Genomic DNA, 288,358 nt, shown 5'->3' with positions numbered 1-288,358 from the left:
AGGTTTACTGGTTGACAGACACAAAGGTAAGGTTAAGTTAGCTTTTTCTTTGTTTACAGAACTGTTCCTTTAAACTTCTACTTAACTCACAGTTTAAGATAACACTTAAGTACCTAAGTGTGGAATTAGACCTGTATTTGAGAGTTTTCTTCAAGAGTGGTCTTTCTGTACGTCTTCAACATCAGGAGCCAGATGCTGAGTTTTGCCCAGTGTCTCAGTATGCACAGGGTGCGCTAATCAACTATCTCAGTCTAGCACATGATGGAGCACAAACACCAAACCCAGTGGAAGATGAATTTTGTACAGTTGAGACAGTATTTCTGGGGTCTTTGTTTGTAGCCTTTGGGTTTCTCAGTAGAAGACTACTTTAACAACCCATGAAAAATACTGCTGCGGTGAGAGATGTACGTAAGCGATAGCTTTACCAAATGATTGATTTATATTCTGAAAGGGTGGGGAGGCAGGAGATTAATATAACATATATGTGTAATACGTGTGTACACACAGCAAGTTCAATTCTTAAACGTTTCTTTTAAAAAATAGAATAAAAAAGGAAGTTGTGTTTATGGGAGACAAAAAAAAGTCAAAGGTGCATGGTAGCTGTTAGCAGACACTTTCCACTAGCGAATCACCACTGATCAACTACCCTGAAAACTTAACTGTGATGACTGTTTAATGCACATCAAGTATCGCAGTTGTAGGTGTAACACACGACCAACTTAGGGGCCACTACTACTTAATGTGCATCACAGTGCATGCTGCCAGCCCTGCACCACAAAGCGACGTTTTTCAGTTTGGTGGCATTGGGAATATTTACGAGTTTTTTATCAGTACACAAAAAGGGCAGCAGCAATTTATTCTATGAAAGGAGGTGGGTTTTTTGTGTTTTTTTTTTGTTTTGTTTTGTTTTTTGTTTTTTTTTAAAAATGGTTTTGATAAGTTAAAAGGGAGAAGGTTTGAGGAGCTGAGAGACTCCAGCTGAAATACTGACTGCAGCGAAGCTGAGGACAGAATGTCCATTGGGTTCCTTGCTGCCAGAACAGCATCCTAGTTCTTCTGCAAAGTACTGGAAAAAACGCTTGCCACAGAGGGTATGAAACCTCCTTCACACAAGACTTCTAAAAACAAATTACATGAACATCTGCCTTAAAAAGTTTAAGTACAGTTGATCTTGCCCTTCATGCCTGTCCCTTGTGTATATCTGTGAATTACTTTTTCAAATATTTGACTGTTGAAAGGCCTGGCAAGAAAAAAACCCAACAAAATAGATCTTTTTAGGCTCCAAATACGGTATCCACAGTAGGACTACTTTCAGAGGAGGTATTACTAAATGTAAATAAGAATTGACATAAAAAGAATCTGACTCCCTGCAAAACAGAATGTGCCCTAGCAAGTTTTTACATAATATTAAAGACTTATAAAGGAAACACTTGAAAAACTGGTTGTGAGGGGAAAAACAAACTAAATTATTTCCCTTTATCCCTGTAAACAAATCTTTTTTGATCTTCAGAATAAATTCGGTTTCCAAAGCTTTCAATCTGGAATAAAGCAATAAACAAGAAACAGGTTTTCTTACCTGAACATTTCTGACACCTCTACAGTTGCCAGCCAGAAACTATATGAATTGGCATAGTAATTACAAGTGCCGCGACCGTGGCATTCAATAAACGGAGCTGAGCGGAATTCTTCTAAACAGGATCCAGGCGATGCCAAGGCCTGTCCAGAGCCCTCTGCTCCAGCACTGGTGTGCTGGTGTAGGGGTCGGGGAAAGAAACACACAAACGAGAGTCTTACAGTAGGTGCTAAAAATTAAATAGCACAGCATTCAGCTACTAAGAGAGCCACTATTCATTCTTGGTTGAGATAATGCGGTGTCAGACACCTCCATAAATGTCAGTTACGCTGGGCTCTCGGTACAGGAACATCACTGCTAATCTTGGCTACCTTGGTTAGTAATTGAAGGTAAAGGCTTTCAAATGACAATCATTGTGGTTTTTAACCAAGTCCTAAAGCAGCTAGTTGAGGACACAAGTGGGTACCAGCCACCTCTGGAGTAGGAGACAGTTCTTACCATCATGAAAGAGTAACCAATCCAAAGGGAGTCCCAGCCTGGAGGACATGAAGGAATCTGAATGGTCTGACTGTGGACAGCTATCACCATAGCAGGAGCTTCACACACAACACATCTGGGCACAGGGGAAGTATCAGAGAAACACATGATAATAAAATATAATAGGAGTATGTTTTATTAAGCATTCTTACACAGAGAAAGGAAGGAAGGAAAACTAGCCTGTGAGAGGCTGTCCTATTAATCTAGACTTCTACTTCTCACGTACTTTGTAGCTGCAATAAGGCAGCATTCTGGAGTGCAAAATCTGCGTGTATTTCCACTAACAACCATTGCGTAAAATACTGAAGCAGTTCCTGAAACAAAAACTAGAAGCCCAAGGTCCCCAAGAGAATGCCTTAATGCTAGAGCTAATGGCTCTCATGTTCTCCTTCCTGTCCATGGCAATCTTGCACTGCTGCCTACATCGCCTCCTCAGTCAAGGAGAGCGCTTACAGCCTTTTGGCCACTGATTATCACTGCTGCGCATAGACAGATCTTTTAAGACAATGAATACTTTGAAACAAGCTATTTTCCTAGTATTTCCCAGAGCAAAACATGACAGATTCATCTCCTAACATCCAACCTGCACGTTGGAAATACATGGATAAGATGTGCTATTTATCCAGATACTAAAAAGGAGACCTGCTAGCCCGCTTTGTCTCACCGGCTAATGAAGGGCTGGATGCTTTGCCCAGTCAGTGGCTCCATGCTCATCGGCATTGGCTCTGGAGTTGACAGCCAGTATGAATAGTCATTCCGTGATGCAAAATTACAAACATTGTTGATGTTGCAGAACATGAAGGGCATGGTGCTGAAACGTCTCAGACAGCTCCCAGCAGTACCTACAGAGTAAGACACGTAAAACATAACAGCAAAGTTTTCACTTCATTGCTTTTTATAGCAGTTTTTTGAGAACAGTAATTGTGTATTTTTCCTCTGCACCTGTGAGCGCACAGTGCTATCAAGTTGTCACGTGGGGGAAAAACTTAACTTCTCAGTTTTGGTTTAAATTCTTTCATCCTGAATTATAATATGCAACCTCTGGAGGCAATAGAGTTTAGTATGCAATCCCCATCCTCATCTAAGGAATCTCTAAGACTGTCCTATCTTCAGAGAACCAGAACATTTGAAGAAGCCACTACAACCTCTTTCCCCTTAAAGACAGAGCATACAGAATATCTCACCCAAATCCTGGCCATGTGCTCTCTCATTTCCTTGCACATAAAGAAGAGAGAATCCATCATATATTCTTGACGTTCCCGGTGGACATAGTGGTGTATCCCTGGTCTGGCTGTGCCGAGTTATAAGGAATCCATGAGCAACAGAAGCTGTTCCAGGAGGACCGGGTGGGCCTTGTAAGCCATCAGGACCAGGAGGTCCCTGTATTCCTCGTGAACCTGTTCACATGAGGGATACACAACACACAGTATTTATTAACACCATTTCTTGCTCTTTTAGGACTAACGTAGCTCCAAAAGGTAGCATGGTTTTATGATTAAGGTGCTTGTGAGTTGAGGGACCTGGTATCTGCTAAAACAATCTTCCTCAAATTATTTTTTCATGTAAGCGTGGTTAAGTCACTGAGGCTGTCATAGCTAGTTGTAAAATAACAGCGCAACTTCCCTGTGTTGTAGGGGTGTTGTGAAGTTAAAATATGTTCAGAGCTGCGAGGCACTAAGATAAGAACTGCAGTGGACATAACAGCCGCTGGAATGAGTCCAAATCAGCTTCCCAGTTCCAAAATGTATTAATCTGTGTATGCAGCATAGTAAAATAACATTGAAACATCTTGCTCGAGATCACAAAATAAATGACAGAACAAGAAACAGAAGCAAGTCTCACTCTGGGGCATGCTCTAATAACACCTGAGCCAAAGCCCATCAAAATGAATAGAAAAGCTGCAGTCAGTTTTGGAGAAGGTCACAAAAAGTGGAAATAGGCTAGAACAACCTTGAATGACAGCAAGAATCAGTCACATGACTGAGAAAGGTACCAGAAAATGCATTTGTTCTTGAACAGCAAAAATATCAGGAAATACAACTGAAATATTTGGACTATCTTGTTCCACAGTCATTACTATTTACATTTTTTCACTAAAATAATGCTAACAAATTTTGTAGAGCTACTCAGAGAAAAAGCAAAAAAAGCCATTATGGATTACTGTCCTGTTTTAACTGTTTAAATTCTGATACTTTTTCTCACAAGTTGCGATATATAGATACTTAATATGCATCATCTTCTTTAGAAAATTGTCCTAGTGCCTAGTCTGATTTCTTTTCTCAAATCATAGTTCAGTAATCATAAGCAATAGCTCCATGGTAGCATGACCTCTGCCTTTTTATGAAGTCTGTTTTTCCCCATTCATGATTTCCATGCAAAACTAAATTTATTTTAACTAATCTCTCTCTTCTGTTTCTTACTATCTTCATTATCTCCTGGGCATCATCTGTGCTGCAAAGGGGATACCATTAAGCTTGACATAAAGCACTCCACAATATTATTCAGCAATTACCAGCAATGTGTTGGTTCCAAGAATATTCCAAACCAAATGATGTTCAGCTGCTTGTAATATTTTTGCATTAAGAAAACCCTAAATTTATTATTTTATTATTATTCCCACGAGGCGCATAGATTTCTCTTCCCAATATTAACGTGCACTCACAAAAGGGAGCATTTCTTCTTCCACTAGGTTCTCCTAGGATAAACACCATACCTGGTTGGCCTGGAAGACCTCTCTCTCCTTTACGTCCTGCTGGGCCATCAAAACCAGGTAGTCCATCTCGCCCTGGGTCACCAGGAAGACCAATTGGACCTAGAACAGACAAATACGTAAGTGAAATAAAAGCTCTTGAAATCTCACTACAGAAATCTTTAAATTGTCTGGGACTTATCTATTGTTTCTTCATGATACATTAGACAAGAACAGACCATTAAACCAGATTTCTATGGTAGACCCCTACATTTATCTACCGCCTCTTGCTGAATTCAGTAACTTGTCTCTGCAGCCTATGCCAAGTGACTCGCAGCCTGCAGTCAGCTGTACTTCTTAGTCATTTTCTCTGCAGGATCTCTAGGATCATACCTGGCAATCCCTGTGGCCCTGGCAATCCAGGTGGCCCTTTCGACCCAGGCTGTCCTGGAGGACCCGGGGGACCAGGGTCACCTTTGACAACAATGCTTCGTCCAATGGTACCTGGTATACCTGGTGGACCTGAGAGAGAGCAGCTTAGTATTAGATAAGACAAGGTGGAAGAGAGCATTAGAAACAGTTTCTGTTACTTTTTTATTGCAAAGTCAGAAGCCAAGATCTCTATCAATGCAAAGAATAAGTGTATATATAAGGCATAAAAGTGCTTTTGGAGAAACCCCCTTTGCCCTGAAAAGGACAGCTCTTGTAGGGGTTAATCCACGTAAACTGGATAAAGAGTATAAAATATGGTAGGATTACTTGTGGGGCTAAAAAGTATAGCCTGGAATTGCGTTTCAGCTGTTGCTCACTTAACTACTTTCATTGCTGCCTGGGACCGACTCAGTCCAACACCCATGTAACAAATTCTACTGACAGGGAGCAAAAGCCACACTAACGCTATCCAGGAGTCCTACCTGGTGGGCCTGGCAGTCCTGGACTGCCTGTGAGGCCAGCGGGTCCTGCAGGTCCGGTGGGACCCTTCATACCTGAAACATCAAATGCACACAGTTACACAGTGAAAGAATGCGCTGTCTTACAAAATCTGCTGCAGGAATGGCCAAAATCAGGCCTCTCTTCTCCCCGAGGGGCTGTTAACTGTGTCTGGAGGTTTTCACTTGAAACACTAATTAAATACCTGGGAATACCCAGTTAAATACCTGGGAATCCTGGAACGCCTGGAACCCCGGGATCGCCCTTCATTCCATTCAGACCCGGACGACCAGGATCCCCCTGGACAGAAGAGCTCCACGTTATTCTCTCAGACAGTTTCAGAAGGACAGACAGAAAAGGCGTCTGGGAGACAAATACCCACACTTTGGGTCTGTGAACTAGTGCTTTGAAGGGTGGAGGCCACACGTTCTGCTCACTGCACTGGGTGCTGTCAGGGAATGCTGTAACATGAAGTGTGCACTGACAGCTCCAGCTCCCACGGGAATGCAATGGGGACATCCTGCCCAGATACTGCGGTATAATTAAGGAAAAGACCCTCTTACTTGCTACAAGATAGGGTGTTAGCTACCATGTTTTGGCTCCTGTTTTACTATGATAAACTGCAAACTCCACCCAAATATATTGAATTTTTATTGCATTTAAAAATAAACTAGGGGGAAAACTCAATTTCTTGTAGTACCTGGCGTCCAGGGGGTCCTTGATCTCCCTTTTGACCAGTCAGGCCAGGTGGGCCAGGTTGACCCGGGTTCCCTTTTTCCCCTTTAAGTGCTCCACTGCCTGGTGGCCCTCGAGGACCTTCTGGGCCTGGTGGACCTTAACATTGCAGAACAAATATGCATATATTAGTACATGTCAACCATTCTCCCCAAGTTTGTGCCTTCAGTGTAAAAAAAAAAAAAAAAAATTTTGGCTTGACTTCCCAGCTCTATTTCAATGCTGAATTCAGGATAAACTAAAGGAAAAACAAATAGAGGGATTATTTGCACTACCCAAATCAGGAAGCAAGGCTCCTTATCTAGCTGATGGAGAGAAGAAGGTCTTTCCAGAAGGCAGTGGAACTCACCTGCGTTAGAAGCTTACCAGTGACGAGACCGGAGCCTTTATAGGAGCCAAGAAACCCAAAATTAGATGGTACAAATATCCCCTCTGTGGCTGGTCTTTAAATATTTTCCCTTTGCTACAGCCATATTAATCCAAAGCAAAGCAGTAGATTTAAATGAAACTTAGGTATTTGGAGAACTGAAAGACGAGACCCCCACCATCTAAATTGAAGGTTACTGATATTAACTTGTGGCAAAACAAACTGTATGCAAGTGCAGCAGCAGCTAATAGCATTTTATAAGTTAGATCTCATAATTGGATTAACAAAAGGATCTCTTTGCAGGACAGTGCTATAACATTCTCTCCTGTCGTACAACAAATCCAATAACATTTATCAGTGTGCTGGATTTTCAGTTCTTCTGCAACCTCAAATAATTTAACATCTGCTTTGACATCCTCATAGTCTATATTGAGTGGATAAATTTGATAAGCTGTATTTCTGCATGCAAATCCGAGTATAGCATTCCTTCCAAATTTTTTCTTTTGAAATCAACAGCAATTTTGTACCAGATTTCACACATACTCTGTAGCAGTTTCAGCTACACAAAACATCCCATCATGCAAGGATTTTTTGTGATCATTTTGCTCTTTTATACTGGTCTAGTATTGTACATATGCAAAATAATAACAGGTTACCATCTGAGACATGCTAATCAAACACATACTGCAGGGTAACCATAGTCCTTAACAAGACAGTCACAGAATTACAGGAAAACATCCGTTTCTCTTACATCAAGTGCAACGCAGTAAAATAAATTGACCGAGTTAAGAGTCTAACCTGGAGGACCTGGAAGGATCAGAGTTCACCAAAGCCCAATGATCGATGTTAGAAGGGTCAGACATCACACAGTACAAAACAAGATTACTAGTTAGAAATAGCACAGATGACAGCATATACACTACACAACAACCCATTTCACCAGCATATTTTGTATTTACAATATAATCCACATGCATGCATAAAACCATACATGAATACACAATGATATGTATTTTCCGATACAAGTTATTCTGGTGACTAGGCTCTACTAAGATTAATTTGACAGTTCACTTAACAGCAAACTTAAAGCTTTACTAAAGAATGTGTTACTGCTTTAATGTTACAGCTGAGGCCTGTGACTGGTTAGTCCTACACACAATGGGGTCTGAACTATCTAACCATTTCACTGACAATATTCAACATCACGGGGCCTGGAGCTTGGCAAATCTGCAGGTAAATTGTGAATGACAACTTACACTTGAGCAAAATTCTGCTTTGGGCAGGGAGAAGTGTGATTAACAGAAGGACTTATCACCACTAATCAGGTATGAGCCTCAACTATCTGTGAATACAATTCTAGGACTGAAAAGTAGGCTTATACCTTCTTCAAAACGGTAAGCAGGATTGACATGGATCAGAAGGGCTGCAAATGCTATAAGCAAAAATACAGCAGAACTTACAAATTTAGAATTTGTTGTCTTTACTATTGGCATTATTTTTTTCTTGATAAAAATACCCCGAGATGCTAATTTGCCTGTCTAAGGTTATTACGGAGAATGGCATGTGATAACATCCTTAGAAAAGTAATTTAGATGTTCTCTTTCAAAAGGTAAGCTGGTTGTCCCTACCATGCTCCTGAATTAATACATATTTTAGCTCCCATGCCACTTGCATCTTTCCTGTCAGTGAAATGATTTAAGTATATCAACATACCACCATGCAATTTGCAGCTAAAAACTACGTTAAATACGTCAGGTTTACCTCAATGTACTATTTCTTACGTATTGGTAAATTATTTTAGATACTATCTGTAATAGAGTTGTTAAAAATAATAACATGGACATTTCATTGTTACTGTTAAGTATTTATAAACTATATTTCACTGTTAGGTAAGTTTTGCTATGATTTATAAATCTGTCCTATACTTGTTGATTATTGAATTCTGGCTGGGCAGAGTCACAGGGAGAGTCACAGGGTGGAAGAAAGCGTGAAGCAATTCTGAGTTCTCTCAGCACACCCTCTTTGACAGTGTAGCCCTTTTGACAGTGCAGTTACTGCTTGCGTGACCACAGTTTAATTAAAAGGTAAAGTCACATTCATTTTTTTATATTACTGCATAAAGCTAGGATTGAAACATGAGGGGCTACCACATTTGCTACCTCACTGGGCTTAGGACAGGACACTAAAACCTAAAGTGTATTCCTTTATTGAATTGTGATGACAGTTCTTTGCTTCCTGAAAGTCGTCATAGCAAAACCTAAAGACATCATTATTATTACATAGATATACCAAGTCATTTGCAATCTAGACACAGATGTTAAAAATCTTCCCAAGAGCTGCCTTGTGCTACACGCTGATATGCTAAAATTACGATAAAGTTGTGAAAATGACCCTGTTCTTACCAATCCTGTTCCACTGCCCTGGCATTAGGGAGGGCTCTATGCTTCATTTTCATTAAATACATGTTAAAGGAAGAGCTTTCCTCATTTCCTCTAAATGTGCTGGTGAGGCAAAACAATGGAAATAAGGATTTCTCTGCACTGGGAAGTTACAGTGCTCTAAGCTGGGAATGTAAAGCACCACTGCTGCTCTGTACAAATTTTCCTGCTGACACTGTTGGAATAAAAGCAGCATCTAATTTAAGTCCCTTGAGAGTGTCCCAAATCAACAGTAGCAGGTGTTACAAAAATGAATACTGTCACTTGCCCAAGCTGCAAATACAGCAAAGACATGGGAGGACAGCCAATGTGCTTTTTTAAAGAAGATGAAAACCAGTATATATTGTTTTCAGCTGCTCTGAGAATAAATATCGCTGGAGGTGTTCAAGGCCAGGCTGGATGGGGCTTTGAGCAACCTGGTCCAGTGGGAGGTGTCCCTGCCCATGGCAGGGGTTTGGAACTAGATGATCTTTAAGGTCCCTTCCAACCCAAACCATTCTACGATTCTATGAAACACGCTAAAACAAGTTTCATGCTTGGGGACACTTTATAAAAGCCTTGCAAATCTGGACCCACATGATCTTCCACCACGGGGAGAGGAACACTATGCCCTTCCAACGTCAGTCCAACAACAACATGGAGGAAGACTTCAAAAGCCAACTCTGAGCTTTTCTTTTCTACCACAAATTAAAAGTTATGTCTGAAAAATGACTCGGCATATCTACGTTTAGACACTACAATAGTATATACATTCATTTTCATGCAAAGTTATTATTTTGGAGTTAAGGGGCTAACCTGAGGGACCTGGGAGTAGGGGATCAGAGTTCACCAAGGTCATCATTAGAACAAGGGGAAAAACATCAAAATTGTTAGAAATATCAACAAGCTAACATATTCAACTAAACCTTTCTTTTTAGATTTAGCTCAATATTCCTTTACATATAGTATGCAAACCACCAAACTATTATTAGTCATAGCAATGAAAATAGACATGTGGAGTAACAGCAATGTTGTGTTGCCCTAGAAATTGGCTTAATTTTATAATCAATTAATAAATCTGTCCCAGAACCATCTATAAATGCATTTTTTAGGGGCAACTCAACTGGAGTCAGAAAGCTGTTTGACTTCATCACTTTTACTAATCTTAGAATATGCCCAGAAATCAACAACAAACAGTATACACATACAGCTTCTGGTTTTATTTATGTCCCTATAAGGGGGGTAATTTGACAGCCACACAGCTGCTTTTATGACTAACTGCCTTATGTTGAAATGTTACAAAATCAGCATTCCAACAATAGACTGTGTTATCATTTGAAACAAAAGGCTGGAGTGCTGATTGTACGAGAACTGCAATAATAGTTTGGTTTATCCACATTAGTTCACGCATAACTGAGCAAAACAAATGTTTCACTTTATACATTGCATGCAACAAAAATGGAAATAAGAGAAAGAGAAAGAAAGAGTGAGAACGAGAACATGGCTGAGCAGAACCTCACTGGTTGTTTCACCCCTGCCAATGCTCACAAAACTGCACAAAATGAGTCCCACCGTTCCTCTGCCCCCCCACCTGATTGGAGTCAGTAACCACCTGATTTATACAGAGAAGTGTGAACAGGATGAGAAGCTTCATTAAAAACACCAGTGCTACAGCGGAACATAGAATCTTACTTGGTGGTTTTATTGCTGGTTAGCTGGTTTACTTGTTTTTTAGAGTTTGGAGATATCCTCTGTATAAGAGTCTTTTAAAAATGAAAGCCTATACTCTTGTGGACCAATCAGCTTCCTGTGCCAAAATTTTAATTGCTGTATCACTCTACATACAGAAAAATTATCCTTGGGACATCTTTACATCTAGGATATCTTGGGCCTTTATTTGGGCACACTTAAATTACAAAGCCCAAGTTCAGCATCCCAGCTGCACTCTAACCACAGTGAGCAGGGCTGGGATTACTTGTCCCACACTCCTACCTGCCAGCGAGCGAATAGGCAGAAGAGGACAAGGCCACACAGAAAGCAAATTAGGACTACCAACTGGCTGCAGGGATGCTCCACTGACGGGTTAGAGCTCCTGGGGCACAGCAGTGAGTAAGTTCCTCCAGGAGAAAGGGGGAAGGCGTGCACTACTGCTTCCACTAACCAAACAGAAAACCAGGAAGAAATTGCGACTGGCTGTGAACTATTAACCCACTGGGTTGTTCCACACCAGTCACACAAAAAGCAGGTTTAGGATACAAGACAATTCAACTATTTTTACTAGGACTAAAGGAAAACCTCATTATACTAGCAAAGAGCACACCTCAGTTTTAGGGTGTTATAAATTAAAACCAAATTTTGTTTATAATGACTTATTTTTTAAATGCACAGTTAGGACACATGAGTTCATTGCCTACTCTTCATGAGAGAAAAGCTCATAGTGCCATTGAGAATTGTCAAATATTACTCAACTCCAGTTTTAGTGAAAATATTTTGATAAATTTCCATTCTAAAAACGTTTTTTTTTCAGTGGGATTGTCTCCTCCTGTGTCAGAAGCAGCATTAGGAAAAAGCAAATCTTGAAATCTTTCCAAGTGTGTACTGCAAAACTAAACTCTCCCTTGACACCCAAAAATGAAAAATATATGTGTAGCAGCTATTTTACAAATGTACTAACTCAAAACTAACTTTCCCCAAACAAGTTGTTGAATAACAGAGAAATCTGAGGTCAGAGTTTACGGGCAATAAATAAAAATATTACTTCTCCATTAATATGCAAAGAAAAAAACCTGTAATCAGCCAATAGCTTGGTTTGACAGTAGTCTCATTTAAGGAGACTCTATCTATACTTGGACTCAAGATACAGCAATAAGCTTGAGTCAGAGCTATGAGATGTTCATTAAAGCTATATTTTTCAAGAGCAGTATCTAAACGCAAATAAACATCCTACAACACAAAACATAAATCAAATTCTAATACATGCCAGGGAGTTGCTCAGCAATGTTAACTCGGTATAGTGGTTTTTTTCATTCCCAGAGTTAGTTGGTGCAGGAACAAAATGCGAACATGGAATGGAAAGATGAACAAGGCATGATGGTGCACTGAGTCCGTGGGAGCCACATGACGCAATGGAGGAATGACTTATGTTACATGGCACGCAGATGAAGAGGCAGCTATCCAATTTGATCATGCTGTGATGCTAGTGTGAATTTCATTTTCATGACTCTTAAAGTGATGGGGTTTGTTATGTTTGGTTTTTTGTGCGCGATGACATTTGCTGATCACGTGACAATACTGCAAAGGTATCAGGCGTTGAAAAGTCGGTATCGTGCTCGCTAGATGATTACTGTGACAGCATGCGGAGAATCTCCCGTTTATTAATGCATTAGATTTTTGCTGCTAGGTATCAGAAATTTATAGAAACTGAGATTGTTTTATTTTTAGATACTGTTCCTTTTGGCAACAAAATCCTCTGGTTGCCCACAAAGATTAAGACCTATGCCATGAGGCTTGAACTTATCCATCCAAATAAACTGAAAACGTTTAAAGGCTGATAACCTATCAGCAAAATACGAAATTACTGGCAGATATTGATAGGTACAGATCACGCTTTTACCTGGCCTTCCTGGAACACCTGGTGGGCCAGGGCTACCTTTAGGACCTTCCAGAGGTGGCCCTGGTAATCCTGGTGGACCTGGTGAACCCTGTAGACCAGGGAATCCCTGGAAACCTGGTTCTCCCTTCAGACCTGGAAGCCCAGGGGGCCCTGGTGGGCCAGGTAACCCCAGTTCGCCTTTTTGCCCTGTAAAACCAAACAGCCGTGTTTATGAATATTGTTACAATTTGATATGCAAAAAAGTCCAAATCTCAATTTGCAGAGCCATTTCTCTCTCCAGCAGGAGGTGCGAGTCTGGCCACAACTCACTTCATTTGCACAGCAAAACAGTATAGAATTGTTCTAACATGCAGAAGAGAGTTGCAGCTAGTAATTCTTGCGGGAGAAAGTGCTATAGCTTCTGACATGTTGAAAGGTCTAAATCACACTTTACTACTCAACGATGCTGTAATTCATAAACATCCTCTGAGTTCATAAGCCTACAAGCAATGCTTTCTGTGAAGAAATCTGTCAGTATTAAGACTTCATCATTTTTTTGAGACACTGCTGAAAGTTAAGACATACATGCAAAATTTTCAAATAAGCTTGAAGTATTTAGGAGCTTTAATGCTACTGGAAAGTAATATAACTGAGGTTGTGAAGTTGCTTTTGAAAATATAGCAAGCAGCTATATTTTCAAAGCAGCTTCATTTATCATCAGTTGTATGAATGTTTTATTTACTGAGACAAATCAGCAAAGTTCCAGACAATGCAGTAGACTATTATCCTGTGTGGATTTATTCTGTCTGCATAATTGCTAATTTACAAAATTCAGTAGTCAGTAATGAGTGTCTTTAGTACCGTGGTTAATTGAAATGGTCTGCTGAGAAAAAAAAATATGTTATTTTAGTTGTTGCTATGGCATTCGTTTGTTGCAGAACATAAAACATGACCTTCTTTTTCTAGCGTAAAGATATATTTTACATTCAACCTTTTTAACAAAGAACAACAGAGAAACTATACCTGACAATCCTGGGAGTCCTGGAGGTCCTGGGCGCCCAAAACCTGGTAGACCTGAAAAGAAACAGATTCACTTAATAACCTTTTAGCTTTCACTTCTCCAGGAATAGGAATATAAGGCTGAGAATGATGAAACTGCAGTTCATCTAAATCTCTGATTCCTTGAGACTACTGTGATTCTCATTCACTCAACAGTCTACACCAAAGCTAGAGGTTTTGCCACAAAATGCACCTGTAACTTTCATAAATATTTCCATCCATTCACAAGATGCTCTTTCAGATTTTGGGAGTTAAAACATTTGCATTTTTGGTTGAGATTCTATCTTTAAGGCAGTCATTACACTGTTTATCCATTCTGTAACTGAGTTGAAGCAATACAGCTACCATGGAATACAGGAACAGGGGCTGGTCTTGAAGTCAGGTAACAAAAGAAATCTAAGAGCTGATCGAATTCTTGTCCTGTGCTTCATTGGCAGCTTGACAGCAACCTTTGTGAACCACTCAGCAGCTGGGAACCACAGGAGCAGCTTTGAAGGTGTATGGGCAGTTACAGGAAAAATAGAATAGAGAAAGCAGGACATCAGAATGCAGAGTGGAGTGGAGAAAACAAACAAGAAGGATACCTAACCTGGTTCACCCTTCTGACCAGCTGGTCCAGGGATACCGTCTCGACCAGGCTGTCCCTTCTCCCCTGAAGGACCAGGAGGGCCAGGACGGCCAATATCACCTAAAAGGGGATAGAACACATTAGCACGGTAATATCTAACATGGAATAAAAAAACCAACCTCCCCACCACCTGAATCTGAAGGTGTGGCAGGGTAATAACAAATTCACAAGGTTGTAATCTTAAAATTAAAACTTTTCTCTCTCTCCCTCTCTCTCCCCCCTGACAATTTAGAAAAGGCTTTTAGGCCTGTGACCTTTTAAACAGTTAGTGTTTGCTAAAAATAACGTAATGCTTCCCCTTTAGGATAAATTAGAATTTTGCTCTTAGAAAAACAGGTTTAGACCAGTGGAATCATAGAATCATAGAATGGTTAGAGTTGGAAGGGACCTTAAAGATCATCGAGTTCCAAGCCCCCTGCCATGGGTAGGGACACCTCCACTAGAGCAGGTTGCTCAAAGCCCCATCCAGCCTGGCCTTAAACACTTCCAGGGCATCCACAACCTCCCTGGGAAACCTGTTCCAGTGTCTCACTACCCTCACAGTAAAGAATTTCTTCCTGCTATCTAATCTAAATCTCCCCTCTTCCAATTTAAAACCATTACCCCTTGTCCTGTCACTACACTTCCTGACAAAGAGTCCCTCTCCGGCTCTCCTGTAGGCCCCCTTCGGATATTGGTAGGCTGCTATGAGGTCTCCCCAGAGCCTTCGTAAGTGGAATACTTAGCCTAAAAAAAGCTGGTAAATACTGTAACCATTAACTTCTTGTTTCTATAGCTAACGATATGACTATGACAGCAGACACAAGTCATCAAGAGAAAGTTAAAACCTTTTTTCTTATCTGTTTAATTTCAGTGAACTAAGCGTGTGCAACGGTGTTTGAGCATCCATACAGATAGATACATTTTCATGATGTTAAAAAGATGAGAAAAAAGGAAGAGGCTTCATATGTTATGTTTTTCACAGAAGCAGCTGACCTTTGCTGCAATGTTGATGCTCACCTACTGGCCCCGGTGGTCCAGGCAGGCCAGGATTACCTGGAGGCCCCTCGATACCTTTTGGTCCTGCAATTCCTGGCGTTCCTGTAAAGTACGGGCATTTAAATCAAATTAAGCACAAAACTGGCTTTTCAGCAGATCTTGAAATGCCATAATCTGAGATGCCCTGAGTAACAAATGAGCTAATTGTATCAAAATACTGTATTTATGCTCATTTTTCAGATTTACAGCTGATCAAGGAGATGAATTATAAAGCAAAGAACGTACAGAAATAAAACATACTAGCACAACTGTCCTTACTGCTACTTTCAAGACTGTGTCTTCTTAATTGCTGAGTGCCCATGGCCAAGGACACAGTGAGTCTGGCAGCCTGCTAGGAAATCACCATTTTAGAGACAGGTGTTTCTGCTTGACAACAAATTGAAAGCATTATGAACTGTGGCTGGATAGTCCTTCCCAATCCTCTTTTCCTTTCCTGAAAAAGCATCTTAATAAAAATGGTCTTAGTTAGAATTTACACAGGATTCTCACCCCCTACAGCATGAACTGAGTGGGAGGTAGGAAAAACAATCAATACATTGCAGTATGTTCTGAACAGCATCTGAGCCTGATGAAGGCAGTGTCTCAATACACTGTTCTGACTGTTCAGTCTTTCAGGCATGACATGAAGCAGAGGTCAACAACTGTCAGGTTCATGGCCAGGTTTCGTTATCTTCTAAGCTTCCTGCTGCCATGACTACGCTGTTATAAATTCCCTAACTTCCTACTTTAAAGCAGCTCGAGCACACTTGTAGAACAGCCTTTATTGCTGCAAATGCAGTATGAGTAAACACCTTGTTTTTTTAAATTGAGAATGAAAGAACTGACATATACCCATAAACAATCTCTATTAGTATTTTTTAAAGAAGAGTGCAAAACCTGTTTCCATTGTTTCAGAAAGAGATTTCTCTTTAGAACATATTTTTAGACCATAAATGCTATTTAAAAAGCCCAGTTTTCCTGATGACACTTTTTTATTGATTCAGAAGGAGAAATATGGAGCCAAACATAGGCATTTCCAAACATAGGCATTTTGTGGGTCAGAGGAGGCGAGAGTGACTGCTGCAGGGAGAGGAGAGCATTAGCTAACGTAACTCTGCATCTCCCCAGAGCAGATGAATAATTTCAGAAGGCTCTCTTAATGATGCGTTCACACACTTACTCTTGCAGTGACAATTCCAACAGCACAAAGCTTAGAAGCAGCAGATTGCTAGAAACTTTGAGAGAAGCTGCAGCCCTTCACCAATTACCCACTATGTTTAGGTGTAGGTACCAATATAAGCAAGAGGGAAAATAAAAAAATCCTGCTCGGAATTACCTGGGAATCCAGGAAGGCCTGGTTCTCCTTTTGCACCTGGACTGCCTGGAAATCCAGGCAAGCCAGGATTTCCAGCTACACCTTTACTGCCAGGACTACCTGGGTATCCAGGCAAACCAGGATCACCCTAGAAAACGTTAAGCAGAAATAAGTACCCCGGCTTTGTAAGATGGACAAGTCCTTCTTGTACGCTCCGAGTCTTATCATCACAAAAACGTCACCATTATATTGTGTACACTTATCCTTATATCCAGTTAATGTTAACCATTTCACACAGAAAATTAATTGGAAATAGTAATTGTAAAGATTTTAAAAGTTTTCCCCTAAAATTTTGTAGAGTATCATCGCTTTTCCTCAGAATGGCCTACATTAAAGAAAAAAGTGTTTGCTTTCCTTTTGGAAGAGACAGATTTTTATCCCATGATAATGCTGAAGAAAAAAATAAATCTGTGGACCGTTAATAATGTGATTTTTTTGCTGAATTAATTGCCGCACAACATCAATTGTAAGGCATCAGTGAAGGCTGCTAGATATTCTGTAGGTCTTGTCACTTCTTTGTGGGTGATGGATAGGATGATATAGTTAAATATTAGTGCAAATGTTTTATGTAGACCTTAAAATTTTAAGCAGCAGTAATCATGATATGTCAGCTCCTTTGTAATTTATTCGTAAATGCATATCGTCCTAATTTTTTTAGAACTAACTACATAATTAGGCATGGGAACAATGATATTAAATTATAGATAAATATTTTCACCTTTAAAATTAGAAATCTTTGCTCCCACCTGAAGAGAACAAATGACAGTCAACCCTGCTTGTTATTAATATATTTCTATACATATTTAGAATTATACATAATATATATTAAACTATAGTTAAAAAAAAACACATTACAAAATCCAATTTCCTCATGGAATTTCCTATTGAAGAATTTTGTAAATGTACCTTTGGTCCAGGGAGACCAGGAATACCGATGCTTGAAAGACCCGGGTCACCTTTCTCCCCTTTCGGTCCAGGAAATCCTGCAGGCCCAGGCTGCCCTGGACGTCCTGCTATTCCTTGGCTGCCTTTAATCCCTGGGGGACCTGTCGAAAAGATAAAACACAAGTTTTATAAATATAAATAAAACTTCTCAGTGGTTTAAAGAAATCACTCAAATTACAGCAACTGAACTAGAAAGGACTAACAAATTGACTGGCTGGCTTTGAATACTGAAGGGGTTTTGTTTTTAAAAACAAACTAAAACAATTATCTAAAAATCTCTCATGGCTTTTTGCATGACATTCTTAATATACACAAATCAAAATATCTCATTGTAGTATCTAGGCATAATTTAATATTATAATCTCAGAAACTGGAATTTTTGTTTCAGCACTCTTTCTAAGTAATGGAATTAACTTTCTCCTTCCCCTTTTGCTTGTGTCCGATGTCTGCCTTCTGACAGGTGGGTTTACAGAATCTTTTTTCTGAACTTTCACAGAGTGGAATCTGATAAACCAGAACAGTATGAAAGCTACAATATGTAAAAAATGTGCAAAAAAATCTACAAAATGTAGATAATTCTGCTTCTATATCCATAAGCACTTTAAAATAATACATATTTACAATATATTTTCTCTTTGCATTTTCTGTTTTAATGGGTATTTCCAATTTCTTATACACTATTGCAACAAATATGTATGTAGGGCTCTATGTATTCCTCATCTGCACCATCATTTAAATATATCATTAGATACAGCACACAAGCAGATCCACCTTTGTACTACATAAAAGGAAAACACTGGACAAAATGAAGTAAAATACAAGCACAGAAACTAACCTGGAAGGCCCATCTCTCCCATGGCACCTTTTACCCCTGGGGGTCCTGTTGGTCCTGGCTGTCCAGGAAGCCCTGTGTCTCCCTTGATGCCTAGGAAAATTGTGCTTTTAGTTAATTAATGCCAATAATTAAAAGTTTCTGATATTCATATGTTCTCATGAATATGCTTGTCACCTAATTACAAAGGCAATGGATTTGGAGTTGTTTTAGGCCTCACACTGCTCCTACATGCTTTTTCACACCCATTTGTAGTGAAATATTAAACATCTTCAGTTTGTTCTGAGACAAGATTTGATCAGGCCAACTTCTTTGTTTTGAAGATTAGTGTAATGAAATGGGTCAAATCTCAGTCCAGGACTTAGTAACCACCTGAAACAATTTAGTGCTGGTGTGACTTGGTCTCTCATGAGTTGTTCTGCAGAATGAGCACATTATCTCTTTCTCATCTGCAATAGGTATTCAGTAGCTTCTATTACGGAATTAAACGCGACCTACAATGCTCAAACTAGTTTGAGTCCTGGATGATTAAAAAAATTCCCCAAGCTTAACAAGATATTTAGAGCAAGACCTACATTAGACATAGTGAGCAAAGATTCTAGATTTCAGATAAATTGTTATAGCTGTACTGCAGGAAGAAGCAGTGAAAAACAGAATTCATTTTCTCGATCCTTGTAATTCTTTAAAGCAAAGATCTGAAATCCAGGCAGCCTTTGCAATGCACTCCTTTGGCCATTTCTAAAGTATGAGTATAATGATTAACAATATAAGAAATAAACATGTGAAGCAGACAAGCCCCGCTGGCAGATCTGCAGTCATGTTGCTTGCTGAAGCAGCAAGCGCTTTTCCAGTCGTCCTAAAAGCTATCCTAATCTTCAACAGGGTCAGCTTCAAACTGCTTTTGGGTCCGTTGGATGGAAAGAGCTCAAAACATGCTGTTTGGATAATGATTTTAAATGTCCCAAAACTCTGCTACAGCTTTAAGTGTAAATCCCTAGGCTTTGCGTAGATATACCTGGATTAACACCCCAATCCCACATGATGAAAACGCAATGAAAATTTTTACACATCAGAACTGTCCCTCTGAAGCCTTGTTTACTTGCCTGGCAATCCTGGCACACCTGGTGGGCCACTAAGTCCTGGTGGGCCTGGGTCACCTGGGAGACCTTGATAACCTTTCTGTCCTGATAAACCAGGAATACCTCAAGGGAAAAAGATACATTTGATTATTATTACTACTATTGCTACTACTGTATGTTTTCTTTCACCTTAAGAGATCAAATACAGATGAATAAAAATCCAAATGGGGATTTTTCTTCAGTAAATATAATTCCCCCTAGCTTAGTGAGGAGAATTATCACAGAACACAATATATTGCTTCTGTAAGGTTTAAAATTACTACAGAACAGGAACAATATAAGTAAATAGAGGAAAAAGTAACTTTATGACTAATGCCAACATACTTCATTCAGAAGGGACTGCCTTTTCGGATAAGTAGACTCCATGCTAACCTCTCTATATTCATCCAGATTATTTATATACATGTTTAATTACATTGCTACACCAGAAGCACTTTAGGACTGATGTATTATGATAAGTAATGCATGTATTTTAGCAGATTTTTACAAATTCTATGTAGTTATTACCCATACAATAACTTTGTGCTGCCCTGCAGGCATAGTTAAATCTGCCCTCTACAGCTCTTACTTAACAGAGGGGAGAAAAAAAAAAAAAAAGTAATAAGTGTCTTAGGGTCCTACCTAGGCTTCACAGAAATTAATACAATAGATAAATTAGCACAATAAAGGCTGGGCCAATATTAGAGAAAGGCATTCTGGTTCTCTCTAGGGTAGGATATTTTTACTCTTCTCAAGATTAAATTAGAGTTCAAAGGAGACATCAGAACCTTGAGGGGAGCCAGCAAGTGAGAGAGAAAACAGACTTGAGTGAACTGAGAAAACCTCCCAGGCTGCCAGCTTCCCAAGTAGAAACACACACAGAGAGGACATTTAGCTCAGGGGCAGGTAAGCTTACAGAGATACCCAAAGGGAGAATCTGGAGGTGATGCATGAGCAGATGACCATCCTAAAAGGAAAAGGCCCAAGGGCCTTCGAGACAGCAGGAATGCAGCCAGCACAGCAGCCGTGACAACTATCTCTCATCATGCTTAGCAATAACACCTAGAAGACTGGATCGTAATCCTGCTGAAAGCACCTTAGTGCTATTATAATATCACCACATGCAAATAATAGTAACAGTTAATGAGCAAGGACATCACAAACTAACCATACAGAGTAACTTGGTCACAGAACCGCTTAAAAAAAAGCCTAAAATAAGAGAACCTTAAGCCACTTCTGTATTCTGAGTTTATTTTTTTCTCTAAGAAGGACCTGTAATGGGTCCAGTTACAGGTCACTGTTATCTATAGAGGACAAACAACCTCCCCAGACCCACAAGCAAAGTTCTGTACCTGGAACACCTGGCTCGCCTTTTTCTCCTTTGGCTCCTAGCTGTTTCGGATCAACTTTTCCAGGTGGACCTGGCAGGCCTGCTTCACCTTTGATGCCTTTCTGTCCTACCAGTCCAGGAGGTCCTGGCGGACCAGGTAATCCATTGTTACCTACAGTAGGTACAGACGATAAAAGGGAAAAAATATAATCCTTAAGGCAGGCTAATATATTTGTAATGCTTTTTCTTACACAGGGAGTCCATGATTTATTCATGAAGTTGGAATTCACTAAATGATCAGTCAGTTTATGCAAGGTTCTCCACAGCATCTTAAGCCCTGGAACAAAGCCGAGTGAGTGGACGGCATGGGGATATCCGAGTGCTGGAGTCTGTCAGCTCCAGCCAGCCCAGCTCAGAGATTCCAGCTGTGTCTGTATGACCCATGTCCAGAGGGCTCTTGGAGTTCCACCACACTGTGCCACTAGCACAGAGGTGTGGCAACAGCTACAGCAGCTCCAGATTCACAGCCTCCTTGTTCTAGGGAGATAGTGGATTTGTCTTCTACCAAACTTTTTCAAAATTCATCTCCAACAAGGGCGTTGAGAAAATGTAGATAGAACAGTTTCTCTGTAATACCTATAGAGCTGATTCTGGATGAATCCATAACCCAAAGCTATAATTTTCTTCTTTCTACTGGTTAAAGCAGACTTTACAACATACTTCAGAAATATTGCCCTACTTCAATGCCATCAATCCAAAGGTAATGTTTTAAAAATAACTAACATTTCATGACATAAATTAAAAAAAGAGGGACTGAGTGCTATGGCTTAAAACTGCAGAGCAACTCTGAACACCAGCACTGTCAAGAGAAGACAACCTAAGCAGATCTCAGTAATAAAGATCTAGGTGTTAGTATTACAGTCTCTTTCCACAAAAGGACATGGAAAACAGCATTCTCTTCAGGGGCAGAGAAAACAAACATTACCTTTCAAGCCAGGCAGGCCATTTCTTCCAGGAGTTCCTGGAGGCCCTGGAGGCCCAGGAGCTCCCATGACGCCCATCTCACCTTTGGCACCTAAATGCAATGAATCACCTTTGTCATTCTGAACAAAAACTCAAAACTGATCAGTACTTTACTTTTATTTCCCTGCATCTGTATGGTATTTATTAACCAGAATGAGCATGTAAAGTCTGTTTTAAGGGAATTGCAAATGCTCAGTTCTTATGTAGATCTAAATCAGGTAAAATGACACTTGAAAATTGTGGCAAATATTCATCCGCTGTGGGTGGGCAGAGGGAGGTGCCTGGGTGTTCCTCACTACAAGAAGGACATTGAAGTGCTGGAGCATGTCCAGAGGAGAGCCACCAAGCTGGTGAGGGGTCTAGAGAACAAGTCATATGAGGAGAGGCTGAGGGAACTGGGCATGTTTAGTTTGGAGAAGAGGAGGCTCAGGGGAGACCTCATTGCCCTCTACAACTACCTGAAAGGAGGGTGTAGAGAGGTGGGTGTTGGCCTCTTCTCCCAAGTGAGTAAAGACAGGACCAGAGGAAATGGTATGAAGTTGCAGCAGGGGAGGTTTAGATTAGATATTAGGAAGCATTACTTTACTGAGAGAGTGGTCAGGCACTGGAACGGCCTGCCCAGCAAGGTGGTGGAGTCACCATCCCTGGAGGTATTTAAGAAACTGTCATGGTAGATGTGGCACTTCAGGGCATGCTCTAGTGCCCGAGACTGTTGGGTTTTTTTGTGTGTATATGGTTGGACTCAATCTCAAAGGTCCCTTCCAACCATGAAGATTCTGTGATTCCACAGTTAAGTCCTGGGAAGAAAATTTGCAGTGCACTGCTCTTTATGGTAGAAAGCACATGTATACCTGAAGTAAGTTTAGGTCCCTGATTTGAAACATAAATACTTGTTTGAAAGCAAACTTGAATTTATTGAAAGCCGAAAACACAATTAGGTATACTACTTTTAGAATCTTTTGTATTGCCCCCGCTATCCGAAGACGGATTCTCAAAATTCACTTTTAAGATTTCTATTCCAGAGCACGAACCAGACTATCTTAACTGAAGAGTCTAACACATAGAATAAGGAAATTAATATGTAAGACTATGTGTTGGATCCAGTTGACAGCATTTATAATTATTTCCTTCTAAATTGTAGCAGTGACTAGAAAAAAATAATCACAAAATAAATCAGAAAAGTGTCATAATGATGATGACCAAAGTCACATTTGAAAGTTATGAAACAGAATAACATGGAAAATATTTGAATCAAGTTACAGGGAAGAGTGGAGAGGTGACAAGGATTTTAATGCAACAAATTTCATTGTATTTTTTTTAAAAAAAGTTTGAGATGTAAAGGTTACATGTACCCAACTTTAAATGGATAGGGTAAACATCAAAGCTCATTGTGCTGGCATGCCCAAGCATAAAGAGCATCCACCTGTAACTACAGTTTGGTCTTTGTCCACAGGTAAAAAAATGTGAACTTACCTGGAAATCCAGGTATTCCATCCCGGCCAGGTGGTCCAGGTGAACCCTGAGGCCCTGGGAGACCAGGGGGTCCTGGATATCCTGGGGTTCCTTGGTCACCTGGAGGACCAGGAACGTCGAAGCCTGGAGGACCTGGATCCCCTTTCTCCCCTGGAACACCCTGCAACCCTAGACAATGTTGTTAAGACACAATTGTTTAGCAAAAAGTAAGGTAAGGCTGAAATCTGTGTGTCTGGGCATAGTACTGTAGGAATAGCTAAGTTTTATCCCCAGTCCATTCCTAGCACTGATGAAAACCCTGAAATTCTTCTAAAGCCATGTATTTTTTAATGGCTTCTGGGTGTTAGAAGGCCATATTGTCCCAAAGAGAAGCATTGCTAAAATTTTACCAAGTTGTATCAAATGCAATTCAAAAAAATCTCAGAAGGAAAATAACAACTCTCTTCAACAACCCTTTAAGTCTGATTAATAAGACAAAAAGCCAAGATTGATTAGACTGGTTTGTATTTTATCATTAAGTATTGAGATTCTTACAATATATTTCCACTAATGATTCCATTTTACTACATTCTAAGATAACATCAGCTAAATATTTTTGAAGGATACCAAGATTCTGCATGGCATTATGTTTCCCTGAATGAAAACTATGAATTGTCAAAATATGCTTAAGATTTTTTAATGCTAATGCTACTGAGCTCAAGGCACTCTTCAGCGCACTGTTTCAGTGAAGATAACCCACTCTGGAAGTGTAGCTGACAAAAAAAATTCTTAAATCTGAAGTTAAGAAAAGGCTTTAGTAAAGAAACTACAGTACCTGGGGAACCTGAGGTTCAAAAGCCAACGAGTTAGAGCTCATCAGGAAGTTGAGACAGGTAGCAGTAAGGAGTTGTAATAGTCGTTAAGTTAGGAAACAAAATAAAGCACATACAGATTAGAACAAAGGAAAAATCTACCCTAAAGTTACCGAAAGCAGATCTAAGTACAAAGAATACAACACTAATGCAGTTAAGAGAAACCAGACTGCAGGGAAACTTTGAGGTCTTTTTCAAAGTGCAGCCACCAATGTATGCAGAAACAAGAAACTCAGCGAGAGGTTTTCAAATAATGATAGTACATTTAAAAAAAATATTTTTCCCTCTCTCATTGTCTAGTATTCTCTTCACAACTGAGGAATAAGCTTTTTCTGAACTGTTTCTTACACAGAAGTGTCATTACTAGATACTGGCTTGGACACCTTCTGAGCACCAGAGTACACCCTACTGATCATTCTGCATGCATACATCCCTTCAAATAGGGATTTTCAAAAAATGCTTCTTCTTTATAACACAAAAAAACCTGTAAATAATTTTCCCCCCTTTCTTTTAGTTCTATTATGCAAATTTATATTGTTACACCTACAGAGGTAGTATATTGCATGTTACATGCCCTAGCATAGCCTACAGAGATTATGACAACACCATGCCAAAACCTCATAAGGTAGTACTACAAAGTACTATTACTCAAACTCTGTAATGGTGACCCCCACTCTCAACTGCAGGAACAAGTTTAGGAGTGACGTCACGATGTGGTCTTTACACACTAAAAAAGAAGATCAAGTTTTCTTGACAGCATAGACTGTAGACTTCCATTTATTTAATGATAAGCATGCTCCCCTTTGGCAGCAGCTTATCACTGCAGTAAACTATGCTGTCATGTGCCTGGAACTGCTTACTTTGCAGAGAAAAAACAGTACCGGGGATGGGTAGGGGCTGCACATGCTCTGTGTTTAAGGGGTCTCTATCAGCAAGTGCAAAGTATTGAGAAAACAATATATAACCCAGTAATAGGACAAACTCCGTATCTAGACTGGTAAAGATACTTTTTCAAACAGAAATTCATTCTCATTGAATTTCTGGTTCTCAAAAATGTAATCATATCATAATTAGAACAATATAGACAGCACAATAAATTCTAAACTAATTTGTTACATATTCAAAAAAAGAAGAATGTTGAGTTGCTGGAAACTCTTTGAAGCAATGGTGGTGCAGAGAAAGGAAATCGTGAACAGGGAAATCCTTTCAAGAATTTCCCAAATTACCTGAAAAACAGAGCCCCACAAACTTTACCCTAATGTTGCACAAAGTAACAGAATCAGAACAGCCTAGAAAAACAAACAAGGGGTGGGAGATGGGAATGTAAGGCATTCTGCACAAGACAGAGAAATAGCAGTGCCAAGGGAAATAACAGTGACTTATCACATGGGACCTTCAACCATGCACTAGAATTCAAAGCCACAGTGTTGTTAGTAGCCACAATGATTAGTCAGATGTGAAGAGTGAAAATGTAAGCATTTCAAATCTACCAACTCTAGCAATAACTATGCATTTGCCAAAATTGGTATTTTGCAGAATAAATGAAATAAAATTCTGGCTAACACCAGAAGAGATGCTACAGGAAAGCAGAAGAACATGCATTGAATGAAATATTCATACCTATACTAATACATCCCACCCCCCAACTCCAAACACACACCTGTGTTGCCTTCTGTTTCAGTTCAGCCCCAAGCGCAGCCATAGGTTCAGGATGGTATAGTAAGCACAGTAAGCCAGGCAGAGGACCCATCTGCTGGCTCAGGGAACTTCTGTGCACATTGTCCAGGCCACTTCTGTCCCTAGCTCTTAACATTGGACACATTCAAGGCTTGCTGCTGCAGGGACCACACATGCCTTTCCCCACTGGGAAACTTGTGAAAAAGTATACTTAAATATGACCCCCATTGTGTGTATGTGAGTAGAACTCAAACTCCATGGGCCTACTTACTCAAGAACTTGCCTACCTTCAAGTTTAGCCCTTTGCTGAATCTCAGCTCACAGTTCCTAAAGATCGGAATACGATCAACCAATCTTTGACCCATGGTCTCACAGTTGGCCATGAATTTTTCAGCATGCATTGTGAATTGCCAATCCCAGTGCTGGCACACAAATTCAAGATGTGTAGCTCACAAACATGCAATGTAAACAGTCATACAGGCATGGCAAGAACCAAGTGAGTTTTGAAATGTTTCAGCAGCAGGCATGCTCTAGTCCACAGAGAATGTTCTCACTGTGGTGACTACCACATGTTTGCAACATTGGGAGCTGGTGCACAGCAAGCCCATTCACTGAATGAAGGGGAAAAGGAGCTTCCCCGAGCAAACTTTGTGAATAGAATGATATGCATGCATGCACATGTACCCTTTATGCGCGAAGATGGAACAAGTTCATGTCTTCATCAGTCACCAGTCATTTTAGACAAAAGACAATCAAACTCCCTTCACAGACTTATTCCTAATTATCACTATCCTTAGATTATGCTTTGTCAATCTACTTTAAACCTCTTAGGACTCATAAAACGTGTTGGCTTTGCAGAAAAAAGTGCATGAGGAAATCAGAAACCCCAGAACTCAGAGGTTTCTGTACAAGGAATTCTAAAGCTCTTTTCCAGGTCTGCTTATAACAAGATTAATGTGTATGACCTCTTTTACTGACAGGCTTTTGTTAAAACAGTATCACATCCCTTCTTAGAGAACATTTTCTCCTCTATAAAATAATGAACAAACTAGTTTGGAATACTCATGCTATCTTCCTTTCCTCATTAATCGAGTTAAATTGTGCTTCAGCTTCCATTCAAAAAAAAAAAAAAAAGTGCCTAGCCACATCAGGAAGAACCTGAATCACTCCGTTGATTTTGCACCCACCATGTAAGTAGGAGGAGGGCAAATAGCATTGTATAGGGGATTGAGTTTGTCTGCTTTTTTTCCACACCAGAAATTCATTCTCTAGGTAATAATGTAAAAAAGTTACTTAAAAATGCCTCTCACTCAGTGAATTTGGAATGCAGTTTGGTAAGACAGAAAACTGCTTTGGAATTTAAGAACCATCTTGCAATTTGAAAGCAATGTAATGACAGCAGAGTAGAGGCAGCTAAAGGCAGCTTTCCTCCTCTTCTGTACCCCCAAAACCTCTGCACTGACGTTGTGCTCCCTTCTGCCTTGTCCTGAAGAGTGTTGTGGATAAACCCCTTCACAGAGATTGTGTCACAGATAGCGCACAACACTTCCAAGAATTTCTGCTGAGGCTCCAAGTCTTCTCCAAAGTGGGCTGTTACACCCTTGAGACCCTTCTAAGTTGTGCAAATGGCAGGGCTGAGTGTAACACTGCATCTGGTTTCAGTAAAAAACATGATGTACCAAGGTTTGCCTGCTGCTTGACTGGCAAGACAGCCAAGCTAATAACCATCTATCTTTCCTTGCCTATCTGTTCAGTGAGACTCTTGGTATCCTGTGTACCCAGCTTGGCGTATGCCAGAAAGCACCTAAGGGTACAATTCATGCGAGTTTTACCTGGGGGGCCAACAGGACCCGGGGGTCCTGGAGATCCAGGTGGACCTTGACCACCAATGCCAGGGATGCCTGGTGGGCCTGGGAGTCCTGGAGGTCCACTTGGTCCAGGGTCACCTAAAAGAACACTCTTTTTTAGTTAAACAGTGAACTCAGTTCAGAGACACTTGCTTTCAGAAGCAGAGGTCTTGCACATTGTACTTAAATCTCATCCTTGCATGCAAACAAACATGGATGTGGCAGGGAAAAACACACTTCAGAGGCCATTTCTGAAAGCCAGAGATTTGTCCTCACTCTGTGTGGGATGCATGCAGTTTACATTTCTAGGCTACACAGAGACACGTTATTGCATTGTAATCCACATCAAACTCAACAGATGCTCTCCAGCAAACCAGGCAGGCTCTGCAGTTCAATACAGACAATAATTAACAGCAGGAATTTGTGAATTGCTAACCCTCTGCCTGTTGAAGCACAGGACATCTATATGACAATTATTCTATTGAAAAAGTTTTACTCCCACTTTAACATGATTTGCCTTTAGAACACAGTCTTTCAGATACTGACCCATAGATTGGTATTTACTCCCTTGCTTGCTTATCTTCTAAGAACACAAGCTCCCATTTACACAGTTGTCTCTGATTTGGAAAAATGGACCCTGAAGTAACTGCTCTACAGTCAGCACTGCTTGTATTTAATTGCCATATGACTCCCCACACATCTGTATTTTTTAAAGTTCAATAGGGAACAGAAAAGGGGAGAGTTCTTCATACCTTTGGGCCCTGGAGTTCCATCAAAACCTGCCCGTCCGGGGAGACCAGGGTTTCCTGGGAAGCCAGGATCACCTTTGGGTCCTTGAGCTCCTTTTGTGCCTGGTAGTCCTGGGGGTCCAGGTGGTCCTGGAACTCCAAATCCACGATCCCCCTGTAACAAATTAACAAATTTTTAAAAAGGGGTTTTTCTAAGTTTAGCCTCTCTTAAAAATGCTAAAGTAGTACAGAAAAAACACCCACCATCTTACAGTTCAATTTCTTTTTTCCTATCCTCACTCAAACCTCAAGTAGACAATGTGATTTCCCCGCCACCAAAAGCTGACAAGAGGTGAAATCCTCCCCATAAACTTCCCAGTGACACAGAAGAACCTCTAAGAAAGTGAAGTTTTATATTAAACAAGCAAACACAGACCTTCTGTCCTGGGAAACCAGGTGGTCCAGGAGGTCCATCTAGACCGGGGCGACCTGGAGTTCCTGGAGCTCCGGGGGGGCCTGGAGTCCCTGGGAAACCTACACATGGCATGGAGGTTAGGGCAGCAGAGGAAAGGACACCAGAGAACATTAGAACAGCTCTTCCAGAAATGCTTAGGGCCCATAAAACGTAATCTCTGAAAACAGGTTCTGTGCTAGCTCAAGCACACTTGAGGGGCACTCATTCGGCTGAGAGAAGTTTTGAGTATACAGTCTTTGCCACAGAGGAACTCTGGGACTTCTCTTGGAGGATGGCACTCCCCATACTGTGTGCTCTAACAAAGACTACAAACAGTTCACATCAGAAACATTAACATCTTGAGGCAGCATTTGGAGATCAGATATTGATTTAAACTCAAATATTTATAATTTCCCAAAGTTTTACCAATTTGCTTTAGTGTCCTTGGTTTACTGAAAAATGTAAGCTACCGTGAATGAGCAGTACAGTGAACAGAGGAATAAGAGCTCAGCAGATTTTATCCTGATACTTCTGAAACTATTAAAAAGATGTACAAATTCAAGACAAACATTTTTAAAAGGATTCTAGAGACATAAATCAACTCACGAGGCAAAAGTGAAAAGACACAACCCTCTACGTCCACTCTTCCAGCCAGTACAATAGAGTAATATGGCTGTAAACATACCTTTTGGGCCTGGTGGACCTGGAAGTCCAATGCCAGGAATACCTGGCTCTCCCTTTGCTCCTGGGATGCCTGGTAAGCCACGTTGACCTGGCTGACCAGGATCTCCTGTAAAAAGAAGAAAATCAACATAGTTATCAAGAATCAGTCAGAATAAAAAGCTCTTGGAATTCCCTGGATATCTAGTTGCTGCTTTACCTGGAAGACCTGGGTCACCATTTCTTCCTGGAGGACCAGGAGGGCCAGGAACTCCTGGTTCTGTAATAGTCTGGCCAGGGTCACCTTTTGGACCTAAAACCGAAAAGAAGAAATTTGTATCACTCAGTAGGAGTTTCTTTTCTGCTTTTCTTTGAGCAGAAAGATACTAGCCACACCCCAAGCTTACAAAGAGCTTAAACACCAGCAACACTTTAGCCAGTAGGCTACCTGCCCTTGAGCCCCATACAGCACTTATAGGCTTAGAAGCATTTTTTAATGTTAAGGCAGTTTTCTTGAAATCTTTTTTCAGCGTCCTCCTAGGCACCATCACATGAATAGTATTTTCTATAGCTGACGGCAGCACAATCTGATCAGGATCTGTGTAGTTGACAAGAAAGTAACAAAAGCAAACTTGTTTAAAGCTAACCCTTGTTTTCAAAACCTGCTGCAGTTGCAGTATGATTAAGCACAAGCCAGATGGTCGTTACAATGCATTTCCACTATAGTCCGTTGAGAAGGAGAAGCTTCTTTAGAGGTGAGAGCAGAAGGCTGAGTAATGTGCCTATGGTAATGCAGCACAAATTCCGCTCACTTTGCAATTCTGTGATGACCTTCAGTAAGGGAGCTCAGAAATACTACGTCTTACAACACCTTTGGGAAAAGCTTAAAAGCAACATTATGTTCTGAGAACTATCTGGAGTGGAAGGACAAAACTTGATTTTACAGCTTTTGTTCAATAGCACGCAAAGACCAACTCACCAGGAACGCCAGGAGGCCCTGGACGGCCTGATACACCTTGGATGCCCTTTTCACCAGGTGAACCTTGTGGACCAAACCCAGGAGGTCCAGGAAGTCCTTTGTCTCCAGGAGGACCTGGTATTCCTGGATCACCTGGAATGCCCATTTCTCCTTTGAATGCAACACTGCCCTGAAAAAAGGAACAGTAGGATTGGGAAAGAGGAATATGCATTTACTAGCAAAGAAGTAAAGTCTTTCATTGCTACTGTTTTGAAACTCTTTGGCAGTTTCCATCCTTCTTGCTCTCAAGACCATTAGCTGCCTACATCTTACTAACATGGTAGAGATAAGGTCTAAACCTGGCTACTTAATCCTTCACGATATAAAGGTGAAATGTAGACAATGGCAGAAGGGACCTTCTGACACTAGCCAGGAGAAGTCAGAGCTTATGTTTAGAGACATTGGCAGATTCAGGGAGTACCTCTCTACATCATCGCTAGATTGGCATCTACTGAAAAGAATTACTGCATTAGTCACATTCAGAATAAAGTGCATTTGCCAGTCCTCTTATCTGCACCATGTCAAATGCATCTAGGACTTCCTAAAACATCTGTCCAAAGACAGACAGCATAAAATGGAACTCACAGGTTCCCCCTTCGGGCCAGGTAGACCTGGCAGTCCATCTCGTCCGGGAGTGCCATCTATGCCAGGAAGACCTGGAGGTCCTGGGAAGCCAGGGTCTCCTTTGTCACCTTTCATTCTTGGAGAAGTCAGAACATCCCCTGGGTCTCCTTTAGGACCAGGTCTCCCAGGAGGACCTGGGGACCCTGGGAATCCCTAAGGGGAAAGGGAAGAAAAAAACAAAAAAAAGTGGTTTAGTTTGTCTTTCACTCCCTCTCTGAGTTTGGCACAATATAAGAATTATACATTCAAGCTAGCTACGGACAAAAAAAGAAATATTAAGACAAGACCTCATATCTACTGTGCACAGATCTACCAAACACGCAAGACAAATGAGACACTATTTTCCCACCAGAACATAACACCACCACTTACTGGTGGCCCTACAAGGCCAGTTAATCCAGGAAGGCCCTTTTCACCTTTTGGTCCAGGAAAACCAGGAGAACCTGAGTAGTGCAGAAAAAGATATAAGAAAATCATAAAACTGTAGAAGCTGTAAATATCAAGCATGCTGTTTGCATAACAGAATAGCTAAGTTGTTTTAAAATCAGGCAAGGTTTAGTCTGGGTTTTTTGGAGAGTTTGATTTTATTTGAACATAATGAAATTCGCAACTCTAAGTTAAACCAGTAGTGTCAAAAATAATCACACTTGTCATGCTTTTAAAAAGTTCCAGCTCCTCTATCACTTCAGGAATAGCAAGTAGAAGTAGTTAATTTCTCTCTTTCAGTTAAATCTATAGCAGATCATAAAGCTCTGATACGCAGAATGCTTGCAAGTCTTTTTTTGATGAGAGAATTTTTTTTGAAAGATTAGATTTTCGAAAAAAATGAGTGATTGTTTAACATGTATCCAGCCTGTTTCTTCCTAACACTCCCCAGCTGTGCAAAATAGGACATGCACCAACTATATACTAGAGCTAGCAACTGTGCTTCTGAATTGGTACAGATATATCATTAGCATTATACGCAGATACATAAGTGACTTTATAGAATATATTAAGCAAAATAGTGAAGACTACAGCCTTACCTGGACTACCTGGAGGTCCTGGTGGTCCTCTCTCCCCAGGAGGCCCAGTTATTCCAGTTCCTATGCAATTGAAGCATGTGTCTCCTTGATCACCTAAAAAGATTTGCATTGAAAAAAAACATACTTCAGTATCAGATCTTAGAAAACCTTAAAAGAATTCAGTACAACAGCAATTGTTTTCTTGCTACTGATTTATAACACCACATCCAAAATGACTATTTTATGTAATTATATGATTGCTTGAATATTGGAAGGCTTCCCCCATGAAGGCCAGCCTGAAGCTTTTTGGTTGCTAAGAGTCAGACAACCAATATCAGATATAATTAGAATTTATTTAGGATAGTGCAAAAAAGTGCTTTCAATGATAAAAAATAAAACTGTGGACTTTTTTTCTCAGCAAAAGAGTCCTATTCTAAAGTAGGTACTTGACACTTCAAACTACAACTCTAATACACATATATCAAAATCCCAAACTTGAATTAAACTCCAAGAGTGCAAAATAAATACTGGGAATGTTTAATTGATTTGACAATGGGCTAAACTTATTTCAGTAAAAAAAAAAAATAATAAAATGGTTTCTAGAAGTTTAGGAATTTCCTTAACATACAGACTTTTCTGACATTCATCGATGTAGTATTTAAGCACTTCATGTAGGTTAATTAACTAATCCTTACAATCTCCATGAGAAAAAAGACTTCTGTTTGAAAGGAGTACAAAATTAAGTGAGATGACCAAAGTCATTTGGGATGTCCATGGTTGAGCTAGGAAGAGATTCTCACTTACCCATATCAGCATCCTCATTGCAAGGTTGTCTTTTTGGAAACAAGGATACACATTAAAGATTTCTTTCTTTTGCTTAGCAAACAAACAAACTCATTGTAGATTGACCAACTCAAATTAGGAACCTTGCATACATAATTTCAATGTTGCTTTCCATAAAAAATGTCAAATTTATTCATGAAATAAGTATAACTCTTTTTCATGTAAAGTTGGCAACTGCTGTTACAAAACATTTAGTTTCTATCTGCCTGGGAGGTAACTCATAAAGCTGAAGTTTCGTTTTACTTTAATTGTGATCCATGCTAGGCTCTAGCATTGGTTGCACCCTCAGTCACTTTGAGACTCCTGTGCTTTAACACTGGCTGAGGGATTATCCTACACCCAAGCGAAACAGCTTTCTTACTCAGAAACAGAAAATATCTACACTCAGTCCTACTGGGAAGAGACACTGTTTATTCTTATTTAATGCAGGCTTTACATTGTTTAACCAGCTTTGACAAAAAGAAAAAACAAGATACCCATGATACTGCACCTTTTTGGCCTCGCTCCCCCGTAAAGCCTTGTTGTCCTGGAATTCCTGGAGGACCTGGTGGCCCCTGCTCACATAACCCTTCACCTAAGGAGAATCAGGAGAAGTTTAATTATCAAATTGTGTTAGATTGACATGATTAATTAATACATATATTCAGTAAAAAAATATACTTCCTAGTATTTGTATGGATATTCTAATACACCCACACAATCACAGACCAAACATCTTGACAATTCTGACGGAGGACTGCTAATGAAAACCCACCAGTGTAATCCAAACTCAAAAGGAATCAATCAGTGATATTACACAAAAATCATCAGTTCTCCTTCCCAACCTCAACTATCTCCCAGTACTTCTCACAGCCTGCATACTTCCATCTCTACACTACATTTCGCTATTCAACCTCATATCATAAAAGTATGTGTATGAAACATCAGAGTGAGGGGACTTAAAATGCCAATGCCACCTAGACACTAGATTCCCCCCTGAACTGTGTTAGCCCCTCTCCACTACAGCTTTCCAGTTCTCATATTCCATCTCCCATTCCTTACTTCCCTTATACCAAAAAAGAGCCTTCATCCAAACTGTCCATTCCCAAGCTAATTTTGTGTGGTCTACACACTAGAATGTTTATCAAATGAAACTGGAGTTCTGTGAAAAATTACTCCTTTGACTCTCCTGGTATCACAACTCTTACTAGGGAATAGTCCCTCTAAGCATTTATTAGATCACATCATGAAAGATAAATTTACTCAAAACAGTGACTAAGTGGTTACTGCCTGCTTTATACACAAATTTTAATGTAACTTTCATTAGTTGGATTAAATAGGATGTAACATAAATAGGAAAAATACCTAATTTTGTACATCTGGGCCAAATCTGCTTGGCCCTGAAGGACTGCTGTTATTGTGTGTTAGCACAAAGGTCCCTCAAGTCTGATGAGATTTCTTCTCGTCCAGTCTAGCTGAATCACACAGGTAAGCCTCAGCAGGGCTCACTTGAGGTAAAAGGAGGCGTGATAAAGCCAGCAACTCACACCACTGAATACCCAAATTCTGTAATTGTTCTTAAGGCTACAGTTCTCCTCCAGATGTCCTGGATTTGCAATGGGAGTGACTTGGAGAATGTATCTGAATACACGGGCTCAGCTCATAGGCTTCAGCTGCTGATAAAGTACATCTCTGAAGGTAGGATTAAACAAACCCCAAACACCACCACCATAAGCTGTGACTGAACACCAAAGCTGTTCAGTCTCTTCTACTCGCTGTTTCTGTGGTCCTCACTTACCAGGAGGAACAGATGGTGCAGGTGGCCCTGGGGGACCTGGTGGTCCAGGAGGTCCTCGTGGCCCATCATGTCCTGGTTGCCCAGGAATAGAAACACCAGGTAAACCTGGATCTCCCTTCTGTCCTCTTTCACCAGGTAAGCCAGGTGGGCCAGGTGGTCCAACAGTAGTGAGCCCTAAGATGGGAAGAATTTAGTTCCTTGATAGCTCAAAGGTTTAAATCACCTTTTTGCAAGGAAAACAATGATATACAATGAATAACATGCTACAGATAAGACTGCGTCTTTCCATGTAAGTACTCCATAACATTTCTTTTATAGAATCAAACTACATGTTGATATGCAGTGTTTGATGTATGCACATTTTGCATTTTCAGAGATTCTGGTTTGAAAAATTGCCCTGATATTCTGAAACTAAGTTTTTGAAGTAAAAAAAGTAAAACAGCACTAATGAAAGGAAGCACTGAAGGAAAAAAAGCACATTTACAAGCTGTACCATTAGAATCATAATGTTTTTCTCTGTGCGTGTATAAGGCAAATAGAGGTGTCACTGCTTACTCCCATTGTCGACTCAGATCATCTCCTCCTTTAAATACTGGCAGTACAGCAGAGACTAGGTTTGCTGGCCTGGTACCAGACATCTGGTACACAATACTTTCTCTGTGAAATGCAATGGATAGTGTATGTTATAGGTAAGTGTTATGAGATAAATGACCCCTAAGACCGTGAAGCTAGTGTCTGTTTGAGAGCCTTGATGATTTGCATCCTCTGTTCACCACAGCAGGGGCAACGAATGTTCAGAATTCCTCCTATTATCCCCATAAGCTAAGGACCAGCCTTCAAGCTCAAAGGTAGCTCTAAATAGTTCTGCCTTCACTTTCTGCTCAGTCCATCTGTCAAAAGGAGCGTGAAAAGACTGTGAAGCTAAACATCAATTCAGACATTTGAGCGTACAGCTTATTTTAACGCTTGCACTCCTACCTGGAGAACCTGGCAAGCCAGGTGGGCCTGGCCTGCCAGAGAATCCACGCTCCCCTTTGGCTCCTGGAAGTCCTGGCAATCCTTTGCTACCTTTTGGTCCCACTGTTGCATCAATGCCTGGTCTTGAAATGACCTGTAAATGTTTCATGCTCATGTGAAACAACTTGCCAAGAAAAGAGTCACTGGAATGGTAAAGAGATGCGAGGGAGAAAAGTTCAACATACTTTGAACCTTATACCAATGACAGGATGATTTTCCCACTCCACTGAATTACCAGGTAAAATTCCAGTAAAGAGCAATCCCAAACAGGAGGCACTTTTACTGCCAAGCCAACATGGTTAGAACAGGCTTCAGTGAAGCTCACTCAGTTTCTGCTGGTCTGAGGTTACAGCCTAGCCTTGCATCCATAACCTAGCAAATCCTAGAGCACAGAATCTATCTTGAAAGATGGAAACAAGATTCTATTGATGAATATACGAAATCTTTACTGGTTCTGTTATTGTTATACCCAGAGATGGGACTCACAGTCACTCAAGAAGTATGATGAGACAACACTGTCAACCAAATGCAGAAAGAAAAGAAATGATCAGTAACTTACAATTCCAGGAGGACCGGGGGGACCAATGTCACCTTTTTCACCCTACCAATGAAATTAAGAGCATTTTTTATACTGTGTATTAGTAGACAAGAAAGTTATTGCAAATATTCTTCAACACTTGAACAGCATAGGCAATGCAATTACTACTCAACCAGAACCGAACTCAGCGATGGCAGATTTTCAAGCTACTATAGTAATATGTGACAAAAACCCCCGGCATACCTTCTCGCCCTCTCTTCCTGGAGCACCATTTATTCCAGGCCCACCGGGTAAACCCTTCAAGAAAAGAGAAAGATAATCACACTCAGATCTTCTCCATATCAGAAGAAAAGCTTAAAAGGAGTCTGCTTAGATTAGAACTGTACAAGTTACTCACATCCCTACCAGGCTGACCAGGTTCTCCATCTTTGCCGGGTTTTCCCTTCAAAGACATAAACATTCATTAAATAAAATGCTTCAGTGGTGAAGAATTCTTATGGAAATAGTGTTACTTATTTCCCATTTTTCAATAAACCAAACTTTCCCTAGAGTGCAGTCCTTGTGATAAATACGTCAAAGACATCAACCAAGTATAATCAATGGAGTTACCTCAACTGAGGTTTTCATTTTGAAAACCAGAGCACAAAAACCTGACAAGTCTCAAAGAAATGTTGTGCGAATACAGCACAAACTGATCTCCAGTTAACTATTGCTGATTTTAACTATGCTGTGTTTAATAACTCCCTTTATTTTTAACATTAAAGAAATCCTTTATTTGGAAAACAGATCCTAACTCCCTAAAGACTAGAACATTATATTTGATTAGGAAATTAGTATAATGTGACCAGTGAAATTAAATACAAACATTTTTGTGTTTGAATTTTAACTCTCCTTTAAGCCAAATGCACTTTCCTGAAGAATAGTATCAACAACATAAAGTACAATTCTGCTCAAAGAAGTGACTTCTAAAAACCATATATTCTTGCTGAACAGATTTGTCTTTGCTGCAATAAAAGTAATGCAAGCTCCACGTTATTCCAGAGCATTCACTGGGAAAGACAAACAGAATGCTATTGTTAACATTACAGAGGCAGTACGCACAGGGGACACCTGCAAGAACATAACTAGAATAGATGACTAAGTTTCATCAGAGTGCCAAGATCAACTCTCAGTCACCGAGAAGTAGATAATAAGACCTGACAGATAAAGTGTATTAGAGTATAATGTGATTTGTGAATTCTTTATTATTACTGATGGGTTTTGATTCTCAAAAATGAGGTTTTAAGATTTCCTGTGAATTCGCAGAACTACCTGTTTGATTACATATAATGAATTTTTTATGAGTATATCTGAAATGGGTTCGAGCCACACAGAATCATATGGAGTCATAAAAGGCAGCTTTAGAGTAACTCAGTAGCAAAACTGCACTTTAAGTATGCAACATGCCCAAATTCAGAGTAATAAACAAAAATGTTGGTAAAGCTTTTGGCAAAAGGCATCTGCCATATCCCCTCAGGACTTTTATTCTTTAGGAACTTTGCAAATTTGTGTGGTTCCCCATTTACTTTTGCAGAGAGAAGTGACTTGGAAAATACAATTCAAAACTCACTCAAAATACGATGAGAACTTTGGCTTTGTAAATCTGCTTCATTTCTTGTTCCTTAAAGAAGGCAAATCCTTCTATAAATCTCAGCAACTAAGAAGGATTATATCTACTATACCAAACATTTGTTTCCATTGTATTTATTTCCTGTGAAAATTGGAAAATCTATTACCAGTATGTTTCTAAACAGTGTTTATATATTGTCCTATTATCCCGAGTAAGACTTGTGCCTTGGTTTTCAAAGGGGCCTTATTACGCTGATGAAACTATGGGTTCGGTAGCTGTGAAAATGAAATTACAGAATGCTTTGAGCTGGTAGCAGCTTATCTTTTCTTTGCTGGTCCAGCCCATGTTATTTTCATCCTATTTCTTAGCACTTCAATGCTCTTCCTCAGCTATTCTGTGCTGTGATATCCAGGATGGATTTGAGTCTCAACAGAAACAAAATGACTCATACTATCCTCAGATGCAGCTATCCTGACTCGTCCCCTCCCCAAAATAGCACATAAACTGAAGTAGTCTCTTGGGAAGTGACGAATGGATTTTTGGTCTTAATGCAGTGTTCAGAGACTTGGTTTTGTGACTCACCTCACAAGTAAACCAATTGAGAATGAGTTTACATAGATCAGCTTAAATATATACCAATTTCATGCTGCTTGCCAACCCAGTACCTAGCAAACTGAATGAAGACACTCTCTAAAAGGAAACAGGAAATTGCTGCTTCAGTCAAGCAGTCCAACAACTTTGAAGAAGGTTTCCACATGTAACCAGATAACATACTTCAAATTAGTTTCTCATGCCCCCAAAACTACGATCTACATGTAGATAATTCTATCAGAAAGCACTGAGAAATCCACAGCTAGAAGCACTTTCATGAAGCAGAACTGGATGCATCATCTACTAGTTTGCCAAGTTACGGAAAACAAAAAGAAGTCTCTTACCCAGAGGCTGGTGGCCCCACCTGAATTCAACATATGTTTAATTCTCAAAGGTAACACTGATTGGAAAGATAGATGTTTGGTTTAACAGACTACTTACTCTTTTGCCTGGTTCTCCTTGCTCACCTTTTTCACCTTTTACGCCACCGGGAAGACCCTGGACACACAAACGTCATCTTAAACTGAGCCCACAAACCAGAGTAGAATGAATTTAGAGTTCTGATACAGATGCAACAAAAAAAGAACTAAAAGAGGACTACTCACAGGAGGGCCTTGTGGCCCAGGAAGTCCTGGTGGGCCTGGATCACCTGGAATACCCTGTCAAGCATGGGCAAAGAAAAAGAGAATTAAATCCTCCATCACTCCCTAGTAGCTCAGTTGATTTTTTTATTTTAATAGAATCTTTTTTTGCTGTTGTTTCGATTTCCAAGTACTATGAACAGTAAAGGATCATATTTATTCTTTCTTTGTGTGGAACTTCAAGTGCATCTATAAATTTTATTAATTGCTCATCCTGTTTATTTAGATGATTCACTCCACTAAGACACAGCTGCCTCCTGCGTGCGCTGGAGCAGCTGGTTTGGTGGCCTACAGTTACTATACGACAATAAAAAGAAGGAATTAAAAAAGGAAAGAAAGAGAGAGAGAAAGAGAGAGAGAAAGAGAGAGAGAGAGAGAGAGAGAGAGAGAGAAAGAGAGAGAGAAAGAGAGAGAGAAAGAGAGAGAGAAAGAGAGAGAGAAAGAGAGAGAGAAAGAGAGAGAGAAAGAGAGAGAGAAAGAGAGAGAGAAAGAGAGAGAGAAAGAGAGAGAGAAAGAGAGAGAGAAAGAGAGAGAGAAAGAGAGAGAGAAAGAGAGAGAGAAAGAGAGAGAGAAAGAGAAAATAAATGCCAGATCCCACTGAAATTACAGGAGCATCAGTCATTAGATTGCTGGTAATTGTTGAAGTTGTGAGGACATCATAATCAATAATGTGTTCAACAGAAGTTTCACAGGATCACAGTGTTAAAAAGTTCTTAAATCTCTTCACCATTAACCTAAAGAAAAGTTAGAGGGTATAGAATCCAGAAAAGGTTTCTGTGTAAGTTTCTCTTGTTTTCTTAGAGGCTTTCCAGACTTTTACAAGCCTGTCTATACACTTGATTTTTGAGCAGAGATCATAGTTGGAGGTAGACATCAGAACTTTGTGTGTACTTCGCAAAAAAAAAAAAAGTAATTTTGAAATTTTTTACTGATTGTGTACTATCAAGCATAACCTTTACTGCAATAAAAGCAAATTTTAAAATCATTGTTAATATTGGTCAAAGACAATGCACTTGGAATGTGTTCGGAAGTCTTAGTGCTTTAAAAGGAATGTAGTTAGAATAACTTTTATTTTGTACATTATGTAACTCAATGCCAGTATAATTAGCCCTTCAGAGATCCCTGACGACAGAGGCAAATTACTCTGACACTAATAAAGTCAGATGAATTTTTGCTTCTACTACAGTGTGGTCAAAACATCACTGGGTTTTCTTAGAACTATAAAGACGCACAATGCCGCTCTTTACCTTCTGTCCTACTGCTTTGGTACGCAGCAGTATTTTATTTTGGCAGGGGGTAGGATAATTCTGCCCTTCATCTTGATCATAACCATTTGCTACCCTTCCTTCCAGAAGATCATTAGGCACCACTAAGGCATTCCCTAGAGCTATCCACCGATGTACATTTGCAATGCGCAGTCATCCTAGAAAGGTCCCAGCCTCTGGTTTTATCTCTGTCTTGGCATTTATGGGTGGGGAAGGATCCATACAAATCAAACCAACAGTTTGAGCTTACTGTCATAATATGGCTTGATATTTACTTTTGAGAGGCCAGAAACAGGGAAAGCACTTCATTCAGACCACAAAGAAGAAAGATCTTGGGGCATCACTAATGACAAAAAAAAGGAGAAAAAAAAAAAAAGGAAAAAGGAAAAAAAAAAAAAAGAAATTGAGTTAAAATTTTTTAAAGACTTCTTCACAATGGATGACAGCTGGTTAGTTAACAGGAATCTGAATCCCCAGACAGCTTTCAAAATCCCATTCTGGATGTTCCAAGGAATGAGAATATTTTAACTGCTTTTACCATTCCTAATAAACTGTCTTAAAGAAAGTTCATAAAGATAATTATTTTACTAAGGGAAGTAACTGACCTAATATGACTGGCATGCCTTCTATTAAAGGAAAAGCACTGAGGCCTGAAACAGTCAATACTTTGAGAAAAATAATAGAAGTAAGCAAGCAGGATGTGAATATACATAAGCCAAATCAATGGAGACTGTATCATTGCAGATGGATGTAATTTCCCACTCACCTGATCTCCTTTCTGAAACTCAATGTCATTTGGTCTCTTCTGTTCTCCAATTTGTCCTGGTGGCCCTGGAGGTCCCTGAAGACCTTGTTCACCCTAGAACAAGATTGCAGGCTATTACAGGCAATACAAGCCAAAATGGTATGCACAGTATTTTGAAAGTAATAAGCAAAAACATCATCATGATCACCTACTCACTTTTTCACCTTTGGGTCCTTGGAAATTCAAACCCATATTACCCTGCAAAAAGTATAACTCATCAGCCCTTAGAAGTACAAACAAACAGAAAGAAAAACAAAACAGTCTACCACCATAATCAACGAGAGAAAGAAAATACCTTAGGTCCTGGCAGCCCTGGTGGACCAGGTGGTCCCTATTAAAAAATGGAAACAAACAAAAAAGTAATTTCCAAACACTTTACATGTCCCCTTGCGGAAAAAACCCCCAACAAAACCGAAACTGAACAATGTTGCTATTTTGACTGCTGTGCATTATACCCATGTTGACAAGGCACCTTGCCTTCCACTGAGAGCTCTTCCTCACGCTACTCAACTTCACAAATACATAAGAAACTAGGTCTTCCTTTAAGTGAGAAAGTAAAATAAAATTAATCAGTCAGGTATTAAACGTTAAGGAAAGACCAGGACGTCCTGGTCTAAATAAGCTAAATCTTGTCCCTTAGGTGTCAGACAAATAGGGAGCCTGCACAAAGGGTCAGCCTGATGTAAAGCAGAAAGAGGTCTGGGAAGAGACTGTTTCAATTATGTCACACTTAAACCTGCACAGTGGCAGCTCTAGGGTGAACTAAAGGCATGGTTGCTGTTGACTTCATACCAAGTCTCAACTTCTGAGATCTCTGCACTCTATTGACCTGCCCCTGAGGACATGACAAAGTAACTGCCCCATTTAACACTTTATGGGTAACAGGTTAAAGAAACTTACTGTCAAACCTGGTGGCCCTGGAGGGCCAACTAGACCTGGTACTCCCATGGAGCCGGGTGGGCCCTGTTGAGAAAGTGGAGGAGACTATGAGAGGCACCTTTTTATGGAAAAAAACTGACGACACATTCAAGGTCAAAAACACCCACCAGCTGGCACCCCATACTTGTCAAATCAAAGTAGCTGACCACTAACCTACCAATTTGTCCTTGTGCAAAGGCCTGAAGGAGTGTATGTCGTGTTGAGAGTGTTCTGCTCTCAACATCAATACATCTTTTTGGCTTGGATACAGGAATTCTTTTTTTTGGGTTGGGTTTTTTTTTTTGTTTTGAACTACTTTTGCTCTTTCTTTCTCTTCATGCACTGAGAGAGAACAACAAAACACTTTGTATTTGTGATTCCTCTCAGCCAGAAACAGACAATAGGAAAGCACAGATCAGAGGAACAGAAATGCTAACAGGCTCAGTCTGGTCAGCATAGCCTGGGGCTTGCCTCTCTGTACCAGGAAATGGGAATCTCTGGCTTCTGTCCAGTCCAGGCTGATAGACTCATTTTCTGCTCCCCTTGTTCTTCCACTAAAGCAATGAATGGCTCAGTGGGGAAGCACAGGGCCTGGAGTCACTAGCTGTTTTCACAGAAGACTGCTGGGAGAACAGAAACACTGTTCAGGAGGTGCAACATGAGAACAGCTGAGACATTATCCTCTCTTCCCACCATCCAAAATAGTGGCTACAGCCCAGAAAGGCAGATGTTATTTGCTTTACCTCAGGGTAAAGGGGGGGAGGGAACTCCAGAACTCATAAAAAAACTCTCTAGGAAGGGGGAACAGGCAGGGGAAACAGAGAAGCAAGTCAGAAACTGTGAGTACTGCTGTTTTCTGGATACCACTTTCCTGACCAGGGAAACTTTATGGCCTCTGTGGGTCAACCTATTAAGAGCAATATGGAGGCACTTACTTTCCCTCAAGCCATAAAGTAGAGGTACATTAAATGTGAGCCCTGCTGCTCCATGTAAACACGTGGATCCCCTAGCACCAAATGTTCCAGTTGTGCTGTAATGCAAATACTTTTCTTGTTATCTTTTTGGCAGAACGCAGCCTAATAGTACTTTACACAACTTACAGGTATCCCTGGAAGACCTGGAAATCCTGGGTCGCCCTTCTGTCCTGGCAGCAAGGATGTAATTATTTCACCTGGTTCACCCTAGAAGAAAAAGAGCTGACTTTAATTAATAGCACATTCTACAATTCTTTATCACTATTCTGACTCCAAAGGACACATAGTGGCTTCTCAAGACTACACCCTAGCAGTACTCTTTAATAGAAGTACTAGATTCTCCAGAACAGCTCTTTTTAGGAGAGATCTTTGCATATTTGGAGGATTATTGAAGTGGCTAAACTACCAACTATTAAAAGTTCTCTTTTTAAATGTACAAATATATCAGCATTGATTTACATTCCAAAAGATTAGTGGACTGAAATACAAATGCTTCACAAAAGAAAGAGATTCTAGCTCCATGTGAAAGCAATGGATAGGACACGACAGAAAAAAAGCTCACGCAGCTTTTTCCAATGTCCCACTGCACAAGATTAATGCTGAGCATGCTGTTATACTAGTCATGCTCATGGTCTACATTGAAGCACAGTTTCTTACTGATTTTGGGGAAGATCTTTGTTTTAAAAGTATGCGTTCTGATCAGCTTGCCTTTAAATATATCTAAAAGAATTGGAAAGAAAAGGAGCTGAGAAAAACAATTCAGCTTAATAGTCACTGTTTCCCAGCACCAGTATTACGCTGTTGTCTCAGGAGTTTATTGGAATAATTCTGTGGGTCACATTTCCTTTCAAATAGATTTGAACCAAAACTGATATTCTGGCCCATACTCAAATAGGTCAAGAATACAACAAAAAAACCCTTAAAAAATAAAAGAGGGTCCTTAAGGTCCCTTGAGATTATTTACATTAGGAAAAAAAAGCCATCTATGTAGTAATCTACACAGTAGAAAGCATGTTTCTAAAAGGAACATAAGATGTTTCACTGTTCTCTTCACTGGGTATTTTAAGTTATTATTGCTTAGTCTCTGGTAGTGCTCTTGACCATGCACAGGAACACTACTGGTGCATTTGGGCGCTGGCAGGCATTTTGCGAACTTGCTGGCTCACAACACAATCAGAGACTGTCCCTCACACTCCCAAGGAAACCAGCTTCAGAAAAAAGTCTGCTACTTCTGAAACTACTGACCCAAACTGAGTAAAGCTACTGCAGAATTTCCAGTTAGTTGCGCTGGAGTGGCCCACAAACACTAAGCTTTCTGCAGAGTGTCACTCCAGATTCCAGTGGGTGCACATGGTCCTGCATAAAAGCAAGCAGGGTACTTACGCCAGATCACACTGCACACTTGTGCCTTGTTAGTACTTCCATGTGTGAGTACAGAACACTTACCTTCATACCTGGCAGACCAGGGGGTCCCTTTGTTTAAAAGAAACAAACAAACAAAAAAAAACAAACGAAAGATCAATAGAAGTAGATCATTGGTATGTCATTTACAAACCACTACTCAGCTCTACACCATAAGGCAACAATTAAAGATAGAAAACTAAAAAAAAAGATACAAAATAGGAGAAAATAAAACTTTTACGATCTTCAGAATCAAACGGAAAAATTAGAGAATTACTTTCACAGTGATTGCTGAGCATTAAAGGGACTATATTTCCATTTCCTAGCAATTTCTTTCTTTATTGCCTCCTATTATCCATCCTGCCTACTACATTTCTTTCTGTTTGTGCTTGGGTTCTGACAGTCACTTTGCTGTAATTCCTCCTTATGTTTTATAATGAAACACCCTACACTGTCTCTTTTTCTGCCCCATTAATCACCAGTAAGACTCCTTAGATGTACTGGATGACTATATTGAGATCTTACTTCTCTGATACATATGCACGTATTTGTATTTTTCGTGGCAAAGCATCTCAGTGTGTGGGAATTCAAAGGGCTTTTTATTAGCTTTACCACAGCATCCAGCAGAAACGTTCACTCTTATTGGACATCTAAAATATTCTGATTAACCATAAATTAATAAATATTAAATTTATCTTATTTATTAAAAGACCAACTGCAAAAAGAGTCTGATATTTATCTGATCTTTCACAGATCTAAGTGAAGTCTTTCAGTGGATTACAGGTAGCTGTAATCTGAAGCTGAAATCTTTTACTTACAGGAGGCCCTTGTAAACCAGGAAAACCTGGACTGCCTGGGAATCCACGTTCTCCCTTAGGGATGAAGAAAATGATTAGCCAGAACCAAACCAAAACATAACAAAACCAGATAAACAAATTTTGACTGAAAAGTCCAGTCTCATCTTTAGCTTATGAGTCCAGAGTAGCAAATTGTATTGCAACAAGCTACAGGATGCAGTCTGGTAAATCACACAACTGATGAAACAGAACTTTCCATTCAGATAATTCCACATACTTTCGGGCAAAGCACTATACTACAGAGATGGAAAACACACATAGTACTATAGAAGATCAACTTCTCTTATGCAAAGATCATAACCTGCAACTGAGTAACATGTTAGAATGAAAGTGACTCCTTCCAACAAGGATACTGAATCAGTATTTTCAATGAAATTTAATTATTAAAAATTAATAATTAAGAAGTCCCACTGTTAGGTAATGAGTTTTCCTTGGTAGCAAGAGTCTACTACAAAGATGAGATGTAGTATATGATCCAGTTATCACACACAGTTATTTGCTATAAAATCAAAAATAAAACAAAGAATTTAACTACATTGGCTGCAGAGTATAAATGTGTTTTGGTGCTGGCAATTTCTGGTAAAACTTGTACTTTAAGTACCAGACCATGCCCCCTTCTCTCAGATGTGTGTCTGAATTATCTTGGAATTACCTGCAAAACTCAGTAACAGCAAGTACTGCTGCACATAATAAACTAAACCTATTGGCTACAGCCAGGAGAACAAGAGCTCTTTATCATACTATTATTGCATTGTTAAGAATTTTAAAGGGATTCTACCTTTGTTCCGTTGCATCCTGGGATACCCTGAGGTCCTGGTGGTCCATCTTGTCCTGGTAATCCCTTTAAAGTGGAAAAGAGGAAAGAGGAGTTAGCTTGTAAGATGCTCTTCTGGGCCTGAAAGACAAAAGGGAATAGATTCCTATCTGTATATCCCATTCCTACTCACAGGAAGTCCTGGTGTTCCTGGAAATCCTGGAAGCCCTGGCGGTCCCTAGAAGAAAAGTAACCATATGGTTTAAACAGTATGGTATGAATGGATGTGCAAAAGGATTTACCAAGATTTTACTGAATATAACCTATTTGTGCATACGTAAGTAAAGAAAAAGAGAAACATCTGAATCACTTGTAAAAAAAGAACGCCATGCTGGACATCCATAAACGTTTTTACCCTTCTTTCAGGGAAATATCCACAAAAACATAGAGAAGACAAGGCAGAACAACTAAAGTATTAGTATGTAGATGTAGAGAGAAAATAAATGAACAGTCATGGTGTGGAAGATGGATGTGTCCCAATGAAGTCAGAGATGCATCAATTGTCACCAGCTGAGAAGTCTGACAAAAAGAAAAAGCAAAGGCAAAACCTAAAGGATTTCCAGACAAATCAACCTCTCCCATATTGACCCAGCATATACCGTGTCTACTTCAGAATAAATTGAAGCAAAGTTATTGAGAGTATCTAGGTCCTGTATAGCAAAACAAATCAAATCAGTATTGGGGTTACTCTCCTTAGTGAGGTTATGAAAGTAATACAAGCAATACATAAGACTGTATTACTTATGCAATCCTGTATTACTCATAAAAAGTAATACAATCTCTCCTAGCTGGTAGATAAATTACTCTTCAAATTTAAGTTAATTTTTCCCCCCATAAATCAATACTTGTGTGAAGACTCACTCAGTGCTTGGCAGTCTTTATCCATAATTCCAATATATCATCCTAAAACTGCACCATTACTTACTCTGATTCCTTTGGGTCCAATAGGCCCTGGAAGTCCATCATCACCCTAAAAAAGCCAACAAACAAACAAACACACACACTGAAGTTTGCAGTCTCCTTTCTATCAAAATAAACTGTAAGCATGATAAAATTTCTTCTACGTTTATAGTAAGTGGACTAAAACTTATATTAGTTGTCATTTCCTGAGTAAAAGGGTTGAAAATTATTGTTTTTCGGGTGTTGGACTTTGAACTGAAAAGTATTTGCTACAGCTGATAAACCATGACTGAGAGAAAACGTTTTTTAAAAAAATCAAAGCTATTTAAGATTGGTTATAAGCAGATACCTGTCGTGTGCTTTCATCAAATATCTACAGTGACCTCTTGTGGGCAAAACAAGATGTACAAGATTAAATGTGAATGGTACTGTACCATTATTATTTCATATTATGATAATGCAGATTCATATCCAAATCTTGAGAAGAAAAGGCATTTATGGAATAAAAATATAATCAAAGTTTTTAGTCCAAGACTCCTCTGTTCTTTCACTCTTGTTATATCCAATTGATCTTTTCTTTTAGTGCAGACTTTCATTTTTTTCTTATCACTTACCTATTTTTTTCTTTGCTTCTTTTTGATGTGCTTCTGTTAGTTTATACTGTGAGCATTTGCAAAAGAAATGGCAGATGCTGGATAATCTTGTGTATATTAAATATAAATGCATTCAGAGGAAGGCTTTTCAACATTTTAATACTATATTACACCATCTGAGCATAATAATGCAATTCAGTAGCAAATAAAAATAAACTGAAACCCTCCAGGGAAAGCAAGGAGCATTCCTCAGTTGTTTCTGCATAGGTTCAATGAGGCCTTCATTTGCATTGCCCCACCCCAAACCAGCCCAGGAATGCCACCAGGTGCACACATCAGTTTACACATGTGGTGGGACCCCTCCAGGCAGCTGAACGCCCAACACCACTCTTATCAGTAAACTAAGTGATAGAGTGCCTTATTGCAAGGACTAACAAACTACATGACAGCATCTTGCCAAACCTGTTCTTTGACCCTAATCTGCAGTACCTGGTGAAAGGATACAAGCGTGCATGTAGTGTTTGCAAGCACGTGTGTAGGTGAAGAACAGGAAACTTAGAGCAATCTTCTTCCTCTGGTTGACTATTGAAAACCAACCAAACAAAAAACCTATGTCATATCCCAGCATCTGAAGATTTTGACTATTAAACCAATGATAATCAAGAGTTCTGGATTGATTTAGGATCAGCACTACAAGCAAGGTAACATTACCTAGTGTTTTTGTACTATTCAAATGAATTGGGATTTACCTTTGAGCCTCTTGGACCAGGTGGTCCTTCCGGTCCTGGAAATCCAGGCAAACCTGGCTGTCCTTCCAAGCCTGGGAATCCCCTTTCACCCTACAAAAAGAATAGGTGGTGGTGGAAGTGTAACATGACAAAAGCACAAGTTATGATAGAAAAATTCAGAAAACACATTATCTTTCTAGTTTTCTGTAGGAAATCATCATACAGACAAACTAACACTGTCATTAAACATCTCACGTGCTTAGCTACAGAAATTGCTGAACATGCATTGCCTTTAATTGCATCACTTAGGTTTCATAGGATGTTTATCCAGTATTTAAATCACTTATTTACCAAGATAATTCAACCATCCATTTCACCTGTGCTGATTAAATACATAGAACTCTCTCCTCTTCCAATAAAAATTTGTTTTATTAATTACTAAGTCTCTCCCAAAAACTCACCTCTGCTGAAATACCTATAAAAACCCTCAGAAGGGTGTAGATTGCTGCTATACCATAACTGCCATTTATTATTTCACAGTTGCAAGATTGTTACTTGTAATACAAAACCAACTAAGATCCTGGCCATCCATAGGCTTAATACTGTACAAATAGAGAACATAAACAGGGTTCCAACCCAAAGCGCTTACAAAATAAACTGAGACAGACACAAGACAGTAAAGAAATAAGGTTTCTTATTCTTTTTATCTGTCACCTCCTGCTAAAACTGTAAGATCTCAAGCAGCAACCGTATTTTGCTAAATACGTATGCAATGATTAGCCATGAGAGCCCACCAGTAGTGTAACGAATACCATATACCATCATACATCGCTCTCTAACTTGTTAGTGTAAGTTAACAGTATCACTTACCTGCAGTTTCAGAATATGCATAGCTGCAAATTCATAAAATATTTACTTTTATTCCTTGCATGTCACAGATTTACAAAAATCAGTAAATATTAAGGTTTCAATCAGTACAGAAAAGTTAGGAAATAGCAGAATTAATACTCTTTTGTGCATATATATATATTATGGTACACTTTTTAACCGCATAAACAGATATTTCCTACAGCTTTGTTTCATCAACCAGTATATACAATCAGTTATGAAACAGGCAGTTGTTCAGCATTATTTGTTATTGCTCTACAGATAGGTTTGCTTGGTAGGTTTGGTTCCTACCTGCAAAAAACCCTCTGTTTGTTTACCCTAATTATTTTTCATGCCAACGACAGGAGCTGCCAAATAAACGTTCCATCCTAACAAGCAGCTTAATCACTAGTTTATAGTTCTGCAGGCTTTTGCATATTCTCTTTAAAGCAATTATGCCTGAATTTTTATTTTCTTGCACCACTTCAGCAAGAACAGGGAGTAGCAGCTCCTGCATCTATTATCTGGCAGTCTACCAGCTATGGCACTCTCTAGGAACTCGGGAGGTCCTGCCTGGCTCTCCTCAGTCAGGTGAAAGAACCAAACCAGCTATCTTCCATCTTCAAGAAGACAGCAGCAGAGACCTGAAGACTGGGATTGCAAGCAAACAGAAGCATCTAACTGCAGCCTTGAGCGCAATATGCAAAAGGCAATATTAAGGCATTGCTTGTCTCCCCTGTATTTGCCGTAAGCAGCTGTATGCTGAGCCGGACAGCAGTGTTAAGTCTCATTCTTAAATCCTAATTTTCTCACTGTGGTGCTTAGATAGGTACTCTGTAGTCCACTGAGGGGTGCAGGAGTTTAGAAGTTGCATTCAAAACATTTACAAGCTGCTGAAATCTCAGAAAAAATTTCAGAGAAAGTAACAGGGCTTCTCTTCCTGCCATCTTTTCCAGTACTTGCTATACTGCTTCCTTGGAAACACAGAAGGAAAACCTTTTGGGTGAGAGATTAAAGGCTGTGTGCAAGCAAGAGCTGCAACCTTGCAGAGGAAATAACTAAGCTGTACTTAGTCCTACCTATACAGTGAGACTCAGAAGGATTCCTTGGATGGGAATGAACAGCTCATTAACTGGTCTGCAAAAGTTGGTTTCCTATCAATGAAAATGTAAACATACTCCTCTTTTACTGTAGGTCACATATTGCACTCTTATACAGGATAGACATCCTTTTTTTCCTCCCCTGTGGAAATGCTGAAATTGTATCGTAAATTGAGGCTAGCTTAAGTTTGACAGCCAGGGTCCAGACTGTCTTTTTACACACACTGTAGTTTCGCACAGAGCTATCTGTCTGGTGTGCTACCTCATCAGAAAAGAAAGACCAGAGAAGTGTTATTATCTCAGGCGAGGATATGAAAGGGTTAGTGTGTCCCTGAAGGGGAGAGAATGAGGAATTTGGGAGTGCCCAATAAGGAAAACATTAGACAGACCCAGACTTTGAAGCAAGCTCTGGCAAGAACTGTGCTTACACACTAAGGAAACACACCTGCGTACAAGAAGGATGTCAGATATGTCAGGTACTAGCTAGGCTACACAATGCCTACTAACCTTAGCTTGGTCACACTTCTTCACATATTTGTTAGAGAAAGTAACATCTGCAAATGGTTACTAGAACAGACTTTTAGCAGAGGGTTGGCCTTGCGTGTCATCTAAGGCTGAAGAACTGTTCTCTAAAATATAACTACTCTGAGGTCTTCACTCCAAGCAGTCACACAACTGGGAAGCCAAGGCCTTTAAAGTGAAACATATGAAGCCAAACAGTTAAGCCAGAGAAATACAGGGGGCAACAGATGCTGCTAGTAAACTGCACTATTGAAACTATGAAATGAGTATTTTTCTAAGCCCACTTTGAAAGTGAGCAGCAACAATGAGGGCCTTGCATGAGGAAACTGTTACGAGAGCAACTCCTGTGGAGTTTACCAGCAAATTACCCCCAAAAGCGAACAGAGGATTTGAAGGGCCGTGCCTGGGGAGAGCTGCGGGATTACACCAGACACTTCACAAGGGAACTGTATCAAACTAATTACAGAAAGAAGTGCACTATAATAACTATTTTTTTGTTGGAGAAAGAAAGAAGCCCCTACCTAAAGAGAAACATAAATAGGAAAAGTTTAGTTCAACTCAATCTCATCTTCCAGTCCTGAAAGTACAGGATTGTTTCCATAGCAGAATAAAGGTGCATCAGGTATAAACCATCATTTCCTTTGGGCATGGGCGAGGAGTCAGATTCTGATCTCATATAGTGATAAATCCAGAGTAGCTGGCAACGCACTTGCCCTCCAGCAGCTACACAGATGTGGCAAAACTGTCAGCTTATAAACTTGAACATGACTGCTGTGCTGAGGGGATAGGAAGAAAAAAAAATACTTGGGAAACACACTAGAATTATGCTCTAAGCTGCAGCAAGATATACTCAATGAAACAGACACAGAAAAATATGGCGTAGTTCCACATACTCTAATAATAGTTCACAAATATTTAAGAAATCAGGGATAGATGCAGTTCTAAAGCATACACAAGTAATTTACATCTCTAGATTTTTTTTCCTGCAACATAAATATTTATAAATAGAAATTATGGGGAGAGAAACCATGATATATGTTTATACAGATGTGGTATACTTGTGAAAAAAAAAAAGAGAGTTTAAAATAAAAAGAAGCAAAAATATATTCAGGAAAGCAGTAGTTGGACAGCCCGTGTTGATGCCTAAATACATGTAAGAGCCTGTCTGTAATATTTGGCACTAGAGGCACGTATTTGCTTCCTGCCCTTGCTATGAAAACAGTGAACATCAGAGTCTCTAAACAGAGTTAACTATGGGTGGCTACTTAAAACTAGATTCACATACAAATGTCTATAGTAACATTAAAAGATGTACAGCATGAAAGAAGTGATGCAACAGCCAGTCATATTATTCTCTCCCTTTCTAAACAATAGGGTGAAAATAACAGCTGCCTCGGATTCTAATACTAGTCAACATAAATCCTTCATTAACTTGAAAAAGACTAACTTAACAGAATTAGAACTATAGTATCTAATCAAGACCTCATTCAAAACAAACACACCAAACAGCCAAACAGTAGTGTTAAAGATATAGTTTAATGCAATGAAGAAATCTCCTCTGACATGACCTGTGTTCTTCAAAAAACAAATTTATTCAGAATATCTTCTCTGACTTCTTTTGAAAGATGAAACAGTCAAGATTTAATGGTCAGTGGTCATTTGCTAGGGTTGTAAATCTTTCAGAATACAAAGCCATATTAGTGCAGTTAAGGCCAACGTCTATGAAGCACAGACACTAATCATACAATTATTGTTGACAAAGTGATTAAAATGCACAAATTTTTAACAAATTAAATTAACAAAAATAAAAATGCACAAATTTCTTAGCGATTTGTATTCAACAGTGACAAGAAAAGCTGAGCTTGAGTGATATCTGTACTAAATTTTACCACAATAGAGAGAAATGGGGATCTTGAGGACATATACTGATAAATTTTCTTCTGAGACTCACACCTCCAAGAATATACATCCAAACAGTCCATTAATATGATACGCTTCCGTTGTAAAGGGTATTAATTTCTTGTATCTGCATATAAAGGCAAAGTATCTGAAATGCCTTCAGAGCTCAGATATTACAAGCTATTCGTGCCAGAATCCCAGGCACCAATCTTGTATGAGATCATATATTGGGAACTTGAAACCCAATTGAGTCACTGGAGTTGCACCCCTTGCAGTGTGATGAACAAACTCAGTAAACTCAGCACCTTCTGAAGTTCTGCTTTAAAAGGCCATGGACTAACCATATTTAATGAGTAAAGAACAGCTTCTTAATAAATTTAACTTAATTTGAATGGGTAGAACCCAATAGCCCTGCTTATTGAAAATAGCGTAATGTAGCAGCAGTTATTTTGAGAGGGAACTGCACCCTGGGTGCTCTGAAAAACATGGTCCCTCCCACCTTAAGCCACACGTTTCCATCACAGCTACACAAATAGTGCAGCATAACTTGCGTGAAGGAACTGATCAGGCTAAAAACTAACTTAGTTTACAAAGAAATTTGTTTTCAGTGAGATCACTTCACTGACAGCTCTGAACAAGCCCCAGAGGAGAAACAAAAATACTTAAGCTAGGGGAAGGTGTGAAAGCCTATTTCAGCAGCACCACATACTACCATTTTAAAGCAAAACCACAGTACTCTTGGTGTACATGCCCTCTTAGTGACTGAGATACATGCAGCTTGCTTGCTGCAGCCCTTGGCTCTCAGTCTTCATCAGCTGGAGCAACTGAGGTTCAGTACCACCCCCTTCCTCCTCCCCAGCCTCTGTAGGGCTGATCTTATCAGCATCTTCAGATCTTGTTTTCAGCTGAGGTAAAACCAGCCCAATAATCTACAAGTCTTACTGGCTTGTCTTCAAAATTGCTACATGTGCAGTGTCTATTGTGTTTATTTCTTTAGCTAGCTTTTACTCATGAACTAGCTTTTAAGCATTAAAGCAGGTGAATCTCAAAAGTTCCATGCAATATTTATTTAAAACCCAATCATCATCTAGTTCCTTAAGTGAAAAGCAATTATATACTTCTCTTCCAGTTGAGAACTGAGAGCAATTTCTATAAGCACCTGTATGTAGCATCTTAATAATTTACTTCAGTTTTAATACTCTTACCAGATCCAGTTCACTACTGAGCAGCTTCCTGAGTTAAGAGCAAACTGGCTCTCAGCTGCAGTCAATTTTTACTGACTTCTCCAGTAAATTCCTCTCTTTTCTTCATTATACCATTTTAGACATGTTTGAATTCTGCACTATCCATTTTATATTGAAGTTTATTAAGGGGGGCCTGAGAGGAGGAAGAAAACTTTAGTGCACCCATTTTCATCAGTTATTGTACTATGGGCTATTAAACCTGACCTGTTAAAATTTGGATATCCCAAAGGGAATGCTAGGATGCTTAGGAAGAAGGTTACTTTAGTGTCACAAAGGGAACACATTAGGCCCTGCTAAGCTGAACAAAACAGCATTTCTTAGTTGACTTAATGAAAGCAGACAGTGACTTGGCTGTGGAAGCTGGTTGTGGGCCAGAAGCGAAACACATGGGAACAGAAGAGTGGGGCTCAGCTCAGTGCATTTGACAAGGCTTCTCCTGTCTTCCCAGTACAGAATCAGGTTCCGTATGCCCGACTTCCAGTACTTCTACAATTAGATTGTCGTACTCTCAATGGGAGAATCAGAGAGGGGAGATTATTTAAAACAGCTCCTTGTCTAATGCTTTTCATACACCAGTTAGACAAGGAGCTATAGAGTTTGACTCCTGTTTCAGAAGTCACTGGAGAAAGAAGCAGAAACCCCAAATGCCAAGCAAAAGCCTGAAACTTGTGTTTGTAGCAGCAGTTTACACTCAACTGGAACAAAGATAATATTTGCAAGAAAGCTGGGTTGGAGATAGCATCAGGTTTGGAAACTTACATCAAATGTCTAAGTGGTAAACTGTGATGGACCAACCTAATGATCTTAAGATAGCTCTCGGTGTCTTATAGTACAATAATCTAGAAAAAGTTTAAGACTGAAAAAAACCAAACAGAAGAATTGATAAGAGAAAGCATTATATGTCAGTGGCAGAGAACTCTTGTGGTTCCCCAGAGCTGAACTGCTGAATCCATCAATGCATCAAATACTGAGGGTTTTGTAATTATAGGGCAACTAACATAATGGGGTGCATGCACACATGATCAAACAAACCAGTTCCACGAGCAGCACACCATGCTTAAGAAATATGAGCTTTGCTTTTCATTATTCCTTTACGTAAAGTGTACATGATGGTCTGCAACCCACAAAAAAAACCAAAAAAACCAACCCACAAAACCAAAAAAACCAACCCACAAAACCAAAAAAACCAACCCACAAAACCAAAAAAACCAACCCACAAAACCAAAAAAACCAACCCACAAAACCAAAAAAAACCCCTCTGGCATGCCTCAGGATTATGCTGTGTTTGCCTTGATTTAGGTGGAAAATTAATCAGTTCCCAGATTTCAAAAGTGAATCTTCCATTCTAAGGATGGAAGCTTGCCTTGGATCTATCAGTTTAATAAGTGGGAGTCTCAGACACACACCGCCATTCCCTAAGAGGACTCAGACATACAAAAAAGTGTGGGGTTTTTTTTTTATTTTATTAAAAGATTACACTTTGATCAATTCTCCCCCCTCTGAGAATTTTCCAGAAAGATGCAGAACCATATATAAATATTTGGCCTGATTTTATGCTTGTTTTACTGGGGGCTTTTTTCCTTCCCCGCTTCCTTTTCACAAAACGTTATCAATCTTCTCACTCTTCTGCACAGGATTTGCTATAGTCCACTCCAGAAAAAGCCAACAGAGGTTGGAAACTAAATGTAGAAGAATTTCTCCTGTGCAGTTCTCCTTAACAATTGGCTAGGACACTCTGCAGGCACAGAAATAAAACCCACCATACATAATGACACTTGAGAGCTTGATCGAGGCTCATATGCTCCGGTTGACTATATCCGGACAAAAAGCTCCCCCTGAATCCAAACGAACAATCCCAAGATAGTCACCTCTCTCTGGTAAAGAATCTCAGTTTCGTTAAGTGCCACTGAAGGACTCTAATGTATTGAGTGGGTCATGGTCCCTGCATGTGTAACAGTAATATAAAGAGAAAGCTGAATCAGTGGGAGAAAATAATTACTTGATTTTACTTAGAAAGCCAGAACATTTACTTCTGGCTAGTGTGGATAAGGAAAACCTAGACAATACCCATTTGCTCACTGAATTCACAAAATAGCTGTGCCTAGTCCAGAAAAAGACCAACTGAGAATTACAGAAGGGCTCTCCAAAGTTGTACCTGCTACAATTGTATTGGGAATGTAAACCCAATGCATAAGTGCCTTCAAACTAAACCTGAAATAGTCCTGTGACTGGTGTTAGGACACATACAGTTTAGCCACCTGCATTTGAAGATCCTGTAGGAACACATCAACCAGGTTCCTGTTTTGGCTAACCAAAGCTAATTCAGAAAGCTTGCTATCAAGGGGATACTGTTCTTAACTAGGTAGGCAAATTGGAAATATACTTGATTAACTAAAAGCAAGTAAACGCCAAGGAATGACTTTATCTATCTGGGTGGCAGCTGTGGCATCAAGAATTACTCTGAATTTTGGACATCTGCCTTGTTTAACCTCAGCCAATGGTAAAATTCTACACCAGCACATTATAATGCCAATGCAGTGACTGATTATTTTGCATTACTTTTGTTCATTTGAGGTTGCACATGTTTACAGAATGTCAAAAATCACCTTTGAAATGTATCAGAAAAATCAGAGCACTGTAGCCCTTCTAGAACCTTGCTAAGATAGGGTAAGTGGTTTGATAAGACAGGCTTATCAAACTCTTATCGGTTCACATCTTTAAGAAGACTCCATCGTATCTCAAGCAAATCATTTACAAGAGTAAGAGTGGAAGTGTTTCTGGCAGTCTCTCCCCCTTGCAGTGATCACATCACATTCATTCCTGTGACAACAGCAGTTACATGAGAACTATGTAACCACCATTTACTTACATGGTAAATAGGCTCCCACGCTTGAGAAAAGGCTCGATTCAGGGAAGTGCTGAGCTGTACTGTGTGTACCTTGCATTGTAACTAAAAGAAATGCTGGGCACCTGCTGTTTCCCCGAGGAAAAAGTTGCAGAACAGTAAGAAATAATGGTGATAAAACACACAAATTACTGCATGAATATACTAAGCTCAGGCAGTGAGACTGGAAGTCAAGGCTGCATGGAAGCCGGAAAGCTCTGAGATGTCAATATACATCTCTTGGCCTCAGGACACTGGCAGGGCAGCCCATTGCACTGAATAAACCACACAGGGTTGTTTTGTTGGTTGGGGATGGTTTTTATTCTACTTGATCCACAAATGTATGTTTGGCCATTAACAAGCTGCTTACTTGGATGGCAGGTATGCATGTTGGGAAAGCTGTATCCGAATTGTGTCGCTTCCACAGCACAGCTGAGCATCTAGATAGCAACAGCAATCATCCCAGTATACAGCTATATAAGCTATGAGGTAAGAAACTGTGCAAGTTCAGAACACATCAGTGAGTGTCAACTACTTACAAGCAGGCAACGCAAAGAAAGTGGGAAAGCAACCCACAGTCACTCTGGTTTTAAATTCCCACTAAAGCATTACTAGCATAGCCATTATAGTACAATCCACACCTTAGCTTGTCCACATTAAGTAGTTAGTGTAGGCAGGCCTTGTCAGTAAATAGGATTTATTTCTATTTTACTGGAATTTGTCTTTTCTGTTTTTTACTCTCATGTAGCTGGAGAAATTTGTGCCATCATCCCCCATTCTTGAGAAAATAATTATATGAAATTCTGTACACCATCAGATGGACCAGTTAGTCTCACTCAATACCTGAAGTCGTTATACCAGCTACGCTCTTTGGTGCATGCCCACACTACGGTCAAAGAAAATAAGACATGAGCAAAAAATAGAAGCTATCAACCATAAGCTTCAGTTATCTGAAACTGGCATATGGCTCAGTGGCTTTTATGTTGGCCTGCCACTAGAAAAAGGAAAAAAAAAAAAAAAATGAAGAGAGACTTACCTTTTCACCTTTTACTCCACTGCAATCACATTTGGATAAAGATGTACATCCATGGCAAGCCTTTAAAGACATAAGAAAAAGTGAGATGTTTTTAATCAGCATAAGACCATATGAAGTCATCAACACTATTACGAAAGTTAGTCTAAAATGTAAGCCTACAAAGTTTGTCATCTAGCCATTATACATGCGTTCAAAGTAGATTGATGATTACATGTTGTAAAGTACACCTTTACAAAGTAGATAGTTAACTGAAAGTTCAGTCACCTTTACTAATAGCTATGCTTGTAAGTAAGTATATTACAGTTTCCCTGGAAATTTTAGGCTTTTAAACTTATGCTTAAACACAATTTACTCTAGGGCAAGGTACAATCCAACACCTATGACCAAAGGAGCCAGAACTTCAATAAAACAGGCTCTTCAGCACATGCCTCCATACTGACAAGAGTCCAATTATGGTTCCCACCAGTAGATGTCAGGTTTTGCACAAGAGTTTAACCAAGCCTGAAGCTTATGAGCATATTTGTGATAGTTATTGGAAAAATACTTACTACACAATTAATTCTTCCCTCCACAGCTTGGTTATCAAGAAAAGTTTTTTTTTTAAAAAAACCTAGATTTTATCTAGCTGCATTCACATTTCATTACAAATCATGAGAAATCAGCTACAACAGTCCTAGTATAAGGGGAGCAACCACCAGATATTAAGGGGTCCAGAGGGAGATATGGGAGCTTGATTTGCAAAGATCCAAGTTAGGTAACCTTTCCATACCACATTTGCTTCCTTTATACTCTTTCTCCCCTACCCCAACATGGGGTACTCATTAGAGGTCCATGTTGATTTTGGAGATGAGCAGATGTGTTCACAGAAGTGAGATTTCTACAATACATGAAATTTTTTTGTTGAATGTCTTTACATAATACATTTGGTCATCAATTTTCAAACCTCTTTAGAGTTAAAAACCATGACCCACATTAGAAGATACACTACCTGAAATACTTTAGGGTTTAACTTGTTCTGAGAACAGGTGTGCCATTGTATTAAAAAAAATACAGCATATACTTCAAAAGTTTGAAAAGCTGAGTATTTGGGGTCTTCCCACCACCAAGTAATTTACAGAGAATGTTATGTCCAAAGTTTCAATCAAGCAGGAGACCAGTTGGTGTGTCAGATCTAAAGCACACCCACACTTGAGTTCTAGTCTTCATTATCACAGAAGCATTTAGAGACATGACCCATCACCTACCTGGCATTAGGAATGCCCTGGCTCTTAGCCTAAACACTACCAAGCATCAGACTGAAAACACAGAAGTAGCTTAATTCATCTGGAGCTACACAAACCCAGGATCAACTACAGCACCTTGTAGAAAAAGGCAGAGCTTTCGAGTTTTAAGTAGAGCAGCAGGGCTACATAACATGACTAGAGCATCTCTCCAAATCTTCCATTTGGTTTTCGTAATCAGTTTTTTGATTAGATGTATATGAAAATTCAAAATTCTTAGTTAGTAGGAGTTTGAGCTATTTCCTACAGTGAAATTAAACCTTACTAGCCAGTCTAGGTTTTCAAAGGTCAGACTGGACAAAGCCCTGAGTAACCTGGTCTGACCTCATGGCTGACCTTGTTTGGAGCCAGGTGTTTGGCTAGATGCCCTTCTGATGGTCCCCTTCAATCCAAGTTATCCTGTCAATTTGGCATCAGATCCTTTTCACTTTTAAAAGTTGATTTCAAAAAAAACAAGTTCCTTGTGAACCAGTTTTAGGCTTAATCATGTTAACAAAGCTTCATTTAAAAGGGATTAACCTTAGTTACATGCAATATTCCCTTGCCTCACAGTACAAACCTAATACAAAGAAATAGCAAGTTACCCCGCTCACTGTGCAGTGGCGCTGGTTTCTTAATGCAAGGATACCAGAGAGCATTACATCAAAGCCTTTGCTGCCTCCAAGAGGCAGGGGGAGGAAAAATAGAGTAAATAAGTACTCATTAAAAACTATGAGAAGCTGTGCAGTGCTAAAACTCACATAGGCTAAAACAACACACATGGAAAGCATTACCAAGATCCTACACAGCATAAGGAGAATTTATTTAGGTTAGGAAACAGAAGAGACTCATCTAGTCTTCCTCACAGCTTCCAAAGAATGTTTCTAACAGAAGTTCCCTGAGTTTTCAGGTACAAGAGAACTGTTGGGGCAAACAGGGAAAAAAGGAAGCTGAAGAAGAAAAAGATGGTTTGAGGTTACATTGCCCCTTCACAAAACAAGTTAAATATACACAATTTTGTGAAGGTGAGTTTTTAGACAGTGACACTCGCTACCCTTTGCTACTGTATCTCTACAGTAAGACCGCAGAAAGCTACACTGTTAGTGCTAACACATCTTCAACCGTGATCCTGTCAGCACGAACACTACAAAAAAGAGATCCAATTAATAAAATGGAATCACGGAATAATTTGGTATGGAAGGAATCACCCAAAGCAGGGCAACTTAGGGCAGATGGCACAGGCCCTTGTCCAGTTGCATGTTGACTAGCTACAGCAGTGCAGATCCCACAGCATCTCTAGGCCCTTGATCTGGTGTCTGATTGCCTTCATGGGGAAGCTTCCCCCCCCCAAAAAAAAATCTCGCCAGAATTCCCTACCTTGCAACTTGTATCCATTGCCTCTTACCCTACACAGGATGAGAGGAGCCTGGCTCCATCTTTGCGACACCTTCCTCAGCAGCAAGAGGACAGCCCAACAGCAAGAAAAGACAGCCCTCCCGTGAAGCCTTTTTCTCTCAAGTCCCAGCACTTCCCCATACACCCTGCCACTCACCTTTGGGAGAGAAGGGAGCAGGGAGAGAAGTGATCTTTAAGTCAGCTTGTTCAGAATCAGGGACCTACTTTTGCTAATTTTGAAAAAGCTGACAAAGGAGCACTTTTCCTGCATGCGCTGGCAATAAATGATGGCAGATATGATGCTGAAAGATAAAGTGCGTTGTTCCCAATACCATAGCATTAAGAAATAGCTTTTGAGTCTAAATCTTCCTGTGTAAAGTTTTGGAAGAAAGTAGTTCTGTCACCTATTTTTTTTCTTTCAACTACAAATAGAAAGTGCTTTGATTTAATAAATATAGTGGGGTTTGGTTTTTTTAAAATCTTACTGTCTTCCAAAGTCATTTCTATATTCAGACTGGATTCCTTACACTTGGAGCAGTCTCTTAACATACACAATTAGTGTCTTGAAGAGTCAGGGGTCCTCACTGAATGCTTTTTGACAGGTAGGTTTGGATATCCAGTTCAGATGCATTACTTGCAGGAAAGGAACATGGTCTTTCCCAGACAGCAGTGAAGAGAAGCTAAAAGTCTGTAATCAGAAAACTCTTCAAATACCCACTGTAATCAAATGGTAGCAATTTTTGGCTTGAATCCTGGGAAGAGCTATTCACCCACAAGCTTATCAAGAAGTATTCCCTCAGCAGAGTCACTTATCTTCCTGTACAAAAGCTGTATTTGGCAGATTGTGTTTCTTATTTGCATCAACTTGTATCCCACCCAAATTAAGGGTTTTTTTTTCGCTGAACAGTATGAAGAGACAAAGACCTGAGAATTCTTACTATATCAAGATCAATTCATGCCACTTATGGGTCATATTGTAGTAGAGCATAAAAAACAACATGAAGTATAACATGCTGGCACAGCAAAAAAAAAAAAAAAGCTTAATGACCTACTCTAAGGGAAAACTTTCTTCTTGTTTAGACTTTTCAATAATCTCAAGGCCTTTTTCACTTGGGAAAGCAGGCACAAAAATTGTGCTACAGGAGAATGCATACTGCATAACAAGCTAGTACAAGTTTGAAAGCCACTCAGCAGCCACAGGCTAGGGATTTCTGATGTCACAGACTTAGTTATGTATCTCATATCAGTGCAAAGAAAATCCAGGCCCCATACTATGCATATCAACACTTGGATTTTCTCCTGCACTTAAGCAATAAGTTATCTACCTCTCAATCAAACAAAGAAAGTAGATACAATGACTACAAAATTTCAAGCATAGAAAAAAAAGATCTACTTTAAGAGCAAGATCCAGATGGCTACAATCAGTAGTTTGCCCTTCATAACAGCTTATCCATCACTAGTTCTGAAAATTAGGTGACTTATTCAATTTTCCATGTCTGAAAACCCAATGACTCCAAACCTCAGTAGAACTCCAAATTGAACTTGGTGCATTTGTTACAGGTTGGGAAACTGAAAAAGTCACTTGCCTTGTATTAGGCAGCCAAAAGCCTTCAGTAGTAGTTCAATTCCTAGTTCTGGCCAGTAGGACACGTTGTCTTATGTGACAGGGAAGGTGATAAAAAATATTGGATGTAATAGTGAGTTGTGGCTTGATCACAAGGAGCTGGTTGCAATGCCCACACCTAATAACATCTTTCAGTTTTCAACTACACAAAGATGTATAAGGAATCAAGGCAACTTTTAAGAATAAGACTGAAACTGCTCAGATTTGCTTCTTACTTACTGTATTCCTGTTGCTTCCCCCCCCCCATGTACCTGTAAAGATGAACTCACTATCATTGTCATTGCCTTTACTGTGACATTTGCATAGCAAGACACAATCAAGGTCCCTAATTAATCTATTCAAGTTTAGCTAATCCTTTCATTGGATTTTCCTGACAGCTTCTACCCCATTGAATCCATGTGTGGAGAGCAAGTTCCTTTCATTAGTATATAAAAGGAGGGATGGTATTGGTTTACTGGTCAAAGGATAATTCTTCCAGAACAAGCTCAGTCTTTTGTGTCTTACATGCAGTGAGGAAAACTGCTTTATGCCACCGACAGAATAGGGTTTTTTGTTTGTTTTTCAGTTTGAAGAAAAAAAGTATGCATTTGAAATCAAAGTCACTTCTTACTCTTGGCCACAGGTTTGTTACAGTCAGCTCAGTGAAATGAATCAGCTTAAGTTGTCCTCAAAATTTGTTTTGGCTAGAAGCCTGCCTTAAGTATTGGGCACGCTCCTCGTCTTTCTCATCAGGTCTCGAGATGTCCATTACAAGGCAATTTCAGTGTATTCCACTCCCTCCCCACCTCCCAGCTGCCATTCACAACAGTATTGGAAAAAGTATTTCTAAAAACCACTAGGAAGATGAATGTTATTCCTGGCAAGAACAGCAACTTGGGACTTCCTAAAACTGTGAAGGGAAGAGAGAATCTTTTTCATTGATTACTAAAAGCAAGTTAATAAAAGTTATAGAGGACTGGTTAATGGCTTCAGGTGGGTTAGTCTGACTTTACATCTTAGTCTGTCAGAATCAAAGTAACACAGCACAACTTAAGCAATATGTTAACTGCCTAACAAAAAATTTAATCTGAAATTTAGTTGTGCTTCAGAAGTGATTTACCATTACAAACATACAGCTGCAGGAAAACTAAATGGTTAATTGTGTGCATGCAGGAAGGTGCGTAGGGAATATTTAAACGCCCAAACTGAAGTATACATTATTTAAGCACTAATGCATAAGTACTTGAACACATAGAAGTTTAACAGTATTTTAGTAGTCTTTCCACAGGAAAAATTACAGGGATAGGGAGGAAAGCCAGTCATTTACAGAGCTTGACATTTACAGATTAGAAATTAATAAAGAGGTACAACTTCTTACAGAAGCACAATAAGTGAATCAATAAGGTGCTTTTGCAAACTATCAGAAGAGTTCTGACATGACCCGAGTTGCACACAAATGAGTTCTTAATCCAGATACCAAACAGTTGGATAAAAGAAACAAGAACAGCCTTAACATTTACAGGCTGAGCAGTTTCTTTACTCCAACATCCTCCTTATGTATTATTTTATCATGAATCCAGAATTTCCTGTTTGATAACCCCTCTCATTTCTTGAAGAGCATAGCTACATTACTGAACCTACCTAGCAGTGCAGTTTGTACTGGCAGACTACATGCTTTTCTTGACAGCTCAGTTCTGGTGGCATCAAGAATCAAAACTTGATTGTGTACAGCCACTGTTTTTAAATGCTTTTGTGGCCTGTAACGTGTTAAGAATCCCTTAGAGATTTAAATGACCACAAAGCTTCAGCACGCAACATCTGTTGGGATTAACATGCACACACTAGCTTCATAAACAGACATTGTCCTCAAGGGAACCAGCCAGTTATTTGACAGCACAACATTGTAAGTTAACTCATCAGGTGAGAAAAGTTCCCTCCAGTAGGGAAAAGTTGCACGGAAGTCACCGAAACAAATTCTGCCTAGGAGAAGTTGGCCAGAGTTTTAAAGCAAATTTAAAAATCTGTGCCACACTCTGCTGACAGGAGCATAGCTGAACTGTGGAACAATACCCCACAGTTTGCCAGGGAGGAGCAGAGAGCAAGCAGCAAAGGCTAGAAAAAATGTTAGTATGCACTCAAGCCACACTATGCAGCAATTGCTGTTCAAGTCCTGTATTTGTATATTCCCATACTTTTTTCTAGTGGCTTCACTAAGATTTATTTGAATACACATAATCAAGCCTTTAGATAGTTTACTTTTAGTAAGACTCCCATTCACTAGAATGGTCAAAGGAAGAACCAGTCATAAAATCCATTCAAAAGCAATTAATCTTTGAAGGTTTCCATACAGCACAGGGTCCATCTCCCCTAACAGTTCTTGAACCTGAAACTTGCAATTCAATCCCATATACTTTTTTTTGCAGATATGAGCAACAGAAATGCTTCTGCAAGGCTGATGTGCTTATGAGTCATTCTACTACCTGCAGCAGGCTTAACTGTACAGCTATTCAGGATATGAATTACTGTTATTTAAAGATATAATCTCAACTTCAGGATAGACACATAGTAGACTAAATACTTCAGGCTTTATTTCTTTCCTTTCAAGCATTACAAAAAGCCAATACAAAAAGCACTTGCTCCTAACACTAAGTTTTAGATTCATTATCAAGCACGTCAGGTCTCTCCCTTCAGTATTGACCAGCATCACATGACCAGCTATTCTTATTAGCAATCTAATCAGGTAATAAAATTAACATAGTACTACTTTCTTTGGAGAGCAAGGTAAAGAAAAAGAAGCTGAACGAAACACCGAGTCTTGCATTCGGATACAGGAAGTCATATCAAACCACAAAGACCAGTGTTAAAAGAACTACAGGTACATCGAACCCTCAGGTCCTTGCACAGCATGCATCACCCCCACCAGGCTTTTATTGCCAAAGAGGGGTTAGAAAGAACGGGAGTGTTAATTAGGCTAAAAAACCATGTTTATGAAGTCTTCTAGTTCAGAATACAATGAAATAGGACTTCACAATTCTCCAAATCTGTCTCTAGAACACATATTTGGTAAAATAAACTGATTTCCTGGAACTCTTACAATACCTGGATTAGCTCAAAATACATGCAATTTTATTGCTGAGAAGCAGTTTAACAGTGCTGTGTAGTTTACAAAACTGTGGAAACTGCAGATTCCCAACTGAATCATGTCTCATCATTTGCTCTTGTTCATCATTTAAGGCCAGTAGAAGAGAATTTTCACCATAGATACTGCAACTGGTTGTTAGACAACTGTGGAAAACCTATTCCTACAATAAAAGCTCATACACAGTGGACAAATCCCGCACCTCTCAGTTATTCTCTTTGCTATGGGAGTTGCCTAAATGCTGCTAACATCACCCTCTGCATTCAAATATAACAGCTTATCAGTCAGGAACTTAAGAATGTTTTAAAGATAGAGAAAAAGAGAGCATAAATTTTGGATAATTCTCTCAATATGAAGAACGACTCTGCTGTTAGAAATTCACTCCTTTAAATCAGTGAATTCAACAAACACAAAAGCATCAGTTACAAATGCCTTTGCCCTAGGAGGAAGACAACAGTACTCTTTCTGCTGTAACCATACAAAAGTCTCAAAATCAATTATTTATACCTCTATTTATAATGGAAAAGAAATTCATTCTTCAAGTTCCAAGCAGAAAAAGATTAAGCTTTATTTTGGTGGTGGTCCTGAAGAATATATGTACATTTATTAGCTTGCCAAGATCTGTGTAACAAAACACCTGCAGTTATCTAGCTAAGGATTTACTACTCATCCAGGTCAAAGATCTCACCATTTATCTTAAGCTGAGTTTCCTTTCACTTGCCTGGACATGAATATAACCGAGAAACAAAAGGTTTTGTGAGGATTTGATAAGCAGAGTTAAAGCTGCTATTGTGAGTTCTAATTATGATTTCACATACATTCTCTTTAGGCTTAACAACAGTACAAGTTTATCACAGTTTATTACTCAAATATCTGCGTGAAATCAACAACAGAACCAAAGCCATCACAGCCCCATAATCCAAATGGCCATTCTTTTCTCACTGAAGTATTTTATTTCTGAGCAGTAACATTTCTAAAGCAGAATCTGAATTCAAAGATTATTACATACTCTTTTAAGTAATCATTTCCCTCAATTTACCTAGCTAAAGATGCTAACAGAAAGATTCTAAAAAAGTTTCATGGTCTAAAATGTAAGAGTCAAAACATGTTTGCAGAAGTTCTTGACCAACCTTTTTAAAGTAAGGAAACTTCTGACATGTAATTTAACCTGTTACACCTTGAGGCACTATCTTTCTTTGAAGTCTGCACAATATAAGATCTGTTCAGACTTGCAGAGGAAGCTCTTAGCTGCAGTAGCCACAGTTTTGGCCACTGTGAATGAGAACACAACAGAGACAGGTTAAAAAGAGATTGAGACACCTGATGGATAAACAGCCCTTCTTTCTCCTCTTAAGGGGCATCACCAGGTTGTTTGCTATCTAGACACCTGAATAGCTTATATTATAGTAATAACATAAAACATAACTGTAAAAGACCCACTAAATCTAATTACCACATGCCAAACAAATGTTCCGATTATACAGAAAGTTTATGGATCAATAAGTTTTCTCTTAGAATACAGTTACTATGATTTGGTTGGAATTAAAGGGCTACTTTAAACAAAAATATATATAAGCAAGAGAGCCTTGGCATAACTACCTTCAGAATATCCAAAACTTTAAGTATGTCTATGGTAAAAATATTGTGCCACAAGAAATAGAGGTGAGCTCTTTTTTGAAGACAATTGAATTTTTCTGCCTGTACTTTGTACTAAAGTGATATGGAATTTTACTGCTTTAAACTGAAATAGTTATAGCTTTTCCACACCCAGTTTTCTGCAAAGGTTATCTTTTCCCAGCAGTTTCTAGTTAAAATAAAGGCAATATTTGAAGCAATAGGTCTTTCCTTTGACCAGTTGACATAGTCTAACCACAGACAGCTTTTGGACTCAGAGCCTCCTTACTGAATTAATGCCAAAAAGCTTGTTTAACTTTCATTCATCCCCAAACTCCAACTATTTGTCCATAAAGATTTCTTGCTGAGACCGACACAGGGAACAATTTCTCTCCTTTCCCGGAAGCTCCTAAGAAAGGTTCAGAGGCAAGATCTATAGAAACACTCACCTACAGATTTGGGCAGGTCGAATGCCCTGCCATGCAGCAGCTGCTACTGCTGCACGAATGACTCAGTTGGCAAAGAAGAGGAGTGGAAGGGTAGGCTATTCAAATGCCGGAACTGCTGATCAGAGTTTCTAGAAACAGGGCGGGGGGCGTTGGGGGAATGGAAAAAAGAGGGAAGGATCATCCCTAGCAAGCTCCAGAGGGTCTTTAAGATAACAGGAAGAAGCTTACACAGAAAAAGTTTTTAACCTCCCTGAAGTTAAAGGTTCCCACCTCCCTTTTTTAAAAAAACTAAGGTGAAAGCAATAAGCAAATACGCACAGAAGTTATCCCCCCCCCCAGGAACAGGAGGTACTGCAGCCCAACAGAATCTTTCTGTATCCGATTCCTGAACCAGAGAAAAGTACAGAAAGTGCAAGAGCCCAGCCAGGCATCCAGTCAACTTCTCTGCTATCACAGATGTTGCTCCCTTTCTCCATACTTGCTTTTAAGAGCAGGAAGACTGAGAACTCCTCAGGACATGAAGAAACTTTAAGCAGGCAGTACAAGGACAGAGTTAGCCCTTGCAACTCACAGTAGATCATTCTCGTTTTCTACAAAGCCTTCCATCTTCAAAAATTATTGTTGCCACTCTGCTTTGATGAGCGCTGCCAGCCTTGCATTCAAACTGTAGGAAAGGAAAAGGACATGGACAGTTCTCACCACTTCTGAAAACTTGTACATTTCTGTGGTCTGTTAGTCTTACAAGACAAAGAATAGGCTTCAGTGTAGCATATTCTACTGGATGGGACACAGAGAAAGCAAAATAATCATATTGAGCTCCATTGCTTTTCTCACAAGCATTTCAAAGCTAAAATTGAAGAGACCTGAAAAGCTAAGTACTTTTAATCCTGTTCTAATGAACACAAATTTCCAAAAAGTTCCATGTCATGCTGTATGAATCTGCAAAACTTTCCTTTAACAGCAACTCAGGTTAAGTACTACCTTTATGCTGCCATCCAGAGGCAGCATCTTAAAAAGCATCTATGTTTAGAAGCGGCAAGTACACCTCCTGGTAAATAGTATAAGAAAAGAGCACTAAAGACAGAATGTAAACTACCAGGTGGACTTGTAGCCCACCTCATCTCCAAGTTCATGAACTGACAGATGTCAAACATCACATTTCCCTCTTCAGCAGGCAGTGCAGCACCTGCACAAACCTCCAAATAGACAGTATTAATAGAGAAACACCTAAACAAAGTAACTCTGGTTGGCTTTTCAGTTTTGGAATGGGAGGCTTTGGGGATGGATTTTATACCACCTCTGTAGGCAGTCCATACTTCACTACTGCTCATTTCTCTTCTAAATGCTGAACTCTGAACGCAAGCCATCCTCCAGCTTCAATACAGACCATAACCAAACTCTTTAAATAAGAATATAGCAAATTAGAGGAATGGTTTATTTTAAGCATGCCTCCATCTTTGCCTGTCCAGTGACATATTTCTGCAACTAGCACTAGCACTTTTGAGACACAAGCATTAAGTACCTGACATGCAGTCAGTGGCAGCATACAGTAAGCCACTTTGCTTTGCAGGAAGTCTCAGTTTTAGTTGAATTTTACACACAAGTCTCTAATCACTAGCCTCTTGAGGCTTCCTGATTTTTTCCAGCTGCAAATAAGAAGTGCCATATGGTACTCATTACAGGTTAAGATTTACTAGTCATTTAGGACCTTTCCCAAGTGACAGGTGTTAGATGTTGCCACTTTCTATAACCATGTCCAAATGTAACACAAACCTAGACCTAACTGTCAGTTAGGCTTGTAAGCCTCAGATATACTTGCAAGCCAAGTATTATACAGTCATAACACCGCTCATTCTAGCAGTCTGTTTTTAATACTTCCCTGGTTAAGGAAATGGAATAAAGATACAGCCTCCAGACTAATTCCCCAGAAAATGTCCTGTTCCCCACCTTCATCCATATAACACGCAACAGAGGAAGCTTCAATTGCTGAATCCTGTTAACGGACGTCAGTCATTTGTCACTGACAACTGCACCTTCATGTGTCAAGTGCATGAAGCAGACCACACAAGAACAGAAATCTACTTCTTTCTCTGAGAAAGGAGAGACAAAATAGGACAGCATTTCAAACTAATCCAACCCCACTGTGGTCTATTTTAAAACTACTGAAAGCACTCAATTAATACCAAAGATTAAGCAAGTATACATGCTAAAAAAATAGAGGCTGTGCACAGTTATATTGCATTGAGATGTTATCCAAAGAAGTACACACCCTCTCAACTGTCAGAACAAGACCTAATTCACTTAAGGCTTGGTGGGTGTCTGGGGGATTTCTTTTTGTGGTGGAGGTGATTATCAACTCCATTCTCCTTCAGTTCTTGGACCAAGTATCATAGCTCCAAGGTTCTTCTAGTCAAAGCTGGTTTATCATTTGTTTATGCCTGTAGCATCAGCATACTCTGTGTGCACATTTTAATACCTGAAGATAGCGCTACAGGCAGTGCTTTCTCTGTATTGCTCAATATTAACAAAAAAACCTACTCTCCGGCCTCAGGTAATCAAAGTTGAAAAAGTAAGTGGCACCGAAAAGGGCCAAGTTAAACAAGGAAGCAATGAAGACAAAGCATTTGTCCTAACCCTGGAAGTCAGAGGGACTTCCAAAAGAATAGGGCATCAGGACACGATGAGTTGGGAGGCCTTTTTCTCCTTTTATCCACATGGATTCAGAAATCTCTAAAGCTGATAAAACTTGGATATATAGTGGGAGCTCTCAGATGCCTGTTCAGGAACGCACATGCTTAACTTCAGCAGATAAAAAGTAGCCCTCAGTGTCAGCCTCTCAAGTTCATTTACTAATGCACTGGCTATGTGCTAGCAACAGCTCAGCATCTGCTTAGAACACCCATCACTTCAAGGGAGATGCTTCACAGCAAGGTGCACCTTGCTAAGGTCATTTCCCACACACTGTTTCACAGGGGCAAAGGGGGCCTGAATGTATTTTATTGCCTTTAAAAGCTGGAAGAGGCAGCTGCAGGCTAGTGCTAATAGATCATTCTACCTAACACACACAGATTTTGGAATTACATAATCAAACTTGATTAGAAGAAATACATTTTAATCACTTATGCTAGAGAAATTACGTCTAGAGGCTATACATTACATTATCCTGAGAATCAGTACATTTGGTTTGTGCTGATCATCACTAAACAGAAAGCATGCTCTGAGAATTAAGTCACACTTGTCAGAAACTTACTACATTAAAAAAAATTTTGGACCCATGCCAAAGAACTAGCTAAAAGGACCATAGATAAGATCTTTACAAAAAGCACAGAAAAACCAACAAGTTTTTTTTAAGTATTAACATTGTATCAGCAAGAAAGGCAAAATAAATCTGCTCAGTGCCAGAGAAGGGAAGTGCGGAGGGAAAGGAAATGCACTTTATATTTTTGTTTCAAACAGAAGCTGATGTCTAAGCTTTTATTATTTCCTCTGTATTTTGTCACTATTTCCCTGCCCAGACCATAAAAAGATATTTTTTTAAGAAAGTCACAATGGAGAATTCCTCCCAAGAGGTTCAGTAATAAAAACATTTCTGTAGAATGATGCCTACATTAAAAAATAAATGTACCAGATAGTGCCTTAGTAAAGACACAAATTAAAATGTGTAATCCAAATATTCCTTTTCCAAACTAGTTAGAGGGATACTACCCACTTAAAACTTGCAAGCAAAGTGTCACTTTGAATAGATGCTGTGTAAATAGTTGAGTGCTATTTGTTTTAGGAAGGAGGAAGTCTTTAGCAGTAGCATTAAGCTTCTCCTTGCCATGAGACATGTAAATTTAGTTACTGCTTTCTCCAGCAATTGATTTTATTCAGTCATCCTCTGGAGGTTACTCAGTAGCAAGTTAGCCATATCTAACCTAAAGTATCTCATTAAGGTGATTCTCTGACCATATCTGAGGATGTCAGTAAGCTGTCTTCCTTGAAATGTTGCACTAAAATAATGTCAGTTTAAAAAAAGTGGGAGTAGGCAAGGAGAGAACACACATGGTTCCAACACCCTATCACAATAATTAAGGTGGGGAGAACCATTCATAGGAAATAGCCCTCAAGTATTATTAAAACTCAAGATGCAGTTCAGTCTGAAGCTTGGCAGGAATAAGAAACAGCCCCTGGCACTTGTACACATTCCAAAACAGAAAGTCACTTTCTCTAAGGGAAAGTATTCCCTGAGGCACCCTGTTTTAGGGAGTATACCAACTCCCACAAGTCTATTTGGAGCTGAACAAATGCCAAGAAAATAACCTGCTGCAAGTTTGTAAGATATGCTCGGCACCCTGCAGTAACCAGTAGGTTAATTACAAGTACTCAATACGGAGCATTTAACTGTATTCCTACAGCAAGCAAGGTTTGGAATAGTTGCAGACATCGCAACAGTATCTTCTATCAAAAGAACAAATACAGAACTGCAAAAACAGGTCAGCTTTGAGCAAGAGGTCACCTAATCTAACCCCCAGAGCAGGAGGATTGTACTTGCAGTGTAAGTTTTTCTATGATTCTACAATAAATTACAAGCTTGGAATTTTAGCACTTTTTAATTTTGTTCTCTACATTTAAGTAAGAGTATTCAGAGAGTTAAATCCAACAATGGTTTTGTGGTGGGTTATCTTTGGCTGGATGCCAGGTGCCCACCAAAAAAAAAAAACCACAACTACTTTTTCCATCACTGCCCTGGACTGGCTATGCTGTTCTTTCACAATTACTTCTGCAGTATATTAGCAATTTAAGGTTATTTAAAGAGACCAGTTTGATTATTCTCACTCATAGGTACAGTATGCTGATGTTCTAAAAATACACATTTTCTGAGCATGACTAGACCTGTCAACAAGCATTTTCTCATTCAAGCCTAAAGTTAAGGAATTTTCTAGGTTCACTTAGGATACAAAAATTCATACTTTAGACATAGATGTTTTAATACTTTGTTTCTGCTATTGTTTTAAGAGTTTGAAAGCTTCTAGAACAGAAGAGATACTTTCAAGGTTTTTGTGCATGTTTTTGTGCGTGTGCACGCATGTGTGGAGGAGTGTCAGCAATTCTAATGCCAAGAAGTTTCCATAAGCATTCTGGATCAGAAACTAAATGATACTTACACATACACTTTCCCTACAGTCAAAAATACAAAAAAACCCACCCACACAAATATCAACTTTTGTATGGATGTTGTCACTGTTTGCCTGGGCAGACTCTGGGCACAGGCTTCTAGAGATTTTCAGGACACTACTTTCCCCATTAAGAAAGGGACAAGCAAATATTGGAAGTTAAGCTGACTATCAAAACAAGAAAAACTCAAGTCTTGCAACTTTCCTCAGCCTCTCTAGATTTTCTCCTTGTTGTTTTAAATATTTAATGACTTAAGAATTAAAAAAAAAAGTAATGGTTTTGCAAAAACCTCAAGGCTTTGTCCTCAAGAGAGATACGGGAAGTCCAACAGAAATTCTCATTTTTCAGTCCAGTGAAGAAGCCTCCTTTTCCTTCTGAATACCTTTACCCTTTAAGTTTTAATATACAAGAGAAGTGTTCTTAAACCAATTCAGAATAAGTATTTTCTCCGATTAAGTCAACTCATTATCTGAATGACAGCTAGAAGTTACTTTGCCTTTCAGGAACAATGGCTTCTGCTGTCATCCTGTATAACAGGTTGGTTCAAAGTAAGTTGACTCAAGAAAAATCACTGCTCCATAAAAAGGATTATTTTTTAAAAGGTTTTTAAATTGAGTTCATAGGCTCCTTCCCCCAAACATTGTTTGGCAGTGGCATTTCTCGTCAGGAAATCAGATCTGGGAGCTGAAGGCTTGCCTAGCCTTGCCTGCAGGTTACATTAGTTTTCATTGCTTTAAGAAAATCCATTTAATTGTGGTTTTTAATAATTGCTACTTTAATTCAAGATGAAGAAAGAGTGCAGTTCATTGCCCAGGGTGGTCATTTTCTTCCACTCTATTGGACACCTGCAGAATTTAAGTGCATAAAGAGAAAGGTTCGCTTCTGAACAATCAATGCTGTATTTAGTAGACAGACTGATGCTAAATAATCTCTTCTTCATAAGCTGTCAATATATTTCTTCGTTAATGAAGGAACAATAGCTTTCATTGCTAACAAAGTAAAGCCAGAAAAAATAATCAAATGCAAGTGTTGAATTAATAGTTGCTTAAGCCTAACAGTTTTACGTAATTAATAACTAATGCTTGTTATATTTTCACTCAGAATGCAGGAATTAGAGAGGCTAGGAACCAGAATGGACAGTAATAAAATTAATTATTCTGAATATGCTTTTGACATTTTTCAGAGTACTAGAGAAATTCCAAGAAGTCTAGTATATATCAAAATCATCACTCTATTTCCCTAGCTTGATTAAAAGAAATAGTGAAAGGACAAGAGTATGACTACCAGGAAAACAGCAAAGAAACCAGTGTTAAGTATAGAGGTGAAATGTATGGACTCAGAACTTTTTTCAACACATGAAGACAAGAAATACTGCCAGAAAGTGTCTGATATAAAGTTAATTTGTTTAGCAACAGGCACTTAGTAAAATAGTAGCACCCATAATCCACAGTTGAATGAAAAAAAAAATGCTTCTAACACTGCTCTTTTCAGTAGTCCTGGATTTCAAGTCACCATTTTTGCATCATACTGTTTATACTAGTATATAAATTAAGAAGCATAAGCGATATCTTTCTAGATTAAGACAGAAAAATACAAAACTCCTACTATAGGAACAGTATAAAGAAACTGGTAACAGGGAAAAGATATTGCCAGTCTACAGCATCATAGGCAAGCAAAAAAACCATCACCCTTCTCACAAGAGTTTGAGGCTCTTAAGCAGGCAAAGGAACAGGGTAGAGAAAGATGGCAGGCAACCAATTCTTCCAAACGCCTTACTAATGACTTGAAATAATATTCAAAACCCATCATTGTTATCAAGTGCTCAGGGATTTTTCTTAAGTGTTGAGTTGCAAGAGAAATTCAGTTATTTCCTCCTGTTCACAAAAGGAAACAAATTCCACTTTACTATACTAAATACAATGTACCAATACATATTACTGGTGCATATGTAGAAAACCCCTAATTTCTATTTGATAAGGTGCTACAAAGTGAACAGAAGGCTTTGACTTCCCAGTCACATAACTACCAATTAGAGAGCATACGGGTAACTCGGGCTATAAAATATAAAATGCATCATCTCTGACATGACCTACAAGTTTCTGCCCTTCCACTCCACACTGCCAATCCTCCAAGGTACTTGAAGTTCCTGAAAGACTTTAAGTAGAAACAGAAGTCTGTCAAAACCAAAAAACCCCACCCCCAAAAAAACCATGGCGTTGATATTCAAAGCTCATGGCCTTTCTCTCAGTACAAATGTTGGCTTTTTATCTATGGTCGCCAAATAAAGACAAATTTTATGTTTAGTCCATTAAGATTCTTGTATTTTTGTGTAGCCCAGTAACCACATAAAAAGCCAGTTAGGCAAACTGAAAATTAAGCTTGAAAAGAAAGTCTGTGTAGTTCTGTTTAATTTTCTATATAAAAATACTAAAAAGATACCGTAACTTATGTAACTTACAGTAGTAGTTCCTAAAACACTGAGCTGAAGAACCTCTATAAACTTTTACCTTTCTCATGAACTGCTCTACAGTCTCAAGCTCTTAAATAAAGCTATTCCAATATAGCTCTGCTGAATACTTGCCATGGCTCTCAATTGAGTCTGTGAAACAATCAGCAGCATCTTACCTTAACCTCATGCAAGAGGCCCAAATGGACCAGTCAGTCTTCAAGTTCTTCTCCCAAAGCCAATAAGGTGATCTTATCTATCATAACAGCATCTCCAAATACAACACAGCTATTACAGCAGAGAAAGAGATGAAAGTCTTAGTTTCATACCAGTGAAGCATTTTAACATAAATCAAGTAGTTCCTCCATTCCTTCTAGAGAAGGGCTGTCTACCACATACAACCCTTAGTTGCAGCCAAGGTATGTGTATAAGTTTGATTTCTAAAAGCATCTAAATTCCCTAGGAAACAGTACAGCATAAATATCTTTCTCTAGATTAACGGTGTGGTTTAAAACTAAGATTCACCTTGATAACAGCTAAAGTCAGTCCTAGAATAAACACAATTTCCAACGTGTTTAATATATTTCAGCAGAAAGCCCCAACAGAGCTCAGACTTACTAGCCTGTTTTCAGCCAGGGAAGGGAATAGAGCTTTGCTTATCTCAGGGAAAGTTAAGATGAGGGAAAGCAGGGATTTCAGCAGAACTGCAGTAGCAAAACTTATCTACAATACAGCAGGGTCTTATTAGGCTACACTAGGACAGTTATGCAGGTCTAGCTATATGCTTCAATAAAAAGAATCATTCTGTAGATAAACTAGAACCAAAAGTAAAATAGCCATTAAGCGCATTGCACACAGATGTCTTTTACAGTTCCAGAAGAGAGAAGAGATTGAAAGTCAACTCTGACATTTTAATTCTCTGCAGAGATTAAGTAAAAAAAACAAAATAATGATGAGACTAAACTATTTTCCTTCCCCTCCAAATTGGGGAAGCAGACAAAGACAGAAATCCAACAACAGGACTGTAATAACTAAGAACCTTGAAGGCTATTGCCTTCAAGTCAGCCGAAATCTGTATTTTTAGAGTTCCTCTCTCCTCTCCTAAAACACACACTTCAGGTATAAAAAAACCTCACTGTCATTATTGTCACTACAATTTATTTTGTGGCTTCATTCAGAGCAATTTTTCTGGTATTATCACTACCGGCAGAGGCTGCTTTCCATTCAGTATGCTTGCATAATACTATTCCTAGAATGTATAAGGAAGTGTTATCTAGATATCTTGTTGTGTGGTGATATTAGGGGAGAGTTTACACAATCAATGCAATTAGAGAAGGAAGCATTTTAATCTAAGTTAATGAAAGGTAAAAACGCACAATACACTTCGCTGTATGTGTGGAACCAATGCCTTACTACACTTTGTCCCAGGTAGGAGATATACATATCAGATTTGTTGGGATGTCCTTACTGTTTTCAGTGTTTTTGTAATACAGAAGGGTTTCCACGTGTTCTATTAAAACCAACAGCAACTAATTGCATTACAGTAAGCACTATTGCTTATTCATAGTAGAAAAAGACCACTATGTGAATTTACATTTGCTGTTAAATAAGTCAAGTAACACTTCATCCTAGTTCTACTTTACAAAAAAGGGTGACTTAGACAATTGCTTTCAGTGAGTAGATTAATTCATTCATGACCAGGAAAATTAAAGCCTAGGAGTTTCCACTGAACTATCAGTCATTTCTGTCATGTGGAAAAAATAAATACATAACAACTTTGTATGCATAGCTGCAAAAAATCCTATTATGGTCCAAATAGCTCTTATATTAGGTTTCATTCAGGTTTCCTTTGATTTGTTTGCATTTTAGTATGTGCCAGAACACACCCTGAGGTACAACTTTTACTATATATCTGTAACTAAGAGCCATGAAAGGTCAAAGCCAAAACACATCACAAATGACAAGTTGCAAGTGGAAGGGCTTGAGCCTTGATGTTATGAAACTGAGACAGTCTTGTGCATGACTAATCAAGACACATCCACGGAATTTCAGGATGAAATACTTTTTGAATCCTAAAAGCCAGCACCCATTTATTTCTGCTTCTACAGACTTAGCTTTCGTAACTAGAAAGAGCCATAGCCAGTTATGAAATGGGAAATAATAACCACCACCATGATAAAACAGGGCAAACGAGAACACAGATGATCATCATTTATAAATTAATCATATTAATCAAGTACAATGTAATTAATGACATGGTAGCATGTATTTATATACATGGTAAACTCCGAAATGAAAAAGAAATCCCAACTAAAGAGAACTTTCATTAATAATACATCACTTAAACACAAATGACACCCATCTTGCCAGCCTGCCTTAACATATTTGAACAATTGTTTACATCCCTAGACTTTCAGTCAAACTGGAGTCATGACGGAAGGCAAAGAAAAAAAGACATTGCAGAAGTTACTTTATTTTTAATAACTTTTGGGCTGACAAAGTTTATGTACCCTCTAAAAACCTAAACTTTAACCATGAGGGAAACTTCCATATAAACTTTCAATATAAATCAATATAGAGTCACTAACTTCAAGTGAGTTTCATAGATTAGCACAATTTAAGAATCTAGTCCATCTATGTTCTTTAAATAGATTTCCCAGTCACAACTTGCAATCACTTTTCTATAACAGTGCAAGTGTAAACCTGCTAGAAGAGGAAAAAAGAAATTTACTTATAGGAAGAGTTAATTGGCTTATATATGCGTATGTAGATTTACATTAAAAACACTAGGGCACTTAAGCAATAATATTGTCCCTTAACATACATTATAAGCACTTATACCCTCTGACAAAAGCACACAAAGCAGCGCCTTTTTTTAATACCGTATCCATACACTGATGACACTATCTTCTACCTCATTCCTTCTCCCACTCTGAAGTTTGACTATTGTCAGATTCCCAGCTACCTTTACACAGTCCATCAGTAGTTACACACTTCATTCTACATCAACAGTGAGTCTGCACAAGAGTGCGTAGCATTTTCCATATACTACTCCCCAAGTTTATAGATGATGGGCTAAGGAAACTCAGCAATAAAATTCATGCTTACTCGAGTAGGAGGTTCTGGCAATTCATTTTTTTTTTAATAAATCATTGGGATTTTCTCATGATGTCCACGTTGGCAGATGATTCTTAACTATATTCTGTCACCGTGTAACTGATCACGCAGCCATACACACTTATTTGAACAATCTGGAGCAAAGAACATACAACTTGTATTTGAAATGTGTGTTAGGAGGTTGAATAACAATTTCAGATATTATTAAAATAAGGACACCAGAATGACTTGAACTCATCACCACAGATTTATCCTGTTGGGGGAAAGGGGAAGATTCTCACACAAGGCTCCAAAACAAAATACACAGACGAGACAGTTTGTATCAACCATACTGCTACGGTGTTAATCCAACCCTTTCTGACAATGAGAAAAATAAAACGCTGATCCTCATTAATGAGGAGCAGCATCATTTAGTGTTATCATCACGGGAAATTCATGGACATCAGAACACTGAAGTACTGAGCAATCATTAGACCTTTCTGACAAAGTGACACTGGGACTTGCATAGGTTGGAACAGAGGTGCATTTCCCCACCCCCACTAGGCCTTGGGCCTTCAGTTAATCTCATCTCACTGTGGGGCAGTAAATCCCCACAGGGACTCCTCATCCTAAAGGAGAGGCTGTAGCATAAGGTGGTGTTGAGAACCAGGAACTCCACCATTATCTCTTCTCCTTTCTTCATTTCTCCCAAGGCCAAGGGCTGCCTACGGGGTCGGCCCAGCACAGTCCCCTTCCCAGGCCCCAGATTCCCACCAGTGACACACACGAAACTCTGCTTGGGAGCTTTCCTGAAGAAAGAAAGAGGACACATTTATACACACAAACCTCCCCATCTTCAACGCCCACCTGCTAAAATAGCGAAGTCCTGTAGGTGGGACTGACCAGGTCCTTCTTTGAGGGTGAAAGTTATGGAAGGTAGCCCAGGGTGAGGTGGTACTGAACAGCAGCAGAACTAATACTACAAACAATATGGGGACAAGCAGATCTCCAAATCAGTAAGCACTGGTGGCACAATAATATCGCTTACCCTTAGGTACACACCTATGCATGGTGAAAAGGAGGGGTAGAAGAGGAAGGGAGTATATTATGGCTAGTCTTTGCTTTTTGGAAGGGCAGATGAAAGGTCTACAAAGTTTCACTGTAAAGGAATGCACTTCAAAGGAGAGTTCAAGACAAATAAGATTTTGTCAGCTCTAACTACAAAATCAGAAGGGAGGGAGAGAGCAGCAGAAAGGTATTCTATGATTTTTTAACTAAAGAGTAATTGTAAGAAACAAATCTGGATTCATTTTCCCTTCCAAGTAAACTTAAAAAAAAAAAGTTAACAGCCAGAGAAAGAGATTGTAAAAATCTGAAATTAACCCAAGTTAAATTATGAACCTTAGCATTAATTTCCCTACTTGTTAACAGCTGAAGGTCTTAATTGAAAATGAGAAGCCAATGGTTGCCCTCAGTTTCAAGGCCCAGCATCCCTCTCCCAAAGAGAGAAAATAAAACCCTTCTCCAGGCCACTTACTGTGCACCCTCTGCAACACTGCATGCATCTGCCATCTCCACTAGCATCTCAACTTGGGTTTTAGGAAAGCAGAAATACAACCCTCAGGAAAACCAAGCCACAGCCTGAGGCATGTCTTGTCCTCTGGCAAACCATGCCCTCAAGCCTCCAACTCCCTGCCACGTCCAGGTGTGACCTACAGATACAGGTGAATGCTCACTGGCAAGAGCTCAGACACCTCCTCATGAAGGACTTTCAGAGGGGGGAAGCAGGGGGAGATTTTTCCTCCTTTGTCCTGGAGGAACAGTGGGTTTTGAGCACACACAAAGCTCGCCCGGGCTTCCCCCGCCTCGCACCCGCGCTCCCTCCTGCCTCCCCGCAGCCGCCGGCGAACCCAGAAGTGCCGAGGGCAGGCGGCTACCGCGGAGAGCCGGTCCGACGCCGGCAGCGCCCAAGAGCCTTTGTCCGGGGAGGGCAGTGCCCGGGAAGGGGCCGGGCCCAGAGCTCACCGACACCTGAGAGCAGCGAGGAGAGAGGGAGACCCGCGCCAGGCCCGGCCCGCCCGACCCCCGCCCGCTCACTGAGCTCCTGTCAGGAACCGCGGCCCGCTGCGGCCCCCTCAGCCCCAGCGCAGCCACCGGGGAGCCCATCCTCAGCCACTCCGTTTTCGAAGAGGCTCGAAAGCTCCCGCCGCCCCTGAGGAGAACAAGGAGGGCGCCCCGCACTCACCGCCGCCACCGCCTCCTCCGGCCCCCAGCACCCCAGCAGCAGCAACAAGCAGCCGGCAACCAGACTGCGGCTCCACCGCCGCGGCTCCATCCCGCCCGCTCAGGAGCTTCGGAGCTGGCCCTGCGGCGCGGGCATAGCCCAGCGGGGCAGCGCAGCTCCCTCCCGGCGGCTCCCGCCGGCCGCCCCGACGCCAGCGCCCGCCCCTCTGCCGCACTCGCCCGCTTCTCCCGGCTCAAGTCCTCCCGGGACTACTTGCCCCACAGTATTCATCCGCACCGTGGGCGGGCTGGGCGGCGGGTGGCGTGCGTGCGATGTGCGGGGCAGGGCGCGCTGCTGCCCCACTCTAAGGGGGCTGCAATTCCCCGCCGCCACCCTTGCTCCTGAGCGCCGGGGTTTTGTCCCGGGCTCGAAGGGCGGGCGTCTGCCTCTCCCCGCCCCGCACCTCCACCGAGCGGGCAGCCGCCGGACCCCGGACTATTTTCTCGGGCGGAGGCACCTTGGTGTGTGAGGCTAGGGGGGGAGTTGTTGGCAGTACGGGGTCGCACCTCAGGAGGGGTGGGCGGTGGGGCGTGGGGCTGTCGGGGGCCCGCCCGGCGCGGCTTAGCCCGCTTTAGTCCCGTCCCGCCCGGCTCCGCTCAGGTGCGACGCCTCGGCGAAGACCGCACAAACTTTCTGCCCGGGCAGGCGGCGGGCGCCCCGAGGAAACGAGCGGTGACCGACCCCGAGGGGGCAGCGCCGGCGAGGCCAGCCCCACCGCTCCCCTCCGTGCTCCGTCGTGGTGGTGGGGGAAGGAGCCGGCGGAGGTGAGCGGCGGCGGCGGCGGCCCCGCCGTACCCGGCCCGCGCAGGGGGCCTGCCCGCCCTGAGTGACGGCGGCGGGCCCTCCTCTTCCTCCGGCGGCGCGGAGCCGGTGCCCGCGTGGGAGCAGCGGCGCGTAACCGGGCTGCCTCCTCTCCGCCGTCCCCGCAGGCTGCCTGAAGCATGGGCCGCGGCTGCGACCCTGCCCCGCCGGCCGCCGGGCGCGCAGGGTGAGTGCCGAGGCGCGGCGGCCCCCTCCCCGCCGTGTCCCCCGTCCCCTCTGTGTCCCCCGTCCCCTCCCTCCGGCCCCGCGGTGACTGTCCCTTTGCCTCCCCGCAGGCTGCTGGTGCTGCTGCTCCTCTGCCTGGGCGCGGAGCTGGCCAGTGGGGTAAGTGTGCAGGTGGAGGTGGACGCGCCTAGTCAGACCTGGTGGGGTTTGGGCATCCTTCGGACAGAAGACCCTCCCCGCCCCTCTCAGAAAGACGTGGGGATTATTATTATTATTTTAATTGCTGTACTCCTGTGCTCCGAAGTTCCTTTGTGCCTTTTGTCTGCTCGACTCTGATTAGCTTTTCGCGAAGAAGTACGCTGGAGTGAAAGATCAACTGTATTCAGTGTAACAGCTCTCTGTGGCTGAAAGGATGATCAATATCTCTCTTGGCAACTGACTGCATTTCATTCTTTTTTAGCCTCTTTTTAAGCCTTTCTCTTAAAAGCTGATCGTTTAGGTCCTTGCTTGCAAGGAATCCAAGCTGGAACACCTCATAACTAAGTAAAAGTGATGCAAGAAATTAAAGGATTAAGCTGTTAAGTGTTGTATCAAGGTTCGTGGCTATGAATTAGTAGATGTGTTTTAAATTCTAAGTTGGCATACAGAAGCAATAACTTTATGATCTGTCAATCTGACAATTTTATGACATAAACACAGATGTTCTCTTACTGTTCCTAATTAATGTTTAAGCAGATTAGTAAGGGATCCCCAGGCTTTTTAAATGTTCATAATTTTTCTTTTTTTTTGGGTGTTGTAGAAGATTTTCTGCATCTGGGATGCTGAAATTGTTAGCCCACTCAACTGTGGGCTTTAGTGAATAAAAGAGTCCTTTGGAAAATCTGTAGCCTAAATTAAGTGTCCAATTGATGTACAGTCAGCAGTTAAAAAAATCTCTTTGTTATAGTGTGATGTAAATTAAGACTGTACAATACACTAATCTGTGTATTTTATAACACATATGCTATAGTGAATTAATGGCTGTAGTTAGCATAATGTTTTAAGCATGTTTATTTTAATTCAACTTCTAACAGACTTGTAGCAAAAACAGTTAAAACATGCGTTCTTGATTTGTCAGCCAATGTGTTTCTACTGCGTTTGCTACTCTTTTGAGCACCTTCCTGTGCAACTGAAAGGAACTCATTTGAAAAGGCTCTAATAGCAGAGGGGTTTATACTTTTCATCAGTGTGAAAGGCTTGGTTCTGCTTTACACTTTTTATAATCAATTGCACTAGTAGCATTTCATCATCCTGATCAGGTGGTAGTTACAAGCTCTAATCTTCTCAAAGATTAAAAGATTAGACAATGTGGGAAGCTGTGAGAGTTTCTTTTCTTTTTAGGTTGTTTTTTTTTTTTTCTTAAAACCGAGAAGCATTCTTCCAAGTGTTCTTGCTGCAGTGGAATCTATGTGGAAATTACTTTTATAAAGCAGGTATTTTCAAGGCTTTTTGAAACAAATGTAGTACGTTTTGCAGTCGTTCTTATAAATTCATGCAAGATGTCAGTGAAATTATTCCTGATTGATACAGATGTAGCTAACAGCAGGTTTTTCTTTGGTCCAATGTTGCTTCATACCTGTTTCAAAGCACGTTTCTTAAGCAGTCAAATTTTTGTTAGTTCCTTGACATGTTTCACTGCCCATACAGGGGCAATTTAAGTCTATTGCAATGAGTAAGATTAATATCTACGTGCCATTTCTAAGTCTTCCTGCCAGTTTTCTTCAGGGTTAGAAAACAAGCAAAATCTTTGTTGTATAATCAGTCTAAAAGTTTGAAAAAGAATCAGAAATAGGTCCTTAAAATACTTTGTTTTAGTGTTTTATATGTCTAAGCAGTTAATGCATGTAATTATTCTTATTAAAAATGCTGTCAAACGCTCAACAGGAAAGATATACAACTATGTCAGCTTTTCAGATACAGTAGTAGGTAAATGACTTTCTGGTATCACTGAATTAAACACACAGGCTAACACCTTGCGGCATGAAGTAAGCTGTTAAGAGAAATACTAGGGCTTGAAATTGTTTTTACGGTAAGAGCTTTTTTTAGGAAAATCGGGGTCTCTGAAACATTTCTTAGTAGTCCTCTGCTGTACAATTTGATGTGATGGAGCATACTGAAGTACCATGATAATAAAATGAGCTTAAAACTTTAGGTTAATAAGGAATAATAAAACTTCTAGAAGACTATTCTCAGACACAGTCAACTATTAAAGCACTTGTTGCTGAGGACTATGTGATTTATAACTTTGTTCATCTTCTCTTTCTTTCATTTCATTTCAATAACTTAGAGGTTGTAAAGAAAACATCCTAAAATATTGTACGAAGTTGCTGAGCATTCTTCGAGAATGTTACTGTGGCTGGGACTAGTAGGCAGCAGTTGGCATGTCAGGCCAGCATCTTGAATAAAGCTTTATCAAAGATGGCTTTGACTCAGAGGTCTCAATTACAGGGTGTAGTCATCCCTCCCTCTCCAAGAATAGGATTTTAAAGTGTATCAGAATTAATTTTGAGGTACTTATTTTTCCTGGGTATAAATGATAATATATTTTGAATGGCAGTACAAAATTAGTCTTGTCATGCAGTCTACGTTTTCTTGAGCCAAGTATTGAAAACAGGGATGACTTCCTGTTACACATGGGGTTACTTTGCAGCGAGATCGTTACCTCATTTTTAGACCAATTGCTGATAGCAACCTAAGAGTTTCCCCTAGCAGCTTTCAGCTGAAGTCACTCCAGAAGCTATGCTTCATTCATGTTTTCAATCTTTTATCATCAGTAATTTGCATTAATTGTGAACCAGGAGTGTCAGTATAAGGTGCTGTGCAAGCATAAAACAGAAATGTGGTATTATCTTCAAGACATTCATTATACTGTAAGACAAATGACAAAAGTTGGCCCAGAGCTGGGGGGAGTAAGACAAAATGTAGGAACAGTGCTAGAGCGGCAGGTGTTTGCCTTGGCTAATCACTGCCTGCCCCTGAGGCTTTAGGGCAAAATACAGTTTTTAGAAGAGGGACTTCTAAAAGGATAATCAGAGTTTTGCTGATGTTTCTGGGATGTCCTCTCATAAACGTGAGGTGGAGCGTGAGATGAAAACGATCACAAAGTCTAGAGAGACAGTCTCTTGCAATGAAATTAGAGATTCTCATCTCTTCACAAAGCTTTCAGCTGAGCTCCATCATAGTCCTAGCAGTCATTCTGTGCCCACTTGAAAGCATACCTGACATACAGGTGAGATGGTAACTCCTTTATTTCCTTTCTGCTGTTGTTCAGCTAGTTGAGCACACCTGGAATATGTGCTAGCCTTGATGTGATATCCTAAGGAACTACTGTTAGGACTTATTGTCAGACATGTTCTCTTGGAACAATTGAGCTTTTGGATAGAGTTCAGTTAGCTTTTATTTTATGAGTCTGGACTTCATGTACTATTCCAACTCTTCCAAATCTTCTGGGTTCTTTTTTGCTAATAAATGTGCAGATTAACTAGAGATACTTCCTTTTTCTAGTGCTTAGTATCTTGTTCAGCAGAACATCTACAGTATCCAAGTAAGGCAAATAAAAACTACGTGCCAAAACCAGTTCTGGGCAGTCTGCTCTATTTTGAGTAAGTGAAGCTCTGCTAGTTTATGACAAGCTAGCCCAAGTGATCTTATTTCTCTCATCTCTTAATTTATCCCAGGTTTTCTGTGTTTGTTTTTTTTTTAATCTATGATACAAATGTTTCATTATGTCTTTTCATTTAATATGTGTTGGACCAGCTTAATTGAACCAAGCTCATTGTTTTCAGTGGCCTTATGCCAAAAATAAATTTTGTCGCACAGCTCTGACAGAGGGGCAAAAATAGCTGTTTAATTATGGATATTTAAAAACAGAATTGCAGCTCTCATAATTTCACTTTCCACAACTGAATTTATGCAAATGTGATCTTATCCATTAAGACCTGTTTTAAAAGTTTTTTTGTCTCTTTGCCATTTTAATCGGTATATATAAGTATACAATCTTTCTATAGTTTGATTTTTACAGCTATAATATATACATAACAGTGAGCTTTATTGGGAATGAAGTAATATCTGAAGAAGTTACTTGTGTAAGGAAGCAGCCTACAGAATTCAAGAAATAACAAACTGTAAACCTAATCTTGTAAATCTCAGAGTTTATTTACTGGATTAAGGCGTCTTCTAATCTGTAAGAATGCATGGGTGTAGAGGCACTTGTTTGGTGAAGATTCACATACTTCATTGAGAACGGTTATTCTGCAGAGGTCAAGTTTGAATAGTAATAAGTCTATGGCAAAATAATGAGAATTATTCCCTAGTTCTGTAGCAAAATAATGAGAAATACTTTTAAACAAATATAAGCAGCAGACAGTTCATAACAGTGCTAATTATCCAGCCCTCGCCAAGGCATGTTGAATTTTATGGAAAATTTTCCTTTAAAGCTGAATATCCCTTTCTCTCCCATCTGAACAAAGAATTGTTTATTTGCTGAATGTTTTCTGGGTGCTAGAGATAATTGAGTGGCATTTTATTTGGCACTTAGATATTGTGTTAGGTCACAGCAGCTATGAAATGAAGTAATGTGTGTGCTTGTGTTCTGAAGAGCTTTTTTCATATCATTATCCATTTAAGGTTGTGGCCGCCTTTTGCATAGTTGTGAGAGGCGTTGTGTGACCTGAAGAAGCATTTCATTTCCCCATCTGGACAAGCCAGCTTTACTGCCAGTCACTGTGCTCCCCTGACTTAGGAAATGCTATTAGTAAGTCATGCTGGTGTTCCTAAAGCAGGCAGAGCATTTCATGGTGGGGCTTCTCTATCCTTTGTCCAGCCTCACAGTAGAGACACTGTTGACACGAGTTGGGGTCTGGTACCTTACTCCTTCCTAACTCTTCCTCCTGAGTTACATGCTGATGCTTACAGATATTGTAAGAAAGTTACAGATCACAAAAAGGTGTGATAGTAAAATGGCTCTGGCTTGCAAATTTGTAACTCCACAAGGTCTTAACTCTGCTTCTTTCTTGTTTGGTTTTTGTATAATAGTCATACTCCATTCGCAGACATAGAAGAGCTCCAGGAGGAGGGCTGGTAACTCCGTGACTTGTATAGGGAGAAAAGAACTTATTCTCTTATGTTCCCAGAAACACAGCATCTGTTCAGGCAAGGTTGTCAAAGTATTGTCAGCTCTTGGTGTTTAATCAGACAAATGTTTTGATCTGTTGGAAGCTGCAGTGTTTTTTGAAAAGAGTATAATTGATCCAAAAGCTATTTCCTGTTCATACAGATACTCTGCATTATATCTGCAAGTACTTTTGCTGCTGGGTGCTGACTTGAGTTTTAAGATTAAATATCCAGCTAGTCTCTTGTCAGGCAGTTTTGGTTATGTATTGGACAATATGACCCACCTGGTTTTTGAGCATCTTTTAAGATTAACTTGGAAGGGAGAGCTACAAAACACTGCAAAGCTGATGATACTGCATTAAACAGTACTGAAGAAACAGAAATGTATTTCAGAATGCCAGCCAGTTTTAACCTTTTGTTAGTGCCTTTATGAGATTATCAGTTATTTTAGGGCAATTATTTAGGTACCTCAAAATAATAAAATTGAGGTATTCTTCTGGGGGGAGGGAGGGGAAGGTGTTCTCATTCTGTAGAGTGGTGTAATAGTATTATGAGGTGATCATTGAAGTCATGGTAGATACAAATGAAAAATTCTTTGCTGCCAGGATTCCCGATTTCCTCTCTTCCTTCCTAAGTGGGTTTGTGTGCCTCTCCATAGATAACAACTTTGGTAATGCTTGTGTCTCAGCTTAAATGTTGTAATGATGACAAAGCAGAAAGGAAAAAGAATTTTTCTTAAGCTTTGATTGATAGATAATTTTCAAGCTATCTGAGAATCCAGTCTCGAAATAAAGGACTGCTTTTTTTGTTACTCTGGGCAAAAGTAGGATGAAAGCACTTCTGCTGTTACCCGTGGAAGGGATGGTTTTAGCAAGGTCTGTTTGAGTTTTGAAAGGGATCAGAAGGAGGCTGAGTTGCTTGTAGAGGATACTTGCAAAATGCAGTCTTGGTAGTGACTGCAATTTTAAGTATTATTGGAGGAAGAAGATCAGTGGGAAGGGAGATCAGTCATTGACATTATGAACTTTATTTCCTTAGTTGTTTTTTTTTCTTTCAAAATATCCCTATAACCCAAGAAGGCTCTTACTCTCCTGAAAAGGCTATAAAACCTGACTGAGCTTAATATATCTCTTTCAGTTTACATATCTGAGGAGAAAGAGCAGTTAGAGTGGGATCATGCAGTTCTCGTTACCTGTTAAAGGAAACTTGGAGGTGTAGGCAATAAATCTGAAAATACTCGGAGAAAGCAAATAATTTGTTCCTGTGCTTTTTGCAAAGATTTCCTGCAGTTTAGCCTGCCTCGGGTTTTTCCATACAACTTCCCCTTCTGTGATGGTGTGATTTATATGGAAGTTGTGTGGCTGCAGTCTCCAGTAGCCAGTATTTGACTTCTACTTTTCAAAAGGTGTTGACGTTAATCTTACTTCTTGCGTTCAAAGTCATCTTTTCTTTTCAGAATGGCTTCCTCTCCTTTCAGGTCTGAGGGAACGCGAAGAGATAGAATTAATACAAAGTCAGAGAAACTGTTCCATGGATCTGCTGCTTCTCTGGCTTTTCTGCTACTTTTTTTTTTTTTACAGTTCACAGAAGTGAGTTTGCTGGCCCTCTGATTCTGCTCTTACCCAAATGGATACAAAGCACAGATCCCTAGCACAGACCCCTATGGTTCGTGCTAGCTTCCCTTCTTGTTGTTTCTGCAGAATTTTGATTAGCTTTGGTTGTGTCAGCCTCGTTGGGCCACTAAACCAGCACCATCCAGTTTGCATAGTCTCTGCACACTTGGTTGCCTTCATATTGAGAGAATTAACACTGTGAACCAAATTGGGCTGATTTGCTTCAGCCCACTGAGATGCCAGTAGCTACTGTATTCTGAGTCTGCCGTACTCCCTGGTCTGTTTTCTCCTATTTGGCTGGAACCTACTGTACTTTGTACAGCCTCCAGCCCTTGCCTCAACGTGCTCTTAAACTCATCTGCCTTTCTAGCTCTCCTTTGTACCTCAGTAGACTAGGGAGGCTGCCAGTATGACTCCTGGCAGTTAAACCTATAGTGCTTCTTCTGATGCCTCACTCTTAGCAGCAGTGAGGACGTGTCAATGCCTGTTACCTAGGAATTGCTGTTGCTTAAATCTGTTTAAGAGGGTTGCAACTAATGTTCGTTGCTTTTCCCATTACTAGTAGGAACAAACGATTCCATCCTTGACACAAGCATTTGGCAAGACCTCAGTGTGATGTATAACAGGTAAAATCTAAACATCATCTAGGTGTTGTATCTGGACTAATCAGGAACTAGCTAGAAAAGGCAATACATGAAGGTTTCTGTAAGAAACCTTGGGGTTTGCATATTTATCATTTTTCCATTTCCATTGAAGGGAAAAGAGATTGAAAACAAGGTAGCAAGAGCGACATTAACTATTTTTTTGGCTGGCAGAGAGATCAAGACCTGCCACTTCCTAGACATAGGAATAAAATGTTTGTACAGAGTAAGCTGAAAGCCAACTGCATAAATGAGTTCATAGCACTGTTAGGAGGGGTTGATTTTGATCTAGAAAGCAGAGGAGAGGAAAATGAACATGCAGTTAAACAAGGAATGGACTTATAAATGCTCCTGTGCTTCTTAAATTCTCCACAAATTCTCCACAAATAAATACCAGAGAAACCGAAAATAATCTTCCTACTTTTTTTTTTTGCTAGCAGCATTATTGTAAAGCTCTAAATAGTGACAAGTAAGTGCTTTTTCTTTCCCCAACTATTTTTAATTATTGCATGTACTTTAGCTGTTCACTTTGCATCAGAGACTTTCCAAATCAGCTCCTTATGTGCCTTATCCTTTTGTTTGAATCACTGAAGATTATTTTCTATTAATCAATGCCATGTCCTCACAAGTAGTAAGGCTATCTCTCTGTGGACATGAAATAATATCTAGCTCTAAAAAAAGAGTCTTAAAGGTGTTTTCTTAGAAAATGATACAGTTATAAAAGGAGTAATGAACTTATTACTCATAATACTTTAAGTTGAAATCTGCTTAGAATTCATAAGCTGGCAAGTAAATTTTCCAGAAGTGCATATATAACCACATCTCATTACTGTAACAAATAGATTCACTGACACAATGGTAGTTGCTTGACTTTCCCAAAGAGGAGCAGGACCATTTTAAAGTTACAATAGCTCTCCTTATATCAGTCAAACTTCTGCTGTGAAGAAGTGTGCAGAAATCACTTGCTCTGTAGAATATACATAAAGCAGTTTAGAATTATTACTATTGCTATAGTGGAAACACATCAAAACAATAGGAAGGTGAATCATTGTATTGTGCTTTGATGATTAAAGCTAACCACAGAGCAGGGTGTAGCTGAACTGGAAGAACATAGCCTGCAGGAGCAAAAACATTTGGCAAAAAGCAAGCTTGGAAAATTAAGAATTTATAGTAGTCTTCAGACTTTTCCATAAAAGGAGCCTGGAGCCTTTCAGCCTCAGCCCTCCTTGTGAGATTTTAGACTATCATCACAGTGTGTGTGAAGGGGTTGTAAAGTTGGAGCATTATCTGTATAATTAATGTATCTTTGTAAATGCCTTCTACATGAACTGCAGCACATGTGAGGTGTGTATTTGGCTGGAAGGCGAGGTTGGCAGGTCCTATATTGCATTTATTAGTGTACAGCATTTTGCATAGAACATGCTGGCTCTTTATTACTGGAAAGGATCGAAGTGTGGTGAGTCTCGGTCTTGTGGGCATGACTGAGGTGGTCTGCAATAAGCCCTGGGCGCCAGAAGTAAGGTGCTTTATTTCCAGCACACTTTTGAAATGCTCATGCTTTTTACTTTGATTCACTGTGGTAATAGGTGTAACAAAAATACATTGCTTGCTATTGGCAAAAGTTTTTCATCTGTTTTCATCTGAAACACAGCTTTTAGCAGCTCTATCTTCTTGTAAGCTTTATATGATCATTTTTACAAAGGAGGAGTAGTGCATTTTTAACCTAATAAAGTAGTTTGGGCTTATACTGGAAACCACCTGTGAAATCTCCTCCTACAGATGGTACTTTGCCTTTTGCTGTGGGTTGAAAAGGTGTAAGGTGTAAGCTTAAGAAAAATATAGAGAGAAGATGTTAATAGGGTGAAAAGGGAAAAAGCTTTCAAACCACTCCTTTAAAAAAGGTGAAGTATTGTAGTGGCTAAAGTAAATGTCAGATCCTTACCCTACTTTTACCACAAATAGATAAAGGAAATACTCTTTAAACTCCACAGTGGTTTTCAAGTTAAATGAGTTGGTGACCATAAATAGAATACTTTAGATGGTCTCTTCAAGGCAGCGTTTATATGGTTTGTTCTGTGGTACTTTTAACAACCTTAATCTCTGTGAATCTATAATCTTGTTAGGATTAAACTGAAATCTGACTAGAAAATTAGAGTGAGCTCCAAACTGTGGTTTGACCTAATATCTCTTTAGTGGCACAATTTCCATGTGAATGAATTGGCCCTGGATCATGTGGAGTGTTGGGACCCCTCAGCAGACTCTTTGGGAGTTGAGGGCCTCCTGTACCTCAACTAGTGTGCAGAAAATCACCTCAGAGGTTTTGCAAATACTGCTCTTCCAAGACTGTATGAACTGGGGTCTGGGTCAGAACATCTTTTAATGTCACAGAGCATGTTTTCCATTGGAGGTAAAATGTTTGCAGACCCTCCAGAGTGCTGAGAGTTGCAGGATAGGTTGAATCTTGAAATGAACATGCCTGTTAAAGTTAGAGCAACAATACTTGGTCTGTTTTGTCCCTTTTCTAGGGTTCATTTATCATGGACATGCATTTCACACTGTTTCTCTTACTTAAATACAAAGTAATGTGTTGCAGTTTTAACTTTAAAATGCATAATCACTGGTTGTGTTACTGTATTGTCTTTCACCTCTGGGTCTGAATGATTTGCAGATGTCCTTCAGCTGTGCCTGGCCACGTTATTTTGTGGCAGGCTAAGTAATAGTATTAGCATCTTGCATGTGTGAAGAAAGCTTTGCCCCAAGTCACATGGCAAGCCAACGGTAGGATTGGATTGTGACTCCTAGTCCTCTGCTCTAGCCACTGGATGAAAACAGACATTACAGCCAGGAAATGCAAAGTATCACTTTGCATAATGATCATAGGTCTATTATGTAGCTTTGCTTCTTTGAACTGGTGCACCATAATTGGTAGTGCTTTCTATGCCCTAAGGCTCTTCTGTAAATGAGAAGACTTGTACGGTCTGCTTTTGGAGATCTGGAAGGGTTGAACCTCTAACCGGTAAGGCACAAAACTGTAAAAAGTTGATTATAGCTATTAAAGAATCTGCATTCAGTTGACTCTTCTTCTATGTGCTAGCATGATAGCGTGAAGTTTCCAAAGAGTCTGGTTGGCTTTCATCTTTCAGCTTCACACTATCCAGCCAAGTTCTGCACATGTTTCAGAGAGGAGCGGCAAAGATTAAAAACTAGCTAGTTAGTCTCAACTACAGTCTGATAGTGGTAGAGTAGAATTAATTAATGTTTATATTGGATCTCTAGTACTACTATGACTTTTCAGCTGTATTCAAGGATACTTTGTGAACCGCAAACCGAAATATTTACCAAGTCTTTTAGATAGAAGTAAACTAATGTGATGTTTAAAAAAAATGCTGTGATTTTGAATAATTTGTGGTTTGTTTGGGTTTTTTTCCAAACATAATTCTGATTCATAAAACAGTAGATATTGAGCAAATTTCAGCAAACAGTAATAGGAATTTAGTAACTTTCATTCTAAGCTGCCATTAACAGACGTCTTCTGCAGCTGGTTGTAGCTTTCCAGATCCATTTCCCCTTTCTTTCTTACCTCTCAACTTGTAAAACAAAGGAAAAAGGAACTTTGGGGTTTTTTTTGTTTGTTTGTTTTTTAAATTTTTTTAATTAATCTACTGTCCAGTTCTGGAATGATTGTTTTACAGATTTCCCTGCATGGAAAACTGTCAGCCCAGTCATCTTTGTGCAGTGATGCTGGTTACAGATTTTCTTTGGATTATATGATACCGTTGAATTTACCAGAAATTAATTTTGCTGAGGTAGTTACATGTTTTCTGTATGTAATAATGTGTTCTGTGTGTGTAAGAAGAACCAGGCAAAATACTTCCAACATCCGTTTCATCAAGAAGTGTGCCTATAATTCGCATTAAAGAAATTCCAGTGAGAAGGTTATTTCCCTCCTCTTCATTCCGGTATTATGAGCGCTCTCGCAGGAGGGCAGAGGGGTACCAGGTTTCAGGCCTAAATTCCTTTGCCAGAGGAATGTGCAGTGAGACACAGGTACAGGCTAGCTCCACGACATACTTATTTAGGGGGGCCCTTCTGCAACCCGGCAGCTTACAGATCTCAGATTTACACCACTTCTTTATCTTCATGTTTTGTTTAAAAAGAAAAAAAAAAGAAAAAAAAAAAAGAAGAGGAGACAGCAGGATTAGTCTTTATGAAGAATGTTGTGAGTTTTCTTTAATTTTCAAATAATGGATGTTGTTTCTTTTTTCATCCCCCTTTTGTAGATAGGCAGTAAAAATTAAGACCCTTAAAATTGGTAGATGTGATAGTAAGAAAGGTAGAGACAATTAAAACCCACTCTGCTGTCAGATGTTGTCTACGCTTTTGTGTTTAACTGAGATCATCTGGGGCCTCTTTGAACTGATTATACTCAGTTTCTTTTGGAATTTTGTTTAGTGTCTGACTTGAGTAATCCCTATTTTCCTTATGTATTGAATGTCAGTGGCATCCTATGCCTGATTATTTAGACGTTACCTCACACTGTGTCAAAGTAACACTAGTATCAAGTTGTATCTTGAAGAAGTTGCAGAAGAGAACTAAAATGCTTCCATTAAATAAGTTAATCATAAAACTACTATGGGAAAGTAATTCAAATTCCGCTTGAAACCGGATTCTTTCTGTAAGATGAAACCACTACAAATCATTCAATTACTTGGCAGAGTTGTGAAATTTACTGTACTTGTTCAGTTTCTATCCACCCTCTGCTTTTGATTAGCCTGAAATTACTAATTCCCCTCTGATGATATTGAAAAACTGTAGCAGGATGTTGACCTTTATCAGATATTTTATTCTTAGGACAGGAAGCTAGCATTTTGCAGATAAACATGAGGAATTGGTTGTGGCGTAAGGAATAAAGAAACCTAGAGTCTATTCTCAACATAGCTTCATGAATGATGTCATTTAACTTTCTTAAATGCTCCATATCATGTGTGTAGCTATCTGTAAGATAATCATGCTCGTGCTGATCCTAGTGCTCTGTATGTCTATTTATCAAGGAAAGGAAAAATAGATTTAATTTTTCTTTCAAGTCATTGTAGTGGAGAGAGCTGCCCCCAGAGGGGAAGGGATACTTTAAGACCAGTAGCTGTTGGTAACATTGAAAGAAATTTAGGGGAGAGGTTTGTATGTGTGCTTATTTGTGTTTTGCCCCGAGTTTCCTAAGGTGATACAAATATTTTATTTTCTTGATTTTCATGAGTAATCTACGAGCTCTATGAACAGAGAATCACAGTAATAACATACAAAACATCTATTTTGTAAACATTGATCTGAATTTGAATTTGAGTTTTAATTTCACAAAATTAAAAAAATTTCCTAAATCTTGTACTTTTCTTTATATATATTCCACTAAGGTCCCATGGGGCTGGTTAGAAATTAGGATTACATAGAAGCCTAGACTGTACTGAACAAATAACATCTCTGTAAAGCAACAGAACAAAGCTGGTGTTACTTTGCTTTACTCAAGTTATAAAGACATAATGTAAATAAAAATGTAAGTAATATGGTATATTGCCTAGGGATAAAAGTGATGCCAGTGATGCTTTTTTTCTTAAAGGATTACAAGAAGGTTTGGTTTAAGAGCACTAACAGCTTCACAAGACTTACTTGTACTAGCCTTGTGATGCTATTGTTGTAACAGTAGTACATGCTATTTTTTTTATTTTAAAAAAATCATGCCAATCTTTAGCAGTCCTGCAGGATTTCCAGAATCCATTTTTATTGTGAAGAATTTTTTTTTAAATAATTTTACAGTTGCTGGAATCATGTGAAGATGAGAACATCCACTCTTATTTAAAATAAAATCTCAGTTTCTATCCCTAAATATTACACAAAATTGAGGAAACCAGGAGAAAACAAAATGATCCTAAAAGTATCAGTTTTTCTTCCATATCTTTTAAGTCAGGTGCTTGATTGTAGGGGCCTGGATGTTTGACTTCAGCAGTGTTGAGGAAATTAGGAGACAGTTTCCCTGAAGACTGGGTTGTCTCAGAGCTGTCAACAGTGGGGTTTCTTGCATCTTTGTATGAAACAATTGGCACCCAGTGCTGTAGGAGTCAGGATCTCTGACAAGCTGGATGGAGGTCTGTTTAGATAGAGCTGGATTAAAGAGAAGAAAAAAAAAGAAATCATGCTTTTCTGGCCTGCAAGATCCGCTGTGTTGGTTATGTCACATTTGATGAACACTGAACAAAGTTCAGCTTTTAAAAGACATTAATTGATTGTGCTCTCTCTAATTATTTTTTGAAATTTCTGTGTCTTTGGATGAGCTGGCGTCTGTGGGAGGAGAAAGGCTGTAAAATAGAGGAAGAGCACCTGCAGTGTAGGTGCCAGGAGTTCTGTTTGCTGTTGCCATTACCTGGCAGGAGGCTGTGCCTACATCCTGCGTATGGGCACATGTGTATGTAGGGGAGGAAAGAGGGCAGATTTTACTGAGGTTTCCTCAGCAAGCCTCTGTTATTTCCCTTATTGAAGTTTAATATATAATTTGGTGCAAACTTTTACACCTCCAGCACAGCAAATGCAAGGCATTTTCTTCAATGTGAGGCAGGGAATATTTCTGTAGCTGGGTTAAATCCAAATAAGTTAGACAACTTATACCTTAAGATAAGATAACTTATCTAAATAAATACATTAGCTAACTTCCTACTCCTTCCTTTATTTCCCATAAAGCCTATGCATTTTAAAAGTAATCAACTTAAAATAACGTGTTCTTCCTTTCAGTTACTCTTTCTGTATTATTTGTTAGCAAAGGTCTTAAAACCTGAATTCATTTGGTGAAAAAAATAACCTGAAACCTTTCTCAGGTCAGTACATGACTGAAATTTGATATTAATTAATTTAGCCTTGTTTGCTGAGTACCTGTGGTGTATAAGCTACCATTGTTAGGGCACCTTTGCAAAATCTGAAATGAAATATTTTCTTTTGAGTTCACTGCTCATAGATAAGTGAACACTCATGTAACCTTTTGTTTGGTTTTCTATAGAATTTAATTTACAAACTTTGCTGGAAAATAACCTTTTGCCCTTTTTAATGTATTCTGTACCACAAAGGAATCTGCGGGGTGTCAGAGTGTACAATGTACAACCCCTGCTCTTCAATTTGAAGTTGCTGTTTGCTTCTGGTGGGAGGTTAGGAAGTTAATGTTTGGATCAGTTCGTATGTTGAACTTTTAGCTCTGGTTGTATTTCTTTCACTGCAACTGTAGGTCTTGTACCCATCACAGAAGTTTGTGTGATGAGTGTGAGAGTATAGATAGCTGTGATTTTTTATTTTTTTTCTTGTGGTTAAAGGAAGGAAATGTAGCAGTTATCAGAAGTCCAGAGCATGCAATTGTATTCAGATTTTACATTTCAAAAATACTCTTCAGATAGTACTTATATCAAATTTCTTAAAAATCTGTGAGGTTTAAGTATCTCCATGCAGACATAAAGGAATATTATATTTTTTTTCTGAAACGTCACTTTGTGGAGTTGTGAGCTTTCTCATGTTTTTAGTACTACTTCTGTAACACTCACACCTGTGAACTCAGGTCACCAGATCTGACCCTGCTGTACTGTTGTGCATGAAAAGTCAGAAGTGAAATACAATCCCTACTCTGAAAGATTTGCAACCTGCCAGATACATGCAAAACCTAAAGAAATCATGGGAAAATATTGCTCAGCAAGGGGCAGTCTCATCACACCAACCGTAGAATTGCGCTGCTGCTGTTTAATAAACTATGTACACACAGCTTTCTCTGATATTCATTCTGTTTAACGATGGCAGCTCCTCTGCCTCTTAAAACAGAGAATGCCTGAACTAAATGTGTTTCCTGGGTATAGATGTGGAGGTTCAAATCTGATTTTAATTTAAAATCACTTATTGCAGTAGGAAGGTGTTGGTAATTAGCTAGCTGAGGAAAATCTTGGAAACAATTGTCATTTGTCCAAAAACTGTTCTTTCTCCTCAGTCTTGCAACAAAGTAGCAGCAGACGGTGAGCTCAGAGCACAGCTGTGCTTGATGCTGCTGGCACGTAAATAGCGACCATAAAAAAGGAACCTTTCTGCCGCAGTATTTCATTGTTAAGCTGATTGTTCATGTGGTAGCTCAGATCATAAATTTTTTGAGTCAATGACCAGCGATCCAAAGAGATCATTCTCTACTCTTCCTTGCAACAGCAGAAGTATTGCTCTTCCAGAAAATGTCAAATTATTTCATATACTCAGGAAAAATCTGCCCCTGTACAGCCAAAAAAATACAGGAAACCTGCTTAAGCCAGAAAATCCATCTCAGTGTTCACTCTGGGGACAATACACATGCATCTTACAAATAGAGAAATTAATCAGGTTTGTAATCCTTGGGTAAGATTAACATTAAAGTATCCAAAACTGTTATACTTGATTCAAGTAAAAATGAGTGTGGGTGTATGTTTATATACAGCTAGTGCTTAGTTTTGACCTCTTGTAAATCTCAAAGGGCAGTAACAGCAGGTGGAAAGAGTTTTCAGGGTAAATTTGGCATCATATCCAGATGAGTTATTCAGTATCTCTCACTGACTTTTTTGATCTCTGGAAGGAGGTTAAAGGAGGAGAGGATATTTATCCAGTCTAGTTTTGAGCTAATTTACCCATTTAACTGAGTTGTGACTCAGAGAATGACCATTAACAACCTGAGTCCTTTTATGGCCAAAGAAGGATGGTAAGAGAGGTAATCTGGAGCACTAAACTCAGGTGACTGACTGACACAGGGAATGTACATGCTTACCTCTGACACGAAGATCCTACATGCTATGAAAAACACTCATGTAAACTGACACGTGGGTGGGCAGTACATGAGAGAAACTACAGAAAACAAAGCAAAGATGGTACACAGTGCAGCTATTTACTTATTCTTTCCTTGCCATGATATTCAGGCAAGTCTAAAGGATTTCATCCATGTAAACTATTTCTATAGGTCCTGTTGCAGGGTGTGCACCCTCTCCACATTCCATTACTCTGGGAAATAATGAGGGTTCAGGATAGTTATGCAGGTAGCAAAATCTAATATAGCTATTTTCAGATAATAAATAGATGAAGCAAGTGTCATGTCACGTGGAGTACAGTGTATTAGCTTTCTGCAGTGTTAGAGTTTTGTTTTGTAGCATATCAGTAAACATTGCAGAGCACCTTTGAACTGGTAGAAGAATATGTGATTTTCTCTGAAACAATAAGGAATTTTAAGAAGGCCGAATATAGTTGTTTGTCTTTGACACTGCATCCTGGACTTACTCCAGTAACTCCAATATCACTGGTTTCCTAATGGCCACCAGATGCCAGGACCTCTGTTTTTTATCTCATCTGAAAGAAAGGCTAAGTCATCAGAACCCCTGATATCTCAGGATAGACTTAGATATAAAGCTTCCTGCTAATTCCCAGCCCTGGCTGTTCTATCACTCATGTTTCTGGTGAAGCTTCTTATGACAACACGGTTGTGCTGAGATTGGGATTTTTTAACAGGGTTAGGTGCAAAAGGTTGCAACTTTCCTATGAGATATACACATTCCTTCATGTCAAGGCAAGGGTTATGGTGATTATTGTCATAACAAAGACAAAATACATCTAAACACGTTTCTCTAAAATTTCTCTAAAATATTTGATCTCTCCCTCAGGAAGAACTTAATGGTGAATCTTTAAAAGGAGGATTTGTGTAGTGATGAATTTGGAAGTAGCTTGTGAGCCAGAATTAATTAGAAACCAGCTTGCTGCTTGCAATTTCAAGGGGGGATTTAGTGGGCGACCTTTTACTAGTAGTTCTCTTCTTTCTGTGAGCCTTCTCTTTTGCCCTTTTTTCATTTTTTTTCATTTTTTTCATATTTTTTTTTTTTTTGCCATTAAGAAAACAATAAAATACTTGACCATGTGGAAGAAAATAGGTGTGTCATTAAGTTTTCTTCAGAAGGCTTCCTTCTGAGATATTTTGAAAATGTATGTGTATTTGTTGGCCTTGTAAGGAAAATATATAAACAATAACATTCCTTCTTCAGTCTGAGTAATTCTTTTGCATTGTTGTGTGACACCTTCACTCAGGAACTTGAGGAACAAGAAACTGTAAAATACTTTTCCAGACTTCTAGTCAGTAAGGATATTTTAATGCTTTAAAATTACTAAGTATGTTAATTTCCCTCACCTCTTAGGTTCGATAGTGATTAGTGATAGCATGTAATAACATTACATGCTAGCAAGAGGATAAAAACAATCTTGTTTATGAACTGGAAAACAGGTAATATTTCTTTAGTACAGTCATTTGTCAGAAATGCACTAAGGTTCTGTTGGTTTTGCTTTCTGTATTTCTTTAGTTATCTAGATACATGTGAAATACAAAACCAGACATGTTTCAGACATGTTAAATAACTTCATCAAGTTATATTTATTAAGAAATTTTGTACTAGATATGACCAAGTACCCTTGATTATAAAGAAAACAAATATTTTCTTCTGAACTTTCCTTGTTATGTGTTGTGTGGCCAGAAATGTAAGTCTTGCAGGCCCTGAAATTTTGGACACTAGCTAGTCTTCAAAACAAGGATGAGCAGTGACTGTAGTTCCCTTACTGAGTCTGCAAGCAGCTGATTCATTTTTTTCAGCCATCACAATTATCTATAAAGAGAGGATAATGTATCTTCCAGGTGAATAAGTAGGAACTTTCTCTTTGCCCACTGTTTTGAAGCACCACCTCAAATTCCATATGCTTTGTCATGCATCTTTGTTAATTGGGCTTGGAGAGTTGAGTCAAAAGCAAAGTCTGTTATCTCTCTCCTCTTTAGTGCTGTAAAGTTCTAATGTAGGAGGCACTTCTTCCAAAAGATGTATATTATTACTGCTGAACGCTCAGAATACTTCAGGGTTAAATTTACATGATGGAAGTATTCAAACAGAACTTTTCCTTTGTTCCAAGTTAATGCATGTATCTACTGCACAGTATAGATAATGGGTTTTTCTCAGAAATATGTTAGCAAAGGTATGTGAGCAGTTGAACATTCTTTGTATTCTGGCTCTTACTCTTTCTGTATGTACCATTCCAATAGTTTTTATAAAGCACAAAAGCAGGGAGGGATAGTTTACAGTGTCTAATCTGTGAGGTGGCTACCTCTTTGTCTATTTTGGGGTTTTGCTGACCTGCACTAATGCCAGGCTCATACATTTGCTATGTTATTTAGATCTGTTAAGAGATAAATTTGTCTCTACTTGTAGTTACTAAATTTAAAGGGGCTAGGTATAGCTCTGGGAAGTTGCTCAGATGAAAAAAGAAGTCAGTCTTTGAGGTACTGAAAGATTGTGGCCTTGACTAGCTTTAAATGATCCATTACATCATGGTAACGTGTTTTGTAATGAGTATAACTGTGGTCCTGTATAAAAGAACATGGAGACCATTCCTTTCTGCTATATGCTGGACAATATCAGTACTATAAATTAAAGTGCCAAGATATGCAGGGATACTCCAACTAATTTTATGTAGTCTATTCTGAGCATGACAGCATCAAACAAGTCAAAACAAACATGAGGCTGAAGTAGCAAAAATGAGCCAACTGTATTCTTAGTTGTGTTGACTTCAAGGTCTCTGCTTGCATCAGTTGTGAATTTGGATCCAAGACTTCATGCAAATATATATCTTTCTCAGAGACATAATAAGGAGGCCAGGTGAAGTGTGTGTATTTTCTCTCTCCCTGTCCATCCTAGAATCTCTTAAGTTTCTGAGAATATAATGTCTGAGAATGACCTGAATATTGGGGAGAACATATAATATTCATACAAGATGTGGAAATTATTGTCAGTAAGACTCTTCAACTGTCCTAGTGAAGTCAGAGTTAAGCGTGTATGTGGTCAGTAGCTTTAAATGCATTGATACTTAGTGTTGTTATTGACATATTTTGCTCCCTATGTTTTACTTCATATGCTGAGCAAAGAAAGTAAGAAATAATGTGGAAGGGAAGAGCACAAGTTCTTCCAAGAGTGACAGGGAAGTGGAACCTGTGTATATTACGTACTAGCAGAAATGTTTAAGAGTTCGATTCTTCTTAGAAGAGATGCTATTTTCAATTCAAAGGAACTGTATTTGAAAGATCCCAATTTTGTGTCAAAAGATTTTTGTGTCAAAAAGATCTAAAATCATGACATTTCATCTGCTGGTATGTAATCATTCAATCTGTGATCAAGGATACCTTAAAGATCAAAAAGTCTGAGCATTTCCCTGTATTCTTATGCTTCTAGCTTCAACTACTTGATTTCTGCATTCAAGCAGGGTAGAAGTCACAGAACGTCCAGTTCTTCCCATAGTCCAGCCATTGAGCTGAACAGGGAGATTTTATGATTTAAGAGGCTCTGGAGTGTCTTCACTGTTTAAAATGCCAGTGTTTGTAAAACTATCCTTGAGCTATCTTCTTTAAACATGCTGTTCAAATTCCTCACTGGAGAAACAGAAAGCAATTCTAACAGATATTCCTTACAGAATTCTGTTTACTTTGCTTTAGCAGCGACACCATGTATTTGTTTAAAGGCAGAAAAGATACATGTACAAATGAAGGCAGAATTGGCCTAACCGAAATGTGGGTGGGTGGTAAGTGAATAACCTTATTCTGTGGATGAATGTAAATTACCGTGTCTTTGGATGATAGCCTCCCAGATGCGTCCTCAACATTGTTTGCATCTGATCAGTTCCTGTTTTCTGAAAACACTTGTTTTCCTCTCATTGCTGACATAACCGGAGTCTTTGAAGATAGTCTACTGTAAGAGAAACAGCCTTGAGTGATAATAAGTGCCAAGCGTGAAACAAAAAAGTCAGAGTTTTGATTGTGGAAGCGCTGTGTGACCATGAGTAATTTTTCTAACTCCCCTCTGCATTTCACTCTGCAGCTGTCGATGGGAATAGTGATACAGATGATGAAAAGCTGTTGGCTAACATTGATGAAGTATATAGTATTTCCAGCATACTTTAAGCTCTACATATCAGCAGATGCTATGTATGGAGAAACATTTTGCCAGGAAAACAAGCTTAGAACATCTAACTGTGCTGACACTGACTTATAAGTTGTCCTCAGGTCTTACGTTGCATCTGCGCATTGATTTTAGAGTGGCAGTCTCTGATTTCTGTGATACTATTTCTGCGGTCATCCTGAAATCAACCATTAGAAAAGGCATTTGCAGAGGAGAGGAAGGAATCCAACTAGGTAAATTACTTACCTACAATATTTTTTGTGCAGGAGAGTGTGATAGGTAGAGAAGAGTTTTTAATGCAGTCTAAGAATTTGGGCAGTGCTAAAGCTTTTCTTCTACAACACAAAGCAGTACAGCAGAATTGCAAAACCACAGAGAGATGTATTTCTGGTGAAGTTCCAGCAATGTGTTAAGAGGGTGTACTTGCTTTTGGTCAAGAGGTTTTACAGAAGTGTGATTAAGATGATGTTTGTCAGATGCATATAAGTATCATGTTTTTGGGATTACTCAACAGCATTAAATTATGTTCAGGATAAATTATGCTTTGTCTTAAACTAGTAGAAGCTTCCAGGAAATCTGTGGTGGTGGATTCTTTGCTGAACGACTTTTACCTTCTGACATCAGTGGTAGTTGGTCACTTTTGAAGTGATATGAAATCAGAATTAGGACCTGTGTTTCTTTCACCCCACTGTCCACTTCTAAGCCACTTACCTTTGCTGGCTTTTGCTAGTCCATTGCTTCTCTGTTTAGTGAAACGAAGCCTTCAAATGACAAGGAACTAAAATCTCTAGGCTAGCTCATAAGGAAAGACATATGAGACCTGGCTGTCGTGTACTGGGTACCTTCATTCCAGCTGAAGCTGGATTGGATCAGGTTCTCTTAAAATTGTAACCACTGTAACAAAGGGCCCCGTCCTCTCTAGGATATTCAGCTTCTTTAATCATGATGACTTCATTCACATGTTCTCATGTACATAAATAGTAAAAATTCACTCAATTTACTTTTAAAGTGCCATTTGGCACTTAAGTGCCAATTGCCACCCGGCAGTTGAGCCAGTTTTCAATGCATCCCACTATCCGCTTGTCCAGCCTGTGCTTCATCAGTTTCTCTATGAGGATGTTATGGCAGGCAGTGTTGAATGCCTCACTAAAGTCAAGATAAGCAACATCCACTCCTACCCTCATCCATGGAGCCTGTCATCTCATCGTAGAAGGCTATCAGAGTTACTAAGCATGATTTCCCCTTCATAAATCTGTACTGCCTGCTTCTGATTATGTTCTTGTCCTTCATGTGTTTGGAATTGGTTTCCAGAAGGATTTGCTCCACTAGCTTCCTAGGGACCGAGATTGTAGTTCCTCAGATCCTCCTTCTTGCCTTTTTTGAAGATAGAAGTGACATCTGCTTTCTTCCAGGAAACCTCAGGAACCTCTCCTGGTCACTGTGAGTTTTCAGAGATAATCAAGAGTAGCTGTGCAACATCAGCCAGCTCCCTCAGCACTCATGGGTGCAATTGTCAGGCCCTGTGAACTTCTGTATGTCCGGTTTGCTTAAATATTCCCTATCCTGATCCTCCTCCACCAAAAATAAGTCTTGCAGAGTGCAACCATCTATCTGAAAGATACTGGATCCGCAAGCAGGTTAAGATTCAGTAGGGGGCTAAAATGTTGGCTTTGTAAATGTGGTTGCGAAATGAATTAACAATGCTATTGTGATTTAGTTTATAAAAGGACCTAATGCGACCTTTTAAAACATCTGCTTATAAAGACAGGGTGTTAAGCGAGGACTATAGGCCAGAGCGCTTTGTTCTTAAAATGACATTTTTGGAACTTTCGTTACAAGGACAGGCTGTTCCTTGCTTTGAGAGAGGCCCCTACAAAACTGTACTGACATGTTAAATTCCTCTCCCATACTGCTGCTTCTCTGGGCTGCTGTGCTCCTGCCACATGCTCAGTCAGAAGGATTATTTGCTTATAGGTTTGACAATAACAGGAAAGCTATTCAAATGGTGAAAGCTTACTAGTGCTGTACAGAAGTGTTTAGTCTTGGCTTAACTTCCAAGAGCTGAGGCAAGGAAGTTTATCAATCTCAATGTAATTATTTACTGTCTTACGATGGTGACTTTGACGGTCTAGTAGCTAAGGCATTCCTGGGAAAAATGCTCCTCCACCATATGTAGTCTTTATATTAAAATTCTGTGTAGGAGAGAGCAGCATAAGTGGTCCAGTGGTTCCAGTCTTAGAACAGCATTGGTAGTTCCTCCCCACTACAGTTCAGTCTTGAGACCACTGGATTGGAGTGCAGTGACTCCAATCTGACATCTGTGCAGTGACTGCTGCCCTGCTTAACACATTGGTGAGCCCCGGCTGGCATGCTGCAAGGTCAGCATAGCAGCTCCTTCCTTGCCATGTTTTACAGTCATCTTGTGTGTCGGACCCACTCACCGCTCCCTTCTCTACATAGCTTTTGGTATGGATTGAAATGAAATGTAAAATCTTTCATAGTATAGGAAGAAAGTAACCCTGAATAGGGTTAAAAATACCTGATCTTGAGAACTGAATAGCAGGGGACCTTTCCAGTGCTTGGACAGGAGATGACTGGGAGGAAATCCCAAGTGCCAGGGAAGAGCAGTGTAAAAAGTACACTAAGTACTTATAAGTACAATAAGAGATGGAAAGTTATTTTTGTTCCATGATCACTAACGAGAGATAAAAAGGAAGCAAGGAGCTGAGTATGTAAACTTCTTCCCTATAATGGAGTATGTTTGCAGAGGTTTATCTTTAAAATCCATAAGTCCTCTCTTGCTGCTGGTAAACATGAAGATACCCACAAAAAGGCATTTATATATTACTTATGGCATTTCCCTACACATAGCTTTAAAATGTGGGATGTATGGAAATTTGTTTTGTAGTTTTATATATACATATATATAAAAAAGTACAATTTCTGGTGCATGCATGAGGTGCTTTGTCTAAATATCAGCTTAGAGTTGGGCACGCAGTATAAAACTTTCCCCCAAGACACAGCCTATACTCAGTCATTTGATAAAATGGCATTTGGACTTGCCTGAGAAGGACATTTTGATAACAAGCCCAATCTTGCCTCTGGTGGAGTCGGTCAGAGTTTCCATTGACTTCACTGAATGCAGGATTCACAGACACTTGGAAATCTTTAGTGACGTCAGATTCTTTGCCCCTCATGCCAGTGCACCTGGTGAGGAAAAAGACTAATCCAGCGAAGAGCTGAGCGCATCAAAGTGAGGGAACTAAATACAATTGAATACTGAAATTCAAACCTTTTATCCCCTGTCTTCTATGAAGTGCAGTCTTACATTGCACTTAATCCAATCTAAGTGTGGGCTGCCCTATGTCCTGATGATGGCTTCCTGCCTCCCTTGTGTTGGATCTATTGATTACAGGGTGAGTTGGATCACCTTATTGCTCTGACAGAAAACTAGTCCCTGCTGATAATCTGACCTGCTGTAACCAGCAGACTCAGGTGATTGCTAGCTCTGAAGAGGTGGAGGGAATGAGGAGTGACAAAAGAGGGAGAGAAGAATCTGTGAGAGTGGAAATGAGACTTGGGGCATCAGCCTGTGGTCCTATGGAATTGACGTGAAACTAAGGATAATTGTATGAGTAAACGTTACCCTGGTCTGGCCTATTCAGGTACTAAAAGCTTACTCAGACTTTTATTGACTGATCAGAGTGAAGGGACCAAGTCTGCTAGCATTGTGGCAATTGATACTGTTGCAGCAGATGTGTTTTGTCCCTTACATTTAAGGGCTAATGTAGCACCAGTTTCTAGTCGTGTCAGACTGAGACGAGCCCAAGTGCGTGTGCTGTTTTCTTCAAGGAAAGTTTTGTAGCTGTTTAAACACTGTTCTAAGTAATCTACTAAAAAACATTCCATCTTTTCAAAATCTTTTCATTGACCTTGTTACTTAAATTTCAGATAACGGAGGGAAGAATTACAGCAATACATACTGATGTGGTTTGGGTGAGAAAGGTGGAAAGAATAGTTCAAGGTACATTAATGGTTTTGTTTTTGTTTTTTTTTAATGATACCAACTTTCCAGTCACTTCATGTCAGGACAAATACATGATGATTTCAACAGAGACTATATTAATAATTTTCTTAAAGCAAATGAGTAAGATGCAGAAACTTTAACCTCAGAGTACTGTACAAATAAAGAGGGCCTCTCAGACAAACATGCTTTTTCTGTCTAGTGCAACTGAAACGAGACAGTGCTGTGTGTCTTTGTCTCACAGGTGATACTGTGGCAGAAATACCCAAGAGGTGTGTGGTGGAGGTTGCTGCTAGCAGGATGCTTTTGGGAACTGAAGAACTGTACAGCTCTTTCTCACTGTTGCTTGATAGGCCACCTCTGGAGCCTAACACAGTGCCTACGTTGCATTGTAGGTGTTCTCAGAGCTAGCGCCTGGAGACTCATTGGGATGCATATTGGCAAGAAGGCAGAGGAGCACGGGATGCCTTAAGAAGCATGGCTGCTGTGAAGGCTCTTGCTCATTTGTCAGTGGCAGTAAAAGATGTGACTACTCACTGAAGCAAGGATGCTTGATTATGTACCCTAGAAAAAAATATAGTTTTCCAAGTTACGTTTTGCTGCTATTGAAAATTATTTGTTTCAGCTGGAGGCATTTCCAATTTTTTTTCTCCATAGTAAGTGCTCAAAGAAATTCATCTTTGAATTTCTTTGAATTTCTTTGAAATTCATCTTTGAAGCACTGTGTTCTGCTCCAGAGTTAGGTCTATTTTATTTGTGGTGGATGCCTCTGAACTTTATGAACTTTTTTTTGGATATTTTAAAAGGGAAAGGTCTCTATAAATAGTTTTGCTCACAGCCTCCTTTCATGCCATTGACTCAGGGAATAACTAGAAGGTTGCTGGGGCTAGATAGACAGTTGCTCTCTTCTGCCACTGCAGGTAACTGGTAAGCATGCTGAGAAAGAAATATATTTGTCTGCACAGGTAATTAAGGTTAGTGATAGTGCATGTAATTTGTGTGTAGGGCATTTGAATTTTTTCTTGTGTGGGGCTCTTAAGCAAAATGAAATTGTGGAGATATATTTTAATAATTTTCTTATTCAATTAGTTGTTCTGAAATTTTTTTTCTGCTTCATTGTGTTGTGAGCTCAGATGATCAGTCCTTTCAAAGAAAATTATCTGCTCTTCCTTTTGCATATTCCAGATCACTAAGATTAATTTGAATAGAGTTGAATATTCCTGATTTTTACCTAGAATTGTCCTGTGCATATTTTAGTAGGCTGTCCTGCTGAAATGGTCTGGCTGATGTTCTGAATGTCTCTGATGTGTGCTCTCAGTTTCTGTATGCATTAATAATGCTATACAAAGTGCAGTAATGATGAATGCAATGGGAAGTGTTCTCGCTCTTATGTACTGACTTTCTCCACTAGAATGGCTTTTATTTCATTTGTAGGTCTGTAATTCTAATGCTATTTTAATTTTCCTCACTAGATTAAAGCTTGTCAGCTTTTTCTGCTGTTTCTCCTCTATGCAGAGAAGAATCATAGTAAGAGTAAAAAACCACGGCTTTAAAAACATAGCTTGTTTTCTGAATTTTATTTGAAATTGTTTGACATCTTCAAGAATCTGAGCCAGAATTTGTGGCTGGTTGTTTTGGGGATTTTAATTATTACCATTATAGTAGAGACCATTTTCTAGAGCTTTTGTAGGTTTCTTAGGTATTTGTGTACTGCAAGCCCAGGGAGGTGATGCCTCTGCCTTGTGTACATTTACTGTCTTCCCATCCATCCGTAGCTGAAATAAAAAAGGAGCTTGAGAAGAAAGGAGGCTGGGGAGTCTACTTAAAATGTGGTCACTGGCAGTACACACCTGGTTGTTCAAAATGTGGATGAGGTAGCTGTGGTCTGTAATTAGAAACTGCAAGGTAATGGCCAGGTCCATCTATAGGTACATGACTTCTGTAATCTTGCAGCTCTGGGAGTCACACCTGTTGAGAGCTGATGAGTAAAATCATCTTCTAAAAATAAAATGTATTTAATCTGAAGTTATTTAAATAACTGCAGCAAGGAGAGTCATTCTTACTGGACAGTACAAAATATAAATTCTTTCAAATCCTGCATTTTCAGAAGTTCCAGGGAATAAGAAACTTAACTTAAATTTCAGTGTATCCCTTATTCAGATGAGAACTCTCTCAGTGTTGGTCCCCAGCTGAACCCCTTTGAAAGGCTGTGCAACGGGGGGAGCGAGGCAGCCCTTCACCTGGTTGGGAGGAGGAATCTAATGTATGGTCTGTGGGATCCCAGTGGCTGGTGCTGGACAAATGTAACACTAACACAGCAAAACAAAGAAGTTTTATCTATGCTAAGGACTGTGCAACACAAAAATAGCCATGTTTTTGCAACGTGGTGCCCTGGCTGTCACCCAGGGGCTCAGCTCCACTGTCACCAAGGGCACCTGAGAAGCCTAAGAACAACCAGAGAAGAAGGAGGTGCTGGAGCAGGCCTACAAGGAGGCAAACCAGGAGGAGGGCCCGCAGTCAGTCAGCTGTCTAAACGAGGCTACACTGCGGGCTGGCATGGCAGTCGTGGGGTCGTCTTCTAGAAATATTCATTCCTCTGCTTGTACTACATGCCAGGAGCAAGACTTTCCATTCCAAGGGATGGGACTGAGATCCCTTCCTCTCAGACTGGCTGAGTGTGGCGTCCCCCCCCCACTAAGTCTTCTCTGTATACGTAGGAGAACAGGAATTAAAAAGTAACCATGAATGATTCAGTGTGGAGCACAGTATTGTACTTATCTATGATTTTGAACCTGTTATTATGTGACTGCTTTTAAGCTGGTGAAACAGCATTCTGATCTGGATTCTGACTGGATCTCCCAAGGAAAATAAAGAGAATATAGAAAATCTCTTTGGAAAGCAGTGATATAAACCTAAAATCAAAAACAAAAGGCAGGCTGCCATGACCAGCCATAGTCTTGAAATATTCTCCTAAATTGCAATGCATGTAAATATTACTAAGCCTGTTCTGATGGCAGGGGCTGTCAGGGCAGAGCTAGCTTTGGGAAATTCAGTGCAGATCTGTAAGTTTTCTGTCACTTTAGATGGATAGGGTTTCTGTTTTCATGCTAAATTTCCTGATATTTTCACAGAATTTCTCCAGATTTTCTTCTTTAGGGTAGCATATTATCCTGGAGGCCATCCCTTTTTCCTGGTGGCTGTAGCATCAGAATACTTAAGTGTGTCATGTTGCAAGCATCAATATGCTGAATCAAGAGACAGGGCTGCAGGAAGGGTGGCTTTCATTGTGCTGTATGCTGCTGCTTTTTGGGGCAGGGTTGGTGGGGGGGGAAATTCAACAGTGTCTTGGTAATAGGCTCCAAAATCAAATGAACTTCTGCAAGACAAATTTACAGAGTGCCTTTTCTCCTTAAAAAAAAAAAAAAAAAAAAAAAGCAGCTAACTGGCAAATAATCTGAAAGAACCCAACGTCTCAATAAGACATGGTCCCTCCCCTCTGCTCCCTGTTCTGAAAGGGACCATTGTTTCCAGGTTTCAAGGTGGGCTCATTGACTTTCATGTTGCCATGGAACCAGCGTGTTTTTCTTCCTGCGTGATACTTGCTTGTAATCTCAGAAGCTTTTTCAGCAAATTAGCACAGGTGATTTGTCAGTGGCCTTGGTTGGACTAGAGGCCAGTGAAGGACCTGTTTGATTAACCAGATGAAGAAATATAAGGAGTAAAAATAAAGTCCAGGGGTAAGCCTTGATTGAAACAGTGAGGGGAGATAACCAGAAATGCTGTTAACTCCCAGTTTCTGTTCTATGTAACACAGGCTAAATTTGGATTTACATGCTGGTAGGCTTAAATGCAAGTAAAACTCTGTTAAAACTTAGAATGAAAATCCACAGCAGCACTATGAAGTTACCTAGATGAAAAAGGAAGAGGTACTTTTGGTGGTAATTCATGGCTCATACAGTTAAAAGCAAGATGATGCTAACTTGTTTAACAAACCTATGCATACATTTATAAACTTTTTTGAATACATATCAATATGCTCTCTAATACAACTGTGTTTAGAAATTTAGATGGAATAGTTTTTCTGCCACAGTTGCTGATTCAGTGAACTGGAGGGATTCGAGGCAATTGACTAATTTTTGTTGACCTTTTGTACAGGAAATTGTAAACATTTTGATAAAATCAAAGCACTTTGCATCTAGTCCTGTCATAGAACTTTCGTGTTTAGATATTCAGATGAAGATTGGATGATTTCCGAAAAGATACATAGTAGTTCAAACAGAAATTAAATTGGGAGATGAAACAAGATGATTGCAGAAGTCCTGAGTTTGTAGCACTTGAAAAATGTGTATCTGACTCTTGAGCTGGGAGGTTCATTCTGGCTGAGACCAGGTTGCGCTGGTACGGCCAGCTTTGAGCCAGGGCTCAAACCAACTTTGCTTGGGCCCAGACAGACTCCTATGATTACACCCACGAGCCTTTGTGCCACATTCCCTGTCAGTCCAACAAAAACAGAGTTTAGAGATGGGGTGGTGTGATTTGAAGACAGGGTGCCAGCACCAAGCCAGTAAACCATGCTGCTGGGGGAAGAAGCGTAGCATCGCTGTGAATGAATCTGCGTAAGTCTGGCAACGCTGCCCGGTTCCAGCTCAGTGCTGGGAATGACAGGCTTGGGCTGCCAGGGTATTACAGGTGCCTATCAATTTGGCACTTAGTAAAACATGGTGATTTTTCAACAGTATCGTGTTAGACACATTTTGTATTGGTTCTGAGACAGTCCTTGAATTGCTGAGTGTGGTCTCATCTCACTGAATCTCTACAGGTTGCTCAGCACTTTGTAGAACTAGTCCCTGGTGAGTCCAGTGTCAGTAAGAACAGTTCCTTCTCTGCCTGACATTTCTCTGTGAGTGATATCAGTTGGAAATATCTGGGTCTGTTATTTTAAGAACATCTGTTGTTTCATGTTACAAACCATGGGTATTTTTCAACTGGAGCCAGTGTAAAAGTTAGAATCCAGTTTACCGATTAAGGAAAAAATGGAGTAGTCTTTACTTAAAACAGTACAGCTTGAAATAGTGTACAAATTAAAGTTTGGTCCTTTCCATGATCACCTGGTTTTTTATTATCTCACTTTCCATTTTAAATTCTGTAGTCTATTTCATATTTATGTCCAAAAGTTTTGCAGTAAAAGAACAGGGGACAATGAGGCAGGCTGTCCAAAAACATGTAGGAGAAGTTAAAACCAATATAGAGAAAATTGTTCATTCTTCCATTAGACTTTCTACTTATTTGTCACGTTATTATGATGCTTGTGGCAAAAAAGAAAGCTGCTTAAGCTGGCAAAATCCTTGAAAAAAGTTCTTTGAAATAGTGCGGGTGTTAATTTCTCAGGAGAGACTCTATGCTTAGCTAGCACGTTGCACAACTAGACAGTAAATTTTTTGCTCATAGCACTAATCTTCATTCCTTCTACACTTTTTTCATGAATTATTGGGTTTGCTGTTCTGAGTGGTAATGTTCAAGGTTGGATATTAAATTACCAAGAATATTCTAGTAGTGTGCTTTCTGTAGTGTGTATACAGCACCTCTCAGTCTCATTGGTAGGTGCTGGATGTGTAGCGTAGATCCTCCATTATCGCATTGTGCCTGACAGTTAACAACAAATGAATGCACTCAAATTAAGAACAATTTAGGACATTTTGAAAGCTTAAGGCGAGTTTTTTGGTGGTACTGATTCCATGAGAGTACACTATGACAATGTCCATGTTGAGCAATTCTAACTCTCCACAATAATGCAGTCAGTCCTGAGGGACTGCTTAAGGGAGAGGATTTATAGAAGCAGGTCATATGGTGTTGATTTCAGTGACGTGTTGTGGGGGTTTTTTTAAGGGTTTTTTTTTTCACCACTGTATTGTTTCTCCTCATTTGTATGACATCTGTCCATTTTTAGCTCTAGTGGGTTTCAGGGAAGACAGGGCAAGGTAATGCCTTAAGCAGAATGAATGTGTTCTTACAGGATAACTTTGTTATTTTACAAACTAACTTCTGTAAACATACTTACTTGCTTGGACTTCCAGAATCAAATAATTGTTTAGCCTTTCCCATTTCTTTATGTTAATTGGTTGAGACTTCATTTTAGCTGTTTTTACTTCCTGAGCCACTTTTTGTCATCCGCTCATATGAGAAGTCCAGGCACTGTGGCTTTAGTTCACCAGTACTTTATCCAGTAGGTATATGGGGATTAGAGGGTTAAGCATTTTAATGAGTCACCATTTCAAACTCTTGCTTGCAAGGGCACACACCTATTGATAAAGATCTATGCCTTTGGCAAAAAAGAGTTCTGGAGATTATATTAAGTAGGCATTTCAGTTCTAAATTGCATCAGACTCCACAATCTAATTTTGTAGATAGTTTTAGTCTTTCTGATGACAGATTTTCCTTTGCATGGTTTGGTAAAGAATGAAAAAAATATTTCTTCAAATCTCATATGAGGTTCTGTGACAAACTAGACATCTGAAAGCTGATGATGCATATGCTTACTATATCCCTTTTCTTGTTTGTAAAACAATCTGAAGACAAAAGCCTTGTTTTCCACCTCCACCCCCCATATAAAATAATACAAGAAATAAAAATTCTAAAAAATACGTTACATATATAGCAAAAAAAAAAATTAAAATATGAAATTAATCCTTTGCATTATTTTTAATTTGTGGAGTTTTGGTAATGATGTCTCAAAAGAGTATCCTTTCATATTTTTCTTAGCTGTTGCTAAAAATAGTTTCCTTTTGTCTCAGTTTTTCCTTCCCTTATCCAGTGCTAACTAACCATGACATTTGGTTTTGTGTTTTGTAATATATCATTCTAAAGCTAATAGTCTGCTTAGTAACCAAGATACACACTAAAAAATAGGATATTTGTAAATAAGATGATATATTTATTCTGCCAGTTCTGTGTTTCGTCCTTTTTTGGTTTCCTTAGTAGAAATGTTTGTGGCACACATTGTCTCAGATTTAATCAGTACCTATTCCTCAGCAAACATACCCTCATCCTGTCAAAATACTGCATCAAGCCATACCTCCTCTGATCTGTTTAATCTAGATAAATGTTATAAAGGCATTTTGTCTTTTCCTGTTCCAGGCAGGTAAGATTATCCGTAACGGAGATTGTACATTTTGTCTTGGCAGAAGTTTGCAACATCCACAGTTGATGAATAGACATCCGCTTAGACACTGCTTAGAAGTGTTACTTGAAATTAAATAGGCCAAACAGTAAATTAAATATATGGATACACTGTGAAAACACTTAAATTCCTTTTGACATTTTATAGTTGTTTACCTCAGTTTATATTTTTTCCCTTCCTTACTTCTCCTTTATCAGTGTCACTAGGAAGAAGAGTTAGCATAATAGCCATGGTCTTCTCCAACATGTGGAACACGTCCTTTTTTGGTTTCTCAAGTTGCTCTCTAATTTACATCTGGCTTAACCGTGTAGTGATGTACTCTCTGGGTAGACAGGAGAGGAGTTCTTAAGCAAATCAGCTCTGCCCTGCAGGGAAGGGCCTGACTGGCTGAATTATTGCAAAAGGTTGTTTTACCATGAAAGGACAGTTTGCTTGCCTTCTCTTGCAAAGCCAAGGCCTCTGTGAAATGAGAAAGGCAGCCCAGAAAATCAGTCAGAACTAACAGCTGTAATACTAAATACAACATCCTGTTGTGTACATTATGTGCTATATGCAAGTATGACGGAAGTGGAGTTATTCTGTAGTAAGAAAATTGCTGGTTGATTTAACATCTTGGGTTCATTATATACATCACAATCCTCAAAGTCTTGAGTGATCATCTTAAATTGTGGACTGTGGTGCTATTTTCATTCTGCACATGCATCCAACCAGGCTCAAAGAGAGGGTCCAGGAACATTTTCCAGGGGCTATGCCATTGGTACTCTGCAGAGCAGAAACAACTGCAGAAAAAGATACTTTCATTTAGAGGTTCCTCTGCAAATTTGGCTCTCCCCCTTTTTTGAGTTTCTGGGGCCCAAGATCAGGTCTCCACAGACCAGTTGTGTGAAAGCAAAGATGGAACAGGGTAATTGAGCAGAAGGCAGGAGCTGACTCTCTCAAACCAACTCAGAAGTACCCTGCTGGGGGAAAGCGAGGAAGTAGACTTGGCCGTAGCTCTGTTTGCACTGGATGAGTAGAATCTGAAAAGGGTTTTGTTTCTGTTATTTGAAAATCTTGAATTCCCAGCCTTGTGTCCTCCGGCCCTCTTCACTGCCTGTTCTGGAGCTGTTCTGTCTCTTTGTTGCACCCCTTCAGCCTTGCCATTTGTATCTCCATTTTGGGATGTTTCTTGCTTTTGCTGGCTTCCAACTCATGGGCAGTTGTTTTATTTGCTCCCATGGGTTTGAAAAAGCTCCTTTTCACTGGGAATGCTGCTCAGGTAACTCTTGAAAGTCCCCAAGGCATCTGTTGATGTAAATGGAAGCTGGGAAGGAAGTTTTCTCCATAGAAAATCTGCCTGGTCTCAGTCTGCTTTTCTGTCTTCCCAGCGGCTAAGCAGCCTACGCCTCCGGGCTCTTGGTTTCACATGCTGCTGAAACCCAAGCTCCTGGGGCTTGCTATAGAGTATGAAAGGTGTGCCTAGAATTCTTTTTCCAATGTTAATAACATCCATTTTATTTTATCCTGAAAACGCTAATTTTTCAGGATTTTTTTTTCCTAACCTTTGGTCCATATGGAATGAAAAAAATGCCTGAAATGTGGTATTTCCAGTAGATAAAATGTTTGCCCTCCGTCTCCTCCCAGAGATGGCTTATTTGAAAAATGTTTTTCAGGACCACCACTGAGTTTGTAGAGGCCTTTGAGATAAATGTGCTTATAGATAAGCTGTGTTTAGAAACATGTGGTTATTATCATCAGTATGATAGAAGGACTCATCAAAGTCACTTTACTGCCTGCAACTGTGACTAGAAAAAGGAATTACTTTTTATAAATACATCTTTAGTTAGGTAAGCCTGCTTGCATGGTGATGTATTTCAAATGAATACTCTTGGGTTTTTTAACATAATTTACTTTTCCTTAATTTCCACCTGTTGCTTACTCTTTGTATTTCTGATATTTTTATAGTATTGGAAAATTCTTAATTGCCAACTGATTTATCCTCTGTTAGAGACTAAATGGGAAGCCTTTGGACTTCAAAGGGCATTTAGACTGCATTTGCTGCTTGGATGGGCCTTTTATGAAACTTCTTTTGCAGAGTTGTAGGGCTACAGAAGAACATGTCTGATTTTACTCTTATTATTTTTAATTTGTTTGCTTGGTTTAAAGTGCATGCAGGAGTATATACGAATTTAAGGATGTATCTAGATGTATCATTAAGGATGATACTAGATGTATCGTTCATTGTTTTTCATTTTAACGTAAAGGAACTTATTTTTCACTGACATTTACACTAGTGCAATAAATTTGTAGATGGTACAGCTGACCTGATGGCATCTTCAGTTTCTGTTAAAGGGCAAATGACCAATCAAGATTGCAAAGTAGTTAGCAGCCAAGAGTTGACAGATGTATATTCCTGGGACAAAAACATGTTCTGACTTGGTAAGTCAACTCCCTGAAAATAGGAATATTTGTATACTAAAGATAGCAGAGAGGATAGAGGAACAACTCCAAAAATGTTTACTTGAAAAAAAAATTTTTTTTCTTAATTATGCTTAATATTATGATGCCCATAGGTTAGTTAACAACAAGGACCCATTGTGCAGTGTCCAAAACAAACATAGGAGTAGTAGAGCTATTTCTCAATGATGCTACTCTTCGAAGTATTTTGTGGGTGGAGCACAAAGTGATTCCCTAGTTTCTTTTGCCATTTTATTAACAAAGAGTACGAAATGTCCTTGGTGCTTTCCAGAGTTGAGGTAGTAAGTCTTTACTAGAAGACTTGATGAACATGACACAGTGGGATTCCTCAATGGGGATAAACTGCTTTCTCTGTCCCGTCCCAAAAAGGAGAATGAATGACTTTGATTTAAATATTGTAAGCAAACTGGAAAAGCTGGGTAAACTTTATGCCTGTGGGCCATAATACTTTGCTAACTAAACCATTTCTGCACATGGGAGTGGTTCTTAGTTGGTTCCACCCTGTCTGCAGCTGACGTGTGCCATCTTATTTTAGAAATTTAATCTGGGGTAGGTATATTAATAATCTGAACAGACAAATGCCACAGCCATAACCATTAATTTGGGATACAGGCAGAGCTAATTGTTTATATATAAAATGGAAGTGCCCAACGCATCTGCCTATATTTTCCATTATTTATTACAGACTCCCAGCAGCAATTATTTCTTGCTGCAGGAACCAATTTTTTTTCAAGTAAACTCAGTTGTTAATCACTCTCATTTTCAAAACTGTAGTCCCCTGGTAATTAAGGATGGGATATCAGTTTCTTAATCGGTGTTTGCTGGTAATGTAACAAGGAATTTGAGTGCAAGTCAGTGTAACCATGTGAGACTAGTGCAGATTTGGAATCCCTACTGCAGCTATTAATAGGAGTGTTTGCATTCTCTCCCCAAAATATGGATTTTTTTTTATTATTTTTTTTTATTTTTTTGTATAATAAGAATTATTTGCCCAAAATAATGTGGTGGTTGAAGTAGTCCTAGGCATTTTTATTATGTACCATGTCATGGGGAGAGATACAGAAGGGTTTCTGTGTACCTGTTCTGGAAATACTAGTGGCTATGGCTAAATCAGGATTATTTTTGTCACTTTGCTGTAGCGAAAAGTTGCTGTCTAGGTATTTTCAGTGTCTATGGAAATGTGCACACTTGGGTATTCAATGCTGAGGGCAACGTTTACCTAATCCTGACAAGGAAGGAATCTGGAATATTCCAGACAGCTTATTTTGTCCTTTGGGCTAATCACACAAAACGTGTGCCACATTCCAGCTAAAAGCTACATGGCGTATTTATGTAAAATAAAAGTGTCTGATAAAAGAGTGAGTTTCATACCCTTCCCTCCCAGTGTTTTGCAGTAACACTGCTTCCGTTATGCTAGTAAAGGCATTTTCATCTTTTTCAAGTTAATTATTCCTGAAGAGGGAATAGTGCAATCTGTTTTTTCTTTTCGTGTCATGTTCAGAGTCATCCCTGGCAGGAAGGGCAGGCAGTTGCACTGCTTTGGTCAGAGGGCAACCTTCGTGGGGACTGAGGCAAATCGAGGAGGTTCTCATCTTTTGCGCAAGAAGATCAGTAACGCAGGCTCATATTTTTTTTGCAGGATTGCTCTGTGCTCAAGTCTGTTGCTCTCTCCTAATGGCCATTCCTGAGGCCTTCACCAGGGAAAACCAGCATGTGCAGAAGTTGATTTCACTTTAGCAAGGCATTCAGCTATGTGCTTTGGTCTCATTGAGGTCATCAGAATTAAACGTGGGTCTTAGTGCATTGTGGAATTGAGTCTTTCAATGTTTTTTTCACTAATGATATGTTTAACAGTGTACAGCAATGTGGAGCCTTGCTTTTGGGCAGGTCATGTTTTCATTAGGGAAATAAAGTAATAGTTAACAAAGAGATTCAGAATACTGCTGATATGTGTACCGTATGTGTACAAAGTTGAAACAAAGCAGAACTAGGGGAATTTTGGCTATTTCTTTTGCTGCTAGTTGATTTACTTTATTTAGGAGAGAAAATGAGAACTTAATGGAAGAAACTGGCATGAAAATAATTGAAACCAACAACATTGTTTTGCATAGGATTGGTGATTTAGGAAGGTATTTAGGAAGGGGTGGTTACACAAGTTGTACTTCTTTGACAGTACCTTCAAAGATACAGACAGAGTAACAAAGGAAAAGGAACCTAACTAGAATCAGTGCAAGTGTTGTTTGTTCAAGTAAAGCTATAGTTAACTGGCTGTAGCTTCTATTTTACAACTTCCATCTCTGTTTTAGACAGTGCTGTGATGCTGGCTGAGTCAGCTGAGCCTTCAGACCAGATTGAGTGCAGAAATGGGTCTAAAGCCACTTCTGTTAAGGGGCTTTGCTCATGTTCATAGCTATGCATTTCCTTCTGCTCATCCCACTCTTTGCTGTCTCCCCAGGAGATAGATCAAGCATCCTTATACCAGCTGTCTCCCACACATAAGACTATATTGACCCCTAGCGTAACTCCATCGGAGTAATCTCTACATCAGAGATTTTTTTTTTCTCTGACTCAAATCCAAAAGATACAGAGAGAGATTAGTAGTTAGCTTTGGAGTGGAAGGTCAGATGCAGCTCCCTCCCTCGCTTCTTAATCCACCAGCATTTTGCCAAGAACATTGATAAAAAAGCAGCCGGTTTCTACCAACGTTTTCCTTGGGTTTTACCATTTGATTGTCAGCTCTGGAAATTTCATTTCAAAAGAAGATTTTTAACAGATGGTATGAGGGAATGATGCATTTTGAAAATAAGATGCAAATAATTAATTGCTGACATATTTTCAAAGTTGGTGGTCTGTGTTGTCTATAAAATCGGAGAATGAATCACGATGGACACATTCCAATTTACCTTTTGGGATACATTTTGCTGATAAGTACTGTGAGCATTCCCTTGACTTTTGGTGAAGATTTTCCTTCTCCAGTATTTTTAAGTGTTAGAACTGTTTACAAGATGAAGGAGCTGAGTCACTTTCAGGGCTGATGCTTGTCCATTGACCCAGCTGTATCTGGAATGAATGCAAAACTGTAGGAAGGTAATAAAATTATATACAAGGACTTGTATTCACCTCAGTTATATAAGCCTCCAAACAAGCATTTTAGTTTAAATAGATGGAAGTTACTCAAGTTTTCCTGATTTCTGTTGCAATTGAGTGAAAATCTTTTGTCTTCAAATCCAAGACTTAAAGATTTTTTATTTTTTTTTAAATGGCGTAGAATTAATGAGTGGCCTCTCATGCAACAGAACTCTAGATAGTACAGAAAAGCAGGCTTGAAAATGTTGATGATTGTTGGAAAGCAGCGCCTCTACAGAATACACTGAATGCAAGATTCCCCCCCCCTTTAAAGAAAGAAAATGTCCAGATTAAGTTTGAAAGTGAAGCATTATATTGCTTGGAAATGCTTTACAGTTGTGGAAGTTGAGCTCCCATTTTGGCAACTGGATAGAAAAGATGAGACAGTTTTAAAGATGGCTCTAAAAGATCCATTTTAACATGAGAGGGATATATATATATATATATATATATATATATATATATATAAAATAGGACTTGAAAACTGGCTACAACACTGGAAACTTCAGCTGTTTGGAGAAAAAAAAGAAAATCATGTTTCATCTATTACACAGCTTTTCCCAAGGTACTGTCAGAAGTAGAAGTGTAGCTTGAATCATGTTGTCCTTTCAGTTCATGAATGAATGAATGCAGCTGTTAATGAAAATTTGTTTCCCATACCTTTAAGATTGTATGAAATCTTGTATTGTCACAGGGATATTTAAGAATAAAGTGAGAAGCTGTCTAAAAGCAGGTTGTTTTATGAAAGAGTGCACGTTGTGAGTTATTTTGGGTTTTTTTAAGGTTGAGTTTTAGTTTATTTGCTTGTGGTGTTTATAAAGGCTTGGGTTGGTTCATGGTGTTATATATCATATACGTACACTGCACAACGTGTATTGATCTGGTAGCAAGGCTTTTAGCATCCTAAATATTGATCTGTCCAGCAACTTTAGTACAATAAATATCTGCATGAGTTGGCAATGTGTGCTGGATTTAGGTAGAGGGTTATGAGAGGCTTATAAAGCTTTTGGGCAGGTACAAACTTGATAAATAGTCGCTATCTCTGATTTCGGAATCACTGCTTTGGGTGCTGTAGCTTATCGCTTTGTGTGGCTGCAGAACTAGGGCAATGTTTTTTCTTCTTCCTTCATCACATACCCAGCTTTGACAGAAAGTAATGTAAAGAAGATTCTTTGCCTAAATTAGTGGGTTTTTTGGTGTTACATGCTGCAACAGTATGTGGATGTACTCTTAAAAGTCACTTTTATGTAAGTTTCATGTTGACTCTTTCCATGCAAATGGATGTATTTTGGGATGCATAAACACCTCCAACTGGCAGTTTCTTTTTAAATTAAAAGAACGAACTGACCTTGCATTTCTTTGTGACGCTGTGCTTCTCTGCAAGCGCTTTTCCCTACAACAGAGTGCAATAATTCTGCTGTTCCCTGTTTTTGGCACTGCCACATTTACATTATAATGGATCCCCTGGATATCCCTCTGCTGCCTATGCACTGGCATATTGTGAGTTAATGCAGAGAACTCCCTTCCTCTCCACAGGGTGAGGGAATGCAAACCTTTTTCACTGGGCACTTCAGCCCTCCCACCCAGAGCATAGGCTCTAACAGAGGAGCACCGGCTACCACTAGTTCGGTTTCATGGCTTCATGGGGGTAGTGCCTGCAGCCATGAACACGTTCTTTATGCCTGGCTAAATTTAAAACGTTAAGAAATACATTGTGAATATCAACAAGTAAAAGAAACAAAACTAAAAAAAGCTATTACATAAATTTGTATTATTATGTATTAAAGGTTATAAATAGTGTAATATGGCTATGGAGTTGTGGCTTTAGAAGAACAGGACTCTCCGATAGGATCCTAAGGATCAGGAAACTTCCTCAGAGTATTTTAAAATTAACTGATGCTTATCACTCAAATTTAAAGTGGCCGATCCAGTGCACTGGCCACTCAGGTGGCTGCTGGAATAACTGTAGGATACTTAAAGTCTGAGCACTTCCAGGCCTTGGCTGGGGAGACCAGGTTGAAGCGTAGGTGAGGCTGATGCTGATGACTTTCCAGCCAGTAACAGAGACCTTGGCAGATGTGATGAAGGAAATACTCCTTCTTTGTAGCTGCAAAGATAAAGCTTTTGATTTTCTAAATCACGTGAAGATATTTGGAATTTTATTACTCATGTTTTCAGACCAGATCATCACCTGTTCTCTGCTTATGAATTTTCTAACCTACTAACATGTGTACTGTGGTCTCTGTCCATTTGTATGCCCCAAAATATGATAAATGGTATACTTGGCAGCTGTCATAGGCAAATTTGTACTCTGGAAATGCTTTACTGGGTTAATATTTCCCTTCACAGAAATTGATGATGTTTTTAGTATGAGTGAAAATTACTTCAATGAATAAAAAGTCTGCAAAGCCTATCTCCAAATTCCATCCAATGGGTAAGAAATGCATGTTTCCTCAAAAAATGAGTGTCATGCAACCCTTCTATAGTTTGAAACACATAATTTCATTTTTGCTGTGTGTATAAAGTGGAAGAACTGACCTTTAGCATCTATTTTGATTTGTTTTAAATCTGTTTTTCAATGCAACAGCACTCCTGTCTCACTGGCAGGGAGTGGGTATGGGATGGAATTTGCTTCAGTCAGAATTTGCCACTAGTTATTCTGGGCCAGGACTTCTTCCAAATTTTGTAACCTCATGTGTCATTTGCGTTGGAGGAGTGTTGGTTTCTGTTAGTAACTATCATTTGGTCTCGGCTGCCAGTTAAGATATTTGCCAGCTCTATGAAATGACTGAAAATATTTGAGGACATTGGTTAACCAAAGAAGTCAGTGAACCTTAGATGAATTAGGGTCTTAGCTACACATTCAAGTTTAATAGCTCCATTTCAAAGACCTTTTGTGGAGTAAAAGATAAGCTTGTGCTTTTGTGTTGTGTCCTTGCTCATGTAAGCTGTAAATAAACTGTCTGGTTTTAACTACACAGTCATCGACTGATAGACTATTCAGAAAAAGGTATCTACAGCTTTATGTAATCCTGTCAACAAACTGCAAAGTATCAGAAGATGGAGCTGTTCAGAGCCAGATTCAAATCTGTTAACATCCAGTAACCAGTATGTGACATTCCTACTGCTGCAATGCTTGGAGGCCAATCATTTCCATGGGACTGTAAGAAGAAGGTGGCGGTACTCAGGATGAGAGAAGGGCTTCAAGTCTGGCTATACATGTGGTTTGTGAGTTAGTATTTAAACTCTACGGATTCTTACTTTTGAATATGTGGGGTTTTTTTACACTAATCCTGTTAGAGTCGATGAAAAATGCTTTTCCAGGCTTGTCACAATTTTACACCAGGTTTTAATGTAGCAAAACATGGGAGAAATTTGTAGGTGTAGAAAGTGGAGACCTTGAGGACAGTTTCCACCAATTTTTATTTCATGAGATCAGGTTTTTTTCACTGCTTTGCTTTCTAGACGCTTGTGGTGCTAATGGCTGGAACTAGGCTGGAAGGAAAGGTTATCCTTTGGCATGAAATGCTTTAGCAACAAGGAAAAGTGGCAGTCACTGAGTGCTGTCTCATACTGTGACTAGCCACTGTGTCCTATCAATTTTCATTGAATGGAATTGCCAGTTCATAAAAATTAAGTCTTTTGCCTTTATAACTGGAAGGATGTTGGCCTCTGCTTAAAAACTTAATTTCTCTTGCATACATTTATGGAAGCAAGCATACTTGTTCTTGTGTCGGCATTATCCTTTTCTCTAACTAATTAGTATAACAGAACCCAGCATTCCGTCCCTGACGGTCACCCTTATGCTGGTTTATATACTCTTACTGCAAAGAGATCTTCCTGTTGACACACGTTCTTAGTTACTGACAATCAGAGGTGTAAAATGCTCCTAGGCAGCCGGGTGGTGTCCAGAATGTTGTTTAAATAATGTTTGTTCACTTCTCTGGCATATACCTTTCTGATGCATGTATAGATGGCCATTGTATCACCTCCAAGTCTTCATTTTGCTGACCCAAATAAATCATGTGCTGTAGCAGGAAGACTCTTAAATCACACGTTTATAATCAGAGGGATTTTCTAGCTCTGTGCCTGTGCGGAGTTCATTTTTCTTGAAAGTGACAAATCTGTGCACTGTATTCCAGCAAAAATTCAACTTATGCTTGTACCATGACATTAATATCTCTGTAGTTGCTTTTTCTCTTGGGTGGGTGTGCAGGTGGGAGGCACTATGACCATGTGGCCTGCAAACGGTGACTTGTTGGGATATGTCAAGTGAGGCAGTTTGCTCAGAGGCTTGTATCATCCTTATGTTTGGTAGTCGCTCAGGACTTTCTCTTCATCTGCTGCTTCCCATTGATTACTCACCCTCCAATTTGGAAAAGAATAATTCCTATTAATAGTGCCTAGGCTTGACCTAGCTCTCAATACTATAAAAAAAAAACCTGAGCAGACAGGGCAAGTCACGGTTTGGGAATCCTCACTGAGAAAAAAAGGTGAAATGAGTTCAGGCAGTCGATAATCTTCATGGGAAAAATGCGTTTGTATTTTAATTTTATCCAATGATTTGCTGACATGATTAATTTTATTCTCACCTGTTCAATATTTCACTGCCAAACAAATCCCAGCAACTGTTTTCGTACAATCTAACTGGCAAGACTGTCAGTTTATTTCTGCTCTGTGACACCTCATGTGTTAGGAAGAATTACTGAATCCATTTGCTGCATCATGTTATGCTATCTTTGATGGGTCACGCTGCCATTTCTGAGTGCAGAGATTACTGTGGTTCCTGGTTTATCTTTTTTTTCAAGGATTTCTGGCCTTGAAAGTTCTTCCATGTCAGTAAGGCAACTACATATGAACACATACATCGCAAAGTAGAATCTGCTGATTGCAGAGGGAGGAGTTGAATATGCAGATAAGTGTTTTCAGAACTGGGCTCTAAATTCTGTAATATGACAACTAAAAACTAGTAGACAAAGAAAGCATTATAATGAATTTAATTCCTAAAAGCCATGAAAGCTAAAAAGAGTAAGGTTAATGCAGCAACATTACCTAGCTGATGAAGTAAACAGAGATATTGTTTCACTAGTTTTTTCACTGTGAAATTTTACAGGGGTTTCTGAATGTCTGGTACTGTAAAGGTAATTTCCTTATTAGTTACCAGCAGATAATAGGATCCTGAACTGTATGAAAGATGTTTATTTGAAGATTCCAGAAGTTTTCATTATGTTCCAGTTCTAGCTTTTGATTATGGAGTTTCTTGTTAGGATTTTGCTCTGGACTGGAGCAGTTCTTAAGTTGGGAAGTTATTGGAAATAAGTCTTGGGGAAAAAATTTTCATCCCTGCCATATCTCTGTATGCAAGTCTGAGATTCTTTCACTTTCTGCTTTATCGTCATCATCTTTTTTTTCTGCTTTTATCACGGGTGTGCTTTTTTTTGTGTGTACTTTACATCCTCTTATTTTATGTGCTGGCATTCTGTAGAATCCATTCTTTTTTAAAGGTTTACAATTTATTTTCCCATTACTGGCACTGCTACCTTAACTTCCTCGTGTTGAAGATGATGTTTTTAACCTTTCTGCTGTTCTTTCCCAAAATATGCCATCATTACATCCTCTGCTGGCTTGTGGGCTCACCCTTCTGGCTGATTGAAATCATTGTCTTCAACCAGTAGATTTCAAGTCCTCTGCAGTTGACCCTTTGATACAGAGCAGAAGTTTTGAGGCAAAAATGGGCATCTGAGCTGTGCTTCCTGGAAGTCTCCCACTGAAGTCCTGTGTTAGTTGATTTACTCCTGTGTGTGCTGCAGGTACAATTTTCTTTGGATTTGGAGGCAAGGCAGCTTTTCACTCGTAGCTATTCTGTGGTCCTGTGTGTTGCTCTAGAGAAGCTGGAATGAACGTGAGCCTGGGACACCTCTAATGGCATCACAGCTGTTAGGTTTCTTTACTCTTTGGCTCCACCCCAGAACAAGCTGAAGTCAATGGAAGGATTTGAATGGCACTCCATAGGAATGAATCAACTGTGCATAAATACTTGATGGAGGTACACCAGAAGCAGAAGAGGAAAATTGCTCTTACGCTGACTCTTGTTTTTGAATGTCTTTTAAAAATAGTTTCTCACTCATTGATACTTCTTAAATAAAGTGTTTTTCCCTACATTGAGATGCTAGTGATTCTTATGTAAGCCTGAAATAACTCAATTATAAACTGATTAACATACGTACTGATTTTATCAGAGCTATTTAAATCTCAGAGAATTTTTTTTAACAGTGCTACTATTTTATGTTTATGTTTTCTGTTTTGAAAATCTTGGTCATCTTCTAGCCAATGAAACTAAAATAGTTTCATTAATTTCTGTTATAATGGTTGTGCTTACCGCTGTAACTAGTACCCTTATTTCTTTAATTCTTATTGTTTCTGAGGAGCTATATTTGTCAATCTGAAATGTATTTCAGAGCAGTTGGGAAGATCTTTTCCCTGAAATACACACACAGAACAAGTATGAAGGGCCCATGCTTACACATTCAGATTACAATCTATAAACGTTCGAATGACCTATGCATTCATACATTTGAATGGAAAAATGTATTAAATCTTTTCGGAAGAGAAGCCTGTGCTCTAGAATCTTATATGCAGCCTTTAGATTTGTATTCATAAATATTATGCACATGGCTGTTTGCTATTTAAGTAGCCTTGGAGTGTCTGATGTCAGCTACTTCCCCTAAATAAAATACTTAGGACATATAACACCTGGTTTGGAGCCAACTGGCTTTGGTTCGCTTCCTTTCCAAATGCTTTCATTCACAAGTGAGCAAAATGACTTGTCACGCTGTGCAAAGGAACCTAGAAATACATCGTGAACACAATTTTACACAAAATGGGGACATATTTTCAGCTTTTAATAAACCTCGGTGAGAGTTTGATCCAGCTCCTTTAAATTCAATGGAAAGATTTCTTTTGACTTCAGTGGGGGTTTGACTAGAACCATATTTGCTAACCACAGCACTGTGAGGAGCAGCACGAGCAGCAGGGATGGAAAGAATCATTGCTGGGAAGGACCCGATTGCCACCAGAGCTGGGGGGTTTCTAACGAGGTGAGCTTCAGTGTTTTGAGACAGCAACTGTTGCAAGGCATCCAGAGGCATCCAGACCTGCTATGAAATAAAGTTCCTTTGCCATTGCTCACTCTTATGAGGCAAGCAGAATTCACAGAACCACAAGACCCAAAGGCTCATGCAAATGACTGTTGGAACAAAGAATAATCTGGAGAAAAAATTAATTGCAAGTTGAAATCTTTGAAGAATTTAAGGTTGAATAAATGTCTGGGAAGGCATAATGAGATTCTCTGGTGGCATAAAACTCTCTGCTAAGAGTGTAGATGTAAGGTTAAGTGTTAGGAATAGAGGTATACATTGGCTAGCAATGAGTCCAAATTTCCACTGCAAAATATGTGTATAATCATGGCTAAAGGTGTGTTGGTGCACTTCACTCTTAAGTCGTCTTAGAACCAGATTCTAAAGTCTTAATAATACTTGTGGTCAGAAATGACTTCTCAGCAGTGTGTCTTTTAAGGTAGGGACCAGTTTTGATGTACTGAGCCTTTGCTTAGTTGCCCTTGAGTACATTACAGACTCAAATTCGTGCTGATCATTTCTTGTCTGAGCAGTTTGGAGAAGCTCTTACAGTCCGTTATAGAACGTCTTGATACTTTTTTTTTTCTTCTTTGGGTTTTCTTGTTGTTGTTGGTTTTGTTTTTTTCTTTTGTTTTGTGTGTGTTTGTTTTTACCTTTACTGCATGAAGTTTACTTTTATTTCCTTCTGCCTAGGGTCAGAATTGCCTGTGTTGTGTTTCCTGTTCTGGTACCTCTCTTGCAATGTATCACTCTTTCTCTGTTCTGCTCAAGTATTGTGTTAGGTCCTCATCTGAACAAAACTGCCAAAAAGTCTGCAAAAGTACTGGTTGCATGGGGTTTTGTATACTTGATGCCTCTTAGAATTGCTTGAAGGTTGTTATGACTATTTTGCAGCAAGAGATAATACTCCCTTCAGGCTAAGGAAGTATAGGAGGTTGGATTTAAGGCTTTTTGTTAACATCTGTTCGTTCTATGCTGCCTTAAAAAGTGTTTAATTTAGCAAAACAGTGCAAACGTCAGGGTATGTAGAGTTTTTTTATTTACCTTTAGCAGAAAACTTATCAAGTGATGTCAGACTAGTTACTTTCTTTGAGAAAGCTGATGCAAAGAAGTTCAAAAGTACACAAGAAACTTACATGAATTGCCTTTCATTTTTCACGTTCCTCACTGACAGATGTCAGGAAAATTTAAAGGCTTTAAAAATATTTTCTGTGAATGCTTTTAGTAAGGAAATGTTCAGTTCCAGTCTGAACTTGTTTCAGCACTTAGTTTGGTCACCTTGATGTGAGGAGTTTAAATGTTTATTCCACTCAGAGGTCCAAAACCTAGGGGCTGTTCCTGAGCACGCTTGACAGTGAAGGACAGTTTCCTTAGAGAGGGATGCTCTGAGTGAGTGGCTAAATTACAACGCTAAATTGAACTTTTTTCCAGGACTGTTGCAGTGTTGTCGGCAGTGTTGCAGGGCTTTTGGCAGACCAGTGTTTTGAGCCTGTTAAGTGTGGGAGGGGAGTGGGTTAAACACTCTAAGCTGAACTCATGTAATTGACTTTCATGTACTGTCACAACCTGTATTAGCTGGAATTAAGTTTGTGATATAGGGACTTAAGATTTACATAAATATTGTAATTATCCTTGAAATTACTAATGCTAGTGCTGCAAATTCAGAATGTATTTTCAGATTAAATCCAAATCCACAGTTGTTTTCTACTGTCTTCCTTGTGCATCTATTCTTAGTTAAAAATGCCACCTTCTCTCATCCAGGAGTTTCTCTGTTCTTGTGGCTCAAGGGGTACAGCTTCTTACTCTTAGAAACGTGCAAGGATCACACAGTTAAATTTGTCTTGGTAGTTCTCATTGTTAGAGATACTTGGGTATGCAGCATGCTGAGACACAAGTTGTAATTATTGATTGTGATCCTAGTCTAATAGCGTACTGACTATCTCAAGACATCATCTAGTGTTGTGGGTTTTGGTAGCCCTAGAAAGCACTCATCACCTTGCAGAATAGCACCAATACCAATACCACTTGGGTAAATTCGCTTGTCCTCAAAGGATTTCTAAACCAACTTTTTCTGTCTGTTTGGTGATTCTAAAAATGTCCCAATTATGGAGAAGTTAAAATGTAACTATACTTTGCTACTTATTTCCCGGTAAATTCACACAATGAATGTAACAGGTGAAAAGTGCTGAAACAAAGCATTTTAATTAAACAAAGTCTTCAGCTGATGAACGGTTATTATTATTCAATTTTCTTCTTTCTTTTTTTTTTAATAGGGTGGAAAGAAGTCTTACAGTGGGCCATGCGGGGGCCGCGATTGCAGTGCTGGATGCAAATGTTTTCCAGAGAAGGGGGCGCGGGTAAGTTTGTTTTCATTAGTACAACTAGTCCTTGTGTCTCTTATCAATCTTTTTATAAATAAATAAATAAACAAACAAACCCCAAGTTAATATGTGTAATTCTCAATCTAATGACCTCATGAGACAAGAGAAATGATGAAGACCAGCTGCAATTCAAACGCCCTGGCCAAGTTTTCAGAAACTGTTCTAAAGCTTTACAAATTGCCAGCTTTGCAATGAGTCTTCAATGGAATCTCATTTCTTTGTGATCTGAGCCCTACTTCCAAAAAGTCAGATGTTTTTTAAGTAGATTACAACAATTAAAAAGGAAAATCAAAGTAGTGTGGCCTTCCAGTACAGATTTTGACCAGTCCTTACTGTAATAGCTTCTATTTGTTTGTGGGAGTGTTTTTGACTTCGGTATTTGTTTGTGAAGGTATAAAACTCTGAATGAATCTAAGCATTTCCCTTTGAAAAAGTCTTTTGTTTAGCTAAAGCCCTTCTCTCTGAAGCCTGCACTTGAAGTAACCAAATGTTTAATCAAGTTTTCTGTAAAAATCTTTAATTTCTTTTGATTGTATGAAAGGGGTATAACTTTTATCTTAATGCAGCTGGTTATTTCCTATCTTAGGTTAATGCAGAGCTGATGAATTCACTCTGCTTTTAATTGCAATGTTAATTTTTGTCCAGACACCATCTACTTAGTATTTTCTCTTAAGGTCTGTAAATGATTTTAGCACTTACCAAAATGAATCTCACAGATTTTACTTATGGAGATGAAAGGAGGAAAGAGCTGCATTGTAGGTACTTGAAGAATTAACCTGGAAGGGCTTAAGGAGAAGGGAAATAATACTAGTTGTCTTGCTTAATAAAGCAGTTATTCTTGCTGAAATCATATTGAAAAGTCATCCTCTGAGGGAAAACGAAATAAAGTCTTATTTAATCACTACCAATTCTGATTCCACACGCACACGCTCCCCCACCGTGTATTTCAGTGAGATAGTATTGCTAATTTCAAGGCATTGCTTTCTAGGACTGAACTTAGGAAAATGTTACTATTTAGAAATAATCGTCAGAGTGGGCTTAAATGTTTCGCTAATTGCAGACGGACTCGAGCATGAATTCTTAATTTGTAACTGATGATATTTTTGCTCTGGAAGTATAAAAATTCTTTCAAATCATCATGTGGCAGGGTGAAAACACGTATAAACAGATAAGCATAAGAACTTTGCAAGGAAGTTCTCAACATAACCTAGAATATGAGCTAAAGCCAATTGCTCAACACCTTTTGTGATTAGATACAGTAAGGGACAGACCTAGTTTGCTTCTGGAACACAATATCCTGTAAATGCTTTGGCCTTTAGATAGCAATGAGCATCATTCTTCTGTCTCTTTACATTCCCGGGGTTCAACTTGATTGTTTGAACTGGCCACAGCACTGTTGACCTTGCAGTATGAGCTCTTGGCATCTCTTTTGTTAAGATGTCACAAAGATTTTAGGCTGTTTTCATTGCTGACCTGAGAACTCATTTTGGCTTTTAGCTTGTTTCTTAAGTGACCTGTATTGGTAGGCATTTTCAGTCCTTTAAACACATGTTCCATCCTACTGAGACCTGTCCGTGGAGTAAACTGTCTACTAGGAGTGGTAATCTTTCCCTTTTACAACACTACTTCCATCAAGACATACTGAGCCCTGCTGACACCTTCTTGGACATCTGCAGGCAGCTACTGGAGTCCTGCCATGCCAGAGGATAAGGAGGTGACTGGCTGAACTGGGAAAGGGGATGGTGTGATTATGTATCCTATAGCACAGCTTGTTTCTTGGAGGAGACTGTACAGCCTGAGGCTAATTCCTTGGCTTCCTGCCCAGCTGCTTCTCCATTGCTGCAACACCTTTAAGTTCAGAACAGGCAAATGGGAGATGGGACTTTGCCAATGCCCTGAATCCATATTTTGTTTAAAAAAATGTTTCAGCTGTCAATTTTGCACAATTAACCAGATCAGAATAAAGCTAAGCTTTCTTTTTAAAAGAAAGAAATATCTAAAAAGCACAAGAGAAATGACAATAAACTGACAGCTCAATGAAAATAATGTAGGCAGTGTCCTTAAATGCCCTCCTCCTTGGGTGCACTTCTGATCAGATCAGGCTGTGATGAACTTGCTTCTGACCAGATACTTTTAAAAATGTGTTTAGACAATAAAAATGTCAAAAGTGTCTAAGACCCAGTGCTGGATTAGGGAAAGGTATTTCTAGAAATGGGATGTAGGCGTGTATAACCCCCATGTCCCCATGTTCTTGTTTTTGCTATAGACTGGTAGTGCACGTGCAAGATACTAACAAACAAACCAACACCAGAAAAAAAACAAGTGTAACCCCCTTATCTTTAAGACGGAGCTTGGTAGAAGACTAATGTCTTTGAAGTGACTCAGATCTTTGTGGAATAGATGGGATTCTATTTAGAAGGAAGGGTCATACAGTGTTTGTCTAGCAGCTGCTTAGGGAGTTCTTCCCACAGAGTGGCAAGGCATATTTCCTACAAGACCAAAATTTCACATCTGTTAGTTGTCCCAATGGCTTGCATTAACTTTGAAAAGCCATGATGTTAGCTGGTACCCGTATTAGGCTGTTCAATGAAGTTTAATGTGGTCCAATTTACTGTGAAGCCTGCACAAGAAGAAATCTGTTGTGGAAGCATCCTTCATCTTAGCTAGTGATTCAGAATTAGTCCTTGTATCTAATGATAAGTTAATGAAAAACCTGGCTTTTTGTAATTCAGTGGCAAAACTCCTGGGCCACATTGCAACCATTCTCCCCTCTTTATCACTTCTTACCTTGTGAAGATTCATGGGTAACAGCCCAGTGATTTGTGCAGAAGTCCAGTTCTTAGTGGAGAGGCGTTACCTTTGCTGAAAGGTCCCAGCTAGGACCTTTTCTGGAGGTTTTCTCAGAAGTCAAATGAAAAGATGAAACTGAGTTTGTGGCTCTTAACTACTTAAGTGTGCAAGAAGATACCTAGTTAAGCTTACATGTCATATGACAGTTTGAGAGTAAATGTAATAGCAGGAGAAGCCCACCAAACTGATTTTGGTCACTTATAAATCTAGGAATTTGGGATATGGTTGTTCAGTTCCCCTAAACTGCACTGTTATAACTTACACTGATTTTAATATGAAATCTAACATAATGTGCCAAAAAAATGTCAGGCAGCATCACAGAGAATATGAGAGCCCCTACCTACAACCGAAGTCTCTAGGTGAATGTGTGGGACTTCTAAATCTGTGTCCCTACTCCCTTTCTTCTGGCCAGCTGAGATACCAGCTATCAAACCAGTACAACAAGGCAATTTTAAAAGGGAGCTGTGATAGTGGAGGTACCCAAACATACCCTGATGCATGCAACGTTTTTGGGAAAGGAGACACTCTGAACACAAACTTGCACTTATTGAACCTACTTCTGCATGGAAGTCTTACATACAGTCCACTTCAAGAACAGCAACTGATGGGTAGAAAAAGCGCTTTATATTAAGCTATGAAGCACAAGAGGGAAGGTGGAAGAAGCAACTGTGTTAAATCATAATGTAAGTGAGGAAGTGAATGCAAATTCTGATGCTAGTCTCTATCTAGTAAAAGGCTGGATTTCTAATATGTGTCGTTCCAGTGCAGGTGAGTCATCTACAGCTAGAACATTTTTGGGACTGTCAGAAGAAATTACCGTGTGTACTTTCTCGCTGTTTGATCCATAGTTTATGGGCATGGATAATGCCCTTTGAAAATTTCTGCTGTGCTGTATTGATAGCTGTCTTGCGAAGAAATCCACTGCAGATAAGTCAGTAGGAACCAGGAGAGCATTTTCCCTGTTTGCAGAGTTTCAAGAAGCACTAAACAGTAAACGGCCTGCACCATTTCATCTCTGCAGCTCATTTTGCATTTGTTTATGATAGTGTTGGCTTTTTTGTTTTTATATACTGTCATCTACTTTCAAACACTCACAAAGATAAACTAGCAGACACAGTCCTTATTGCATGTATGCCTTCTCCTGATGCCTGTTCACTTATCTTGGAATTTATAACAGTATTAGGGTTTGTTTTAAACTTTGCTCAACATGTGCTGGAACTCTTCAGCTCATACTAATCTTTCATTTTTTCATTCTGTCCACACCTCCCCCACCAAAAAAAGAATTTCAAGGGGGAAAAAAAAGTTAGAAATTGTTTCCAAGGCTCTACAAATTACTCAGCAGCTTTTACAGCTTAGAATTGCGGTAAATTGGGAGAACTTGATGTTACCAATTCTATTTCATTTTTTTTCCTGTGATACGTGATCACGTCAAATAATGTATCTATTTCCTGTGCATCATGTGTTCGTTAAAGCCCATTAAAATACAATGATATGATCAATTGGAAAACTATTAATGTCATTATAGAACCTCTTTCCCATCTCAGAAAAAGTCCACACAGAGGCTATTTCTGGCAACTGGTATGGTTGGAAAGGAGTGTATCTGTAGAATGAGCCAGTTGGTTTTGGGGACATGGTGGACACTTTACACTAAATCAAGTCTGGTCCCATGAAGTGAAGGACCACTGGAGTGCATCAGGTGTGCCATGGAGCTCATCTCCTGACCTAGCCTCACTCAAAAGAAATCCTGTTTATGTACTTCAAGACCACACTGCAATGTGAAGGAAAGCACAATAAGTAGAAGAGATGGAGTAAGACTGAGACATTTTGCTCAAAAATGCAGTCACTATCTATTAAAGGCTAGCGTACCCAGAGATATATGGGATTCCACAGATTTTCTCTGGAGTTAAAATGGCGATAGTAAATGTAGTGTGAATTATCTGTGGGCAATCAAAGAGTTTTTGATAGAATTACTGCAGATCAAACAAGCTAGAAAAGATAGACAGATCCCCAACATCCACGCACTGAACAGCGTAACCTGAGGTCAGAACTTTGGATGATTTAATCTAATTGTTATCTAGCATAAACTAATGTCTCATTGGCAAGAGATCTTAGATTAACTTTTGTCTGGAACTAATCCCTTCAACTTAATACTGGGTGTACAAAGTGCCTCTCTTGTGATAATTAGTTGAAGATTGGTTGACATTTCTTTTCTATGAAATTGTAATAATTGCAACTTGTATTTTTTAATAATGTTTGCTGAATTCTGCTTTGGCTGGTTAAACACCCTAATTGGAACAGTCTAGGGATTTCCTGATTAAACACAATTTCTTTGGAAGTGTCAACTCAACAAAATGAATTTTTTTTTTTTTTTTTTTTGCAATAGTGTTTTACACAAATGTATTTGCAGGAGACAAAATTCTGTTAAGTTGTTGATTCAGACTTTTCTCTGTTTCTATCTGGCTTCCTACTACCTGACTTGACAAGCACTGTAGGACGTAGTGATGCCATTTCGATATCCATGGCCTGCAGGTTGGTCTGCCATACCAATTAAAACCAAACCAGACTATGAGATGTTGACATTTCCTTCAAACTGACAGTGCCGAGATATGAGCAGTTCTAAATGTTGTCTTAGTGTACTAACCGTGGATAATCAGCCTGGTAGCGGTAATACTGGGATCATTATATAGGTGTGTTTTTAAAGGCCTTTTCACATCTAAGAGAAGGAGGGATTATTGCATTATAGTAGTTCTTGAGAAGTGTTGGCCATTTAATAGCAGTCTTAATTGCTGCTTCTTATAATATGCTTAAGCTTGGTCAAGCAAGACAGTACACAATAGCAAATACCACAGAATTCATGTACAGGAACGTGGAATCAGTTCTCTAGTTAGTGTGAACTAAGAAAAGAAGGTTGGATAATTCAGGTGGGAACAAAATGTTGCTTGATTCTAGAGTGAGGAGTTGATCATCCAGTTTAAAACAACCTGTGAAGCCATGCTTCCTGGTGTTCTCTCCTTGTTACCTACACCCAAAGATTTCTCTCCAGGATCCTTCCTCTTAGAATAAGGACAGCCAATTATTTTTTCCTGTTGCAAAAGAACCCAAAAGTTTGAATTAGACTACATGTGGGTTTTGCCATAATTTCACCTCTAGGCTGCTTCTAGGATCTTCCTTTCCACTTGCATTGTAAGCAACCTCCAGTCCAACTACTGTGCTCTGGTCCCTGAAAATACTTTGTTAAAATCCTGTATCCAAACCTCAGGGACTCAGATCTGGTAGACGTGCTGGGTCTCAGTACTTTTCACTCCTTTGAATTTCCAATTCCTCTTTTCTATTTTTCTATTTATTTATTCACTGTCTCAATATAGTGAGTAGTTTTCCTTTTCTCTCCTTCTGCCATCACCTGTATGTCCCACCGGACCTGTACAAATGTCCTTGCAAACGTCTCACTGTCACCTTAGATGCAACAGTGCCAGAAGCCAATGTCCTGTTTTTAACTCAGTCCTCCTTTTCCTCCTCTCCTCTTTGCTGTTGTCGATACCAGTGTATTTTCAGTCAATCAGCTGTCTTAGATGCCATCCTTGCTTGTCTCTTCCTGCCAGGTTATAACCAATTTCTGACATTCTCTACAATATCTCAAACTCCGTTTCCTTCCTGTCTACACATCAACAATTTGTGTCGCTTTCTTCTGGCTACAGTAGAAGCAGCTGTAGTCTCCTTTTTGACTGGTGTCTGGAAATACTACTTATAAACTATTGTCCTGACCTTCTTTTGTGTTTCATCTCTTTGTGTCTTTTCATTGTCTTTTAGTTGTATCTCAAGATGAAAGATCTTGGATTTCTACGTATGTCTACCTCATGTAAGAGACTTTGTCAGCCTGTGTAATTTCTCTCCTTTCCTCATCCTTCTTCCTGTACCAGCTGATTGTGTGATACCTTAGGTTGAACTCTGAGGTGGACGGACTGCAGTGTAGCTGAATGCACACAGCAGCGCAGGCAGGCTGCTGCCTACCAAGGCTCCTGAGCACTAGCAGTCAGCCAGCAACCAGACCCTTCTCCTCCAAATGTTAATGTCAGAGCTATATTTTGTTTTAAATTATTTTGGTTTGTCTCGGTTTTGACAGTATTGCAGTACTTTAATCCTTAGTAAATACTGGTCATGGAATATATGTAAATGACATCTAATTCTTATTCAAATCCTCTTCTGGTTAAATAAATAAAATGCCATCATTTGATTTGGAAAGAGGATTATCTATAAGGTTGAAAAATGTTGACCATCTGTTCGCTGTCATTAAGAAGTTTTGGCAATATTTTGAGAGAAAATGAGGTAATAGTTAAGTCAAACAACTTACATGCCAGCTGCTTTTTTAACAACTGCCAAGTTGTTTTTTTTTTTCAGTAATGAAACTAACTTTGCCAAGTACGGCATTAAGCAATTACTGTACGTGTCCTCCTGACCCAACCTAAATAAATTGAGCCTAGCCCTCTAATGAGAACCACACTATACACTAACTAAACCAACATAAATAAAACAGATCTCATTGCATTTGAAAGTATTCCTTATGCAATGGGTATCAAGACGAAACCTGTTCATATGTATGGTTTTACATCATCTCGCATAATCTTGAGTACATTTGTGAAGACTTTTCGAGGGGACAGGCACCCAATCTTATCTCACTTACAGACATCGTAGAATTCAGTAATGACGAACAATTGTATTTAAGCAGCTAAATAAGGAGGCTCTGGTAGCAAATCGTGTTTCCATGATTTGTTTTGTAGTTTGGCCAAAAGGATGTGTGCACTAAATGATGCTAAATATATTCTAGGAAACGTATCCCATTAAGATGATTTCCACAGTTTTGGAAACTAATGAGAGACCATAGCGTTGCTGTATCACCAGGGTGGCTGAGGTGACTCTCTGACCTGAAACTGTTTCTAAATCTGCCTGCAAGGGCAGCATATTTCGTAATTGCAGTGGGGGCCTGTGTTTACTTTTGAAATCAACCAGAACATGGGTCCTCAAACTGCGCTCCACAGAGCACTTCCAGATGGCTTGGAAAAGCCCAGCAAAGAAGTATCTGTCACCGTTCAAGTAACTGTGCTTCATGTGAGTTGTAACCCAGGATTTTAAAGTCTTTCCAGTGTTTTTGGAGCAAACGGAGCATTTCAAAAGTTGCTTGCTGCATCCTATGATGCTGTGAGTTGTCTTAGCTTGAGAAGAAGTTATATAGTTCCTCCAAACCAAGTGTATATATTTTCTATTTCTCCTTGCTAGCCTGAAAAAGTCTCTGGTTTTCTCAAACTGAGCTTCTCAAAAGTGAGGTGGTATGAGTTTAAGCCGAGATGACTACTGCAAGTCATGTGGTCAGCTGGTGGTAGGGTCAGGTTGCTCTGCTGTGTGCTGTGGTAAGACCTCCTCATCTGAAGACACAGAAAACCAGGATTCTGTCAGTTCTAATGCTGACATTGTGAGCTGAGGGTGCAGGCATGTTTACCTGGCAATAGATACTTTATAATTTCTTACTTATACAAGCTGTCACAGCTACCATTGGTAATCCGGGTGAGTCAAGTACTGTTCCCCTGGAAGCCAACGCCGTCGCTCCCACTGATTTCATTTTATGTATGTAGACAGATGGGAACAGAGAACCAGACGAGCCTTCTCCCTCCCTATTTGGAGCCTTGCCGTGACTGGCCTTCTGTTCTAGCTTTGTATTCATTTTCTCCAACAGCAAAAATGACAAGTTGTGCTACAGATTTGATCCATATGGACAAACCAGAAGAGTTCAACAACAGTTTCCTAGTAACGCCCCCTGCTTCCTGAACACTGGAGAGTAAAAATAACCCCATATCCAAATTTTTTCTTTATAAAAATTGTAGTCTTTCTTGGCTATAGAATGGAGTGTTTGTTGAAATCTGTGGTGATTTACTTGCCATATAATTCCTTAGAACAGGACTAACATCGACCCTTCAGTTTCTTTTGTTCACTTGTTTATTCACAGTAGATGAAAAGTTGTAAATGTTCATTAAATTGTTTTCTGTCAGCCACTTCACCTTGCGGTCAGAAAGACAACTCAGAATTCCTGTAGGAAGAGAAACTGTCTGGTGTCCTGTCCAGGACAGGAAAAGCAAATGTTAATGTGAGTCTTTGGAAGGTATGAATGTCTACTTGGTCTTTTGCTTAACAAAAGCTGTAGGATTTTGTCTGATGATTCCTGCAATGTCTCAGTTGAAAAGACATCCCTTCTTACATATGAGAAATGGCATAAGACTTTGGCATTCCTCTCCAAGCAGTTAACAGACAAGCAGGAGTAATTTATATCCTCCCTTGAAATAACCTGATTGGCATTTTCTTCCTTCACATTCTATATCATTTGGGCATGGGATTTGCCACCTAGAACTGTGTCTTAGTAGCCTTTTTCTCCAGGTTAAGTTCTCTTTAATACCTCAATTTCTTTGTACCTCTCTCCTCTCACCCCATCCCATGACTTGCCCATCTTCTAATTAAGTGTGATTGTTTCAGAATATTCCTTGTACTAATTATTTTTTTAAGCTTCTTAAAATGAGAAGAGGTGCCCTTTGCAGAAACAAGAGTCTTTTTTAAAGAGTTTCCATTGGCAGGAAGTGAAAGGCGTGACAGAGATTTTCAGTGTGATCTCTTGAGTAAGTCAGACTCTCAGAAACAGAAGGATCACAGAACCAATCTATGAGTAAGACCCAGTTCTAAGAGATTTGGCCAACAGTCAGGTTAGGAGCCAATTCATGAGCCAGGAAAACAGCCGACAGCAGGGATTACTACAAAGCAAACTTAATTAGGCAACAGATAGGCAGGAAGTATGCCAGTCATGGAGCCTGCAGCCAGATAGCACACAATGAAGATGGTTAACCAGGCAAAACTGTGTTTGTAGTGGTAAAAAAGGCTGTAGTGCCAATTAGTTGGAAGTCAAATGCACGGGTCCCCCAGGCTAGCTGTCGATCCCTGTTTTCTGGGAAAAATGTGCAGTATTTTTGATATGAATCTCAGCTTTTCCTGATAGGAAGTCAGAGATTTCAGTAGATAGGAGAACATCCTGACATTTCTCAACTTTCCACGAGGAGTGAGGTTGAGAAGCTGTTTTAGAGAGAGTTTCCCTGCTTCAGAAGAGAAAAGTACACGTGTATCTACAGCAAAAAAGAGTAGGAGCTGTGAAGTAACTGTGGGTTAATTAATGCTTCTTTTTGACTCTGTCCCTCTTGTGTCTTCCATGGAAATAACCAAGCATTCTCTAAGTTTGGAAAAGGTAACACGAGAAGAAAAAAACAAGAAAGGAAGTCTGAATCACAATGCCATGTATGCAATACTGGTGCAAAAAAGTTTATTTCAAAGTTAGTTTTTATTTCTTAGAATCATCTGGAGGATTCTGTAGTGTGTTACCTGATCCCTCTGTATGGCAGTCTGATAAGTTTAAAACAAAAGCTGACTTTCTCAATGGGCTATTTTGTCTGTAATAGATGGGAGTTACTCTAGGGTCACAGAAAAACGAGAGGGAACTGTTTGCTGATCATCTGAGAATTAAAAAAAACAGTCAGTGGTTCTGGGAAATAAAAAAGAACTGAAGATTTTAGCCTATGCCTAAGCTTTGTCAGCAGTACAGAGGGTTATTAGAATAAATGCAAGATTGGTACAAATAAGGTATAGCTTGTTCATGAATGATGGACAAGGAGACAAGGAGAATGGGGAGAAGCTGTCTCCTTGTGAATGAGGAACATGTGTGCTTGTTAGTGTCCGGGAAAATGTCAGGGCTGGCTTTTTAAACACTTGATGGTGAAGAAAATGAAAGATAAGAAACCTGGGGATTGTTACCGCAATAGACATCTCACTTAGGAGATCTGACCAAAAAGGAAAGGGAACAATGGCTTTATTTTGGACATATGGACCGTCCACATAACAGAACATAGTGGGAATAAGAAAGGAAGGAATAGCATGTATGGTCTGGCTGAGAATCTGGGTATAAGTGTAAATTGTATAAAAATAGCTATAAAATGATGGAGCACATCTTAAGAAAGATGAGGGAGCAGTGGGTAGGGATGGTGCATTCTGAGCTTGTATGTAGGAATGAGCGCAGCATGGCTGAGGGGAAAACTTCTAAAGTTTCTAAAAGATCCTGTATGAAAGATTCCCAGGTTTCTGAAATGGGGAAAATGAGAGATGCCTCTAAAACAAGATAAAGAAAGAAGAGTATCAACTTTTCCCTTGACCTCATTCTGCAAAAATTGGAGGAAAAAACTCAGGTGTTTGCTAGTGTCCTCCTTTTAAGCTGTTGCTTAGGGACATTTTAGCTGTTGCTCTCCAATAAGTCATAAATTCATTAGATAGAAAAAGCATATTTTCACAACTATCTAATGTTAAGATGATTTTATGGGGGACATATTTCATACTCTTTGACCTTCTGTGGAATTGCCAACGTAGACAACTTGGAGGGAAGATGTGAACTGCAACAAGAAAGTGATACCTGAATTGTACCAGGTATCTCATCCAGTTACTTGTTTTGGAAAAAGGAACATTTTAGTAGTCTAAAAAGTAGTCTAAATCTAAATACAAATGTCCTTATTAAGAATGGGTAATTTTTGAAAGATTTTTTTGGACTTTTTTAAAAAAAAACAGCAGAGTGTTGCCAAAACTAATAAACAAAAAGTCAAAGTAATTTAAAAATGTCTGGTTTTAATCCATAATAAATACAGTACAAACGATGCACAACTTTGAAGAACTATTAACAAGAAACCTCTGATTGTCTCTTATGGCTTCTCATACTTTTTTTTAAATGATCAAAGAAAACTCTTTGATAAAATGACTGAGCATGTGCTGAATTCTCAGTTTACAGTAAATGAAGAATTTTATAGTACCTAGTGCTAGCGCTAAGGGTGATGCAATCTGCACTTAATTTTGTCTTTCACAGTTCGATAAAGTTGTTATCTTTCAAGATAGATCTCTTATATTTGTGTTCACATGCGTAATATTCTGCTGGAACCGTATAGCAGAACTTGTTCTGCTGTTCAGTTGAGCTGTATCTTGTCCACCTGCTCCTGAAGCTGGGATATGTATTAGCTCAGTGGCAAATCTGCTTCAACACCAAATTTGTTCTGCTCGCATCTCTATTGCCAGACCAGCAACTTCTGCCTGCTCGGGTGTCTGGCTATTTGTTTCCTGTCAGGTTCCAGAAACGCAATCAAAATTTCTAAATGTGGAAAAAAATAACAAATGCATCAGCCAGGATATTCTTGCCATAGCTATATCTGCTGCAAACTGCTGCACTTGGGGAATAGATTTTGGTGTAGAAGAACTGTAAGCCCTTGGAGTACACACACAGAGCTGGTGCTCTGCAAGGAAAAGTCACTTTATAAAGCAAATTTTCGGTCTGTAACTGTGTGTTAGATGTAATGAATGAAGGTCTTAGAACCAAAGAGGTATTTTGGATGTGGACATCCTGTCCCCCTATAGTTGCAAGATTCATAAATAATCCTGTTCAGTAAACGGTTTTGTTTTAGATTTTTGTTTATAATGAATTTATTATTTGTAACTTGAACCTTTAACTGCAGTGATGGCTGGTTTGGATTTATGAACAATGACATCACTCTCAATGTATACTTTGACACATACTTCCTGGGAGATGTCCAGTGTAGCAGCTCCTGGTTATTTGGAGTGGTGCAGTAATGCTTCCCCTCAGCCCTTCCTGTGAAACACAGTGCATGCTTATCAGTAGTCTTTTCATTGGAAACACTGTTTAATGTAGTTCCACAAATATATTGAGGACGGCTTACCCTGTCATCATGAATCACACTTTGTGAACAGCTGGAATGCAAATCAGGATATTGTTATATGAGAAATATAGGTAATGGGTATTTTCTAGCAAATACTTAAAGAGGTTTTGATTCTTCTTTGTGAAGCTTGATTTGCCTTGATACTTACCAACTGTTGGCCATTCTGAATACCTACATGGTGGTGTTGCAGCATTTCTTTTATGATGATGACTAATGACTGAGGATCCCAGCTGAGATGGGGGGAAGTCCTGCAGTGCAGGGCAGTTAGAAACGTACAGTAGGAGACAGTTGGTGCTCCAAAGTGCTTTCACTCTGTGAGAATTACTTTAGTTATATGTTTTCTCAAGTTTTAGTTAAGAAATCTGTTACTCAACTGTATTTTCAGGAAAGTAGGTGACATAATAGAAAATCTTTTGAAATAAAACTCTAAAAAGTTAGCAGTCTGCACTCCTTAATAAGAGACCTCTGAAAATAGTTAATTAATTGTTCTGGGATATATTTTCTCTCCAAACTTAGCGACATGTGAAAGACAAGATAGCAGAAGAGGTTGTTCTTGCCTCGTTTTAATTAGGACATATCTTCCTAACAGTACAAAATGTTTTTGGAGGATATTAACCTTTGGAATATCCTTAGCAGTGGAAATAGAGCCCAGCCTGTCTCACAGCAAATTCAAAATAAATAAATAAAGTCTGCATGCAAAATCAAGGCAGCAGGTGGTCATTCCCTGTATAGCTCCAGCTGCACTTGAGCTGTAAATCCAAAAGCATTACAAAACTAGCAACAGGACACCCAGTGGTTCCTTGTAGGCTTGGATCAGTGTTCCTGGGACATTAAAGGAAATTTTCCTAAGATTTAATGTTTTCTCTTGAAACAATAAATGACATAAGTGTTATCTCTAGACTTTTTCCAGAGCAGTGAAGTAACTAAACTTCACTTGTTTTTCTAACATCAGGACTAAAACCTGAACTAATCTATTCTAACCGTTCCCTTCTTTTTTATCAGCCGGAATGTGCGTTAACTCCTGAGAACGTTTGGGTGAATAATAGTTCTGCTTACAGTGGCTTTATTTTGTGCTGGGTGACAGAAAGCGGGCAGGGTTTCCTTCACAGTGTTAACGTAGGTGCCGTATTTTGCATTATTTTTTCTTGTGTGCGCATGCGTCAGGTGTACCACATTTAGATGTCTTTAGACTTATTTCGTTTGATAAGACAGTGTCTGCTGTAAGAAGTGCCTTTGCTCCATCGCATGCTGCTGTTGTTACTGGTATTAGGAACTCTTCAGTCTATGCTGAAGAGGAAAGCTGGGTTCCATTGGTGTTATTGAGGGATTTGCCATCAGCTGTAAGGAGGCCAGGATTTCAATTTTCAAACCTTTAAAGCAAATTGCTTTCAAGCTTCTAAGAGTGACTGCTCAACCAACCATTTATGTGGGCCATTTTATGTGATTTTTGCGTAAGGGAAGAAATACCTCCCAGTGTATTTTTCTTCATACTTATTTAAAAGAAGCTCGTGAATGCTACATATAGTGTTGGCAGGATGTTCTAGCTGAACGAAGTGCATTTCTGTAAACCTGATCTTCTTTACAAAATGAAAACTTAATTTATTTTGCCAATGGTACTTAATTGTCATCATGCTGGGTAGATGTGACATTTCAGAACAGCGTCCATCATACTTCACCAGGTTCCAGTGCAGGCCATTACCCTTAGAAGAGGCTTCAGGAACAGTTCTGTGGGCTGGCTACTAGAAACACACACAAGTTTCTGATGTTGAGCTTTTGATCAGTTCAATTACTTCAAAGAGGTGAAGACTTTCTCTTCAGCAGATTGTCAAACAGGAACAGACAGGAAGGAACATTGGTTTTTGTTTCCTGTCTTACTGTATCACAGTGCAGTTTGCCCTGGATAAAAAAGCAAGTTATGTGTCCCTCAAGGGTCGTGAAGCTTGAATGGTCCTTCCATCTTGTGCAACAGGCTTCTCTGAAATCTCCAGATATGTGATCTTTTCCAGACCTCCTCTTTGAGCAGCACAATTCTGCCATGTTCCCAGGCTGTGACTTGCAATGCCACATCAGGAGAAGTATTTAGAAGTGGTTTCCTTGGCCTTGCAAAATGGGTTTGGGACTTTTATTGTTATTTTGTGAAATGTCTTAATGACTTCTGAACCATTGTGGTACTTGTATCCATTTCAACAATGTTTCAGTGTTTAAAGACCTGCGAAAGAAAATGCAATTTACAGAGTCTTTAATTTTTTTCTTTTCTTCCATCTTACACTTTTTCAGTAAATGCATCTCTTGGCACAAGGGAAATTGAAGGGGGAGTGTGTTTCATTTAAAAAAATAACATCCTCGTTAAATAATCCTGCACTTAATTAAATTTCCTCTGTTTTAACTGGACATAGGAACAAATAACTGTGACAAACAAAAATAAAGATTCTTGAGGAATACTGATTTACCTCTGATAAGAACCGTCTGGCATATACATAATTAATTTTTTTTCACTTATGCTTTACTAACAAGCTCAGCATTTGGTTAGCATTTCCCGTTTGTACTTTGGGGTTACTTATAAGTAAGGCTTAGTAAAGCCTAATAGATTTAAAATATTTGACTTGAAGCCTAAAGCCCTGTTTGTAGGATTTTTTTAAATCACTTTTTTTATATATATTGGAAAGCATATGGTACAACTGGCTTCTGTCTAGTAAGTACGTGAGCTCAAGCAAGTATCGTAGTTCCCTGTTTGATAATTGTGAAGGTACTGAAATGATGACTGGTTTCCACATTGTTAATAGTACAGCTGCAGTTATTATCTTGGTAGCCAACTATGTTAATGGGGATTGCTTTCAGTGCTTCAGAGCCATAAAAGTCTTAGAGGCCATAAAAGTCTTAGAGGACCTGGCAAAAGTTACTTTGGAAAAGTCATTTTGTGTTTCTGACTGTTTCCATTTCCGTTTCTTGCCGGTCTCAGCTGTTTATCCCAGGGCTGCCTGGATTGTCTTCAGGAGCGTAGATCAGAGACTAGCCAAGGCAGCAGTGTGTGACTTGGCACACATATGATAAGGTCATAATGAATACAGGTAGCTCACAAGTCCCATCAGTGCTCATTTCATGCAAGTCATGTCTTTCAGAGAGGGCCTGCAACTGCTTCTACTTCCTGCACCGGTTATGCTATGGAACTGCAAGGCATATTGAGGTTTATGGTTCAGGGTAGGAACTTGGACTTGGCCCTGCCAAGCTGCATGGGAGCGAGTGTGGTATTTTCCTTTGATGTCTACCCAAACGTATCTAAAGCCCACAACTAGGCAGACACCTACATCTGCCTGCTTGGATGACGGCGAAGTGCAGGCTTCAACTTGGAGTCAAGTCTACACTCAAAATACAGTGTTGTTCTATCTGGTATGTTTGCCACTCAAAATGGCAGAGCACACGGATGGAGTTTAGCTCAGAGAAGAGCCTGATCCTGTTGGGGATGGAAATTCTGTTAATAAAAAGGGAGCTGCAGTTCCTGATAAGTCTATAATTTATGTTTCCTTCCTGACTTTATAAACTAAGTTGAATCATGGGAACACACAGGGCTTTTTGAATGGCAAATGACCATCCTCAGGAGGCTGACTAGCCCTGTTCAAGGTAAGTGGCAGCATAAATAACTTTCTGCCTGTCCTACTTTTTATTTCTTAAAATAATCCTCTGGGATATTAAATGTAAGTTGATTCACTTCAACAAAGAGTTTAGATAATTTCTCACATACTTATTTTATGTGTGGAAATGTTGGTCTGAGAATAGATGTAAAGTAAACTGTGAATAGGAGAGTTAGGAGACTTTTATACTTCCATGGGATTCATAGCTGCTTTTCAATCCCCTCAAGAGATCAGCAATAGAATTATCCCTTGTAAAGAAGCTGCCTCTCTTCAGTGTTTGATTAGTTAAGGAGGGCTGTGGCCAGTGTGGTTTTACTATGTTGCTGTTTCTGGCATATGAAAATTTGCACATGAAAAAGCTCTGACAGAATTACTTTCTCTTCATCCTGTCTCACATCACAAGGCCACATGAAAATGATCTGATTTTATAGAAGATGAATACAATTAATGCAAGAGATGGGAGAGGAAATGTATTGCCACCCATCTTTCAGTAGTCTCTTCCTGAAGGAGAGTAGCATGGAAGTGAGAAATTCCTTCTGGGAGGAAATAGTAAATTTTTAATAACTTAAAATTTTTGGCTGCTCTTGGTCCCATCTGAATTGTTTTTAGCAAATACTTATGAGTTTAGGCTGAGATTTTTCAGAACCTTCTAAGAAAGGTTCCGAAATGGAATAGAATTGGCTTCCTTGTTCCCAATAGTAATGGGATTTGGATCGCTTAATATCATTGGTCTTCTGCTGACCTGTTGTGAGAGGCGTAGCCATTTCATTTCCTGTGATGGAACAGTGACCAAGGAGTGCCCATTGTGCCAGTCCTCTTCAGGGAGTGGAAAGGACTCAAGACTTCTTGCATGTTCTGATGGGATCTCCTGGTTGAATGTCTGGTTCAGTGTGGGCTTCTGCTGTCGCTCTCCATGTTACCATAGAGCCTTTTGTTTTTATTTCCTTCCCTACAGCACTGAGAACAACATACTCTATTGTCACCCCTCGTCCAGAGTGAGGAACTGGTTCAGCTGGATAGCATCGAGTCCACACCGATAGTTGGATACAGGCAGGTTGCACAGGGGAAGCTTTCCAGCACTGCTGGGACTAAGTTATCTCACACTCTAACTCAGGTACTAAAATGAGAGTCTAGGTGACTTCTCAGCATCGTAAACAAGAAGAGCTGTTGGGAGACATTCAAACTCACAACACAAATACAAGGAGCCTGGGAGAAGGAAGCTGAAATGGCCTGCTTTTCCTGCCACTGCTTGTGTCGTCTTCAGCATTAGTTGTTGTTGTCAGACCCAAATCCAGTAACACCATTGGCAGCCTCGCTGAAGACACAGGAACATGAACAAAAGCTGAGAGCAATAAGAACATTGCAGGATTAGGTCTTCAGAACAAACTTTTCTTCAGGCAGTTAGTGAACATGTTTGAAGTTGTTTAGTTTGAAGAAATCTGACTTGCAGGTCCTTGTTTGAAGTGGCTGGTGAGCCAGTCCTTCAGCAAGCAGAGTATCATGAATGTGGTGGCATCTGTTCTGTGTGGGAATACATGAAGAACAACAGCATCTTCTCTTGGTGTCTGCCATTGATTTTTAACTGGGGTCGTTTTCCTCTTTGCCAGTAGAAAGGAGCACGTTGCACAGAAGCCTTGTCTCAAGAGCCTTCAGGAAAAAGCACTGTCAGGTGAGAGGAGGTTGCAAAATTGGACCTTGTCCACATGTGCTCTTCAGAGTAAATACTTCCTCTGTTCCTATACGTTATGTTATTGGTGAAATACATCAGCAAATGTTTATAGTCAAGGAAAGTTTGTACTAACACTGTGTCATGCAACTAATCTGTTTGTTATAAATAGGAAACACTAAGTTAGCTCCATTTTGCTCCAGATGCAAGCATCTTATTAAATATTTATACATGGACTAGACTGTTTACTTTGCACCTCATAGTATAGTTGTATTGGGAAGATCCGAACACCTGGGTTTTAGTGAGGTCTTAAGGAAAGTTTGCCTCAACTTTCCAGATTAAAGATGAGGAGCTCACTGAATTACCGAGTATATGACAGAAGAGCTTTAAATGGAGAAGTATCATTTCTAGAAGTACATTTCTAAAAATATTGATGAATACCAGATCTTGATTTTGCTCTGGTTCTGCTGCATTTCTACACCTCTCAGATAGAGAAGTATCAGAAATATTGGAAAAATTCCAGAGTTTCCCCTGGTTTAGCTTTGTTGGAGGTCTGTTCTTTACACTAGTGAAAACCAGTTGCTAGCATTAAGGTGATGCTACTTTAGATTTATGTAAAAAAAAAAAAAAAGTAAATGAATGGGGTTCTGGACTACAGTGTTACAGGTGTGCTGGCTAGGTAAAGCATCCTTTTCTTTTTTTAAGAGAGGCTGTAGATCAAGCCTCTCTTTCCATCTTTAGGCGTAACTATACATATGTAATCTGATATCCAGAAGTAGACACTAGTGTGAGAACAGTTTCACTGACTTGGTAGAAAGCAGAAAAAGCCGAATTTATTTTGCAGGGGATAATCCAGTTTCTTGATGTTGAAACACTGATTGCCTCTGTGCTTTTAACAGTTGTAACAATTAAAGAAACATGTAAAAACCTTAATATTCTTAAAACTACAAAAGTGTGAGTGAAAAGCTATGGCTATTCTAAGTGAAAGGTAGTTATTAATGTGTAATCTTGCTAGGTCATGCGTTATATTAGAGAGACTGGGGAGCACTAGTTTTAGCCATCGCTGGTGTTTTTTAGTGTGCTCTCTGATCTTGTTCAGTCTGTACAACTATGGAAGCGTTGCTGCCGTCCCAGTTACTTTGCAAATCTAGCAACAGCTTGGCTGATCAGCACTCACCTCCAGCAAATATCTGCTCACTTCACCATGAGATGTGAGCATAAAGGAACATTAACTGTTTCTTTCGAGTGTAGTGGCCTGGGGTCTTAGGCAGCTTGAATATAAATGGCCTCTGAACAAATTTACACACATTTCTAAGATCTAGTGCCCTTTACTTGCTCCCAAATGCCACTGCACATCAGAAACTCCCTACCCTAATTCTTTCTAAGCACAACTAGCTATTCAAGTTATGAACTTTGGAGGATTTCCAAAACCATAGCAAGCACCACTTGCTTGCCAGAACTAGTAAGGTTTACTCTTTTTTGCTTAACATAGAGCATTTGATCTGATTTTAGCTTTATGGAGTCAATGTTTTAATCACTGTATTCCAAGAGTGGAGGAGCCTTATTCTTGCAAGATAAAGAACTAATGAAATGTAGTTATGACTAATAATGTGCTTTGCTTTTTTTCTGATGAGTCTTTCTGAGCTAGTGCTTCCTATGTTTAAATTAATTTCCAAATATTTTGCACAAGTTTTGGAAGTAAACAAAACCTACAGTTCTGGGTATGTACTTTTAAAGTCTGCTTTTGTCCCTGAATTTGTTTGGATAGGATTTAAGAGTTGTATGTGCTGTATAAAATTTGCATTCCAGTCTAAACAAAAAGTGTATTTACAAATTGTGTGCTTAGTTTAATTTCCGTGATTCTTGCCACACAAGGTACTATTTGAGATACTATTCTCTCGCTAGATCAGTGAAAAATATCAGAATTTCCCAATACTTTTGTGTTGAAACTTAACCAGAAAATTTAATTGTGGAAGAGATTTTGTTTAAATCAATTACTTTTTACTTACTTATTACTTGATTACTTTTTCCTTGCATTGAACTTGCATACTACTACTTGAAAGTTGCTTGTATTTGCAACTTGCAAGTACTACAGAGATTTCTTACACCATCTCTGTAGAAGAATCAAATTATTCCAGTAAATTAGAAATATATCTGTCTTGTAACAGCTATATTGATGTGGGAGGTGAAACACCATTTCCAGCAGAACTGGAAGACACCATCCAAACAGCGCATATTTTAAAAGGAGCATTTGTGCAAAGACTGTAGTTTCTTTGGTATGATGATTGTTTTCAATATTTATAGTACAGCAAGGCCTGGGGCCTCAGTTACACATCAGGATGAGTTGTAATTTGTATAAACACACAAAAAAAGCCCTGCGCTAAAGAACTGTACTTCTAAGCATTGAATTTACTGATTTTGGGGGAAAAGCACACAGCTGGGACAAACCCATGGAAATGTCCGAAACTGTAGCTGGATACAAGGGCATATCAGGATTTTCATCCATCTGCTTTCAGCTGTGGAGCATTTGGAGGTAGCGCTCACTGCAGATGGTAGTGCTCACTGCACATGTAATAGTGATGTTTAAAAATCCATTTAATGGATCCACAATATAGTTAAAATAAAATGATCCCCAGTATACACGCAAGCAACGCTGAAGAATAAGAGATCCAAGGAACATAAACCAGAGAAGGAGTCTGAGAGTATGTTGGTACAGGCTGATTCAGGCAAGCACACAAGTTTGTGGCCCCTACCCTGGAGCTGACTCTAGGCTTGGGGTGGAGTGAGGCAGAGTCCAGCTGTCCAACGTGACCAGGTGGATGTGCTCTCAGAGCATGCAGGCTCTCAACAGAGTTAAGGAGCCATAAAAACACCACAAGCAGCTGTGGAATGTCCTATTTCTAATCAAGTTTTAGCATTCTTGTGTTTAATTTAAAGAGAGAGATATCACTAATTTGACCCTTATTGGATGGTTGAATGTATGTAGATCACATAATTTAGATAGACTTACAGTCAATGGTGCAAGATATCTTCAAGATAGTATTGTCTCTCTGAGTGCTGGCCTGCTAAGTGCTAAATACAGATGAGGATCTGATCTCTTTTGCTTTCATGGAAGGCTGCTGGACTTGGAGATGCTTACCGAAAAAAAGCCTTTGAAGCTGCTAATGCTTTGAAAAGGGGATGCACTTCACATATTGTTTCAGTGCAGAGGAGAATATTCAGTGTTAATGGTTAGTTGTTTCTTTAACAAATACAGTATGAGATGCTAACACTAGAGTGGTGTAGAGAGAGGAAAAAAAACTGCCATCAAACTAGAGTATTACTTAGTTTGATACTGGTAAATCCCGATCTGAAGAACAGAAGTAGTCCCAGGTTTCTTCCCCATTTGCTGTTGCATCCAGTAACACAAAGACAAGGAAAACGTGTTTTTCTTTTCTTTTCTTTGTTCAGCAAGGACAAAGTTTCTGGATAGTTAAATTTCGCTTCCCCAGGATAAAATAGCCTGTTGACAGTTCCAGTTGACAGATAAGAGCTTTGACACTGAATTTCACTGAATTTCACTGAATTTTTTTTAGAGTTGGAAGGGACCATATAGATCATCTAGTCCAACTCCCCTGCTGAAGCAGGATTGCTTAGAGAATGCTACGCAGGACTGCATCCAGGCGGGTCTTGAAAATCTCCAAAGAAGGGGACTCCACAACCTCCCTGGGCAGCCTGTTCCAGGGCTCTGTCACCCTCACCGTGAAGAAATTCTTTCTCATATTACTTGTGTCAATAAAAAAAATTTTGTTTCTGGAATGGAAAGAGAAGATGATGCAGCTTTTGAGATTCAAGCAAAATCCTAATGTTTAGGGGTTAAGGCCTGTGCTTGGGCACATCCTGTGTGAGAGCTGGGAAAATGGAACCCAGGCTCTGCAGCCTGCTTCTCCCCTGACCACCTGTGAGACTGCCGTGCAGTGTTTGTGTGCCTGTTACTTGGCTTTATCATTTGGAGCAATGGTAAAAGCAAGAAGGTAGTGACCAGATTCCTATTAAAACCAATTAGCAGGAGTCTCTCATGTGCATCCTCAGTGCACAGTTTCACAGTGGCAGCAAGGACACAGCCTGTTTGCCTTCCACAAGTTGAGACACTTCACCTTACCCTACATGTAGGACCATTGACTTTTATGGGCTTCCCTTATGTGTACGCTTCAGCCTGTGCTGCAAACTGAAAGGGGACGGTATAGCTGTGCCTCCTCTGTATTTCTTACCATTATCTCCTTTCTTTAATTTCTCAGATTCCTTTTCCTTCGTTCTGCTTTTAAGCCTTGACCCTTTAGCCTTCTTCGATGGTGTGATTCCTCTCAGGCTTTGGTCAGCAGACACTTGCAGAGCTGGCATTTCCAGTCAGGGGCAGATGTAAGACAACATTTCTGCTGATGCTGATTCAGCCAAGCAAAGATCAGCTGTGTTGGCAGTGAAGGAGTGATGCATACTGGGCCTGGTTCTTCTATCTCTCACATCAGGGTTGTACTTCACTGAAGTCACTATTTGTCTGTATTGATTTCGGTATTGACACTGGAGACTTCATATGATATAAAACTCTATAGAAGTGAATGTTTATTCAGAGATCTAGATACAGAGAATGCATTAACTCATATTTGCTGGTTTACTGTTCTTGCTGGCCAGAAGATAGGCCCTTACAAATACCTATGGGGATTATGAACAGCCTAATCTAGTGTCTGAAGGGGACTGGTATGTATGTGTGTGGCTGGGGGCATGGTTTAAGTGCATAGTATGCAAATACAGCATGGTGTGAGGTGTTAAAAAAATTCTATGGGAAAACTTCACTGCAGATAGCTGTTGTTTAACTGAAATTGGAATTGCTTCACAAACAAGCGAAATACAAAGGCAATTTGTAGCAGTGATCAATAGAGGATTCTTTTTTCTCTCTTTGTTTAAAGTATGCTTTGCTTATTTTTCTCAAAGAGCAGTCTAATGATTGTTCCCTAGCTGATGGCTCTAGGGAAAGGGCTTAGAGTAGTTTGTGTAGCTCAACAGTGGCTGTTCTGGCTGCAAAAGGAGCACTGGCAGCAACTTCCAAAGAGTCCTGCTGAGTCTGTGCAGACCAGATCCGCTTCCAGTGCTTGTCCTCTCAGGGTTTCTGGGGGTTGGCAATTTTTTATGAGCTGCTAGGAGGCTATTTGCAGATCTGAGGCAGTTTTGGTTCCTCTAAAATGACGTGTCATCATGTTGGCATGTAGTAACACTACTCTTTGATGTAATAGGATGGTGCTGAACCAAAGCATCGGTGCATTGTGATGTGCTGGTCCCCATTCGGTATATATATTGTCTGAAACAAACCCTTAAAAGTGACTATGCTGTGAACTTTGTATCTCTCAGACCTTAGATAATTCCTGTCATTTGCTGAGCTCCAAGTGAGCGCAAAATGTAATGAGAAATGCAGTATCATCTTTCAGACCATTATGGCTAGATCAACATAACTCATAAAACTTGGAAGATGTCAGTATTTGCTGTTTGAAATAAAGAATATGCGTGCAAAGAGAAGGAAACCAAGCAAGATGGTAATACCTATCTTTAAAATAAATAATAAAAAAAAAGCAAACAATTTGTTTTTGTAAAACATGCTGTCTCTCTCCAGACTTTTCTTGATTTCCATCATTATACTGACTACAGTAATTCTTTCACTGTTGAACTTGTAAACAGCCTTAGCCAAAGCTCGGAGTTGCCAGCCATCTGTAAGTTACAACTGGGTAAAGATTACTCTCCTCGGTCCTATATAGATAGCAAGATTAAGTCCTACTAAAGACTTCTGATTTTTAAAGTAAGAAGCAATGTGACTTTTGTATATACATATGGATAAAAAGTATTTGATATCCTTGAGGTGTTTAAATTTACACTGTTATTTCAAGCCTTTTTTTCTTGGCTTTATTTTTTCTTTTGGATATGTAACTCTTCAGTGTTCTGAAAGCAATCAGAAGCAATTCCAGCTTTGATTAGCAGCTAACTTAAAACATCTGATGAGCGACCATACCCCTCACTTAGCCTTGTTGGTATGTTCGCTTAACTGCAGAATATGTTCCTAACCCTTAGACATTTCAGTTCTGCTTGGGTACAGTGAAGGGCATTATCCGGCTTGTGGTCTGTCAGAACAGGGAACATTTTCCCCTTTTATTTTAAGAGGGAAGAAGGTGCTGGGCTGCTTTGGAAATAGTGGGCTGGTTATTGTCTGTCTGAAGCTCCCTAGACCTATGTGTAGGGCAGCACCAGCCAGGTTATCCTGTCATCATATACAGATCGCTGATTATCACACACCCTTGTTTGTGATCTTCTGCAGCACTGCTTCCTTCTGTCTCTCATCAATGCCCAGTGAGCACAGACCGTGACAGGTAAAATCTTCTTCCAGACCTCAGATGCTCCCATACAAAGAGCCGTGCTTAATCCCCGGCCTAGTGTGTAATTTAGTAATCTGCATGGTCATGAATTCCAGGGATATATGGGCAGGAAGCGCAGGGCAGTGTGGGTAGCGGGGCAGCCCTACAGAGTCATTTAAGTCTTTGTTGTATTGTGTAGCAAGGGATTTTGGGGACAATGAGACCTGTCTGTCAAAGATTAAGCAGACTGGAAGTGTGGTTTATACCAACAAATGAAAGAAGCTTTTTCGAGTGTTAATACAGCCACGTAGTAAATGTCCAAGGACTTAAACATACAATTTATGTGATGACAAGCAACATTGGAATTAATCATTTATTCTATATACCTTAGCCAGTGGGAATTCAAGTAGGTGAAGAGTTCATTTCCGTCCTTATCTTGATCAATACACAACACTTATTAGCAGAAATGAAAAATCCTCTATTTTTTTCTCTCTGACTTTGGTTTAAAGTTATTTTTACTAATTGCAGTTTATTCTCTGACACTGCCTAGTAAACCAGCCACTGACTGGCTGGCGCTTGTTCTTATCAGGCACTGCAGTAAAATTTTGCCTGGACCTGCTTTGCTTAAGCCTCTAGAGATAACTGGAACTTTGCCTGATGTTATGTTTGTAGATTTGCAGGCCTCTACTACCCTCTACTCCTGCTTTGGTCTGCATATTTCCAAGCAATGTGTAGATGAGAATGCGCAGACTACACTTTTTCCCTTTAAAGTGAATTGTTTACATGTTTGCAAAACTCCCCTCAGCTCTGCTGTGTAACAGGTCTCTGGGAAGAGGTTTTGTTCTAAATCTGCTATCTTGAATAAGCAAATGGTTCCCATCTGAGTTTTAAATCTTGACTAATATTATCTGTCCCAGCAGATAATTTTGTTTTTAGCAGAACCCTGTGCAAGGAAAGACGCTCAGACCTTTCTGAAGTGCCAGGAACACGCTGGGAAGGCTATGGGAGGCAAAATGTAGGGGAAACTGCTTGCAGGGAATCTATTGTTCGCCACTGACCCCTTACTGGACAGATCTGTGAATGGCCTACTTTCACCGCCTGCCTTCTAACTAGAAGCATCCTTTGGGGCTCAATGACCTCAGTGGATAATGAGAACTTTTGCTGTGTTTCTCTCTTGTAAGCAGAATGTTTAGCATGTGAAACATGGTCTGGTGACTAAAATGGATATTTTCTTAAATGTGTGTGGGTTTTTTGGGTGGTTTTTTTTTGTTGTTGTTGTTTATTTGTTTTTTCTTTTCCAAAAAAGGCTACTTCATTCACTAGATGGATAATGTTAGTACTTGATATGATAGTAGGGCTTAGAGGTAGCTCCATGCTGCGTAGATCAGATGCCAGTTTCGAACTTGGTCTCAGAGTTACATTGTACAAAGTACTAATATTTGTTCATAATAGCACAAAGATTGGATATTGGACAGGGGAAGGAACATACGTAATGCATCAGTAAGATCAAAGGAAAAAAGACAAGATTGTTTTTCTGGAACATTGCTTTACTTGTGGCAATTTATAGATACACTTTTTCTGTGTAACAGTGAAATTTAATAGAATGATTAGATGTTCCATTGTGATAAAAGTGAGCCAGAAAAGCAGTCTTAAGATCGTGGTCCAGCATAGGTTAGGCTGTGACTTGGATTGCAAGCTAAGTTAGAGGAAAGGCTCTAACTTAGGAGGAAAGATTTTAAATTCGGCTATCTCAGCACCTTACAAGCTTGTTCTCTGAGGAACCTGAGACGAATTGAGAGAAACTCCTAAAGGCAAGATTGGATACAGGCTTTTAAATCTACTTTTAGAATACCAATGTTATGCTTGTGATCCAAATCTCTACTGTTCATATTCTAATGATTCACTTTACATTCTGCAGAAACAGAGAATACAGTGACAAACATTAAAAAGTCATCTTTTATTTAATTATCATATTACCTCCTGAAAGCCCACAGCTATGTTTTATTCCAAATATTAAAATAAATCTGTGCTATTTTAGTTAGTACTAAGTAGTTTCTGCAACCAACGCACCTAAATATATAAATTATTACAAAATGCAGTAAGGCAAACTAATATCACTCTAATATGAACAGCCACATTACTAGCTAGAATATCTGCTGATAGAGCAATAAGAAAAAATTGAGCAACTTTTATGAAGATACAAGGGCAAGCTGTTAAATATGAAGATTGTTCTCTTAGTCTGAACCATTTAAACTAGGATAAGTTTTTCTGCTTTAGCTGGAATACAGTGAAAAAATTGACAGCAACACAGAAAACTTCCATAAGAAGTGTGAAAACTAGGGGAGTAATAGCCTCAGTAGAGCCTACAGCTGCTAATTAATGAATTGGTATGGTATTATGATATCTCCATTAAAATGGTCCTCGGTATGATCCTTTGAGAGAAATTGTTGCTCTAGAGTAATTACCATGGAAAATATATGATCAGTCTCCCTTGAAATGTCATATACTACATTATCCCTTTTTGCTCAGATTACATCTAGCTTTTTTTTTTACTGTAATCTGTTCAGATAAACTGCAGTCCAATGACATGTCCAGTTATCAGTTCACTGATATGATTTGTTGATTGCCACCTTCAAAGTAGGAGTAACAAATCAAGTGGAAACTAATGAAGTCTTTGGAATCAAAGACAAGACTGTTTTCTGTAGCTGTGATGAACTTAGTGTTTCTGAGCTCTCCAGATATCCCATTCAAATTGAAAGTCTTTGCCTGGCAGAGAACATTTTGGAGGGTTTTGAATCTATGCAAAGTAAACAGATACTTTGAGTGAATTTTCTTTGAATGACCAAACCCCTCCAGGCCTTTATTATAACTTAAAAACTAGTTTGATTTGGCATTGCAGCAATCTGGGAATGGAAGAGCCTAGCCCAGGCTGCACTCTCCAGATCAGGGTCTAAAACTGCTCAAAGAGAGGGAACATCGCTATTGCTAGCCCAGAAAAAAATAGGGCAGGATCTTGCTTGCCCACTCCAGTGTGTAGCAGGGAACCCAGCTGGTGAGCATGAAATAATTGTCTTAAAGACTAGTACCCTTTGACTTCTGCCTGGCTCTTCTTGATAATGGGTAGTTTCTCTCTAGAAGTGCATGAGGCATTAAATCTTTGCTAGAAGTCTTTAACTGGCATTTTTGCTACTGTTCTTGTGTTCTTCTCTGTGAGGCTGTTCCTGTAAAAATACTCCTAAATTGCTGGTCTTAGATACATCTTGTGGAAATGAGTTCGACAAGATAATTGCCAGGATTTAAATAGGCTGAGAAGCTGAGAACTTAGTTTAGCTGCTGATAGGAACCAAAGCTGAGAATAGCTTATCTGCAGATGAAACTGCAATACAGAGCTCCAGTGAGTGAAGTTTGTCTAAAAGGTTTGTGAACTATTTTTTGTTTCCAGCATGAGGCCCTTTGAAAAGGCCAAGAAGGTAAGTGATCACTAGAGCTCTGTAACTGTTTCCGTGCATGGAAACCTCAAAGGCTTTTTTTTTTTTTTTTTTTTTTTTTTTTTTTTCTTTCATTACTGGTTTCTTCTTTCTCATTCCTTTCTTTACTGGTTGAATGTCATGTTTGTGGAAGTTCTGGTGCAAGAGGACACTCTCTGTTCCCACAGCCTGAGGGAAATGGAAAGCTCTCTGTATCATCTACAGAGCAGAAGGGGCTTCTGTAACTCCTCTTCCATCTTCATCTCACGCTTCTGATTCTATTCCTTATCTCTGACTTATTGCCTTATCTCTGTGTTTTTGGGGGAGCAGGATGTGTTTTGACTGCACTTGATTTCCAGTTCCCAGGCAGAAAGAGAAAAGTAGTCAAATGTAGTTATAAAGTCATATTAGAAACTGTGAGCCAGTGGAGGGGTACTTTTGATGCCTTGTTTCCTTCCTTCCTGTTTCAGTCTTCCATTTTCAAAATCCCTCAGCTCTTGATGGGTGCTGTAGAGGCCAATGGACAGAGAATTCTGGGTTTGGACGAGCGAGTTTCCCACTGAGATGTGCAGTTCCTCCTGCTCGTTTGCTTCATGCAGAGTTGAGCTGCCACCTCAATGCGCACACCCTGGACTCTCACAGCCAGTGCCTTGGTGGGATGCATGAAAGTCAGTGGCTCTGCCCCTCAGTGCGGCAGGGAAGACCAGACCATCCTGTCTGCTAAGGAATGGTTGTACTGGGAAAATACTGGTATGAGCAGTCTCTTCCTGCTGGATCTGCTCTTTGCCCACATCCCTGTTCTGTCTCTGAGGAAACACTTCCTTTTCACAGCCTTTGCCTGCAAGGGGAATTAGAAATTTAAAAATTGGATTTGTTGTAAAAGAAAGAACTGGAGAGGAGCCCAAAGCAAATTAGCAGATCTGGACACAGTAGACCCTGAGGAGGTTTGGAGTCTGTTCGGCTTCAGCATGTGGCTGAACTCTCCCTGCCTTTCTAGATACAATGTCCCTTTAATAGTGTTAGCAGGCCTGACTCTGGCAAGATTTCACTTGTTCAGTACGCTACTTAATACAGCTAATTTTCTACTGACAACATTTTTTTGCAACAATGAATCTTCTGTCACTTGAGTCCACGAAGAAGGCAGCTTGGAAATGCCAGCCAGAGGGGGAGGTAGCAAAACGGTCATTGTAGCTGCTCACTTAAACAGTTCTTTGGAAACGCCATGGGGCTTTCTTGGTTTGTCTGTAGGGTGCCTAGGGATATGTGGAAGGGAAAATAACACAACACTGCGTGTTCTTCTTTCCTCATGAGCCCATAGCAGATCCCTGATGGGACTGCCCGTGAAGTCACTGTGATTCAGTATCAATTTTCCCCAAGGGACTCGTCTAATATCTATAATTAGTGTGGTATCTTCCTCAGTAATAACTTATGTAAAACCCTTTTAAAAGGTTACTGAAAAATTAATGTGCTTGATCTTAGCAAATTTGTTGGAAAGACAATATATATATAGTATATGCACATATATACAATAAATATATACATATATATTGTATATACATATATACACACATGGTACATACTGCAAGGCCTGTAGCCAGGTGTCAGAAATTGTATAAATTCAGTTAATAAATCCCAGTGTGTGTCTGTGAAGTTCATCCATACTGTTTGTCCTGTGAAAAGCGACAGATACAAACAATTGAAATATGAGATAAAACTAAGCGGTCCCATTTGATTGTCTGATTGAAACAAGTTATTGAGTAAGAGACAACTTTAAACACAAAATGTAAAAGCAGACTGCAAAGTATTTCTGAGGATAATAAAAGTACTGCCAGAGGTAAGGATAGTAAGGCTGAAGAAGAAGAAAGCAAAGCGAAGCTGGAGTAACTGGGGGCTGCCGTCCTTTGCGGGTCACTCTGTGTAGCATATATTTATGGGTTACTGAGGAATGAAGCAATTTTAATTATTTTTTTAATTCACAGAGTTTTCAGTAAACACGAAAACTAGTTATAACCAGTTAGCTGATCCTTCGCTAGAGCAATAGTGATGTAGATACCCGCTGTTCCGTGTCACCGTAAAAGGCTTTACTGGCCTGTAAGGGGTGAAAAAAAAATAATAGTTGGCAATAGAACTAGTGGTATCTGCAGCTCAGTCTGGTTAGAGAAAAGCTCTGCAGCCAAAGCCAGGAGAGTCAGGGGCTATGACCCTCGCTTTTCATTCGACCTGTCTCCTCTTTTGGGGACTGGCTGCTGAGGAGCTGTCATTTAGCCATTTTCTACTGCCACGCTCTCGCCAGAGATGACTTGTGTGCATTCTGGGGAAATAAATGCTTTGCGTGTGGTACTTTGTCTACTGTCCTGTACAGCCACCAGGAAAATGGAAAGAAGTCCTGGAGAAACCCTGCATTTTCTTCTGTGATAATAATTCTTTTGTATTAAAATTCAGCTCAAGACTTGTGTGGCTGTCAAGAGATGTACACAATATTCAGAAGTGCCCTTCCCTCAGTTAAGGGCAGGAAAATGTTATGACAGCTGCTGTCCTATGTGAACAGGTCGGGGAACAGTAAAGGCTTTCTAAAACATTTTTTAGAGATTAGGCACCAAAGACTTGAGGGAGAGAAGATGAACTGAGGTTGCAAAAGACCATAAAATCTCATAAACCATTCAAACCTTTGGCTGTACTATGCTCTTTTGTTAAATAAAAAAAAGCTTAGTTCATAAGTAAATTGAAGTCAGTTAGACCTCACTTGCTGCAACATTTTTGCTAAGATTTCATAATCGTGTAATCCGTCCTTTCAATATAAGGCCTATTTTTTTGGAATGTTGATGAGTGCAATATGATGCCAGAGCTCCCATGAGGTGTGGGAGCAATTCCTGCCCACAGTTACTCACCTCCTCCTTCAAACCTCATTTCCTCAGTCTCCTCTAAGTCAGGCTTAGAGACGTGGGTGATTTCAGAGGGGGAGTGCCCACTGTCAGTCTCCTGTGCTGGCTACGTGAATTGCTTTCCATTGCTCTATGAAACTAGCATTGCCACAAAAAGGGCCTAAAGATATTAGTCAAGCAAGCAAAAAACCCTGTTTTGAAGTTCATCTTGGATGACTACGCATCACCTGAGCCTCGTGGCCAATTAGCTTAAACAAACAGTGGGTAAGCTGGGGATTCAGGGGTGATCACCTCTGCGGCGGTGATACTCTGGGATGCAGTTCATCAGTATGTAGCCTCTGCAAACCATGATAACTGTTTCACGCAGTTTCTGCTGAAATAAAGGCATAATTCTGAGTGTTGACCATGAAAAGGGCAAGTAAATGTCATTCAAATATATAGCGTAGCTCCTTAAAAATAACCTATAACTCATCATTTTCATGCAACGGTTATTACTTTAATTGAAATACAATGTAAGTCATCACTATGACCTGCAAATCCTGCTGCTTGTTCTGTATTTTAAAAAATCTCCACAAATAGTGTCTTTATATTTCTGTAGTGCCCGTCATTCTCTGTGATGCTCAGAGTTCCAGATGGATACCCGTTCCTCTGGAGTGCAGCGCAGTAAGGCTGTTGCCTGGCCGGAGCATCTCTCCCACAGATGTTATAACCCACAAGTGCCTTTCACTTACTTTCATGTTATCTGTGTTCTCTGTGGCTTGGAGCCTTTCCACATGCTCTTATTTTCTTATCTAACTTGGACATTTCAGTACATCAAAGCAAAAAAGGAATCTGAGTTAAAGTCATCCATTTTGACTCTCTTACATTTTTAAAAAGAAAGTAGTTGCTCTAAAGGTTCTGAAGTATAAAATGGAATAATTGCTTATATTTGACACTGAGTCACTCCTGTTATTGTCCATGGTGGGGAAAGACGACAGTATGTGGTCTCTTTGTGTGCTATAAGTAGAAATAGCAAATATGTGGAATTGATTGAATCAGGATGGTCTGTGGAAGTTTTTAACGGGAAATTGAGTGTTCTAAAGAACAAACTCTTCAGAGATTTTAAATATCCAATTTAAAAATAAAGATATTTAAAAATAAAGATTATTTAAAAAAAAAAAAAAATCCAGGGTTTATACGCAGTTCTGCATTTGTAATGTAGTAAACCTTCCATTGAAACTTTATTTATTTATATTACTGAAGTACAAGATTTGCGAAGCAAATGGTTTAAAATTGGAGCAGAATAAAATTTCATTTTTTTTTTAAGCAGGTTAAAACTAGGGTGTAAAACTATATGTATGTGCACACACGTGTTTTTTATCACCTGGATTTTCTACTTGTGGTCATGTCTAGTCAGGCTTAGTGGAAATAACAGAAGTATGTTTTTGAAAATGGAGTTTATGACATGAACTGAAATTTGAAATTACTATGAGAAACAGCCTGCAGTTGCTCATTACTACATTAAAAGATTGCTCCTGAGATGACCAGAGCAGCCTTGACAGTCTGCAGTGTGAGCATGCCAAGTGCTGCTTCACATAAACAGAAATCTTCTAAAATGAATTATAGTAAAGAATTTCACATGGTACAGAAATAATTTGTCTCTTTTCCTAAAAATAAATTTAAAATAATTATTACCCTGGTATTTTTCATTCAAAAACAGAAAACAACAAAGGAAAAACCCAAACCTATGAGATTATTGGGAAGGTGCTGAATGAAGTAGTAGTATTGTTGCACAGGATGTTTTTTCTGTTCTGTAATTTCTGCATTGTATATACAGTTTTGTGTATTCATCTCATGCTCTGTGGGTCAAAAGCTGTGCAGAGGAACAGTAAATTATATGACAAGAATAAAGAAGCCATTTTGAACAAGACTTTCCCGAAGTTTTCAGAAGAAAAACTGAAGAATAATTTTCTTTAAAAGTACAAAGCATTTTTCAGCAGGGAAAATAATTACTTACTCTGGAATGTGAGCAGGGCACTGGATACCTGACCTGTAATTTAGGAAAATAGTGAAGGGTTTTTCATCAATAATTATTATTGTTACAGTAGAACTGTGGGGCCCCAGTTGAGACCAGGACTCTCTTGTGCTAGGCACTGTCTATCTAGCAAGAGATAACCACTGCCGCAGGAATCTTGCAGCAAAGGCAGGGAAGACCAAAGAGGAGAAGGGAGGAGATGGAGGTCGAAAGTAGAAGTGGTTAGCCCAAGGTCATGCTGCTCACTAATTGATGCTGCTGCCTTGCACTGAGAAGCCACCTATAGGCACTTCATCCAAGTTCGGCGTGAGTCCTGTGTCACCTTTTGTAATGTAGCATCCTTGTTCGGAGAGAATGGCCATGATTTAAACAGGTAATGCCATTTGCCTGTGTGAAAGAGCATCTGGAAGGGTGAGCCCCTTGCTCAGGCTGTTCTGTACAGCACAGGAATCAGGGACAGAGATCTTCCTTGAAGGTTTTGGGCTAGGTTCTGCTTAAGTGTGCGCAGTAGATTAAAAGATACACTTTTAGGGCCATAATGAATTAATGGTTGGCTTTTTCGTTTGCCTTAATGTAATCAACCAAGTATAAGATGGTTCAAACTACAAAGCATTTGCTCATGAAGTAAGTCTTTGTCACTAGCATTTTTGTGTGTTGATAAAACATTGTTTATGGGGGAAATAATGGATGACGAAATAGAGAGCATGAATACGGTCACTGAATTCTCATAGAGAAGGAACTATATGTTAGTTTGAGAAAACATGAACATCTTTAAACTCAGTTGCTCTTTTCATACACTGGATCTTAATTTTGCTTAGAAAAATAATAATAATGCTTTGCTGCTTGAAATATGGCAGTCTATGAATTTACTAACTGAAGTAGCGATCAATTCTGCCCTACCTTATCAGTAATATTCTGCTTAGTTACTAGTCCTGCTAAACTTAGCTCACTTTGTGAGTTCTAGTACCCTTTTTCGGTGATGAATCACTGAACTAGTATTTGATAGTGAGTGCAGCTGGTAGAACTGTCCCCCAAGTAAGCATGCACTTGTGGGTTTTTTTATCCCTGAAATCAGGGGCATGTCCAGTGGTTCCATATCACTGCCACGTGTGTTCCTTTGCACAGCGACAAATCAAATAGATTTACACTTTATTCTCCAAGCTCACAGAGGCAATGGGGAAAAAAAAAAGAATGTTTGGAATTTGCAATGCTATGTGTAGCAGCTCTGCTTCAGTGGGCGAAAATTTATGTGGAGTATTAGAGCTGGCAAAAGAGGTAGGGACAATAGAGAAACTGTGATGTATTTGATTGTGTAGCACTAGAGAGGCCCCATCGTTACCCACCATACTGGCCTTTCTGCATGACACCCTGGGATGCAGATGAATTAAAAGAGTGAAGGGAAGAAGGCACATGTTGCAGAACCTTTTCCATCTTGACAAACGCTGCCATCAAATTACATTTTCAGGCCATTTTGTTTTACTGCCTTCTGCAGTGTGGTGATTCATGAGCAATGGGAGTTTCCCGTCACAGCCATTTTTTCCTCTTGGTTACCACACATTGAGAATGGAAACCCGAATGTCGGAGGCATCTCTATATTTTTAATGGTTTGCAATGGCTAAGTGTGTAACAGAGATGCATATGACTCATACTGAAATTGAAGCACAAACTTGGTCAAAATCCTGAAATTATCTATGGAAATGCCATGGTATATCAAGAAATAATGCCATTTTTTCACCAACATCTTATTTATTGCAGAGACAGGCATCTCATTTAGTGCTGCTTGTGTAGTAAAAGCCTGGCACAAATATATTTGAGAATGCAGGTCATGGTTTTCAAATATATGAAATTCTAGCAGGCATTTGAGAAAACATTCACAAGTCACAGTAATTTCATAGATTTGGTCATTGCTTAGTATTAAAGCATTCTATAATTTTCCTCTGTTTAAAAACGGTTGTCATGCAGCCAGGAAACCAAAATGATACCATTTGCGTTAATTACTGATGGCTTTTCTACAGACTACTGGATGGTATATATTGAACAATGAAGATTAAAAATAGGGAGCTCTGTTGATTCACTACAGTCTCTGTTTGATGTAATCCACATTTTATGTTTAAGCTTGTCCTCTCTGCTAAGAGATGTTTTATTCTTTTTATCCTTTGGATAAGTAAGAGCAAACCTGATGCCAAAGCACAGTAAAGACTAGGCGCTTAACTTTTTACCACAAGGTAAACTCATTGAGGTCAAACAGCAGTTCCACCTGGTGTTGAACCCTGTAAGTTTATCTTGTGGTAAAACCCAAGTCTTCATTGTACTTATATCCTGGAATTGCTCCTGCACACCACAGTGCCTGCTCTTCATAATGCTTTTATCTTGGGACAGTTCATGGGAGTGCTACTGGGTGACAAAAAATGCTGCTTTTTTAGCAGTGGAGGCAAGTCCTTTGTTTTAGCATAGAAAACATGATTTCCGTCCACATAGACTTCAAAAGAAGCAGTAGGAATTCTTGAGAGCCTGATTATCATGGCATAATCACATTATCAAAGAGATTAGAAGCACTTTACTGTGTCTTTGTGGTTTAGTGACACTCTAAGGCACTGGACAAAATCTTCAAGTGCTGTTAAAATCTTTCTTTTAGGGCACTAAAGCAAAAGAGAGCTTTTTACCTATGGGTAAAATCACAGAGAACATGTTTAATTCTTCTGTCAGAGAGCTGCAGAACTGAACACAAGCAGAATGTGTAGTTACTGGTCTTTACTCTCTCATCTAGATACAGTTGTCACAGTGACCTGGAGCAGAGTAAAACAAAAGACTCCTAAAATTTTAATTCCTATCAGTTCTAGTCATTGTGAAACACTGTCATTAACCAGGCAATCAAACTAATTGAATACAGAAGCATAAGCAACTCAAACAAGTGAGGAATTCAGTGTGTTTTCTCCAGGAACGTTGTTGGACTCCTGGGTGCTGTTGCTTTTGTGGGTGGTGCCTGGCTGTAACAGTAACATCCCCTTTTTTAGGGTATGTCTCTCCACTGCTGCGTTGCCTTGAGGTGAACAGACCCCAGCCCATGGCTTGGAAGTGAGGTGTTGCCTGAAAGACTCTGAATAGCTTGTGACCATGGGAAATTAAAAAGTTAAAGCTGAGACTGAAAGCAAGAGCAAAGCCTGTGATTTTTGTAACACGTTCCTTGTTGTGTATGGTTGCTAAGGTCTACTGAATATTTAGGGATTAATGTTATGATCGTATGGTTCCCAATATAAAAAATTCCATTGATAATTAGCCCAGAGTGAAAAAAGCTAAACATAATCAACAGAAAAACCTTTTTAGATGGGAGCCTCTGCACAGTGCACAGTATGGATAGTGTCTAGACAAAAAAGGTATGAAATACAAAACATGCACTTGACCTCAGTTAAAAGGCCAGGATGAAACAATCACAACAGAAAGAGTGACACGGCGAATTGCTGCACTTTAAAAGAAAACTGCTCCAGTAGTGAAGAAACATGGAATGTGGGATGAAATGTTTTTGCCTAAACAGGTACTAAAAATGATCCTGGAAAAAGAATTTTTAGAATCAATTACAGTTTGTTTCACTTTCCTTGATTATTAACATGTAAAAATGCATTTTTAAATTAACTGTAAAGTATTTTACCTGCCAAAGCATGGAGTCAGGACTTTGTACGTCTCCAGCTGAGATTACTAAAACACTTGCAGCAGGGAGCTGCATTCCTTCTGCTGTTTTAAGGAGTTAGGGAAATAGAAGGGAAACTACCATGGACACAAGTGCAGAAGAGAACTGAAAAGAGGATTTATTGTTTTTTTAACTTCCTCCTCCATTCTATACCTTTTAATTTATGGCTTGATTCTTTGCATGGATAACTTCATGTAATCCACTGACTGTCTTGCCAGTAGAAAGCATATCCCTAAACTGCCATTTTCCACTGATACTTTGGGACCTTAGAATTTGTTGATCTCTTTCAGATTCTCTCAAAATGAACCAAATGAAAACTACAAAAATGTTAATACAAAACTCTGTGTTAAGTGTTCAGCTGCCAAGAGGCAGCTTCTGAGGCTAATAAAAAATCAGAGCACCTACAGCAAAATTTTTTAAACGTTGGCTTGTTTCAGAAACAAGTCCCAGACTACTCTGCACATCCATGTCGTGATAGAACAATGAAAGTTCATCACATACAAATCTCTGCAGTTTTAGAAAAGGCTGCCATCTTCCGGCAATACTCAGTCATTGCAGCCTTCTTTTTGTGCTCGAGGACTCAAAATCCTCACCCTGACCATAAGGTAACCAGGAGAGCAGAGTAAAATCAATCCCAGTCTTGACCCAACCATCATACTAGTCTCAGATACTCTAAAGTGTGCTTTCTGACTGCATGCGACCCGTACACTTCTTGCATCTTGTGTCATCTTTTTGTTGTGCTTGACCTAAAGCATAAGCAAAATCTTTTTGCACTTTGCAGCTTGGAAATAGAGGTTCAAACTCAAGAAAAGCAGCCAGTTTGATCTCAAAACACTGTTGTCTTCCTCTGTTCCTTCCTGCAGCAATATGAGTAGCAATAAATCTTCCAGGAAAAAGGGGAGATTTCTTACTATTACTTTCCTGAAATAACCTCTAAAAACTCTTTCATCTGAAAGGGAAAACTTCAGGATGTCCTGAGTACGCTGAGAGGTATCAAACTGCATTAAAGATTGAGTTGGATAGAGAAATTGCAAAGGAATTTGTGAAAATAGTGCATTGATTTATTTTTTTGTTGTATATTAGGGTCGACCAGGACCAATTGGGCTTCAAGGACCGATAGGTGCACCTGGATTTACTGGCCCAGAGGGTTTACCAGGAGCAAAAGGTGAGAGAGGAGCAGTGGGCCCCCCTGGACCAGCTGGACAGAAGGGCGACAAGGTAGGCTCAACAGTGACTTTTCTGTCTCTGCAAGAGATCTATGGCCTTGTATATGTTCTTGAATGAATAAAGATAATTTTGGACTACCTGCCCGAGGGCAAGAGCACAGCAGCATTTCATTAGTATCTTTAGAGAATCCCCTGGATTTATTTTTTGAATGAGAATACAGTTCCTAAAGCTGCTGAACATTGTACCTATCCTGGTAGTTGAACCATAGCCAAATGAGTATTGCTGTTGCAAGTAGTCTTTCACTTCACATGCCTAGGGATAGATGGGTTATTCACACTACGTTCAGAGAGACCTGGAGCTGGTTCATGTGTAAAAGATCCTGAGCTGTTGTCTAGAAAAGCAAAAAGAATGGGTACTAAATAAAACCTGCAATTCAGTTTCGCAGGTGCAAAGTTATTTATAACAGAAAGAATGTAATAAACTATTTCATGTTAAATAGAATAACCTATAAGGTGTGGGTGTCAATGAGTGCAGTGTGCAAGAATGGGCAGAACAGCAAACGTAGAAATGTTTTAATGCTGTGTTTTAATCTGTTCTGCTGTCTTGCCTTAGGAAAGAAGTATCAAAAGGGGAGTTTGGAGCCAGGCAAAAGAATGAATGCCTAGTATGAACTAGGCGTAGTGGAAGTATGAACAAACACTTCTGGTAATAAAGAGTGGATACATGTGGATAGTTCACCTTAAGGAAAGTTTACATTGTGCACTGGGCATGTGTTCACATCATGAGTTTTGGGTTGCATGCAGAGGACTCATTGAGTCCCATCGCATAGGCCAGAGCAGTCTGTGCTCCCACCACGTAGCCTGACAGAGTCTATGTAACGGAATATAAAATGGGGAAGTCTGATACCGTCTGATGTGAGGACTGGAATGAGATTCCTGCTCTCATGCCTATGTGGTTGGACAAAAGGAATGTTTCAAGGACAACAGCTTAAAAGGCAGAGGGAGTCCTGCATGCTTGCCTGGTTTCTAAAATCTGAAGGAAGTCTGGGACATCAGGACAAGGGCTTGTGTTCCTGGACTATCCCAGAGCATCTTACCAGTCTACTTGATGCAAAGTGCTCAGGTCATGTGTGCAAACAAGAAAAAGGCATATAGTTTAAGTTCCAGGACCTGCAGAGCAGAGTTTGTCTTCCATGTTTTCCCAGCTACTGATAGGTGAGCTAGCTAGATGAAAACCAGCTCAATTGTACTTTCATATGCTGCAGTTACACTCTCTTCTCATTTAATATTAATCAACTCATTGGAGTTCTAGTCGCCCTTTCTCATAAGACAAATAACCAAGTAAACTGAAAATTATGACAATGAAAGTCGATGCTTTGGTGTTGCATTCATCTGAAAGGCAATGGAGGATTCGAAACAAGGAATGACTGCTGATATGAGAGATAGCATTTTCATAATTCTAGCAGATAACACTGAAATCATTAAACCTGGATTCTGGAAGACACAGAAACCTCGGATAAGAACTGGCCTTTGACAATTGGAACCAATTTTCTTGCACTAAAAAATTCCTTATTTACTCCATAATTGCTGTTTCTATCCGTTGACATTGATACATATGGAATACCAACATGCAGTAAGATTCTATCTCTTTTTCTCTCATGCAAACAATATACTTTACCTTTCCAAAGCAAGAGCAGTTTAGGCTGAATATTCTGCTTATGCAATCTATTTTGCTACTATCCAGAGCAGAACAGTAGAACCAACAAAGTGATAATTACTTGCAACTCAGGCAAGAGTGGTCTGGAATTAATACAGTGGTCTGCATATCTATCCAAGTACAGACAGAGAGACGCATAAGTCCTGTTGAAGCTTTTGGAAGGTCAAGTGTGACACTGAGAGTTTAGCTTACACAGGATTGTTTATTTTCCTGGCATCTTGTTTTCCCCAGATGTGCAGCAGAAGTTTATATATTTACTGTAAATTGCCTGATTAAAACATTCCTGAAACACTCATTTGGCATCCAGTCAAGCTCAGATGCTCAGTTCCTATCTTTGCTGACCTCTGTGGTCAGAGAGAGTCTGTATTGAGATAGTTTGCTCCTTTTGGTTTTGAAAGCTAAAGTCCAAGACTGAAAATGTTGGAGTGATAAGTATCTCACAGATAACTGAAATATACAGATCTATCAAGTGAAATATAACATGTACTCTTTTTCTTCAGGGCCCAATGGGAGTTCCAGGATTTCAAGGCATCAATGGGATCCCAGTAAGTTTGCATATGTAAATATCAATCACCAGAATGTTAGTGACAACCAAAAGCATGTAAGCACAATGAGACTGTCCTACCACATGCATAGAACTTCAGGGCTTTAGAACTTTAGAACTATAACATTCTAGTGACGGTTGTTTCCTTTACCATACCAAAAATTATGTGCCTAGAGTACTTGGACCAGCTTTCTTTTGCTTTGGTTTTCCCCAGTGATTTTTGCAAAGATGTCTTATAGACACTTTACCTCAGGGGAGTTTTAGCTAGGCCAGCTTTAGAAGTTGCCCCAAACTTCTGTGCTCTCTCTACACTGTTTAGCTCATCATGCTTTCTTCTTCTGGTATTAGAATTATTTTTCTTTTCTTGATGACATTTTTCTATCTTGTGTATCCTTGTGCCTTCAGACTATACTCATGCTATTTCCCATCTTCCCTACTTCCTCAGCTGGCCAAGAGCTCCAACAGTTGAGCTGTGTTTTCTTACTTCCTATCAAAAACTGAATTGTTTTGATAGATTGGCTGAAAATGCACAGTTGGCCCTGTAAATGAGCTTGTTTGATTCCAGTTCCTTCCTGGCCCTTGTCCTCCTCTCCTCCTCTGCTCATCCTTGACTGTTTTCTCTCCTGCTCTACTCCCTTGCTGCTTTTTTTTTCTTTTCCCACCAGCCAACTCTCTAGCTCTGAAGAGAACAAGCTGTTCCCATAATGCTTAATTTAATTGAACACACTGTGGGAACATGCTGTTCTCAGGGTATTTTTTCAGATGGAGCTCTGGAGAAAGGGGATTCCCAACAATGAGGGGAGGCAGGGATATAGCAACAGCCATTGCCAGGTAGCTGGCAGCGACAGGCATTCCAAGGAGAGAGTAGGGGAGGTAGATGAGAGAATTCAAAGCCTCCAGCACATGCAGATCTACTCTGTCTGCTTTGCAGTATTCTGCAGGTGGATGAATGGGAAAGAGACAGATTTTCCTGCTCATGAGCAACAAAATGCTCACCACTGTGGCTCTTCTGTATCATAACTGCAGGACAGAAAAAGGTGGAAGAGAAACTAGTTCATATTGTTTACATTCTAGCCATTGAGATAAATACTTCCATTCTAGGGTGAAAATAGCAACCACCACTGCTTGAGAAAATACTTATACTTCTGCCAACTGCATTTCAGGATAGGGAGTAGCTAGTGGAATGTAGATGAACATAGGCACATTATATGGATGTGTGAAATGCAGAGCAAAGGAGAGACAGCATGTGTGTGCTGATATACGTAAGAGAAGTAAAAATATACTGCTATGTCTGTACAATAATTAGCATCTAAATATGAAGAGATAATCTTTGTAGTACGCAGGTATGTTAGCGTGGGCAGGTATATTTCAGTCATGGCCAAAAGAGTGCAAGGCTGTGACTCGGAGGGGAATCCCACTATTGACCTTAAGGGAAGTGGTGTTCCACAGAATTCCCTTAGGGAGTGCTGGTGGCAAGTAAATCTTGTTGTTGCAGCTGGCCTGACTAATCCCTTTAACCTAGTAAATACATCAGCTACGTGTGTTTATTGCTAGCCTTTCTGTGTCACACTGTAGAAGAAACTCAAATCCTTAGCCCTACTCGGGAAGTTTATTTTTTCCCATAGGACAAGATTCAAGGATACCTCAGGCAAAGGCTGGAATGGGAGCCGGGAGATGTATATAGATTTTCATGAACTGTCCAAGGAGTTCTAGAAGGAAGTACTTCCATGAGAAGTGAGCCCTTGTCTGTACCATGAAAGCTAGAGCTACATGAAGAGGCAAAGTTCTCTATTTTGTCACCCTCCTAGAGGAAATGCATGCACTTGGCAATGGCTGTAAAAAGGCCACTTTGCTGAAGCAATCCATGAAACTGCTTATTCAATTAGTTTTGTGTTCACCCTTAATTGTATTTGTTTCCCTGTTTTTAAATATTTGTTGAGCTTTCCTGTTGGGATTGCCTTTGTGTTGTTTGATTTAGAGCAGAGGCCCCTTGGGATCACAGTGTTAGTGTACGAGCAAGAGTCAGATAAAGCAAGGGCCTAGATGAACAGTTCAAGTTTCCTTATCTGTCTCACAGGGAATGTCTCCTTTTGTGAGAACAGAGAGCACAAGTGATCTCTCCAGCCTGTGTTTTAACTCAGGTCTGTCAACTAGTCACCCTGCCATGTATAAGTAAAGCCTGTAAAAGTCTTCTGCCTTAATCAGTTGAGGTGCTTGTGCTGAATTGGCGCATCTGCCAAAATAGGAATTAGAGGAGGCAAAAGCAGTGAAACTATCAACCGCTGTTGTTCAGGTCAAATCAGCTCTTTAGATCAGTATTTTAAATCCCTGGGGAAAAGGTTCGTTTAAGCCAGAAATTTACAACTCTCAAGGAATTCAGTTGTGGGTTCTCAGTATCTCCTCAGGTAAGGTTCTTAAAGGTTCTTAAAATAAAACGTTGTGAACTCTGATAGATTAGCTAGAAAGTAGGAAATCCCGTGGATTTTTTTTCCTAAAGCAAAAGAGACAGCATGTGTGCGTGTGTGCGTGTGTGTCAGTCTGTGTCATGCTCTGGCTCAGACCCACAGACATGGATGCCATGGGATTAAGTGACAGGGGCACAGATTTGTCTAACACGTAAGAAATCACTGTGGTCAGCATACTTGATATCCTCTCTTTGTGAGGATATTCTCACATATTAAGAGGATACCAAAATCTTTTGGGCCGCTTACAGACCGTGCTGGCCAAGAGTTAAGAGATCTCACCCAAAGTGTTTCCCAAGGCATGGGACCACCAGTCAGCTGCCTGCCATGGGCTGGCTCTTGGCCAGCACTAAAGACTCAGCAGCTTGGCTCTCCATTGCCTCGCTCTGAGGGGCAGATGTTGACTATTCAGCTTCACTAAACCCTGCAGCTGGTCACCTTATGTTGTAACCAGATACATGTGCACTTGTATCCCACATAGCTTCTGGTTTTGCTGAGGCTGTAAACAAAGTGAAAGACCTGGTAGACTTTGACCAGTGTGGCCTCCCTCTCCAGTCACAGCCTGTCCCATCAGAGACAAGTCTGTGACTTGCTGCTCTTTGCTATCACATTGCGCAGGGATGGAGGAGGGTGGGTTGCCACTGATTTGTTTCAGATTTGGGAGCCAAAGGAAATAATTTCTAAGAGGCAAACGTAAGTGGCAATAAACCAGTGCTTCAGCCTTCTCCTGTCACTTTACCAGAGCCTGGCAAGTCCCTGCTTGCACACCACGTGTGGGTGTTTTGACAAACTTTAATCATCAGGGCAACTGGTACTATGTGTGCAGTGCCGCCTGATGCTAATGTGTTGGGATGACTTCATTCCATGTCCTGAGGCCTTGCTTTATCTCAAATTTATACTTGTCTGGGTGAGCTGCCTTGATCTTGTAGTGGAGACACACTGTACATTCATTCAGTTTGCACCATGTTGACCGACAGAGAGCAAATCTGGGCTCTCTCCCCTTCTCTCCGTTTTGTTGGCAGAAGTCATGATACAGTTGCCAAATGAGCTGGATCAAGGAACTCATCTGGCTGAAAATTAACCCCATTAAGAAACAGAACAGTTATTTCTCTGTGTGCGGTTTCCTGCTATTCTGCCTGTGCTTATGCGGGCTCAGGGAAGAGGTAGGTGTGAGTAAGCAGGAGTGTGTGCTGGCCCTCCTGGCAGCAGCTGAGACCAGCGATCAGCTCGAGTATTTGCGTAATTATGGCCTAAGTTGCTCTGCATCTCTGGGAAAGTCACTCTGCTACTGTGTGCCCCCAGCTTCTCATCCGTAAAATGAAGTTTATAGCATTCCCACATTTTTGCAAGGCATTTTAAGATCCATAGAAAAAAGGCTTTACATTACTGCAAAGTTCTCATTGAGTTTGGTCAGAGCATATGCTATTGGCTTGGACTGGGAAGACCCTTAGCAACACAAATGTGTTTTGGTTTAAGTGTCAGGCATGAAGGATTGTTAATGTTCTGCTGTATCTCCATTTTATCCATGTTTATTTTTTTACTTTCCTAGTGTGAGTCATAACTTGTTTAATGCCATATCTTAAGGATGAATCTTTGGGATCAAACAAAAGTACTTTTGGGATGAGTCAAGATCAGGGTGTACAGAGGGACAGGAGAGAACTATCAGTTACTGATATTATCTCTGTATTTTTCCATTTTCCTTCCTGCCACAAAATGCTGTCTTTGAGAGCCACAGAAATAATTTCTATGAAAAAAAGGATAGAATAAGGAGCTGCTTGATACCTGGGTAGTGTGACTGCCAGTTCTGCCTTTCTGTATTTTGCCTACATACCCATATGATACTGGAGAAAAAAGTAACTGAAGTCTCAAACTTTGATCTCCTTTGCACCAGTACCATGTGGAATAAACTCTAGTTGATTTAATAGAACTATACCAGGGCAAAAGAGGTGTGAAATCAGAATTAGGTAGATTTGTATTCTGCTCTGCTTGACTAATAATTGACCATTACAAATACTTTCTTTTAAATGCTGCTAGTTTAATTAGGTCTTTCTCCCAGTTGCTTTGCCTAAGGTTTTAAGTTTAATGTAACAAGAAAAGCTGTTACGCTTGCGTGGCCTGATGCTGGAGCTGTAACATCTGTTGAACTATTAAAGGAAAGAATCCACACTGGAGAGGAAGAGAAGTCACTGAAATTTAAGAAGATTGGAATTATAAATGCTCAGTATTGTTGAGTCTGCCTCTGCCCTTGTTTTTACATGAGCAACTTCCATTCCTGGTGTCAGGTGCACCCTTGCGTGCTGTTTTACACTGTGTTATATGCCGTATATTTCAGACTGCTGTGGGATGAGTATTGCCCTTTTGGGATCTGCTCATGCACGAGTTATGTACTTCAGAAAATTATCCCTTGGAGAAAAAGATAATTAAATGAATGCAGCCAGTGTTCTAGGATTTAAGCTTTGGGGAGGATGAACAATGCTGGCTGAAGCAGCCAGCTTCAGTTCTGTTGCAGTCTGCCATACGCTGAACTTGAGTGGGAGTTGTGCATTTCTTTTGTTTTGTGTTGCCATTTGGAAGATATCAGTTTTCTGGGGACAGAATTACTAATAAAATGATACATCCTGTCATTCGTTCTCTCTTTTTCCCCGTTACACAGGGTCACCCTGGACAATCTGGACCTAGAGGTCTGCCTGGCCTCGATGGCTGCAATGGTACCGCTGGGAGTCCTGGCGTTTCTGGATCAGATGGGTTTCCTGGCCTGCCTGGGCTGCCTGTACGTCCCAACTCAAACATGGTGTTTTTTAGTCACTAAGCCAGGATTTGCGTTTCATGCCACTGTTGGAAAAGCAACTCCCAAGTACTTAGGATTATCTCTAATAACCCGAAGTTTATTAGCATTTTTAGAGCTCAGTATCATTTTCTTATTGAAATTCCACTCTGAGGATAACATTAATATCCTGTGAATTCACTATGTTCCCACACCAAGTTATACCATTGTCACTGGCAGTATTCAATCTAACTCAGAAGAAATCATGATAAAGTTTTTAAGAATCGTGAAGTGTCAAACATCTTCCACCTGCCATGTTTCAAATTAGTGAATGCTGATTCAGGAAAGGATGTTATCACGTGTTCAAGTCTATGCATCAAGTATTCGATCCTTCCTTCAGGTCTTAAGGTAGCCAAAACCTTCAGTCTCATTGAGTCTCAATAGGATTTACTTTCCAGGATATGTGTTCTACTTTTGAAAACACTTTTCTACCAGGTTGGAGTTTTATCTAGCTTGCATTGGACACGTTAAAGTTAGGTGTCTAATCTATTCATCTGAGCTCCCTTCTTACAGAGAGTGGTACTTGCGAGAGCACTTCTCCCCCTCTGCCTTTCAGGATGAATTGTCTTTGAAGATGCCCATTTTTCTGCATTGACTGTAGAGGAAGTGAAGGTAGCTGGGTCATGCGCTACATTCTGTTTTAAGTGGGTAGGATTAGTTCTAAGAACTCCACTCTTAGATGCTTTGGGGAATTACAGTCCTTTATAAAAGTACGTGGTTGTTTTTGAAGTGTAAGCAAAAAATATTTGACTAAATATTAAAATATTAGACAAATATTTGAATATTTGTTCACATTCAAAGCCTGAGCTTACAAGCACAGGTCACGTGACTAATTGTACATCCTTTGCACATATACATGAAGAAGAGGAAGAAAATACAACTGGCAGATGTAAATAGTGCCATTTGTTTCAGCATTTCTAAAATGTGCTAAGACATCTTTACATGTCATCCAGGCTTGAAATTCATATGATGTTGAAAAATACTGAAGCAATAAGACCAAATTTAAGTACTGCTTTCTAAAGTAACTGATTTAGTCATATCTGCTGCTCAAATTTCTATTTTGTAATGCTGTAGGATTACATTTTTGCCAAGGAAAGCTGCTTGGATCAGCCAACCCCTCTGAAATTAGGTTGGCAATTAAATGAAATCACCTCAGATAATTTGGATGGGATGATTAAGATTAAAATAAATTGGGTAAACCTAGAATTATAACGGCAGCTTTTTCAGAAGATTCATGCGCTCTACCAGTTTTTTCTCTCATTGATTCTAAACAAAATTCAGCAATTCATAGTGTTAAACATGAGATAGAATCACAGAATGGTTTGAATTGGAAAGGACTTGGCCTTGTTGAACTTCAGAAGGTTCACGTAGGCCCACTCTCCAGCCTGTCAAGGGCCCTCTGGATGGCATTGATATGTATATGAACAGGGGGGTTACACCATGTCAAACAGACTCAAATAGGATCTTAGAAGTCAAAGGCCTAAAATAAAATGGAAATCTAATATAAACAGGAAAATACCAGAGAAAAATGTTTGCAGAACCTTGTTTTTCTAAAGCCACTGGAAGTCTTTAAGTTCTCATAATACCACAGCTTCTTTGGTAAAACTGCGGTCATACTTTTGCAGTTTATTGGAGCCAGGAGTTTGCCTTGTTCATTATACTGAATATAAATTATTTCAAAACTAAATCAGTATTTTTTCCAGAAATTTATTTTTTACTTTTTTTTTTTTTTAACTCAGGGTCGTCCTGGCCCAAAAGGCCATAAAGGAGAACCTGTTTTTGCTCAAGGCAGTCTTAAAGGAATGAAGGTAAGACTTGTCATCATACAGGAGAAAATACAGTACAAGAAACACTTTGATGTTCTGCAGGTTGCAGGGCTGATGCTGCAGGTTAGATTGCTCATGGTGTTAGACACGGGTATCATGGGTATGTCTGAATGTGAAAAAGGCCATATAATAACTTCATTAATGACAACACAGAATACTCTCAGAACTTGGAACTGCTTGGTCTTTGCAGAGATCTTGTTCCTCCCATACTGGGATCCTGGGACATTGCTCATCCTGTTGCCGTTGAGTGTGGTTGCCGGTCCTTTGCTTGTCTCTGGAGAGCTAGCACCATTCGTTTGTGGTGTCCAACCATGGGTGTGAGGAATTTCCTGTAAGCTTATCCTGAGGTATATGAGGTAGCATATGTGTTTCTAGATGCAGATGTAGCAAAGGGGAGGCCCTTCACCTACACTTGGGACTTTCCTGTAACTGACGTCTTTGCACGTGCCAGGTCTGTTGAAATAACAGCTCAGGAAACTTGCAAGTGCATGTTAAGATTTCTGCTGTGAGATCCCAGCTGCTTCCCGGTGTTTGTTGTACTGGGAGGTACTAGTAAGTAATTAGTTATGCTCTTGGTTTAAATACATGAATATCATATCCCACTCATAGTATTCCATCCTTTGCTGCTGTGAAGTCAAGATTTTACTTTCTCTGTTTAATAAAGACTTTGCCCTGAAATGTCTGTTATCAAGTCTGTAATTTTATTTCCTGTACAGAAAATATAAACTCTGGATAGACAATTTCAGTTTATTCTTCAGAGCAGCGAGCAGGTTCTTGAATTTGCTCATGTAAAAGACTTGGTTCTTTGTTGCCTTGAAACAAACACTCACCAGCTTACCGTGGTTTTGATTTTTGCCAGAAATACTAGGTTTGGAATATATCTACAAAGGATTCAATACCTCTTGTGGTACTGAATTCAGCAATATTTATCAGCCTCATGCTTCATTAAATACTGAAAATATTAAGAAATTTATTCTGTCATATAAGGCCCCTCACACTGACTTTGTTGGTCAAAATTAAAAACTTTGCTGAAATTCTACCCACATTATATACATTTATAAGTTGGTAAAAGTTAAATAGATCTTTACTTACTTACTTCAGTATTTATGGGAAATATAGATAATTTGGTATAGTAATTATATGCTTTTACCTATTTTATTATGGTTTTTTAATGGAAGTTTTTATAGTGTATTTTCCAGGGTTTTTACAATTAATACAAATCTTTTTTCACTTCAGTTTCTCTTGTTACTCATAAATAAAATGATTGTAATTTCTCCAGAGTTTTGGAATCTGTCCATTACCCAATTTAAATATGGAAGCAGAGGTGTCAAGATATTTTCCCATTTACACTTGATCTAATATTAACTAACAGCAGGATTTCTATTTATACAAAACTGAATGTTCCTTATAGCTTGTTGCGATAACATAGTGTCATTTTTATTCATGCATTTATAATTTTAGGGAGAAAATGGTCTTCCCGGATTGGATGGAATTTCTGTAAGTTATTTAATTTGGGGAATAATGATTTTAAAGAATATCAAGTAGGTAATTTTTCTATAGGTATTGCTTCTAAAGGAAACTTTTCAAAGTAGCGGGCCATGTGTTTATATGTGTGATACCAGTAGCACGAGCAACTCCATCTTCGTAATGGTATGAGTGGATCCACATTATAGTAGAGGAATTCAGATTTTTGCTCTTCTCTCTTCCATTTTTCCTTTTTCAAGTCAAACTCCCTTCTACCATTGAAGTCTGTAACTTTGATTTTCAAAATACATCTAATAATATGAAATGGATTGTTAGTATTTAACTTGGCATACTTAATTAGGGGATATCACTTAATGTTTCCTGAGACTCACTTTGTCTTTGGTTGGGGTTTGATGGGTTAAGTGCCACACATTCTGTATTTGTCCTATGTTCTTACAGGGCCCGAAAGGTTTTCCAGGTCCAATAGGTTCTGCGGGCCCTATAGGATTACCAGGTTTGCAGGTAAGAGACCTCAACTGTTGCACTTGTTGACAGAACAGTTCAAAATGTTGGCAGTTTTCCCTCCTTGTGTCATGACAATGAGCACATGTGTGTGCAGCTAAGAGGACTGAGCACAGCTGGCTTCAAGCAGAGTACTTGAACTTAGATAGTTTAATCTAATCACAAGAGGGAAGGCTCCTCTCTGGAGCAGTGCTCAGGGCAGCGATCGTGACTGAGGGCTCCAGCAAAGCTCTGGAGTGCTGACTACAAACACTACATTATACTGGTGTGAGCACTTCCTCATCTTGGGACTAGAGGGAATATGCTCACCTCTGCATGTTTGGAGCCACTGTCATCTTGATATATGCAAAAGAGTTGCTTTTTCAAGATACTACAATTGGCAGAGGTAAAACCGAACTACCTGTTGGTTGCTTTTAAATTGAAGTTTGCTCTTAATTAACCACCATACCAAGGGCTATTATAGATAGAGTGAAAGACTTGAAGATCATGTGTATCAGCTACTTTTGCTTTGGGGGCAAGAGGTGAAAGTTCAGGTACCACTGCAGATCCCAGCATTGTTCCAATAGTATGCATCCTAATTAATCAAAGAAATAAAATCTTGATCTTGTTCACATTTAGGGTCCTGTGGGTCCCCCTGGGCCACCAGGTCCAAAAGTAAGTACCTACCTTTCCTGTCTTCTTTCTACACCTGATTGTTGGCTTTTTTAACAGTGCTGTGGGCGTAGATGATAGTGATGCTGTTGTTGCTGTTGTTTTATTATTCATTCATCGTTGTTGTGTTTTTTTTCTCTCCTAGGGTAACATGGGATTAGGCTTTCAAGGAGAGAAAGGAGAAAAGGTAGGTAAAACTTGTTCTGTTATGGAAAGAGCATGAAGTGATACTCCAGTGTTCCATCATACCTTGATCCTCTAGAAAGTGGGTAGATTCTAGCATTTTCTTCTTTTCCTTTTTCTTTTCTTCTCTTGGACTTATTGACAGTCCAAATACTAAAGATTCTTGCTGGCTCACAAAAGAAGGATGGGAGCTTTTTCTGGATGAAGAGGGGGAAAATCTCAATTCAGCGCAGTATTTGCATAGTTATCAAGACATGAGATCCTTAGACATCTTTTGAATCTGTGTCTTTCAGTTTCTTTGGACCTTCACCTCTTGTATTGAATTATTCTACTGACTTCATTGTTTTTTGCTTTCATAGTGTTCTTTGGGTAGACTTTGGGTCTAATAATGTTCATTTGGTCATAATGTTCTTTTGGGTAGATGTGTAATTTATAGTCTCACAATCCTAAATGGGTGTCCTGCGGTCTGTGTGAGAATTTACACTGGCATAGTGGGGCTTCTCAAAGTTCTCAATTTGGGACTTGATTCTGCTGCTGTTAAAATCGGTTCTCAGCTTTCTACATTTCGAATTGTTTCTTGTTGTCTTTTCTTTCCTATTTCTCCCTGAAGTTTTTCTGGAATCTTTTTCTGTTGATTCAAAAGCCGAGCTTTTTTTTTAATTTTTTTTTTTTCTGTTTATCTTAATTTTCAGTCTGATCTTTTGACTTCCATGACCAAACTCCTGTGCCAGCATTCAGGCACACAGATATTATGTACATGGGATATAATTAGAATGGTTCTTCTGATTCACAAGCCACTTCCATAGGAAATCAAACATGTTTGGCTATATTAATAGCTTCCTCTTTTGCCAACAGGGTGATGTAGGGCTGCCTGGCCCTCCAGGTCCCCCACCATCCACTGGAATACTGGAATTCATGGGATTTCCAAAAGGGAAGCAAGGAGAAAAGGTCTGTGAATTCAGTTTACAAACCCTCCCCCTCCACATGCTCCTTCATTCAAGGCTGAATGAAATTACTGGAGAGCGAGGGCTGTTGTATTTCCAAATCAAAACAATTTTTGGTACTAGTTTAATCTGCCAGGTGGCTGTTGAATAAAAATATTCTTAGCTCAGAACATTGCAGACCACTGGAGAATGCATACGTCTCAGAAGGATAAATCTGAAAGCTATTTAAAGTTTTTAATCATTAATCCTAAAAATAAATGAACCGTAGTTTTTTTCTGTTGGACCTGTAAAATTGTGTCAACTGAAGGAAAAAAAAAATCCATTTAGAAAAATAAATAAAAAGCTCCGTCCAGCTCTTTTGCTTTGGTTATGATGCACACTACTCTAAAATAGAGGGATTTCTCTCCTTTACTTTGTTATCCTGGCATTTACTGAGATACATTCCTAGGTCATCAGTGTTTTTATAAAAGCTGTATGGATCTCAAGTTAAAAATTCTCTACATGTGTGAAATTTAGGCATACTGAATTAACCTGGGACCCATACAGGCTGGTTTGGGAGCCCAGTCTGAGCTTGCCTAAGCCCCTGCATAAGTCATGAGAGTTATTGTCTTGCTTGGTGGAGTTACATTAGTGTGAGGTGAGATTCAAACAAGCAGCCTTCCTTTTGGCTCACTCTTGAATTTGTAAGCAAGGTTATGAAGACATTATGATATCTCATCATTTGTTATTTTGCTGCTTTCCATGAAGTACTGTGCATGTTCCGGTTCCTTAGATGACAATATGAAATGTGTCTAGTTTGACTTCTAAGAGTGGAGGACAGTAGAACAACAGTTCCCAAGTAGTGGTCTTTGAAGCACGGGCAGTGGTCACAGACAATCTGTTGCGTGCACTGGCACTGTGCTGAGAGACACTATGTCTGGCACATGATGACACAAATCGAGTGTACTTGCTGACAAACAAATTGCAAGACCTTACTTTAGGAGTCAGAAGCATGATGGGTGGATTGGGGAAAGTCTTGCTTTCACAGGCACAGTGATTTATTGTGTTTACCTCTTCCCCTTGTCAGGGTGTGCCAGGCCCTCAAGGACTCCCTGGAGACAAAGGATTGCCTGGCATGCCGGTAAGGACAGAGGAGAGTTTTTAATATAGGCCTAATATGGATTAGACGGTTCAACATCCTCTGAATAGCTCAAAAGGTCTCTACAGGAGTTTTTAGGCACCAGAGTACTTTGAAAATCTGATTAAAATGTCCACAAGACTTTGAAGAGTGTAATTGTAATCTGATAGTTTTTTTTCCTGCAGATACAAAGAAGATAATGCTGTCCTACTATAGATGTTACAAAGCATTCATCATTTCAGTACATGTAATCTGCAGAGACCTGCAAGTAGACATACCCTTTACATGACCACTTGATGGCAGTGTTTCTTGATGTCCCATGGAGAGCTAGACATTTTTTTAAGCATTCTAATTTTTATTCCTTTAATTATGTCTAAACATATTTTTGTTATTTTACTTTAAAATTGTAAAGCACATGCAGATCTTTCTGTCTGTCTTTATATGTCCAATTTTAGAATGGGTTGTTTAACATTAGTGTTCATATACTCAGGAATGTGTAGCATCTTCTCTGTATGAATCAAGAACAACAATTTATCCCTGGATTCCAGAGAACTATTTCCCAGCTTATAACCCGTTGTAAACACAGGTAAAAGTTCAGGGAATAAATATTTTGTGGAACTTCTGACTAATAAGATAAATTGTTTGCCAGTTTCTTCAATGTACAGATGTTCTTCATAGAAAGACGTGCAAGAAAAACCTGTACATGAAGCACAGTTTGTTATTAGTCTTTCTGGACATGTTCCATTGTATGCATGTTTAGCTTTATGCATCACAAGAAGCCCATTGAAGCTGATGGGTTTGAACATATGTGTGAACTTAACCACAGCTGTAAGGTATTTCAAGATTGAAGCCTGAAAATTGCTTAACTACTGTAACTCTCGCTGAAATTAAATCCTGGTGTTCTATCTCTGGATTTGATATTTCTTGCTGACTGGGAAAGCCACCAAATGTTGAGCATGAAAATGCTCGCTTTGTGTCATTCTTAGGCTTTAGAAATGAAAAAGCGTGCTCTAAGCACTCCCTTGAGCTGCTGCTGTTAAGAAATGAGATTTGAAATAATTTCTAAATGTAGAATATGATACAGAGTAGCAGTTGCAGGACTTTGCTGTTGATAGGATGGGGTTACTTGCATTTGCTGCTGAGAGATGTGCCATAGTTTAAATGGAGGGAAACCATGGGGAATGAAGATTATGTACTGCACATACTGCCAATTCTGGTTGATACAGGTTTTCTTTCTGGGGCAGAAGAGTAGCAGCAGAAACACTCAGTTCCCCTTGTCTCTCTGTTGTACTGTTTATATTAATACATGGATTTGTGCTCATTTTGTCTTAGTGCTGTGCTATTCAACTCCAGACAGATCACAGATTTAATGTTAATATTTTTCCTCAGGGTTTTGGAGGTGTTGGAGAAAAAGGAGAAAAAGGCGTGCCTGGTTTACCGGGTGCCAGGGTAGGTAACTTTACAAAGTCCTTAAATGCCTGTTCTTAAACATAGGAAACGGGCCTTTCATCAACAAAAGCATTCCCAAAGCACGTAGGACTCTCAGACTTAGGGCTGGGTCCCATAGTAGCCAGCACCACACAACAACAGAACCAACAGATAGTACTTATCTCAGTAAAGTTGCAGATTAAAGGTGAGGTGAAAGATATATACAGACAAGGTAGCCCAAGAAAATCATGCAGAAATATTAAGCGGAGGGCTTGATACTGCAGGGCCTGTGTTTTTCCAGTCTTTTTGAAAGCTTCACAGAAAAGGAAGCTTGCAGGAGGACCAAATGAAGATAATAAAGAGGCCTTGCAGGGGCTTTAGGAAACTCTTAACCAGTGCCAGAACCAGCCATAAGAGAACACAGATATTTGGGGAAGAAATGGGCAAGCTGGCATGCTCAATCACATGCCAGCCATAGATTCTTAAAACCACCATGATCTGCAGAGATGTGCTTGTACACAACAGGAAGACCAAGACATTCTGTTCTGCACGTGAGGAATAAATGCTCAAGATAGCGTTAAGTTTCATGGCCTTACAATTGCAAACTACTCACCTAACTTCGTAGTAAGTTAAGACACCATGACTTTGAAAGACAGTGGTGAAAGAAGATAAAATTTCTTTTATCAGTTATTCTGCTGAATCCTTTCAATTATGATCGTTAATATTTGGGAGATATGGGAAATCAGTGGTAGCTTCTCCTTTTGAAAGTTTTACCTTTTCATTCTTTGGTGATGAGGTGTTTGGAGCTTGATATAATAAGACCAGACTGGAGTCTCTGAAAGTTAATGTTTTTCTGCTGTTCTAGGGTCTTTTGGGACTGGATGGATCTGATGGAATTCCAGGGAGAAAGGTGAAATTTCTTTTTTTTTTTAGTGTACTTACAATTACAGAAACCATCTAACTGCTTAAGATCTGCTGACTTCCTTATCTAGTGGCTCCAAGTTCTCTGATGGATGAATGCAGCTGCCTTATTTAACTAGTGAGAGCTAACAAGAAAGTCCACATAAAACTCTAGATCCCTTTAACTGTCTCTCTGGTTATCCCTATGTATTCAGAGGACCACCTTCACAGATTGGAAATTGTACATTCCCTCCTGGAACAATCAGGTCTTCCACTTTTCCCCTTTTGTGGGTAGAAATGGCCAGGTGATCGAGTGGCTGAGAACCTGTTAAAGCCCTTCCATTTGCAGATACAGCAGTGGAAGTTGTTCAAGAAAGCAACTTTCGGAAATACAGTTTACATTTTGCAGCCTGGAATCCAGTCACTTTCTTGCATATTTTCTTTTATGTATGTCCTTCTCAAGATATACTGAAGGTGCTGGTATCTCTAATATAATCTAATTAATATCTGTATGTTAAAATGATACGATTAAAACCAAGCCCTTTATGACAAGTTTCTCAACAATACTGCGTATGGGCTATATTGGGCCTACAGTTGTCTGAGGCTTCAGAATCACAGGCAAGGTTTCAAGTTAAGGTTCCCTGCTCCAGAGCTCTTGGAATATCCCATTTTGTCTGCAGTGGCAATGGGATTTGCAATCCATACCGGGCCAGGTTTAATACATTACCCAACAAAAAACAGCAGATCACGTCTGTGTAGATTCCCAGGCACACACCCAGAAGGGGAATTTTGGTGTCCCTGAGAGTGCTACCAGGAAATGGACAGCTGGAGAGCTGGATCTCCCAGTGTCACTTCAAATGTTTTGGTGCCAATAATTTGTTGGAGGGGAAACAGAATGGAGGGGACAGTGGGGGGGACAAGGAAAATAATGTTCTGGACTCCTCACTCCACAAACATTTCTATGGTTCTGTGAGAACTCCAAAGTGTCTTCCTGATTTGAACACCCTCATGCCTACCCACAAGTTCTCACCATCTTTACGGCACAAGGAGGTCTACAGGAGCTGTGCTATTTTGAGTGCCAAGAAATTGATGCCATCAGTTTTTTCTTTATTTATTTCTTCTGCAAATGTTTGGTAGGACAATGCATTAGGTTTGTGATTCAAGTCCAGGAACTGCAGATGTCTCAGCTAACAAATAACACCACTGTCTTACTGTCTCACTGTGTAACAGTGTTCCTGTGTGTGACTTTGCAGGGTCATCCAGGTATTCCAGGCTATCCAGGACTGGATGGAGTTGAAGGCATGAAGGTAACTTCTCACATGAAAATACTCAAGCATTGCTCTTTTAAAGATACTGCATGAATAAATAAGTTATCATTGCCCCAATCAAATATCTTCTTTATGTCTGTATCACTGTAATTTTCAGTATGTTTCAATTCCTCATTTACTTTATTTTTAAGGATAAAACTGAGTGGTTGCTGGACTATGAACACTCGGCTATTTTAATACCTTTACAACGTTCATTCATGTAACTTCATGACTTAGAGTTGTAGGTGTAGTCTCTCTGGTCTCCTTTATCCTTACACCATTGCCATAGTTACTGGACAATTGAGGCAAGATTAGATAGAAGTGGATATTAAGATAGTTGCCAAGGCTACATGAAGTCTTAGATCACAGATCTTCAAGTATTGACAAGTCTGAAAATACCGTGTTCAATTTCTCCTATTGGAGATAGGCAAAGCATAGCAGTAGTTTTCTGGGTATCTCACAACTTGGGCAGTCAGACATCTGGAAACTGAGTGGAAAATGGTTGGATCATAGTTTGCTGTGAAAAACACTCATCTGCCACCAAGATTGTCATATGGTTGGCAGATGTGAAATGCAAGTACTGAAGGGCTTTTTCGTGCAGAGCACATGGAAGAAGGAGCAGTAGAGGTTTATGCACAGAGGAGTATTACTGGAAGAAGCAACAGCATGCACTGCCTTGGCTCACTGCATGGTGTTTATACTATAAATATGATGGCAATTTGGAAACAGGTAGATTTTGCACTTGCTATTTCAAAGAGGTTTTGATACTGTGTTAGAGCGAGAGGAAGGAATGATACTGCAGTTTGTCACAACTTGCGTTTTCTACCTGTGTGGTTTTATGGAGGGATCCATTTTCCTGGAAGCTCCTATTATTGAAATTCAGAATTCCAAGGCAACAGATAGCTGCAGTGATGAATGCTTTTAAACACGGTTCGTAGCTTTTACCACAAGGTGAACAAATATGATCTCCCTGATATTGGTCAATATGCTGATATGATAACTGGTCTCCAGTACACATGGTATGTATATACATGCCTGTGCTTCCTATTGAGGTAATGGGATGCCTTCAGAGGATAGCTGGATAGTCGCAAACACTTTATCTGAAGCAGCCATCAGTTTCGTCAGGCAGGAAGTAGGTATCAGGACAGCAGGTGATTATGAATAGCAGAAGAACAGAGTGAATTCTTCACCAAGACAAAGATGATGATTAGTCGGTGAATGTACACAGACATTGCTCCCATAATACAGTCTGTTTCCTGACAAGCTGTCTTCCCCTCCATCACCCATCTGAATGTGGCGTCAATCTGTTTTCTTCTAACAGGGTGAATTAGGTGACATCGGTCCCCCAGGCCCTCCTATCGTTATTGACAGGGAAGGTGTAGTCATTTCAGGTACACATTTCCATTTTGTTTTGGAACTTGTCTAAAGCACTTTTTCGATCCAACTTTCCTTCTTACTGTTTTTTACCACTTTTCCACATTGTGTGTTGGGTCTAACCCATCCCTTGTTATTTTTTCTTTAATTTCTATGTTGCTGGCATACAAATATGTTAGGTCCCAATGCCATCCCCACATTGCAGAATTATATGTTCCAAGGCAGAATGAAATTTAGTGCCTGGGAGGCTGACTGTGTGTGAGCCGGGGAAGTGCTGTGTGTCTACCTGTGTGTCTGTCTTCAGTGTCATCCTGCTATTATTTGTCATTCAATGTGGTAAGAATATTGTTGAGAAAATGAGCTTAATTAATGCCACAGCTGAATGAGGCCTGGATTGGAGCAGTCTCTGAAGCTGTAAAGGTAAGGGGACAAATTGTATGATCTCTCCCATTCTTCCTCTTTCACATGCAGTCAAGATTGAAACAACCTCTAACAGGTCAGGAGGAATTTTCCGCCATTATTTTTATCTTTGACTAACAGGCTTACCGCTAATGGCTTTGCAACCTTTGCTGTCAATGAGATCAGTGGCCACCAGGGTAGTTGACTGAACAGAAATTTCAGCAGAAATTCTCTTGAGATTTTCCTCCTTGTTTTTCTGTATTTGTATAATAGGTGCCCCAGGCGACCCTGGAAACCAGGGAACACCTGGTCCTCCAGGAGACGAAGGGATCAGTGGTTTACCAGGCCTTCCAGGAGCTCCAGGGTTTCCAGGCCTGGAGAGAGGTAAAGCAGCTGCTAACACTGCCCTTAACAGGCTGTTTTCTGTGTTTGTTGCTGAGAAGGCTCTGGTTATTGGCCTGGAGATGGTGAAGGTATTGGAGCAAGCCTCTCCCTGCTCCTTCAGCAGACTGCTGTATGAGACATAGGAGGCAGGGATGACACACAGGGAAACCAAGTATGTTGTCTTGGATGGGAGCAGAATTAGTCCCACAATGATTACAGCCCAGGTAAATCTTCAGGTGTGAATATTTGGTGTAGCAGTATACACAGGAGGTTGATTGATTGATTTCCATTTCAAATGAGTTAATTGCTAGAACCTTTCCTACATTTTAAATAACAGCAAATGTTTTCGAATTTTTTTTTTTAAAATTACTCTTCATATTTGCAATAGAGAGCTAACAGATTGGATAGATAAACCCACTGTAGGTGGAACTCATTTGTCCCATCAAAGATCTCACTTGAAGGTTTCTGTTTCACTTGAATGTCACCTGTGAAGTCTGGGCCTGCAATGATCCACGGGCCAGGAGCTACTAAGGAAATTATCTCACTCTAAGGAAATCAGAAAATAAATAAACTGCAGTCTTACGTAGTTAATTGTCTAACTGATCAGTGGGACTTAAATGAAGCCCTGTGAAGTTTTTTGAGTGACCAAAGGAGTGTGTAAATGGGAGCCTGTTGATGCCTCTAAAGTTTCCTTTGTGTGCAATTATAACTTGTTCTGTGCTAACATGGTTGCAGTTCAGGGTACAACAGTAATTTTTCGTAACAGTAAAAATACTAGAATGTGTTTGCTGCTGGAGGAGAGCTGCTCATTGTGTCATTGTTCTCTAGATGGAATGGGCCCTGGAGGGTCTCCAGGTATTCCAGGTGTGAAGGGTGAAGTGGGAGAACCAGGAAGAGCAACAATTGGATTACCAGGCACTCCCGGCAGAGAAGGTTTACCAGGTCTGCCAGGAGCACCAGGATTGCCTGGTTCACCACGTATGTATATTTTTAACATTTAGATTTAGAATGAAACGAGACAAATAGCAACTTATGTATTTATTTCTTCAGCAGTGAGGGTTATTCATCTGTAAATCTTAAATGTTTGGTTGGCACTTCATTGTGACGGTAACTCACAACCTTAAATCTATATATGAGCAGCCACCCCTCTGAAGTAAGAAAATACAGCTAATTATTGTTAGAGGGGTAGCCTGAGAGACTGAAGCACAAGGTTGTACACACAATTTATGACACAGAGGACTCTGAAGTTCTGGCTTAGATAAAGAATAGACCGTGACCTTATGAGGACCTGGGGTTAAGTCTTGTGAGTAGGTGTTTTGGGTACCAGGAGTCAGATAGGATGCCTGAAGAGACAGTTTTTAGACCTAAAGAAATGTGATTTTATTTTTCCATGTTCATTTGTATGGATTCCCTGATTGGTTAATTATGCATTGTTTTGTTTTTCTCAGAAATTCACTATTACATGAAAAGGGTTGATTTTACACAAACCTTATGTTTTACCATTCTGCCATAAACAGAATTCTAACAGCCTTTTTTATTTTTGAGAGCCAACCTTTCAAAAGAGGGCAGACTCCAGTGTCGGAGCCAATAAGCATGGTCTGATGCAATGATTTTCTGTGGAGAAGAAATAAGTGCTCTCTTATCAATATCTGTTTGCTAGTCAAACCTGGCTCATTTTTTCTGCAGAGTCTGTAAAGCTCTTGTAGCTGTTTTTAGCTGATGGTTGCGGTTTGTTTCCATGGCCCATCAGAGGGGTGCTGGTCAGCACTCCGTCTCACTGTTGTCACTGAGGGGAAGGGTTTTCAGATACTGGAATTTTAGATTGTGTTAGACCACTTTCCACTGCTGTTTCTGTCAGCTCATGCTTCATTCTCTTCAGCATATGAAGAGGTGTAGAAAATAATCCTGCAGTTATAAAGTGAGGGACAGGGAAAGTCCCCTTGACCTTTTTTTTTGCCATTTAATCTCTTTCCTGAGCTACAGCAACTTTAATGAGAAGTCAAGGAGCTCTGCAGAAGGCATGTAGCCCTGGGGATGACTCTACCATGCCAGCAGCAGCTATCATATATGATACCTTCTGTGTCAACACAAAGGGCAATAGCTAGTCATCACAATCGCCAATACACTGATTTGTCCCTTCAGCTTCTATCCATATGAGTCTCAGCTTCTCCCAGGGCTGTAAAGGTGCATCTGCTGTGAACCAAGTTATTTGCTCTTCTTAATGAAACCTGTTCGTAAGTTTGGTTATTTCTCTGGCCAACTGTGAAGTCTTTGAAAAAGTGCAATGGCAGAGCAGTAGAGGAATGAAACTCTCATGCATCCACATCATGGGGGCTTTTGCTTTTCTGTGTGAGAAGCAAAAAGCAAACATAAGGCAGAGGACTGCAGCCTGTGATGCCAACCAAGTTCCATCTCCTTGTGTAACTTCCTCAGTTGTGGTTTGATTCGGTGCCGTTTCTGTCAGTTACATAACTCACATTGTAAGTATTTAGTGAGCTGGAAATCGAGCCTTCTCATGGCTTTTGCTTGTCTTCTTTCTGCATATAGGCCCTTCATTCCCACCAGACACTATCCTGGATGGAAGGACTGGGCCTCCGGGGGAGCCTGGGCAAAGAGGGCTGCCAGGAGCTTTGGGTCCAAAGGGGTACAAAGGTAATTGACTCTTGTTTTGAGAGAGCCTTTTAGCAGTCATCGGACCTCAGGAAGATATTTACACGTGGTTAATATCCTAAGGGATGAGATGGAAGTATCTTTATAACAAATCATGGGAGGTTGAGATGGATTAAAGGAGCCAACAGCCTTTACAATTTAGAGAGAGCTGTGCCCAGCACTGCCAGCAAAATCCTATTTCCTACTTCCTACTCTGCTCAGGCAAATAAGCAGATAAACATCTCATACCCAGAAAATTAGCTAAGTAAGTTATACTTTAAAGCCGTAAGACATAATAAGACTTAAAAATAAAATCTTGTTCACTGCTTTTTGCACTATAGGCTGAAAATGACAGAGATACTTAAATTTATTCTCCTCTGTACTAAAAATTGTGAGAATTTGGATCTTAGTATGTGACTGAACCAGCAGCAAAAGCCATGATGATGCAGACATCACTGTCCTTTGTGGTTGTTTGGATCCATGGCCAGTTACAATTCAGGGAAATAAAAAGATATCCAGCTGAGGGTCATTGTAACCCACTGTGAGTAGGAGTATGGATTTGCTTTCTCTGACATATAACTATCTCTTTAAAAAAACACAAGACTTCTGGCCTAAAACTCTCTTAAAACCATCTGTTTAGGAGAGTCTAAACCTTTTGGAAGAGGTCGAGAAGTGCTGAGGTTCATGCTGCACATGGTAATTTGGTAACGGGCATTGCATAGAAGTCAACCTGGACAAATCCTGAGTTCCACTTGCTTGACACTCACATCACCTGAGCAGAGTAGACACAAAATCAAATCATATGATAATGGCTTTGTGCTAATTGAGTCAAATACTGCTTTTGGAGCTCTTGCAACTGAAAAGGGTCTTTTTCCAAATGAAACTGAGTCTGGAGTGTTGACTGTATTTTCCAGGGGAGGCAGGTGATTGCGCTTGTGATGGAGGAGTTACAAGAGCTGGTCTAAAAGGCATTTCAGGTCCACCAGGTCCATCAGGAAGCCCTGGTGTGCCTGGGATTAAGGGCATTGGTGGAGACCCAGGCACTGTGGGTGCACCAGGACTGCGAGGCCCTCCGGTAAGGCAGGAAGAGTTTATATTGGTTTTAATGAATTAAGGGAGAAAAAGTACCCATGTGCAATTGCTGGTGTTGGTTGTAGTGAAAGCAGAACACATTTTTTTGCATAATTTCTTCTACTTGTTTGGATTTAAAAAAAAAAAAAAAGGCAACCCAGAAACTGATTTGTGAGAAGAAGCTGAAAGTAGAGAAATTATCACCTATGAAAAATGGGAGAAGAAATGGTTCTTAATTTCTGAGAACTGCATGTTTAGCAGTCAAGAAAAATACAGTAACAATTATTTATCTCAGGGCTTCTTGGCAGTAGATATACATGGATTAGACCCAGGGTTCTTCCTAAGTGAGGGCTGGTTGGGGAAGCAGATACACATCTGCATGGAGAGAAGACCTGAAAAATCGACTGGTGAGGTCTTTTCACATCATTGCTCATAGCTATAAAAATTGTGTGCCATAGATGCAGCCTCCTTCTCAACTATTGTATGCTAAATACATTAGTGAGAGTTGAGCTGGGTTTTTTATGAAACAGCAACCATAGCAAACAGGATTTTCCAAAGTGCTGAGCATTGCTTATTGGCAGTATTTACTTTTGAAAATCATTGTCCGTAAAGATACCAGTCTTTTGTCTTCAGAGTATCTTTATCAGTGTCAGTAAATGCAGCACACCAAGCAATAGGGAAGAAGATTCAATACTTGGGTCCTGTTATATCATGAGTGATGTAATGTTTCCAGATGCCATCCAAGATTGCTGTCATTATCATGCTGTATATATTCCAGGGTTTGGCTTGCCACTGTAAAGCTGTAGTGACTTGACTGAAACATTTGGAAATAATCAAACCTCCTCTTTTTTTTTTTTTTTTTTAGTGTAATGTATACAATAGAAAACCCTTTGGAGATTCTTTCTAGCTCCAGTCATTGTGTCCTGTCCTCATGGTATATTTTTAAGAAGCCAAGCCTTTTCTCTGCATGTTCATATTTCTGGTTTTTTATCTTTTGGTCTGTAGGCTTCAGCTGGTCAGCAAGGTTTTCCAGGCCTTAAGGGAGAAAAAGGGGATTCATCCTACGCAACAGGCAGAGGTGCTCGTGGGGACCGTGGTGCGACAGCACCCAGAGGACCTTCAGGCATCCCAGGAACCCCTGGCAGGGACGGACTTCCAGGCTTGCCAGGCCCACCAGGCCCTCCAGTAAGTTCAGATTAATTTAGCAGCAATGCTTCAGAATTGGAATAAGGAGCAGAGACAATAGAAGGCCTGGGTTACTAGTCCTGACTACCTCTGTGGTAAGTCTCCAAACACATAGAAAGCTCACAGTCCCTGAGCACAAATTTGTCTTGGTCAGGATGAATAGTTGGCACTCGTTACACCTCTGGCTACCCAGCCAAAAGATAAACTTCCAGCAGTGGGGTAGACCCTAAAGCTGTTTTATGTTGTGTCCTAAAAGATAAAAGACACTGTAGGCATAATTATGGGTCAAATCTTGGAACAGAAAAATCACACCAGAATCTTTTTAATTAAAAATAAAGTAAATGTCTTTCAGGATATATGTAGTACTTACATTTTGGCAAATACAACATTACACGTTATTTTTAATAGTCACTGAATTTTCCTGCATTTTGAAATAATGATGGAAAATTTACAGTGGTTTCCATGTACCTTTCCAGGCCCATCTGAACTTTGCACCAAACCGACCAAACTCTTAAGCTTCTGTTAAAATGTGTATATTCTTTCTACATCTCTTTGATTTTCAGCTGTATTTGTCTTTGCGGTGCACAGGGTGATGGTGGGCTAGGTTTCCCAGGTGAAAAAGGACTGCCAGGATTACCTGGCTCCAAGGGCCATCGTGGAGGAACTGGTTCTCCTGGCGTTGGATATCCAGGTCCTAGTGGAGTTCGTGGGCCACCAGGTGACCCAGGAATGGATGGGTTTCCAGGACAAGCAGGTCTTCCAGGCCCTCCAGGTAGGTGGTGCTGGGTCTACTCTTATTTTGAAAAGGTGCAAAGCAGCTACCAGTCAAACGCGCTCAACTTACTGTTGTGCTAGTAGCCAGGCAAGAAGATTGCATTAGATTAAAGATTACTCTTTAAATTGATTGAAACTGGTTTGTGGGCTCACCAGGCCTCACACAGCAGTCACAGCTTTCTCAAGTTGTCATGCTTAGGAGGACACAGATAATGAGCAACAAATACTCAAATAGTACTCAAATACTAAGAGTGTTGGATGGAGCTACTCCCTGACTATTGCTGGAGAACCATTTCACACCAAAGGTAGTTAGGAAGATTGATAAAACAGGGTTTTCAAAAAGCACAGCTTGCTTCATAATCCAGGTAAAAATAGTAACTCACTGGTATCTGAGAATTCTGAATCAGTTTTCAGAACTATTACTGTTATTGAAATAAGAAGAGTTCCAGATTTTTTTAAAAGAAGAAACTGTAGTACATTGTATGCATGAACAGGTATTGGTGAATGAGACATTGTCGTGACAGATGGGTAGGGAATTCAATTATGACTGGGGCAACCAGCTCTGGGCTGTTTGCTTCCTGAGGTACTACAGTTTGGCTCAGTTGGTATGTCATTATATGTACCTAAAGCGTACCACAGTGCTACCACAGTGATAAAGTCAGTAAATGTAGGTTTGATAATGTTTCATGTATGATGTTTCATGTTCATTCTCAGAGTTCAAAGTGAGTTACATGGAAAGTCCTAGGTCTAAACATGTATTGGAAATTTTTCATAATGAAATGACTGCAAAAAGTTGTCTCAGTGTCTTGATTCCATGTCAGCCATTTAAATGTAATTTAAGATAAACTGTATTTTTTCTTTGCCGCTGCTGATTTTCAGTGTATTTTCCATTCTGTGTATACTTAAGCTTCTAGGTTTGTAATTCTGTCAGTATCGATAATGCAGAATCAGTAATATATTTGCGGACATAATATTGTTGCAAAGGTTTCTGAACTGGTAAACTGATGTGCTGAGTTCAAAAACCTTGGCGGTAAGACCACTGCAGCATGAGGAGTTGGCAGAGGAAGCTTAAACCCAGAGGGAGGTGAGAGCCAGGCCGGAATAGCACTGGGAAGGTTGCACAGACATGCCGGATGGCATGTTACTTCACATCAGTGTCATGCTGCGTTGTTGTTATGGGGTGAGGAGACAGCTAGCATTAATGTCCCCCTGGAACAGTCTGCATAAGCTTTTTTTCCAATTCAAGTCACATGCTAAATGCTAAAAGCTTTACTAATTCATAGCTATGAATGCTTACATCTTTGTTTAGTAAATTGTCTCTTACAAAATCCACTAAATTAAAATTGCATTGTAAGATAAGTAGAAGTAAAATACCATGACGTGAACTCTAGATATTCTGTGGAGCACATCAGAAGCCAGCTTATTATGAATGCTACATCAAAGCTTTGCTAACAATGAATGGTCCTTTGTAGAAGAGTATCTATAGTCAAAATATGTGGGAAAGTGTGAATAAGTCATTAGCCAGTTCAGTTTGCACCTCCATAGAGATGTGTAAGAAAACTTGTGAATGCATAATTCCCTCCATACTAGGAAATAATTTGCATATATTAAAAGACCCTTTGATGTATTAAGTTTCATGCAATATTAAAGAAATGTGTGGTGGTGGAAGAAATAATAATTTTTTATACTGCCCAAACTGAAAGGCCTTATCATGAAAATGAGGAAAGACATTTAAAAAGAGACTGTGACCTACTGAAGTTACTACGTCAAAGATGCCACTGAGGAATTTTGCCCAAGTTCATACCATATGCAGTGAAATAGTTTTTCTTTGGAAAAGTCTAGCTCAGTATTTTTTTAAAAAGCTAAATTGATTTTACCTGGTATTATGAGATTACTCAAAAAATGTTAGAATTGCCCATATTTTGCTTTTATGCCTGACATGATGTTTTCATAACTTTAATTTCCTTGATACTGGGATATTACTGTGTAAACTGATAATGTAGGGTATTAAGTAGCTGGGAAACACTAGGTTTTGCTTATATAATTTTTATACTAAGCCTTGCTTACATCATTTTGCAGAACACACAAGAAAACAGTCCTATTTGCGTTCAGTTATCCTCACGTGAAAATCTGTAGTTCAAGTATTCTGTTGCTGGATAATAGTGTAAAATACAGAAGATGCTATTGTACAGATTTGGGTTTGGAAAATTCACATAAGACAGTCATTAAAGCTGTGGTGATGTGAATGCAACAGTATTAGTTAAACTTCCCTTTCCACACCAGCTGCTGCCCTGAATGCTTACTTTTTGAAAAGTGTCATTCTTCTTGTACAGTGTCTGAGGAGGAAATATCTCAGAAATGGACCTCAACTTTTTATTTTATGAAACATTCAGCATCAGGCTGACATAGGATTGCAGAACTGGACCAGAACTGGAATTTTTGTTTTGTGTCCCTACCATTTAACTTTTATTTTATCGAAAGAATGCCCTGCCAAAGTGTACCCAAGTGCAGGTAGCAAGGTGTGTTACATCTTACGGGCATGGGATTAGGTGCCCATATCCATTCAAAGCATAAATTGGATCATGGATATTTTAGTTTTGAACCTCTGTTCTTAAAGCTAGTGCTGACTATAAAGATGGATTGCTGTCACAGATGAAAATAGAGCACTCTTTGGCTTTGTGTAAGAGTGGAAGTGTTATTGCAACTCTGTGTAGATATGTTATCATGACTATAGTCATTTTTAAATTAATTTTGCTATCAGTGAATGCCTTACATCAAGATAAAAGTAATGAATTGAGAACTGACCTTTGGTTCTCTCACATCAAAGAAGAAAATGTTCTGATGTTTACTTCAGAATTGGTGTAGCATCTCAATATATGAGTAGATTGGACACACCGGAGGTTGTGTTCCCTCTTGTTTGCTGCTACATCCCACTTTCCACATGAGCCTTGCTTGTTTCTTTGTACTAGAGCAGATACCTGTTAGTAGCCCCTGACTAGCCAGAATTCGAGATTAGGATTGTTCTTTCTTCTCACAAGTCTTACTAATGAAATCAGTCACACAAGTCAGAATAACGAAATCATGAAAAATAGGGTAGAAATGAGAGGTCAAACCAGAATCACTCTCTGTCATTTGGCACCGTGAGAGAGGGACGCTCAAATCTGCCTACCCTGACTGGGTTTGGGACTGGACTCTAAACTGAAAGCTGAACTTTCCATCTCTGGTTGGATGGAGGCATCGAAGTCAGAAGATTTTTACACAGCCTTTTGTCAACCAAGTTGGAAGCTATTGAGAGGAACCCAAGAAGAATATCATCGAACCAGTTCTTAGCGCTGTTTTGACAAAAAAAAATTCATAGGGATCTTTCCACCTTTTGCACTAGAAAAGACATATTGTGTTACTTTATGGGTAACACATAGGTCTCATTTTGAGACCCCTATTTCCACTGTCAATGTCAGAAGCAGAGAGCCATATTTATTATTAATACAGAAATCCACTGATTTGAATGGATTTATCCAGGAAAAAGTTTGACTGAGGGTCTTCTGTTAGTAAAATTTGTTAGTCATCTGAAAATGTTAATATTTTCTGAAAAAAAATTATTTAATTCATGTTCCTTGCTGGAAGAAATACTTCGAGTGTTACCTGATTAGACTATATTACCTCCTCAGGACTGAAAGCAGTCAAAATTTGGAGTGCTCTTGAATGGCTGATGAAAAACTTTGGCTTGTCAGTCTGAGAATAGAGCTTGAATAGAAGGATCCTGCAAAGAGACTTGTAAGGAAATGAGAGAAAATATATGTGTGATACCTGATTATCTCATCCTTAATCGCCTTGTAGTTGATGCCAGATTTGAATTAGCAGATACTGGCAACAGTGCAGTTAGGCAGCTCTTTCTCTGTGCATAATAAAAGTGCTCAGAGTAATTAAAAAACCCACCTCTTTTCCCCACGTGTGCTTTAGTAGTCATCTTTTGTATGTAATCTCTCTGACTAAATAGCTTTTAGAGTCCTTTAGATTTTCATTTTTAGAAATTATATCTATGATGGTTCAAGGCTAAGCCAACTGTTACAGCGTAGGAGCTAATTCTATAGTTCTAGCGCAGACTCCTCTTAAAATAACTGGAAGCATTTCTGGAGTTGGAAAGTCTTGAATTCGTTTTCATGATCATCATTTCTGTGACTGTGTGAATGTGACTTCAAATTGTCAGTGACCTACAAGGAGGAATGTTGGAAGCGTTTGAGATCTTTCAGGTAAATCTGATGTGCTAGCAACTCTGATAATGCCACATAAATTTTGTTCTGCTGAAGAGGGATTGCTCTGTACAAATGGAGCCTTTTTTTGAGAGGTGGAAGTCAGTCAAAGAGCTTTGCAATTGCTGAGTCTTGTTTGCTCCTAATAAACTTTTAAGCCATGTGGCTATTTCTTAGTCTGACAGACTGTGGAAGAAGCAGTTGAAGAGTAAAGCTGAAATAAAAAATCCTTGCGATTCAACTCTCTGTGCATGCAGCTCTCTGGCATAAACTCTTAGGTGGCAGGTTTTTTTAAACACCTTGTCAATATTCCCTATATATGTATTTTATCTCGTATGCGCACATTTATTTTAGAATTTCACACTGTTGCATACTGTTTATATAGAGCTTAGAAACATCCTTAGTTTTTATAAGTTAGGAACACCTGTCAGCTCCCACTGACTTTGAAAGGTCTCAGTCTGGCTCTTAAGCTCCGAGTCTGTTTTTCAGTGCCCGTTGCATTGCCCCTGCTGTAGGGAGGAGCAGTTGCTGAGTGGAAGCCATGGATATCATGCTACAGGTAGTCCACAGTAGTAGTTGCTACCTTTTAGTGGTCATGCAGTAAGTCAGTAGTAGGGATGAGATTGGACAATTGCCAGGCTCCCAATGACTTTTCTTTAACATCACGTCTTTGAGGTGTCAGCAGTGTTTAATGTGCGTAAGTTCACTCACAGCCTGATATGTCCTGTAAAAGACACCTGGGTACTAAATGCTCCTGTTCCAACCGTCTCTCGGAAGGGGGCTGTGTGTGACCTCAGTGTTTCTTTGTTTTAGGTATCACCTTGCCCTGCATAGTTCCTGGAGCATACGGGCCCCCAGGGACTCACGGCTTTCCAGGATTGCCAGGTAGGGAGACAAGCTGATTGTCATGCGCTGGCTGACTACCAGGAAGCACTTATTCCTCAAGGAAGATAATACCTGCTAATTAGTATCCTCTGAGTGATAATTATTCCAGAGAGTTAACTGGCAGAACTATATTCTTTTTTTCCCAAAGAGACTAGGTTTAAATCCCATGGAGGATCATGATGACTGCACCATTTTTCCCCTTTGGAGTAGTCTCTGAACACAAACCCTCTCCTTCTGTATATATGTAGCTGATGAAACTGCCACAGCTTTGAGAGTTTATTTAGCTTAAATTGTGTATCCAGTGAGTATTTTCAGCACTGGCTTTGCAAAAAATATCTGATACTGTTTTCTTGTGCTGTGTTTTTGTCTTCTGCTATTCAGTCATTAAAATTATTTACTAATATATTTTTACGTTTAGGTCCCAAAGGCAGCAAAGGCTTTCCTGGCATTCCAGGCCAACCTGGATTACATGGGTCAAAAGGACAGCCAGGGTCTCCAGGAATACTAGGCTTGCAAGGGGAACCTGGTAAGAGGGAAGTTACTGGAGTTCTTTTTATTGTCCGATAAATGTGTACAATATTTTATCCAAAGAATTGTCTGACCTTTTCTGCCTGGTACGCTCATAATGCTTCATTGAGAGCTCCATAGTGCTCCTTCCAAGTGCAGTCTCTGCAAGCAAATGATTGCAGCTTGGAAGAAAACAAAAGAAATGTTTCAGATACTTGTTACCTGCCTATAATATTGTATCGCTGCTGGGAGAAAAGAGGACAACCAGCACAACTTGTTTCTCCAGAGGCTGTTGTCATGTGCTTTGTTACAGTTTAGGTTAACTACAAGTTTATTTTAAAACTTGTTTTAAGCCACGTGGTACTCTGGTAAAGGCACACTGTACACAGTGTTTGGACTCATTTTTGCTGTGGGAATTTCTGATGGTTGTATAAATAAAGAACAAGAAGCAGAGGTGGTGAGGGAAGATTCCTAAAGCTAGGATGCTGTGTATCTATCAGGTTTCTCTGGATGTAGCTGAAGAAATCTCTTATGCTTTCACTACATTAAGGCGGGTGTCATCTTTATGCAGTCACTAATTTTGTGACATGACCCCTGGGCAGTGGGACACATGCACATAGCAGTGCAGTTTAGTGTCTGCTTGGTACAGGAAGAGTACTTTGCAGTCCTCCTCGTACCAAGGCTGCCAGTGTCTTCTGCCCCACAGTGCCAGAAGTTGTCTGATATAGAGGATGGAGTAAGAAAGGTGTGATGAATATAACATCTTTGCAGCTTTTATGGTTGATAGTGGTAGTGAGATACTGCCTGTCTGTAGCCTGAAATGGCCATCTTCCTCCTTTTTATCGTTTTTGACCAATCTGCCATCTAGTGAAACCAAGTTTGTAAAGCAGCAACTAGCTGCAGCTCCCAGATACTCCTAAAGAATTATTTTCTTAAATAAAAAAAAATTAATATGAAAGGATATTTTAACTGTTTCAAACAGTTTCATCACTTTATGCCACCAATTATTGTTTCTAATTCAGTGCTGAAACATTCTGTAACTTTCCAAACAACCTTTTCTTGCATGCAAATGTTTAAAATGTTGATTTTTATTAGAGATGCTATTGAAAGTAGATATTCTGTATTTTTGCTGAGTGACATTTACTGGTTTTGTCTTTAAGGCTTCCCTGGGCCTCGAGGAGAGCAAGGGTCACAAGGGCTTCCAGGGCTGGATGGAACAGATGGTTTGCCTGGAAAAATGGGTGCTTCAGGCTTAGCTGGAACGAAAGGAGCTCCTGGAGATGTATTTGGTGCTGAGAGCGGAGCCCTGGGAGAGCGTGGCCGACCTGGACTCCCAGGTGATAAAGGGCTTGCAGGTGATCTTGGATTTCCAGGACCAAAAGGTAAGCACTGACATTGCTTGTATCTGGGAATATCAAACTGTTTCTCTTTCAAAAATATTTCCTCTTTCCACTTTCTTTAAGATACTGTGTTAGCAGTCCACTGAGTTGCTCACAGGTGGTGATTTGCTGTTTTTCTTTTCAACTCTAATGCAACTCAAAGGCATCTATTAAAACTCACTTTTTAATTAAAAGTGTTGAATTTTTTTTTTATTTTTTCTGTAATCTCCCACCTCTCTGTTCCCAGGGTTAGATGGAAGACCAGGCCTCCTAGGTACTAAAGGCGAACAGGGTAATCCAGGATATTCGGGTGTCCCTGGATTGCGAGGACCTCCTGGTCCTGGAGGCCCTTTTGGCGTTAAGGGAAAACCAGGACCTTTGGGGTCAGCTGGCCTTGCAGGAGCACCAGGTATGTAATGTCTTCAGATGAAGGCTAGTAGCTAAGCTGAAGTTGCAGTGTTGAAGTGTGGGAGAGATTTGGCATTTGCCAGGAGTGAACTTCCTCTGGTTAGGGGCAACAGAGTGCAGAATTTGAGCCTTTTGCCTCTGACTGCTGGATGACTCCTGCCTGGAAAGGCTGTAAGAAGTACAGCAGAAGGATAGGAGAAAACATCTTAAATGTCATGATGTTTTTAATGTCTCTGTTCTTACATGCAGGCTGTATCATTGACTAGTCTTCATTTCCCATTTTCATGATGATTATTTTATAATCTATGAGGTTGCTTGAAATACCTTGATGGTTTGAAAAATTGTTGGCTTTCTCAGAACAAGCACTTCAGTCTTCTCTGTTTTTCTCTTCACTGGGGCAGAAGAAAAATTTATTTCCCTTCACTTTAAGGGAAAAAAAACCCACCGCTTGTGTACAGCAGTGACTAAAGTGCTTCATGGTAACAGAACATGCAAGACTTGAGAACCAGAGAGGGACCTGGGAATTAGTAGATAATGATCTGAGCCGTAACTCTTCTGTTCTGTCATGGAGAATGGCAGTGCTGGAGCACAGTGATAACAAATGAATGAAAGCAGTAATGTGAGATGAAAATCATAGAGTTTAAAAGCTTTTTTTATTTTGATGTTAGCATTGCTTTTGCCTCTCTGTTGTTTTACATTTTTGGACAGTATCCCATATATGACTTTCCTTCAACTTTTTAAAATCCTCCCATTGCTGTGATGATAAGCTCCAAATGATTAAGATTTTTGCAGTTGTAGTCTCTCCGAATCATTAATTTCTTTTGTACCCTTGTTCTTTCTGTTTACGTATTTTGTCTGTTTTTTCCTTCACCATGTTTCTATTCCATTTATCACCAACTCTCCTTTTCTGATGTCACACTGTTTGGTTATGCGTTCTTCACATAGGCTGTCAAGGTGAGAAAATGCAGTGTAGCATAAAAGCTCATGGACTAACAACCTAGCTTTTAATGCTACAAGAATTGCATTGACTATAGGTGATACCCCTTATTATTGCTAATCAAACCAGAAGGCAAAGAACCATTGCAGTGAGAATGCTCAGACAGTAACAAAGCCTGAAGCCTATAAGGAAACCCTTAACATATACAGATATTAAGTCTGTGTGTTTTCTTTGTCTTCTTAAATAAAGCAGCCATTTCATCTTCTGCTTTAAAAAATACTGTTTTGTAGCTTAAAACATTTAAGTTCTGAGCATAACAAAGCTCACATATTGCGTGCTACTGCTGCAAATGCCATTTTTCAGAAACTACCTGATTTTTCCTTCTCTTCCTCTCTTTGGATCTGAGCATTCTGTTTTCAGTGGTTTGAGCCTTTATTTAAACCATTACAAAGCTTCAGCTAGAAATATTCTGAAAACCTTCAGAGGCAAAACAGTGCATATGATGTTGGTTTTGTGACAGCACAATCAGAAGCTTGTCCCCTTAGTGAGCAATTTGCTCTTGAGAAGTGACACTTTAACTACCAAGGTGGAAAAGAAACTTATAAAAACAAGCATCTCCAATTGATCTCTGGTCCAGCCAGAGGATGGGGTAGGTGGCAGAAGCTGGCATTAATGATGCTCCTCATTCTGGTTTGGCTGCCTTGATGATAAAGGTAAGACTGGTGCACTACAGTTTATTGTCTGCTAAAGGAGACAAAAATGGATACATCATAAGGGGTTTCACTCTTGCCAGTTGTGTAGTGATGTAGGCAGTAACCCTCTTCATAGGTATTTTGTTATTAGATGACTAATGCTTTTGCAATTCTAAGCTTTATGCCTTCTAGTAGGCTGCATGTGCCATAAGGTCCATTTGTCGTGGTCAAAACAATACTGTGTTTAAAGAGTTTGGGAAGCTGTCCGCAAATTATCCTTGTGTTCGTGTGACATAATCTATTGAGTTCTTTCTTGCATTGATTCAGGACTTCCTGGAGTCAAAGGCATGACCGGGGATGTAGGTCCACAAGGCCCTGCTGGTATGAAAGGCTTCCCAGGTCTTGATGGTGCTCCAGGATCTCCTGGGGAAAGAGGATTCTTAGGCCCACCGGGGCCTTTTGGTCAAGATGGACATCCAGGTTTCTCTGGGCCAAAAGGTATGTGTTCCACTTGGGAAATAGTCTGAGATTATTGTGCTCACAAAAAGAAAACCTTGTTAATACTGATTTAGGCCCAACTTTTCAGAAGAGAATGAATTCTCAACTAGCATTGGAATGTATTTGTTTGGCTGCTGAGTTATGAATTACAAATGATGGATTTGATTATCAAATCATGGTCATAAGGAGATCCATCTTAAAGGACTTGGGCCCTTATGGACAAAGGATCATGTAAATCAAGATAGACAATAAAATTGAAGAAATGAGGAACAGCATATAAAATTTATAGAAGGGAGAGAACGAAGCACAAACCAAGTGGGAAGTAAAAATTTACAATCTGTATGGTCATTAAGAACCAATACAGTAGTTGGTTACTTGGAGAATTCTGTGTTATTTTAGGCAGAGGGCAATAGAGCTGTGTAACTGCATGTTGCTCTCTTGGAAATTGATTGGGTTTTGCTCTCCAGTGGAGCCAGGACCAGGCTCTCAAAGGTGAACTGAAAAGTTCTGGTTGAAAGTAGCATGAGTGGAAGTGACCCATGAGAGCAGTGGCTGTGCTGTGCTTGCACCATGAGGTTTTACTACCCAGAGTTGGGTGATTGGCCAGACACGTGCTGTCTCTATCTGCCAGCTAGGTAGATATGCAATGTACCAGAAGAGAATAATTTTCCCTTTCTATTTCTCATCTTTTCTATACAGGTGAGAAAGGCTCTCCTGGCCTGCTTGGTTTCCCTGGCATGCCAGGCCTGCCTGGTGTCCCTGGCGTGAATGGGTTTAAAGGAACTCCTGGTACAGCTGGAGGAAAAGGGAGCCCTGGAGTTATGGGACTCCAGGGTCAAAAAGGTGAGAAACAGCTGAAAGGCTTTTGCAGGCTGTGCAGCAGAGGGACTTAGGAGGTCCTTCTGAGATGTCTGTGTATTTAATGTTTTCTTCAAAATACTGTGTTTTCTTCATCGTGAAATACTTTGGCCTGTTTGCTAAAGATGCTGAGCACTTACTGACGAATTTGCATCAGGAGACGTGGAAGTTCTGGTTTTGTCTGCCAGCTTCTAGTGTTATACCCTTTCTCTGTTAGATTATTTTGCAAGATTTCCCAACTTCTTATTTCTTCAGGTGACAGAGGTGATGTAGGTCCACCTGGCCTTCCTGTTCTTGGGCCTCCAGAACAGGCGCTGCAGTTCAAAGGAGACAAAGGAGATCCTGGATTAGCTGGACTTGGAGGATTCCCTGGACCTAGAGGTATTTCACAACATTGTAGTTAGTTGCCAGTATCAGTTGTTCAGTAACTGTGCTTATTCTCAGTGGAGTATGGTCTGTCCTTTTGGCAGCACCTGCAGCATTACTATTTTCTGTTCTACCATCCACATTCTATAGCAAGATTTGCATATGGGAATTTTGAAGCTCTGTTCCGTAGAGCTAATGTCACCCCTTCCTCCTCTTTAAGGGTAGCTTTGGGTAACAGATCAATTTACCCAAATGAGCTGAATGTCTGTATTATGAAATGAAATTACAGTCTTTTGTATAACCCAGGTGATAAAGGAGTCCCAGGAAGCCGTGGACAGCCTGGTCTCCCTGGTCCAATTGGGACAGCAAGCAAAGAGAAAGGTCTTCATGGTGATCCAGGCTTCCCTGGTCCACCTGGACAGCCTGGGCTGCCAGGGCAGAAGGGTACACATGGTATCATAGGATTTCCAGGAATGCCAGGAGAGAGGGTAAATACCTTCTTAACTATCTTCATCTTCTCTAAATGCTCTTAGGAAAATCCTGTGTTCTAATTGGTACTTCTATAGTAAAGCAGCACAAGCTGGCAGGATTTTTCCTTATAAAACTTCCAGATTGTTTTTGTTTGGCTCATACTGTTGAATGACACTTTGGGTAGTATTTCTTCCTACATCTTTGCAGTCTGTTACCCCACATGACCCAAACTTGGAACAGCAAGAATAAAAAGCAAAGGCTTATTTTGGGGTTTTTTTTTCAGGGTTCAGATGGTATCACAGGAACACTTGGATTCCCAGGACCTATTGGCGTCCCTGGTCCAAAGGGTAGGAAATCTTCTGTAGTGTGCGTGGTCTTTCAGTACACACAGTGCTAATATTCATGACTAAAATGAACAAGTAGTGTTGTAGAAGTGTCCGTTGCTCTCCAGTACATGTCCTTTGTAAAGGGGCTTCATTCAGATGAGACCAGTCCCAAGCCAAATGCCTAAATACTTTATGGGCCTTTGAAAGTTTGGCTGCGGCACTGTGTGAAGCATTTTGGACAGTATGAGAGCCCTTCTCTCTCATTTCCTCGTGTCAAAAGTATAAAGGGCAGGATGTTGTGGAATTCCCCATAAATGTTTGTCTTATCATGCATTTGCATGGGTGAATTTGCATCCATTGCTGCTTATAAGCATTTTCAAACTTGGGTACATCACTTCCTATTGTCTTTTTTTGCTCCATGGATATAGACAAGGTTTGTTTTCGTGAACAAGGCTGTTGAGCAGCCCTGAAAACTGCTCCCCTCCGTCAATTAGGGAATGGCCTCCACACCTTTTCTTTCTTTTCTAGGTGACCAGGGAGAGTCTGTTGGCATTCCTGGCACTGCTGGAGCAAAAGGAGAGCGAGGGGACCCGGGATTCCCAGGTAACATAGCCCTTGATTGCTTACTTCAAGAATGCAAAATTCTAGAGATTACATAAGATAGCATTGCTCAATTTGGGTATTTTTGTAATCTATAAATGTAAATACTTTAGTCCTCTCCTGGAAGTGTGATTTGAGGAGTCTGGAATCCAGGTGGTGCACAAATCTGGGTGATAATGAACATGCCCGAGAACAGATCAATTTTAATGCTGTGTCCCACTTCACTTCTTGAGGAGGAACTTACGAAATTGCACTGATATTTGGCATCCAGGGAGTCCAGTCCAGGGCCCAGACCATGGCTAAGCAGACATAAGTGCTGCAGCCTCAACATAACGTGTTTCTCATTTTCTTCATGTCTTCCTCCAGTCTGACTTGTGCTCTAGCCTGCTGTCTGTTTTTATCCTATCAGGAGAGAGAGGGAGAGAAGGACTCAAGGGTGAACCAGGCTACCCAGGAAATACTGGGGTCAGTGGACTCAAAGGCGGCCCAGGAGATCTTGGCCAAGAAGGACCAGCAGGTACTGCATTAGGTGTCTAAGTTCTGCAGTTCGTAGTGTGACTGTGGAACAACCTCACCTTGCTGTTTCCTTAGCCCTGGTTGGCCTGTCTCAGCTGAGGCTTAAACAAGAAGGTTGACAAGAAGATGGGAATTTTCTTTGACACTGGTGTAAGGTGTCACCTTGTCCTCTCATGAACGATCCTGTGGGTAAACCATGTCGAGAATCCTGCACAATGGAAACCTAAAGGAATTCCTTTAACAAAATGGGAGGACCTCAGTTAGACACAAGCAGTAGCAACTTCTTTGCAGCTGCTTATGGGCAAGGCTGCTCCAAAATCTTCCATTGCAACGCTTCTGTCCATTCCGTCTCTAGAGCCAAACCTACCCAGAAAGATGGCTACAAGTGTCTTTGGGTAGTGGTGTAGCTAGCTGGGAGATTCTCAGAATTAAAGATGGGAGACCAGTGAAAGTCATTGTTGGAATATTTTATTTGAAAAACAATTTCATTAGTCATTCAGTATGTCAACTGCCCCAGTGTGTCGCTTGGTGGATGATGAAGAACGTCATTGCTATGATTAAAAAAAAAAGAAAAAGCTATCAAATACACAAATAAATAGCTTAATAAGTGCTATGCTAGTAGTGGTATAAGGAGAGATTCATATCTGGTTTTGCTTTATTTAAATAGTAGTTTATTCACCAACTTATGAGTTAAGAGCGGGAACAGAAGTTGTAAGATGGAGCTGTGAGCTGTTCCATCCTGGATGTTTAGTACAGGAACATTTTTCTGCTTGTTTTTAGGAATCCCTGGAAATGCTGGGCTGAGAGGAATCCCTGGGCCACCAGGACCTCCAGGGCAGCCAGGATCTGTTGGAATCCCTGGAGCTCGTGGAACAGCAGGACCTAAGGGTATATCTGGAGCCTGCACCTGGGGGGAGAAATTGGGTCAGAAAACCAATGTTTTGGCCAAGTATATTGCAGCAGGCAGGCAGCACTCTTATGTGTGAGCCAGCTGCGCGTGGGAAATCAGCTCATTTCTTGGCAATGTAAGTGCAAGCACCAGCTGCTAGAAATGAGCAGAGGAGTGGTTGGAAAGGGAGAGGCTCTCACTTGATTTGGATCACTGATGGGGTGTTCACTGAGGGTAAAACTGGTGAGGACAGTGGGAAAAGTTTCCATGAAGGGGGCCTGTGTGAAGGAAGACTTCACATATTGCATTCCCCTGTGTGTCAGGTTCCTCATATGTGTTCTAGTCCCAAAAGAACATCTCATGCATTTCCACCTAACTAGATTATTTGCTTATTTGCTCACTTACGTGTTTCTAATGTCTCTTCAGGGTTTCATGGATTTCCAGGTTTGAACGGTCTGAATGGCTTGCCAGGCACAAAAGGGTCTCCTGGAACACCAGGTAAAGGAAATGCGTAGTAGAAGCTATAGGTGGGGAAATGCATACACTGGTCCATCATAAAGGCAGTGTTCCCCCAAAATTCCCCTATTTCACTTAGCTATGGATTTAATTCTAACCTGAAGAAATACCTCAGGATACTGCAAGTGTATGAAAAAATTCTTCTTTAATGCCAGTAAGAGTAGGATGTGGCCTGTGGAGAGAAGAGGCTTTTCTGGCGAAGGTTGTCCTTGAATTCCTGAAGGACTATGTCACTGCTGGAAAGTTTATGGAAGGAAATCTTAAAACTCTTCCATTTCTAATGGGTGTTTGAGTTTAGCAGGGCAGCATCAAATGCTTGCTTTGAGTTGGGCTTAGCAATGGCATGTTTCCTTATTGCTTTCCATAGCCCTCTGCTATATGGAGCTCAAGAAAGCCATCAGTAAAATCAGAAGCTGATTTCTTTGATGAGATTCTGGATTCTGCTTTTGGGAAGCTTCTGGATTTCTTCATATTATTAACCGTATGAAATAGAATGTGGTTCTGTTTTGCAAACAGTGTTTTGCTAAATGTCAATAGGTGGAGAAAAACCCTTGCAGAGAGACTTGTTTAGTTAGGGTCCTCTTGTAAAGCAGCACTTAAAATTTGTGGCATACATTTTATGCATGAAAATGGACAGCCTATATGTATACAACTCAGACAATACCTCTGTTTTCTTTGTTAAAAACATTCTCTACTGGAAGGTAATGATTTACAGCATATAGATCCTCCACAGTTTTCCTATCTGAGAGAGCTGCTTAGTATTTACACTTACCAGAGTGACATGCGAAACATCTCCCTGCAGCTAGCTCTTCCTGAGAGCCTCTGCTCTGCACCACTGGTGCCTCAGTGTCTCTTCTGCAATAGTCTGTGGAAACTGATCTCCACATGTCGGAGCATGAAGCCCACTAGATTATTTAAAGACCAGAAGCCTGAATTGCATCCTCTTGAGAGGCACAGCATACAGGCTGGCAGGCAAATCCTGTCACAGGAGTGTGATTTTCACATCCATACGTCAACACCGTAATAAGTGGTGTTCCCCAGCGGTCAGTACTGGGTCCAGTCCTCTTCAATATATTCATCAATGACCTGGATGAAGGGATAGAGTGTACCCTCAGCAAGTTTGCTGATGACACAAAACTGGGAGGGGTGGCTGACACACCTGAAGGCTGTGCTGCCATACAGTGAGACCTGGACAGGCTGGAGACTTGGGCAGAGAAGAACCTGATGAAATTCAACAAGGGCAAGCGTAGGGTGCTGCACCTGGGGAGGAATAACCCCATGCACCAGTACAGGTTGGGGTCTGACCTGCTGGAGAGCAGCTCCGTGGAATAAGACCTGGGAGTCCTGGTGGACAACAGGATGACCATGAGCCAGCAATGTGCCCTTGTGGCCAAGAAAGTCAATGGCATCCTGGGGTGCATCAAGAAGAGTGTGGCCAACAGGTCGAGAGAGGTCATCCTCCCCCTCTGCTCTGCGCTGGTGAGGCTGCATCTGGAGTACTGTGTCCAGTTCTGGGCTCTCCAGTTCAAGGACAGAGAACTGCTGGAGAGGGTGTAGCAAAGGGCTACAAAGATGATTAGGGGACTAAAACATCTCTCTTATGAGGAGAGGCTGAGGGACTTGGGTCTTTTTAGTCTGGAGAAGACTGAGGGGACATCTGATCAACGCCTATAAATACTTAAAGAGTGGGTGTCAGGAGGACGGGGCCGGTCTTTTTCAGTGGTGCCCAGTGACCGGACAAGAGGTAACAGGTGTAAACTTGAACATCAGAAGTTCCATCTAAACATGAGGAGGAACTTCTTCACTTTGAGGGTGGCAGAGCACTGGAACAGGCTGCCCAGAGAGGTGGTGGAGTCTCCTTCTCTGGAGACATTCCAAACCCTTCTGGACACGTTCCTGTGCAACCTGCTTTAGGTGGACCTGCTCTGGCAGGGGGGTTGGACTAGATGATCTCCAGAGGTTGCTTCCAAACCCATATCATTCTGTGATTCTGTGATTCATTCTGGGATCCTTGTACAAGAACTGGTGGGAAGACCAGAAGAGTCATACACTTCTCTCCCAGCATCTTGCAGATTATTTAAATTCACTCTGCACAACCAGAGTAGCACATGAGGCACCAAATTTCTTTCTGTTGCCCTACTGAAAACAGCAGAGAGAGTAGTAAATGGCTAATTTTTTATTACGGCTCAGTTTGTGTAATAATTTAACTGCTATTAGGCAATTTGAATAGGGTCTCTTATCTTTGTTTACCATGTTTAATTAGGTCTGAGTGAAGCTGGACTGAAAGGCCCTGCAGGTCTCCCAGGTCCAAAGGGTGAAGAAGGTTCTCCAGGCTTGGGTAGAGGAGCTCTAGGATTCCCTGGACCAAAAGGCTCATCAGGAGACATGGGTAAATACTGATGTTCTGGAAGCCCAGCAGGATGTATTGCAGCTCATGTTAATGGGCTGCGTGGTCAGCAGAATTACCACAGAGAACTACTAAAGCCACAGAGGTGGTTAGTACTTTGACAGGTGAATGTTAAATCTGTGATGTGGCTATATATTTGAGAAACAGTTGGTTACATAGTTCTCACAGGGTCTATGCTTCTCCTTAATAGCAGAATATAGTAATATTTCCCCTCATGTAGTGAGATGTCTCTTTGTTCTCTTCAATATAAATGCTACTCAGTCCCTGCTTCTGTCCATGTCTGTGAAGCTCACTGAAGAGCATTAAGTACACTCTCTCGCTTTGTATTTCTTATTCTAGGTCCCCCTGGTCCTGTGGGACTACCTGGCTTACCAGGAAAACCTGGAGTTTCTCTTCCTTCTGATATACGTGGGAGACCTGGGGATGCTGGCCATCCAGGAACTGACGGGAGTTCAGGTAGGAAGAGAGGCCTCTTAAGGAGAGTGGATTCACTAAGGGGATTTCTGTTTCTTTATGTGCTTCCTTTGAAGAGGTCTGAGGGGAAACCTGGGGTTTAGATCAAGCATCAAGAATGAGAAGATCTGTTTCCAATTCCTGCTATTGAATCCTGATTTGATTTAGCCTATTATTAAAGCTCTCTACTCCGTATTCATTTCACCTATTGTGGTACTGTAGGTAAGTCCAGTGTAGTATGGCTAACTTTGGACACCAGCTCCATTTAGGACTGTGGTTTCCACAGCTGTAATCATAGGCTCTGTGTGAATTTCAGAAGTATTCTGTGTGACCTAGGAGACAGCAAAGCTTCATTGCTACTTAGAGGTACATAAGAAGCCGTAGGGTTGACAGCAAGGATAGTTTGAAAGATTTGTCGTGATGGCATCGGTACCTATTCAATACCTCACAGCGTTGTCGGAGGGGCTGAGACTCTAGGCCTTTCCGTGGCCAAGGATTTGAAGCCACTGCTCTCATTCTCCTAGGGAATGTCTTGAGTCACCGGGCTAGCTGCCAGGTGGGACAAGGGCTGTGCTCAGGCCCAGAATTTGAAGCTAAATTACTGTGATTAAAGTATTTAAAAGTTTATGACACCGAAGTGAATACAATTGGGTGGGGTCTGGTTCTTTTCCTTCAGGAGGAGGACACCCCTGGAACTATAGACACCCAAACAGTGACTGTCCTCTAGAAAGACACTCTGGGAATAGCCCCAGCATTTCCTTTGCCCCAGGAGCAGACTGTGCTAATTACCCCTGTTGTCTCTAGGTCTTCCAGGTCCTCCAGGACCACGAGGGCCTCCTGGCCCAGCTTCTGACCAAGGTGACACAGGCAATCCAGGTTTCCCTGGTGTTCTTGGCTTGCGAGGCATTAAGGGTGACGTGGGACCCACTGGTCCAATTGGACTCCCTGGAGCATCTGGATTCAAAGGTAATTTTGCCTTGAAAGGGCCTGGGTATGGTTTGGCAGCTGTCATCACCCTGGCAGTATGAATGGCTATTGTGTGATTAGCGTGACTTTGAAACGGCAGGATGGGGATCCTGAGCTTAGCCCCTGAGATCTTTAGCTGTGTATCTTTGCAGGTATAAGAGGGGAGCCTGGCCTTATGGGGATGCCAGGTAAAGATGGGCCTCCGGGGGATCCTGGTTACCCTGGGCTGAAAGGTGAAATGGGCCGTCGAGGTGAGTGCTGGAGGATTTGAAAAGCTGTACCTTATTGCATGTGGTTTGGGCTGGGAAAGATTTCAGAGCTCTCTTAATGGGCTTTTTTGGGGGACTCTTAGTTTCTTAGAGACTGAAATAAGCTAGAAAGAGCTTGACTACCACTTTTTACAAAGATACCCAGTGCTGATGTAGTAAGGCACTCTTAATTTAACTTTGTGTCAGTATTATCAAAACTGAATTTTTTGTGGGGTACTAACACTGTGATTTGCACCACGCGCAGGTCTCCCTGGCCGACAAGGGGCTCCAGGTATAACCCCACAGCCAGAAGAAGTCACAGCCCCTGCAGGCTTACCTGGTCTGCCAGGAATTGATGGGGTCCCTGGCTTTGATGGAGATCCTGGATTCCAGGGCCCAGCTGGAAAACCAGGTAAAAAGTACACTCAGATCACTGAAATGCTGGCCTTTGGGAACAACACCACTACTTTCTCAAATACATTAGGAAGGTTTACAGGTTTTTCTAATAAAGAAAATAATTCCAGCAAAATGCATACAGGTATCTTGTTTTATTATTACTAGAATGTATTTGGCAAATTCTGTTCATGCACTTTTGTAGTGTTTTTTAATTAGGTTTCCAGAATTAGGTGCAGCAGCCTGTGACATAGCTGAAATGATAGCAGCTTTGGTACTAGCAGTTGGAGTGGTCATGGAAGTGATTCACCACTGAGAATTATTTGAATTGTCAATGAAATGCTGTAACTGGAGAAATGCTGGGAACTCCAGCCTGCACCGCTGTGGTCCATATTGTTTGGCAAAACAACTTTGACAAGTTTTGCACCAGTTGGCTCTCCTAGGCCCAGCAAGTCCCCATGATTCCTTTCTCAGCACTGTCATTTAGGTGATTTTTAATGTTAGTATTCTCTTTTATTCATGAAAACTCCTAGAGCAGGAACGTCTCTTACCTCCAGTCCTTCCCCCTAGGTGCTATCCTGAATCCCATCACAGTGAATGGAACTGTGTTAGTTCCTGGCTTCCTGTTGTCACTTCCTAAAGTGAATAAACGTGCAGGGAGTAAAAGCTGAGAGAGCCTTTATTAACTCTGGTCAGGCAATCAGGTAACAGACACTGCAGAGCAGCGGAAAGAAGTTCATTGGGAAATTACCCCTATTTATAATATTTGTAATGCTTAATCTTTACAAAAGTTGTGCAAATGTACAGCCATCTGTTTCTCAGTCACATGTTTCTTTATACTAATATTAACCTTCCACGTTACTGATCACATGCTGGGTGCCTGGCTCTATGCAATTGCATAACACCTTCTGTCTCTTTATACTATTTTGTTATATTTAACTCGTAACATCCTGAGCACTTATTTTATTATTGGTTAATCCAATCCATGCCAGACCTTTCTGGTTTGGGCTCAGGACAGTCCTGAATGGATTCTAAAGGTCCATAGGCAGGCACCTTCTCTTACATCCCACTAAATTCTACGCCTTTATATTTTGAGTACCCTTCACTGCCCTGAGACTTTTTAAAGATTTGTCAGTCAGATGCTCATCATGGAATATCAGGGGGAAGAGGGGCAAGGTGAGTGTAGTTCAGGTCAATGGCTCTAATTTTACATACTAGTTAGGCTGAACATCAAGGCTTCTGGTTTTAAAAAAGGGTGAAATCAAGCAAAAAAAAAAAGTACCTTCAAGTCTTAAGTAAAATTTCAGCAAGGTAGTTCAACTTTCTTCAGCTTACAAAGCTGGACCATTATACCAGAGGATTCTTGCTTTCACAGTGTGAGAAATCTTGTGAGTCGGAGGTGAGAAGAGTTCACAGACTTCCACAGCTGTCAAATTGACACCCGAGTCTTAGGTCTGATGTGGCTTCAGACTAAAATCAGTAGCTTATCCCAAATCTCAGCGCTGCATTTTCAGCCTTGTCTAACGTTCAGCTATACCTCTTCATCCTCTAACAGGCAATCAGATCATGTGGAATCCCTGTATGGAGTTAGTTGTCTGTAACCACAGCTGTTGAAGAGTGAACTCTCAGCATGGCTGCTGACAGCATATTTCTCTTCTGGAATATGATTGCAGGAGTGAAGGCATTAGTATGAGGGAATAATGACAGTAATAATTTTATTTAATTTCAGGTACAAAAGGTCCACCAGGAAGATCTGGTTTGAAAGGACATGATGGTTTACCTGGATCTCCTGGCATAGCTGGGGATCCAGGACCTTCAGGTGCCCCAGGACCACAAGGATTTGAAGGTAATTTTATAATTTGGGGAGCACGGATCAGAAAGAAGCAATCAGTAGAATTCTGTTTGCCTACAGGTTCTGCAGAGACCCTCCCCAACACCCAGTTACCTTGGGGAGACCAGGGGATGTACACAATCTTGTGTCTTATATCTGCACTGAAGTAAATTCTTCAGTGAGGAAGACTATGTCACATGTCATTGTTGTCTATCACTGCTGGTGTTTCTGAACATCTTTTAGTTTTAATGTTTTGTGGATGTGGGAGCCATCTTGAAGATCTAAAAGAACAAAATAGTATTCCCAGAGAACACAGCTGTGAGGGCTGGATAGTAGAGGAAAGGGACAGTGAGAGAGAAAAGTTTCGGATTCTGCCACAGATTTGGCCTTTCTGTGTCGAAGGAATATTGTAATGTAGAGCACTACAGGAAAAATGAATTTATTAGGTTTTGTTTGGTGCTTTGAGATCCTCAGAATTATTGTACTGTGAGTTATGTGCTAACACATTGGCACCAGAGTTGAGAGAAAGAAAATAAAATGAAGTAGGAAACGGGTGGGTGCTGCTGTGAAATGACTGCTTGTGGAACTGATAAGTCTAGTTATTCATATAACAGCCAGCAATACTTGGGCTGCTCATTGTACAAGACTGACATAAACACAATGACAGCAGTGCCAAAATTGGGTATAGAGCCAGCTGCTGTCCACACTGTGTATTGGTAATAGTGACTCCTTTTCTGTCTTCTAGGTGTTGCTGGAAAGCCGGGCTCACTTGGTTTGCCGGGAATGCCTGGTCGGAGCGTGGGCGTTGGATACACTTTAGTGAAGCACAGTCAGTCAGACCAAATCCCACCTTGTCCCATAGGGATGACCAAGCTCTGGGATGGCTACAGCTTACTGTATGTGGAGGGGCAGGAAAAGTCACACAACCAGGATCTTGGTGAGTTGACAATTCTCTCAGGCATAAACAACATAGGCCAAAATCCCATTTCAAATGAGCAATCTTCATTGGTACCGCAGGCAGTTGTAGTAGAGGTGGTGGAAATCTGCTTAGCCAGAATCTGTACAGGGAGCAGTGTCACTTGTGCCATCCTCTGCCACTCATGTCTGGTGTGTATGAGTTGGAGCGTTTGGCAGATGCTTGATATGACCACTTTTCCAATTTTTCCAGGTTTTGCTGGCTCATGTTTGCCTCGCTTCAGCACCATGCCTTTTATTTACTGCAACATAAATGAAGTGTGCTACTATGCCAGCCGAAATGACAAGTCCTACTGGCTCTCCACCACTGCTCCTATCCCCATGATGCCAGTGGACAGCGTTCAGATCCCACCGTACATCAGCCGTTGCTCAGTTTGTGAAGCGCCTTCCCAAGCTGTGGCTGTGCACAGCCAGGACATCACCATCCCACAGTGTCCCCTCGGCTGGCGCAGCCTATGGATAGGATACTCCTTCCTTATGGTAAGGATGCTATTGCTAATGCAAAGGCAGCTTTAAACATTTCTAGATCTCCTCTTTGATTAGGTGACTGAGACTGTATTCTGTGAGTCACTTATAGGAAACGAGAGCCCAGTAGCTTCTTGCCCCAGTGCATCTATTCTTTAACAGCTGGCCTGCTGTGGGCTTTCTGAGTTCGTTTGCGTTTAGCTGGCCGCCTCGCCTGCACTGCTCAGGTTCAGTAGTAATATTGATGCAGTAGTTCTGTATTGCCACAGATATTCTTTGTTCTTCAAACCTTTAAATGTGGAAACACTAATTAAGTTACAGCATTGTCTTAATCCTCTCTCTCAGTGGAAAAAGTAGAACATTTTCCATTGCTCTCTCCTAGAAGCTCATTAGTGTAAGATTGTTAGAAAAGTATCAAATCAGCATTATTGTTTCCAAGTTTTCCCAGCTTACCAATGAAAAGCTGGTTTTCTATTGTACCAGGCCTGTATATCAGCCTGAGTACATTCCTTTGCTTCTTCACCTCTGGCACTAGCTCAGAAGACAGACAGACATAGCCAAAGTTTAATTTTTGTTGCCTGTTTAACTCCTCTTAACAATGGAACTGGAGGATTCCCTTGTTTACCTTCCATTCTGTTCCTTTGAATTCATTTAAATTGGCATCTTTATTTCAGCACACTGCGGCTGGTGCGGAAGGTGGAGGTCAGTCCCTTGTCTCGCCTGGTTCTTGCCTGGAGGATTTCCGTGCTACTCCGTTCATTGAATGCAACGGCGCTAGGGGAACGTGCCATTACTTTGCAAACAAATACAGCTTCTGGCTGACAACCGTTGAACAGTCGCAGCAGTTTGTCAGCGCTCCTCCCTCAGAAACTCTGAAAGCAGGACAGCTTCGAACAAGGGTCAGCCGTTGCCAAGTGTGCATGAAGAACTTGTAGGAACAACAATGCAGTAACGCTCACAGCCTTTGTTACCTAAGAGCAGACATCACCGATGCGCAGAGGGATAAATTCATGAACCTGTTTTGTGTGTGGTTGATGGGTGAATCAAGACAGCCAGAACTCTACAAAAATCAAGTGCCAAGGCCAGGAGTTTGACTGCACGCAGAGGAGGAAAAGACCAGTGCTCTGAAACCTCTGATTTTTTATGGAATATGGTGCTATGCTTTTACTTCAGTGGGGTTTTTTCCCCTCATTTATGGCTACCTCAGAAAGTCTCTGTGAGTTCCTTATTCAGACCAAAGAGTAACTGATCTCTCACGTTCAGACCACTCCTCTGTCCGAGGCACGTGCCAGCCACCAACAAGAAAGACTTTTCAACAGTTATGCTTTATTAGTGTCTTTGCAAACAGTATTTGGTCTAATGTAAGGGAAATGAAATACAGAGCTAGCTAAAATTTATCAGTGTATTGTAGGTGACTTAGGAATACGAAGTATTAATGGCTGATAACTGACTTCCTTAGGAAGACTCAAAGATTAATTTGTTTTGCTTTGCTTATTAAACAGATGGGATGTTCTTTTCCTCCAGTGACAGGTAATCAATTCTAATCCAGGCTCTCATCCGTGGTTGACTTTAAAGAGGTACCCCAGTGAAAAATGCAAATACTGATGTGAAGGTGAATCCAAAACACCTCTAGCATTTGTCACAGCTTTCTACTGAAATATATTCCAGGAAAAATGTTTATTTCAAGGTCTGTGCTTATCTTCTTGCAGTCAAATGATGTGCAGCCACCAGGAACGTTTCATTACTATGAACGTAAGTTTCCTTTCTGAGGTAGCCTGGGCGCACTTGTTTTGTAGATATTCAGGCTGTGTCTATTTGAACAGTAGAGGCTTTACTAGACCGTGTGAAGCTTGTGCACACATGGAGGTGAGCAGTTATGGGATGTACATTTGTTACTTCTGCAGGCACAATGTGTTGTATACTTCTTCTTCTGGCCTTGCTTTCTGTTAGTTTAAAAAAATTGTATTTCTAGCGTATGCACTGTTAACTAGTAACACTTTCCTTCAGTGCATAATTAAAGAGAAGTGCCACTAATTGTATTATCCTTGTATATTTTGAGGGACAGCCATGAAAAACGTATGCTAATATATATATAATGAATTCATTTAGTTGGGCTAAATTTATTATCAACCTCTCTAGAGTGAAGCATATGAAATCCTTATATATTGACATTCCAGGACATTTGAAAGAAGTGCCTTGCAAATACACTATCACCTTGGTTTAAAAATTTTTAAGACAAAATTGTTTAGAAAATTATTATTAATGCAAGATGGAGACATTATTTTAAAGTATTGTTTCTTTACCAGGTTCTAGGGCTCTAGCTCTATCCAGCAAAGTACTTCAGAACATGCTTTCTTTTAAGCAGATAATATTTTTGTCTTTAATGATTATTTACATACATAACACAATACTATCTTCTGAGATCGGGGTCAGAGAGCTCTGCATGTTCTAGAGTTGAACCACACTGGCGATGAGCAGGGAATTTGTGAATAACAATTTTGTCTTTCATTTAACTCATTCCTAATTGTGAAAGATGAGCAACTGCTTTGGATGTATTTTGCGAATACCTTTAAGACCTTTCAGCACTCCTGAGGGGCAATCCTTTTGTGCAGAATATCCCATCTGCTTCTTAACTGTTCCCGCACAGACAGATCAGGTTGTATTTACACCTTGAGTTATGCAAATGCAACTTTGAAGCACTCTGTGCATGCAGTGAAGCTCACTACTTTTTCAAAATGTGTGAATAGCTGGCAAGCTACAATGAATTCTTCAGCCATTGGGCTCCCATGGTGCTATGAAAAGGGGTGTCAGTCAGCTCTTGGGTCTACAGGGCCTTGGGTTTATTTCTGAACATGGACACATGCAAATACAAGAAATTTTTTTTCCTTACGCATTTTAAGCATCGCCACCTTTAGGGAACTGCTTCCATTGCAGTAGCTGGCTCTGCTGCCACCACTGTCCAAACCTCCATCGAGTTCAACAAGGCCAGCCCCTTCCTGCACACACCGTTCTCCGTCAGGTGCAGGGGGTGGGAATTCCGGTCAGCAGCCATTCTTCCAGCAGCCCCAGTTTCATAGATCTGTCTACCCCCACCACAAATACTTCTTCCAGAGGGCTGCGGGGCCAACAACTCCTCGCTGAAGAGCGTTTGCGTAACAGCCAAGAGCTACGTGGGGAATAAGTATGCTCTACTCCACTGATTGATTATTATTTTGTAAATTATTTACTTTTATTTTTTAACTTAGGTGCTTCTTTTTTCAATACATGAACAATAAGTTCACGTATTAATTAAAAAGTAATGTGTTGTTTTTAAAAAACCGTGCAACTAATCCATGGAGAGGGGAAGAAAGTGATATTTTTTCTAAGTGTATGGTTTCCACACTGTGGTTACTAAGCACTGAAGGCAAACAAGATGAAATATGAACTGATCAGCTGTTTTCTTGGAAATCACACTGGCCCTGATCAAGAAGTGCAAGTGAGAGGAGACAGCATTTGGTATTTCTCTTATGTTGTCATTTATTGGTGAAGATGAAACTGTGCGATTCACGTCCATTAACACTATCATGACAAAATGACCATCATGGGGACTGCCTGATAGTAAAGAGGAACTTCATAATGGATTAAAAGATCTTTGCCTTTAATTATTCTGAGCTGTTTTTCTTATGGCTGCTAGAGAGATACTCTGCCTTAGAAATAAAACTGCACAGGCTGTTCTGATAAGCCTGTAGATTAAGGCACTTTTACCAAAACAGAATTCAAAAGGCAACAAGTCAAAAAACAACACTTACGTCCTTGCCTATATATTAAGTTTTAAGATAACCTGGTTTATATTTAGATCACACAAACAAATTAACAAAATATAGCAGCATACAACCTATGAAAAGCTTAAGAAATTTATTAGATGCACAGATAAAGTGCTGTAACAGAGAAACTTGTGTAAATCTTTTTTAAAATAAATAAGGTACAGTTAAACCACCTTTGACTCATTTTAGCTCCAAAAGAAAAGTCAGTCTAAGTTTTAATGATTTGAATTTTAAGGTCAAGGTGAAATATATCATAACTATAACAGTGGTTGTCATCTATATCAACTGTTTGAGTCTCCTGTTCCTCTTGAGGTTTCCCAGAAACAGGAAGGCTATTGCAAAACGTATACATTAGACATAGTTCCTTTTACAGAAACAATTTTGTAATAAAGTGTGGTTGCTCAAATACATGTTAAAATATTTAACAAGGAAACAATTTTCTTCTGATCCAGTCGATCTTTTAAACAAGACAATGTATTTTTTCTAGGATGCAGCCCACAGGAGGGAACAGAAGTAAACATCCTCCTTAACTGTTTTGCTTTAAGAACTAAACTATTGCATTATATGAGAGCAAGAAATATCCATTTCGTGTTATCCCTTTCTCCAAACATACAGCCCAGTGAAATACTTATTTTTGCCTTAATCTCAAAGGTCCGTTTGTCTTCAGGAAAGACACATATTAAAAAGAGGTTCCCTTTAAGGGTCTTCTTATAAGATCTTTTACTGCCTTTCCATCTGGGGAAGCTCTTTGACTGCAGGAACTGTCACCGTTGGAGTTTTGGATACTACCAGGTTCTTGTGCTCTGCTATCTGTAATTTCAGGCACTTTGGGGCTAACATGGCTGTTTGATTTAAGTCAATGCAATAATATTAGCAATATGTTCAATACTCAGAAGGGTCACCACAGTTTCCTTCATACACTCAGGATTTCAAATTCTTCTTCCAATTCAAATAGCTTGTCAGTAGATTCAATGAGTTCTGTAAAAAAAAAAAAAAAAAAGAAACCATTTAGAATCTAAAGACATACCTGATTTTGTTTACTTAAAACCAAAACCACCAAAAAACCACCCTTAAAACCAAACCCCAAACACCCAAACACTTTGCCTGAATGTGTCCTTCAAAGCATTTTGTTAAGACTAAAATAAAAAATATGTATCTCTGTGCTAGCAACTGTGTGTGGCCTGTTTGGCTGTCAGATATTCTGTAAGAATAAGGCATTTAATCACGTGGTGATTGCTTGACGCAAGGAAAGCATAGTTATTCCACTTGCGATTATTCTTCCGTTTGCTAGCGAGGCACGTTCTGCTGCACAATAGCACTGTCAGCGGGTACTGCACCTGCTCCTGTAGTTGTCACTTCTGGCTTTGTTGGAGGTATGAAAGGAGGCCAGTGTGGCGGGTGCTTCTGGACCAGCTCAAACATCCGTAGACTCTGTTGCTTTAGGATCTCCTGAGGACACAAAACTTTGATTTTAAAAGACGCCTCAAGAGAACCTTCAAACACGAAAAATGTCTGCTTAATTAAAAACATTTTAAATTATGTACGTCTATCAAAAACCAAAGGCTTTGTGCAGACCTACAGTGAAAACCTGTTATTTCGAGTACCTGCCATTATAAATCACAGCTTCACAGATCTCTCTAATATTTTCCTAGTTGAAAACACACCTGGGAGACAAATCTCTTGAACTGTCCTACAAGTTATCAGTGTGTTATAATTAGCTTTGATATCCATACAGCTATAACTTTGTTTACATGTAGCAAACAGACACCAAGAACGTACAGTATTTTCTGCTTTTCAAAAGAAAATTATGTGCATGGACCTCTCTGTGTTCAAGTTTTCTGTTGATCAATGGGAACAAAAGGCAGATCTATCGGCTCCAAAAACCCAACAGATTTTGAAGGATAGGTTCTCATCAGGAGAAAAAAGGTATTATTGAAGCCACGTTGCACTCCTTTTCAGTCAGGAAAGCTACATCATATCCTCTATTTCAGTTATTTACAAACTGCTTGCCTTAGCCTTTTTTTTTTATAAATAAATGCTTTTAGAGGTTGCTGTCACATCACATTCAGACGTCTGTTGCTTCGTACACGCAGAAACGTCCTAAAGTCCTTTTCCTGTGGCAGGAAGCACCTTTTGTGTGTCCCGCAGCTCAGCAGGAGCTGGAAGGATCCAGCACTTACAGAATCAGAGCTTTTGTGGTACCAGGCACTAACAGTCCTAATTAGAACGTGTAATAATATATTATGTCAAACAATAAAAAGGGATCAGGAAGCAAATAAATAAATTGCTACAATATGGCAGTTAAAACTTACTTTTAACATTTATTCCTCAGCAAATGACTGAGTTTCAGCCAGTAACATAGCAGTGCTAAAAAAAGAAAAACTTTTTAAGGGTATATATATCCTAGAGTACTGTGTCCAGCTTTGGAGTCCTCAACACAGAAAGGACATGGACCTGTTGGAACGGGTCCAGCGGAGGGCCACGAGGATGATCAGAGGGATGGAGCACCTCTCCTATGAAGACAGACTGAGAGAGCTGGGGTTGTTCAGCCTGGAGAAGAGAAGGCTCTGGGGAGACCTTATAACAGCCTATCAATACCTGAAGGGAGCCTACAGAAGAGCTGAAGAGGGACTCTTTGTCAGGAAGAGTGGTGACAGGACAAGGGGCAATGGTTTTAAATTGGAAGAGAAGAGATTTAGATTAGATATAAGGAAGAAATTCTTTACAGTGAGGGTGGTGAGGCACTGGAACAGGTTGCCCAGGGAAGTTGTGGATGCCCCATCCCTGGAAGTGTTCAAGGCCAGGCTGGATGGGGCTTTAAGCAACCTGCTCTAGTGAGAGGTGTCCCTGTCCATGGCAGGGGGGTTGGAACTAGATGATCTTTAAGGTCCTTTCCAACTCTAGCCATTCTATGATTCTATGATTCTATGATATATTTACCCTCATTTTCCAAGTAGCAGGGTTCACGGTTGTCAAAATGCCGAACAAGCTCCAATTAGCAATTCAGTAGCACTAGCTTACCCTGATGCATTAGTGCATTCTTCGCTATGGCTCGTTTCATTTGCACGCAGAGAAAGATGTAATGGGAATTTCCATTTTTTAAAAAACCAACAAAACCAAAACCCAACACAAAACAAACAGTATTCATTATTTCATAAAGCAAATATAGTATTATTACCTTTTGTACAAGACTACACCAGTTATCAAAATCACATTCTTCTTTGCAAAAGAAGCCCTAAGGAAAAAATACATACAGTAGTATTATTAAATAATAACAATGTCAATGAGTGAAGGACGTTGTGGTATTTTTATGCATTTTAAAGCTTTAGAAACATATGTCTCAAGTGACAATCACCCATAACCCAACCAAAGGATACTGGCATGGGATCAGCTTTAATTTCTTCAACTACTACAGTATCCTTATGAGGCATACTGCATGGCTCCTACAAGTAATTCCATTTAAAGATTTGTAAATTATGATATAAAATAAGTTAAGCTTAAGTAACTCGTCCAGAGGGACCACGCATATGTGGTAGTGATGGAATAAAATAAGGAAACCCGATTCAGTTCCTTGCTTTGACCTTCCAAATAGTTTTTGCAAAAGGTAAGTGCTGCTCAGTAAAGAAAGTAAATTCGCTCCCTTGGACACAAACAGCAGTTCCCTGCTTGACTTAAAATTAACGTATCCCATGCAGTTTTATACAAACTGCCACGTGTTGAGTTTTATATTGTAGAAGACTGCCCTGTGATTTTGATTCTGCTCAAGGAAATGTGTTACTGCCCTTAGCAATATACAGAGGTATCACTCAGAACCAATGCATACACGGCTATTGTTTCCCGACACCTACTAAAGCTACTGAAGGGTCCAAATTCATGATCTTCATTCTGTGCGGCGCTTGCTGGCAGTGGAAACTCTCATCATCAACTGTGCCGTTTTCTTCCCAATCTACAAAACTTTGAGTGGTGTGAGGGTCCAAATAGATCAGCTCATTGCCTGTATGGGTAAAAGCCACATGTTGATGATAAGCAGGAGACTTTAATACGCACTTATTCCATCCAGGCTCGTCAAATAGAAATTAGATTATCATCCCAGTCAATATCTAGACTTTCTAGCTAGGGAGTCTTTCAGAAAACCAGAAAGGTAAACACAGTAGTTTCCCACAAGGTATTTCGTATAATTTTCTATAGTTACCTCTTACTGTAGGTTTTTTGGTTGGTTTGTTCTCCCTTTGTCACGTACTTGCCTTTTACTATGGGAGATCCAGTACATTTTTAAAAAATGTCAACTGCTGTAATCCCTAACATTCCGCAGATCAAAAGGTACAGGATGACCGCAAATGCAATCTGTAATCCCATTAGGCATTCGTTCAGAAATTGGAACAAAGGAGTCTGACTAAACCAGTTCAGGTTTTACAAAAAGAAGAACAAAATACCCATAAAATTATAGAAAAAAATATTTAAAAAAAAAAAAAAAGAATCTAGTATCGACTATTAATTAATAAAGGAAGACGTGGAAGAAGATAAAAAAAGATACTGCTATCTGAAAAAGTTTGAAATACAAGAAAATAATTTAAGAAAACTGTGAAGCAAAAGAATAAAACAAGACATCCTTCATTAGGAAGTATTAATGATTAGGAGAAAAAATACTGGTATTTTAGCAGTAGCAACATTTGACACTTTTCCACTGCTATCAGTTACTCTTAGTGTTGTTTTTGCTTATATCATTACTTATTTTTATGTCAAGCTTTGCTGCTACTTTTCCATTCCTGTAAGGATGATATCCAACTGTTCCCGAAGTATCTGAGTTATGGTTCTTTATTTCTTCTACTCTATTCTCATGCTAAACTGCTTACTATTTCTCCTTCAAAAAAAAGCCCAAACCCAACCTCTCTTTAGATCGTACACATATTTGGAGTAAGTTTCCTTTTTCCTTACCTAAAAATCCTATGAAATAATAGGCATTATTTGGTTTCCCTCCTAACGCTCCCAAAGACTGTGGCATCTTAAAGCATTCCTAGGAGAAAGGGAGAAAAACAAAATTGTAGTGGATTTGTTCATTGATACAACAGATACCTGAACTCATTTCACAGTAACAAACAATTCACTGAACAAACCCTTACTTTAAATGCATCAATATACACTGGATTTATGTGATTTATCCCTAGCCGTAGAGGTATAATAAGCAAGAGGGGTCTCCAGCCTGTGCAGAATCCTGCTGTGTTCTTATTCCAGCCCAGAGCGCTCCGGTGCAGGTGTGCGCTGCTGGGGGCCGCGCTGCTGCTCTGGGGAGGGGACCAGCACATCTTCTCTGGGGGAATAAAAAGCCAGAAATCAGTGAATGCACAAAAGAACACGGAGCTGATCTTCCTCTCAATCGTGATTTAAGCTACTGTCCCGGTTTGAAGTAAAACCGAACCAATTTTCTGTTCTGTAACTTTACATCCTAGCTAGGCCTCCTCTAACTCTCTGAAATTAACGGCGTATTGTGGAGAAAACTGCTCATTCTCAGAGTGATAAGCCCAATGTTTGTGCTCCATGCCAAGGAATGGTATGCAGGGAGGCCCTTGCTTATACTTATTGCCATAACAACCAAGGTCAGCCCATTTCGTTATTTGCCCCCTTAGAGGGTCGGAAACGGAAAAAACGTAGAGGGGTCACATCGGTGGGGAGGAGTGGACAGGACAGGTGACCCAAACCTGACCAACTGGGGTATTCCATCCCATCTGCCCCATGCTCAGTATAAAAGCTGAGGGATCAAAGGGTCAACCCTCGTCTGTTCATCTGCCTTTGATCCCGATCCGTGTGTTCCTGACTCCAGAGCTGGAATCCAGTTCCCATTCGTCACTGAGTCCAGCCTGGGACTTCCCCAGTGTCTGCCGGTGACGTGACTGTCATCCTGGGAGCTTGATACGGTTTTGTATATATTGTATCTATTTCATTATTTTCTTCTTTATTTTTATTTTAATATTAATTCTTCATTAAAGTAGTTTAGTTCATTCTAAACTTCTAAATCTCCTTATCTTTTTCTCCTCCTCTCTCCTCTTTTTGGGGAGGAGAGGGGGAGGGAAGGGCCATCTGTCAGTCTGGTTTTTGTAAATTCGGCTGAAACCACGACAGCTACTTTGGCTCACATCTTTCTAGAGCTCCCGTTTTAAGACAACAGGAGCCAGGGCACAGAAATCATAACTACTTAGTAGGAGTAATCCTAGCAGCCAGAGTGTGTGCTGGCACATGAGTGAGACATGACATAAACGACTGGGGGATGAAAATTTAAGATGGAAGTTACTTTTACTGCTAGCATTAGTAATACTGCCAAGCTTAGCCCAGGAAATGAAACGGCAGAGATAACAGCATTGGGAACTCTTCAGGGAACTCTTCACTTCAGTGATGTGAACGTAAAATAAGCAGAAGTAGGGACTAAAGTAGAAATAGGCTATGGCTAAATACCACTTGTAAACCCACCTTTCTTACAACTGAAAATTCAGCCTGGCCATGTGTTTCTCTAGGATCTGCCCCTGGTTCCTCTTTTGCCTGACTGAAGCACATCTCTTTGGCAAACTCTGTATTAAAAACAATGCTTTGTAATTCTACATACTGCAACTTCATTCCATTTTGGGGGTAGGATTTCAGAAAGCACAGACCAAACTCCATCTTCTCCCAACCTGCATGGTAAGTTGGCCACCAAAAAGGCCTACGCTGTTCTGTGCAACCTTTCATTTTGGACACCCAAACCCTGAGTTTGCATTTCCTTTATTCCTTTTCTTACCCTGGGAACAAGCAGGGATGGCCCAAAAGTATTTTGTTCATATTTAGATACATTAAGGAAAGTGGAGTCAAATCAAAAACTGTAACCAGAGAACCAATGTTTCACTTACTGATGTCTTCAATGACCACTGTATTGTCCATAGATACATAAACCGCTAATGAATTCCATTCATCAAATAAAGCAAGCTTCCTAGAAAACATTAAGGTAATAATTAATATAAATGAATTAGGATCAAGAGGGTAGCTTTTCATTCAAGACAATTAGTTGGTTCTCAAATAAAAAAAAAGAAATTGTTTCTCTGGAAAAATGTATTTGTTAGATTTAAGTCTCCATGTAATAAAAAGATAACTTTGAATATTTAACATTTAATATATTTAGAAAAATGAATAGAGTGGTACCAGGAAAAGCACACACACACTGTGCCATATGAAAACTCATTTGCCCTTTGGCCAAATGCAGTGATAGTAATCACTGCATTTGGCAGTGCAGTGATAGTAATCACTGCATTTGGCAGTGCAGTGATAATGCAGCTCACCCACATAATTACGTTTATTACTTTTTATTGCACTTAACAGCCTCCGCAGTGGGATCCTCCCCATTCTGGCATTGTCTAGAGAAGAAAAAAATTCCTGTGCCAGTTTTGCACATTACTTTCTGTCAAGAAGTTCCACTAAATTCAGTGGAACTATTTCTGTGCACGTGTGGACAGCAGACTCGGGGCGTTGCAAGCTACATCAGCTAAAGAAGTAGTCATCAGCACCCAGAAGCGAGGAGGGAGGATCATAGCACATAGGTTTCTGTCCACTTGCGTGAATCCAAAACACCGAGGAACACACACTCTTAAGCTGCACAGGCAGAGTCAGCTGTCTAAAACAGGCCAGAAAAACCTGTCTGTGAGCACTAAGCCATGAAGAATTTGTAAGTGAAAAGAGCTGGAGGCCAGGGCAGCTTTAGCTCCTCTCCCCCTCCCAAACGTGTGTCTGTCCCAGGGCTGCAAAGAACTGCAGCTGAGCACTCAGGACCACTTGAAATTTGGCACCTCTACCTATCCCTCAGAAACAGAGCAAAGTCAACCCTTTTAAGTGTGGATTCCAGACTAGGAGAAGCTGCCCGTGTTTTATACGGCAGCCTTCAGCAGAACTGCAGCTCAGACAGTGAGGAATTGCAGTTCAGTTCCCTCCTTGGCCTGGATGGCTTCACTCTGATGTTTCACACCACCACTCTAGTCTGCACAGGGGCACTCGTGACCTGCCAGAGCTGTGCCGCTTTGTGTAAAGGAACACATACCTCCAGTGCTTACTGGTGAGGGCATGTAGATGGCACGGCAGGAGAGACCTTTCTGCAGGTCTTCCCCAGGCTCTTGGTATATTAAAATTTAGAACTTGCCCAATCCCAACTCAGTACCTACCCACTGGGCTACAGCATCATGGTCTGCACTGTACTTGCAAACACACGGCATATATATGTGTGTGTGTGTATATATATTCCTGACTGTGAGAGGGAGATCAGCCTTTACGACTCTGTCTGGGTCCCTGAGCTGAGCTGCCCCTGTACGTTCCTAATGAGCCCGTGCGATTTGACTTACTTTAGTACTTGAGCAACTGTATTTGGTCCAAACCATTCTCCAATTGATTTCCCCTCTCCAACACCCATCTGTGCTGTTTTCATGAGGGAAAACACACACACAGAAAAAAAAAGACCACAGAGAGTCTGGTCACAATACATGTTAAATAGCATGACCTACCAATATTTTGACATACATTCTAGAGCAATTGCAAACTATATTCGGCAACAACAGTTATTTTCTCAATCTATGCTCTTTTCAAATCTTAACGACTGCTAGCTCCTTTACAAAGCGTTTCTAAACTATAGTAAGAATTACAAATATTAGTGTCCCTTGCTGCAAGTTACAGCAACAAGCTTCATGACTGTCTATTTTAACACTATGAACTCTGGTACCCAAGGCTTACACGCTTTACCAAGAGCTCCATTCTAGTATACAGATTTATCTAGGTCTTAGTGAATAACACTTCTGAATTACTATACTTTGTACCCATTTGCCTGCATTTTTATTTATATATAAACACATACATTGTCTTCATAATTACCTTTGGAAAATTTTGAACTAACATATTTCAAATTAGAAAGTTTCAAAACAGTGGGAATTTCAGCAGGGTGAAAAAAAAACAAAAGTTGATGTGTATTCTTACCCATTTGGTGGATGGAATAACAGCAATCTTTTCTATCTAGAAAGCACCGTAAGATTCTATGATATTCTTCTGGTTGTTTTTTGTGTTTTTCCCATTGCCAATCTTACAGGAAAAAAGTCATACAGATTAAAAAATAATAATGTTTCCATTATCCCGATCAGATTTCTCAATAGTAAAAGCCATACAATGAGATGTTAAGACTAATGTACAATTAATCTCTAATATTTACATTGTGTTTAGAGTTCCTAAAAGTCACAGGTTGTGATTTACTATCAAGCTGTCCTTTACCATCACAGGCTACATTGTGACAACTGAGAAAATAAAACAAAAACGTCAACTGCAAATATATTCTGAGTGATCGCTGCTAGTGATAGCTACTGCTGTACTTGAACTTCCAAGATTGTTTAAAACTATACACTCTGTCTAGATTTTGCTAGACTTGTAAGCATACATCAGATGATAATGATACAAGATCCATAAAGCAAAGTGCAAACACGGCGCTGGCCCCCTCCCACAGCAAAACCCCAACCAGCTTTGCCGTGTATGCCCTGGCCTCTGACGCAAGGTAGTTGCCTCCCAGTTACTGACAGAGAAGCGCATACGTGGGGCTGATACTATGAAGCAGGTAGATACTGCCAGTTCGTACTCTATTTTTTCTCAAGTAATTTGCCTACTCCTTCAGTTAAATCTTTGCGCCTCCGTTCTGTGGATTCAGTTATTCAAGTGGATAAATCCTTCTGTGGGATCAGTTATTAAAGTAGATAAATCCACAAAGCACGCTGCCCTAGGAACCGCAGCACAACGGTACAAGGATCACAGACCTAACCGTAATAATTTAATTGATACAGCAGCTACGCACAGACCAGACCTATGATACTCACCCGTGATCCTGGGATGTGGGGTGTTGATACAGGCTTAAGAGCTTGCACTAATGGGTTCTGCTGTGGGGTTTGAACCTCAGGCTGGTGACAGGTGAGTGGAGTACTTTGTATGTCGTCTATCACTATGTCACTATTCACACAGTAACTGTGTGCGAACATTTGGTGGCTATGTAAGCAATGAAGAGAAGGGTCAGAACTCAGACCCATGGTGGCAGGCTTTCCCTTGGCCTCAACCTGGGTATTCCTCAGGATTTATAAAATAACAACAATGGAATTCCCTATTTGTCCTCCCTCTATTTCTATTTCTCTGCTTAAGGCCAGCATGATTTCACCCTGTGAGATAAGAATAATTCACTAGTAACTTCTATAAGGGCATCAAAGAAAGTTTCATTAATAAATTTAGGTTCTGTGCTTTTATGGAAAACTATAACAAAAATTAAACGGTCTCCAAACATCACAAAAGTTCACTCAGCGACAGTGCTCACCTCTTCCTAAATGTCTGCAGATCAGCGCTTGTGCCAGCATCATCTGCCCGCACCGCAGCATACATCCCCAGCCAGCGTCAGACGAAGGACCGGTGCCCCCTGTTAGAAAAGTTCATTACAATCAATATGGGCTTTAAATTGAGTGCAGCGCCAGAGAGAAAATTTCAGAGTTAAAATCTCTAACAACTGTCCTATGGATCAAAGGCACCCAGCGAGACCTTTTCTTTTGTCATTTCTGGTCTAACTTTATGCTTGCTCTACAAACATGAAGACCTGCTTATATGCAGGTACAAGAAAACACAGTTTTTAATAGCTTTAACACCTTCTCTGCATAAACATTTAAAATGATGCTCAAAATGTTCTAATACTGTAAAAATCATTTTTCAGTCCATGATAACATCACTAATCCTGCTAATTTATCACAAGGCAGCTGGTCTGCTGCATACTCACCAATAGGCGCAAACTTCCTTCTATACGTAAACCAGAGACGAGCACTTATATCCAACAATAACTTAGATTTGTCTGGAATATTTTTAAGAGGAAAAAAATTATTAAAACAAACTTTTAAAATGGAAAAATTCAAATTTTCCCTGTACAGTCAATATATAGAGTGCCTGGAAGCCTCCTGTTAGCTTTTACATGTAAGACCCTTAAAACATTTTTAGCTGCTTAACCACGGAGAGCTTTTGTAGACTGCTAATTAAAGTTAACTTATTAAAAATGAAATAATTATTAGCCAATGAGGTTTTACAAGGTGTTTGGAATGACTGTACTCAGCTTGAACATAACACCCGTGGAGAACTATGTCCTCAGGAAAGAACTGGTAAAGCCAGTCAAGAAAGGTGAAGAATTTCTCCATGCAAACTAACATGGGATTATGCATTACCTCCAAACAAAGTCATTTTAAGAAAAGGTTAATAACATTAAATTTAATTAAATCTCTCCCTTTTTTTTTTTAATACATGCGCTTACAGAATTCTCCCAAAGGCTCTGAAGGATTCTTAAGAATCCTATTTGCTGCATTTTCTCTGAGCCGTGGCTCAGACTGACCGGCCGTTTCACAGCATCCTTCAGCCGACCAGGGCGGTACGTGGTACCCTCGGCTGTCCTGGACACCACGCCTGCACTGATGCCCACTGCCCCCGACATGTAACACAGCAGGATGCCCTTGTCTTCTCTCCAAGCAGCAGAACTCATTTCTGAGATCTTATTTTTATATGATATATAAATACATTGCTCTGCTATTACTTTTAGGCCATACATTTATTTTCATCAAAATACAGTACGTGCCCTAGATTAATTTTACTATTATTATTATTACTATTCTCATTATTCCTTTGAAATATCATTTTAGTTGCAAATAACAGGCTGCAGACAGCATCCCTCAAGGGAAAATAACATTAGTAATACTGAACATTTATTATTTATTTATCTATTTTTGAGGCATTTGATGTTGAGAAGTGACCAGCCCCATACCTGAGGAGCCTTTGCTACAAGTACGATCTCTTTGCATGAATTATGGTAGAAAGTACATCAGTAAGCTTCTGGTTTCATCTCAGGATGAATACCGCTGCTTAGAGTTGGCTTCTTGTTGATGGAGAAAAATAAACTTCCCTCCCAAGACATTTAGAGAACGTAAGGAAATCAGGAGCTACTGCTGCATGTGAGTCAGTGAACGCTCTACAGATTTGACAGATGAATTCTCATTCTAAAGATACCTGTGTTTAGGTGGTGCTGCCTTCCTAGAATCCACACTGGCTCGTCTGTTTCGGGAAATTCTTCTAAGTAGTCTGACAAAATAGTGATCTGGTTTTCATACCTAGATAAAACTGAACAGGAATACACACAATTCAAACTCCGTTTTGTCCCTTTGTTCTTTTACGCACAACTTTGAGTTCTTAGCCCCAACTAGTTGTAGCTGGTCTTTGGGTCTTCTGAACGGTGCTGCCGGCTTGGTGTACTCTTTTCCTGTAACAAGCTGTTCTGACACTGAAACAGCCAATGTCTCGGCTGGTTGTTTATTTTGATCCTTGTCGAGTGCTGAGGGAGTAACACAGCTGTCACCTTGGCTACCAGCAGCCGGACTGGAGCCCCACAGAAGTTCGGGGTGGCTGCAGGGAGAGTAGGATTTGATTCAAGGAAACGAGGAAAGGGAAAAACAATTTAGGGCGGCGCAGCACATGTGCCCATGCTCGACCTGAAACGTACAAATACTGCCGCTCCGAGCGACCGCGTCCCTGTGCTCGATGGGAAGCATGTGAAAAGCGTTAGCAAGGCTGGGTTCTACGTTCCTGACTGGAGATGTGAAACACTTCAAAATAAAAGATGCATTAATGTTATTATTTGTCACTAGACCTATTTACTGTAAAATAACAAATTATAGTTAATACCACTTGAAGAAGAACATTCAATCAATTTTTAGATAATTACTTAAAGCAGGGTTTGTTGGAAAAGCAAAACAGGCCTTCAAGTGTAAAAATGAGTGTAAAATAATTTCTTTTACGTACCAATATTAAGGAATATATGGTAAAAAAATCAGAAGTTGAAAGCGAAAGCTTTCATTGTGAAAAAATTGTGAAAAACACGATTATATTTTACTCTTCAAGTGCGTGCACGTATATACAGATAAAGAATTCATAAGCATCGGGTAAATGGACAAAAAACCCAACCAAACCAACCAACCAACAAAAACAACAAAAAAGGCAGGTAAAGATATAGGTGATAGCGATCAGAAGTGAAATCGAGGCACACTGTGATGATGGGAGCGCTGAGGGCCAGCGCGGCCCAGCGCCGGGGACGCCCCCCCCCCGCAGGCCGGGCCGGCGGCCGCTCGGGGCGGGAGAAGCCTCTCCTGCCGGGCTGCGCGGGGCGCGGGAGAACCTCCCGCTGAGCCCCCCCTTCGCCGCCGCACAACCCGCCCCTCGCTGCGCTTACAGAGCAAGCGGTCTGTTCCGGGGTCCTTTTCGGGGCTCGAGAGACTCTCACCCCTGGGGCTCCGAGAGGATCCTCCCTTCGCGGCCGCGTCCCGCTCCCACAGGACATCTCGGGCCACCCGGCAAAGACCCACCGGCGTCTCCCGTTTCCTCCCCGCAAAGCCCTGACCCTGCCGCCGCCGAGGCCCGGCACAGAGCCGCCCGCCGCGCCGGGGCTGCCAGCGCCGACGCCGGCCTCGGGCCGCCCCGACCCCCGGCCGAGCCCCTCCGCCCCGCCGCCGGCAGCCCCCGCCGCGGAAGAGGCCGCGGGGCCCCGTCCCTCCCCGCCAGGCAAACGCCTCACGGCACCGACCGACACCCCCCTGCCTCGCCCCTTAGACTGTGGCGCGGCCCTGAGGCGGGCGGGCCGCCGGCTTGGCCCCGGGCCGCCGTCCCCGCCGCCCCTCTCCCCCCTCCGCGGCCCCAAGCCGCCGCCGCCGCCCCTCACCTGACTCCATCCTCCCGCTGTCACCATCCTCCTCCTCGCCCCGACACGGAGGCACAACACGGCCGCAGCGCGGGGTACCCCGGGAGGTGTAGTCCCGCCCGCCGGTGGCACGGCGGCCGCCTCCCGCCCGTTGGACTACAAATCCCAGAAGCCCTCGCGGCCCAAGGAGGGGAGAGGAGTGGACCCTTAGATGCGATTGGCTGGGCTGGCCCCGGCGCCCTTCTGATTGGCCGGCGCCCGGGCCGAAGCACCTCCCCTGTCGCAGGGTGAGCATGGAGGGTGCTGTGTCCGACGTGGGGGTCTGCAACTTGGCCTATGCCGGGCGCCTGGAGGAGCTGCGGGCCCAGCTGCTGCGCGACAGGGCCCTGGCCACCAAGGCCGACCAGGTCAGCCGGCTGCGGCCACCCCCTGCCCGCCGGCGCGAGAGCGGGCGGCCTGCGGGGCCACTCCTGTCAGCCACCGCCCCGCTCCCCCGCTTCCCGCCGCCCCTTCACAGCCCCCTCACCGCCCCCTCACCGCCGCTCGCTCCCTCTCTCCCTCAGGACAACCGGACCGCGCTGCACTGGGCTTGCTCGGCGGGACACACGGATGTCGCCGACCTCCTCCTCGGCCTCGGCGTGCCTGTGGGCGACAAGGACGATGTAAGTGTCGGGGACTCCACCACCACGCCCGTGAGGGGCTGGCCTGGGGCTGGCTGGAAGGCTGAGGGAATGCCGAGGGAATGTCGTGAACCGGTTTGTGTGGGGAATTCGGTGGCGAAGTTTCTGTCCGGGCCCTTTGCCGTCACAGCCGCAGAAGTGCGGCCCTCGTAGTGCCCACTAGGCCTCTTCCTTCCTTTTTCTCCCTCCTCCCGTCAGTTGGTGTATCCAGGGTGGTTTCTGTGAGGTTTTTAAAAGCGTTTGCGTGAGCTGGAAAGGCAAGTTGAAAAGTATTTCACTGCTTACATGGAAGAGGTGGTAATGAGACTTGATGAGCCTTGCTTATTGTCAAGGGATTTTAGGAGAACTCTTCTTACCAACACAGTTGAAAAACCAGGGGTGTTTGGGTCGTTGTTGGTCGGTTTTGTGTTTCCTTTTATCTTCTTGTGATCCTCTTAAGTATGTTGTACCTAATCATGAGGAACCCTGGGGATTTCTCATTATTGGGGAAGGCATTTATAGAGTAGGTGACGGTGATTTCACAATTGCAAAGGAGATGGTCTGTTACTGTTCTAGAGGAAGGGTTGAAATAATTGCATCCATTATGAAGCATCCTAAAGATCATCCTTAAAGAAGGAAATGTTGTCCCATCAGCTTAATTAGAGGGTAGTATATAGAAAAGATTGCATAAACTTTTGGACACCCTTTGCTGCCACTCTTATTTGTTCTTAAAAAAGCACTACTGTTAATTCTGCAGGGACAAAGTGCCCTGCGAGGCGACATGAATAACTGCATAACAGAAGTGACTTCTGTCATTTAACTGGCAGCTTTTCTCAGGTACTGAATGCAGGCATGTGAGAAAATGTCAGACTCTTCTCTCTAGTGGTAAGCAATAATGTTTAGCTTTGCAGTTACATGAATATATGTGCAGTATGGCTAATGAGTAGTGAAGTCTCTATAGGGTTTATGCTTTATCATAATTTTTTGCCTGAAACTCCTGGTTTGAATAACGTGGGGTTTTTTCTTGCCTCTTTAGGCTGGTTGGACTCCCTTACATATTGCGGCTTCAGCAGGCCGTGATGAAATTGTGAAGGCCCTCATTGCCAAGGGTGCTAATGTAAATGCAGTAAATCAGAACGGCTGTACGCCCCTGCATTATGCAGCCTCCAAAAATAAGCAGGAGGTATGTTTACCTATGCTACTGGAGGTGGTGTTGCTCTTGGAAGAAGTGTTTAGCCATATTAACTTTTTCTTCGTTCCCCCCCCCCCCCCGCCCCCTTCTCTTTCTATGTATTCAGATTGCAATCATGCTTTTGGAGAACAGAGCTGATCCAGATGCAACAGATCATTTTAAATCTACTCCATTGCACAGAGCAGCAGCCAAAGGAAACCTAAAAATGGTACAAATCCTTCTGCAGCACAACGCGTCAGTTGATATACAGGACTCTGAAGGGAATACTCCTCTGTAAGTTAATTTTTTTGTTTTTATTTTGCTTAACATAGCATAATCTCTATGAAATGAAATTCCATTCCTTTAATATCTCTTTTTTAATTTGTCGTTGCCTCAAAATGCTCCCTTGCCTCACACCCCTATGTAATTAGAAAGGATTTGAGAAAATCATACTTAGTATTTTGCCTAAGTGTATCTGTACATACATGCTTTAATTTGTGTTACTACATCTACTTAAAAAGCGTAGAACACCTTTTGTAATAATTTGGAATATGTTGGGTTGCCAGTAGAGGGTAGAAAGTGAGCTAATGACAACAAAGTTGGAGGAAACTGGTCTTGCAGGCTGGCCTACTCTGTTCTGCCAAGCAAGAACTAATTTTGGAAGCTTTTCTTCACCTCTGTAAAGAAAATAAGTTGCAATTTAAGTACAATCAGTCCAGTGTTTGATATTACTTTAGAGATCAATTTGAATCTGAAGCTGGTGGCAAAACTCTCTTGTCTACAGCGGAATCAAGATTTTGCCGTGAATAAGATCAAGCAGTATATTCTAGCTCTACGTAAACCCCAGTATTGTCCTGGAACACATACACTTATTCTCAAGGTATTATGCCAAATGGCAAAAAGTGTAGGCTGCATTTGTAATAACTCTTTACTTCAGATTATTTTTAAGCATTGTACGATTTAGTTTACCACTTGCAATTCAAATAGATTACCATTTTCTAATTTCACTGTGGATTATGTGTTCCTTGGTTTTGCTGACTGCAGAGCCAAATCCTAATCTAAAGAACTGTTTTAATGTTGTGAGGGCAACAGCAGGAGGAATGTTCTTGAGTTGCTTAATGACAACAGAGTGACTAGACTAGCAGGCTTTGGAATCTGTGTAGGTAGGTGGTTGGTTGTGTGTGGCGGTGTTGTTCTAGGATGTATCTCCCTGCCCCAACATTCACGCTATCCTTTTGACAAGGCATGATTATTGTTCTTTATAAGCTTGGACTATTTAATAGTGGCTGTGGGTTTCTTGTTCTTACTGCAGTCATTTAGCCTGCGATGAAGAGAGAGTGGAGGAGGCAAAGCTGCTGGTGTCTCACGGTGCAAGTATTCACATTGAGAATAAAGAAGAACTGACCCCACTGAAAGTGGCAAAAGGTGGCCTGGGAGCCATACTTAAAAGAATGGTGGAAGGCTAGTGGGGACTTCTGGCTTGACTGTCTTTCCTGTTGCACTTGTATTTGAGACTGCAAACTTCATATTTTGATAGTTCAACTAGGATGTCATGTATGGGCATCAGCATGGTAATAAAATGTGTATCTCTAGCTTTCCTTCAAGTACAGTGCCAAAACAACTGTTTATGCTTCCTGTTAATTAAACAGTTCACTGATTTTAAAGTATTTTTCAATATCTTGCAGTTTTCTTTCAGTTTACAGTATGATCTGTATAAACATGGTCATTTTTTCTATTTCAGAACCTAGTTTAGGATTATTTCTTCCAATCAACAGGACCAAAAATGCCTTAACCATTTAAAGTCAATTTGCTTTTGGAAGCTTATTCTAGGTCTTTGTTTTTTCCCTTGGCCTTTGTGATTTCTGTGTGGTTTTTTGTTTGTTTTTTGTAGGTACTGATTCTCTTACTTCAGATGATTCTAAACTATACCTCTCCCTTTGTAGAATGCAGTTTGCTCAGTTAATTAAATAATTGTATCCGTTTTACTCTTCTTGGTCTATTCAAGTGAGCTCTGAGAGTTGAAAGCTTTTCTGTTGTTACCCTGTTTCTTTGGATCTTTAAGTATGTGTGTTTGTTGGAGTGCACTGGAGTGCTTGCAGAATGCAGGCCGTTTCAGGGTTACCTCTGCAAATATACCGTTATGTAATGGATGGCTCTGGATACTTCTGTGGGACGTACTTTGAATCTAACTTTATTTCCTCTTGCTCATTCTGTAGATTTCTTTTTCTGTTCTGTTTGATTCCCATTATGTAGCACTGATGCTCACAGTTTACCATCTTATTCTATAACAGAAGCCTGGTTTAATCTCTGTTTACTCATAGCAAATCCTGGTATTAAGTTATTAGAAGGCAGAGCTAATGAGACTGAGTCTGAAAAGTGACCTTCTGTTCTGACGTTGGTAAGATCACTAGTGGGATAGATTTCCCTTTTCTGAACAAACCATGCTGATGAAATTCTGTCAAATAAAGAACTTTCCTAAACAGCTGTCTTTGGTGTTATAAAACTTTATTAAACTTACATATAACAAAACCAATATTTTCTAAATAGCTTGTACGCTTGGGATATGAACAACAAGTCAGACAAAACCCTGCCATCCGTTACACAGTATGGAAATAGAACGTGTTTGTTCTTCAGCTGCAAGGAAAGGCTGAAATGGAAGATGACAGTTTCTGCACTTTGACTTGTAGGGATGAAGATAATGCAGTTTATTTTGATTAGCAAGACAGAAACTTAAAACCAAACAAATATCTTCACCAAGTGCTTTAAGTCTATCCTAGAAAGCAAAATGCAGGTTGAATTTCACTAAGGGTACCTGTTGAGAACAGGGGGGATAACTTGCCTGTACAGTAGTCGCTGGCCATGCAGACCTTGCTTGAAGGAGTGTCCTGGTTTGAGGACAAGGAGGAACCTGACTGAGTAAAGGTTTCTTCTATGTTGTGCAGGCACTGCTGAAAACTTTAATTGAGAAAAGTTGAAGTTAGAATTCTGTGTTCATTCTTGATCTTTGTATAGCCAAAAAACCCTGCTGCAGCTCTGTAGCTTTGTAAATCCACTTCCCTAGGAGACGGTGACTTGAATGTTGGCTTAATGTCTGGTTTCCATGTTAATGATCCCTGCTCCCTCAGGAGAAGATAAGTGGGCCATGCAGCAAAGACTCTCAGAACATCTGAGGCGAGTTCTGAAAAGTGTTTCTGCATCCTACATAGCTCTGCAGGGTTTTTGAGCTACACACCGTAGATCAGTACCCTATTTGGTTTGTGCTTTGCCAAGAGCATCAGTGGAAAGCTAGAAACAGTGGCCCATCCTTTTTAATAAACTATTTTACATGAGAGAAACTTCAAAATGAGAACAAACATCTGCCAGAAGGCTTACAAAAATATCTCAATATGTTAAGAAACTCCAGATAAATGTTATTTTCCTTACCTTCCTCCTCACCCCCAGCAATCTGTTTTGCTTCTTATTTTTGCTTTTTTTAAAGAAAATCCTATCTATTACACACTGGCTGTTGGAAGTATGAGAGGAATTATTAGTCTAGGACTTGTGTTCAATTGTTCTTTCTTTTTATATGAAAATATGTACATAACTTAGCAATTTCTGCTTTTTTAGTGGATGGAAGACCTCTGGTGTTCTAGGAAGATTGTGTTAGCCATAGAAGGTAATTACACCTTCCCCAGCATAGGCTCCTATCTTACTGTAGCAAGTTATATAAGGAATCCAGGCAGAGAAATTTGTGGAGGTGAGATTGAGGAAAGATTAAAAAATTACAATAATGACCACATAATATATTCCCCTCTTCAATCACAATAGATCTTGCTATTGCAGAGATGTGAAAGCTGAAAAGCTGTTGCAGTGAGAAAATGTAACTAAGGCATATATATACAGGAAATGACTTTAGAAGAGCTAATACAACTACAGCAGTGTCATGAAGAGAATTGTTTATATTTTTCCATGAAGGGCAAGAGTAAAAGAGTGCCTAAGAATGCCAGAGATGAAATTATTTAAAATGAATGCCACTGTCAGCCAAGGCATGGTCTCCCTTGAACCAATAATTGATTTGAATTATCTCATTAGGAAACACTTTTGGTAAGAAATGGCACCCAACCTTTTCCTGCTGTTACTGAGCATCCTTAGTAGTTCTGTGTGCTTACAAAACTTCAGGTGGGAATATCTGAAATTTTCAGTAAGATTCTAAACCTAGATTGAAGGATGTTAGTTTGCAGAATTTCCTTAGCAAAATTGCCACAAGAATCAGTATGAGAGATGCCTGATTTAGAAGAGGCTTCCATACAGGTCATGACTTAAGGGTTACCCTGGATATTCTGAGCAGAGGGGAGTGTGAGGATCCCCTGGTAGAATATATGGCAGTGTTGGTATTAGTAAGGGTTTGACCCTTGCAGTCTGGCACAGGCAATTTTTAGCTAAAACAATATTGTAAGAACACTGTAAATGCTCTTTTACTCTGTATTGAGGCTGAACACTAGGACGTGTATCAAAGACAAATATTTGAAAGCCAAAAATGAATACAGTTATGCTTAATGATCCAAATTTAATCTTAATTCAGACTTCATACTTTATATCATCTTCCATCTTCTTTAAATGTTGCCATCTTTTTTCTTTTTTTTATTTTTTTTTAATAGTCACTTTCTTGATAAACATGCTTATAGCTGTACGAACAGAACCTGAAAATTTTAGCACAGATGCATCCATTTTATCTATTTTAAAGATGACTGTTGTATATAACTGGGCATATTTAGTTTGGAGGAGGCTCAGGGGAGACCTCATTGCCCTCTACACCTACCTGAAAGGAGGGTGTAGAGAGGTGAGTGTTGGCCTCTTCTCCCAAGTGAATAATGACAGGACCAGAAGAAATGGTATGAAGTTGTAGCAGGGGAGGTTTAGATTAGATATTAGGAAGAATTACTTTACTGAGAGAGTGGTCAGGCACTGGAACGGCCTGCCCAGGGAGGTGGTGGAGTTGTCATCCCTGGAGGTATTTAAGAAACATGTAGACGTGGCACTTCAGGCATGCTCTAGTGCCCGAGATTGTTGGTTTTGGGGTTCTTTTGTGTGTGTGTGGTTGGACTCAATGATCTCAAAGGTCCCTTCCAACCATGAAGATTCTGTGAACTAATGTTTACGGGCTAGGAAGAGTCATCAAAGGATTTATGAACATTAGATCGTATAAAAGACTTAAGTGCCTAAAAGTTCCAGATCCCTGAGCCAGAGACATTATTCTGCAGTGCACAAGACTGAAACCAGTGTCTCCCTGAGTCAGAGAATATCTGCCTCATATAGTTCAGAAGGGAGCTGCTGAGGCTGTTTGTCTGTATCCACCTGAGCCCCCTGGTCCTGGAGCTCTTCTGACAGTAGGTGTCTTGGCCCTTTTGAAGACTGAGTTTGCTTAACCTTAGAAACCAGGGCCAGAGGGAAACCAGTCTAGTGATCAGAGTGTATATGGTTCAATTCCCTTTTCTCCTTCCAAGAGAGTGCTTGTTACTCAGCTGTTGGCTATTGGTGTGGATGCACTGCTCACCTTTCCTCTTGATGCTCTCACCTATAGAAAACAGTCAAAGTTACACTAGGCTAAATTCCAGAAGAAAAGTAGCGTGAGTTTGTTGCTTAGTGGGTAGGGCAGTTGCCTGGAAGCAGATTTAAATCATCTCAGGCAGAGGAAGCAATCTAAGGTAGTGTGTTGTATACTAGGCAGTATTTGCTTCTAAGTTTTAAAGCAGCTGTATCTACCGTGTCATGAGGAATCTGATACTCTGTGTGCCTATTATAACAAGCCTTGCAAGGGATTTAGATTTCCAGCTCCTGTTGTCTGGAAACCAGTCAATCGATGTGTGAACTGGGTACCTGAATGCTAGTTCCATTAAACTGAAAACCAGAACTGCTGTAACGCACAACTCTGGAGTGCTGGTGCCTTGGGAACTTTAAAGCCAAGAAGGTCACTGTTAGCAAAACGTATTCCACGTCAGGCGGCAAGACAGTAAAGGTTTCCAGGATCTTTTTTTCCAGTTTTGTGTGGAATTCAGACACACAAGATTTCATTGCTCCAGGTTTTAACATCTGTTTCTGCACTGTGATGACATTGATGAAACTTATTTTTATTTCTAACGTGCAAAATCAGATCCTTTAAACACTGCAGTGCATGGGCCATGATGCTTGTTCTTGGTGCACAGGCCAGCACTGTTTCTGGAGCAGACGGCTGTGGTTCAGAACTGCGTGGATACACACAGCATTGCTGATGGTTGACTGGAAAGCTCTTATTTTGTCAAATGCTTCAGCCCGTTTCCTAATTAGTTTTGCAAAATAGGCTGGATAAATGTGGATGATAATCTTTTTATACTTATATTTATGTACAATTATAACTAAATAATAAATGAAATTTGGATAATTTTAAAGGCCAAATCTTCTGCTATTCACAAAGTGCACGTGTAACAGACCCTTTTTGGACTCCAGCCCAGTGGTTCACAGTACAAATGCCCATTTAAGTTTTAGTCATGCTTCTATGTTAATTCAATGACAACAATTTTTTTCATAAAGGGGTCCAAAGCTGACAAGAAACACTGTATTAAAACTCTAGGCTGTTTCTTCTTTTTCCGCTTCTTGCTTCTCATCATTTTCAGGTGTTCCTGAGGCCGCCGTTTCATCAACACTAGGGCATTCATTTGTCGCATTGCTTGATGGAACTGTGGTCGCAGGAATGTTTTCTTCATTAGGTACCTGAACATACTCTGCATTGGATTGTTTCTGAGCCATTTCTCTGCAGAAAGACAGGATGAGGATTGTGATTTCACATGTTGAAATCCCGTCTACGCCAGAGTGTTTGAAAATAATGAGTCTTTGTAGTTCTGTTGTCTAAACAGTAACCCCCCTCTTATGACTGTCTTCAAAGAGCACCTGAAAAGGCTACAGGATCACTGCTGCCAAGACGGAAAGAGTGACAGACTTAGTAAGACTGATCTGCATCACTGGTTTAAGTGATCCCGTTAGAATAAAATGGATTTCAGTACGTTTAAACGCTAGGCCAGGAAAGCAGAATGGGAAACTGGGTGCTGGCAAACAGTGTCTGAGAAGGGGTTGCAAAACACACTGCTTTTGGTGTGAGCTTTCTGAGGAATTTCATGCAAATCTGGTGTCCCACTCAAGTGCATTAACGATAGAGTGCAGTCAGAAAGGAGCTATGAATAGGCTGAAATCTAGACAAATATTTTTAGTAGCAACTATGAATTCCATTCATCTTATCAGATGCTAGTGGATTCAATCAATGTAGTAAGATTTATTAGGATCTGAATTAGATGTTAATGCTACATCAATTGAAAGCAGAAATGAGGCGCATGAGTGACTGGCCACTGGCCTGGATTAGCAGAATTCCGTATCAGGAAGTCTTAGACCTGTGCTACAGGAAAGTGTCCAATGACATAATTTTTTTTTTCCGGCCTCAGCTGTATGTATTCTTTTAACATTTAACATCAGGCTAAATACAGTCTGTTTAGCATATGAGATTACCCCTATTCTGAAGATTTGGTAATTTAAGGGGAAAATGAGCAACCAAAGCATAGAGGAAAAGTCATTTCCAGAGCAGGATCAAAATAGACATTCTGGGCTCCATTCTGTTGCCATTTGAGATGCCTTAGAGTATCCCAAGAGTGTGTCCTGTAATTTCAAATAGCACTGAACTGAGCCCTCTCTGTTTAAATCCAGTAATGTACGATCCCTGTAAATTTGCTGAGGCAACCCTTAGCTGCTATTCCTTTCTTTGTTTCCTTCGCCTGCCATTAACAGTCACTGTTAACTTTTAAATATTAACAACTGTTTTTCCAACTTGCCACTTTCAGTTTGTGTTTTTTAAAAAACACTTTTTTATTTTAGATATGCTAAGTAGTAGCTGCCTGTGAACATAGGGAAGAAGGTAATGGCAACTTCTGTTAAAAGAGCAATAGTTTAAAAGTTGCACAAAAGCAAACTCTGGAAACTTCCCACTCTGGAAGTTTTCTCAAAACCTGTATTATGTACCCTTCAGAAAATGGTTAATTACATTTTAATTTAGTTCTGGATTATCAGTAGTGCTTTACAGAAATAATTGTCTTAAAATGAAGCGAACAGAAACTCTTACTGCATCTCATTACTTGATGACTTCTTATTCTTTGCCTTCTTGGTTAAGACCCAGACAATAATGCAAATGATAGCAGCTACCAGAACTGCTCCGATTAATGCTCCAGCAACAATACCACTGTCTGAATCTGGAAAGGAAGAAAGATTACTTGACTTTAGAAAGTATTATTATAGCAAAATCCCATGGAAATTTAGTGGAGGAGCCTTTAGCAGAAAGAAGGCGTTGGATTCAAAGAACTAAAAACCTGACTGACAGCTGTATTTCCGGCAGGGAGGCTTGAGGTTCTCTAGGAAAGAGAGAACTGTGCAAAATTTTATGACCTTTTCTGCCTCCTTTCTGGCTGGTTAGTTCCTTGCCCCAGCAAACCCTATGTTTATGCCTGGCGAAGGGAAACTTTAGGCTGTTAACACTGGCAGTAGTTAAAAGCCTTTGCTTTTCACTACTTGCAAACAGATTCTGAAATACAGGTTGCCTTTATCTCCCTCGTTCAGCTGAGATGTAAAATGTATGCTGTGGTCATTTGTGAGCCCCCAAAACCTTCTGTTTCCACTTCAGTACAGCTTCTAGCTCTGACCTGCGATTTTCATTTTGTAGACCACTGAGTAATTGAGTGGTCATTTCAGGGACGTTTCTCATGGCTGGTTGTACAACATACGCTTGGCTCTTTTAAATGTTACTGGTTACATGAAAAGTCTGCATGCAGACGTGGTTGACCACTGCTTGAGAACAGTCAGGGTGCGGTTGATCACGGCTTGAGGGCAGTAGGGATAAGGTACTTTTCCACAACTGCAGTATTTTTAGCTAATGGTCATATCTACAGTGCCCAGTCCTTGTAGTACCAGATTTCAGTGATGGTTATAAATTCAGGGGCATGGGGTCCTCAGTGGGACTGTTGGCTGGAAAAAATTGCTCTGAACTCCATGTCTGTTGGTCCTCAGGAAAGGCTCTGCAGTCAGAGCCAGGTTCAGCTCCTGCTCCCAGTGGGAAATGAAGCTGGAGATGTTAAATCAGTGGTTAGGTCAGTGTAAATTCTGGGCATGAAAACTCCAGAGCTCTCCGAAGTCCAGTCTGTTCTTACTTGAAAAAAAAAGCTATGCTTTAAAGTTGTTAGAGCACTTTCCTGCAAACTGTGCATGTCAGACATCAAATATGTGATTACTTTCATGCATTAAACTTACGGTTTGCAGTTAGGTCAAGCTCACAGGTGCTGTTCCCCAGGACGTTGCTGGCTATGCACCGGTAATACCCCGTTTCAAAGGTGGTGAGATTGCCAATGTAAAGAATGCCAGTGTTTGGATCTGTGACAGAGAGCAGGTACAGATTACTGTTTGTACACTGTAGAGGCAAATGGTTTTCTTTAGTTGGTAATACTGACAGCTACTAAGAGATTAGAAACAGGGTTCTCCAATTATTCATTCATTTCGGGGGCTTTATATTCTTTAAATAGAAAACTTTTACCTTACTTGAAAAGTACTACACTGGACTCTGAAGGAGTATATTAGAGCATGACAAGTAGGCCCCTACCCTGCAAATCCGTATGATGTTTTACCCACATTGATGTTACTGTCACTGGAACTTCACAAATGGAAACGTAACAGGTACTGCAGATTTTTGGGATGGAGGTCTTAGCACCTGAATGACAAATTGACTTAAATTATTCTGAGTATAAGTTCCCTCAAAATTCCGAGGGAAGGGAAATGTAAAGGCATAAACATTTCTCCCATTTTAAAAATTTAAAGTAATGGCATAGCCAAGGCCTTAACATGCCACACGATTTTTATTAAAACAAATAGAAAAAACATCCTATGTTTGTGAAGCTAGCAGTCAATTCGAAAATAAGTAAAAATACAATTTTGTGACGACTGTCAGAAGAGGAGGATAAGTGTTAACTACCCTATGTGATAGTGTTTGAAATGGCTGGTACTATGGAATTCCAGATCTTGAACAAGGTATGGTAGTTCTGTAGTTACGTACTAAGTTTTTCAGTCACAGGCTTGAGGGTGTTCTCATCTACTTTGTACCAGTGGTAGGTAGGGCGAGGCAATCCTTCTTCACATCTGCACAAGAGGTAGATTAGGTGGCCTTTTTCAGGCATTCCTTCTATTTTGCAGAAAGGTTTTGATGGTTTGACTGTAAAATAACGAGGAGAACAGACGCACCGTGAGTACACACCCCGGGCTGCAAGCATCCACCTCGAGTCCAAGTCCTCTGCTCCATCCAAGAGCAGAGTCTTGTTTATGGATCTGACTAAAGGCTCTCCCATAAAGATTTGAGTAATACTAAATATATGTACATGGCCTAGGATACATTTTTATTATATTTTTTTCCATTTGCATAGTAAATATTAGTATGGAGGTGTTGAGATGAGGACTATCAATTACTTTAATTATAATGGGACAATCACTATTCACCATGCACCATTCTGCCACATAGCAGCATAGCAGCATCATTGTCTTTAGGGATACAGCAGGAAATTTTGCGTATAAAGGGAGAGGGTCAAGGCCTGTTTCTTCAGTATATTGCAGTTTTGGAGGAAATAGATCAACTACAGTTCTGTTAAAAAACGTATCTATTTTGATAGCATTTCCTCAATTTGCACACAGGAGAAGATTCTGTCTTCACTTACACCTACTATTTTTAATTTCCTACCTATAGATACGCTGTTGTGGTTCTTTAGAGTACGGTCAGGGGAAATACACCTGCAATGAACACAGTCCAATTTTGTGTGCACAAATGAAGAACTTTTCTTGGTTTTCCTGTGAAAAGTACAATCTCTTACTCAGCCACTTCAAAATTTACTAATTGTTTGGGGAATTTTAGATGATAATTAACAGTAGTACTTTGATTTTTCAGGGATTGAGTTTACGTAGGTTTTTTTCTTATCCCTGGCAGATAGGCAAATGATGCTGGAATCGCATTCTTATATGACTTTGACTTCTGTCACTGAAGCCTGGTAGGAATTCTCAATACAAAAGCAATGATTAGATGAGGTTATTACAAACTTTTATCTCATTAGGAAGTAAAATATCTCATCCCGCTGCTTTTCATCCTTTCTGTTCTGCCTGTTCATGGTTGAACTATTGCTTTCTTCCATCCAAAATAGACTTACTAAGACATACTAAATTTCTAGAGTTTCTAGGAATGGGGGTGATCCATTCCCAGGGGGGAACGTATCATGAGGGAGCTGTACAGCTCCCTCTCCCTAGATTTACAGAAGTCACTATGACCAACATTAGGTAAAATTAATAATATTCTGGTCTTTGCTGGGGCTGAATTATCCTAATGGCTTCAGAGAGAATTGGTCACTCCCAGCTATAAGGGCTTTTTATTTGAATCAAAGTTAGTATAATTTGTGAAGCGGGGTAGTTGCAGCTACCCGCTTACTTGCTTACATTAGGTAGTTTTTTGAAAGTGCAAAGTGAATCTGAAGGGTGCTCATGGGGGAATAAGATTTTCTTGTAGGTCAGGCAAGGGCAGGTGGGGAGCAGTGTTGGGTCTGCCTTGTCTGGAAGCTAGAGGGCACCCCAGGCTCTGCCTGCCTCCAGAGCCCGTGGGAAAAATCTGCATCAGCGCATAACTGAGCCCTTGCTCTGCATCATGGGCCTTGTTTATCCCAGCTCTCTTACTCCCTCTGGTCCTGCATATTTTGAACTGTGAATTCAGTGTTTCATGATAAGGGAAGGGAAGGACAATACAGTGACAGAGAGGAAAGGCACTTACCCAGAACACTGACAATCACAGATTTTTGACTCTGCCCAGCGTCACCCTGTGGGCTGAAAACTTCACAGGTATAGACACCAGTGTCTGAGGGCTGCATGTTGGAGATTGTTATTGATGCATTCCCTGGACCTGCTGCAGCTGTTATCCTGTTCTTAAACTCGCCATAGGAGTAAGACTGGCCTCCTGAATAATAATAAATCTGTGATAAAGAGTCAATTGTTAGTTTAATAACAAGAGGTCTTACTGCTACTTTGTTTGGTACTCATAATCGGAATATAGTTGATTTCTGATTAAGCCAAGCAACGTCACCCCCTTTCTTGCCCCCTCCCCCAAGCAAGCAGAGAGGAAAACGTGGTACCTTTGAATGTATATTTCTAGTGGTTCTTAAAAGACGAGCTTTTCAGAAATGGGATTTTTCAATTGTGTAAGTAGACAGTAGCTAGCTCTCTGTGAATACTCCAGTCACAGACTGATGTGTTTGCAAAAACAAAGGTGAGATCGTTGGCCATCATAGGACAATTCTGTGAAAATATGCTGTTATGCACAATTAATAGTGGCACTAATTGAAGCACTGATAGTTTGTGATATTAATAAGCAGCTCAGTAGAAGATTGTGACAAGAATGGACCTGTCATTGAAAAAGTGGATGTCTGCAGAGCTTTCCAAATGCAGCAGCTAGCAAACAGAGAACTGAAATGAATTCACAAGACACATGTCTAAGCAAACAAGGCACCTGATCTGTTGGCAGTAAATTTGGAAGCAATAAATATGCCATATGAGAACACCAGCAGAATTATCACATGCAATTAGAGCAACCATGCTGTTCTCCTTGTTTGTGTAATCAGGGTCAGAGACAGTGTCATGAACTATTTTGGTTTTTTGAGTTTATACCATAGGTGGAAGTCGAGAATACCTGTTGGCCTCAGTGCTCGGAGGGGCACCTATTTGGGATCAAGAATTTCCCCATTTACAAAACAGTAAAAAAGCTTTTGCAGAATTAAAGACATAGTAAGGATAAACATCTCTAAGGAATGCAACATTTCCTCCCAAGTGAAAAATTGCTGCTTAACGTTGACGGATTTCACTGAATTTAGTAGCATCAATTGTACTTAACAACACTGTGGGAGTAGAATTGGCCTCATAAGCTTGTAAGCCCAAACCTGTTGTCTGTTGACTGAAAGGAGAGGTAGAATCATGTTCATTGTGGAGCCTGGTTAGCAGTCTGAGACGTGGGCCTTGAGTCTGTTTAGGAACTGTGGGATCTCATCTGCTCTGGGGCAAATATAATACTTCTCAAGGAGTACACATGCTCTGTCCAGTCTAGCTCTGCTGTGAAACCAAGATCTGAAAAAACAAAGCTAATGTGGAAAACTATGGAGTGTTAATTATTTTTCTCAGATATTAATGATAGTGTTGTGTAAATGTCAGAGTATTTGCCATAGGCAGTGTGTTCCCCAGTGTCTGCATTCACAAACTCCATTGCCTGGGCAAAGTGAACAGTTCCAGCATACTCAGTCATTTTTTTAAACTGGTGAAAGGTAACCATATAGAATTACAAGTTGGGATCCAAATAGGTCTAACATCATTCCTACCTACAGTATTCCAGAATCAGCAGTGCAAATGCATTTATTGAAGTTGGACTGACAGCATGTTTTTTAATGGGGACAGCTGGAAAATGCTTGTAGGAAAAAGCTCCACAAACTCCTATGAAATGCCATTCACATTTGACTAGTATCAAAATTTCCTTTTGGTCAAAGTTCCCTGCCTTTAGGGACGCTGCAGACCCCCACGCAAGAAGTATGATTTGCTTTACTTAGCAGATCAACTGAGTGCATTTTGAATTAAGAATATTTATTCTTAATTCTGTTTATCCACCCTGATACGGTGTTGACTGAAGTCTTTAAGCAATGTTATCTGAGAGCCTTTATTAGCTTAAGGCAAGCTACACCCCAAAACTGCCAGAGCACAGCTAGTTTATGCAATGATAAGGCTTTGTAACGAAGGTCAGAACCCAGCCTGCACAGCACCAGCAGCTCCAGTGCTGCCGCTTGGCCCCATCTCAAGTGCAGTTTTGCCTAATTTCCAGCCAGACTTTATCTTTCCCTGCCCCAGGACTGCAAACACCGGGTACAATTGATGCAGAGCTCTGAATATCAGAGCCACGCTACTGCATTGCCAACATGTGGGAAAGTGGTGTTGCAGCGTAGATGGTGAGGTCCAGCGTTGGCACGGCAGCAGGCTAGGTTAGAAAGTCGGCTGAACAGCTAGATAGACTCTCTGGTTTCCATTGTTTGCATGCAATGCCATCAGTTTTAAAACTGATTTTATGCTTTGCAAATGTCTAGAGATGGACCTCTATTGCAAAATTAGAGTCTGGATACATACCTTGGTATTCCTCAGGGAAGGAGAGCGTTCAAAATAGGGAGTTTGGTTTAAGCAAATCTCTCATCAAAAAACTGATCTACCTGTAATTACAAAAACCCACTGGCCGCACTTGTCTCATTCTACATTTATCTGAGTATGAGCAACAACAAAGTGTTATATGCTGTTCCTTGCAAGAGTCCAAAGTTACAAGAATTGTGGTGTATGACTTCAGGCTTCTCTTAAGCTGATGGTCCTGTATAGATCTCAGCAGTGATGGGCTGGATTTGCATCTCCTCTCCATCAATTGCATGTTTGAGTGGGGTAGGGAAAGAGCTTCCATCAGCTCTTCACACTAATGTAAAATTAAGTTGTACAATGACTTAAATGAAGTAATGCATGACTTGCAGCAGCATGAGAGAAGAGGCAGGCCCATTATATCCTACTAAAAGGCCCGATTACTGAAAAAAGGGGCTAAATTCTACACAGTCTGCCTCAGAGTGATCTGGGATTTATGTGAGAGTAAGCAGTAGGAGAAGCTGCCCGCTGAGTGCTAGCTTAGCTGCAGCACATGGTCCTGGGAAACAGGACTGGCCCTACGAGTCTTAAATGCAGTCAGGGCACGGCAGTAACCATTATAGAGGAGTAAGCACTCCTTGGTATGTTTGATCTAAAGTCAGGGTGAATGACATACCTAAGCCCTCATACAATACACTGAAAAATGAATCCCCTGTGTTCTCTCTTCCTGTCTTAATGCATGCAGAGAAAATATTTTGTGTACGCTATGAAATCTGAGGCAGGTGTTAACACAGCAGAGAATATTTGTTTTCTTCATGGATTTAAACAGAATATTTCTGGGTTGCTTTTTTCAACTATGAGCATAAGGGCAGTGGAACATCGTAAGGAAATGCATTTGGTTCCTCTTCAGGCTCCTGCCTGTTCTCCATTCTCCTGCTCCTGTGTGATGTTTATCTCCCTGCTTCTGGAGTTTATGGCCTGAAGGAAGGTGGTAAACACCAAAAAGGCTGAGTAATGTTCTGATTAATTACTGGGTGTATATCTTGTCCCAGAGGTATGATTGGATTGTGTACACAGGAAATTTCATTTAAGAGGAACATGTTTCAGTTAATTGGCTGTGCATTCATAGCCCATTTTAAACAATACACTCAAAGTGGGTATTTTAAGCCCTTGTTCATAGTATTTTTATGCTGGCCTTGAAAAACTCATGTTTGTGCCTTTCAAAAAGCTGAAATGAAAATATTTGCAAAAATCTTTCCGTTCAGTTTCAAAAGTAAAAAACTTGTTTTCTGTTGAAGATATAGAAGACTTTTTATTTTGGGGCAACTGACAGTTAATATTCTGTCCTACAGACATACATCTCATTGACATTTCTTTCCATTTTACCTAAAATATCCCTAAAATGTCTGCATGGGAAAACTGTAAATTTAGTCAATGGTAGACTCTTCCCGGAAGCCTTTTTAATTTGATGTGTTAAATATATTTAAAATGCAACATCTTGAATGTAAAGAAAATATGAAAGAAATTTGCTATGCTTTTCTTGAAAAAATGAGATTTTTATGTCCGCAAGCTCTAGGGAAGTTGATGATTTGCCAGTGTAAGAACAATATTGAGGATGCAGTAATGGTCGGTGCTTCTCCTTACCAGCTAGTTTGCTCGTGCAAGTTTTTATATAATGGTGCCTTTTCACATTTCATGGGAGGAGCTGCCAGGGATGACTAATCAAACAACTGATGGAAAAAAGAGCGGAGATTATCACTCCTAAAAATGTTGTCCCTAATAACTCCACAATCTGAAAAACCAGTTTCAGTAAAACAGCTAAGTTGCCCAGAAAACATCTCCTTGACCTTAAGAAGGACTGCAGTTTAGTTGGTTATTCTGCCTGTTGGCCAGGCACTGCCTAAAGCCACTAACGTCCAAAGCAGCGGTATAGGTGCTCTGCATTTCCACAGTCACAGTTTCTGCTGCAACCAAGAAACTGATTTGGGCTCATAGACTTCCAAGGCAGTTGAGTCAATTATTTGTGTACCTGTGTGTGGGCAGCTGGGTTACAAAGAACAGGGAATTGGGAATGATCATACTCGTTTGGAAGAAAATCTTGGAAATCTCAATGCACTCCAGATACCGGAGACAAGATAATTTGTGTCCCCAGTTCTGGTACATGAAATACCACATCCTTTTCTCCTTTAGTGTGACTTGTGGGAGGGCTGCTTCTCTTCTAGTGTGATGGTGAAGAAAGTATTTGCCTGCAGAGGAAGCAGTTGGCAAAGCTGATGCTGAGTTGAGGATTTTCAAAGGCTGCCAGATGTTTGGCAGACAGTGAGGAACCCACCTACAGGTTTTCTTTATACAACCTCTATAGAAAGATCTTCTTCCTTAGGGGGTGGAGGGTATGTGTGAAAAAGCAGGCAGTAAATTAGAAGAAACATGCCTCCATCTGCTTCCTTTCTTCTTGGGGCAGGACAAATACATACTAGAATTTGCATAAATATTTTTTTCAAAGTTCTTTGGATGGACTTATTCATAATTTCCAGGTCAATATTCCTCCCACCCTCCATCTCCTGGTGTCATTGCATCACACTGCTGTACATGCCTAGTACCTCTGGATATCAAAATTGTAAGATGAGATGTACTTGAAGATGTGTTACATAACGTCCCACTTAATCTCTACAGTAGTCTTAATTTCCCTACGGGGCAGCAGTTTCAGGACATGACTTCCTTTCCAGTACCTGTCTTCCCTCTCCCAGCCTCTTCTCACTTCCCCCCCCAGCAGATGCAAAGCTATAGCATCCTGTTCGATGACGTTTCTCTAGGCCAATGTATTCAAGCATCTGATTCACAGTCTTTCCCTGGAGAGCTGTAAAGCTCAGGCGTTCAGGGGGCCCCCGTCATTGGGTTGTTTTATCATTTTCTGTTTGATATTTTCTCAAGCTGCTAGAAAAAGATCCGTTAAAGTCTCTTTCTCACCAATAAACGCAACGGAGGATATTAACAACTTTACTGGTTTGAGATCATGATCTCTTTTTGAATCCTGAGTACAGACAGAATTTATAAAATAACAACAAGGGAAAAAAATGTTCATCACTCCCTCCAGCATCTTACCATCCAATTAGAGAACAAATGCCGCACACTCAAAGTGTTAATTAAAGCCCAAGGCTCAGATTCTGAACTCGGCTAGATAAGAGAGCAAATGCTCACACGTGCATTGGTTTCTTTGACGTGTGTCTGGCCCCAAATGCCTTTTTTCATCCACAGCTTCTTTTCACACATTTTTGTCAACGCTCTGATCTTCCAGACTATATGTAGTAGGGATATTATGTCTGCATTACTGGGATTCTTGCATGGGTAATTGAGCATGTTAATAATGACTAGAAGCCTCTTGTCACAGTTGGGCATCGGTAGAAAAAGAAAGCGGTGGAGTCAGAAGCCTTTAGAGGATTAATCATTCAGCAGCTTTTAACTGGTGCAAAACACTTGAGGAGCAGCTCTTTCACATTCTCACAGTATCATTCTTGTGGCTGAACTATTAGTGAATTTCTGCAGTGCATCAAGCACAAACATGTTTTCTCAGTGCATTTGGTGTAACTGCTCTTCAGCAGTTACCATTACACCTCAATTTACATTGGGTTGTACCCTGTACTTCATGGTGAGACAGGAATCCCACTGCAGTCGAAGAGAGTTTGGAATGGATTATGGCTGGGACACTGAGCTGACAGATGAGGGGAAGCTGTTTCAGCAGGCAGCTTAGTGTCCCTCTGTGTCCATCGCGTCTCAAAATGTCGTTATATTCTAGAAAGGAGATCCAGGATGATTTTTTTTTTCTTTTTTTTGCTATGTAAATACATAGTCCCAGATTTGGGCTACCCAGACTTCCTCGCATTCATCCCAGAGGCTCCTGGTGTGTGGGCATGCCCTTCAGATACCCTTGGGGTAGAATATTCCTGAAGGTGCTAGTTCAGCCACCTAGAATAGCTGTGGGAAAAAACAACAGCTACATCCAAAATAATTTTGGTAGACAAAAATGCAATAAAAAATAGGGTGTGTTAAAAATTCTGTATGATGCATCTGATTCATCTTATCTTCAGTCATGTGCTGGTTTTTAAATTTTAATCCAGAATATGATTACAACCTCACAGTTGCATAAATGTAGTAGAAGCTATTTACTTCTTTTTTTCCCCTTAAGATTGTGGGGGTTTTTTTCTTACCTTGTGTCTCCAGCTACATCTTCCCCGTGCATCTGTCACATACACCATCTTTTGACAATGATTGACTGAATTTTCATCCATACTCAGAATACCGTGACATGGGGAACGCTGTATTTGAGTAAAAATGTGCTGATCTGAGAGTTAAATGAGACTTTAAATGTTTCCCCAAAATCAAAGAGCCTCTTCTCTACACAGGTCCCCATCAATACCGTCAGTGCTGTTCACAAGGGCAGGGTGCCTTGTGTTCAGCGCAGTTTGCAGAAGATGTCTCAAGCCCCTGTCAACAATGACATGCAATAGAATCTTATTTCTAAATTTTACCTCAAATTAGTCAAACTGAGATTGAAGTCTAATGTTTGCTTCAAACACACCAGCTACAACCTGATCATTTTTGACTTGTCTTCACTTTCCTGTGCGTTCTCACTATAGTCTGCTTCAGTGTGTTGGTTAATTTTATCTTCTCTCTGCAGACTGTCACCCTGGTGCCAGAGATAACCACAGGCAGTCCACAGTAACCCAGTGACACCCAGGGAACGACTCTGACTGCAATGACATGACAACAGGGTCTCCATTCCTCTGCATTGGAAGTGTTGCCTCTGCTTTCCATGAAGATATTCCTTTTAAGTGCCTGCTCAGTAAGTGTTAGATAAAACTCAATTTTAAAAAATCACTTCTAGGCAAAAAAAATGCTCATGTAGTAGAGAGGCCCTTTCCAGGAAATCTTCCTGTACTGCTTCAGGAGGTGCTTTTCACAGGCTGATCTTCACTCGTGGGCTGGAATGGACTGCTCTGCTCCCAAGCCAGTGTCCCTCGCAGCACTGACAGCCCCTGCAGTGCGTGATCTCGGTTGTCTGTGGCTGAAAGCTTGGGATGGGGTCTCAGGAACTACTCATACTACGTGGGGCGGAATTCATTCTTTCAGTAGTTTTTATGGGAACCCTACACTTCTAGGGCTGGCTGGCCCCTGGCTCTCACGTGGTAGCCCAGCACCCATGCCTGTGCCTTGCTTTGTGCTGGGCAGCAGAGTTGTGCCAGCGTTGAGACTGCTGGTAATCTGAATTCAGGGTTTCAGAGTGAAAAGAGCAGATACAGTTGTGCTCGCATCGCTCTTCTTGCATCTCTTGCCTCCCTTGGGCTCCGCCACCCTGTCCCCTGTTCCAGAGCAATGTGACACAAGTCTGCTCACTCCTGTGACGATTTTGTGAAGTGGCTCATCAGGCCTCTTCAAGGCTGGGCATAGGGACATGACTAGACTTCTCATGAGGGAACAGTGCCATCTTCCTCTTCTGTATGGTTTACAATAAGTGAAACCCTCCTTGCCTCTATCCACTAAGTGATACTTTCTTGGTAGTACAGATAAAAGGAAAATACAGGGCTCTGGCAGGGTAAAAGCCAAGATATAAAATAAATGGAAGATATTCTTGCTATTACATGCTGTTAACACTCTTTCCCTCTCAACTGCCCATCAGTAGTTTTACCAAAGCCTAGTCAATGTCACTGGTTGCAAATATTTCAAGCTCTCTCTTATTTAGAAAAATTTTTCATGAGAATTCTATCAGTAATTCAGTTTCCCTTACAAGTAACAGTTATTCATGACCTTTACTCATCTAGTGAATTTAACATTTCAATCAAGGATTCTGCCCTGGGCATGTCTTGGGTAGCCACGCAGTCTCTGATAATTCCACTTACTTTAGCCATGGGTGGCCTGGGCTGGAGGCTCAAGGTGTGGCCCTGGTCAGGTTCAGGAGTTGTATTTAGCTTTGCAAGGCTGTAGCCTCGCCTGTGCAGAGTCAACAGCAGGCTTCAATCTTTCAAACATTTACTTGGGTGCTTTACACTGGGGCCAACCGAGTGACTCAGAGCATGAAATGAAGCACAGATGCGGATCTTAGCAGGAGTTGAGACTTTACCTTCTGAACCAGGCCAGGCTGTGATGTACTCTGTTACCCTGGGCAAGCTGAATAAGTAGCATTTGCCTCAGTTTGTCCGTATGTAAAATAGAGATAGTTCAGTATCAGAAAGTTCTCAAGATCTTTGGCTGGGAGTTATTATTTAAAAATTAAATTTATCATTAAAAAGACATGTTGCTAAGGGGTAAATGGCAAGAAGAAAAAGTTAAAAATATGTTTGGCATCCTATTTTCCATGAGTTGATATTTACATTATTTAGTTCAAATGAAGGGAATTGCTTCCACTGGAGAAACTTCTCAGAGAAAAAGCAGAGTTAGGCTCCAATTAGTAAAAAGATCTATATTCGCACACTATATATAGCTGCATTGCCTTCAAAACAGCACCGCAAACACCTGCCATTCCGCTGTTTGCTGCCTCCCTTTTCATCATACTGTCTGTGAACAGCCTGTTTGCGGTATTTCATCCTCTCCAGTGTAACTGCCGTGACTTTTAAGTGTCGAGCACCTGCGCCAGCACTGGGTTAGGTGGGCAATACGGAACAGGATATGAAAACACCAGAACAAACGCAAAAGACACCAGGCAGCTTCACAAAGTCAGTGCTGGGAGGCAGATCTGCATCAGGTCTTCAAACTGATGAACAGCACTGCCTCACCTTGAGGCAAGGTAAAATCTGTTGCTGAGTACTCCGGGGCATTAAATTAACACTGGCACTAGTCCTGATCCTGACCTTACTGATTTCACTCCAGACAGGGCTGTACCTGAGCCTGTGTATCCCAAAACGCTGCAAAATCCATAATGCAAGTAACAGTGTAAAATACTGACATTTTTTTTAAAAGGGTACCTCTGGCCTCTCTACTTATTATATATATTATGTCCTAAAATCTAGTGATTTAAAGCTCATCTTCATTAATGCTTCAAGCCAAAGGTATCGTAATGACATAAATTTGCATTAGTTAATTCTAATGTTCTACAATTTGCTGTATTATTTGCTACCACAGTAGAGAGAAAGGGCCATATTCTCAATTATTTAAATAAACATTATTAAAATCAAGATTCCCCCCCTCCATATTTGTTATGGAGAACATCCCCTCTGCTTAATCTTGTTATTGTGAATATACTGCCTGCATGAATAACATGGTCATCAAAACATCTAGCATTGAGTGTCAGGAATATTTAAAATTGTAGCAGATGGGATAAAAAGATGTATTTTATGCAATTTTTTTGGAAAGATTGTAAGTCTCCTGTCTTCAAAATATTTGGCAGAACTTTAAAAATTGGAATTTGAAAAATATTATCCATTTGGCTGCTGAAAAAAATGGCAAATTTTGAATGGAGCCAGAATCTTCAACAAAAATTTTCAGGGGAAATATATCCTATTTATAAGGAAATGTTTGTCTATTTATGACATTTTAGATGAATCTAAATATCTTATAAAATTAAGTAATTTTATCGCACTTCAAATGCAAGCTATTTTTCTTGTGTTCAGTAAGGTATGGAGCCAGTCTTTTTGATTCAGTTGATTTTGTCATCTTACCAGCATATTAAATATATTTTTGACTTGCATTTTAGTATTCTTTAATTTAAACAATGAAAGCCAAAGCTGGCAATCTCCTCCATTGCCATGCATATATTCCTACTTGGAACAAAATGTGAAACTTAAAATGTGAAACTTAAAATGTGAAACTTGCCAAGCAGCCAGGGCAAAGCCAGGTTTGTAGAAAGAGAGATTATTTTTTTGTTTAAACTTGTAGGAGAGAAACATGCCTGCTTTCAGGCACTCTGTCCTTTCTGAAACTCAGAGAAGTCACCAGCCTAGAACAGAAATAGCAACCTCATGTTGCTGTGGGTTCGGAGGGAGGTTGAAAATCCAATTTCATGTTCAGCTGTGTTGTATAATTTCTTAAACTGTATTTTCCACAAGCGGTCATAGTCCTTTCTTTCCAGTGTTTGCATTAACATGATTAATTTTGTTGTGAATAAGTTCAAAATGGTAAGGTATCGCTGTTGCTGTGGTAAAAGGATAGAGGGTCAGGTAATACAGGACTGAGTGTGTTGCTAAAAGCATTTTAAAAAGAGCAGTGCCCCAGTCCCGCAGCTCCTCACACGTGTGCCCCCTTCGGGCATGTCAGCAGGCTCAGAGGAGCCAAGGGTGTCCTCCGAGCCTGGCTGAGCCTGCGAGCCAAGGAGAACGGGTGCTGCGGTGAAGGGAATTTTACCTCGGTGTTCAAGGAGAACGGGATTAGTCACTAACCCGTGGCCTTTCCAGATTGAACTGACTTTATTTAATGAAAATGCAAATCATCCATTACAAATGCCGGCGTGTTGCAGTGTGAAAGTGAATTTACCGTGAAATTAGTTTCAGATAGGGAGAAAACCAGATGCAATTTTCTCAGTAGTGTTTCTTACAGCCCTTATGCCTGAAGTCTCGGCTTTCCCATTGCCTGCAGTGGGAGCTGCAGAAGCCGGGAGTGAGCACTGAAGGGATTGATCCATAAGGTTTCCCTGACATTTGGGAGCCTATTCTGAACCACCCACTGTATTTTAGGGTTATAATCCTCAGTGGGTATTTTCTCATTGTTGGTCACAGATTACAAATGGTTTTCCCCTCCTGGATATCTTGAAACTGTCTAATTCTCCCCCTTGCAACTATACTTGCATATATACTTGCAACTATAATCTGCTTATTTCTCTTGGTTGTGACCAGAAAACTTATTGCATTTATTGTCTCGCAATACAGAAAATTGGATGCAAGTAAAACAGAGGGGCTCTAACCAATCTGGAGAAGATGGGCTTGATCCTGTCTCAGTGCTGTACTTCCCACCTGAACAAGTGATTAAAATTTATGATATAATGTACCGGATCAAAATTATATGCAATTTGCTTAGGCAACCGGCAGCTACCACCCTTCCATGAATAATTATGCATTAAATGAAATAGTTTTGAGTTGAAAACAGTGAATTATGAGTAATAACTGTTCGTACAGTGAGTCACGCAAGGTGTGCATGTGTGGGTCTGGGATTCAGCTAGAGTCAGACTTTGGGATGGGCCCAGCGTTTGTACTGAGCACTGATACAGTCGTTATCTGGCTATGATATACTGCGGGAGGGTGAGCAGTTCTGGCTTACGTTAAATTGCTATTATTTCTTACATACTGGCCGAATTCAATGCCAAATATGTTACATACTGTGCATTCTGCAAATTACAGACAGTCTAATTCTGCTATAATTGACAAACCAAATAGAAGAGGTAACTCTATCAGCAATGGCAAACCTCCTAACATAGTATTATTAGGGAATTGGTGAACATGACAAGAATATCATCAGTGTGGACTGTGACACTCTTCTAAGTCAAATCGCTTTACATTGAATCTCAGGTTTAACACTAGGCAGGAGGACTGAACTTTTAGGAAAAAAACGTTAGCCACAGGATAAAAACAGTGGGAGAGAAAAGGGACTGATGGGCTAACAGGCACAAGCCTGACACTAGGATGTGGAAAATAAAATCAGTCATCTTCAAGGATGCAGTAACATTTCTAATCAGCATTTCTTCTTATAAAGGAAGGTGTTGCCAGTTGCTCACCACGTGTCGGGACTGAGCTGATGGGAACTCATACCCTGCATGTTATGCTGGGAGTGAGATTCATGGATTCATTTCCCCACCAAAAAATAAGATTAATGGATAGCTCTTGAAGTCTGGGCAGTCGTGTGAGTACGAATAGGAAGCTACACATCCCATGCCTGACTCCTTCCGGGCAGATCAGGGCTCTGCAAGGTCTTTATGGCCACGAGGGAGGCTTGGGCAGTGGTTACAGCACATAGCTTGCTAGTTCTCAGTGTCCTTCACTGTCCCAATGCTGCCTCTGTGCTGATACTCCAACCTACCCCACAGTCTTGTTATACCCCCGGGGGAGGTACTGTTTGGCTCTGCTGCCTCTCGGGGTCTCAGGAAGGGCAGGGAGCATTTGCTTTTGATCTGTAATTGTTCTGCTACCACAAAGACACCCATGGGATGCCGCAAAATACCAATGCAAGTTTGCTGTGGCAGATTTCCTGCTATGACAAATTTCTAGAGAGTCCTGCCAAAATACTCACTGCTCGCGTTGCGCCAATAGCCTATCGTTGCGCACTGCTCCTCTTACTGAGCCCCCTGATGAGTCAAGGAGCTCTCGTTTGACCCTTAAATGGGGGACACATTGTCATAGGCAAGGGCGTCTCACCAGGAAAGCAGCCTGCACAATGGCAGGAAATATCTGCCAGACATGAGAAAAGGGATGTGGTCCAGGGGCTGGAGCGCTTGTGTGATTTTTGGACACCTGGTCTTTGCTCCGCTTCATGCTTCCTATGTGACTTGGAGCAAGTCATCTGAGTATCTGAATCCCTTTTATACCTTCTCCTAAGTTTCTAAAGGAGTTCAGACATGCCAGTAGGAACTAGGAGCCTATATGACTTTGTGCATCTGCCCCTAAATTTCATTGCACCCCAGTCCCTTGTCTTTAGGGTGGGAACACCAACATTATCTGCCTCCCTGGTCTGTAGTGAGGATAACACTATCAAACATAACAAGATTCGGTGAGGACTTAAGGGTATCTTAAATGTAAATTCATATTAATAATAAATAAATATCTTACGGTGTCCGGTTGGATCTCTTTGGCACTGTAAAAGCTCCACTGAATAAAGAAATTTCCCAGCGGTCCAGAACTTGTGTATGTACAGAGGAGGGTTGCGTTTGCACCTGTAGTGACATTCACTGTCTTCTCAGGGACGGTCACCACAACACCGATGACGTGGCCTGTGGGCAGTAAGTGTGTTGAGATCAACTAGGGCTGACCCTGGGAGCTGTGCGGGAGTGCCTTGCTCCCTGCGTTATTGAAGAAACACAGAGGACATGTCTAGTCTTTCTCATTTTCAGTGCAGTTTTCCTTGGGCTTTGTGTGGAAATTTTAGTGATAACAAGCTGGGAGTGGGTAAAAGCTAACAAGCAAATAAACCCCCCAAGAATACCTGCGCCCTTAAAACAAATAATGTTCTGAAAAAGCAGAATTCCTAAAAACGTACTTGTTTTCACCTGCCGAGTCTTGTCTTTTCACTAAGAGCCTGTGGCAAAACAGAACCTTTCTTTTGCACTTGCAGTGCTTGCCACACCTTGCACTCTCCTTCACAGCTGTCTGTAGTCCTTTTTTACACCCTTCTTGCCCTCTTTTTTTTCAGTTATTCCTTTAGATGTCTGATCTTCTTTACCATGGATGACCATCTCCTACAGTATTGTCTCTTCTTACATTCTTAAGTTCTGCCTTGGACTCAGTGGCACTGTCAGGTTCCTCCAGGCTGGAGCCCAGTAGCCCTTCTCCGTTTTCCTTTTGCTAATTACTTTGCTTTTGTTTAGGTTTCTTAGGGCTTACATGCAGAAGCTTGTCTTTTCCAATGCTTTTACACTGGAAACGTCAAATTAAGCTTTTTGGAACTGCTTTTATTATGTGGGCTGTGAGAAATTCTGTGACAACTTGATCAACCATTTCTATTGTGCTCAGAGCAGAAAGGGAGCAAAAGTAACTTGTGAGCTCTTTCCCATAATGTTCTGATCAGTTTGGCTACGCAGCCATATTAACGAAAGGCATCAACCAGGATCTTACAGTATGTGTTTCTGTCCTCTATATAAGTTACTAGCCATGGTCACATACGGCAACAAAGCTAGAGCTGTCAGAAAAATAAGTCTGAATTTCAGGGTTTTGCTGGATCACTGAGTCCAGTTTTAAAGCTACTGTCTGAAGATTCTGGAGGAGAATGTATTTCTTTTGGATGTGATTGGAAACATAAGTCTTTTGAAGCTTTCTATGCAGAACAGGCAAGGTGAGAACTTCATGTTATAATAATAATAATTTTCACGTGGGCTTATTGCACATATGAATCATAGAAGCAAAACATACAAAATATTCTTCTCAATGAAATATCTGTGCATCTTATGCTTGGGTGCTGCTTTTGAGACTTTAAGCAGAACCTCCAGTAATACCAAAAGAGTATTTTGCTCAAATTATCAGGCCTATGAGAGAAAATATTATTTAAAGAAATATAATCTATTTTGATATTTTTAGGCAAGTAAGATTCATCAGTTGCTGCAATATGCAAACCTGTCTACAGCTAGAGTCTGAACTCTTCTTCCCTTGTTTGATGGCTTCAATAGTAAAAGCTCGCTGCAAGGAAGAAGGGAATACTCTGCTTCCCATGTTGGTGGTGGCCAAGATGAGAACTAGCGGGTTTAAACTACAGCAAGGTTTACATTATATGTAAAGGCAGCCTCGCAGGAATGCCTGGAGTCTGACCTAAATATGTCAAACCTGCCTTGGGGAAAGAGGGGATCCAAGGGCTGGCCACAAGTCCTTCTTGTCCTGTGAGTTCACAGTAGCTTAATCCTTACTGAGATCTAATATAAAAGCCATGTAATATTATTTTAGATATCTCAGTTCACTGTTCTCAGCTTTAAGAATTAGAGTTGGCCAGAGGATGATAGTTTCTTGCCACAATAATACTTCCAGGTTTAGATGTATTTATTTTCTGCTCTTTGCTGGATTAAAGCTACGGTCTGTCAACACAATGTCATTCTACTGAAAATATCAATTTTCCACTCATCTGCTCCACATATTTCCTTTATTATTCTCTGGTTTTGGAGTCAGGAGTGCCACAGAGCCTGGCTGTTGTAAGCTTTTCCAGAAGAAATTAATTATAGCTGAAGCAACTCCACAAAGCATTCTAGTTTCCATGAAGCTGTATATTTTGAAGAGATATATTTCGTTGAAATAGGCTTTGCTCTAGTAAAAATATAAAACCAAAACCTACCAAACTTCCATTGTCCAGTGAGGCTGTTTAAAGCCATCACTAGTTGTAAGATGGAGTTTTTGACTGCAAATGGAGCAAACTGGACCCGCAGAGCCTGTTCCCTCATCATGGAAGTCAATGGGAGTTTTGCTTTGCAGTTAGTCCCCTGTTTACGGTTTCAAACTCATAATCCCATTTCATACATACAGGCCTTTTGGTTTCAGTGAAAAAAGTGCATCAGTAAGAAGTATCTCAGTGAAAAAAGCTAGTGTGAACAGGACCATAACTTATTAAAAACAGTTGATCCATGTCTTTTCCTCATCACTGTCACAGTAAGACCGCTTCCTTGCTACAGAGAAAGTTATTGCAGTTAATGGGGAATAGCTCACTTTCACTGTTCCATGCAGTTTTTAACCCTCATGAAGTAAATCCAAGTTTGCTGAAAGCCAAAGTAGTTAGCCACTACAGAAACCCCCAGTCAGTGGCACCCATCAGTACGGACACACTGCTAGTCTGAAATCCAGAATTTTAAAATTAGAGGACATTGTTTTGAAACGTATTCGTACTAACACTGAATTACTTTTCATTTCTAAGGCAAAAATCTGTGGAGTATATGTGTGTGTGAGAGAGATAACATTGAAACACCAGGAGCAACTATTAAAAATACTTCTCTGGCATCCAAACCAGCTAATTCCATCTTGAAAAGGAAATGTGGAAACTAACTTCCATTTTCTTTATTGGATCTCCGTGAAGCATTAGACTTAAAATGTCTGCTTCTGTATATATTAAAAATAAAGCTTAGCACAATTAAATGTCCTTGAAACATGAATAATATATAATCGTTAATATACCATAGAATTACTGGATACTACAAAGTATTATGTCCTCACTTAACTTCAGGGAAATCCGAAGGATTATTTGCATGGTTATAGTTAAACATCCCCCAAAATTTTTGGTGGGATGTGACTGAAGCAGCATTTCCCAGGGCTAGTATCAAGGGGAGGCAGAAGCTGAATGTGAGAAAACCTAACTTTGGAACGCTTGAAAGACCCTAATGCTCTACGTGAGAGCTCTTTGCCTCTTCCTGGCTTTAGAGCAAAGCATTAATTTACCAAAGCTAAAATTCTCTTCTTGAGCAAAAAACTCTTGCCAATCAGCTTGCTGATTTCCACAAAGTAGCATAGCATTATAGCCATGGTTTTCAGCCCATCCTTAAATAAATCTTGAATGTTCTCCTAGTTTCCCAGTCAGGTTCACCTGCTCTCTTACTTAAACAAGCTCCTTTATTCCAGTGCTAGTTTTGCGATCAGTTTGTTATTCTTACCTGTAAGGATGGCTAGGATTGGAAATATCTTCAGCATCGTTGCAAACATCTTGATGCTGGGAGAGAAGAGAGACCAGATGCTGCTTCTGACTTCAACTAAAGCTCAACTGCTATTTTTTTTAAGTGGGTTTTTGTTTTCCTTATCAGCTGCGTATCAACACGTCAGTGAGCTTTTTCATTCTCCTTCTTTATCACGTGTGTGCCTTTCTCCGACTAGTGGTGTGACTGTTCAGTTGAAACCATTTTGTGGGGTTTGAGTAACTGAGGGTTTTGTTAATAATAAACCCTTGAATCAGAGAAACCCAGATTCTCCCACTTTTACCAGGCCTCAGCAGTATTTGCCTACCTAACTACTTCCACTGAGTACAAGAAAAGTATTTGTGGAGCTAATTAGTGGTCAATCTGATTACCGGTGTTGGAGTCAGGCCTAATATGAATAAGAAATAATCTTTATTTCCTTTTAATTCTATAATTTCTTTTAAAAAATGGACATGTGGAGATAATATGTTAGTACATTTTCATTTTAGAACATATTTCTCATACAGTTTTATACAAAATGATTACATTGGACTCATTATTTACTTGAAATTTCCATATTGAACTCATCAATAAGATAACACACCAAAATAAAGATTAAAGTTATCTTCTAAAATGATAATAAAATCTGTTTCATCAGTTTTAATCCATGAAGTTGGATTCTACTAATACAAAATGACAAAAGTGAATATATTGATTTTTATTTAAATGTTAATACCTGATTTATATAGTGAAAAAGCCATGGATGAAAGTTAGGACTTGAAGAACTAATTACAATAACTTACAGTAGATTACCTTCTCCTTAGTGAATGCAAAACGCCTTCTCTAGGTTTCTGAAGCTCATTAGGAACTGAAGGTGCTCGGCTTCTTGCAGGAGCCAGCTTGGCTTTCTTTATTCCATGTCATTTGATGGAGGCTAATTCAAAGCCCCGAGCTGCAATGGGAGTAGCTGGTTCTGCCTACACAGCCATGTGTGAGTGCGCAGCTGAAGACATAACAGAGGGAAGCATTGCCTTTTAGATGTGTGCCTATACCTAGGACCAAGACAATTAAAATAGTGACCTTTTTTTCCATGCTTGTTGAAAACATGGGTCTAGGTCATGCCTGATGATCCCATCTTTCTAGTGGCAGGCAAGAGTGGCCACCCCTTCCATGGCAGGGGCCATAGGAAAGTGGCTGTAGCTGGGGAAACCCTTTTGGCAGGTGGGGCTCAGCATCTGGCCAAGTGTGGTTGGAGGGGAGAGGTAGGCCCAGGCTCTCCCTCATCTCTAATTTGATGTGGTTGTAGATTCTTCGGCATAGAAGTGGTGAGTTACTGGTTGCCTCAGTTACTGTTGGGATCACGTTTATGGACTTAGATGAATTTTATTCTGCCAGATATTTCTGTGCATGGCAGATGCCTGAATAATCTCTGGGCATATGTTAGGGTTTGATTATATTCTTATATGAGCCATCTCCAAAAGCTTTATAAAAGATGTCTTTTCCTTAGTTCTGACTGCCAGCACTTCACACAGCGTTCCCACAGGGTGGGCAGTGCTCGTCTTTTAGCGATGGGGAGGACAAGTCTTGGAACAATTGAATGTCTCATCCAAGCATGCACGAGTGACCCAGGGCCCAAAAAAGAATATGTACTTTGAAAGACTGAAATTCAAATTCAGGTTTCTTCCAAAACAGGAAAAGTGTTTAGATTCACCTTCACTAAAGAAGCATGGAGGGATCCCAAATGCACATGGGAAGTTCTCACTGGCTTTCTCCAGGTCAGCCTAAAACGGGAGTTGCTGTTGTTTTCCAGTCATTTAGCTATGGATGAGCACAAACGATCTGAACATGAGCACAGTCTACAGACCCATTTCAGTGATCGCCTGTGCCAGCTCCATAATACCCAGAAGGAGTCTGCTCACAGAGCACTGATCCTTTGCAAAAGACAGCAATTTTCAAGAAGATGCAAAAAGTGTTCCCACACCACAGGTCAGCACGCACCTGCGTGATCCTGTGTCTTTACCGCAATACCAGTATGTCCTCTAATTCCCTCTCATTTATCAACACCGAAGTCCTTTCTCTGGCACTTAAGGCACCCTCAGCTAATATATATTTTCTCCCTGTTATATTCACTTTTGGTCAATTAAGTCTCTGAAAGATGGGAGAACTACATGCCTGGAGGGTGAAATTCTCAGTTTGATCAGAGAACAGTAGGCAATAACACAACTTCTGCACTAATATGTGCCAGTTTAAGCTTGGGATGGAGGGCTGAGATTACCAATTACGGAGTGGGTATATCTCGTAGCAAATGATTATAGCCATCAATCCTGTTTTACAGAGGACATTGAACACCAATAGCATTTACTTTTGCCTATTACCAGCCTGGGGCTCATTTCATACCATCAAACCAGAAGCGTGTACCCTAACGCTAATCTTCCAAGCCATCCAGGGTTGTTCTCCTGTGAAAGTAATCAATGGTACCTGTCAGCTGCTGGGTTTCCTTCTAGCTCATCACTACTGGAGAGCAGCACTGCCTGTTCAAATGTCACCTTAGGAAAAGAACTGAATGCAGAAAGCAAAATTTGGTTTGGTTTGATGATGGTTAAATTACAGTGGGATGATGAAGAAGCTCTCTCTTATGCCGCCAGCCCCCGGCTAAGAGGAGAGAACAGCCTAGAGTGCAGCAGTGGCAGCAGTCACTTTGCCACGGGTGGAGCGAAGACTCTTATCTCGAGATTAAATGCAAGGGGCCAGTACCAGGAACTGTGTGTTAACAAACTTTGTGACTCAAATCCATGTACACTGAAACGTATTCAGAAATGTTCCCTTCCAAGCAACTCCCTTGTATTCGCTCTATAAATAGAAGTGTCAGTCATTAAAAAAATGAAGCCCAGAGGCACACCCAGAGCACGGCAGCATTGCTCAGCCAAGCACTGCCCTGATATTCAGGGTTGCTTCTGTTGGCGTGAAACCTAATTAAAAAACTTCCTGTAGAATTCCGTGTTTAACTTGACAAAGTTCAGCAGCACTTGAACTGCTTTGTCTTCCTGAAATATGCTAGATATCTGATTGTTCAAAGACACCAAACCCAGCATAATGTGATTTACAAAGCTCTCTAGTTCAGTGTCACATCTGATTACTGGGGATGAAGAGTGTAATTAAAGATGCAAACAAGTACAGTAAAAGAGCTGCTTTAAGTCTCTAAATCCATCGTTAGGTTGACTTTCAAATGCACTTTACAGTTTGCTTGCTTATTACACAGCCTCATTTGTTGTCTAAAAAATATTTATAAGCTTTTGCTGGAGTGTTTGCTGCCTAAAAGTTAATTCATGAACTCACTGTTCTTTTCAAGCTCGCAGAGAGTGCAAGTCTGGAAAGGTACCGATAATATAAACTCTTCTGAGGAGAGCACCATGGCTTGTCACCTCAAAATAACTTCATCAGAAATATACTTACTTCTCTGTATCCACTTCCCAAAACGGGCACAGCTTATTATCAAAAAGCACAATACCGTTCCCTTATAGAGGTGCTGGACTGCTCTTTTTTATAGTCCCTTTTCTCCCTCCAGGAAGAAGTGCTTTTACCTTTAACCATTCAAAAGGCAGGCTCCCCTAGAGCAAATTCTTTATCCAACAAGCATTCCTCTTTTTGAGGGACATAAAAAAAAAGGCACTAACATGAGACAAGCAGATCAGTGGTTACCAGAAGATGAGGACAGCATGGCCAAGCACCAGCACTTTGGGCTGGGTTTGGTGGGCTTGTACCTGGGCTTTCTGACTGCCTTCATATGGTTTTCTGCTAACCATTGTCTCCAAGTGGGTTTCCTGGGCATGGCAGAGCAGTATGTCACATCTGGCTGTCTTGCCTTCACAGGTCCTGAGGATGGCACAAAAACTGTTGAGTCAGTGTCATGGGGTATCCTCAGTGGGTTTGGCAGCCCTAAGCATGCCTCCTTTCCATCCTGCTTGCCAGTTAGCAGCTTTATCCCCACAGATAAACTTTGCCTTATTATAAGTGGTGTGTATCACATTGTGCTGAATTCCAGCTAGATCTCCCATGCTCTGCAAGGTCGGTTGAAATAGCTCCTGTTTTGACAAGTGATCTGTCAGGGCACATGTTGGCAATTCAAGAGGTGTCTGTGCTGAAGTCTGTAGCCCAGGATGCAGCAAGGGGTGCTCATCGGTTCTTGAGGTTTTCAGTTTTTTCCTTAAACTTCCTGAAATCCAGTAGAAATGTACAGAAAAAGCCGTTCAAGCGTCCAGCATCATCTTTATCAGAGCAAGTTTGAATTGCAGTGTTCTGGCCCTGTCCTAGCTGGGGAGAGTCAGTCTGTCCTTGCCGTGCCCCTGGCATTTTTGGGTGGATGTAAGCACTTTTCACTGCCTGCCAGGGGCAGGTATGTTGTTGGGCACAGACAGGCATCACCCCAAAGCTGGCTGCACTCTGCATCCTCAGCGTGCTAAGGAATAACACCTGCGGAGCACTTTGACTATGTATGAATCTTTATTTTACGCATGAGCACTAGTAAGACCAGGTTTATCAGCGCTGCTCTCCCAGTCGGTGGCTGTGGTGTGACCTTAGACTGCTCTGTAATGTGAAGGTACCCTGACTCCCTTCCCGCATCCTTCCCACCACAACCTTGTGCTTCCCGTTTCCCTGTTTTGGTACTGCCCCCACTGGCATTTCCAGCACCACCCCATGGTTTCTGTCCTGCTCTGAGAAGCTGTGGGCTGTGCAAGTCATCTGGAGGCAGGACTTCATGGGAGAGGAAGGGGACCGAACTCCTTCCCCAGCACAATGTCCCATGGACCCATCCCAGTCATGTCACTCACCCCCCGACACCAAGGCTGCCTTCATCACTGTAATTGCACATTATGGCTCATTTTAGTTGTGGCAGGGGTTACCATAATATTATACCCGAGTCTCCAAAGAAGGCTGCCTTCACACTGTTGCTTGCTGGCTTCAGCTGTCTGTGAAGGAACGCTTGCAAAGAGCCCTTTGTGGAGTTATAATCTGAAAGCTTTCAGGAAAAATCAGGTGCAACATACCCTTCTGTCTCTCTCCTCTTCCCTTCCTAAGGAAAGGCAGCAGGCTGCAAAATTTCAGACTGTCTTTGAAGCCACTGTGAACAAGCAGATAGCCAAGCCAGACACAAACCCAAATTAAACCTGTCCTTTCATCAAAGGAAAATAACAGCACTGGCAGACGCAGAACTTCCCTTGTGCAGACAACTGTTCCTCTTTAAAAGGGAACAAAAGAAAAGGAAACCAGCTGGAGCTGTAACTGAAAAACAATCAGAAGGAAAGCTTGGAAATGGAAATAAACAAACAGGCTTCCAGTAGGCTGAGGGCTTAATGATGCAGGGAGAAAGGTTGCCCGAGGAAAGCTAAGAAAATGTCCCCGTCCTAGGTGATAACTGTGGAATCCAAGAGAATTGTGTATCCCTGTAAAAGCTGCAGAGGATAAATACTATCCAGCCACAAAAGCGCAGTCCTCTGCCAGCCACCCTAGTAGGCACACACAGGCTGGCATGGGGGAGCACCCGTGCACCCATCCTGTCCGGGGCTCTGCCAGGAACATCCCGGCTGTGCCAGGGATGCTGCTAATGGAAGAGGAATGGCAAATCTGGTGCAGAGGGTGGCTTTGAGCCAGCTGTTAAGGCACATTTTAAATATAGCCCCTGTGGGGCTGGCAATGGCCTGGGCTGTTATTCTAACATTTTTCACATTTCTGGACTATTGCAGTTGGAGTAGCTTGAACATTTTAGATTGCTCAAAAATGGAGCAGGCAGTTAATTCAGAGGGATTTTGTTAAGAGCATGCAAAATTCTAGTCCTTTGCCATCTGATCTGGCCTGTTTGACAGACGCAGAAGATGTAGGAAGTTTTCTTATCCTGTATTGGCTGTGGTAAGCTGATGCCTGCTGCAGTTGAAGGGATTTGTTCGTATGCAACACATTGCAATAGAGCTCTAGCTCCTGTACCCACAGCAGTGTTTATTTAGTAAGCCAAATCCCCTGTGAAATCAGTGCGTTATCCAGGTGCGTAAGCACCTGAATAAATTTGTGGATCTAGCTCAGGCCTTTTCAGTTGTTGGTAACACTCCCCCTGTCTTCCCTGCCTTCAGTCTTGAGAAAAGCATAAAAAAGGAGAGAAGCGGCTGCTTGTGATGCTGCCCTAGACCTCCCGGGGATGCCGGTGTAGTATTCACAGAACCTGGGACTGGGCTGCCTTGGATTGTTCTGGGGGATGTTTGGGATGATGGGAGTGCTGGAGGGAGTTTTGTTGCAGAAGCAGAGTGACGGTTTTGCAGCAGTTGTGGTGTTAGTATAAATGGTAAGTTTTATTCCCTTGTTTATTCCCTTGTTTGGCAGGTGAGCTGTGCACCATGAGTGCCCTGGCTGATGCAGGCTAAGGAATGACTTTCTAACAAAAAGTGCTGCCATCAAATAATCCATTTATTTGATGCTGTAGTTCAGATGTCAAAACCAAAGCAAGCTCTCTGCTGCATGATAAATCACAGTAAAATGGTTCTATCTTTGTAGAATTGCAGTTCCCTTGAATTTGCTTTGGCTGCATAACCTTTTCACCGCAGATGATTAACTCTTGTTCTTATGTCTTTATTTTCCCCATGTTCTTTTTCATGTAATTTCAGAATTGAAGCTAATAAAGCAAAACAAAATGGAATTTTCACAGTGGGGATCTGGGAATTAAACTGTCTATCAACCTTATTGGAGGGAAGGGTCTTTTTTCGAATCATCATTTGCATTTTCATAGGTTAACAATTTCTGAAACTGTTAAGTGATATTGTTCCTTGAGTTTGGCAGCATTTGTTGTACTTGTCTAAAATGAAAAATGCTTTCATCTTCAGAGTGAATATAACTGTATAATTTATATGGTGCCTGCTTGCCTTAACAGGTATGATAAAGTAATTTTAGGATTACTGTGACAAATTAAAACCTGGCGTAAAATTCATGCGATTGTGCTGAACTCTATGGTTTCCACCTACTCCTGCCACCTCTGAAATGGAGGGTTTGTGTGGATAGACGTTAAAGCAGTGCTAGTGCTTGGTGCTTTTCAAATGCACAAATTCATGCTGTCAAATGAATATAAGGCAATCTTGTTCTTTGTTTTAAAGAATAGCTAGTTTTTAATTCTGACTATTTCAAGGAAATGATCAGACACAGGAACCTTAGCACTGACCTCATCTGCTCCTTACTCCAAGGAGGAATTGCTAAAATCTCTTTGCTTTTGGCATGCTCCAATTTAGAGAAGAGACTAAATCAGTCTCTGGTGCCTGAGCATTGCTTTGCCTGCCCGAGTTTCACCTGGGTGCTAATCCTTTTCATTTTACTTCACATAACTGGCCCCCAGAACTGGTCTATGGAGAAGCTGTTCCATGTCCAGGCTCTGTGACTTGGCTGCCCTCTGAAGGAGCCTAAATTTAGTGAGACTTTGTGGCCTTTTTCTTGGGGGGTGGAATACTAATTTGTATATGCCATTAATTATTAATTAATGGTTGTATAGCTCATTTTCCTTCAGCTGCCCTTCTCCAGGCGTGTTTTCTGGGGATCCCCAGCGGTGGCTGGAGCCTGGCTCTGCCTGCTGGGAGCCGGTGTCCGACTGCTGCTCTCACACTGTCTTGTTGAGGTGGGATGTGATGGGGTGTTTTCCTTGGGAGACTCCAGATTCCCCAAAGCTGGGCAGTGTTTTGGAAATGCTGCAGTATGTTAAGCTGAACTAAGGGCGACTGCTTGCTTAGTGCCTCGTTTTGAAGAGACTTTTCCTTTTGATACCCAGGAGCTTCACACTGGGAGAAGGTTGCTTGTTTAGATGGTTTTTATTCTCAGGAAGAATGATGTGATGCTTCCTATCCTGCTTTGTAGAGTTGCATTAATTATTTTAATTACACTGAGTATGACAGTGCAATGGTGTGATGTGATGAAGTTGTCGAGCAGAGGATCAGCTATCCTGAATAAAAACAGTGCGGAAGACTGGCAGAGATAAACTGAAGCACTTTTGTTGTCATGTCTTCTATTTGCTTGTAGCAGGCAACCAAAGTTATTCATCAACTGATCAGGACTCAGATCCTGTAACCCAGCGGCTTTGTTACACACTGTGTGTGTATTAGCAGCTGGAATTCTTTGGAAGCACTTGTTATCCTTCAGTGATCAAGTAGGCAGTGAGTTTACAAACTGGAGGGAAATGATGGAAAATGAAACTGTCAGCAGCCCGTAGGTCAGGGGAGTAGCTGGGAAAGCAATCACTCAGATGACTTCATCTGAAAAACACATGAATCTTAATAGTGTGTAGGGTGTAACCTTTGAAGAACAACTGTCTAATCCAGTTGTACACAGCAATTTGATTCAAATAAGCTAATAAAAGCAGTGGGGCAGCCTGGCCTGGCAAGGTTACATCCCTGTCATGCCTTTCGCTTGCGGCAGCAGGGTTTTGCAGCTGTGCAAACATGCACCATTGGTGGAGAAACAAGTGGTCCGTGGCCAGTAGCCGTGGCATGCTGCACACCAGCCCTTGCCCCGCAGTCCAGTTCCCTCGAGCAAGGAGTGTGCTTGGTTCATGGTGCCTTCAGCCAGGCTTTGTCCTGCACATCTGCTGCATGTGGCCATGTCCTGGCTCCTGCGTCTTCCACAGCTTCCCCCAGGCCAGGCTGGTGGGTGCTGCAGAGCCCTGGGCACCCCGGGGTGCCATCCTGCAATGCCCTGTGCCACCTCCGTTGGCCCGGCTGGGCTCCTCCTCACCTTTGCGGCTTCACAGCGCTTGCCTTGCTGCAACAATCTTGATTTATAAACTACCCTGGAATTCCCAGGCTCTCACATGGAAAAAGCAAAAAGCTGCAGGCTTGTATGGGTGTCCCCAAAGAACCAAATTGCTTTGTAAAATTATCAGAAGTGCAGCAGGGCTCTTTCTGCTCTTTTCCTCCCCAAACACTGAATATTGCTGCTGTGCCAGAGATGATGTAAAGCTCCTACTGGGTGGCCTTTTCTATAATGTTCAATAAGTAAAGTGATATGTTCTTGGAGCCTGTATGAAATACTGAAAAGCTTCCAATTCTATAAACAGACAGCCTCCAGAAAGAAATAATGGCTTAAAATCCGGTTCAGGGACATATTTATTGGCACAACTGATGTGACTGCTATTGCATTAGCATTAGCTTTTCGTTATGCCCCTTTTTGTTCTGCAGGTTGATGTCATATATCCAGCCAGGACTGTTCCACTTAACATCTATCACAGTCACAGTCTTTGCATCTCTAGAGAAAGCTGTTTTCAGTTCACTGTGATTTTGGGAGTCAGGTCACACCCCAGTTGACAACTGACCTGGAGCAGATGGATTAAAGTGGTTGTAGGTTGCTAACAGTAATTACATGTAATTAAAGTGCCTTCCTGGGACAGCAAGACCTAGACCTTGCAAACGATCATTTGCAGCCTTGATTTTGGTCCCGTGGCATCAGGGAAGCCGTTGAAGTCAGCCACGTGTGCGCAGCTGTGGGCTGAGCTCTGGGAAGAGGAGGAGACCACCAAGCACATGAGCTTTTTAGTTTTTACACACAGCTGCTATTTATCTGTGTTTCATCATAATATGTGGCATAGAGGGGATATTGACCTAAGGTGCACCAGGATTGTAAAATGTATCATCAACCATGTAATAATGAATGGCTTCCCCTAAATCCCTACCTCTGGGCGTGGTGGTGAATAATGACATGAAAGGTCAGTTTATATTTGCTCTTTCTTTAAGGAAAGGCTGTTTCTATCCTGTTGGTTGTATGGAAAAAATCTTAAAATAGTTTCAAATATACCCTAAAGGAGCAAAAACCAGAAAGCAAATCAATTTTGTACATAACTTTTATTTTTTAAAAATATTTTAAAAAGTATTTTCATTATTTTTATGGCCCTATTGATGCTTTTGACTGTTTGGAGTGGCTCTACTGAAGCACACAGCTACCATAGAATCGTAGAATTGTCTAGGTTGTAAGCGACCTTTAAGATCATCTAGTCCAACCATCAACCTAACTGATAAAAAAACATCACTAGACTATGTCACTAAGCACTATGTCAACCCATCTTTTGAATACCTCCAGGGATGGTGCCTCAACCACTTCCCTGGACAGCCCATTCCAATGCTTAATAACCCCTTCAATGTAAAAATTTTTCCTAATATCCAATCTGAACCTCCCCTGGGGAACTTGAGGCCGTTTCCTCTTGTCCTATCACCAGTAATCATATGGCTCTAGAAAGGATTAAAAACTATTAGCAGCTTCTTGCAGTTTGGACTTTAAAGCCAACAAGGACAATGCCTCTCCTGATTTTTCTACTTCAACCTTGTATTAACAATAATAATAGTAATATAGTTGACAGTTGATAATTTCTAGAAAGAAATTTATTTGAATAACAATCTCTCTTATAGTTAAAATACCATTCATAGGCTACTTGCATTTTTGCAAATACTTCCTTTTTTAGGATGCAACCTGAACAAAGGGATAAACATAGATGGTGTGGGAGTTCATCACAAGGGCTGGCTCTTGACGATTAAAAAGGACTTGTTTAATTGTGATTGAGCACAAATCCACGTGACTTTTTATATGCCTTAAATGTGTTATCCTTTGTTGTAGCAGATTAATTGCACAGGCAAAGAGCATGCAGCAAATCTTTCCTGTTTCCTTAGAAATTGCTATTTTTGTGATCTCATTCCTGTAAGCAAACTCATTTTGTGTAGTAATCCCTCACGGCAAATACAACAAAAGCAGTATTTCCTCTAAGCAAATATCAGCATAATGCATTTAGATATTTTTTAGTATTTTAATAATATGAAATTCTAGCAGGGTCCTATTTCATTCCATGCAAATAAAGTATACAGCCTGTTTTGATACCTTTTTTTGCTTTGTGTGCATTAGTGGCTTAAAACCTCATTGTAACCTCCTGAGACGGGAATACACGCAGGTGAGCATTTCTGCCTTGCTTGGTTTGGTGGAGGGAGCAAGGGAGGAAAGGAAGATACCTGATCTGTTGTAAGAGGGCAGGAAAAAGAGTCTCCCAACTTTTCTTAATGAGAAATCATCTTCAAACTAATGTTCCTTTTTCGTTTTTAAATAATTATTCTTAAGAATTCTTTTTTCTGCTCTGACTGCCTATCAAGGCACTAAATACCAAACACACTTTGTCCTTTAAAATTCTGGTTATAAGCAGTTTTGGAACCCATTTGTTTTGACTAGGAGCTCTTGCACTGATGTCTGGCAGTTAAGTAGGACTTCTCTCAAGACAGACATTTACTTATAGTACTTAAACTCTACTGGGAAAACGTGGGCTTTTAGTTCAAAATTAGTATGTCATGAAGAGTCTCGTGCAAAGCCCAGTACAATCCATAAAAATGGCCTAAGTGAGAGACTGGATGAAAGCACGTATTCTGGTAGAGAACCCATCTTGAAAGTATCAGCTTTCACAACATGCCAAGTCTGTGCCCGTTTCTGGGGAAGTTAGTCCTTAGGATGTTGTGTGAGTTCATAGCTGAAGTTTTGAACTTTGCCTGCAATACATTTATTCCAGAATAGGTTATGTTACATATGTGAGTTATAGAGGGCAAAAAAGGATATTCCAGAGCTCACCATGTTGATGCCATGAAAGGCTGAAATCAGGACTCAATAGTTCAATGTGCAGTGCTCATTGTGACAAGGAGTTTTGGTGGACCTGAAATGTTTGTGTGCCAAGTCTTGTGGTGGAGCAGAGCACAGGTTCACATTGCTAAGCAGCACTTCTTAGATTTCCTGTGTTACATGACAGATCCATGAACAAACCTAGCCCCTGCTTATCCCACAGGTAGGAGGGTGGGTCGGAAAGGCCAAGCTCTCTGGGATGCTGGTACCCTGCCCTGGCCGAGCTTTCCTGCAGAGAAATGCAACAGGCTGGGCAGTGCTGGTGGTAGAACAGCATCTGAGGGAAAGTTGTGCCACCCTGGGTAACATCTGTCCTTTACTTTTGTGCACTGGAGTTTTTATTCACTTGCGGGCTAATGTAACCGCAGATACTCTCATTAAACGGAAAAACATCTTCTCCTGGTTTTGTATCTTGCAAATGGCTTTGCCTCTGTGGTATCTTTCCGTGTGTGGTACCACGCTGTAGTGTAGCCTTTGCTTAGGGCACCCTGTCAGAACCAAAGAGAAATCCAATTCTGACATGTGATTTGGACTGCAAGAGGGCAGCAAACTCACTAGTATTTCAAAGAAACCTCTGTATGAAAGAAGATTTATTGTTTGCTTGTTTTTAAAGGCATGCCAGGATGTGTTCCAAACAGGAGAGACTGTATTATTTCCTCTTACAACACAGTGCATTTTTAAAGCCAGTTAGCAGCAAACATGTATTTCTGATGGCTTCCTGCTGATGTGAAGGGAGCATGCAGAGCATCCAGAGGGCAGCGATGGGACAGTGTGTGGAAGTGATGTCAAGCAGTGTCATTTAACCATCAACAGCACATTTCTGTCTGAAAATGGTAAAAACCTTTGCTAATTACCTCTCTTTGAGAAGTCACCTTCTGCTCCATGTTGTCATCTGCTGTAAGCTGGGCTACTGCATGACTTGGAAGCCAAAGGACAGATTTCTCAGGATGCTTTTTGCCACAGGCACCGTATGTCTAGCCTAAATCCTCAGTTCAGCACAGCAAACCTGGAGCGACAGTGGTGGTAAGAGCAGCTGCACAGCGTTCCCATTTTCTGTGCTGGTTTCACTCTGTTGTAGTGCTGCCCTCAGCCTAAACACATATGGCCACAAATACAGGTGTTGCAGCCAGAGCAGTATCTATCAGTACACAATCAATGCTGTTGTATCTCATGCACATGTAAACTCTCACCTGTTTTCTCTACTAACACTGGTCAATATCAGTCTTGACACATGGTTGGAGGTTTGTTTTCCAGAAGGATTTTCCTTGTGCCTGCCAGGTTTTGCATGGTTAATTTCTGGCCACTGGAATGAAAAAAGCTTTAAACCCCACCATTGGTCTCAAAGGAGTCTGGTTTGGGATCAGACTCTGCTTATGTCGTCTAGAAGCAGGGCTCCTTGGCCATGTTGTCTCAGTTCCCTACATAGGAAAGAAGGTGAGGCACCTCACGAAGGAGGTCCACACTGTTCCTCACCTAATGTAGGATGGGGTAATTCATCTCTACGGGTGTCTTGTGTTCCTCCATTTCCACAGGGAAACCTCACCTCTAGTACCCAGCTCTTCTCACTACAGGTGTGAGTCCGGACCTTGCCCAGGAACCAGGTGCAGACCCAAGCCCCTCCTGTCGCTTGAGCCATGGGTGGCTGCGTGTGCTTTGCCATCCCACTCTGTCACTGGTGGCTGGGATGAATGTGGCCCTGTGAAAACTGTTGGCTTTGCTGTAAGCAATTAGTAACATCTTCCACGTGATTTGTAAGCCTCTCGGACAGTTCTCTGAAACACGAGCCAATTTCTCTTTTAAAACTGTTATTAAATAAAAAAAAAAAAAATCTTACAGTGCTGAGCAAGATAGTATCAAAAATATTTCATAGTTCTCACTGCCAACCAATACAGATTTATACTTACAGCGGAAAGGACACAGAGCCTCAGTTTTCAATTAAAACAGCTTAGCTTTTCATCAGTAAAAATTGAGGTCCAGAGTGCCAAATAAAATAAGGCCAGGTTCTTAGCTGGTTTAAACTGGATGAGCTCCATGTAGCTTCAGTTGACCTGCACTGAATTTTACTTGCTGGATATTGGCTGCTACGTGACTTTCCTTCTCTAACCAAGTAAGACACAGAGCAGGCTTGCAAGGGATGTGTCTAAGGAGACACATTGCTATTCTGCACCTGTTCAGTCCCAGATTCACAGTTCCTGCAGAAGCGAGTAGGATCCTGCTCGTACACAGATTTATGGTTTTCTTTTCTCCTTTGGAGTCTGCATTTATGTTTATGGCTTGCTGGTGGAGCATTTGCACTAATGGACAGGGGATTTTTATCTGTTTCTTTATTCTGGCATGCTGCAAACTAAGACTTTAACACCCAGTAAACAAAACTGAGAGGCAGTTTGTTCTCAGAATAATATTTTTGTGACAAGGCAGTGGGAAGTAAAAGGCATCTAAAAGCACCGTGTTCTTCCCTTGATGCTCCCAGTAATTTTACCACCACAATTATGTAGCTGGGGAGGAAAGTTACAGAGACTCATTGGGGTAGCAAAAATTTGAATGAAAACCCCCAACGAAATACTTGCTGGTGATTTTGCCATACTTCCACATTTAGGTTCCTCTAACGCTGAGCCGAGCCATGAAGAAACGCCAAGAGCATTAATCACACTGCTATATGCTTTTCAGCTATCTTTTGGCAGCCGTTTGAAAGTCACAGCTAAAAATACTGAAAACACTCTAGGCTTAGTGGGATTTGAATTAAGAAAAAGGACAGCATAGAAAGAAAAAGACTGAGAAAAACATGCTGTGTTATGATTGTCCTTCCTGAGGTCCCAACCTGGGTGAGATAATAAAAGGACTGTTCATCTGAGTTAAAGGTGCTCCTGATCTAAAGGGGAGACATCCACTGTACTCTGAGAAGTTGTGTAGGTTTTGAGGGACTTTTCTCCCTTACTGGAATATGAATGAACAAACCTTTGTCACTTCAACCATGGCACAAGGGGAGGAAGCACCCCCGGGGAAAGATCCCTGGCAGAGCAGTAACACCTAAGGGTTATTGCAGAAGCACTGGTGTCTTGGGGCAAGCCCAAGGCTGTTTTAAAACCTAATGAGGGCTTAAACAGCCCCAAGTTCTTCTTCCGCCTGTTTTCCCATTGAGGCTGGGTGCTCCAGGGCAGTGGGGAACCCTTCACCAGACCCACAGAGCCAGAGACACTGGCCCAGCTCAAGGATGTCCAGTCTCCTTTCCCAGGCACAGAGGTTTATGCACTTGGCCGGTATCATCCTCAGTACACATCATCAGGGCTGCACATGGGCCATAAGCAAAGTGATGGCGAGAGATGCTCAGTGACTTGTAAAGGCAGGCAGCAATCGGCATCTCCCAGCCTCAGAACACCTCCCAGTCTTTTAAGCTTAATAGGCCAAACCTTAGACATGAATCAGCAGTTTGTTTTAGGATACAGACCATAAAAGCTTAAATACAGATCAGCAAGCAAATCCATTTTTCCCACCTCTGCCTACTATTTTAGTGTTTTACGTGGCTTCTGCCAGTTGTTCTCATGAAGACATTGAAGTTGAGAAAAGCACAGGAGTAGCTGGCTACAGCAGTAAAATGCGTTTGTTCACTGATTTTACATGCTGCTGTAAAGTAGTCCCCATGTGACTGCATTTAGTCACTTCCAAGTCACATTTTTCTCTATCACTGAACAGGACTGGCCAGAAATAAAACCTTTACTAAGCTGTTGTTCCTTCCTCCACTTGATGCAGAGGCGTTGACTCTCCAGCACCCAGAAATTCAAACTCATAGTGATGTTTGGACACTTTGTATGTCTGTCACTTCAGAAGTTTACTGCATGCTGTAGGGTTGGTTTTTTACACCCCTTATCAGGCACAGACTATAATGGCGTGGGTTTAAGGTGCCTGGATAAAAATGTGAAAGCATGGGCTGTAAATCCAAGCAATATTATACCTATTGAATCCTTATATCAAAATTCTTCCTGCAGCTGCAGAATCTGGTTTGCACTGATTAATTTGATGCTGAAACCCCAAAATGGATTCTGAGCATCCAAGCCAAGTTACAGTAATAGCACAGTGCTCTTACTGGTCTCAACGGGCGTTAGTGTTATTGCCATTGACTGGAGCTGAGATATAGAAAAGTTAAGTAATTGCTGTGGCATTACATGAAATTAATGTTAGGGTTAGGAGTAAGACTGGCTATTTGCCTTCAAAGCCAATGCTCCATTTTATAGCCTTAAGGCACCATTGAAAAGAGTCAGCCCAGGAGCTGAAGGCTGTCAGCAGAGCTGTCTTGGTGTCCTCAGGTCTCAGTTTACCCCAGCTGGAGGAAATGCACAGCTGCCACTAAACTTATCTCAGCTAATTGAGATCATTAGAGTGATTCTGGTTTACTGCAGCTGGAAATGAGCATTTACAGTGGGAAAGCAAATACTCCAATACAAATACTCCCATCTCCTGAACTCTTAATGTCCCTCTTTTAAAAAACATACTTTAATCCCATGGTATAGAGGCTCAGGGTTGCAGAGGCATTTGAGCATCAGCCGGGAGCAGCACGTCTTTGACCAGACCAGTGGGTTTTGTCTCAGGGCTGGAACTTGTGAACGAGTTAGTGGTGCTGCTGGGGTCAAAGTGGACTTTGGAGCAAGGTGCTTCACTTAGCGTCCTTCTTCTCTTCACCTTTAAAATAGGGACAGTCATGTAAGAGAGTTTGTATGTAGCAGGCAAACGCTGAGCGCATGTGTGACTGCTCTTGCTTCAGCCTTATCTGTTGTAGAGGATGAAAACTGCAGGAGCTGTGGTCTCTGCAGCTGGTCGGGACAGCACGTGCTGTGGGTAGCTGTATGTTGCTCTCCGTGCCCTTTCTCGGCTGCATTGCTTTTTTTTTTCCTTAATGTGGCACTGGGGCATTGTAAGCTACCATGGCCCAAATTAGCAAGGTAGGGGCATTCCCCAGGTCTCCTGGAGCCTCTTGGTTTCTCCTGCCTGCCTAAGATCTGCTACTGTCCCTTGTGCCTTTCTGCTTGGTGATTTTGCTTTGATGTGAGGGAACGGAGATCGGTGGGGCACTGAGGGGGATGGAGGGCACCGTTATGGGTCTAGAGGTTGAAGAGGTAAACAGCAGAGATGTAGGAATCCCAATAAACTGGAATTGCTGGGAATGCACCTTCAAATCCTAACTTTGAGCTTAATTTTTGCCAGCTCGGGTCTGAAACCAAGCCTTGGGGACTTGGGGGCAATTTGCTCTCCATTATCTGCCCAAGCTGAAGACTAGAATACCCCTCAGCCGCCAGCACCCCTCTCCATTAGTCCTCAAGCGCTGACGGAGGGGAGGGGGACGGGTTTTGTTTCATTAGCTGGCAACTCTGCCGTCCCCAGAGGAGATGACTGGAAGCCGTGAGCAGGTGATGCTGTGGGTGGTGCACGCCATAGGGCTGCCTCACCTAGAGCGCTGGGGCTAAGGTGGGCAGCTCTACCCCTGCTCTCATAACACCTTGCGCCTCCGAGGCGGGTCCTCTCCTGGCTGTGCCAGGGGTGGGACTAGTTATCTCGCCTTCACAAGCCAAAATATAAAATAAGCGAAAGCCGTAGTTGGGAAAATTGAAAGGACGCCTAACCCCAGCCTGCCTCCCAAACCATCCCCTGCCCCCACCAACCTGGCCGAACCCCCCCAAGCCCCACCCCGGCTCCTGCTCCAAACTCCGGACCGGTTTTTCTGCGGCGCTGCCGCCCGGGACGGGCACGGCCCCGCCCCACAAGGGATAGACCCGCCCCCCGCGGGAATAACCCCGCCCCCCGGGCATGGCCCTGCCCCGCCGGCCGCCCCGCGCCGCCGAGGGCAGGTAAGGGCTGCGGGGGTCCGCCCGTCCCGTGTCCGCGGGGGGCGGGAGTGCGGGGACGGCGGCGGCAGGCGGTTAGATGGCGGCTGAGGAACCCTCCCGCCGCGGCGCGGGGAGCCGCGGGGCTGGTAGCCAAGCGAGCAGCCGGCAGCCAAGCGAGCAGCCGGCGGAGCCAGCCGTGCCCCGGGTGCCCGCCGTTCCCCGGGCTGGGCCTGCCGCCCGTGGGACCTGCACGGCCTCCCGCCGGGCACGCGTGGGCCCGCGGCGGCGGCGTGGGGCGTTCGGTGTGACCCTGTTAAATAAGAGGCGCTGTGGTGCCTCACGGCGCGCTGGTTGTCACTGCGTCCCCGCTTCATGTAAAGTTACTTGTGAGAGCCCGGAACGCGAAGTGTCACCTCCCTCCGACTTCTGGTCTTCTGTCTGTATTTGCATAGTGTCCCCCACCTCCAGCCTGGTTTTGTTTACTTCCTTATGCATGCTTCATTGTTGTAAATAGTTGGCATGGCAACAAGAGCAGCATTTATTAATTTTTGCTCCCTTTGCAGCCAGCTCTCTGGTGTGATTGATGCTGTTCTATAAGCTATGGTAACCTGTGGCTATTGCAATTTGGTAGTGAATAATTTTTAAATAAAATAATTTGCAATGGAGCTTATACTCCCCAGCAATGTTACAGACCATTCTGTGTCCCCTGTGTCTCTGTCCCTGGGGCAGACTACGGGGTATGGTCAGGGTGGTGGAGATCTACTGTCCTACCACTGTGGAACTTCTGTGAGGGTGTCGGGAGGCGAGGAGCAGTTTGTTGTTGCGAGAGCAACCCTCCTCTCTCTCCCTCCCGGTTCCACCTTTGGCAGAATATCTGAGAAGCTCCACGTGGGGACCCAAGTTTCTGCTCTCCTGCACAGTTCTGTAATTGAAGCGTAAACTTTTTTTATTCCTCTTGAACTCATAAATCATGTCCCTTTAATGGGCCTCCATCACTGGGAAAGAGGCAGCCCTTGCCACAGTATGGCACAGTGTGGACAAAGTGTTCATTGTACGGCAGGCTTGCTTTGATTGCATTTAAATCAATATTGTTATCTATGCTGCAGAGATGTAGCGGGGGAGAAGGAAAAATAAAAAATGTTTGCAACAAAGTTGAAAGGAATACATGGCTGTCCTGGGGTGTCAACAGGCAGCAAAGCCTATTCGTGACTCTTGAATCAAAATCAAGTTACTGTTTTGCAAGCTAAACCTAATGGTACAGTTTGTCTTAGAGAGGAGAAAACAGGCGGGATCAGGGCTGCAGTTCAGCGAAGCTCACCCACGGAGGATGCTGGATGCGGCTAGCAGCTGCTCTGGGTGTCTGCTGGAATAAGTTTGCTCTGCTCCAGCAGGTTTAGCCTGAGCTGTTGCCTCCTTGCAGACAGGCAGCTCCCTGGGCTGAAGGTAGCACTGCAAAGCAGAGCATTCGGTAGAGTGGAGTGTCACTGGGCAGGCATCCTACCCTCTGTGGTATAACGTGCATTCTGCATGACAGTATTGTCATACAGTTATGCCTGGGCAGAATTACAGTTGTCACTGCTCATATAAAAGCTCCAAAACTTACTCAGCTTGAGCACCTGGAAATAAAACTACATTGTTCAACAGTACAGGTGATCTTGTTACTCTTCTCCAAAGAATCTGTCTTCCCCACAAGATTTGCTGAGTATTCATGGAGCTGCACAGATGGAAGAAACACCTTGTCTGCGCAAGAAAATGGTACCAGATGATCATCTGAAACTGATTTCATTTTTAGTGATTTAATTAAATTTGTGCAATCTGTGTTTGGATTTCTCCCTTGAGTTCACTTAAACTTTATCTTGAGCTAAACTAAAAGACAGTCCGTGTCCACACACAGATTTGTGCTAGTTAAAGCACATCTGTTTGTAGTCATGCCTGTAGTTATTTTAATTACTGTAACTTTCTTCTATAGAGAAAACCTAATACAAGAACTGTGCCTTTGTGATTAAATTAGTATGGCATCTGATTTATCAATTCAGTAATTAATTTCCTTGTGAATTCAGACTGTCCATCTCTGGTAGTATTAGCCTTCTCACATCTGTGGGGTTTGTACATCAGCCTTCCCTGGGAAGACTTAAACTGAAGATCTTTAGATCTTTCACCTAACTGAGCACTGCAGGGGAGAGAGAGTGGAAGCAGGTGCTTTTTTTTTTTTCTTATTGTAGATAATAAGTGCTGCCAGAGTTACCGCCTGTCCCCCTCAATTCATCCAGCTCCTAGAGCATGTACATGGCTCCAATAAGTGAATTCATGACTGAGTTTGTGTTTGCATTGGAAAGTTGCATTATTCCTAGAATAGTTTGGGTTGGAATGGGCCTTTAAAGGTCATCTAGTCCAACCTCCCCTGCAATGAGCAGGGACATCTTCAACTAGATCTGGGATCTTCTTCATGGAAGAAAAGTGGTCAATTTATTAAAAAATATTCCCATGTATGAATTTGTTTTCTCATGGGACAAGATTTGTGATGGAAGGTGAAGTTGCAGTTTCAGTAATGGGATTACTCTCCCTGGAGTTCACTTTGTGTCTCAGGGTGACAAAGTAAAACAGCTTTATTTAAAATTGTAGCATAGTGCATTTCTGTACTCAACCAAGCACAGCACAGACCAATCCAGGCCTCAGCACATGCTCGGAAATTAGGAGAGAAGAAAGGGGGGATCCCAAATCAGGCATGGACTTGAGCTTCATTTTTCTCCCCTTTCATAATGTGAGGGCTAACCCCAGACCCTGGGTGTAGCCCCTCTGTGTTTTGGCATCACACACTAGAAACTGCAGATCAGGAGATTATTTCTTAGAAGGTTGTTTCCAAAAGTTTCCTTCTTCCAGGTGCTGGAGGGAATTATGCCTCCCAAATATACCTCATTTTCAGCAATGATGAGGTGCACCCTGTTCTCCAGTTGCCTTCATTCCATTTTTGAGCTATTTCAGAATCATCCAGGCGTGGCTGAGGCTTAAAAATGATCATTGACCAGGAGGAAGGATCCCTTGGTATGCAAAGTGCCCTAAACAAACAGCACTGGTTTCCCGTGGGTTTTAGCACCAGGCTCTGCCTCATGCCATCGAGCTCAGCGGGCAAAGGAGTACTAAGGAATTGGGCCCCATGTATTTTTGACTTCTGTTACCATGCTACAAAACCAGGAGTTTTTTTGTTTTTTATTTTCAGCAAAATGGCTTCTGATTCTGCGGGCTCCTAATCAGCTCTAGAAGACTGGGCAGGTGATGCAAGCTCAGTATTACTGGGGCATAACGAGCAGGGTCAGGAGAGCAATTTATAGCATGTCACCACTGGAGGCAAACATGGAGAAATTACATTTGGAAGGAAGCAAAGTTGAGGTCAGCAAATATTTTTCAGGGTCAAAAATAAAAGCCAGAAGTTCTTATGGGTGGTTGCTTTTTTTCTTCATCTTCCAGTACTGCAGTTTCTTTGTCTGACCTCAACCAAAACTTACCTCCCCTTTCCCTTTTTCATCTGGAAAATATCCAGGTTCTGAGGAGGAGTGAGTGACAAACAGGGACAGGGAGATGATTAGTCTAAACACGTAACCTTCACCTGCAGTGGTCTAGCTTTAAGCTGGTAATTTCCCACTTGTAATTACCATATATTTATTTGTTGTCACCTTTTCAAATCTAACAACTGAGAATACGCTTTTTGAAGTAACCTTCATATAACATGGCATCTGAAAACACTGTTAGCGGGACAGCTGGGCTCTTTAAAGCTGATATAAAGTGACTTCTCCCTTGGCTGAGAGGGAAGTCTGGACACCAGGATATTTCTCTGATGGAAGTGTCAGTGCAGCATAAATGCAGCATGAGGAGCAATAAAGTGGCTCACAGCTAAGCTGTGGGGACGAAGGCTTGTTACAAACTCATAAACTGGGAATCACAAATTCTTTTAAAACTCTATTTTCTTGAGGATGTAAGTGCAGATTTAGCATAAACGTCAGTGCAAGCCTCTGCCCTGTACCCCGAAGCCAAGTGCATTGAGTGGTGATGTGGGAGCGCTTCCCTCCACCAAAACTCCCAGCTGTGCTGGGGCTAGATGGAGGCAGAGCGGGTCTGGCTGGGTGACAGACGTAGCCAGGTCTCTGAAATGCTGGCATCCTCTCCTGCAGCCAGGACATGGCCATCCTCGTTCAATGGTATTAGAGGATTTCTCAGTGTCCCGGGCGGCTGTGCTTGTTTATTTGTGTTCTGGCAGTCTGCAGAATTACAATGAACTACATCCTGCAAGATCTGCAAATAGTCCCCACCTACAAAATAAACAAAAGTCTCAAATATTTAAACTAAAGCGTTGGATTATCAGTTTATCACCAGTGAAAGGCCTTATCGACCTTAAGGAGTCTGAGTCACACTTCTCTGATGATGATGGTTTGGGTTTTCTTTGGTGATTCTGGCTGTAGGAAATAATGGTTAGGACTGCAAAATTCAGCCTTTTGTTTACCCTAGGTAGGATGGTTCATTTAATTAAAAATGGATAAAAGGAAGTAAATTGTATGTATGCAAATTCCACCCATGCAGTTCCTTGCTAGAAGGAAATGAGTAGAGTTCAGTGTAGACGATTACTGGTGTGACAGTTAAATTGCATTGGGTAGAAATGTGTAAGGGAGAAAAATCCTTCTGCCTCATTCTTTAAAAAAGGAAGCTGCAGCCTTAACAAAACCTTCTGTAATATTGTGGGTCTCATACCTTCTTCAGAAGCAGTGGTATTTCTGAGGCTGAGTGCAAATAAGCAGAGTTCACCCGCTTCTGATGTGGTCAGCAGAGCATTTCCTCGATTATGCATTCCCCACATGCACTGAATAGGGGAGTTCACTTGGGTTTTTGGCTTAGCATTGTATTGTTGTTCTAAAATACCTTCTACCGGCTGCTCTCAAGGGGCTGGGCTAGAGACCTTCTTGCTCTGATAAATTCCTGCAATTCCTATGCGCCTAAGTGTATCTCAGGGCCATTCTCAATCAATGGATGTCCTTCACTAAAGCTACCCAGGGGGAGCAGGAGGAAAAATATTTTAATAAAACAGCTGAGATTCTGTATCGTGCTGAATGTTATTGGAAAGTGTAATGTGAGACAATGACTGAAACTGAGAGAAACCACCCGAGGCTGTGCTGAGCAGTATTTCTTGTTCTGGGATGCACATCGGAGCAAAGAGCCATTGCTAGAATCAGAGCTGCTGTCTTCCAGCCTGTCCCACAGGTGCTGCCAGAGCTGCCGCAGGTGGTGGTTATCAGAAGGCACCAGCTGCTCATCCTTGTGTCTGGGGTGGGAATGGCACATCGTGTTAGGTACAGCCCGTGCTGAATAGAGAAAAATCTCAGTAAAGTCTGTGAGCTTGAGTAATTTTGGCATTTGGAGATGGATGAGACCAAACCAGGCTGGTATTGCCAGAATTTGACATTCCCTGTGTGATGGTAAGAGATGCATTTATATGTGGACTCCCTGGGACACCACAAATGCCTGCTTTGTTTGAAGTTATTCTTTATCCTATCAGCTGTCTCTCGTCTGAAGGCCATCTCTATATGACTTAGTTGCTTTGGAGGTTTTTGGGCAGGAACAGTAGACCTCTTTTCTCTCACTGGGACAAATCAGACGAAACATCGTTCAGGTAGTGCAGCCACAGCATTTTTAGTGGAATAGCTTTTCAGAAAAACAAAAAGTTATATGAAATATATTCTCTGTTCTTGTAGCTCACAGCTGCTCTGGGTCTACGAAGGACTAGACAGTTCATAGCTACAAGTGGCATATTGCAAATTATGAGAAAACAATGTACCTTGGAAGAGCTCTCATGATGCTGTGAAGCTTCACTTCGCACTGGCTAACCAAAAGGCAGGTATTTTATATATTTATTTTGTAACAGTGAGAGGAGAGATGTGAGCATAGAGAGAGAGAAGGAGGGTTAGTGGTGTGACTGTGCCCAGAGGCAGAATATTCCTGGATGAGGGTGTCCGCTGTTCAGCCATGTGCCTTTTCAGCAGGACAGCCCTCGGCTGCCTTAGGAACACCTGAATTTTAGTGTGATGGTTACACACTGACTGCACTCGCTGTTATCCAGCAGTTGCATACTTTAAGACCAATGTTTGTAGGCTTGTGCAATAGTGTTCCTGTCTGTATTATTGCACCTTGAGGACTTGTCCCTGTGTAAAAGGCAGCACTTGCATCCATCGAGCTGCCACACGTCTAAGTGAGACTCGCACGTCTGGCTGCCTTCTGCCGCGCCAGCCCCATCGGCTCACAGCTTCCCAGCCCGGGGCTGCCATTTCTCTTGGTGACTGCAGTTGGTGCAGGCTGTGACCAATGACAAGCTCCTGTGCTGGGTGGAAACTGGGATTGCACTGATCCCCTTCGGACTCAGGGCAGAGAGACACAGTCCAGCCCCCATGGACAGGAGGTTTTGTGCAGGTTTTGGGCCCATCCCTCCCAAAGAGAAAGACCATCCTATAATTTGCTTTTTATTTCTTCTCTGCTGGTAAAGGACATCAATCAAATGTCATAGATTTATGCCTATAAGCATAATGGCTGTGTTTTGCCTATAAAATAGTGATGGCAATACCTCTACATATTTCATGGTACTGACAGCAGAAGAAATCAGATGGGAGGAAGAGTGGGGCTGGATCCTCCAGCATGAGACAGGGTGAGGCACAAGGCTGATCACGGGCTCTGTACAGGTATGGCAGTTTGGGTGCAAAGTCTTTCTGGTACTTTTAACTACAGCATATATTGGGAACTGCAGTGCCTGTGGGTGCCAGGACCACATCCATCATTCTTAATACAATGCTACTTTTGGTTTTGACCTGCCCTACAAGAGTTGTCTTGACTAGTAAGGGTACTGGGAAGCGTCCACACATTGTAAAGCAAAAGGAGGTTATTTCCTTACATTGTGACAGGATATGTGATAAAGAGGTATGGACGGAGGCAAGCAGCCTTTCCAGCTTGCTGCTATTTTCATCTGGCTATGAATAGCTTTGTGAGATCAGTATTATCTGTTCCGGGTTTTGTTATGTTTTGGGTAGGGAAGTTTTCATATCTTTATTACATAGACCTGTGTGCAGCTCCAGGTCTCAAGAGGGCGAGGTGGGTCTGGATGGTCCTACGCTGACCTAGGTGATGAAATTGGGGTGTTAAATACTGTCATCGTTAGTGGATCCTGACTACCAAATCGACACATTAAAGTTCCTAAATTCATCCTCTTCATCTGCATGGAAAGCAGCATTTAATCAGTGAAATCTGCTTGGCCCGTGGTGTATATTATTAATCTGTGCACATCCCAGCGCTGAGGAAGACGTGCAGCATTGGGAAGGAAAGGTACACGCTGAGAAGTCAGAACCGAGACTGGAGTGCCCTGCAGATGGTCTATAGATAATTCGTGTCTGTAGGCAGATGACAGCAAGAGCACTGAGCTGGTACTGTGCATCTGAGCAGTTTGTGCTCGGGTTAGTTATGAAGAGCATTAACATAGTTCTGTTTTGAGCTAGAGCTGAGTTAAACCTCCCAGGAACAAAATACAAATGCAGCACAAAGAAGACGTCAGCCCCTTCAGCATCTGCCTATCCAAAAGGGGCTATGCTTTATGCTTGCTAGGCTAAGCAAGCATTTAATTTTCACCTGATAAAACTATTTGAAAGAGAGTTAATTAAAAAAAACAAACAACTCCCTGAACAACACCTTTCTCCAGTGTAATAAAAAAGAGAAAGCTTGAAGAGAGAGGATATATTAATTCAGGTGAGAGATCTATAATGTACCTTCTTTCATAAATAGATCTTACTGCTACAGAAACCCTACATGGGATTAGTCAAACTATTTATTTTGGAAAGCACTGCAGAACTACACCTTTTGGAGCTTTTCCTTGCGGGCACATCTGTGTGCCCATGACCCGCTTGGCCAGCAGGCTCTGAGTGAGAGGAGGCAGGACTGTCGGCACAGGTAATGCACTTGGTTTTGATCACATGTGTGGGGACACACTGCAAAGCACCGAGGAACGAGGAAATGAGCATTGTCCAGGCTGCAGGCTGTCTGGACGCGCTTTTCGTTGTGCCCCAATGTGGGTATGCTCCCTGTGAGAGGATGTTGTGTGCTGCTGAAGAAAGGTTGGTGTTTATTTGCCCCTTCACTTTAGGGGCTGGATATCGGGTTGGTGCTAGGGAAATGCATGTCACACCGCTTGGTGCTTTGCTGAAGGGGGATAGGGGCAGTTTTGGACAGGTCACAAATTTCCATGTCTCAGCTGGCATAAATGGGAGTCTCCAGACCTGTGCTCAGCCTTTCCCTGGCCGTCAGCTCCAAAATGTGGGACTGCTGTTATACCTGAATGGCACTGCTCTTCGCTGTCGCACGGTCCAACCAGCTGGAAAAGGGAAGGATACTTTTATTAGTACCCTTCTTAGCTTTTCTGCAGGTGATCAGAGCTCTTCTCTCTCCAAGGGATTGGCAGAGCTATTGGCTGTCCCCATGTGAAGGCTGGCATAGCCTGTCTCCCTCCTGGCTGCAGAGCTGCAGCCCAGCAGGGCTTCCACCACCTCTCTTGGCACTGCAAAACCAGTCTGGCAGGTGAGGATACCAGGAGTTGCAGCTGTTGGGAAAAGCCTTTTTACACTTAAATACTGCTCAGCTGTTCTGTAGTAAGCTAGATGAGGGGGCAGAGAAGGGTGTGAGGAATGATCAAAACTCCCTGAGTAACACCTGGGATGAGCAAACTTCCTCCCTCTGGAAGAGAAACTGGCTGTGACACAGATTGCAAAATGAGCAGCATGGAGTAGGTGAATGCAGAGTAACCCTCACTGGGTGTTCTGATAAAACACTTAGAGATACCAAATGAAGCAAACAAGTGGCAGGTCAAAAACAAAACAAAGACAGATACTTTTGCATTTAAAGCATAGTGAGGCTGTGGGACTGTGAGGCTTTGAGGATATTGCAAATGCTTAAAATTAATGTGAGTTCAGAAAATAATTAGAAAAATCTGTGAAATGCAGAGACATTGTTCCTGCCTTGGGGAGTCCCCACCCTGTACCTTGCTGGAGGCTCGCCGTGCTCTCTCTAGATAAGCTAAGCTAATGTGTTACAGGGACCTTCAGTCTAGCGTCTATGGACTTTCCTGTATTTTTAAACTGGACACTGAAAATCTGCTGGGAGGTAAGATGCACTCATCCCAATACGCTGTTTTAACACAACAGGCCTCAGTTCTCCACCCATGCTTGCTCTCTGGGTTTGACAAGCTGCTTAGAAGCATAACATGCCGTAACAGATCTTCTCTGGTGACCAGAGCATTTGCTTCTTCTTGGGGAGGTGCCCACAAGAAATCAAAAGCTATCACAGTAAGAGATGCAGCCAATTATGCCACATGATAAGTCATGCTTCTGCTTGTCTCCACAGCCCCTCCACACCCAGCATTTGTCAACACGGCTGGGCATGCAAGTTGATCTCTGTGAT

At 40.7% G+C, this 288,358-nt stretch overlaps 5 protein-coding genes across 8 annotated transcripts in view; 2 read left to right on the top strand and 3 right to left on the bottom strand.

The window, feature by feature from the left end:
* Nucleotides 1–60,980, bottom strand: part of COL4A5 (collagen type IV alpha 5 chain) — a 61,363-nt gene extending 383 nt beyond the window's left edge. The window contains exons 1-53 of the mRNA XM_074147524.1: nt 60,963–60,980; nt 58,327–58,386; nt 48,796–48,885; nt 47,479–47,523; nt 46,687–46,731; nt 46,518–46,580; nt 45,701–45,754; nt 44,928–44,954; nt 43,608–43,688; nt 42,490–42,552; nt 41,885–41,920; nt 41,746–41,787; nt 41,551–41,643; nt 39,484–39,537; nt 39,320–39,376; nt 37,076–37,120; nt 36,922–36,975; nt 36,700–36,741; nt 36,102–36,234; nt 35,124–35,297; nt 33,837–33,920; nt 32,525–32,617; nt 31,872–31,942; nt 31,461–31,652; nt 30,837–31,005; nt 30,078–30,170; nt 29,883–29,987; nt 29,180–29,277; nt 28,768–28,918; nt 28,001–28,114; nt 23,641–23,808; nt 22,130–22,219; nt 21,167–21,316; nt 19,800–19,898; nt 18,700–18,789; nt 17,826–17,965; nt 16,881–17,007; nt 15,527–15,607; nt 14,489–14,587; nt 13,864–13,914; nt 12,862–13,047; nt 10,065–10,073; nt 7,630–7,638; nt 6,430–6,563; nt 5,957–6,029; nt 5,714–5,785; nt 5,193–5,321; nt 4,824–4,922; nt 3,295–3,507; nt 2,775–2,952; nt 2,072–2,186; nt 1,577–1,749; nt 1–7 (exon numbers count right to left, since the gene is read on the bottom strand). The exon at nt 1–7 is cut by the window's left edge and continues 383 nt beyond it. Coding sequence (XP_074003625.1) covers nt 1–7; nt 1,577–1,749; nt 2,072–2,186; nt 2,775–2,952; nt 3,295–3,507; nt 4,824–4,922; nt 5,193–5,321; nt 5,714–5,785; nt 5,957–6,029; nt 6,430–6,563; nt 7,630–7,638; nt 10,065–10,073; nt 12,862–13,047; nt 13,864–13,914; nt 14,489–14,587; nt 15,527–15,607; nt 16,881–17,007; nt 17,826–17,965; nt 18,700–18,789; nt 19,800–19,898; nt 21,167–21,316; nt 22,130–22,219; nt 23,641–23,808; nt 28,001–28,114; nt 28,768–28,918; nt 29,180–29,277; nt 29,883–29,987; nt 30,078–30,170; nt 30,837–31,005; nt 31,461–31,652; nt 31,872–31,942; nt 32,525–32,617; nt 33,837–33,920; nt 35,124–35,297; nt 36,102–36,234; nt 36,700–36,741; nt 36,922–36,975; nt 37,076–37,120; nt 39,320–39,376; nt 39,484–39,537; nt 41,551–41,643; nt 41,746–41,787; nt 41,885–41,920; nt 42,490–42,552; nt 43,608–43,688; nt 44,928–44,954; nt 45,701–45,754; nt 46,518–46,580; nt 46,687–46,731; nt 47,479–47,523; nt 48,796–48,885; nt 58,327–58,386; nt 60,963–60,980 — 4,938 coding nt within the window. The remainder of the gene's footprint in view (nt 8–1,576; nt 1,750–2,071; nt 2,187–2,774; nt 2,953–3,294; nt 3,508–4,823; nt 4,923–5,192; nt 5,322–5,713; nt 5,786–5,956; nt 6,030–6,429; nt 6,564–7,629; nt 7,639–10,064; nt 10,074–12,861; nt 13,048–13,863; nt 13,915–14,488; nt 14,588–15,526; nt 15,608–16,880; nt 17,008–17,825; nt 17,966–18,699; nt 18,790–19,799; nt 19,899–21,166; nt 21,317–22,129; nt 22,220–23,640; nt 23,809–28,000; nt 28,115–28,767; nt 28,919–29,179; nt 29,278–29,882; nt 29,988–30,077; nt 30,171–30,836; nt 31,006–31,460; nt 31,653–31,871; nt 31,943–32,524; nt 32,618–33,836; nt 33,921–35,123; nt 35,298–36,101; nt 36,235–36,699; nt 36,742–36,921; nt 36,976–37,075; nt 37,121–39,319; nt 39,377–39,483; nt 39,538–41,550; nt 41,644–41,745; nt 41,788–41,884; nt 41,921–42,489; nt 42,553–43,607; nt 43,689–44,927; nt 44,955–45,700; nt 45,755–46,517; nt 46,581–46,686; nt 46,732–47,478; nt 47,524–48,795; nt 48,886–58,326; nt 58,387–60,962) is intronic.
* Nucleotides 60,981–128,246: 67,266 nt separating this feature from the next.
* COL4A6 (collagen type IV alpha 6 chain) lies at nt 128,247–215,234 on the top strand. Its single transcript, XM_074147521.1, has 45 exons — nt 128,247–128,252; nt 128,358–128,441; nt 165,907–166,041; nt 168,207–168,251; nt 173,366–173,482; nt 175,276–175,344; nt 176,824–176,859; nt 177,286–177,348; nt 177,967–178,002; nt 178,145–178,186; nt 179,038–179,130; nt 180,193–180,246; nt 181,633–181,692; nt 182,537–182,581; nt 183,825–183,878; nt 185,200–185,269; nt 185,925–186,035; nt 186,864–187,013; nt 188,583–188,687; nt 189,599–189,759; nt 190,761–190,940; nt 191,529–191,712; nt 196,778–196,849; nt 197,268–197,375; nt 198,517–198,738; nt 198,983–199,144; nt 200,089–200,097; nt 201,100–201,270; nt 201,970–202,113; nt 202,384–202,509; nt 202,801–202,982; nt 203,249–203,312; nt 203,820–203,894; nt 204,301–204,408; nt 205,188–205,295; nt 205,723–205,794; nt 208,076–208,201; nt 208,559–208,675; nt 209,477–209,638; nt 209,791–209,889; nt 210,152–210,298; nt 212,009–212,125; nt 212,856–213,047; nt 213,279–213,565; nt 214,225–215,234. Exons 1-45 carry the CDS (start codon nt 128,247–128,249, stop codon nt 214,483–214,485), a joined length of 5,031 nt encoding a protein of 1,676 aa, XP_074003622.1. The 3' UTR covers nt 214,486–215,234.
* Nucleotides 215,235–217,043: 1,809 nt separating this feature from the next.
* On the bottom strand, nt 217,044–231,180 carry ATG4A (autophagy related 4A cysteine peptidase). 4 transcript variants are annotated; one of them, XM_074148352.1, is made up of 13 exons: nt 231,116–231,180; nt 229,414–229,524; nt 228,146–228,217; nt 227,696–227,794; nt 226,330–226,431; nt 225,705–225,777; nt 224,229–224,308; nt 222,474–222,661; nt 222,289–222,367; nt 221,202–221,347; nt 220,532–220,588; nt 218,691–218,802; nt 217,044–218,331 (listed from the first exon to the last, which is right to left on the bottom strand). In XM_074148352.1, the coding sequence occupies exons 1-13, from the start codon at nt 231,123–231,125 to the stop codon at nt 218,267–218,269; spliced, it is 1,194 nt and encodes a 397-aa protein (XP_074004453.1). In that variant the 5' UTR covers nt 231,126–231,180; the 3' UTR covers nt 217,044–218,266. The 4 variants fall into 4 exon arrangements, with proteins under 4 accessions (XP_074004453.1, XP_074004455.1, XP_074004456.1 ...); XM_074148354.1 differs by having other exon boundaries at nt 229,414–229,476; nt 231,116–231,125; XM_074148355.1 differs by having other exon boundaries at nt 229,414–229,473; nt 231,116–231,125.
* Nucleotides 231,181–231,370: 190 nt separating this feature from the next.
* PSMD10 (proteasome 26S subunit, non-ATPase 10) lies at nt 231,371–235,446 on the top strand. The gene is made up of 5 exons (XM_074148351.1): nt 231,371–231,501; nt 231,658–231,756; nt 232,790–232,936; nt 233,052–233,218; nt 234,237–235,446. Exons 1-5 carry the CDS (start codon nt 231,388–231,390, stop codon nt 234,388–234,390), a joined length of 681 nt encoding a protein of 226 aa, XP_074004452.1. The 5' UTR covers nt 231,371–231,387; the 3' UTR covers nt 234,391–235,446.
* A 4,060-nt stretch (nt 235,447–239,506) lies between these two features.
* VSIG1 (V-set and immunoglobulin domain containing 1) lies at nt 239,507–261,438 on the bottom strand. Its single transcript, XM_074148092.1, has 8 exons — nt 261,390–261,438; nt 257,884–258,044; nt 251,347–251,454; nt 244,764–244,962; nt 243,018–243,173; nt 242,222–242,341; nt 241,044–241,170; nt 239,507–239,690 (listed from the first exon to the last, which is right to left on the bottom strand). Exons 1-8 carry the CDS (start codon nt 261,436–261,438, stop codon nt 239,507–239,509), a joined length of 1,104 nt encoding a protein of 367 aa, XP_074004193.1.
* Between the last annotated feature and the right edge of the window lie 26,920 nt (nt 261,439–288,358).

Source organism: Numenius arquata, chromosome 5, assembly GCF_964106895.1.
Source record: "Numenius arquata chromosome 5, bNumArq3.hap1.1, whole genome shotgun sequence".
In the NCBI taxonomy this organism is placed as follows: Eukaryota; Metazoa; Chordata; class Aves; order Charadriiformes; family Scolopacidae; genus Numenius; species Numenius arquata.
Note: the sequence above shows the minus strand (reverse complement) of the source record. Positions and strands in the feature narration are given on the sequence as shown.

Excerpts from the sequence above, each read along its gene's own strand:
- COL4A6 (XM_074147521.1), top strand. Across the intron at positions 166,042-168,206 it reads CTGGACAGAAGGGCGACAAG|GGCCCAATGGGAGTTCCAGG; the intron begins GTAGGCTCAACA and ends CTTTTTCTTCAG. Across the intron at positions 185,270-185,924 it reads GGAAGGTGTAGTCATTTCAG|GTGCCCCAGGCGACCCTGGA; the intron begins GTACACATTTCC and ends TTTGTATAATAG.
- VSIG1 (XM_074148092.1), bottom strand. The coding sequence starts at position 261,438 with ATGTTTGCAACGATGCTGAAGATATTTCCAATCCTAGCCATCCTTACA. Across the intron at positions 258,045-261,389 it reads AATCCTAGCCATCCTTACAG|GCCACGTCATCGGTGTTGTG; the intron begins GTAAGAATAACA and ends TACTGCCCACAG. Across the intron at positions 242,342-243,017 it reads GCCTGTGACTGAAAAACTTA|ATCCAAACACTGGCATTCTT; the intron begins GTACGTAACTAC and ends TCTCTGTCACAG.
- ATG4A (XM_074148352.1), bottom strand. Across the intron at positions 228,218-229,413 it reads GCAGCACCACCTAAACACAG|ACAAATCTAAGTTATTGTTG; the intron begins GTATCTTTAGAA and ends AAAATATTCCAG. Across the intron at positions 227,795-228,145 it reads AAGGAAGTTTGCGCCTATTG|GGGGCACCGGTCCTTCGTCT; the intron begins GTGAGTATGCAG and ends CTTTTCTAACAG.
- PSMD10 (XM_074148351.1), top strand. The coding sequence starts at position 231,388 with ATGGAGGGTGCTGTGTCCGACGTGGGGGTCTGCAACTTGGCCTATGCC. Across the intron at positions 231,757-232,789 it reads CTGTGGGCGACAAGGACGAT|GCTGGTTGGACTCCCTTACA; the intron begins GTAAGTGTCGGG and ends TTGCCTCTTTAG. Across the intron at positions 233,219-234,236 it reads TCTGAAGGGAATACTCCTCT|TCATTTAGCCTGCGATGAAG; the intron begins GTAAGTTAATTT and ends TTCTTACTGCAG.